A 248118-nucleotide genomic window follows, 5' to 3' on the forward strand; every position below is an offset into this window, starting at 1 on the left:
ACAGCTCAGTCTGTGCGCAGTGGCATCCTCTACTCCAGCAATTCCCAATCTGTGGTACAGGTACCACCACTGGTACGCAGACAAACTGGTACACATTAACAGATTATAATTACTTTATATGATAAAAATGTGCTGGTGGTTGTCTCTTACTTAAGGTTGTATCGCTTTAAGTTGGTGGTGCACAATCTGTCAGAGTTTGGGAACCACTGCTCTACTCAATGCGGGGTTGGGGGTCACTCAACCACGCAGTGCCCAGCACTATGGGATCGTGTTCTCAGCTGGGTCCTTTGTAGGCCCATATCGATGGCCTCAGTACCAAGGGGGAAAATCCTGTCCTTATGAATGAGCAGCACCTTCTCCTGTCTCCTCTGTGGGATGCCTGAGATAGCGGCCACTGATCCCACAAAGCCCTACCTGGCTTGGGTGGAGACTGAATCCCCAGCAAAAGGCAACCCAGAGAGAAGCCATGGGCAGCAATATGAGCTGTGCAGACCTCAACCCTTTGGCATGGGGGAGCGGGTGGCCTCCTGGCTGCCAAGGGGCCAGGGGGCTGCAAAGACAGCAAGGGTGAGGACCCACTAGGGGTGGAAAGGTGCAGAGGGGCTTTGGCCAGAAGGCCCCAGAGTCCTTGGTGGTTCCTTGAAAAGGGACACCCGAGGCTCAGCTTGTCCTCTGGTTTCTACATAGATGAAGAGCCGATGACACGATCTTGGGCTCACAAAGCTCATGCTTTACCATCTCGGATTCAGTCAGTTTATAAAGGTGCAAATCTGCCCAACCTTCTACAACACAAGACATTGGAGAGCCCAGGGGTGCCACCTTCGGGCAGCTTCAAATATTACATTCAACTGACCCAGTGAGCAGCCTTGCTCAGAGGGGCAGGGGGCTGGGAGCACTGCAGCCCTCTGCTAGGCCAGTTGCTCTGCAATACCCGAGAGGCAGGCTTGGCTGAGGAACTGGAGAGTGCAACTCTCCATCCTGCTGGAGGTCAGCTGAGATGGCCAGAGTGCTTCTTGCTGGTTCACTCGCCTGGAAAACATGCGGGTGCCTTTTGCATTGCTGGTTAATACTTGGGCAGCTTGTTTTGTGCCTTGGGATGAAACCCATTTTTGGTGCTTTTGATGAAAGATGAAGTTTATATTTTCTGGTTTTGTTTTTTCTCCTTTGAACTAGTAGGTGCGGACTGGCCCCACTTAGGAGAATAGCCTCAAGAGGTTTATGAACACTCCCCTCCAGTGAGAGAGGGAAGAGGGACTTGCCTTGAACAAGGTATGAATGCCTTTGTTCAAAAGGCAGCGGCAGTGCTGTCAATGGCAGGAGCATGGCGGTGGCAAGCAAGGAGCTCCGCAGGCAGCCGTGGTGCTGTCACCAGTGGGGCGGTGCGGTGGCGAATGCCAACCAGCGGTCAGTGACCACCCACAGACGCTGCCAGTGGCGCTGGCGCTGAGAGGAGGGGTAGCGAGTGGTGACCAGCAGTGTCAGCGGCTTCCTCTCTTATGGTCACTAATTATTTCTTTTGAAGAATTATTATAACAAACAGTAACCAAGAGACTTTTCCTCTTTGAATCCTCACCTACTGTCTTTTCAGTAGTCCTGAGGCCACATACAAGTTCTAGGGTTAACAAAAGCCCATGCCTGACAATATTCTCAGGGTGCCTTTTACCACCGTATAGAAGCCACAAAAGGGGAAAGCTCCCTTTGCAGGTTCCCTTTAACCGATTGAGAAATCATTGCCGTTGGTGACTTTATCACCCAATTGTAAATGAATCTTTCCTCTTCCCTCCTCCAAGAGGGATTGCTCCCTACCCCAAATCCACTAACCTACTGCATCATCCAGATCAGAAGGGACAGCAGCAGGGTGGTACTTTCACCAGTGTAGTATTTACGGACCCACTGGCTGCTCTTTTTGGAGAAACTTTGAGCTTTCAAGAGATCGTGGACCTTCAACTCCTTGTTACAGTGAGCAGAGTGGAGCACCCGCAGCCTGCATTCCTGGGGCTTATTGCCATGCCTCAGTGTCCTGTTCTGTCCAAGGAGGGAAGGGAATAAATCACCCAACTCCTGGAGAGTGAACCCAGTCCAGGACTGAGCCGCAGCAAGCACTGAGAACAATTCTTATTTTAAGACATCTTCACATATTTGGGCCACAGAAATCAAGGTGTTGTGAGGTCAGTCTGGATATAGCTTTGATGGCTTAGTAGTGGGTGCCCTAGTGCCAACCTCCCCCTTGCCCCTATCCCCCAATTCACACACGAGGAGTTTTACTTAAATAGCTTCTATTTATTTCTCATGCTCTTTTTTCAAACACAACATTTCAGAGCAACGACCCAGTGCTGGACAGTTGACTCAGACAACACACAGATTCCAAGGCGATGGCAGGACATGAAGCCCATCTCCAAGGTACAAAGAAATATCCAACTAACTTGTTTGTTGATACGTAGCGTGGAGAAGCAAGATTGGAACCAGCAAGGTGGGGAGTGGTGGGAGCACAGGACAACCGGGACAGCTGGAAACAACCCTCGCAACTGAATGAGTCTACCCGCCCGATCCCACAGCTGAGGTCTGTAGGGTCCCTCTGGCTTTGAAGCCTGCTCACCTGCATTGCCCTGTGACAGCACTGGCCAGAGTCCAAGAAGCACCTAGCAGCATCTCCTAAGTTTATCCGGTATGAGGACTGGACAAGTGTGGTTCTGCAACCCTTGCCGGATGTAGGAATGGAGAGCTCTTCTGTCACCCACAAGGACCCTGACCCTTGCTAAGTGCTTGGCTCCTGGGATCTGTTATTGGGTGGGCCTGCCAAGGGGGGCGCAGCAAGGTCAGTGGCTCACATGGGGTAGCTGAGACCTTCAGGCCTTCTCAGCCATGAGGAGCACCCAACCTGCTGCCTGCCCTGGCAAGATGCCCCCTGTGCCCCAGCAGCACGCTAACCCAGTGTGGGTGCGCACACTGCTCATAACTACGTGTCCAAGGGCAGTAGTGGGGGCTAGCATTCAACTGATGACTCTAGTTGGGCCAAAAGCCTGCAGAGCAAGCACTGGGTGCTGGAGCAGGGAGACTGCTCTCAAGGCATTGTGGGAAGCAGGGATCCACAAGAGGTCTGCCTCCAGCCGTGCACAGCAATAAAGGGCTCTCACGCCCTTGCTCTAACCCCTCACAGCCACCCCTGAACTGCCTTAGACGGCTTTCCAAGGCTAAAGTCCTTGCCCACAACAGGAAGGTCATTTCCTACAGCGGCAAAGCGTAGGGGGTGCATGTGCACCCCCCGAGAGCACTGGTGCACCCCCTGATCAGCCGTGCTCACCATTTAGGCGATGGGCGGGGGGGGCAGGCAGAAGCGCCCATGCCCCCCCTGCACGTGCTGGCGGACCAGTGCAGCTACTCCCAGAAGTGGCTGCAGCGATTGGCCATGGGGGTCCCCCCAGACAGCAAGATCAGCCATGGCTGGGACCCCCAGTCAGGGGCACGTGTCCCCCGCCCCCGACTAAGGCAGCACCAGTCTCCCATGATTTCCTAGACCCTCTTAATGGTGCCTTAAACCCCCATTTCCCCATATGACGCTGCCAACTCCCCCCCTCCCCTCCAACAGCTGAGGGGGAGAGAACGGTTGGCTATAATGCTACTCTGGTAATGACAAAGGGGCCAAGCACAGGGACAGCTGGCCATGGGGTGCAGTGAAAGCTCACTGATGTGCAGTGAAGCAAGGGGGCCCTGCATGCCAGAGATCACAGGAAAAGAGTCAACAAGCAGCAGTGCTGCTAGCTGAAGATGGGCATGGCCCCGCAGGGAGGGCTGCTAGGGTGGACAGGTTTCCAGCCCCTACAACACGGCACATGCAAGCACAGAACTGGCACCATGCACAGACAGAGGCTGCTTGCTCCTTGGACACCAGCAAAGTGTAGGAGCTGCCCGTGTCTCTTAAGGGAAGCAGATGAGATTGCCCAAGAAACAGAGCTAGCTGGATCTGCCCCGATCAAGAGGATCTAAGTTAAAGGGCTAATAAAAAACAAGACACACACTGTCCCGTCTGCACTGCACCCCCACCTACCGATACATGATTGCTGGAGGCAGACAGACATTCAGATGGACAGACAGATAACAAGAAATGCTCGGCCTGACTGACGCTAGATGCGTACAGACTTAAAAATGGCAAGGCCCAGCTCTCTGGCTGGGTTGAAAGGCTTTTCCTCCATACTACCCCAGGCCAAGAGTGAGGGCCAGGGAAGACACCATCCACTGTCCTGGCCTGGAGGAGTTGGGCATCACAGTTTGAGAAGTCGGGAGGATAAATCCTCCCTTATTTAAAAAATAATACTAGCAAATAGCCCCGCTGGAGCCATGGCACAAACAAGCCGGCTAGCTGGGGTGGGAGCAGCACTGCGGCAAGCTGGGTACTGGACAAGGGCAAAGCTTGGTTCTCAGCCTCTTGCCCCATGGCAGATCTGGCCACAGGGGACTGTGGTCCTAGGAGACACCCAACTGGCATCAACTCAAGGCAATGACTGTCAGACACAACACAGGCTCCTGCCACACACAGAGCAGTACCTTGCTCAGCATGAGGGGACAAACCACCAGTGCCGAGGCACATCCAGCGCTCAGGGCTCTGACACCGTCCAGCTCCCCAGCCTCCAGCCCTAGGGTACATCCCCTGCACACTTGCACCAGGACTCGTGTGGTCCCAGACGTGTGAGCCCCCCACACGCCCAGCCTTCAATGGCAAGCACTATGGGGGGCCTGGGCACTACCACCCCCATGGCCTTGCAAAAAGTAAAAACAAATCCAGAGTTTAAGAGAACAAAAACCAAACCAACAACTAAAAAAAAGGCACCAGCACGTTACCAAGGGAGACTGTTAAGGAACCAAATTAACCCCTTTCGAGGGGAAAATGCAGAGGGAAAGAATGCACTGAAACCAATGTCAAGAAAGAAACAGGGGCCATGGGGGACAGGAGCCCAGACCCTACAGAGATGGCAGGGGGGGAGAGGGGGGTTGCTCATGCTCTGGCACAGCCTCCAGCCTGCCCAGGCCCTGTGGGCAAGAGCAGGGGCCAGGGTCCTTCACTGAGGCCCCGGGCTGAAGCTCAGGGTTAAGGAGTCCTCCTCCTGGATGGTCTCCAGCTCTTCTGTCTGCACAGCCTGCGTGATGAGGGTCAGCTCCTGGCACAGCGTCTCAAAGCGGTAGCCCACCCGAATATCTGGCACATTGGTGCGTCGGATGTCGTTCCCCTCAGGCCCTTCCTTCAGGTAATTGGGGCCCAGCCAGTAGCTCTTCACCTGGGAGGGAGAAAGCTAGGGTCAGGGTGATGGGTTCTCAAGGGGCTTTTACCTTGATGATCCCATGCTGGATAACAGGCAGGGCAGATTTGCACCTCAGAGACTAACCAAAGTAGTTCTAGACAGCTACACATATAGCACAAGCTTTCCTAGGCTAAAGCTCACTGTGGCAGGGACGGCTCTACTCTCCCAGAGGCAATGCAGCCACAAGAGTGCAGTGAACGCTGGCTGTGCATCCGCAGGCAGGCTGGAGTTACTGGCCATGTAGTCTCCTGTTCCCTGCTGGAGGGGCCATGAGAAGCTGAACAGACATGAAGGGACACTGCAACATGTCCTGTGCCTTACCCAAGAGACAACAGAGCAGCCCCCAGCATGCAGAGCCCAACAGCATGGTAAAGGGCTGATTCGGACACAGCCGTACCTCTGGGACCGCACAGCTTGTTGCTGCTTGGAGACAGGGTGCCATGGGGGATGCGAGGCACAGTACCCCTGACTACCAGGCAGATGGGGTGCACGCAGAGGCTACAGAGCAGTGCCCCAGGCACCTCAGCCAGCCTGGACCCCACCATGGGGTTCAGGCTGGTACTGGACTCTGTTTGGTGGGGTGGGAGGACCAGTCTTACCTTGTGGGAAAAGCCACTCATGAGCACGCTGTTGCGCGCAAGCTCGCACATGTCACAGGAGCTGAGCTTCCAGACCTGGGTGGCGATGCTGTACTCCTCCATCAGGGGCTCCTGCAATAGCACAGCCGATCAGAGCAGGCCACTCACTGCACCAGCCCTCCTGCCCCAGTGACTTCCCAGCAATTCCTGTGCAGCTGGACGGAGGAGACAAGGTAGGGAAGGGATGTGCAGAAGCAGAGCCAGGTCTGCAGGCACTGGGGCAGCACGTCTGAAGCAGCCACCAGGGGGCAGCATCTCTGCTTACCACACCCAGGACTGCTGCTAGCCTAAAAGGGGCTCTGCCCAGACCCTGGATCAATCTCCCCGGCAAGGATCAGGGGCTTGGCAGGGTCAGCCCTCACTGCTGCACCTGTCAGAAACAGCCTCCTCCCTGCTGCAACCATTTCACCATCCAAACTTACTTAATGCAACAGGGGCAGGGACTTGCAGCTTCCCCTCCAGCGACTGCAACAGAGCCTGCGCCACCGCTCCCAGCACCTAAACCTGCCCCCAGGCCTGAACCTGTGGGGACAGTGTCACACTCTCCCCAGGGACCAGCCACAGAAACCCCCTGCTACTCCAGCACAGGCCGGGGTTGCCAAGCCAGAGGCTGTTCCAGTACATAGCCAGGGTGGGTGGGTTTCCCTGCCCTGGCCTCCTTGCAACACCCCCTCATGCCACTAGAAAGCTCTCCTGGTCTGTGGGTACTCGGGGCTGCTCTGCCTGCCTCTGCATCATCTGGTGACATGCAACCACTGCAGTCACGGCTCCCCACTAGTCCCACCCAAGGTCCTGGCATCTCTACGAGGTCCTGCTGCCAAAGCTGTGTCACACCCCCTGGGGCTGTCTGGCCTAGCCGTGAGGCATGATGTTGGCATGGCTCACCTTGGTGAAGTGGAACTGCAGCGGGTCATCAGTGGAGAGTGAGACCATGAGGCCACGGGACAGGTACTCAGGCAGTGGGTTGCGGTGGTAGCTCAGAAATAGGCTGTTGTTGCTGAGCGGAGACATGGCGATGCCTATCTGGGCCAGGTAGTAGAGGTACTGCAGCACGGGGGCCTGTCCGAGGAAAGCCGGGTTATTGGAGCACAGGGACTCACTCAGCCGGGCTGTGCAGAGTGCCCCCACGAGGGACTGCAGACAAGCCAGGGGGATGCACTCACCGCCAGGCTCCCTTAGTCCTGGGGCACCCGCATCCCATCACTTGGCAATGGGGACCAGATCCCCCTCCTGCACATGGGCTCCTGAGATGCCAGATTGCCAGGGCTGCCCCTTTATTTCAGAACTCACCTGGTTCTCCTAGCATCACCCATCACCCCAGTGTCTGAACCATGGTCTACACCAAGCACGATAAAGATACTGCCACTGCCTGTGCACCAACAGCATCCAGCCTGCCCACTGCCCTCTCCCAGGCTCCAGTGGCCAACCGGCCAGTCCAGCGCTAAGCTCCCCTTACCTTGCGGAGCAGGAGGCCATGCGAGATGTTCTCTGATAGCATGAAGCCAGACACCAGGTGGTGGATGGGCCCTGCCTCCCCACAGTGTGGGCGCAGCACAAAGGTGTGGAATCCCCTCTTCCTGGAGGACAGCACCAGAGCAAGGTTAGGGACGGACTTGGGGCTGAGCCACTGCCTGTGTGGCATGGGCAATGAGGGGCCACTGTGCCACCCCACACACTAGGGGAGTGTCACATGGGTGACTAGACAGGAGGGCACATGCGAGTCTCAGGCTCCGGGATGAGCCCAACACCCTGTGGCTGGCTCTACAGGAGGGCACTCATGAGCTGCTGAGGAGGGCAGTGCTCTCCAGTGGGGCTCACCCATGGGGGATGCGCCTCTGAGTGACAAGATTTGCCCTGCACCAAGAAGGGGGGACGGGAGAGGCAAGGGCTCCCCTACCTGCGCAGGTGGTTCAGCACAGTCATGTTGGCGTACATGTAGTACAAGTAGTATGCGTAGGGCGGGTTGTCTTCTTCCAGCCAGGCCCCGGGCAAGGGGCTGTCCAGGTTGAAGATGTGATGCTCAGGCTTGGATTCATCATCCACACTGTCAAAGCCGTCCACCTGGCCACCCGAGATGCAGAGAGGGGAGAGTGTGAGATGCCAGCCAGCATCCATTGCTCAGGTCAGCCCGCCCTGCCTGGGGACTCCTCCCAAGCAAGCCCAATGGAGCAATGTTCCTCTACCACAGACGCCTCTGCAGGCACAAAGCCCCAGTGACCCACTGTGGTGCCCAGGGCAGTGGCATTTCCCAGCAGGGTGTCTGACATCTGCCCCTCCCCTGGGGCCTCCTACAGTTCCCTTAGTGACTGTAATACACCAGGCAGCCTGCGTTTAGCATCTGCCCAGCCCAGGGGTCCCTGAGGCAGCCCTAGCACAGGTAGCTCTCACATGCTCCAGGAAGAGGTGCAGCTCTGGGTGGCTGGCAGGGTGAATGGTGGCTTCGAAGAGGGGCAGGAAGATATTCTCCAGCATCTCCTGGAAGTTGGCCAGCTGCCTCTTGGTTCGGTACACATCACTGTTGGAGAGGGAGGGAGGGCCCAAGAGGTGGTTCAGAGCAGGGCACTTGGGCACAGTGGTCAGCCCAGCCCCCCGGGGCCCTGACCAAGGCCAGACCAGCTCTCGCATAAGCTCCTTCTACTCTGGTCACTACAGCTGACGCTGATTTACATCCAGCTGGTGGCAGGTTACTCCTGATTTACACCAGGGCATGAGGGAGAAATCAGGCTACCCACATGACCAGGCAACTGGCACTTATTTTGGTCCATCTGGATCAAACCAGGCTGCTGAGGCCCAAGACCCCTGCCTGGCCCTGTTCTCCCACTCTGGCCCCTCCAGTCATCACACTGGTTCTTGCACCCAGCTTCCTCTGCCGAGCCTGCTCCTTCCTGCACTGATGTCAAGCAGCTTGCGGTCCCTAGAAGCTGGCTTCCCAATGCCCCTATGCTGTCATTCCCCTCCAGCCACCCCCACTCCCTGAGGTCAGGAAGCTGCTGTGCAGCACATCTAGGGGCAGCAAGGCTGGCCAGGGGGGGTTATGCTGTGGTCCTGCCTCACCCCCACTCCCCAGGACCTGGAGCAGGCACCCAGCACTGCCACCCGCTCCCCTCCTCTGCTTTCAGTGGCCGTGGGAACACGGGCTACCACAAGTTGTCCCCTCCACATTCCCTCCACTTTCTCTGCTGGCCCAGCCATGTTGACATTCCAGCCGGAGAATCGGCTCTCAGCAGGTTTTGCTCATCCCTACAAGGTCTGGTCCCAGCAGGGAGAGCACTGGCTCCTCCTCTGGCCTTCCCATCTCCCAACCAGTTCTCTTGTAAGGTGCCACCCTGCTCTGCCTTCTGCCTGACCTCACACTCCCACAGCTAACTGCATCGCCCCCACCGGGGCCCTCCAGCAGCCTTGGGCAGAGCAGGCCTGGCAGGAATGACCAGAGCAACAGGGAGCATAATGCCTGGCTTCCACTGCCTGGGCCTTGCCAGTCCCTGTTAGCAGAAAGGCTGTAATAAAAAGTGATTCCCCCATGAATTCCTCTCCCCCCTGGGGGACTGCGGGCTCAAGGTTAGCAAGCGCCTTGGCTGGAAGGCAGTTTGACAAACAGCAAAGCCTGACTGGATATACCTGTGCTGGAAACCCCATCAAGCCCTGCCAGCTGTACATACAGCACCATGATCCCTCCTGCCCAGTCCCACCTGGCAGCGCGATACTCACAAGAGACGGGGCACCTGCACCAGCCAGCGCACGTTGTTGGAGTGCACCTTGTGGTACACAGCCCACCTGGCCAGCTTGTCCCACTCATCCCGTGAGCGGCCATAGACGGAGAGGCGCAGCTCCGCATTCTGGTACTTGCTCTCCTCCAGGTCAGACATCACCTCCTGCAGGGAAGGAGGTCACTCAGTGGGAAATGCCATCCCAACCAACTGGCCAGGCTGACAAACACTGGGCAAAGGTCTTGCATATGCCCCAGCAGGGCAAGACCCTACTTACACACTCCAGTGCAGCAGCACAAAGACATGCGTGTAGACTTGGCTTTGGCATGCACACTGCTTCACAGATCAGACAGGCACATGCATGCCCACCCGAGCCAGGAAACACCAGCGTGCTACCTCATGGAAAATGAGGCACGCATACCATGCCCAGGTCTCAGCCAACAGCCAGCCACAGGCCCACTACTTCCTGTGCAGCCTCCCTCTCAGTACCAGCCCCCAGGCTCACGCACACAGGCTGGTTGGTGTTCATGGAGACAGTTCTCCAGGTCATTGCAGGGGTGTCACCTCCTGAAGAGGTATGCGGCCCAGGCAGCAATGCCAGCCCTCACCTTGATGATGTGGGCAAAGTACTTCCCTGAGACCCGGTTGTCTGTCTTGATGAAGATCTCACGCAGGATCGACTCCCCGATGGGGTTGTACTTGGCATTGAACTTGTCAAAGCGGTGGAAGGTGTTACGATCCTGCCGTGGGACAGAGACACCTCAGGGAAAAGGCAACAAGGAGAGGAGCTGGCACCTCTCCACTGACTAGTGCTTTCCAAGATCCCTTTCCTCAAGCTTCAACTCCTAGTACCTCCCACAAGGACAGGCTGCCAGACACTTGTAACCCCTCAGTCCCTGGTCTAAGGCATTCAAGTTCCACGGCTTTCAATCCCACTCCCTACAAGATGCTTCTTCTCACCCAGCTCTACCATCTCCTAGTCCCAACAGCAAAAGAAAATCCATTAAGCTCAGTTCAGCTCAGGCCATGGGAGACCAAGCTGCTTCTCACACCCGTGGCACATCTCTGTAGGCCAATGCTGGGGGAAGGCTGGATGCCTCTGCTCATCTCACGAGTGAGCCAACAAACGACAAGAGTAAGATAGCTGGTGCAGAGATAGAGTCTCTGCCCTCCAGCCATGCCCCAGATGTGAACCATCACCCTCCCACAGCAAGCAGGTGGGTGCTGGATGAGAAGCACAGCAGGACAGCCTACCGCATGGACGTCCAGCGTGTCTACGCTTAAGTCGTAGGCTGTGAGGTTCATGGTCTCAAAGACCTCCTTTAGGGTCTGCTCCTTGCCCTTCTCCACATGCACAATCTCGCTCAGGTGCTTCTTCATGGCCCGCTTGATGAAGCGCAACAGATGTTTCTGGTTCATGCAGGAGGAGGCGTGGATGTGGGTATCCACCTGTTCAACATGGGGGATATGTGTGACTGGACCCCAAGGCACGAGGCCTCAGCCCACCCTCCACGGACAGGGCCTTCACCACTTGGCGAGAGCCTGGAAGCTGTTACTGTCCCCACCGCCTGGGGGAGCCTCAGCCCCAAGAGACAGGAGCCCACATCACCAGCACAAGTGTCTCCCTTTTCAGCACTAAATGGCTTATGCAGGCAATGACTCTAGAAAGGGATCAAAGCCTGTGGCACCACAGCCCATATAGCTGGGGGTGGGAAGCCGGGCTCAGCTGCCAGGCCAGTGATGTGACAAGGCCATGGGGCAGCGGACAGGGAAAATACCTTGCGGATGTTGTAGAAGTCACGATGCGGGACCTTCTTCTGAGCCGCCAGCTCCTTCATCTCATTGAGCAGGACGTGCATCTGGAACTTGGAGCTCAGGTATTGTAGCCGTCGGTAGCAGAAGGATTTTCTGGCCAAGGACAGGGCAATGGATTAGGATTCAGGACTAGTTACCATCCCTAAACCAGCCCTGCAATGCCCATAGAGAAGATGTTGTCCTTACATGGGACCATGGATGATCAGAGCCATCAGGAAGTTCATGTCAGCGACAAACTCCTGCAAATCGGGATATGGCAAGTCCAGCTCCGTGCTCCTGCAGGAGGGAACAGGGCAGTAGGCTCATCACACAGAAACAGAGCACACACCATGCAGGGAAACTCAAGACAGGAGACGCCTCAAAGCCAAGGCTCCCCATGGCAGCAGAGGGCAAAGGAAGCTGGGGGCGGGGGGTGCAGATGCAGAAGGGATAAGATGCAGTACCGTGCAGGAGATCTTGTAAGCTCACTGCCCTATAACAGGCTGAATAGACTCACAGGGAGATGGCACACAATCCTGACACTCCCAGGGAGAGATCACTTTCCCAGCACGCACTTGGTTTCTCCCAGTTCCCCCTTCTCACTAGACCAGGCACAAGGGGCTCCTACTCCACCAGACCCCTTCACCTACTTGTCGGTGACATCCTGTTTGGTGTAGACATGGACCACGCCATTGACCATCTTGAGGCCAAAGCCCAGGTCACCGGGCATAGACTGGGGTTCGCAGGTCTCATAAGGATGCTGGTCCGTGAATGGTGGGTGCACCGGAGCATCTGCAGACAGAAGCACAACCCCCAACTTTGGGCAATGCCTGGCAGTCCTGGCCACCAGTGTCCCCATACTCCATTGCAAACCATGGTGCATTATACCCTCCTCCTCCCCCACACGCTCTTTCCCCTACCCACATTCCTGGCTGTGACCCCCGCTCCACCACAAAGACTCTTCTCCCTCATGCTCCCCATTCAAGCACTCCTGGGTCTGACTGCCCTCTGCCTGAAACAGGGGCAGCAGGAAGTGTTAACTCAGAAACTGGGACAGGAGCCCAATGGGAACTGAGAATATGGCTTCCAGCAATGGCGACACGCAGGGGATGCAGATGCACCCCCTGAGAGCACTGGTGCACCCCTTGATGGCAATGCTCACTGCTTAGGCGATGGGGAGTGGAGGGGCAGGCAGGAACACCGGTGCCCCCCCTGCAAGTGCTGGCCCATCGCTGCGCTCGCTGTAGCCACTTTCAGGAGTGACACTTGTGGAAACGGCTGCGGTGAGTGCAGTGATCGGCCATCATGGGATCCATCGTGGGACCCACCCCGCGCCACAGGATTGCCCACAAGGGACCCCACCTGGACCCCTGACAGGGGAGGCATGTGCCCCCCTACCCCGAATAAGGTGGCACCAGTCGCCCATGACTTCCAGCTTGGCTCAACCCCATTCCCACCCACTGGCCCACCTGGAAACATCCCTTTCACCCCTAACATCATGCCCCAGGCATGAGGGTGTCTCAGGATTTTACTGCTGCACACCCTCTCCACTGGCTTGCCTAGCAACCCCAGCCTCACCTGCAGCCACAGGGGTCTCTGGGATCTCATCATACACCCGGGTCTCAAGGGGCTTCTCAGAGAGCTCCTGCAGGTAGCGGGCAGTGGTCTTGCAGAAGCTCTGAAGGGAAAACCCCATGTACTTCTCCCGGATGAACAGCGCCTTCACCACGCTCTTGGCTGCATCAAGCAGGTCTGTGAAGGGCACCTGGAGGGAGGAGAGACAGTGGAGGATTCCAGTCCCAGTTGGCTACAGAGCAGACAGGACATCAGGGACAACAAGTCAGAAATAGGTCTGGGATGGTCTATCTGACTGCAAATGCCAGGAACATGTGGACACCAGAGATACAAAAGGTAGAGAAATAGGGCTGGACTTTTAACTATGGGAAGAGAGCAGGAGCTCTGGCTGACAGGTAAAGGGTTAAATTAAAGACAACAGGACCTGGAACAGAGGCCTGGGCTTGAACCTGAAGCGCAGGGAGATGCCGTGTGAACGCAGCAGGAGCACCCCACAGAGGGAAAGGATGCTCAGCCAGGACGATGGGCCAGGCAGGCAGAGCAGAGCCGAGCGTGGAGCACAGGCCCAACTCCTCATCCCAATCCTGCCCCAGGGCAGGATACTGGCTTGTTTGGGTGTGGGGGAAGTGAAATGTAGGAAACACAGTATCTTGGGCTTTCCCCAGGCAGAAGGTGTCAGCTCCCAGCAGCAGGAACTGAGTGGCTCCTGCAACTGGGCTTCTGGGAAGAGGGGGAAGGGTAACCTCAGAAAGCCTTAGCCCCTTCCCATGAGGGCCCCCAGGCCAGGCAACCTTACCCCGCACTTCTCTTCCCCAGAGATGGTGACCCTCTGGAATTCCCTCTCCAGCAGCACTTCCCGCTCCTTTGGGACATGATCCACCAGGTCCTCGCTCTGCTCCTTGAACAGCCTGCAGAGGGAGGAGAAAGACCCAGGTCAGACAGCAGAGGCGGGAGGCCAGACCCAGCTGCTCACAGACACTCCACGGTCCAGCTGCCCCGTCCAACTGGTCCACACAAGCACGGAGACACCCACGACATGACACGCTGCACATGGGGACGTGCTCCGCAGGGGCTTGGCCTCCTTCTGCCACCACAGCCCAATGCTGGGCCAGGGAGGGCTGCAGGTGTCTGCAGGGCAGGGGCACTAACAGCTGCTGTGGTCTGACTGGCCATACTGGTATTCCCACAGCTATTTAGTCCCTGGATTAACAGCTTAGCCCTGCCCTGGGGAAGCTGACAGAGAGAAGTCTATCCCCACATGCCTGGCACTTCCTACCATCAGAAGATGACACACAACAGCAACCAGCTCCCTGAACAGACAAACCCAGCTGCACTCCCAGGCAGCTGGTCCCTGGGAACTGCCCTGTTAGAAGGACCCCCTGCCCCATGTGGCTCAGCAAAGCAACATGTAAGCAATGAAGGACAGAAAAACTCCAGAGACAAATGGCAGAGCCAGCACCGGCTGCAACAGCCAGAAGCAAAAGACAGGAGGGAGAGGAGGCTGAGAGCAAGGTGGCGATGGACAGCACCCAGTAGGGCTGGTGCCCAGGCTCTTGCACTCTTGAGGTGGCCAAGCTCAGAGTGCCCAAGACCCAACCACGTGCCCATACACACTGGCTTGTAGCAGTAGAAGCAGCTGGTTTCTACCTCCTCCCCACTCCTGAAGGGAGATCCCTACCTGCCCGGCTTCACAGGGGCTGCTGGCTTGGCCAAGGAAATGAGCTCAGGACCCTTCCCTCATGGGATGGGGGGTCATACTAAGCTGCTCAGCTCCATCCCTTTCCCCTACCCCAACTACCTCTCCTCAATATACACACTTAGGAAGGGGACAGGAGGAGGTCAAAAAGGACCCGGATTAACCCCTTGGGCACCAGCTGAAGAGGTATTGTGGAGCTCTCTGGGTTCTCTTCATAAACTTAGACACCTCCTTTCCCACCCAGGCAGATACCACCAGAAAGAGGGAGGGAAGGAAAGTCTCTCCCTGGCCAGCCAAGGCTGGGTTTTGGGGCTGGATGAGGACGCAGCTCCCGGGGTGTTGCCTACCCCGGGGCAGTGGCAAAGAGAGGTAAAGCCGGACACTCACTGTAAGTCAGCAGCACTGTCAATTTTCAGGAAGTCCTGTTTGGCTCTGAGTAAAATGTCCGGCTCTAGTCTGAGGACAAACGGGTAGCGGAGGTGGAGGCAGGGATGGACAGATGGACAGAGAGACAGACAGGGAGGGAGGGAGGGAGAAGGCGAGGGGGAAAAGAGAAAACATGAATGTTAATGCAAAAACCAAACACCAGGCACAACAGACGCAACCGCATGAAACCCACTGGGAGGCAGGACCTGAGAGAGACAGACAGAGAGAGAAGACCCAAGACAGATGGGGGCTGGCGAGACGCAATAGGGGCTGATGCTGAGGGGGACCCAAGACCCCTGCCCATGTTCCCCCATCTCCACCCAGTGTGCTTGGGCCGGGTGAAGGACCTTGAGGGCCTACTCTTCCTGGAGGGGCGAGCGCTCTCTCGCTCTCTCCTGCTGGGTCATGGTGCCCGCCAGGCAATTGCTAGTGGCCAAGGGTGCAACAAGTTTCTCACGGCTCTCAGCAGCACAGTTCACAGCTTGAAGGTGAGCCTCCAGCCAGTCTGCTTCCAGGTCCCAGGTGCACTGGCTGAGGAAGTTTACTTGTGTCCCTGGGACCTAACTGATGTTCCTCCCAACTCTCCACCTCAAGCAGGGCAGGACAGGTCCGTGCTTTGCATTGGCTGGGGACAAAACCACAAAGGACCACAGTCTTACTTCACATCCTGGCTGATCTGCCGCTCCAGGCGCTGGCGCCTCTCCTCCAGCTGCTCGATGGGGCTGTCCTCGGGGAATTCATAGGGGGCACTGCGCATCTCGCTCTCTGCCAGAGAGCGGCAGAACAGCTCCTGGGAACAAAGCAGCACAGGGCGAGCCCGTGAAGATCAGCCCCTGGCTCAGCCCTCCTGTTGTGCCCTCGGCACTACCTGGGATGAGCTGCCCTGGCCTCTGAGAAGCTCTCCAAGGCCACCTGGGTTCTGCAGGATCCTCACAAGCATGAGGAAGCTGTACCTACTACAGGGAGAAGGTGACGGAGAAGGGCATCAGGCTCTGCAGGGCTGCACCCAAGGGCAGCAGTGCAGACCTACTCAATGGCACCAGTGACCTGAGACTGCTGATGGGCAGTCCTCAACCTAGATCCTCAACCCAGTGCCCCTTGTGGCAGCCACATGGGAGGCTGTTAAAAGCAGGGAGGAGACAGAGTGCTTCTGCCCAGAGACCTGCACTCATTAAAATGCCAAAGCAGAGGCTCTGGGGCTGCCTGGGTAGCTCTCAGCACGAATGCTCCTCTGCTGGGCTGGTGCTGAGCTGAGCCGTGCTGCTCCGCCTGCCTCCCTGCTTCAAGGGCTCCCGACAAAAGCACTGATCCCTGCCTGAGCAGATGATGATAAATTTGCCTTCAGGGGGCAGAGGATTTCACCGGTCGATGGCTGTTTGCGTCCTGGCTGCCAGGCATGTGGCCACAGAGGCCAGTCAGCAGGTGCCCTGCCAAGCGCAGGCATGGGAGCGGGGGAGCAGGGTCAGCTGGCTGGAGGGAGGGTGGAGAAAGGCCAGGCCAGCTCTGCTCTGCCAGGATTCCCCTTGCTGAGCGGAAATGCTATTCAATTATTGGAGCCAGCAGCTGCTGGAGGAGACACCCAGCTATCTATACGCAGGGTGCCTGTCAGGGATGGTGGCAGGATCTCCAGCTGGTGTAAACAGCTGTCGTCCCTTGGACTTCAACAGGGCTGAGCCATTTATCCCAGCTGAGGGTCTGACCCAACACTGCCACAAGGCCGGCAGCGGCGAGCCCACTGGGACCATCCCAACAGGAGGAACCTGCCGTCCAGCAGCTAAGACCTGGTGAACTCGCAGCACAGGGGAGAATGAGGCCAAGGGAAAGTGGGAACTGAGGGCACCCACATCTGCTGCAGGGCAGGGAAGGGAGAGCACACCAGTAAGTGGATTCTGCAGCTCTGAGACTGGCAAGGTGCACATGCTCCCGCATGGAGCCCAGCAGAGACATGGGCCCAAGGCTCTCGGCACATAGGCAGCAGAGCGGAGGCCATCCATGGGCAGAATCAGAGCTGGGCTGGTCTTGGCCAGGCATCAGTGAGTGTAGCAGTGCATGGCTGGCAGGAGGAGGGAGGGAAGGCCTGGGGGAAGCACAAAGAGGAGCAGACTGGACAGCAGGATGCACCAGGAACGGATCAATACCTACCTCAGCAATCTCCTTGTATTTGCCATCCATGGAGGTGCGCAGATCAACGGGGTAGTGCTTCAGGCAGTGAGGAGTCCCTGGCAGGGAGCGTGCAGACTGCAGGGTGCGGGAGCCTGTCCCGCTACGGACCTCTGTGGAAACACAGGCAGAAAGGCTCAACCAGCAGACAGGCTGAGTAGGTGTGCCCAGGCTGCCACGGGGCAGGGAACACAGGCCCCTCCCAGAGAGCCACGGTCAGCAAAACACGGCCTAGACTCCTCGAGATCCCTCTGCCAGCCACAATGGGAAGGTGATGGCTAACAGATCTAGGCTGGGGCTCCATGCTCATCCCCACAGCCTCCAGGCATCTCCCGCACGCAGCCAATAGCAATGGCAAAGCCCCTACTGGACATACTTCGGCTTTTCTCCCTCTCTGGCAGGTGAGTTTGCTTCTACTTCTGTTGTGGCAGGAGCAGGGAGGAAGCACGTAGACAGGAGTGTCTGTAACAATGTAATAGGCTGCTCCTCTGCAAGTTTCACCCTTGGATCTCCAGAGTGCGTCACAGCTATTACACCTTGGTGGACACGTCAGTGATAAGGAAGCATCCGCCCTTATCTTACAACTGGGGAAACTGAGGCAGGACATGAGGAAGTGATTCACTCAAGGTCGCACAGCGAGTCAGTGAGAGCTACAGCTAGGGCCCCGCAGCCCTGACTCTCGGGCCCTGCTCCAGCTTCTGTTGGCAGGCAGCAGCTCAGACATCTCGAGCTCCCAAGCCAAAATCCAAGCAAGCTCCAAAACAGGCACAAAGCATCCCTCCCACCCCACGAAAGCAGACACTGGTCCCTGCTTTATCACCAGAAGATCTAGTGCCTTTCCCTGGAGTCCTTCTTTTCTCTAAGCAGTAAACAGCAGAAAGGTTTCCAGTGGCACTGGATACCTCAGAGGCTCAGCAGTACCCAGATACCACAGCAATAGATGCTACGTACAAATCTGAGACATCGGGGGTAACAGGAGAAGGTGACTCTCTCGCTGCTAGGCAGCTGCGGCGAATCCAGTCTGGATGGGCGGTAATAAGAAGATGTCACCATGTCGGACCTGCGGTCGCAGCCAGCATAGAACTAAGCAGCAGGTCTTAGCCCAGATCCTGGAGAAAACAGACCCTGGGAGCCCATAAATAAACACCAATTGGCTTCTTCTTTGACAGGTGTTATTTATAGGCCACTCTGAGCTCCACGCATCTACAGACTCATTCATTTAGCCTCCTGTAAGACAGCGAAGCATCATCTGCTGTTATTAGGTGGGGAAACTGAGGCACGACAGGCCCTATTTCCAAGGGGCCAGCTTACACTGAAGTACCTAGATAAAGCCTTGCTTTTCCAAAGGGCTCAGCACCCATTAAACGCCCAGCAGAGAGAGCTACTATGCAGCAGCAGGAAAACCCCCTTTGGAAAACCTGGCTTGAGAAAGGAAGTGATTTCCCCACAGGGACACAGGGAGCCTGTGGAAAAAGCAGGACGAGCCAATTCTCAGCCAAGCGCATTACCCCCAGCAGCACCCGACTTCTCCCAGAGGCCAAGACGTGAATGGTGCTGAAGGCCAAGTTTTACTCAGCCCTAGAGGCAGCAGCCAGAAGAAAGCAGACCCAGACTCACAGAGAAACTACGGCATCTGTTTTAATGGGTGACCTGGCTTTTAATACTGCGGCCTTGGTCCTTTGATGTGGGCAGGAGTTCCCTCCCTGCCTCCTGGCCACCCCCAGCTCCTACACAGGGCACCCAGGAGGGCTAAAACAGCTCTTACGCAGAAAGAGTCCCATTCTTCCCCCACGCTTAAACCTCCGGTGCTGCACTTATCAGCACTGCTGCCAGGCTGCAGGATGCTGTAGTCGATGGGCTAGCAGTCCGACGGGCTGGATCAGGCCCTGATCCATGGTGTCCTGGATGCTCAGTGCAGCATGGTTACAAGGGCAGGGGCAAGTGATTGCTGGCATACTTGCAAGACTGGGGCCAAGAGGAACAAGACACCCAAAAGCAGAGGGCAGAAAGGGAGCTCCATCATGACATGGCCAGTTGCATCAGAGGAAGGAGGAAGAGCCCCGGTGCTCAGGACATGGACAAACCTGCCAAGGGCTGGTCCTGCCCTGCCTTCAGCCTACTGGGAGGAAGAGTTTATTACCTCTCCCTACTGTGGCATTGCAATCTTCCTGCTGCGGCAGACATACCACCCTCGCCGCTGACCACTACAAGCTGCAGGTGCGTTTTTGAGGAGGAGAGAAGAAGCCAGTTCCTACCCACTCCTCAGCCTCTCTCCTACCTGCCCCTGCTCACAACTTTCCTGAAACGCGATGTGACAGCGGTCCCAATTCTCCTACCGCCCCTTGAGCTCTGAACAGCAGCCGTGAAACTGATGCCGTTTGGGGCGTTTCACCCTCCGGCTGCCCTGAGACTAAGCTCGAAGCCGAGGCAATGGCGCTGGCAGGGACCCTGCGCCCAAATTCCCGTCAGCCAGGTTCGTTCTACAACCCACGACTGCCACAGGCAATTTTAAATTCCTCAGATTTCTCCTGGAAAGTTAGACTCCGCCACCACGGTGTAGGCGGATTTGGTCTCGGACACCCCGGGGAGCATCTGCAAGGGCATCGAAGGTGCCAAACAGAGGGGCTGGCTGGCGAGGGATTAAAAAAGCCATCACGACTCAGCCCGCAGGGACGTGCAAGGAGAGCCCTTTCCACTGGGAAGCGCTGAACATGCCGCTGAGCAGCAGCGAGGAGCTGCCCCAGAGGTGGCTGCATTGCAGTGGTGGGTAAAGCAACTTGCCTGAAACCAAAAGGACTGGGGAAGGGGAAGCTGCTGTTATTAGCACCCTGTGGAGCAGGCAGCAGCTCCTTTGCGGCTGCTTTAGCCCACCTGCTCCCCAGGGTGGGACACCTCTCAGCCTCCAAAACGGCCAAATTTGGAAGTGATGCAGCAAGCCCGGGTGGGGGGGGAAGGGGCTGGCTGAAATCTCTGCCCAGTTACATCCCGAGGTCACCAGGTGCTGGTTTGCATATGGGCCACATCCCTGGGGAAGGCTGCGGCTCCCTCAGCCCTCAAATCGGTTAACCCTTCCGTACCTGCCTCCCTCGGCCCGGCTCTCACCTGCGCGCCCAGCGACACACCCAACGGCCCCCGGCCCGCCCCCGCCACCCCGGGCCCGCCTGAAAGGAAAAGCTCCGTGCTAAGCTGCTAATGACCCTCACGTGTCTCCCTAATGGGCTCGCATGCACAGTGCACGCCATTCATTAGGCAGAGCTGCTCCTGCGCGGTCCTGGCCCCGCAGCCCCGGCTCTGCGCTGCCGCCCCCGCCAGCCCGGTGCCCCCGCGGGCGCCGCGCCGGGCGGAGCGCCCCCCCCCCGCCTACCTGCGCGCGCCGCCGCCGCCGCCGCCGCCGCCGGACCGCTCGGGCCGTACCAAGCGCCAAGCGCCGCGGGGGGGGCGCCGGTCCTGCAGCCCGGCCGGGACACGCGGCGCCAGCACGTGGTGCGTCCGCGGGAGGGGCCCGCCCGCCTGCTCCGACCACTGGGCGTCACTGCAACCCGGCTCGCCGGCCCCCCCCCGGCTCTAACCACTGGGATGCTCTGCCCTCTTGGGCTGGGGGGCAACCCAGGTGTCCTGCCTCCCCACCCCCCTTGCTGTAACCACTGGTCCCACTGCCTTCCTGGGCTGGGGCAGAGCCCAGGCATCCTGCCCGCCGCCCTTTGCTCTAACCACTAAACCTCACTGCGCTCCCTGGGCAGAGAGGCATGGAGCCCAGGTGTCCTGCCCCCCGCCCCCGACCACTGGGTCACACTGCCGTCTTCAGCTGGGGCAGAAGCCAGGGGTCCTGCCCCCCCCAACCACTGGGCAGCACTGCCCTCCTGGGGGAGGGGCGGGAGTGGGGACCCAGGTGTCCTGCCCCTGTTCTAACCACTGGGCCGAACGGCCCCCCGGGGGCAGGTTATGGAAGCCAGATGTCTGGTCCTCCATCCCCCACCCCGCCTGCTTCAACCACTGGACACCACTGCCTTCTGGCAGGGATGGGACCCAGGTCTGACTCTACTCTGACCCTGCGAGGTGCCGTGAGGCCCCCCACTCCTCAACAAGGGTGATGCTTTGGCCAGCCAGCACTGCAGGAGCTCAGACAGGGCTTTAATGTAGCAATCACTGGGCCAGAGAGGAAGGGGATGGGCTATGGGGGCTCCTGGGTGACCAGGGCATGTAGGGGGCGAGGTACACCCCAGTTGGGTAGGGGTTGATCCAGCAGCATCCTTCTCAATTTGTCCCTTCACTGCCTACTCTGCTTGTCAGACCTCTGCTCCCTGGATCCGGCTCCCACCTACATGCTGAGCACAGCACCCAGGGGTGCTCAACTGCTAACAAAGCAGGCCTGGATCAGCAGCTTAACGAGGGCTGTGACAGCCATCCCACGGTACTGCCCTTGGATAAAGGGGGCTGGCATGCAGGCTGGGCAGTAAGACACAGCAGCTTCTCCAGAGGAAGTGAATTCTGGTCCCCGCGGCACGTGCTGTAGGGAGCAGGCGGTACCAGCCATGGTACCTACAGGCCAGAGCAGTCCGTCTGGGCCTGGTAAACAAGCCTCTGGTATAAGCAGTTCACATAAGGAATGAGGCTCTTCACGGATGGGAGCTGCCCCTCCTCACTCCAGATCACAGGATCCCAGCCCCAGCTCTAGGCATCAGCTTCACAGAGTAGAGCCCACTGGATCCTGGTAGCTGAGGCCCAGCTGGAGCTGGGTGTAAGGAAGATGCTCCTCCAAGGGACTGGAGAAGCCCCCTAATCACAGCAACTGAACACCTGCTCTTCCCACCTCATCTGCAGGTGGGGATATTCAGCCTTTGTGGGAGCTGGATCTCTAAGACATCTCTGTTTGGCCCCCTGAAGCCAGGGCCTGTACCTGAGGCCCTGGCAAAGAGGGCTTTGCAGCCTTGAGTCTGCTCCTTGAGGGCTGTTTGATTTTCTCACGGACACAGTGATTGAAAATAACAGCTTCTGCCTTTTGGAGCTGACAGGGCCAGCCCTGGGTTGGGGAGGCACTGCCTGTTCCCAGCCCAGACGGGGTAGCATACCACTGCCCCCAGGGTGAGCTGCAAACCCTCTGCCAAACCAGAAGCCAGTCTCCCAGCCTCCTCCCCTTGCTCCAGTCTGTACGCACTGGACCGTGCTCCCAATCTCCTCCTGACTGTTCCCCCCAGAAACCCCATTCCCAACTCCCCCCAGGGTGAGATGCCCACCAGTCCCAAGTTCCTCTAGACAGGAAGATGCTCCCAAGTCCTCATGGTGGTCCCTCTGGGGTGCACCTGGAGCCCCCCACTCCTCCTCTAGTCCTCTGTCTGTGGATCCTTTCCCTAGGCCCAGCATTACACAACTGTGCTGTTAGCAAGACATGAAGCAAACTCGGTTCCCCAAGTGCAGCAGCAGCAGCTTCTAGCAGGACACGCTCCCACGCACACAGACTGGGGAAAGGGCCCGGTTAGTAACCACACTGTGAATGGTATTGCACAAGGCCAGGTTCCTCAAAGGCTGCTGCCCTGTCCTGACTCGACAGCCCATCTCCAACCTGGGGCAGTCAGGGCTGCGCTTTCCCACACTCAGGAGGAACCAGCATGACACAGCAGTGCCTGTTCTGCAGACCACAGCTGGCACCAACAACTGCAAAAGCCCCAACACTCTTCTATAGGGACTTTTAGCCAAAGGTCTGAGCCCTTTGCAAAAAAGAGCCAAAGCAGCCACCGTCAGGGGGACATAAACAGGAAATGGAGACATAGGGCAAGAAAGTGACTTGCTTGAGATTGCTTGAGCCTGTGGCAGAACCACAAATGCTAGAATAGCATTCCTGGCTCCCAGTCCTGTGCTCAGATCAGCCCATCTGGTATGACCATTCAAAGGGATGAAGGCTGGCTTTATGAAAATGGGCAGTTTAGTTTTAGAAGAATGCTTCAGAGAACCTGCAGATCCTAGCCTGGCAGAGACCATGCCCCAGCCGGGAGCTGCCAGATACTGAAGTTAAAGGTTTAGATGCAATGTCAATGTGAAAGGGACCTACATGGAGCTCTCTCTATGGAAAGGTGGAGGCCGTGGAAGAGCAGCTCTGCATGCAGAAGAGGAGGGAGGCAAAAGCCTATGATTTCTGACATCCCAAATGGGTTTGTTGCTACCTAACAACTGTAATGTGGAATGGAAACATCTATGTTAGTAAACTGAGCCCAGAGACAGGGTCCTCCTTTGCCTCAGCTCAGAGCTGGGGAGAAACGGGCACCAGTCATGAACCATCTCAACCATGAGAGTCAGAGGAGAGGGAACATACTGCCCCCAGTCCTACCCAGACAAAGAACTCAAATCCAGTGCTCCTTCCAGATGTGCTCAGCCCTTTCTCTTGCACCTCTGCTAGTGGCTACAACTGTGACTGCCTTTATACACACCACATCTCCTAACCACCTCACACGCACCATTTCATCCCACTTCCAAGCATAACCCAAGGGATGATCCTGAGCAGAGGAAGGGACAAATGGGGCCTGATCTGTCTTTTTTCCCTCTAGCATTGATGGAAAAGTACCAGCCAAGCAAACAACGGTGTGTATAACTGCTAATAATGACTACACTGCTGCGTCTTGTGCCTGCTATGTCCCCACCTGCAAAAGTGGGCTGATCGTGACTTCCTCTGCACCTCAGGGGAGTCTGAATTCATTAAAGTCTGTACAGTGTTCTGAAGGCTTGTCTATACTTACAAGCTTCGCTGGAACAACCAGATACAAACACACAGTAGAGAGCTGTACTAGCAAACCACCCCAGAGAGACACCTGTGACAAAAGTAAAAGAGGTCTGGGGACTGTACAGGGACATGGACAAGCGAACAAATGCAAGCAAGTTAGAAAGGGGGTATGCAGGAGGCCTGCAGGAACTTTCCATGTGTGTGCTCTTATCCTGTGGCAAGTGACTCTTATAGCTTACGCCTCAGTGACCCAGGGCTAAACTGCCCCAGCCTAGTTTTTACTTACCGAGGGGTAAGAGCAGGCACATGGCCAGTTAAAAATTTGCAAACCGCTAATTCATTATTACTCGTTTCTTTGTCCGTGCCACAGTTTAGCCTAGCTGTCCCACGGCGGTAAGCTATACCAGGAAGGTAAAGGACTCTTGCAGGGATCACTACAGCCACATTATGGGTTTTGCTAACATAGCTATATCGAGGGGGTTGAGTTTTTTCCCGCACTCCTGCATGCCCACATGACAATCCAACACATGCTCACTAGCCGCAGGGTGTCCACCCCATGTACAGCTCTGCTGGCAAAGCTTTAAATAGAGACCGCAAGATGAGATCCTTCGAGAGATGAGTCTGGAGGAGAAATACATGTTGGCTTATGAGAGATTCACAACCCACTTCAAGATAAGGACCTGACCCCAGTTCTTAAATACTGTGCGCATCTCCTGTCACAGAGGAAAGTATGTTAAATGGTGCTGCCAACTACATCCTGAGAGAGTTTTTTCTTTTGTTAATTCTTTTCTTCCCAGGTTAGGTCATCTTTTTTATATGAAAGGAAATAAAAAGACTTCATAAAATAACACCCTGCTTTTTCTCATAACCACTGTTGATTTAAAAGTAACCCTCTCTTATCCAAGAATTCACAGTGCTTTATCAATACTTCATCCCCCTTCCCCCTGGGAGGCAGGTGAGCCATTTAAATATACACAGAAACTGAGAGGCACCGATGATTTACCAATCACACCACAAACCAGTGACAGAGCCAGCACCCATGAGTCCTGGAGTCTAGCCATTAGCTCCCTCCTACTAGCCATTAGACAGTATTGTGTACTGATATATAGCCATCAACATGCCCCTCTGGAAGGGATCAACCTTGCTAACCCCCAAATAGACCAAATCAAAAGTTTTGTTACACTAGAGCAAGTTCACAACAGGCAAAATAAAGGGCATTAAAGCAGGGCACACTGAGTCTACTGGCACTATAAGACAGGATCTATCCACTGGCAGAGCCAGGGGTACTGGAAGTCCTTGTGACAGAGATTTGTGAGGCACCTGAAACCATCTCTGCAGCATCTGTGTATCACATGTTGCCCCTAGCTGATCAAGACCCATCAGCTTAATGTTTGCTACTACCCTGCCCCTTCGAGTGCATTGCTGAGCATAAGCTGCACACTTACTCTGGACTTGTGTACACCTCTGTGGAAGATGGGAGAATCCAACCCTGGGATCAGATCCTGGCCCTACCACCAACCACCTGCATGACCTTGCCCTGTGCCTCAGTTTCCCCACCTCCAATAGCAGGATAAGATGCACTTGCCCCTTTCAAAGTGCTTTGAGATCTGTCAGCAAGAAGCAGCTAAGAAAGTGCAGAGGGTTCTTACGGCTCCCGGATCCAAATCCCTGATACAATGGGACCCCGTCTCACTGGGCTTTCCCATCAGTACCTTTTAATCCAAGCTGGTGAAGGAGAAGCTGTGATATTAGTGTGCTCCTGCTCTCACAATCCCACGCTCTCTGTAGAGCTCTGGCAGAGTCTGATTAACGGTTCCTGGAATAATTACCACCCAGCGGGGTTCACTCGCTGGGAATGCAGCAAAGAATCCTGTACTAATCCAAGGCATGTTCCTAACTGATGGCTTTAACCCTTGGGAAGCCAGCTTTGCCACAGGCAGCTAAAGCCTTGGGAAGTGGCTAGTGTCTCGTATGGATCTCTGACTGGTGGGCAATGGCACAGATCCCAAGTCCCCCTGGGCGTGTGTACCTTACCTGGCTCACGCCCACCCACCAGGAAGCACCAGCAGGCAGGTGGTAGGAGCAGAGGGACAGGAGAGATTTCACAGGCTCTTCCAACAGCTTGTAGGGGATCTGGGTGGGCCCCTCCCCTGGTTGATGATTGAGCAGAGAGGCCAGGACTTGACCAAAGTCCCAGGCTGCTGGGCCAAGGGGCAATGAACAGCTGCTGCGAGGCAGGCAGGGGCAGGAAATGGAACGTGGAAGAAGACCCCAGGAGCAGGGCAGAGAAGTGGGCAGCTCCTAGGTCCTAAAGGGCCTAGAGAAGCCCATGGTTAAGAAAAACCATAAATATGATTCTAGGCCACATCACCTGCTTGGCAACAACAAACCTGGGTGTCAGAAGAGCAGCCTGAGAAAGACACGCATCCAAGGTTGGTGACAGCATCAGGCTGGAGTGCATGGGGATGAGTCACACAAGTCATCCCTGCAGCCACCTGCCCAGGTGAATCTCAAGTGCACACCCCAAGATCCTGCAAGCTAGACTTAAGTATGCTCCTTCCCACTCTTGTGGTTCCCAGTCGATGATCACCCAAAGGCAAAGAGGCTCTGCTTCACTATAGTGCAATCACCCCAAAACCCCTCAGCGCTCTCCCTGCAGGAGGCCTGCTCCCAGCCCCAGAAGTCCTTGAGGTAAGTGTGTCCCTGGCAACAGGAGCTTCCTCACAGGCCGTGTCAACTGGACCATGACATCTTGAACCAGATTCCACATGGGAAGATGCTGATTTCATCATCTCCTCTCCCCGCACTCCCAGGCAATCCTGGACACCTTTCTCTACTGGAATCTGGTCTGTCCCTTCCTCTTTCCTCCTCCTCCTCCATACCTGCTCTGCCACTAGGTGAGGAAATGTCCGTCACGTGCAGCCACATGGATTTGATAACCTGTGCCCTGACAGACCCAGGACTGGCTGGGCAGGTTATTAGGTTGCCAGGTATGTCAGGAATTATAATGGCAGGCAAGAAAAGACAGGTATCGATCCACATACAGACTTAAGCATACTCCTGTCCACATAGGGATGGGGCATGCAAAGCACCCACATGACTATGCAGCACCCAAGAATCACGCAACAGCATGATGATACACACTTGTTATCATCTGGGTGTCCATCCTGTGTAGCCACATAACTACACCATGTACATACAGCAGCATCTGTGTTCATCCTACGTCTCCACGCACTACACCACGCTCTTGTTAGCATCTGCCCTGCAGCGCTCCCATCTACACACTCACACGAGCCCCAGTGGGGCTCCCAGGGCCCTGTGGGAATAGTAATAAATGAGTTACTCCAAAAATAACAATATGGCCAGAACACCGTCATCCAGAGTGCACAACACCCCCCCTCCACCACCACCCACACATGCCAATTAGCCAAGTGCATGGTGGGAATTTCTTCCTCCTGTGCCTGGCTCTGAAGCATCAGGTACCAGCTGCTGAGGCACTCGGATACCACAGTGATGGGTCTGGAGGAACCGAGGCTGAAAGAGGGCAGCGGACGGGAGCACTGGTCTGATGCATTACACAGTGGGATACTGTCAAACCTAGAACAGCAGTTCCCCATGCTTTCTTACACAACAGCACCCACACAGATACAGGCTTGCACAAAAAACACCCACCCAGGCACCCACATGCGCTGATACGTAGGCACTGCATCTCCAGGAGGGTCACAGACCCTCCTCAACACTTACATTTCCCCAGGGCTCATGCTTTGATACCTTATATTTCGTCTCCTGCCATGAGATACAAGCAGCCCAGTGGATGTCACTGGTATGCTATGGCCTGAGAATAGGACCCTAGGGTCACCAACAGGATGTTGCCCAGGTCCCTTGGTGTCTCTTGGATGCGTGTGGGAAATGCAGAGGAGCTCAGCCAGGGGAACGCTAGCCCCAAATGCAGCACACAGGCTGCGGGTCTGCAGTACAGTGGGGAGAGGATGCCAGGCAACTTTCAGAAGTGTGGCCCGGGGGACAGCCCTAAATTTTGATGCAGTTCATGCACTCTGAGATCCATCTCTGCCCACCACCAACCAGCAATGGCTCACAGAAGTGCAGCAATAATCGCAAAACACATGACAGAGGCAGGTGAGTACGTTCCTCTCTGCTTTACAAAAGGGAAAACTGAGGCACCACATAACAAAGCAACTCACCTGAAGAAAACAGGCAGCAAAGTCAGGAATACAGCCCAGGTTCCCCATCCTCCCCACTGAATCGCGCTCTTACCCAGAGCCAGGCAGAGAATCCAGGTATCCAGCATCCGCGGTCCTGCTCGAATCAAGCACTACCTGACCCTGCCTATGTCTCTGCATGAAACGCCATGTGTGTATCACTCATACACATAGGTACACACCTGTCCCGAGTCCTCACGCCCACATCCTTCTGCAAGAAAGACAAGGCACAAATCCCCTTCCTCCCCGAGTCCATCCCAGCCTGTGCCACAGAAAAACCTAGTCCCAGCCTGCTGCTTCCTTACCCCTCCGCTCAGCGCTTCACTAGAAAGAGGCGCACACCCCAGTCACCAGCATCCCTCCCCAGTCCAGACGGGCAGATATCGTAGGGGGATGATGCCCAGGATGCCACTAGAGCCGTATAAGTCCACTACCGTCCTCAGAGAATGGGCGATGGAGGGGTCTGGCCTTTTGCGTGGAACAAAGGCTGTGATGCCCCCCCAGCCATCCAGCGGCAGGCACGCAGGGGGCGGTGGGTGCCTGGCCTGCATTTGCTCACCTGCCATGGCGGGGGCCTGCAGGCTGGCCCTCTTCTTGAAAGGGTACTTGTTTCGGGGAACCCCAGCGGTGGATGACATTTTGCTTCCGTCCGCCTCGGCTGTGACTCATAGCTGCAGAGCCGGCTGGTGCCGCGGGCCGCTGGGCTGGGGACTCTTACTGCAGAAGGGACTCGGGAGGCAGGCCGCGCTCTTCCAATAGCTCGGCTGGGACCCACTGGGCCACTCCCCTGGTTGATGATTGATGCAGGAAGCCTGGGGCTGGACCAAAGTCCCAGATGGCTGGGCAAGGAACAGGCCGACCGGGGTGTTTCCTAGGCGACCGTGCCGGGCACGGCCACGGCCACGGCCACCCCAAACCCCGAGCATCTCCGGATGACAAGCCTGTGCGCCCCAACCAGCCCCGCTGGGGCGACCCAGAGGGCAGGGACCACACAGAGGAGCCACAGGGCTGGCCAGAAACGCCCGGCTCGCTTCCGCCAGGCTGCCACGTCCCGCGGACCACGGCTATGCCCCTGTCGGATCCGGCCAGCACCCTGGCTCCAGAGAGGGGTGCCCCCCACACCACCCCCCGCTACGCGCCACGTTGCCAACTCCCTGACTTCTGGGGGTGTGTTAGTCTCTGTTTCGGGAATGTGAAAAACGAGCGTGTGTGTGTAAACTAGCTTTCTTTTATACGTGTGTGTAAAACTAGCTCTTTCTTTTACAGACGTGTGTTCGTGTATACGCATGTACACGTACCCATGAAAGAGCACGAGCACGCTCCCCGAGCACATCAGGAGAGTTGGCAACACTGGGCCTGGGACATGCGGCCCGCCAGCCCACCCCTGGGGGCAGGCACCGGGGCCCCCGCGCTGCCCCGGGGCCGGGCCCGGCTCTGCTCCCCCGTCCAGGGCGGCCTCAGTTTCCCCTCGCCGCCTCCGCACGCGGGCGGCGACGCGGCGCCTACCTGCCGCCATGGCCGTCTGGGCGCGCGGCTGCCGCGGGCCGGGCTCGAACCCGGGGCCGAGGGGCGGGGCCAGGCCCGGCTCTTCCCGCCTGCGCCGCTCCTCCCCCCGCGCCGGGCCGGCAGGGGGCGCGGCAGCGCGGGGTGGGGGGCAGCCCGCGGGGGCCCCGGTGCCAGCCGGGCCCTGCCCCTCCTGGGTGGGCCGCAGGGCCCTGGGGCCGGCCCGCTCCATCCTCCGCCCGTCCTGCTCAGCCCGCACCCCTGGTTCATTTCCCAACCCTGGGCTGGACGCTAGGGCAGCCGGCCGTCCTCTGTCCTCTCCTGGGGGAGATGCAAAGCGCCTGCTCTGCCTGACTAGGCCAAGCAAGCCCCGTAACCCTGCCCCGTTGGCCTGGGGCACGGAAACAACCTCCAGAAACCCCCGATGGCTCAGCCAGGCTGGCAGCGTCTCCAGAGAAAGCCAGTCCCGAGGCTAGGGCAGCGGCTAGCCTGGCCGCGTCCACCAGCGTCGCAGCGCCTGGGAGATGCCGGGTTGTGGCTCAAGGAGCACGGAGCGGCCCGCTGCACAAGCCACTGATTCACTAACACCGCCGGGGGAAGGCTGGGAGGCTGCTTGCTGCTGGGCCCTTTATGATGGGCTCTGAGCAGCATAGTTCATTCTGGAGTGGAAATGTGGGTCCGGTGAGGCTCCGTCCTGAGTGAGCGATGGCACTAGCTATTCAGGAGCTGCGTGCACGCACTCGGATGGGGACGGCTGACTCGTCCCTCCTGGAACGGGCCTGTTAAACGAGGGCTTGCACAAGGCTAAGGGTGGGCGGAGATCCCAGGCGCGGCAATGCTGAGAACAAAGCCCTGGCAGCGCTGGGTTCCCCCCTGCGCAAGCTGAGAGGAAGTGCAAGCATGTCAGATCTCCAAGGAGACCACAGAGCGCAAGGCACAGGGGGATGGTTAGAAATAGCGCCAGGGCTTGTTTTTCAAAGGACACTTGTGCCCAGGCATGCCAGCCCCCAAAGGATGGGGGTAATCGCTTGGAAAAGTGAGCCAGACCCCCAGCTGGGGTAAATCAGCAGAGCTCCATCACGTGCACCGTTTTACTCCAGCCAAGGCTCTGACCCTTCATCTGCAAACATCATCCAAGCATTGGTGGAAGTCAGGAGTGAGAGTCAAGAGAGGGTGGGTTTCTGGGGGCCTGTGCCGCTGGAGAGCCGTCTTCCAGAGGGAAGGCAAAGCCGGGGCTCAGCCCACACATGGATCCCATGACCATCTTCCTACAGACCGGGCCATACTCCATCCTGGTTAATTACCTTCTATTTTAGGTACTTATCCAGCGCCCCCCGACCTCCGGAGCACCTCCCATCTTCAGCACACCTATCCTGACCACCCTGTGAGCAGGGCAGGGCTGTTGTCCCCATTTCATACTTGGGAACTGAGACACAGAGAGGCTAAGTCACTCACCCACGGTCACAGAAGGAGGCTGCAGGACTTTGAACCGTGGTCTTTAGAAGTGTAGGCCAGGACCCTACACACCAGACCATGTTTCCCTCAAAGCAAGGCCCTCCTAAACCCCTCTGCCACTCCAGCTGCATTCAAGATGAACCCTGCCAAACCCTGTGAGCAACAAATCAAGCAAGTTTCATCATACAGCACATTTCATCTGCTCGCCACACAGCAACAATGAGGGATAGGTAGTCCTTATTGAGGATGGATAAGCTGAGGCACAGAAAAATGGACTGTCTTGCCTGAGTCAATGGCACAGCTGAAAACAGAAACCTGGCCCACTGCCACCCACAGGCATTCTCCAGCCCAGGAGATATTACATTTATGACAGGTCACAAATGGAAAAGCCATCTGTGACCCATTAAAAATATCAGCCAGTCTGGGCCAGAATACCCAGGCATGAAACAGGTTCCTAATTGCTCTTCCCCTGTAGCTAGCACTGCCCACCTGGCCAAATCTCAGTCTGATGGGAGCGCCTTCACTATAAATATTTTCACTTGCCTACAGGATTTCCCCTCTTCTCCTCCCAGAGAGCCGGGTACTGTTATTCTGTTACTGTTAAACAGCAGATGTACCGCCCAAGAGGTGGCTGCATGGATGAAAATTGCTAGCTAGTTAGCAACGGCTGGCTGTACCAAATCCAACACTGGTGCCTGAGTCCTTAGAACTCATAAGGATGCTCTTCATATAGCTACTAGTTAGTAAATAGCTACTCACTAACTAGTATAGTTAGTAAATAGCTACTAACTGCCATGTCTGAAACCCTCCCCCGGAAAGCGCTAGGGGAGGGCAAGCAGTAGTAGCGATCTTCATTACTATGTATTAACAAAGAAAACGCTGTACAAAATGCATTTTCTTTGTTAATGCATATGAATGAAGATCGCTAATACTGAATGTAAAACAACAGCACCCAGAAGAGGGAGAGACAGAGCTTGGAAAAGGTTCGAGGGCAATTAAAATGTAGGGCATTAACAAGAGTCTGTTATGGAGACAGAAAAAAGAGGTCCCCAGGCAGAGGCCCACAGTGAGGGAGCTGTTTGCAAAAGGGAAAGGGAGCAGAAGGGAGGGGAAAGGGTCTTACCCGGCAGTGTCAGTACACGCTGGTCTCTGCATTGTCATTCAGGCTTCCCCCTGCCCCACACACTCTTCAGCTCGGTGCGCAGTTCTTAATCATATGACTGACAGCTAATATCAGAGCTGTCTCGGGTGTCATAGCAAATGGGCCAGATCCTGATCTCAGTTCTGTCACTGGAAACCCCATGCAACTGCTTTGTATCCATGCAGCAAGGAACAATACCAGCCTCCTGCACCAGAAACAGCACCCACCACACTGAAAGACCCCACTCGGGGATGTCTACCATGGTTGCTCCATTTGGACCTGCCGCCCACTTCTCCACGGAGGACTGAGAGACAGCCCGCTGCTTGCCCACCTTGCTGCAGGGGCAACGGGACTTGTTCAAGAGCTGAGCTCCAGCCTGGAGCTGGGTAACTCAAGCCACATGCACTGATGAAGAATCAGAAGAAGATGCATCATGGCTGTTGCCCATGTCCCATGCTCTCACTCGGTCTCTCCATGTCCACTCCCAACCCCTTCTGTCCTCACAACCACATATCTTTCATGCTTCTCAGTCCCCACTTGGCCCTCCTCAGGGTTTTGTGACAGGGATAGGAAATGTCTCACTGAAGTGCAGCTTTCATTACCCCTCATTCTGGGAAAAGGGCCTGAGTGACAACACAGAGCTGAATGGTCCATACAGATGCTGGCCCCTTTCAGCAGGGATGCTCGCTAGCAAGATGAGGCATTCAGCTTGGGGCCTGGCTCTGACTGCCAGCTGGGCGCACTGGTGGCAGTGGCAGCTATGATGAGGCAGACTCTTGCCTGCTGAGAAATGACATCAATCATCGGAGTGAATGCCTTGCAGTCACAACTGCCCCAGGCTGGATTACAACTGGCGTCCGCACAGGGCATGCACATCCCACAGAGATATTCCATCCCTGGAGATGCTCGTCCTCCCTAGCAGCTCCTCCTCTCTCTCCCTTCCTGCTGCAGCCCCTCCTGGTCATTCCACCTCCAAACACGTCCCCCTCAGCTCCCTCCACCTGTCTCCTCTCCCTCTGGTACTTAACTGTGGCTTCATGATGTGCCCACGGGAGGCAAAGGGCCTGCAATGCCAGGGTAGATTTCAGTGCAGGGATTAGGACGCTTTCCCAGTGATTGCTCTGCAAAGTCACCCTAATCCAGGGCTAAAGAAGGGCATATTTTTAGAAAGCCTCTGAGCACAGGAATTTCCATGCCCACTCAGCCTGGAGCTGCCAGAGCACCTCAAGGGGCGTCCCAAGGGAGAGGTTTATTAAAGACAATCTTTTTGGGGTGCCTGTACTATCCTGGGACTATAACAAAACCATCCACAGCTGCTGGCTGTGGGCTGCGCGCACATGGCACTCACATCAGCGAGAGGCAGGGTGTTAGGATCTCCAGTTGGGAACAGATCTCCTGGTAGGGAGGAGGAGGAGAATGCTGCTCCATGCCCCCTCCCTCATGAAGGGGAAGGTCACGGTCGGATGTTGTCCTGATTGAGAGGTAGGAGCCCTGGGAGCCTGGCAGTTGCACGTCAAATCATGGGCTATGCATTCTGCCCCTCCATGGGCAGAGGGTCGGACGCTGGCAGCTTTGCAGGTCGGGAATGGCGGACAGAGGTCAAGGGGTTCCTTGATGTGGGAGTAAGTCTGGTCTCCAGCGACTGGGCCAAGGGGAAAGAGGAGTTAATGACTCTCTTCCCAGGCAGGATTTTGGTGTCCATCACTAGATGTATGATCACTGCCCCAGGCAGACTTCCACAACACAAGTTAGGAGAAGTCCGGAGTCCAACTGCCAGTCCGTGACACTGCACCTAACCCTAAACTCGAGCCCACCTCTGTCAAAGGCATCTCTGGGACTCATCCCAGGCTTCTTTCGTCCAGTTCAGAACCAGCCCCTGCGCATCCTGCCTGTAATTCTTAGAGCATGCTGCAGTCCCCATGAAGAAGTAGTTCGCTGTGTTAGTCTGAAGCTCAGGAGGAGGCCTGGCAGGGTGGCACCATACAGACTAACTCTTTCAAAGAGGTATGAGCTTTCGTAGGCTACAGCCCACTTCCTCAGATGTTGCGAATGGGAAAGCTCGGAAGAGATCTGCTAGGCCAGATGGGGCTGCAGTTTTGGAGGGAGGAGGCACTTTCTCTTGAGGACCTGTGAAAAAAGCACAGGTGTGCGAGGAGCCTACCACACCTTCACCACCAAGCTGTCTGCAGTGCGGCTCAGGAACCCAAGCCGATGGAGATGGAGGATCTCCTGTCCCAGTTTCCTGGATCAACTGCAGCTGAACATGCAGCAGAAAGGGTCTGGCTACCAAGAGGGGACAGGCTCTTGCTACACCTTTGTTCTGCTGCCCTGAAGGGTCAAAGCCCTGATGAACCAGCGGTTTCCACCAGTTTTATACTAGGGAAGAGAGAGCCAAGGTGAGGCCAGAGTGGGCACTGAGGGAGCTCTGAACCTTAGGAGGATTTGTCCTGCTGTGATTAAAGCCCAACAGATTATGTTCCCTCTGAAAAGGAATGCAAGGAACATGAAGCCACCCACCCATCAGGAAGGCAGGGGCAGAGACAGGCAGTTAGAAAACCCTATGCTGGGAGAACATCAGAGAGGAATACCGAGTCATGTGAGGCTCTTAGGGGAAAGTTACAGACAACTGGACAACATTAGCAGATGACAAAACAACAGAAAAATGCAAAAGCTTCATAAGGAGTTAACTGGAATATAAGTATAACAGGGAGGAAAGAAATACAATAGGTCATGGAGGAGGAGGAGGAGGAGGATCAAGTGAATGATGACCCCCAGGTGGCTGAAATACCAAAGTCTTTTTTTTTTTTTTAATCTTTCTTTAGCCCCTCATGCTGGCTTGGGTTACGTGCCCTGTTTACTACCCTTCTGGTACCCCAAGGACATTCTGTTACAGATAATACAAATAAGGGACATGTTATGTAACTACAAGCACCTATCCAGCAGCCTGGGAGATGGTGTACAATTGTTTTTCTTTTTTCCTTTTTCCTTCTTATCCTGGAGATCTGTTTCCTCTTTCCCGTTCTTTCGCTCACTTGTAAAGGCTCACTGCATATTGCCACGGTATCAATACCCTGGGTTGAGAACCGTTGACTTCGAGTAATGCAAATTCAGAGTGCATATGCAAGATATATGCAAAGCATATGCAAAGCAGAAAGGAAGGATGTCCCAGTGGTGGGAGTGCTTGCCTTGGCCTTGGGAGACAGAAAAATCAAGTCTCTAAGAGGCATTAGTCCCTGGAGGAAATCTTCCCAAACTGATTTGTAAAGCTCTTATCGCCTCTTGTGCCACTAAGAAAAATCAAGCACACAAACTACACAAGGGAAATGTATACACGGTCATTCAAATAAAGCCCTGACTAGACATGAAATCAGCCTGCAACCCTGCTTGGAAGTCCCATGCATATGCAGAGCCACAGGGGAAGACAAGAAAGGTTGGTCCAGTGGCTGAGGGCCTGTTCTGCCACAGGTTCTTAATGGGGCCTTTTCCAAGTCACTTAGCTTCTCAGTGCGGGAATTCATCACCTGTAAGTCCGTATTACTGGCACTTCCCTGCCTCATACTGGGGCTGGGAGGACACGTGCATTAGAGATTCTGAGCCACCTGGACAGCAGAGAGCTGAGGTCAAGCAAATCCCTATGGTACACAGAGAGTAACGTTCAGCGCTGGTAGGGCTGCCCCAGATGATGGGTCCGATTTTGGGATGGCTTCACACCAGAAGGACAACAAAATGAAAGAGCAACACAAACCGATTGGCAGCAGGAGAAGTTAATTGATGAAGAAAGCTTGAGAGAGCCAAAGGCTGAGATCTTGCCTAAGAGACAGCTGAAGGAGATAGGAAAAGAGCCTGCCACTATTTAGCTTTCAGGTGGCATTGCTGGGGGACATTAGGAGGAAAAAGACCAAATGAAGAGACAATCTAGAATCTTTACATTTTGGCAGGCCCCACACGTGCCCCCCTAGCAACTCTACAGGGTCTAGGAGCATGCTTTCCTAACTGTGATAAAATACTATGCCAGGACATGCTCCCAGCTTTGGCCAGAACTACTCTGTTTTTCAGAGGATGGCTGTGATGTGGCTCCATACCTGCACTAGCAAGAGCCCTCATGGTATTGCAAACACATAAGCCCCACAGCACTTTTTTCTGGGAGATTCTGGGGAGGGTTTAGGAGAGGTTTGACTTTCCAGGTACATAGGGTTCAAATTATACTTTGACTGTTGAGTGGGGTCTGCAAAAAAAATTGGGCTGCCCATCACGATGCCCTAATAAAATCAGAGACTCACCCCAGGTTATGATTTTCAAATCTTAAAGGGGGGGGCTCTCATTTGTTAAGGGGGGTGGGGCTCAGCTCCCCCCATAATTCGAACCCTACACGTACAAAGGGTAGCTGGGCTAGGATAGCAGCATCCCTAGCAGGACTGCTGTGGATGCCGGTGCTCTTCTACCTGCTTCAGTGACCCATATACTAGTTGCAACGGTACCGATTAGTATGGCCACACTGCAAGTGCCACACGCAAACTCACGGCACACTTTCAAGCACAAACAAAGTCTAGGTGGGCTTTGCCACTATTAGGATATTGGCCCTAGCTGGAGCCCTGAACTTGGCCTTTTTCTCTCCTGGTGCTGCCTGAAAAGCTGATGGAAACAACAAGGAACCTGGTTCTGGCTTTTCCTACAAAGAAAAATCATACTGCTTTGCCTATGCTAGTATAATCAAAATGATGTAGCCCTGAATGGGAATACAGTTATATTTGTATACTTAGACTTATGCTAGTATATTTGTATACTTGGACTTGCGGTTAATTCAGGTAATCCTATGGTTACCTGAATGACATAACCAAATATAAGGCACCTTTATACTCGTGTAGCTGCACTGATATGAGGGGCTCTTGTGGTATAATTCTTTCAACACGGTAATAGAAGTCACAACCCTCACCAAAATAAATTTAACCGGTATGAAAACTGTGCAGACCAAGCCTCACTGCCAGGGGTGTAGTCAGTTGACAGCGTGCAAAGTACTGCCAAACGCCCAAAGCGAATGCACTGAAGAAACTCTAGGAAAAGGAGAACACTAGTTATTTGCTTAAACTGTGAGTCAGGTGGACGTGCAACAATAGCTCTTTAAGATCAGGAAGCCAAAGGCTGGCTATTAAGAATCCATCCTGATATGGAAGTATATCTGACTGAGAAATGAACTCCCAAGGGGATTTCCTTCTTATGGACACTGAGAACCAGGCCAGACTAAACAGCAGATAACCATATGTTTGGGGCCAAATGTGTGCTAGCAGAGAGTACAGGATTGGAGGGAGCAGTATGGCTTTCTTGACAAGAAACTGGAGTTGGGTGAGCTGATTGCAGTGGAGCTACAAGGATTTACAACCTCAAAATATCCCACTTGTGAATGCCTGTTGCAGAGATTGGGACCAGCTGAGGACCTAGTCCATAAAGCCCAACAGTTTGATTTACACCAGGTCCCATGAGCTAAATCCTAAGGCTCTTACTCAGTGTTGACCCCTGTCCTAGTCATCCCCTTACCCCAACATTTCCATCATGGATTCACCTTCAGGCTCATCTGGTTGGAGAGAAAGGTGTGGCCTGATCTTTCAGAGAAAGCCCTGTTGCTTCCAGTCTTGTCCAGTGGCCTGCCTGCAATGCCAAGATATTGCTTAGGGCATGTCGTGGACACCTGTGGAGGCAGAGTAATAGATTGGGAATTGCCAGGGCGGGTGTCAGGGGATCTGTCACCTGAGCCTGAAGCCTCAGCTGCCCCAGCACTGCCCAGAATAAAGGCAGGTGGCTCTGGAGAGCGGTGGCAGATGAGAGAACATGGAGCAACAGTCTCAAGTTGCAGCAAGGGAAGTTTAGGTTGGATATTAGGAAAAACCTCCTTAGTAGGAGGGTAGTAAAACACTGGAACAGGTTACCCAGAGAGATGGTGGGACCTCCATCCTTGGAAGTTTTCAAAACCTGGGTAGACAAAGCCTTGGCTGAGACAAAGTAGTTGGGGCTGGTCCTGCTTTGAGGAGGAGGTTGGACTAGATGTGACCTCCTGAGGTCCCTCCCAACCCTCATTTTTTCTCTGATTCTAAATGCAACCCCGCTGCTGTTATCTGTGTTTCTGTGTGACAGCCTTTGTGTAATGCTTACGTGTCTATGTGGGCCCTATACGTGGTCCGAGAGTTGGGAACAATTTGTGCCTTGTTTTAACTGTATCAAACATTTTTGCCCTGAATGGAAGGGGCCAGGTGAGTGTCTGTGTGCACAGGCCCTCCCTTCCCAAACTGTCACATTTATATGCGTACTAATGTTGTAAGAGAAAATTGGGCAAAGGTCACTGAGGAATCAGTACTCTCCATGCCTGCTGAGCTGGAGGGACCTTCATATCAGAAGAGACAGAGGAGGCTTCTGAGAGACTCCACCCAGGAGGCTCCAGACCAAAGCTGTCCTAGGCTGACCCCTGCACTAACCTCAACTGCACAATTTTGAGGCTACACAATTTATGGTGATGGGGAGTTGCTCTCGGGATTTCCCTCTAACTTGCTCCTTTGGCCTTCTGGACAGCAGCAGGCGAGATGAGGAGGCATCTGAACTCCAAGGTCTCTGGCATGTAAGATGCCTGCTATGGATTTGGGAATATCTGAAGCCCCGGGCTGAAAAGTCTGGGAGAGAGGATACTTGCCGGTGGCAGTGCTGCACAGATTTGAACGCTTGAGCTCTGCTCGGCCAATAGAATTTGGAACCGATTCAGCTGATTTGGCTCAAGACACAAAAGTTCAACAACCAAAAGAAAAAAAGAAAAGAAAAAATGGGGATGAAAGAGTACAAACTCCTGTAGCGGTTGAGACTTGTTACTCACTTGTTTCTACAAAGCTGATATTCTTGGATTCACCTGTAGGTACAATTCCTTATGGGGGTCAGATTGAAGCCCATGCCCACTAAACCACCGGTTCGCAACCTTTTTTAACTCAGGGCGCCTCCTGGAAAGTGCCAGCTCTTACTTTTCACTCCTTTTTTTTTTTGTCTACAGAAAAATATTAGAGCAAATGCTTCTGTTGCAAAGAACTCAAAAAGCCCTCAGCAGGTCAGAAAGCTTAAAACAGTGGTTTTCAACCCTTTTTCAGACCATTTGCAGAGCCCTAAAAGAATTCAAACAGAAGTGCAGACCCTTTTGAAAATTTTAAATGGGAGCGTGAACCCCTTTGAATTCAAAGTGTGGGTATTCACATACTTTTGATTGATCATAGTCATCTTTTGTGAACCCCTCAGACATAGTCTGTGGACTGTGAAAAACACTTTTAACACTATGGATTCCTATTTGATATCTCTGGATTTATCCTGTGGGCTACTGACTGTTAAGGTTTCCCCCAACATCGTTTTCTTGTCCCATTTTCCCCCTGTAACAAACCCTGACTGCTGCTTGTGAGTAGAGCAGGCTGTTTGCACCAGAACACCGGGCAGTGTTTATCTCCCCAGGTTTCTAGGCAGAGGATCAGGCCCAGATAGAGAATTTGCGTAAAAACCCTAAATTTGAACCCGCCCTTGTTATTGCAGCCCCATGCCTGGTGCAAGAGTTACTTACGTAAGGCAGAAGTTAAAATCTTGGGTGGAGAGAAAGGGGGAGGCGAGCTGCCGATTGTACAGGGACCCACCCAAGAGACATCCTCCGTGAGTTGGAGCACAAGCTCTTAATCTGTCTTGGAGGCAGGCAAGCCTAGGAGATGGGGGAGGGACAGAGTTTGTGCACAGTGCGGGGGGGTTGATTAACAAAACTAATGCTCTAAAGAGCTTAAGTGGCTGGACAGAGACCAGCTTGATTAGGCAGCACTGGTGTAAGAGATTAAGCGCTCGTGTTACCCACTCCTCTGAAAGTGAAGCCAGTTTGCAAAGTAGGAAATGAGGGAGAACCAAGTTCCCTGCCCACACCATCCAAGGAGCCGTGGGGCAGCAGAACGCATGAGAAACCCCCTCTGTGGTCCCTTGGTGCAACAGGCCACACACCTGGGCCTGCCTCCTCCCTCTTCCTGCACTCACTGCCTTGCCGCCTGACCTGGACTGGCTCAGCTGCCTCCCTCCCTGCCCACATCCCACTGCAGGCCTGCCAGAGCTAACGGGCGCATGCCTCCGGCTTCCTTCTGCATCACAGATTCTTCTGCCACTCAGACCCCACAGTCGAGGGGTCTTAAAATGGGACTGAGTGAAAAGTATTAAAATGGGGCTAAGTGAAATGGACTGTGCACCACAGGAAGAATGAAGAGGATGACAGGAAAGAAATGGCAGCTCTCATCTGGTGGAGAGGAGCCTGGCGTAGACTTTTTCAGTAGACCCTTTGAGGAGGGCAGTGGATAGGGGTACGGGTATGGAAATGGATGTGCAGGTGCACGATTACACAGTGCGAACTGTGTAATGGGTTTTTAGCGTGCTTTGAGATGCCAAGTGAACCACAGAGGCCACATGGCAGAGTGTTGGAGGTGGAGTTATATATATATATATATATAAAATATTTATTTATAACTATAAATTAATATAGATATATTTATATAGAGATACATAGTTATAAATAAAGTTATATAAAGTTATGTAAAGTTATAGAAATAAATATTTATGTCTGTGTGTACATGTGTGCGCACACACATGCAGACACATAAACATTCGTTCATTTATTTATTTATATTTATAGAGATAAATATTTTTGGGGAAAAAAAACAGATTCTTCTGCCAGAACAAGGTAGGCTGCATCTCCTGCAAGCCCTACTCCCGGGTGGTGCTCCAGGAAAAGGTTCCCCTTCCCCTTGGGCTGAGCAATAGCTCTCCAGGTGCCCAAGGCTGTCTCTATCAGCCAAACCCCTGGCCTGCACCAAGTGCCTGCTTCCCTGTGACTGTTGCCTGTGCAAGGTCTTAATCCATCTGAGTGCAACTGCTAGGGGTTAGCTGGCAGGGGAGCTCTGGGCTGCTCCCCTTGCTCAGCGCCTCACAGGCAAGCAAGGGGAAGTGAGATCCTGTGCTCGGCATCTGTGTGGAACGTGGGGCCCTTCAAATGCAGGGTGGGATTGATCCCAGGCTTTCTGGGAGCATCTTCAGTAGCACAAGATTTGCTGAATCTCCGAACCAAAGGGGCATGTGTGGGAAGCATGGAGCTCCTCACTGCAGGTCAGCAGAGCCTACCGCTTCTGCCACACCTGGACCAGCCCAGGGAACAGAGGACTGGTTGTCAGCAGCTCCCATCCCAGCTCAGCCCTTCTGCCCTGCAGAGATCAGCAGGCAGAGACCGGCGTGGTTCACATCCCCAGCAGAGGAGAACTTTGGACCAGGCTGATGGGGCTGGAGGGCAGCCAGGGCCCTTGGCAGGGGAGAGGATGGAGGCACACAGAGTCCCTGGCATGAAAAAAGAGGCTGGAGGATTTACTGGGGGGCCTGAATTGAAGGGGAAGAGGAAGGTGCCCAGGCAGCTTGGGGGTGGGTGGGAGTAAGGTAGGGCTGCAAGGAGCCCCAGGGGACACAATGAGCTTGACATCCTGAGACACCTGAGTGTGGGACCCCAAGTTATCCAGGGGGTCTGCGTTCCTCAGGCACCAGCTGCCTGCTTTCTCTCCTCTGCTGTGGGTTACTGAGTCCCCTCTGTCAGGAGGAGCAGCAGGCTGGGTTTGCCCAGGAGGGTCAGGGCTGCCATTGTCCCCAAGCTGTCCTCTTCCCAACAGCTCAGTGTTTCCAGCCTGGGGATCCCAGCAGGAATGCCCTCCCCTGGGACCACTGTGCCCCCAGGCACCGGACAAGGGGAACAACCCACACCTGCGTCACAGGGCAGCCTGCTCTGCCCCACGCACATCTGCACCCTCTTCTAGCCATTAATCTTTGCCATCTTGGGCTCAAGTAATTGGATTTCCTGGGTCACATGATGAGATAAAAAGTCCCCAATCCACAGTAAAGATATTGGGTTATCCAGGGGGAATTAATGTAGAAAGGCGAAAGAGAGGGTAAGAGGGAGGAGAAGGTGAAGGGCTCTTGTGCTCATTTCTAAGCAGTCTGTGGCTAGTAGCCTTCCTCTGCGGACATCCAGAACCAGGCTGCCCTCTGCAGCCCCGTAGCAGTTTGGGCAGATACCCCCTTTTTCCCCCCTTCTTTCTGTTTCTCACTTCCCCTCCCACACCCCACTAAAGGGTGAGTGACCTTGTGTGGAGACCTGGAAGAGACGGAAGGACTGCGGGAGTTAGCCCAGCTAGAGGAGCCAGGGGAGGAAGACACCAGGATGGGGAGTGGAGCAAGTGCTGAAGATAAGGAGATGGCCAAGAGGTCCAAGGAGCTGGAGAAGAAGCTACAGGAAGATGCAGACAAGGAGGCGAAGACGGTCAAGCTGCTACTGCTAGGTAAGGTGGGAACTTTCCTGGCGGGACAGTGGTGTCTGTCTTGGGGTGGCCAGGAATGAGTGAGCAGGTGAGTGACTGCACCCACGGGAACTGCTCTCCCTGGACTTAATAACAAGTGACTGTGCAACCAGGGAAGAGCTGTGCAAGCAGGCTTCCAGGTCAGGAATGGGACAGGATGATGTGGCCTGCGGTTCTGGATTGGCCAAGCAGTGCATGGGAAGAGCACAACCCTTAAGAAAAGGGAGCCTTGGCCAGGGGAGATGGGATGCAAGAACAAAGCAGAGATGCTGTTGTAGGAAAAGTGGATGTTTGCTTTGTGAGAAGGGATTTATGAGTGGAGGAGAGATGGGGAAAAAGAAAAGAGGGGCTGAAAGGGAGAGCAGGGCGAGGCTGGAGTCCAACCCGGCTGCTTTGTTCCTCCTGGGCTCAGAGATGTGGCCAGCTTGACTGTGGTTTGGTGTTTTTAAGCCAAGATGAAGCTCTTGTCCCGAACGGCACCAGATGGACTCTCATTAGCTTGACGGTTTCTTAAGCGAGGTGCTTATCAGGGCTCACAGGCACGTAACAGGAGGTCATAAGCATCTTCTGGAGAGGAGGTGGGGGTGGGGACATCAGCCCGTTAGTGAGGATTAAAAGGGCTGGAGAAGAGGTGCCTGCAGGTCTGGTAACAGCAGCCCATTCCTGCCGGGACGAAGACCGCTTTGCTGGATTTGTTCACCCTTCTTCCTTGAGGGCCCGTACATGACAAGGGCATCATTCTGGTCAAAAAAACAATGTATTTACTTTTTAATTTTCTGTATTTCCAGCCCAATTGGCCAAATCCATTCCAAATCCATGAGTTAGTCCAGAGCCATAAGTGGCCCTACTACCAGCAAACATCCTCCACCCCCATCTGGGGCTTCAGATGTTCCCAAAACCTTTGGCGGGCATCCTATTTGCAGGCCCAAGCCCAGAGGCTTGGGGTTCAGATGCCCCTGAGTTTTGCTTGCCCTCAGCCATAAGGCCCCAGGAGCAAGCTAGGGTGGAGTCGCCCATTTCCATAAAGCGGGCATAAAGCCAAGATTAACTATGCATCACCAGTGCGGGTACTATCCCATGCCAGCACAGCCGTCTTCCCCGGGTGCAACTAGGAAGTCACTGTGGTGATCATGGTATTTCTCCTAGGTAAGCATAGACTATGCTTGATCTGAACCTTCAAGAGGCTGAGAAAGCAAATACATGGTGGGTGTGACATGTCATGTTAGATGGAGCCCCCCAACTCTGGACAGGGAGCAGGGAAAGCTGCGTACTAGTCCCAGCTTCTCAGGCTGACCTTGCACAGCTCTTGGATGTGCCTGAGCTAGCTCTTGGGTAACAGGAGCACAGCAGCGCTGTCTGCTCCACGCAGAGGAAAGGCTCTGCAGTGTTTTGGGTCGTCCCTGCAAGGCAACTGTTCTGGCGTGTTCCCAGGATCCATCCTGTCCTCATTAGCGGTCATGACAGAGGCTTTGAGAGCACTGGAGTGGAGGAAGGCACAGCACACTGATGAGCATGTTTGTCTCCAGCTTCTTGTGGCATCACGGGTAATCTAGCAACATGATTAAATGCTTCATTAACACGGGAAGGGCTGCGCTTTATCTCTGACCATATTGATTTTGTCTTCCTAGGTTAGCCTAATGCTCAATGGCAGAACAGGCTGTGTGCTGAGATCGGATGCCTTTGATAGGCTCTAGCTCAAACACAAGTTCAGGCTTCATTCAGAAGTGGCTGAGTGGGGCTCTCTGCCCTGAGCTGTGCCACTGGTCAGACAAGGTGGCCACAATGACTCCTCCTGGTTTTAAAATCGATGTCCCCCTCCTGGCAGGTCTTCCCCTTCTTCAAGCTGGCATGTTCTGTGCTACCTGAGCACTGTAGCTAACTCTTGTTCACTCCTGCTCTATAGCTTAGGGGGTTTCTGTATCTCCTTCACTGTTCCCTGCCTTCTCCCTTGTGCTATGAGAGGTTTCCAAGTCTCTGCCAGGCCAACGCTAGTCCCAAAGAAACAGAGATCTCCAAGAATGTGCCCCTGCTTCAACCACCAACGGGCTGGTTCAGTAGCGTAACTAGAGGGAGGTGAGCAGGGCACCAGCCTCAGGTGCAGTTTCAGAGAGGGCTTCAGAAAGGTGGCTCCAGGGGACCTGGAGCAGTGATGGCAGCCGGTGTCTTTGGTGCCCGCTCTTTGGCCACTGTTCTAGTGGCATTTGACAGAGACACATTCAAGCCCTTTTGGCCCAGGCACTGCAAGGTGTGATGGGTGCATCTCTGCTTAGGGCGCTGAAATAATTAGTTATGCCTCGGATTGGTCACGGGAGAAAGCTCACCCAAGCAGGAAATGGAGGCCATAGGTTTCTGCCGGCTGCCCACCCCTCCCAGGCCTGGGAGCAACAAGCCACCCATGCTCTTCTTATCCCACAGCCAGTACAGAAAAGGGTGCCCCTGGCTCAAGCAGACAGATCCAAGTGCACTCAAGGCTTGGCCTTCAATAGGGAGTGTGTGTCACTGCCTCACTCACCCAGCATCACTCCTAAAAGGGATAAAGGCCTTCTCTGGCAGCTACAGATCATGGCGGCGCTGCCTGCCAGCCCCACTGTAGGGGCAGGCAGCACATGCCTGGCTAAACAACACTGCAAAGTTTATCCAGCTGATGGCAGGGATGTGGGGCTCAGCACAATTAGGCCCTTAATTCTAAGCAGCTTCCTGCTTGGGAATAAGCTGCTTAAAGCAATGAGACGAGGCAATCTCCAGGGCTTGTCACAGAGAGCTGAAGGGCAGGAGGAGAGAGAACAGGAATCGGGAGAGGCTAAGAAATGCTAAGCCCTGGCACAAGCTAGTCATGTCCAAAGGGAGAGGACACACAGCCATGCAGAGAATCCCAGCTCCAGAGGGAGTTCAGCCCCTCCAGCTCTCGGGAACACGGTGCTCTGTGTCTCTGTCTCCCGCAGGCCTTCTACCATGCGGGGGTGCAGAGGGGATCCCCAAAGCACAGACAGGTCTTGCAGTGTAGCTTCCAAAGCCAGGCACTCATGTGTTAGGATGAAAGCAGTACAAACAGCAGAGTGGTCCTTAATCCCTGCAGTTCAGTGATCTCTTGATTATTCCTATTCCCCCATAAGTGACTTAGCCTCTAGGTGGCATGGATGGTTTTGGAGGCAGGCAACTCCACACTTCTTGGGGCAGTGATGTGGGCAGGCCCAATGGCAATCCTGAGGAATAAAGAGAAGGTAGGAGTGAAAGAAATAGGGCACGTCTACATGTTCGTTAATGCACCATAATTACGGTGCATTTAGTTTTATACCTGTAATAACAGGTACTAACTTAGTGCACTGTAATTAGCAGTCCTATGCAGTAGCACTGGCACATGCTCTTTTTTTTGGTGACACTAATGTGCAGTAGACTAATTCTACTGCAGATTAGCATGGTTTTTTCCTGCCGCGCTAATACACAGAATTAGTCTATTGCACATTTAGCTTCTTGTGTAGATGCACCCACCGAGGGTCAGGGCTGGCTCAGGCAGAACAGCATGCCTCCCCACAAGACACTGCTCAGGAATGCAGCATACCAGCTCCAGCACGAAGGGGGAGGAGATGAGCTCCTTCAGCAGAGCAGGCCTCCGGACCACTAGGTAAAACAGGAGAAATGGCTGGTCTTTCCATGGGTTTGAGCCTTTGATCCGTTTAGTGGCCTCCTGGGAGCCCAGTGACTAGATCTCAATTCACTCCATCCAGGAATAATATGCCACTAAACAGACCCACCGGGTTTCAGAGAAATCCAGCAGTGCTGCACTACCTGGGAGCCAATTCCAGAGGAAAGCACTTCAGGGACAAGCAGAGCAGTGTAAGTCCTGAATGCTGGCTCCTTTTGGCTGGCTCTCAGACCATACCATCATCACAGTATTATTGTGGGGAAGGGCTGCGGTCTCCCCTTTTAGGGCTGGAGTCTATCACTGTTGGCACTAAAGTATTTCCTCCCATTTTTTCTAGGTGCTGGGGAGTCAGGCAAGAGCACAATTGTCAAGCAGATGAAGTAAGTGCGATCTCTGGCCTGGATCTCAGAACAAATATCAAATATTTCCTTCCAGAGGTCTGATCTGGGGATAAGTACAGCCTATTTAACTTGCTAACAGCGGGTAGGCCAGGCTAGGTGCGGGACAGCACTGAAATGAGCAGAATAAAAGGGACTAAAGATGTAAATAGATGTAATGTCTGTAGCTCCGTGGTCTTGGATCAAAAGGAGAGCACTTCTCTTGCTTCCTGGGTCAGCAGCTGTGGGATGTCTCTTCATGCTGTAGGCTAAGAACAAACAAAGGATGTATGTGGGAGATCCCAGGCATCAGCTGTAGATGCCACTGAGGGCATGGACATTGGGTTAAATGGAGTGGTGATCTAGTGTCTCAGCAACTTCCCTTGGCTAATGCACAGCGCACCAGGCACTGGGAACAGTAGGTGTTTGCAGTGGCAGGCTGATTCTTAGCCAGGCACCAACCAGCAAGTGTCAAATCCTGAGGAGGACGAAGCCGGGAGAGCACTTCTCTGGCTTGTGGCTGATACCCGCTGGATGGAGCGGCAAGTGCTTTAGAGAAGAGGATCAGAACAAACAGTCTTGGCAAGCTGGAGAAGCAGCTGGAAACCAAGGCAAAATTCAGTACAGAGTGCACAGCACGCTGTGTTTAGAGAGGAGATATCTGATACACCAGTACCGAGCGAGGTGGAACTGGCTGGGCTGCAGTGCAGTCACGAGGGGCCTGGGGGCTGTAGTGGCTGCAGACTGAATAGGACCCAACCACAAGACTCTTGACTGAATAAGAGTCGCAGCTGGTCAGTCTAGGAGCCAGAGAGTTAGCCTGGGCCATGCTTTCCCCCAGCGGAAGCTGCCACCACTGCCTGCTTAAATGACAACCAGAGACAGAAGTTTCTTGTTGCATTTAGCCCTGGCTGGGAGGCACCAATTTGCCCATGTCACAGTGGATGCAGACATGGGCTTGGCCACGTGCCAGCACTAGGGGGTAAAGAGGCTCCTCACTCCCCTGTGTGGGTGATGCACATTGCTACACCAGCCTGCTAGGCTGAGCACTGTGCAGGTGCGTGGGTCCATAGCTCTGCCCCCACCCCATTCCCTGTCCCCGGCCAGGGTGCTTGAACCAGCCCTGCTGGGAGTCATTCATGCTAGCACTGATTACTTTTCTCCCTCAAGAATGGGCAAAGCAGAGACCAAATCAAGCCTTTGTCAGAGTTTGGTCCCTGAACAGTCACCCAGGCCGGAGCAGAAGATGCCAATCTGTGCTGCAGAAAGAGAATTGCCAGGGACACCCAGGCTGTTTTTCTCAGTAAGGGTCTCTTTGTACATCCCCTACAGGATTATCCATCAGGACGGTTACTCACCAGAGGAGTGCATGGAGTTCAAGGCAGTCATCTACGGCAACATACTGCAGTCCATCCTGGCCATCATCCGGGCTATGACCACCCTGGGGATAGATTACAGTGAAAGTGGGCGAGCGGTCAGTACCCTGCCCTCACAGTCATGAGGGCTCTTGTCTACCCCAGCAGGGCAGGAGGAGAGGGAGGGTGTAGTGGTCCTCGTGTGCACACAAATGCATTTCCACAGGCAGTAGGGTGGTCATCATAGAGGACAGTCTGGTTGTCTTCTGTCCTCTATTGATATGAAACCGGATGCCCTTATGTCTCCTATTTTTCTCTCGGAGAGAAAAATAGAGGACCGTAAAGGCATCGGGTTTCGTATCGATAGAGCACAGAGTAGCAGAAAACCAGAATGTCCTCTATGATGGCCACCCTAACAGGCAGGCAGAAGCAATGAGCAATGCTGCAGGATCGACCTGCCACATTAGACGCTGCTCCTGCTTTGAACTTCTCCCCTCCGCCCCACTGCCTGGCTCTCCATCACTCCAACTAATTTGTATTCATGCTAGGAGCCAAGTGTTCCCAGATGCTTCTTACAAAGGCAGATATATATTTTAATAGAGGTCACTGTCCCTTTATGGACAAGCGACAGGCTTCTGTTTCCCCTTCCAGGAATGGTGGCAAGATGAAGACCTGCAGGGGAAGGCAGCTCCTCTTCCAGCACACAAAGACAGGAGCTATGAGGAAGGATACCCCAGACACAAAGGCTGGGCTCCTTTCAATGTCTGCAGTGGCCCCAGGGAACAAGGCATTAGATTTCTGCTGCCTCCCACATCAAACTCCTATCAAGTGATGCCATCTACTGGTTAAGGGAAGCATTTCCAGGGGGAGCTTTTGTTCTCCACTCCCAAGACATTGCCAGGATGGATGCAGGGACATCCACCTTGGCCTTTGGGAAAGCTGATCCTTAAAAAAATAAAAATCCAACAAGGGGACGGGGGTTTAGTTCTCAAACACGAACAAAGTCCTGTGTGGATGTGAGGACACACATGTGCCCAGGCTGAGCTCAGGCAGGCCCACACCAAACCATGCCAGTCTCCAGCCCAGCCTTCTCACAGGCTTTGTGTCTTGCAGGATGATGGGCGCCTGCTGTTCAACTTGGCGGACTCCATTGAGGAGGGGACCATGCCCCAGGAGCTGGTGGACTGTATAAAGAGACTGTGGAAAGATGCGGGAGTGCAGGCCTGTGTCGACAGAGCCTCTGAATACCAGCTCAATGATTCTGCTTCATAGTAAGTCAGTCCCTATAACCCTGTAATTAAGCAATGCAACTTCCAGATGGCAAGAGCCTTTGGGCAAGGGGATCGCTACAGGTTTGGTGCTTAATTACTTGAATCAGTCCAGTCATCAGCACCAAAATGACTGATGCCTCAATGAGGTAGACTCCACCACCAGACAGAGGAGTCTCAGCATTGCTCCAGCCAAGGGGAAAGCCAGGGTAAGGAGAAACCCTGCAGAAAGGACATTTCAGAGCTGGTTCCCTTTGAAGCCAGTGCAAGTTTTAATTTTAACACTGGCATGGCCTGTCAAGGGACTTGGGGCATCCAACAGGAAAGACCAGAATGGTTTGAAGCATTAGGATGCATGCCAACACACACAGACAGCTCTCACGGGCTGCTTCTGCAGTGTCGATATTCCCCATCACTACCTTGGCTATATTAGTAGCCTCAAAGCATCACCACCTATCTGACCATTGCAAAGGCTGCTGACGCAACACCCAGTTTCATTCCTACTGATTGGGCGATGTGGAGCTCACACAGCTCAGAATAGGGACAGGAAACTGATACTACACGTGAAGGTAGTTTGGGGGCCGAGAAGCAGCTGTCTCACGTACTATGGTATAGTGTGCAAGTCCTACATGGTATTTTAGGCTCTCTTCTGAATAGCCTCCGAGTTATGTAACTCACATGGGGCCAAGCCTTGCTTCCACTCACACCACTGTAAACCTGCTGAAGACAGCTGAGTTACTTTGGATGACACTGCAAAAGGCACCCTCTGGTTTAACAAACCACATCCTGTTAGCCAGCTCTCTAGCAGGCCACAGCAGATGTAGTCCCTGCTCCAAAAAAACCACAGTGGAGGAACAACTGGGAGTGCTGGCACTCCAGGCTCTCTAGGCAATGATGCGAATTAAACTGCTCTATGCTATTCTGCTGGCAGCATCCACCAGCACATGGGGCTCTTCCCCACCTGCCCTTTTTGGAGACCGTAAGCTTTTTGGAGCAGGGACTGACCTTATGTTTTGTATCTACAGAGCCCTGGCCATATAGCAATGTGCAGCAAGCCCATATGCACGCTTTGTCCCTGCTTAAGCCAGGTGCTGATGAAGGGGACCTCCCCGCTCTCCTGCTCTGCTAGAAGGACATGTCCTTTGCCACAGGCTGGCAGAGTCACGGTGTATAGGGATAACATTTCCAGTTGCTCTCATAAGATTGCTATCGGCCTGATAACACCTTCCCCATCCTCTTCCTGCATCCTGTGGCAATATTCTGCATCCTTTACAATTGCTAAAATGCTCCTGCATTCTCCTTTAGCTACCTGACCCAGATGGAAAGGATTACAGCTCCTGGCTACCTCCCCACCGAACAGGATGTGTTACGGTCCCGAGTGAAGACCACAGGCATCATAGAGACCAAGTTCTCGGTCAAAGATCTAAACTTCAGGTGGGGATAAGTGTAAAGGCCTCTCATTTTTCTCCTGATAAGCAGCTGCAGCCCTAGGGGCTCATTCGCCCAGCTTCCTTAGCTCAGCCATTCAGCTCTGTGTGCAGGCCTTCCACTCAGTTTTCATTCTTCCGAGAGGCTTCACAGCCATAACGAACAAGTCAGCCCAAACCAGGGAAAACTAAATGAACCGAACCAACCAGAACCTGCTGTCTTCCTTCAGGCAAAGTGAGGGAAACCATTCTAGCTCCATGCTTCACCACAGCCTAAACCCCCTTCAGACTCCTACCTCATTAGCAGCTATTGCTCCCAGCTGGCTCCCAGTTGCCCAGCCAGGCAGACTATTAGTTGCTGAGTACCTGCACCTGGCCTCTCAGCCTTCGAAGGCCAAACACCCCCTTACAACCACCATGTGCATTAAGTGCGCTAGGATAGAAGATGCCATGTAAAAGCAGTGGTACTATTCCCTCCACAGGATGTTTGATGTGGGAGGACAGAGGTCAGAGCGCAAAAAGTGGATCCACTGCTTTGAAGGTGTGACCTGCATCATCTTCTGTGCAGCTCTTAGCGCCTATGACATGGTGTTGGTGGAGGATGATGAAGTGGTAGGTTCGCTCTTACTCACTATCTGCCTACAGCCTAATGCCAGCAGTTCCTCTCCACCAAAGTGCGTCTCTGAGGCTGCTTCCCTTCCTGGATGCCTCTGAAAAATAGAACAAAGTCCTGTCACAGCTGAGCTCAGTCTGAACATAACTGGCTTAATGAGAACAGCAGCATCACTCCAAAAGAGGAAGCAGTGTGGAGAGGGCTGGGTGCCAAACCTTGTCCTGGGTAGCTGGATCCCTGAGGATGCGGGGAGGCACCAGCACAATGAAAAGGAAGTATAAGAAACTTGAATGCCAGCTTGTAGTTTATGCAAAGCTCGTGGTTCATTGTTCTGTGCTGACGCAAGTCTGGAAAGCAATATAGCTCTCGTCTGACATCAGTCTGTAAATAAATGCCTGCCTTCCACCCAGCAGAGCTGGCAGCTGAAACTAATTCATGCAGCAGGGTGACATCCAGTGGCTAGTCAAGGCTAATCTTACATGTGTAGCCCTTAAAGAGATTTCAAGGCTGCCTGCCTGCCCTCAAAGGTGACAGCAAAAAGAAACAGGACAAGGGAGATAGGCTTGTGGTTAAACCTTGCAACTGAGAGTTACAAGAGCTCAATCCTTATCCTATCTGTGGCCTCCTAGGAAGGTCAGACCAGATCACTGTTAATCTATGAACCTGTGTAGGAGCTAGAAGAAGGACCACAGCAGTCAGTTTACAGTACAGCCAAGAATTACCACAATCCCTAGGGTGAAATCCTGTTCCCATGGACTCGCATAGGGCAAGGACATCACCCAAGATCATGGCTGCTAGTTAAATGTCAGTCACACAGCAGAAAGGGGCTGAAGCTTACAAATAGCAATTAAAACATGCATGTGGCTATGCACCTGCAGGTGATGAAGGGAACAGGTGAGTCATAAGGAAAGAAAGCACCTGGAATTAGCCAGGCAGGAAACAGCAGGTAAACACATGCTCTCATTAGCTGCAAGAATCACTTGCAGTTTACAATTTTAAATGAAGAACTTATCACTATTTTACAGATTGTATCTGAAGCTAATTGATGGGCAAAGTCATTGCAAATCCATCTGCTGTGTGTCCACGCTTTGCAGCAATGTGGGGGTACACAGAGTAGGGACCAGTCCAACTCCTTTCATTTACCTTGGATCCCAGCTGAAGCATGCTTATGCAATGCTTTCAATGGTAGAAGGTCCAGGGAAAGGCACATCAGCTCTGTTACACTGTGAAGATGTAATAGGAGTTTCCCCATAAAAAGGACAGAGTGGGGGTCTTTTGTGAGCCAGCATGGAGCTTATAGTGTCTGGGGCATGGGAGAGGAGTATATTCTAGGTTTTTGGTTTATAAGATCATTGAAAGCAAAGGGTGCAAATCATAAATTAGAGCCATTACTCTGTCTTTCACGAGTGCCTCAGTGGTCTAGTCATTGTGGACTGGTCGCGGGTGCCCTATAAAGTCTCATGCACTCACCTGCATCAGATACTTGACATTCCCTCTGCTCTGGCATGGAGTAGGATGGATAAAACCAATTAGATTATCTAGCCAACTACCAGAATCCCAGAGATTACTTCCCAGTATTGTCAGCTAACTCTAGCCTTTGTGAAGTCAAACTAAGACTGACCTCTGTGACCGGGACTTCCCCACCATGATGCAAGATGGACTTGAGGGGAACGCCTCCAGACCTCAGGTTGGGGAGGACTGGGTTAGAGAGCTTCTGGAGGGGGCTGGATGTGTTCAGATCAGTGGGTTCAGACGCTCCCTCCCCAGGGTGTTGAGGGAGCTAGCAGGGGTTATTGCAGGGCCCTTGGCACAGCTTTACAAGCACGCGTGGTGCTCGGGCCAGGTGCCGGATGATTGGAAGATAGCCAACATGGTCCCCATCTTTATAAAAGGGAAGAGGGAGGACCTGGGCAACATAGGCCTGTCAGTCTTACCTCAATCCTAGGGAAACTCTTTGAGAAGATCATCATGGAACACATCCGTGATGGGCCAGCCTCAGGGATGATGCTCAAGGGCAACCAGCACAGTTTCATAAGGGGCAGGTCATGTCAGACCAATCTGATTGCCTTTTATGATCAGGTCAAAAAAGCCTTGGATGCAAGTGTTGCCGTGGATGTAGTCTTTCTGGATTTCAGCAAGGCCTCTGACACGGTCTCCCACCCCATCCTCATTAAAAAATTGGGCAGCTGTGGCATTGATGCCTACGGTCAGATGGATTGCAGACTGGCTGAAGGGTCGCACTCAGGGGGTGGTGGTGGATGGGTCATATTCAACCTGGGGAGAAGTAGGCAGCGGAGGCCCCCAGGGCTCGGTCCTTGGGCCCATGTTGTTCAATCTCTTTATCAGCGATTTGGATGATGGTGTGAAAAGCAACCCATTTAAATTAGCTGATGATACCAAAATTTGGGGTGAGGTGAGCACACTAGTAGGGAGGGAAAGACTGCAGAAAGACTTGGATAGGTTACAGAGGTGGGCTAGCGAAAACAGGATGCGCTTCAATACTGACAAGAGCAGGGTGCTGCACACTTATAAGATGGGAAACTCCCTTCTTGAGAGCACGGAGGCAGAAAGGGATCTTGGAGTCATCACTGACTCCAACATGAACATGGGCCGACAATGCGAGGTCATGGTTGGCAGGGCTAACCGCACCTTGTCGTGCATCCACAGGTGAATCTCTAGCAGGGACAAGGAGGTGATCCTCCCCCTCTGTGCGGCACTGGTCAGACCACAGCTGAAGTACCGTGTCCGGTTCTGTGCATCCCACTTCAGGAGGGATGTGGACAACATGGAGAGGGTCCAGAGGAGGGCTACCCGCATGATCTAGGAAAAACAAGGCAGACCCTACAATGAGAGACTGCGGGACCTGAACCTGTTCAGCCTTCACAAGAGAAGGCTGAGGTGGGGGACCTGAGTCTATAAACTCACTAGGGGGGACCAGAAGGGTTTGGGAGAGACCTTGTTTCCCCTAGCGCCCCCTGGCGTAACAAGGAATAACGGCCACAAGTTGTAGGAGAGTAGGTTTAGATTAGACTTACGTAAGAACTACTTCACGGTCAGGGCGGCTAGGATCTGGAACCAACTTCCAAGGGAAGTGGTGCTGGCTCCTACCCTGGGGGTCTTTAAGAGGAGGTTTGATGCCTACCTAGCTGGGATCATTTGAGCCCAGTTTTTTCTCCTGCCCAGGCAGGGGGTCAGACTTGAAGCTCTACAAGCTCCCTTCTGACCCGACTTCTGTGATTCTATGATATGATTCTATAGACTCATTCTTGCAGTGTCTACCTTATTTCTTCACATACCCCGTGCCCCACAGTTAGACACATACCTTGTTTTGAAAATGTAGAAAAGCTGCTGGCAATGGCCTTGATGGAGTTAAAGCTTGAGCTGTAGAGCTTGCAAGGCGAGAGTAAGAGATGGAGAAGAGATGACTCTGTCCCACAGCTGGAGCCCAGCACAGAGCCAACCCTCAACAGCCATTCCAGTGTCCCCATGCATTCACACTGGTGCAGAAATCAGCTTCCACACTTAAAACACACCTCTCAATTTGAGATGATGAATTTGGGGGGGGGGGGGGGGGCAAAGGTCTGTGGCATGTGAGTAAATATGTCACTATTCAGTTCCAATCCGAGGGAAGGAGGGAAAGACACTTATCCCCAGCTCAGCCCCCAGGCTCGTTGAGTAAGAGTCTCACTAGAACATCCTTTTTGTGTGCAAATAACATCAAAACATCAGAGCAAAGCTACAAGAGCGCAGTCAGCAGGGAATATTTTTGATGCTGGCAATCAGGCAGGACTCGGGCTCCACAGATGCTCTCAGCCTCTCTCTGAAACCAGGAGAAAGGAGGGTGAAGAGCAGAGAAAGCTGACAGTGACCAGGCAGAAACTGGTAAAAGGTTATCTGTCTCTCCCCTCCCTGCCTCCCTCTCTGCAATCAGCACTGCTTTCCAGGACAGCTAATTAGCTGCTAATACAGCTTGTACAGGCTGTATTAAGACAGCTAATACAGCAACCCTCCTGTATTGCAGATATAACCATCCTCCAAACAGGCACTTGCTTCTCTGCCTCTCATAGAAGAATTAACTTGGGAGGTTTCCCAGCAGTACTAATCACCTCAGGGAAAAAAAAAAAAAAAAAAAAAACAGCTTGGGAGGAATGGGAAGGTCATTTTCACAGATCATGTACTCTCTTCTCTTAAATGAAAAGGGAGGGGTGCAATCCATACACTACCCACCCCAGCCTCGTGAAATACAGCTTGGGAGCCATTCTCTAGAGAGCTTCATTAGAAGCATCATAAACCAGACCCCAGAACACAGAGTCCTTGCTTAAGATACAGCCTCATTAATGTAATGTCCTGGCTCCTCTTCATGCTCCAGCATCATCTAGTATTAGAGACCAGTTGCATTTGTACCACAAAGCTTACAGAAGCTAGGCTATTAGGGATATTTTTTTCCTTCAGTGAGTGGAAGCCTGCCTAGCAGATTACTTAGACTTACTAACTGGGCTACTAACAAACAGCAGATAGATAACTGCTTTTAGGACTAGCAAAGGCTTCAGCGTTATAAACAGATGTGTTAAAGCACCATCTTCTCATCTACAACTGTAAAACACTGTGGAGACTGCAAGTATAGTTGGTAGCACAGGAAACAGCTTTTGTCTAGCATCCATCTGCTTTAGGACAAAGCCAGAGATTTGATCGTTTGAACCTACAGAGATCAACACGCTTGATGCTTTACAGAGAGGAAATACTTTCATGATGTGCTTTAACTAGATGAATAACCCCCTCTACTTTTTAAAGCCAGAATGAACAGGGGCTTTAAGAGCAGATGTGTCACTGAAGAGTAAAATGATCTTTTTGTCCGTCTTCAGAACCGCATGCACGAATCCCTACATCTGTTCAACAGTATTTGCAACCACAAGTTCTTTGCTACCACTTCTATTATTTTGTTCCTTAACAAGAAGGACCTCTTTGAGGAAAAGATCAAGAAAGTACATCTCAGCATCTGCTTTCCAGACTATGATGGTGAGTTCTTATAATTCTGTACGCCCCTTCATGGCCATGGTAATTTGCAAAGAAAAAGGTCTGTGCTTAAGTGTCATCTAAAAAACTCTAAGCTAGTGGTAGAAAGAATCATTGATAACTGGTAGGAAGACTCAAGGGTGCCATGACTCCTAATATTTTCTTGGGTTCAACTGGCCACATGGCTTAAAATTTCACTGGGCTTGCAAATGGGGAAAGCATAAAATTCATGTTAAACATGACAACTTGGAGGCCGTTTGGGAAGACTGGTGCCAAAAATGAAACACTACCGAGAGGCAGCTTCTGCTGGCTCTTATGCACCTCTGGTGTAGAGAACGCATTTCAGTAGCCACATCTTTCATTCCAGACCTCTTCAAATAGTGTTTAGTTTTCTTAAAACAGGAGCTAAGCAACAAATGGCAAAAGCTTATGTTTCCTCACCTGGGTAAGAGCACTTGCAGAACTACGCAGGGCTCTGAGTTTCTAAAACAGTGCGACTTTCCTAATCAGTGGCACATACCAGTAATTACTTCCTCTCCAAAAACAGGTTCCAACACATATGATGATGCAGGAAATTACATCAAGATTCAGTTTCTTGATTTGAACATGCGAAGAGATGTGAAAGAAGTCTACAGCCATATGACCTGTGCCACAGACACAGAGAACGTCAAATTTGTATTTGACGCAGTTACGGATGTCATTATCAAGGAAAACCTCAAAGATTGCGGACTCTTCTAAATCAGCTTTGGCAGGTACTATCGTTTCAAACAGACCTTTAAAAAAAAAATCCAGTGGCAAGTTACAAGAAAGTTAGACACATTGTCACCACAAAAGGAATTTGTGGTGGGAGGGTGACAACTCTTAAGATCTCTCCCCAGGACTTGAAAAGCTCTGCTGTTTCCTTGGGCAATAAGAGCAATACTGCCATTAAATCACTGGCTATCCCTTTTTCTTACCAAGGCAGCCCTCCCGTCTTTGCTCTACTCAACTATATGGGAAGGGTTACAAGTCCCAGATACCTTGTCCAGGAAACATGGCACAAACTGTTTAAAACTTTGTTGGCACCATTTAAACATTTCCATTCAGTCCCTTAGAGATTGGGGGGGGAGGGGGGGGAATGAAACCTTTATACTATCAGGAACCATAGGATCCATTTAGGAAGCAGAAAAGTTTGGTACCTTAAAGGCACTGTATTACAAAGCCAGTCGCTGTATTACAAAGCCTGTGCTGGCATACCCAATAACAACAGACACCCAGCTCTGTGCACTGCAAACAAGATCAAACTGTATTATAATTATAACTATACAATTATAATTATAACTGTATAATATTATAATTGTTCATGTTGCTGCATGAACAATTCACTGTAAAAGCAATTCACTGCTTTTAGGATTGGCAACAATCTTAGAACGTGCTCCATAAATATCACTGGCCAGAAAAAGTGATCCACAATCCTGGCTAGCAATAGCATATGAACAGCAGCTAACACAGATAAGTTGCCAGTGTGGATAGGGAACAAGTGATCTCTGCAGTGTTCTGCTTTAGCTGGCCTTTCTACTAGCTAATATGAGTTGGTTGATGAACCACAGTAATGAGCTAATGACAAAATAAATTGCTATGATATATGTGCGTCTGCCAGCTCCCTGTGCAAAACGCAGCACCGTTATTCTCTTTCCACCCAGACCTTCAAAAAAATCACATGCAGCCAGCATCTTCCAATAGCACAGCTCCCAAAGTGAGCAACACTGGAGCTTTCATTCTCTATGAACGGGAACACGAAAACAGAGGCAAGCAGCCAGCTTCTCTGCCAGCATGAAGCAGCTTGCAGTTAAATGCAGCTGAGGGTAGAGGGGCAAAGCCAGTTTTAACTTCTGCATTGTCTGCTACCAGCAAAAGTCTTCCCATTACAAACAGCAGCTTCTGAGCAAGGGAAAAACCTGCTCTGATCATGAAGAAAGATATTGCATTAAGGCAGCAGCTCAACATCAAGTCTAGCACCATACTAGGGTTGCAAACACGAGAAAAAGGTAATTCTATGCTAGTCTGATTAGAGCGGGGGGGCAGGGCAAAATGGCAGATCTGGCCAGTGGCCGGACTCCATTTCCCAGCAGTCCCTGTCCATGTCATTGTGGCCAGTTTCCATGGAGACCTCCAGTAGCTGTGGGACCCTGACAGCATGGGGCCAGGGTTTCCATGGAGACCAGGCCCTGGCAGGGCATGGAGTTGCTCTGGGGATCTTGCAGCAGTGCCAGCGTGGTCTGGAGCCAGGGCAGAGCTGTGATCCGCTGCCTGCATGCTTCTGCCTAGGGTACCACTGTCACCACTGCAGGATCCCAGCCCAGCAGCAGCTCCCTGCCCTGCCACGCATGCTGCCAGCACTGCTATGGCCAGTCTCTATGGAAAACCTGGCCCCGTGCTGTCACTGATGTGCCACTCCTGGGGTCTCCATGAAAACCAGCCAGTGATGGGGGCAGGAGCTGCTGGAAAATGGAGGCCACCATGGGCCCGATCCAGCCCACGGGATGGACTTTGCCCAGCCCTGGATTAAAAATGGGGAAGGCTAGTTTGAATGTTTCCCGCCGCCACTGCATCACATAGTTTGCTACTGCCTGGTGAGATTCTCCAGTACTGATCCTCTGCATTTGTACGTGACCGATCTAAAAACATTCAAGCCCTTGTAATGTTGAAGTATTTAACACCATTTTCCCTTTGCACTTCACCTTCCAGCAGCAAAGAAAATGACTTCCATATCGCATCATTGTTCTGCTGAGCAGAGCCAAAGTGAGCAAAAGCTACATAGGGCAAAATTTTTCTAAGACCTACCCAGCACGCAAAGCATGCACTTCGAAGAACAAGCCCTGCCTGGAAAGGCACAGCTAAACTTCCTGCCACCCAGCTGTCTGCCAGGGTAATTTCCTCCTTTATTATTATTTTTAAAAACTCTCTCTTCAGTTTGCACACTTTAAAGAGAGAGCCCGCAGCAATCCAGCGTGATCTGACACTTGACAGCGCAGTTTTTGGCACGCCAAATGGGGAAGAGATACCAGAACAGCACACATCTACACAGCTGCATCTAAAAAGGCACTGCAGACCTAACATGAAAAAAAAAAAAAAGTGAAACCAATCCTTTGGTGGAATCCCAGAGAAAACCCACACCTATAAAGATGGGGGAAGCCATTAAAACAAGTGTGCGAGTGATCTGACCTAAAAGTAATTCCTGAATGTGGAGATCTGAATCCATTTACGTTCAAGATAATTAACGTCTTCCCAGATGCATTAAACAGCAGCCTGTTTACTAGTTGTAAATAAGTCCCAATAGTTATTTGAAATGTTCAAACCTTCCACTGGAGAAAGTTAATGTGCAGATCCCTGAAACTGGTGGAATTTCTCCCCACAGCCTTAAGGAGCTGATCGACTGCTTCTACTATCCAACTTTCTCTATGTACAGATAGCCTGGAACCTTGACCCATTTCACTCCCAACCCTTCCAAACTCAAACAGGCTTGTCCATATAGCCTAGCAATACCTATCCTCTCACTGCTACATCTGCTCTTCGCTTCAGAGACTGTTGCTCATGATGCCTCACTGATCTCTAGCCTAGATGATCAGAAGAACTTTTAAGAAATAGTATTGGACTTATTAGGATTTAAGGAAACATTTCACAGCGAGAAATCAGAAGGAACAGGCTGGATGCCGGAGACAAAAAATAGTTACAGTACTCGAAAAGATTCTCATTCTGCTATTTAAAGTTGTCTGCTCTTTATCATAAGTAAATAAGCCTATGCTATCACTGTAGACAAAGTCTTGTATCTTCTCAATGTGCTTTGCAGAAGTCATGTATGGAGCTTCACTTAGAAACTGTAGCAAAGCCAAAATAAAAAGAAATGTGCATGAAATGAATGGCTCATTCGTTCTCCTTTAACATTTCATTTCTTAAAGCGTTTCCTTCCTGTGTCATTCTTGACTCCCAAAACCCAACTCGAGCAAGCTTCCTCAGTACTATTTTTACTTATGTTCTACATTTTCCACTTATTTCCATAGCAGCTGCACATACAGATCTTCAATGAAGTCAAGCTGGTCCATGGGCAGGGTGGCTATAGAACAAACCCAACGCATACAGCGTGTTCAAACTGCAGACCTGGATGATAGTATGCATGCCTCAGTCAGCTTGCTCTCTTGATTCTATGAAGCCGTTAACTTTTAATAGCCTGATGCTGATAGGTGCCAAACACCCTTCAGTCCCACCCAAACTAATGAGAAAAAATAAAGAAGTGTTGAGACTCTTGTAGCATCAAGTAGAACAATTTGGGCATACAGTGTCACTGAAGGGATGAGGGCACATTTATGTTTCAGAAACTGACTAAGCAACTCCAAGTATCACCGAGTCTGCAGTACAGCCTAGACGATCTGGTTAAAAGGCAAGCGTTTCACACTTCAGTAGCTGACAGTTACTTGTGAAGGAGCTGTCCGGACCTAACAAATGGTGTTACACATTACGAGGGTTATCCCTAGCAAAGAATATGGTGTTTGCCTACCAAGGATCTCTCTTAAGGAGTTTAAAGCGTTGTCTAAAAGCATAGTACCACTATCGTGACAGGCATTCTGCAAGTTGGCTTGTCTCCACTTATTTTAAATGGACTTCTAGTGTGTTCTCTCTTTTCTTAATGCTTTCAATTGATGAAGCAACACTGGCTATGAACTGGACTCACTCATTCAGTTGGTTTTTTAAAGGCGGCACCCTGCCTTGGCCTCTGCCCGATTTCAGACTATGTCTCTAGCTGTAAATGAGCAAGAGACTAAACTACAGTCAGCAAATCTGATGAATGGATACCTGTGCCCATAAAACCAAATCCTCATGGTAAAAGAAGGCTGCACTGCACAAGACAGTAGTGGCTCCAATACTTTTGTATTTAAAAAGGGTCAGCCTAGCCTACTAAGTGCATTTGCAACTGGCTGCCCCTCTTGCCTTCAGTCAGCTTGCAAAAAAAACAAGTGAAGTGAGCAGTATGGAAGAACATTTCCAGAATGTCAAGAATAAATTAGGAAAAATGAACTGTTTACTCACCATTTTAATACTGCCAACAACTAACAGGTTGAAACTGTACACGTGACAAATTGGGAAAACGAGTCTCATAATGCAATGGTTTCAGCAAAGGAATGTGCCGAATGGTTAAGAACATTACTACAATAAAAACCAAATGGCAAACAGGAATTTTGGCACAACATTTACAAAGTAAAGCATGCTATCAATACAATTTAAAAGTCTCTGAACATAAAAGGCCATGGTAAATGCAGAACAAAGGTGCATCTTTTACAGAATTCCCCACTGGTTTAGACCAAAAAAAAAAACGCACAAGAATCCGGAGTGGTTGATTTAGTAGCTTGGTAGCAGCACGCACGCTCCATCCAGTTTGGAATATAGTAATTTGTTTCTCCAGCTGAAGTTGTCCCAGGTATGTTTTTACCCAAGAAGCTGGCTTGAATCTTACTAGAGGGGCTCAAATCTCGATTTGGTAAATCAGCATATACCAAGTTAATCCCCAAACATAAGCTAAAAAGGACTTATCCTGCTACAGCAAGTTCTGCCACTTCTTTTCAGAGCCAGAACGTATTTGCAGCAGGGTGAAAACAAATTACACATCAGAAGCCAAAGCTATAGCCAGAAGAGCGCTACAGATCTTTTAAGTAGTTGCAGAAATATTAAATTCTGACCATACCAAGTGTTAAAAACAAAGAGTTCCTACTAAGAGGAATACTTTCTGCATGATCTGGTCACATCATGTGCATAGTTAAGTGTTTTTTTTCTTATGTTTTCTTAAAACAAAATTCATTTGCAAATAAAGAAATAAAATTTAGTAAAGTTTATATATATATTATACATATCTGATGGAAAAACCTTAAAAACAGACTAGTGGTGGCTTGTTAATCAAAGAAAGAGAAAGCTACATACTGAAGTTCTGGAATCCAGCACCTCAGCTTCACAACAGCTGTGCACATTTAAGATTATGCAATCCGACTGATGCCTGAATGATCAAATCACACTTAACAGTTGTTCCGTTTTGATATCTTCAACATCCCATATCGATAAAAAGGTCCCTAATACAGAAGATTGTGCTAAAGAATGCAAGGATTCTGCATGCTGTTTTCATTCCCTTGGTCCTGTTCATGCTTGCAGCTGTCCCATGAGGCAGCAGGGGAACAGTCTGGTTTTCAAAACGCCACATCATAAAAACTGAAAGAAGAACACTGAGCATTAATGAAAGCATGTGTCAAAAAAGACTGAGTTGCAAGTGTGAGTCTATTGCTCTCAGAGCAGCCAGACATTTCAGCATTTTACCTTTTCTCCCACCACGTCCTCTTAATAGAGTCCACATTCTTTCAGGTTGTTCTTAATGATAACATCAGTAACAGCATCAAACACAAACTGCACATTCTTGGTATCAGTGGCACATGTGAAGTGGGTATAAATTTCCTTGGTGTCTTTTCTTCTGTTCAGATCCTCAAACTGACACTGAATGTATGCAGCTGCCTCTTCGTACGTATTAGAGCCTGGAACATAAGAGATACCTTACTTTAGCTACATGTTTGCAGTAGAAAGCTTATATACATCTAAAAATGTCTGGCTTCATTTCTGCTCAAAGGAGAAGGCATGGCTGTAAGAAGCTGCAAATTCAACTTTAGCCCTTTTTAATAGCCAAATGATCTCCCCATCTCTGTCACTGGCTTCCTGTGTCACCCTGGGCAAGTCATTTTAAAACTTCTGTCTTAGTTTCCTCATCTATAAGATAGGGATCATGACACTTACCATCTTCACAAAGAGCTCTGAAATCTACTGATAAAACACTGTATAAAATTATTGCTAATAAAGCATCACGCTAGAAATACACAAAATGCCTACAACACTCAATTGGGAGTAGAAACAACTGACAGGAGTGACTGAATCTAAAGAGGTCTTAATCATTTAGGCTATGAATACACAATTTGATCAGATAGCAGATGATAGAACTATGCAAAAGAAGGGTTGCAAGGTTCAACCTCTTACTCAAGGCAGGATCACCCCTCTCCTGATGGTACCAGAAAGAGGCTCTCATCTAATCTGTTAAACACTTTGCGAACAACCCTCACACACAGCCACCAGGCACAATCTTGGCAACATTAAAAACACCCTTTAACTTGCTGCAGGTAAAGCAGGAGGGACAAGGCCACTGTCAGTGTTCTGCCATTACAAAGACAGGAAGTAATTTGTTAAAAATACCCTCAAGAGATCCACAGAAGAGAACTATGTTCCCTGCTAAATCTCCAGGTGCAGCCCAGTCCAGCCCCTTGTCAGGAAGAGCATGGTGCCACCCTGGTCCCAGCCTACCCTTGCTTCATGCACACATCTGGGGACACATCCCCCTTGCCCTCCCAGGGTGCATACAGTGGCAGGGTCACTACCCCTCCCTGTACCCCCCAGACAAGCTGCTCACAGCTGCCCCACACTCTGCCCCAGCTGTGCAGCACCTGCCCCTCTCCCTCCCTCACTGCAGGGGCCTCAACCTGCACCCCCCTACGCCCCTTCCTCCACAACAGACTTACCAGCCACACAATGCTCTCCAAGCTGCCCGGCTGCATAAGTCAGCAATCAGATCAGTATCAGCCAATATGGCTCAAAAAAAATCAGCCACTAGTACTGGTCCAAAAGAAATCTATTGATGCACCCCTACCAGGGGTTTAACTCCCAGCAAGAACACTGGCACATCCCAGTCAAATCTCCAACCTTAACTGGGGCTAACCCCAATGTTTCTGAGAAAGCAAAAAAGCCCAAAACACAAGTAGCAAAGAGAAGGGGGGAAAATTCCCTTTAAATGACCTTGTTTTTTTGTTTTTGTTTTTTAAATAAATAAAAATAAAGAGAAGGCCTACCAGCCACACTAGTGAAGATGTTCTACCTGTGCTTTTGGAGTACAGATGTAATATGTACTCTAATGCAAGGGGGGCTGTGTTTGCTAATGCGTACGAATTATCTAGTGTTCAACCTATCTAGACATCTTTTATAAAATACCTTCAGTACTGACATTGAAGTAAAAGACTTTCCTTATAAAGGACCCAAGATGCAGAAAGACCTCACATTTTCCAAATGTGCTTCTAGCCAAAGAAACATGTGGACAGTAACTCAACAGAACCAGGGGGAGAAGACCTAGTTCTAACTTTGCCACAGGTGGACAAGCCCATACTCCTTCTAAAAATCACAGTGATCTGAAATGTTCCTTTCAACAGATCAGCACAAGACTGAGTTCACCCCTGACCCCAGCACTACCTGTGTACTCTGGGTAGCAGATTGTTAGTGGGCTCTTCTTAATCTTTTCCTCAAACAGGTCTTTCTTGTTGAGGAAGAGGATGATGGAAGTGTCCGTAAACCACTTGTTGTTACAAATGCTATCAAACAGCTTCATGCTCTCATGCATCCGGTTCTAAAAAGTAATTGAGAGAAAAAGTGCATCATTCCAGCAGTCACTTGGGAAAGGTGGGTTGATTATATTTAGAAGAAAGCCACTGGCATTAAAAATACAAAACATGATAGCTAAACTATCCAATGATCTCTTGAGGTCCCTTCCAGCTATAAATCTATTAAAATTGTACTACGCAGGAACTAATAACAAAGTGTCATACAAGGGAAGATCAGGAAATTTATGCTGTGTCTGGTCATAACTAGTGGTCAGATCAGAGGTGGTCTAATCCCCATTCACTTTAATGTTCTTGCCAGTTTACCATCCCATAACCTTCTACTAGGGTCAGCTTTTCTTCCAGTCCAGGAGATGCACTAGTGCTTAACAAAACGGGCAGCAATAACAGCAACCACACAATCAAAATGTTTTGGGGGGTTTTTTTTTTTAGAAAGTTGAGGAGAAAAACATCAATTCCCACGAGTTTATTATTAAACTTGTGGTGCTATGGCCAGACCTCTTAGGAGACACACTGCTCTCTCAGCATCCCAAACAGAGCGCAAAGAATATTATGTTGATAGGTCCTTAAACTGAATACAGTCTACAGCAGCTTGAAACTAACTTCCACCTCAATTATCTCACTGCAGGATGCAACCGCATGTTAATAATTCTAAAGGAACGTACCATTTCTTCATCCTCAGCAAGGACAAGGTCATAATCACTGAGGGCTACACAGAATATAATAGCTGTCACACCTTCAAAGCAGTGGATCCATTTCTTTCTTTCTGATCGCTGGCCACCAACATCAAACATCCTGAAAGATGGAAGAGAAAAATGGCTCGGATATTATGCAATGCTCACCTTCTTAATTAACTGCATGATGTGGCGAAGCTTAAAAAATTTAAGTTCTTTCAGACCAGCAGAATGTAGGAGAAATTTAGAGATACAAAGCCTTATCATTAATAAGGCCAGCAGAAACTTAAATCATCTTATTCAGAGATGTGTTCCCCCCCAGATAAATTATGGTTTTCATTTAAAATATAAAGCTTTGCTTCCAGCAGAAAGAGCTAAATCTTAAAAAGAAAGCCTTTGTTGTAACACTAACTAGGGTAGGAGCTTGCTACTTCATCTTGGCACTCTGCCTTGGTTACTGTATCCCCTGTAGAAGTAACCCGGTTGCTTGGGCTGGACTCGGAGCACCCACTCTACATAGTTCAATTATTCCAATGAATGTGCTTGGTAGGAAATATTATGGGTAACATGACCAGCACCTTACTACTGAAAAACACACAGGCAAAATGTAAGAGGTTGGGTGCTGTAGCAGTTAAATATATAATTAGTGAGATACTAGATTGGAAAGATTCAGAGAAAGGAAATCTAAATATTGCAAGAAGATATCTAGCAATAAACAAAGATGCTAATTTCCTGGAAAATTACAACACTCCCTTCTCCAAAATGTTGAGAAAAAAAAAGAGGCAATATACCCTATTGTTTTCTGACTGGCTGAGATTATTAATTTAAATCACGTCAAACAAGTCAATATCCAAGAGCTACGAAACAAAAATCAATGTTTATGATTATCAGAGCAAACAGGCAGAGAAGACAGAAACTATTCAGAGTCTGCCAAAAGTAATACTATTTAATGATTCCAACAAAAGGAGCCAGAATTGTGGTTCAGCAACTCCAGACTTTCATTTAAGATAAGTTGTCCCAGTGGAACATAATAGGAAAGATGGAATTTTGTATGAAGTTACAGCCTTTTTATTTAGCCAGCAGTGGTCTCCATTACCTCTGCTGTTATTGCAAAGCAGCAGTGACCTCAGAGCCCAGCTTCTCCAAGGTGATCCTGTATTCAAATCAGATGTCAGTCAGACACCTCAGTCTGTTATTGGAGTAAAGTCCCAAATTTATAACATAGGATGATAGGTAGATAAAGTAAGCTTTGAGGAAAATGACTGCTGCTTTGTGCTTAATATTTACCTAAACATTCTCCTTAGCAGGCAAATCCCCCAAGATGGGAAGCATAACATCCCAATTCTGATGGATGCCCAATTAGTCTGTGACGGCCTTGTGAGCCATGCATAAGCCAGTTTCCAAAGGTGACGTACGTTTCCATAGTGCTACTATTCCACCACTGATATAACTTACTAAAAAAGTATTTAGCAACATGGTAAGAAACTCCATACAAGTCCATGTATTCCAAAAATGCCTCTTGGCTGAATATTGCCTATACCCTTCTATCTTAAAGTCATGTACTTTCTTAGCATTGGTGGCCATGAAACCATCTTAGATGAAGAAAACGATAATGGCTTTATGTCCTTTTGGGTACTGGAAAAGGCTGCAATACCTTAGAAAGGATCTCCGTAGCGTACATTAGATAGCATGCCAGTTAAGTTCTAAAAATCGCCATCACTGCAAAGAAATGGTTAAACTACCATGCCTGCTACCTCTAGCCCAATAGCTCATTAGGCAGAAAAAAAAAAAAAAAAGCACTGTACACTACTACCGGTAAATGTTAATCCTAATACATCATGAAAGATGATAAGTCTTCCCTGGAGCTAACCAGCAGCCATAAAAATAGCTCTGTGATGCAAAATATTCAGCCATTTTTTATTAACCAATTCACAAATTAGAAGCCAAGACAGCTTTGTTCCCCAAGAAGCATGCAGCCGAATTGTGCTGGGAGCCCAAATGCATAGATTTTTGCTACGCCTCTTTAAAGCCTGGTTTTGTAATGAAAGATTAAAATCATGGCTGGCAAACAAATGATCGTTTAAAAGCCTTATATAACAAAGGCTCAATGACAACGTTCCAGAAAAGAAAGAGAGCTCGGCCCAGAACACAAATACTGCATTTTTTTCTGACACTGTTGTACCGAACTGATATCTAAGTAAGGGCCTAGCTTTGTAAAGGACATGCTTGGGATCCAAAGCAAAGGTTCGTCTACAAGACTAGGTAAAACAGCTAGGGAAAAGTGCACCAACCCCCCATAACTCAGAGCCAGCATGAAGGATACAGGGAACTCATTACTCATACTTAAAAGGGACACTGTCAAGATTAGCTGAATATCATAACCACTTCAAACAGTTTTAGACTAGAGGACACATCCTCTCCACTACACAGTCATACAAAGGCAGCTATTCCACCCCCCACCCCCCCTTACGCATGCCTTTTGCTGCTCTGCAGCAGTAGTTAGTCAGCACAATTTCATCCACAGCTTTGCTACGGATGCCATGCAGTCCAGACAAAAGCCCCACAGGGCTGAGCCTGCAGGGAAGGGCTCTTATGCTTATATGTCAAATGAAAGGGTTAAAGCATTCAGATTATAACCAGGAGCCAACAGTGTCCTTTTAGTATTCCAGAACCTGTAAATAAGCGTCCAGTACCTGTGTCTGTGCTTCCAACATAAAAGCAGCTGGAAAGAACAAAAGAATGCAAATAAAAGTCAAACTGGCAACTCAAGTGAGCAACTCCAGTAAGAACAGAGTTTAATACAAACTACAAGGAACTGTATGCAATTACTTGGAACACGAATAAACAGAAGGTTCCACGGTACACACAAGAGGGAAACTAGATAGCCACCAGCAACTGAGCACCAGGTAACTCTCACCTAGAAAAAGAAAAGGTACAGTCTGCAGAGATGAATGCAGCCCCACCGTGCACCATACTCACTTGAAGTATAGGTCTTTGAAGGTGAAGTGAGTTTCCACAATGCCTGTAGTTTTAACTCTGGTCCGCAAAACGTCTTGCTGAGTTGGAATATAGGTCAACTGAGATATTCGATCCAAGTCATTTAGGTAACTGAATGAAACACACAACACAAAACAGGCTTTTTTTAGTCTCCTTAGGCTATGAATCTTTTATAAAATGCAGAAGAAAGCCTCAGTAAAATGCATTAATTTGTTGGGGAGGGTTTTAAGCACAGCATGAATCTTAAACATGCATGACATAGATCTGGATGTGTGCAGGCCTGGCCTCTGGATGTCTTCTTGGATAATTTGTCTAGGATTGGCTGTACCTATTCTTTATGCTCACTAAGGCAGGAGTGACCATCTTGCAGGCACAGGTACCACAACTGGCACTGACAGCAAAGCAGAAAGCAGAGCAGCAGAGCAGGCAGGGAACAGAGGGCTGGGAGCAGAAAAGCAGAGCGGCAGAATGGATGGAGGAAGGGAATCGAAATGACACTTGAGGAGGATGCAGGGCTAATTTGTGGCATGTCTGCCAAACAGGTTAGCCCCCACCAAACTAGGGCAACAGTCAAGCTTCCTGCTAGTTCAGAGAATAAAATTTCTCAGCCATTTAACAGGCATATTTCTTATTAGGTATTAGTACAACTGCATCTGACAAAAGTAGCTTCGTTAAATTTTTTGTGAAGGAACACTTCTGGGAAGCACGAAGATCCTGACAATTTCTAGCATAGCAGGAAAAGCTGAACTATGTTCCAGACAGCCACTCAAACCTAGGTGTAAGACACTGGTGGAAAAGCAACTACACAAACAGGAAAGCCAAGAAAATGAGTACAGTACATTAAACAGCACTGACAGTAAGTAGTACACTCTGAACAAGTTGCATCCCATAGGCAGAAGAATGAAAGTGCTTCTGAAAGGGCTGGCAACCAACAGCCTGACATTGATAACAAGCATGTGACTAGCCAATGAATTATTTAAGCAGATGCTCTGCAACCTCCATTTGCACTTTCATAACCTGCCTCCAACACTGTCAGGTTTCAGCCTCAGTCTTTTTGGAGGGAATTAAACCAGTATGATCAACTTTTTGCAGCAGGTGAGGAATTACATAGGATTGGACCATTTTTACTACCGAGTAAATTGCAAAATCCCACGCTAATGCTCAAAACGACACTCCTCCGGGTCTAGCGAACCTCATTCCACTAATGGCTGATATCTGGATTTTTCAACTAGACAAAAATTGTTTGACTGTTAAGTCCAGAGAGAATTTCAAGGGCAAGTAAATGTTAAGACTCAATGACAGAGTTTATCCAGGCTATTAGGCAAATGTGAAAACCTACTCATTCAAGGTACATGCCGCTGTGAACCCATGTGAACTGCAGAAATGCATTTTAGAATGACTGGAACAACAGCAATCACAAAGGTCTCTTGACACTAGGAAGTCTTTGCACTTCATTCAGTTTCCCCAAAAAGCACATGCATGTTGTGAATTGGCCAAGTGAGCTCTCTCAGCACCCTTCTTTGTCATCAGTTGCTCATGACCTTCTCAGGGAAGAAGAAACAGCACCATCCTGACAGCAGCGCTAATCAAGGTGTGAGTGTGGGGAGGGGGGTGGGGGAGCTTCCCACAATACAGCTTCAAAATCCTACTCAGGTTCTGACTTTTACTGAATTTGTGTATCACTGCTAAAAAATGGCAGATATGCCAGGACATAAAAGGAGGAAAGGGGGTAGTGTAGAGACCAAACCAATAGCCTCTATTTATCACCCACCATTTTCTCACTACTGCAAAATTTAGACTTTACTCAAATGCCTTGTTCCAAGAACCACTGGGCTAAATCCTACTTCACTGCACATGCCCGCATGATGGGCATCTGGCTATAACTGCAGGCTTTGGCACTTGTGTAGTTGGTGATTTGGCACTGCTGGCACTAGCCTACTGAGTATGGCTCAGTAAAGCTAAGCTCCAGCTGGGCTGCTATGCAGTGAAATAGGATTGCCCAGGTATGTGTGTAAGGCTGGGCAAGTCTGAAAAGCAGCCAGGCAAAAACCACAATTTAAAGGTGTTAGACTTTGTGGGGGCAAAAGGGAAAGAGGACAGACAAGATGAGATAAGTATGGACATAAAAGAACATGAGGGCAGGGGATGTGTAGCTCAGTAGATGGCTACTGCCCTGGAAGGCATTGCTCTCAAAAGACAGAGAGCTTTTCAAGGGCTGTTTATCTAACAAAGAGTAGATGTAAGGTGTTGGGAGTCTGCCTCAAGAGCAAGGCTGGAGAAGAGTCTGGGTAAGGCCTGGCCCATGGCCTGGTGATTAGAGCACTTTCCTAGGTAACAAAGTGAAGATTCAGACCCACTCTGGATGGGCCTCAAAACACAAAAAGTCTTCTGTCCTATGGGCAGGTACTCTAACCACCAGGCTACCGGGTATAATAGAAGGGGGCTCTTTCTTTTTAAAAACTACTTCCAGCAGGTACACAAAGGACATTTCTTGCCAAAAAGGAAAATACCATCAAGGTGTGGAAACACACATAGCGAGACAGGATTTAGCCCAAGATGCATGTCTTCCTATATGCCCACTCAGTTTAATGAGCTCCCTTCCTGACTCAAGCACACAGGGAACTGAATTCAACTAAGGCTATGACTAGAGAGGGAGTGAAGTCTTTCAACGGAAGCCCGAAGTTTGCCCAAAGGCTCCCAAACTTTTCTAGGCAAACCTGTGTCAATCTGGAGGCAAATCAGCCAGTCTTTGCCTGCATCAGGATTTCTTATGTCCCATCTGAAACCATGAAACTAGCCATCTTTAGAACAGTCTAAACCCCGAAGTTAGAGAACAATACAGCTATGTGGAAGGCTGGTTTCTCTCACAGCTCTGCTAAAAGGAAAAACCAGATTTTGGGAAATCAATGAGCTGGACAGGATTCAGCTGGCAGCTAGAACAGACTCCCCTTCCTTCCCAAGTTCACATGAGCACCATGATGGCATTTTCCTAACAATGCAGTCATGTTTCCTTTGAAAGTGTTCTTCCCAACATTTAAAGCCAAACAAATGGCTGAAAGCTCCAAGAGATTCATACAAAGCATTTATTATGAAAGACACTGTAGGCTACTGAGCAAGAAAGGGACTGTCACTAACATGCCTCTAGGGAAACAGAACACAAAAGGCTCACAGTAAGGAGAGGTCACAAGAGCCATAAAACCTGCAGGGAAGTATTCAGGTGAATCAAGATGTAAAACAACCAAGCTTCATGCTTTCTGGAGAGGCCTCGCCAAAAGGCCCACACCAGCATGAAAGAGAACCACGAAGGTCTTCCTGAGACTGGCTGGCTGCTCTTTTTTGCTCACTTGCGAGCAATTCACCCATTCTTACCATCCTCTGTAGCCAGTCCTTTTGGATCTGAAAAGGAATTCATGTTCAGGAAAGATGACCCAAGTTCAGAGGTGTCCAGATAGGGCAGGGACAGGCAATTATTTCAGGTGGAGGGCCGCTTACTGAGTTTTGGCAAGCCACTGAGTGCCGCATGACAGGCAGCCAGGGGCAGATAAATATTGATTTTTTCTAAATTTTAAAAAGAGGCCCCACAGGCCATATCTGGCCCACATTTTGCCCACCCCGAGACAGGGTGAAACCCACCTCATGGGCTCTCTCTGTCTCGCTATGCTTACTTGAAGCCAGTTGTCTCATCCATTTCTAGCTTGCCCTTGCAGAAAGTGACCTTCAGAATCCTCAATGAAAGGGAAGAGCAGATTTATTTAAGTGTGCCTCCAAGAAAGCAAGATGCCAAACCAAGTACAAGCATAAGTCTTCAGATTCCCTCCCTCCCCAGATAAGTATAAATTTAATGTAAGAGTCCTAATGGTCATTATGCAACAGGCAGTAAAATGTACCATGAAGGAACAAGGAAGTAACACCCACCAAACCCTTCATAGGTATATCAAGGTGTTGCTGAATTCAGGCCAAAGCTTCCAGTTGAGAATTAAATCAATACGTGCTAGAAACAGAGACTGGTTTACAAAAAGTGTGTTAATTGCTTACAGAGCAGTGCAGTTTGCTGCTGTAGATCAGAACCTAGATGAACTTCCAAAAAACCTGTTAGATCTGAACAAGCCAAGCTAGTCTAATTTCAGAGTGGTATCTTAGCTAGCTACATTTTAGGACAACTGCAGCAAGGAGATATGCATAACGCATCAAGATACAAAAGCACGCAGTTATCCTTCAGGGCCAGGCCTCCTATAATAGCATACAGTGGGGAAGAGAGGGAACAACCTTTTTGCAGGTGAGGCACAAAATTAGCTCCACACTCTTCAAATGCCACTCCAGTCCCCTTCCCTGCTGTCCTTTGCCGTGCTCCCTGCCACTGCTTTTTACCCCATCTGCCACTGTTCTTCCTGTTCTCGCCCTGGTCTGCCATGTGTCATGCACAGAGGCTGCCTGTGGCACTCATATCACAGGCTGGCCCCCCAGCCATATAAACATGCTGCTGGCTTACTCAGCTTAAAAAAGTCCCAGATTATGATTTTATTCACGTTAAAAGCTTGGTCTGTCCTTTAGAAGGAGGATGTTTATTGCTGAAAGTACCCACTAGATACAGCCCAAGTACCAATACTATTCTTGTGGTACAAAACAGAGCAAACAGTAAGTGCTTCTTACTATGATGCAGAGTCATTAAGTTGATATTCTCTAGATCTGCTGAAGCAGGCCTGAACCCCAGCATCCCTCCATAACCGTTTAATCACTCCAGCAAGTTCAGGAGTCATTACTCCCTCCTCCGCACTGCCGGCTAATACAAACAACTGGCGGGCGTCATCCTGCAAGAAAAGAGCGACCCAAGTCAGTAAGTGTGACACTTTAAACAACAATCATTTTACTCATAAATACTTGCACTAACAGTTGTGAGATGCCAGAAACGAACAATCACACACTAGTAAGGCCAGGTGCCCCTCCCACACCTCATCCACTAGTCCTTCATGTGAACACTCACTTTTCAGCAAGAAATGCCTGGACTGAGCAAACAGCAAGCTTCCCAAAGCCCATACAGCATCAGGGAATTTTGGGTGTGCCAACCAGAGGAGGGTGGCAGCCTGTAGCATGCAACACATACTGTGATTCTTATAAGTTCAGTGACAGTTACATAAAGGCAACATGAACCTTCAACATTCCTTCTTGTACAGTCCAGTTCTCCAGAGCTGCTACAACAGAATACCAATACTGTACAACAGACTAATGAACAAATTGCACTTTAAATGCAGTTTTGGACATAAAAAGTTATCAGGAAGACAGCACTGCATTATATTGGAGTAAATAAAATTCAAGTACAAAAAGAAAACCTAGGATGATTACAGGCTTAAAGTTTTGAGGGACCGTCATCTCAAACACAGACTGTCAAAAATAAATGTGATACTAATTTCTAAACTAAAGCATTTAGGCAGACAGAATGGACTCAGATCAGGACTCAAGTGTATGCTTGCACCAGATTATGTGAAACACTTACTAGAAGACTCAGCCCCTCACTTTTCTATAGGGAAATTAACAGCCAGATTTGCAACTAAAAAAGGCTGACCTACATCTTGCAGATTTGCTTCTGCCATGACGCAACTTCAAACAGCAGCTGATGAAGTGAGCTGTAGCCCACAAAAGAGTACTTTATTATATGTACTTTATTTAGTCTACAAGGTGTAAATCTACCCTGCCTTCCACATGATGCAACTTCTGCCAGCTCTGCTTAAAGAGCTCCTCAACTACTTCAGAAAGTTTGTCAAATTTCAGTGACTTCTTCCTACTGGTGTTCACACTCCTGAAATTAGGCCTTAAAAAAAACCACACACAGCTGCAAAACATACAGTTCACCATCAAGTTCCAGCCATCCTGTGATGTGGGGTCCATTTGTTTTCGTGCCTAAAGCAGGTCTTCATTGCAGTCAGTCCAAGGAATCAATGTCTGTTTGAGCTGCAGATATACCCCAGTTTTTACATCTTCACTGGTAAGGCACTCCCTTGTGTTCACTGGTAGGACTTATGGGGGCAGATCCCATGGTGTTTTGGGCTGCAGTAAGATGAGAGATCTTGATTCTCTCGTAATGAGTTATGAGAGTACTTGTTTGCCTTTCTGTGCACATGGCGAATTTGGGAAAATGCATTAAACAGGACTGGCAGCATTTGAGTGATTTAAGCCTACATTCTTATGGCAAGGTGGTGATCACCAGTCAAACTGAGAAGGATTCAGCCTCTAGCTGCCTCACCTCCTGCCCCAGTTCCATCAGTTAGCTTGGGTTGAAAGCACCATTGAACCTGTGGGTACAGGTAAGAGGAGGAGAGGAATCACCCAGGTCAGCCCTTGTAGAAACATACCCCTCATTGGACACGAGCCGTAAAATTCTGTTTGCTCAAACTTGCATGTTGGAAGTCAGCCACTTCTCACTTACTGCAGGCTAAAATTAAGACCATGCAGAGAGCTGGTGGAGCAACAAGGGTGCTGTAACCTGTTTTAACCAGTAATTTCCCTCAGTAGACAAGCCACCATCTCCTCCCCACAGCTCCTTTATTTCTGTAGATGTGTCACACATTTACTGCCTCTGACCTTTTCTAAAAGTGTGCTGGGATCTCCCCCTCCCTCCCATTTGACTGGAGAAAAATGCCAGGAAGTTTACTAGACAGTAAGGATTAGAGGCAGGAGACTGAATTTTAGTGATGTCAGAGAGGAAGGAACTGGGATTTGGGAAAGGAGAAAAAGGAAAGTCAAAGATTTTAAACTGTTTTCCTTATTTCAGAGAAAACTTGAGGGTTACAAAGATTACTGATCTAGAGCACGTCTGTTCAACTGGCAGCCCATGGGCTGCATGTGGCCTCTTAGAAGTCAATCTGCAGTTGCCAAGCTTCCCCTAGCTCCTACCTCCCCCCACCATTGCTCCAGTTGCAGCAGCAACCAGCATCTCTGGGCTCCCCTTCCCTCATCTAGCCTCCACATCATGCACCCATCCCAGGGAGCAGGGCAACACAGCGCAGCTCAGTGCCAGGGAGCTAAGTGTGAAGACAGGGAACTCACTCAGCATGGGTAAGCAGGCTGCCCCCAGCTGCTTAGACATAGGACATTGATCTTGATTAAACTGTAAAGTGTATAGTTTCTTGAAAAATTTACTGAACATTAATGCAAGGGGGCAAGTACTTTAAATTAAACCCTACATCAGATTTTTGTTAAAAATGGAATAGCTCGAGTTGAATACAAGTATATTATTAGAAAGATTACAAGGCTGCAATAACGTACTCTATATAGGATGCTACTAATGCTTTACAGATTATCAATGTATTCCACTACTTTGTCTTGTCGTTTAAACATACTTCCAATACACGTTCTGTAGACTGAACTTCTGGGGTTCATTAACACGCTCTACTGTACAAAAATCAAGCCACGGGAAATGAATGAAATACTTACTGCTCTGGCAACTTCCCCAAAGTCTATCTTTAGCCTTCCCATGGCTCTTATTATTGCAATGATGGACTGGATAGTATTGCTGTAGACAACCACTTTGTATTGTTTGCATTCTTCCTCAGAATAGCCATCCTCATGAATAATCCTGGAACAAAAACAAGCCATCACCATTAAGCCAAACCAGACAGGCATTTCAGATTTCTTTGTGCAACGCAGAATCACAATTTATGCACAAACTTCAGCCAGTGACGCCTTACTTACTTCATCTGCTTCACAATTGTGCTTTTACCAGATTCTCCAGCACCTGAAAAAGATAAAAAAAAGAAGAAAATTATTATTCAACTGAAGTTGACACATACTGAAACAGCCTCACATCTAACTGTTGATTCAGATCAAAATGAAAGAACTTCACTGTGACAGCTTGTTGGTTAAAGATCACCATAACAGCACTTCCCTGCAGTGATCCATTTTTCTGAGAGAGGCTCCCTAAGGAGACCCAGCTCTTAGACACTTCAGTCCCTTTTGTTGACAGATGCCAACAACAATTGTGCGCCAATCTCCATGATCCTCCACCAGGGTGCCATAGCATGAGCACCTTTCAAGGATGCTGTGCTAACACCGCTGCCAGGTATATCTGCCCCAGGTCCCTCTGCTTCTGGAAGATGCCGTGTAGAGCCAGACCAAAAAGGGGCACCTCACTGCTGCCTGGCTTGGTGGGAGGTTAGATAGGATGCAGGTTGGCAAGATTAGGGATAATTTCAAACTGAATGCAAACAGGTCCTCATCTCCAGGCTTTTCCCAGGACTTCCAAAATCTGCCAGCTGCAGGCTCAGGAGTATTTCAAGAATAACAACCAAAATAATACAGCAAGATCTACATGTGCAGTTGGCTTCTAGTTCCCTGTAAGGGGAAAATACAGGGCACTAAAATATAGTGCTTACTCCACAGGTAAGATTGGCAGGATTAGCATTTGCTGGATTTAAAAACTGAATTTCACCTGCCACCTCTCAGACAGATGAAAACATATTTCCATTGTTATATATCAGAATGTGCGGAAAGGGTACATAAGAAAGATGATGGCTGACAGAGTGGGTGACGACAAGGCGAGAAGTCCTACAGAACCATGCTGGCTGTAGTTTGGACTGCAGTGCCCAGAAGTCCCAGGGGACTGGGAACAAAGGAAGAGGAAAGGACAAAACGGGCCAGGGAGCTACAGGCAGGTCTGATGGTAGCTCTGCCGCTCAGCTGGCAGCAGTCCTACAGTAGTTACATGTCTCGCGGTGGGTGGTTAAACATCCCTAATTTTGCACAGTCCTGAAACTTTCAGATTGATAAAAATAAAAACAAATAGTTAAAAACATTGATATTATCCAACAAAATTTTTTAAAAACTGAGTTTTGCTAAGCCCATGCATAGGTGATAGGTGGCTGATAGTAACCAGGCAGCTAAGGCCCTGTATAGCACTGGTGTTAGTATTCTCTTGATCATCCAAGGGGATTGGGAACCAGATTTTTAAATCAGTAAAATACACTGTGACTTTTCCCATGGTTTCAGATCATTTTATTTTATGCTGATTTCCTGGAACAGAACAAGACAGACAGAGCTCTGAATGTCCAGGGGCTTTTTTTTTTTCCCTAATCATTTTACACTATCAACTTGGAACATGGGACTGTAAAACTGCAGCGTATTTAACTTTGTATACTGGACTATCCATTACTCTCCTCTTCCTGGAGCAGTATACTAAATGATTTCCCCAAGGCAGTCCTGCCATCACACACATGAACATTGATAGCAGATACACTAGCTACAGAGCAGCGTAAGTAAATGTGTGTTAACACTGAACTACTTGAATACAATTCAGCCACAGGTTTCAAACCTCTTTGCAAGGTATACTTCCTAACCACTATATAGGAATTTCATATTTTAGAAGCAAGGAGGGGTGAGGAAGAGAAATGAATACCGAAGCCCCTTGGCAAGATAGCAGAGAAGTTTTAATGTCTGCTTTCCTGCTAATAGTCTCTAGTCAGCAACTGATTCCCATGTGCAAATGCTACCATGAGGAAGGCCAAGATTTTTCACCACAGCAGATATAAATGGTGATGTTTGAACTGACTGATAAATGTGTAATCTAAATAATTTCCTACGCCATAGATCATCTTCTGAGAAACTCAGAGGACTAGGATCCACAGATTTAATTGTAAGTGAGAGTCTGCCTCAGAAGTGGAGTTTAGGAATAGGCATTTTTTTGCACAAGCATACTGAAACAAAAGCAGAGTCTTAAAAAGAGCCACAGGATCCAGTGTTTTCTCAGAGCAAACAGTGTAAAGCCCCATCTAAAAGGCATGCACTAAATTGCTGAGCTCAGTAAGCCAACTCCAAAGGCTTAAATTAAACTTGCCTCAATCTGGCCTTACACTTGTAGAACTCATATTATTTTAAAGACCAATGATTAAATGATGCAACCCCCCATTCACTCCTAGCATGGGGAGACCAGATGGCTCAAACATAAAGACACTATATGACATCAAGTTGGTATGTGACTGCCACAATGAATAAAACAATCTTTTAATGACACCTTTGGAAAGTGGGTCCTCCAGAATAAGGCAAAAATAAAAGCTCTTGTAAGAGTAAAAAACCCCACCAAAACCCAAAAAACCCCAGAATTTCTCACCACATTTCTACTGTAGTTATGCATTAAGACCCTGGAAAATGTAAATCTGAAAGACAACATTACAAACAAGGTTTGAAAGAGGAACTCCATTTCACCCTGTTTGTTCCATGTGGTGTTGCACTGGCAATGGAAACCAGGAAATCCAAGCTGCATTTCTGAGGATGAGAGGTGCTTTTGTCATTGCATTTCTTCATTGTGGGGAAGTAACTTCCTCCTCTGGGTAAAAATAACTTTGGAATTTTACAGACAAGTTTTTAACCTTTGCTGAAACCTTTTTCAGTTTCTTTCTTAATTAAACCTTTTTAAAAACAGTTAAACACAGGAATTCAGCCACTTCCATATGGCCTCAACCTATCTGCTTGAAAACATTAAAAATTAAACATTCACTATACAGATGGAGGTTATAACAACAAAAAGGAACAAACATACAAGCACCAGATTGTCTGAACACTTGCACAATAGCCAAATACAACCAGTCATTCACTAGTTATGGACATAAAGTGCCAACTTCCACTGAAAATTGTTGTTACTCTGGGAACAAGGTACCAAGACTGTAACTGTCTTCTTACAGACGATAAAATGTTTAATCTTTTCTGCTATATAGTTAGTGTCTCAGCTTCAGGACACACTGATAAGTCTACTTTCCTGTTCAGCTACTTTATTAAAAGTCTGCCCATAGGTCGGTAATGAGATTTTTTTTTTTTAACACAGAAGATTCACATTGTGATAGGAAATGTATGTTCTAGTTTGTCATTTGTAGTGTACATAGTACTTTTACTCTGTCTGAAACAGAACAGGTGAAAACGCCTGGAGGGCTGAACATCCCAGGTACAGTATATTTTACAGCAGGTTAAACACTCAAAGCGTGCCACTTTGCGACGGTGTTTAAAAGCTATCAAGATGAAGAAAAGTCTGGCAATTAAGGATATTTGGATTCAACTGGCAGCTCCTCTGGAACCACAGGCAAGCCACTTCAAGTCACCCTGCTATGAGTCTGCAAGTGAGGACAGCACATCCAACTAAGTGACTTGGCTGCAAGGTTATAAACTCTTTGGAGTCCTCTATCGTTATACAGTGCCTTGCACAATGGAGCTGCTTTGGGCTGCGACAATACAAAAATACTGACATTGAAGAGGGAAGTGTTAATCTATGTGGTAGCCATCCTCCCAAAGTTTTACTATGGAGTATGTCTGTTGATTTAGACTTACCAGTCTGAGGCCACGGTAAAAAACCCTCTTTTGTTGACTAGATAGATAGTGGTACTTTGTTACCCAGCTCAGAACCTCAGTGAACAAGAATAACAATAGCAGGACAAGACTTCTTCCCAAGCAGACTGTCTAGTACAACTGGAATCAATCACTCATTACTTGGTGGGCAATTAAAATGCTGACTCGGATGCATTTCATCATAAGCAACAATATGCTGCCAAGTCAAAGTTCCTAGGTGTGAGGAAATGAAAGCCAAATTTAAAAACACCAAAATGTTTGGTCTCACTCAGGCATGTCTCAAGCTATAAAGGATGTGTGCTAGAGTCTGCTGCTAATGCAGTTGAGGGAGCATGAAAAAGAATGAGAAAGTCTCAAAGAAAAGTCTGTTCTCTCCAAGTGTGAGCAAACACCTCCCAGGCAAGTAAATGCTGCAAACTTGAAAAAAAACTAAATTAGAAGAGCAGGGATAGGCTCCAACTTCTACAGATTTCCATAATACTCCATTAGGAATCCATATGATTTTTCCTTACAAAACTCTCCCAATTAGCAGCCTAATACTTTTGTTTTCCTCCTTGCACTTCAATTGCCAAAACAGCTGCTTCTCTCATTTCTAGTCAGTTGTGGTTTTTTTGTTTTGTTTTTTTTTAAAGAGATGACAGACATCAGGAATGCCTACTGCTCCAGAAACTCAGCTGTGTGCTAGGAACAACAAAATGTACAGATGTTACTTTATTGCATGTATAGGGAACCGTTTTTTCTTGGGCCTTTTTTATTTTATTTTTTTTTGAACAGCCTAGAAATGCAGTGAATCCAATATTCTACATAGTGGTATTTCTAACCAAAGAGTCATTTTATTTTGACAACAATCCTGTACATCCCCCTTAAAACAGGGATTCATTGTACTGTGAATGGTATATACAGTTTGTTAAAAAAAAAAAAAACCCAAAAACCAAGCAAACCAACTTAATTCAAACCACAAGGCCTGACAGAAGAATTCATGAGATACCTTCCAAGTCATTTTAGACTGAGTGCCATTGCCTTGTGTGCTGCTGTTTCATCCTTAATTTATCTTAAACCCATCTTTCTACTGAAGTCAATGCTTAACTTGCCTTATCAGTCCTTACACTGACAAAGAAAATATCAAGATTATGCCATTAATGACTTCACTTGAGAGTCAAAAGAAGTTGTAAGAATAATTAAATAAAATGGAATATACATTTTTTAAAGAAATCTCTAATTCATCCCCTGAAGCTATCCTACTTCAAAAGAAAAAAAAATATCTCCACACTAGTGAGTTGTTTAGGCCACCAGATCTTTCTTCCATGCCAACGCAGATTCGTCCCTAGATAGACATTTGTGAAACCTGGGCTAGCACTGACTTCCATAAGCAACCGAGCTTTTGCCGCACCCACTGGGATACCAATCCCTAATCTAGTTCTTCCTCGTCTTCTAACTTCTTCTCAATGTCACCCCTTACTCCTCTCATGGCCACCTGACTCAAAGCATCACATTAAGTAACTGCTGTAAAATACCCGCCTCTAGTCAACCCCACAAACTTTTGCTCTGCTCTTCCTATTCTGGCAGTCTCCTTGCCAAGAAGAAGTTCAGCACTAGATGACAGATTTCAGGCGCAGTTATATCTGAATGGTCAAGAGAGGGTCCATTACTGGTCTGCTCTGAGATTTGGAGATTGCACATACAAAACCATTTCCAGATTCCCCCCTTGTTCTAAATTCCTACATTTTGGATTATTTTTCCTCTCTCCCTTACTCTCTAAACAAGACAATTTCTCTTGAACTTTTCCAGCTTAATCTCATTCCTACCTACATTCCAAATTTCTCTAGGGACCCGTGTTATTTCCATTTCCTTTGGCCTTCACAGCTCATCCCCAGCTTATTAGGGCCTGTACATTTATATTTTTTTTCTTCAGATTAGGTAATGATGGTCCCAACACAGACCTGCTCTATAGCACTGACTTTTCCATTCAATTCAATAAACAACATTTACTCACTACCCTTTATGTATTGCCAGGAGCCATCTTCAATCATTATAATTTATGCTTACAATGAAACGTAAGCCACTTTTACTGTACAAGACAAGTCCCTCTAGATAACGAACATAAGCCTTTTCCACTACATTTCTAATGCTAAGCATAGTTTTCCAGGGTCGCTATAGTGACTGAATTACAGGACATCTGAAATTCCCAAGGACTCTGCATACAAATCATTGCTAAAATTATAAATTCCATAAAATTATAAACTTTCAAAGGCCCAGGACCTCTGTGTACTTTACTGAATTAGGGGGGAAAAAGTGGAATTCACAGCATTATTTGGACACTTTGTAATAGAAAAGATGTATAACAAATGCTTCCTTTTGTTTGATTAGAACAGCTACCTAAAGATCACATTTCAAGATTAGAAACAAAGCCTGAACTCTGGTTAACGAATTTCAGAACAGAGATAATGTAATTATGTTTTTAAAAAAAATTCAGAAGTCTCACTTCCCATCTTCAATATTAACAATGAGCTCATTAACCCTATTTGGCTGCATTTGCATATGCAAAATGTTTAAAAGAGAACAGTGTTCTCATTTTCAAAGAAATGAGAACAAAGGTACCGGAGTGAAAGACACCAACATCCCAGTTTGTTTGGGGTTTGTTTGTTCAAATTGTTTTTAAAGAATAATAATTCCTAGATAATCAGACATTAGCCATGCCTGAAATGATATGGTTTTTGCCTACAAGAGGAATAAACCAAGAGGTGAGGTTTGCTTGCTGAACTTGGATTGCATTAGAACCCACCCCACAGAAGAGCCAAAAGCATAAAATAAACTGTTCAAAGTGTTTTTCCATCCATGGGCTCGCTTACTAGAACCTGCTGTTCTTTTCAGTTATAAAAAGATACACCGTACCAAAACTACTTCTAGCTATAAGCTTCTATAACAGGCACTTAAGGCTCCTCCTTGAACAGAAGTCTCACTGGCCCCAGTGGGGAGTACCCCAATACAAAACAGCTTCCTAATCAGCTTCAAATTAATAATAGCATCGGTGAGAGCATGTATAGAAAGAGGGAAATGATCAACCAACCATTTCCTTAAAGGAAGGCAGTAAGTTCTCCTGTAATGAGAGAAGATACAAACCACTTAACAAGAAACCCATATTTATCACGTTGCAGGTTGCTGGTTTTCTCCTTCCTAGTAAAAACACAGCTTTAGACTGGATACTAGATGCCCATCTATTTAAAACTTCTATATACAGATTTGTATGCAGCCCCCGCCCCTAATAAACTGTATTAAAAATGTAAAGCCACATGATATCCACAGCCAGATCCTAGATTTGTCCTTTAAATACAAGTGCTGAACTGAACAGATATTGCCGATTTGGGAAGTTATGACTGAACTCTTATTTTAGTTAAGAGTCCTTCCTTCTCAGCTGGATCAAGACTGCATTAAACTTGACTTCACATGAGCAAGTTTTATAAATGGACTATGCAGAACTGCCATGTCTGTCTTCTGCTACACAGACAAGCTTGGTCTTTTCTGAGAAAACTTAGTAACAGGAGCTGGAAAGATACTACTAGATACTCCAGGTGTAAGTTTGGGTAGCAAAGGGAGAAGACTTGCAAACAATGCTCTGCAAACTCTACAGGCACAGCTTTTAACTACAACAGCTCACATGCTGTGCGTAATCTCTGCAGAAGTGCTGCAAACAAGCTTTGAAGCCTGCATAAGGCCATTTCAGAGAAGGAGCGATGTTCCAGCCTTGGATGCACTTGTGAAGTCTGCTGGAAATAGCGCACATGGATTCTCATTTCCAATGTTAGTAAGGTTTTCAGTATGCCTGTGCAAAGCAGCTAGGATTCACTTCAGATTTGGCCAATTCGGGGGACAGCAATTCAAATCACTGTCCCGAATCGATTCTGCCAATTCTCTAAGTCACCCAAGCCAGGCCCAACTCCCGCCCGCTCTCCCAACCCAACAATGGCTGCCCTGCCCACCCCAGCTCCCAGCACTTGGGGAAAAAAAGCCCAGACTCACCGGGTGCTGCCAGGCTGGAGGTGATCCCCACTGCCCCCCACTGCATGGGCAGGGTCTGCAAGAGCCCCATACCCCTCTCTGCTCCCCCAGTCTCCCTCCCATAGCTGTCCTGCCTGCCCAAGGTCCAGACCTTTAAGAAAAAAAACATGCACTCACCTTTCCTGCCTGGTGGGGAGTGGGGAGGGCAATCTCCACTACCCTGCACCATGTGGGGGTGCTCTTCACAAGCCCCCTGAAGCCCCAAGGCCACTGCAGGAGCAGCAAGTCCTGGGTTTTTTGGTTTTTTTTTTTCCTTAAAGGGCCGGAGCTGGGGCAGGGAAGGGTCAGGGGGCTCGTGGCAGAGCCCCCACATGCAGCTTGGACCCCCCCACCCCCCAACAGCACCTGGTGAGTGGGGCTTTTTTTAAAAAGCACTGTGAGCTGGGGCAGATGGAGCAGCCATGCGGGGGGCAGTCAGGAGATGGGGGCTAGAGGGGTCCCCCCATAGTCCCCTCCCACAGCTTTAGTAGGGCTAAAGGGATGAGAGAGCTTCTCAAAAAGTTTAAGACATCCTCCCATCCACTCAAAGATCTATGGCTGAGATAAAGCTTTTTGATTCAGCTCAAATGTAGCTAAATTGTCAGGCCAGGCCTCTCTTGGTCTGCTGTCTGGTACCATGTAAGCTAGTACAGCCTGTTCCATGGGTGGGTTGTCAGCAACTAAACTGGAGCCCCGACCTGGGCTAGCCTGGGTGAGAAGGGTGTGTGGACACCCAGCAGAACTAAAAACAAGGCCTGTTAGAGGGCAAATGAGCTCCCTGTGAGCCAAAGGCCATCCATACCTGGAAAGTGACCTAGTAGCACCCAATGATGCAAAGCATGCTACATGAGGTTAGTAGAGTTGAAGGATGGTTGTTTTAGCATCTAAGGTACCCAATGGTTCCAGCAGCCTTGGGAGCAACTTGACTCAAAATCATGCCATATGCCCTCTTTTAAATCACAAGCCACAAAATTGAAAAAGCATAATAGGTCTTCTGGTACCCTCCAAGACAACACCATGAGCCTAAAACATTGTAATAATATTTCCAATAACTATGGAGAGATGAACCTACTTCTTACAGTATGCAGAAGATCAAATTTAAGTCATCGGAACCTCAAGGGATGCTGACCTTCACCACCCACACACCTTCTCACAGGAAGCACAAATGCTCCCCTTTGGCACACCTAAGCAAATAATTTGAGTATTTCTTTACACAGGTTACAAACAAACTTATTTTGTAGTTCAGCTCTCTTAATGCCAAGTGCCCTTTTTTCTACCCACCCACACCTTCCCCTCCAAAAAGAAAAAGTCTAGCACAGCCATTACATCTTCCTCTCTACTCTCAAAAGCCCAAGCAACCCCCAAAACTGTTTGCTCCTTGTGAGGTATTTCAACAGTTTCAAGCTTCACTCTAATAAATGCAAGGCCATAATATTATATTTTACCCAATATATATTATATTATATCCAGTCCAGCCCCTGAGGCTCCTTTTCAAAATAAGACAAACCCCTACTGCACCAGAAGGACTACAAAAGATACACACTATTGACACTATTTCATGCATTAATAAAGTTAGTGTTTCAGTAATGAGGGTTTTATGAGACCCTATATGGAACAGATCACTAGTTCAGTAATGGGAGAGGGCTGAAAAAGAAATAAAACTTGTTGTCAAGAATGGAGGAAAAATGCTGTACAGAAGCAAGGAGCAGCAGCATAATATGCAAATAGACCGGGGGGGTGGGGGAGAGGAGGCCCATTAATCATGAAATCAGGGTCCCAAATACTAGGTTCACTTGGAGAATATGTATTGCAAATCAAAGTATAGCTATAACACTGGGAAACAAATCTAAGGACAAAGGCAATTTGCTATTCATGGGACTGATCAAAACATATTAAAAAAGATAACTGGAAAGATCAGAAGATACAAAATGTTTTGAAAAGACTGTCAGATCCAAAGGGTGAATGACTGAAGATACTTGCAAAGTAAGTAGCAGCATTTTTTAAAAAGATGACAGGGGACTTAGAATAAGTGTGGCTTAAAATAGACCTTCCAATGACAGACCTAAAAGTCATGTTGCTTAAAAACTGCTACTACAGAAGACAAATTTCACAGCGGAGCTGATAAAGCTAATCATCTGAGCTAGGAGGATGGAAAAACAAGCCTGTCAGCTAGACCTACTGGAACCAGTCAGATACTAGTTAGATAAGCCAGTTTGCCAAATACTGCCCACACATCCTCATTCAAAACTGCGGTTATGAAGAAAGATAAATGATAACCGAGTATCAACATGCCTTTGGTAGACTCTCACAAGTACTACATCCACGCAAGCAATGCAGCTTCCCAAGACATTACCTCTTCTTCCATAAAGCATCAAATCCTTACAGAAGTTTGTTTCATCTGGTCCTTCTCACAGCTTGCTTTTAACTCTTCAGAGCAACTTAACTGCATGCAGTTAATTCTGCACACAGGCCAAGATTATTTTTTCCAATCCTAGTAGATGAAATAACATTATCCTTGCAACTGAAAATGTACAAGTTACAGCTAGCATTAGGTACAGAAATTAAACATACCCAATCCATCAAACAATTTTGACTGCACAAGATTGGAAAATTAGAAGTTAAGGAACTGTAAGACTGAATAAAGTACATAAAGCATTGAAGTTTAACCAGAAAGCAGTCAAAATACTGCATATGGGGCAAATTACTGTTAAAAGCTGACTTGTGCAATTAAGGCTTTTCATTGTACTGTTGCATTAACCCAATTTTGCATAAGGGATCTGAATGCATAAGAGGTTGTTATGATTATATTTAACAGTGTGCTATGCAGGAGGACTTGAAGTACTTGGCACAGTTATGATGTACTGTGTTCGTGAGTGCAGAGGCTACGTTTTTCATCTACCAACAAACTTAAAGAAAACAAAAGCCAATGGGGGTCTCTACCAGGATAAATCAGTTTCTAGTCAGTTCTTAAGATCTCCTTTAATATTTGTTTCACAAGTGATGCGGCTTTCAGGTAAGACAGCCATTGCCAACAGAAGGCCAAGAAGAGGTAAATTCAGAAGGAAGGAGATACAATTCAAAGGTACAAAGGATAAAAAGCGTTTAAAAAGTTGGACCTACAGAAAATGCTCAACAGCCTTCCACAAAGAGATCTAGATAGGTCAGGACATTACACTTAGCAATTTTACTTGAGCAGTCAGGAAATACTAGTGATGTCAGAACAAACTGTTCCCTAACAAAAAGTCACATGTAACAATATTTCTTCGAATAACTGTAAACCCTAATCAGGGGTACAAAAAGACTGCTTAGAGAAGTTAAGAAGAGGGTGCTAATTAAAATGGGGTGGAGGTCAGAAAGGCTTAGTAATTAGCAAGGTAAGAGTTGTCCTTAATCCATATGTAAAAGACTCCCATGGAAGTGCTATAATCAAGTCTGGAAACCAGGTTAGGGCAGTTATCCCAAGAGTCTAACAGTTAACATTTGAAGTACAGAAGAATGCAGGACTTGCAGGGGTGTAGGATCAGTGACCCAGGAGCTCCCTTCAGCAGGTGGCAGAGGTTATAACAGAGGGACAAATCTAGGTCCCAGCTATACCACAAATTTCCAGCCATACTCAAATGGGAGTAAGGGACAACTGTGTTGCAACTAACTCAAATGTTACAGCTGCAGAACAGACAGCATGCACAAGCTAATGTTTCTCTATTGTTAACTTGCAAGAGATTAAAGGATCTTATTCTATTCTAAGATCTCCATTACAACAAAATTGCTTTAAGAATCACTTTTATTCTGCGTCACCTGATAGCGTATCTGTGAAAACAAGATACTTGGCTTACCTGGAAAGGTGGCCGCATTAGAAAATGCTTAAATATATGCAATACTATTCAATGGTGGCAGCTGTTTGTACTGGTTTAGGAACAAGTGACATCACTTTAGTCACAAGTGCTTAAAGAATTTTAACCTACAGCAAAACAATGAAAATCAATTAGAAGATAAAGCTTGATGCATCTCAGAACAATTGTGAGTTACTATAGGGCACGTGAATATTGACAAGCTGGACACAAATGCATCTATTAATGGCACACAAAAACCTCAAATACAAAGAATGGCTTTTCCAAGTATTTCAGACTGTTGAGGGCCTTATTATTTAAAATGTGTGGGATTCAAGATTCTGGCTACCCCTACTATTTGCCCTTTTTCCAGCCATCAGTGGCCACTGGACAGAAGGCCCCCCAATGCAAATATCAGAGGTATTCATCTCTACCAGGGATTCAGACCATCACAGTTACCCCCACAGCAGTCTACCCTGTCACCCATGCTCATGAGCCAAGACACTCAGCCAGACAGCTTCTATTCCACTCTGAAGAGAAACATTAGATTTTAACTACAGCAAAAGCATTACAATATCAGGGTAGAGATCGCTTCCCTGCATCACAAAATATGCATATTACAGCCAGCTCAGCACATTTGTTATGTAGCTTTTTGTGCAGCATTTTGTACAGCAGCTTTGGGAGTATTTCAAACCGATTAAAAGCAGTGTTACTCAACAACCAGCACCAGCCATTTTTGGTACATGTTACACAACACACAGAGAACAGATCTTTTGGCAAAAGATCACACTAACATCTCTCTCAGGTCAACTGCTTTAGTGTTCCTCTCTCACCTCTACACATGTATATCAAGTCCTGTGTGAAGCGGGACAATGATATTGCTTAGTCTCGACTCAAACGCCTACACTTCCTCCTATGATGGACGTCTTCTGAGGGCTATCCTTTCATAAGAGCTATTTTTCTTTTTAATTACATATAAGATCCAAGCTGGAAATTACTTTAGACATGAACATCTGAACCCCTGCATGTGTACTAAATCACAAACATGGACCTTCAGACAGCCAAGTCTAGTAAAGTAGTAGCTCATGAACTTTCCAGACTGACAGTTCATACTTGAAGATGTTAACCTCCCTGCATTGACTATAAAAGCCACAGCCACCCTACATTTTGCACATATTACAAACAGTGACAGAATCTTTTACCCCAAATGAGAGAGAAAGGAAGCAATTTTTGTAACAATATTTTCAATGCCTTTTAACCCTTGCGTAAGTCTCAAAAAGGTGAGATATTTCACTCTCTCAACTCTTGTAAGGATGCGCACATCTGGTTTCTGACAACTGGTAATTTCAGTTCTGAAACAGCAAAAGCAGTCATGCTAATTAAGGAAGCAGGACAGCACAGAAATGTCCCCACCATACTTACGAACTGCGGCATAACAAGTTGCTGCATACATGAATAAACAAGTACCCAAAACATGCATTCTCACAATCATTTACTTTTATATTCCATATGTACTTTTGATCTAAAAAAATGTCTACGTTAACAAGGGCTGGCAGGTGATTACTCAAAAAATTAGAATAAGCAATGACCAAATGAAAGGGCTTGACTTTGGTGCACACCTCTCTCACTGAAACAGAAAGCCTGTTTTGATCCTCTTCCTCAAAGAGAATTAGGATTTGGGCACAAGAGGACTCTGGAAGGGCAGGGATGGAATACAGATTCTCAGACAGATCACTATGAGAAGGAAAAAAATTGTATCTGTCCACAGCCTTCAGTCTGAGACAATAGCTCTGCTCAGGGTGGCAGACAGCTTGGTAGTATTCCTCAGGATTGTCTCAACCACTGTAGATCCAAAATCCCTCCCATTACAACAAGATTGTTTTGAGGGGGGGGGCGGGGAGGAATCCACCTTGGTTGGCTGAGTCTTTTTTCTTTTTTTGGGGTGGGGGGAAGCAAATAAAAAAAGCAGAGGAGGTTACATGAAGACTATTTGCTAGAGCTTCCCCCACATCATTCAATGAAGTTTTGGAGGCAATTCAGACCCATCATTTTCCTGGCTGGTGAAGATGTGGGCAAAAATTAGTCACATGATGAAGCCTGGTTGCATCTCATTTGAAGACCAGGCGCCCTTAAGGAACTACCTCAATTCTCTCTCAAGAAACCACCACCTCTTGACGCTGACAAGGCAATCTGTTATCAACTATTTCAAATCTGCTTTTGAGGAAGTGTTCATCAGATGTAGCTGAGACAAGATAGCCATTCTGATACTGCAAGAGTTGACTTTAATGGCCCTTGCCACAAACTGCATTGAGATTTAGATACAGTACAGAAACCACACTTCTATGAGCCTACTTTGGTACACTGTAATCTACACTGACTGCCCATTTGTCTGAAATATGGATTCTATCCCAGGAAAATCTACATGGTTTCTCTTGAGATGCTGACCCCAGATCAGTTGTCACACCAAAACATCTGCTTTGAGTGTACAAAAGAGGGGACTAGTGACAGAGTATTTTCCACACAAGGTCTCTAACTTTGGAATTTGGTCAGAAATACCAAAACCTTGTTTAAAATTTCAGAGCACTAATCAACACTCCTCAGGCTTTGCCAAGAAGCAAAAAATGGCAAGAGGAATCTTTAGAGAGAGTGGCGCCATTCCTTCCAATATGCCTGTTTGGTTGATTGCTGTGTGATGGACTTGCTGTTGTTATTTTTTTCTACAAACTACATTTTTCTATTATGTTCAAGTGCCCATCCAAGTACTACAGGATTTTAATTCAAAACCTGTAGTTTCAGACTGATAAGCATGCATTTTAAGCACAACTACTGGATGTGCCTGCATGACTCAAGTCCCAAAGATGCCATTTTTCAACAGCATGTTCCATGGGCAACTGGTGCCCTCCCACCCACCCCAGTTTGGGGGGAGTGGGGGCACCAGAGGGGCATGACAGGGGTGGGGAAGTCCTCCAGCAGCCAGCCAGCAACTAGGGGAGCCAATTTGTGGGGGGAGGGTGCACACAGGCACAGGCACTCTCCATACCCTTCTACCAACCAGAGTGCTCAATGTTGGAGTGGGCACCAGCGCTCTTGGGGGAAAACACATGCCCCCCCACATGCCTCCCCTATTCGTTGCCTATGTTCCATACAGAGGAATAACGTTGACTGGATTCAACAATGGAACTGCCTTCTACACTCAAGGATGTATTTGCCACCAATGATTCAACATGAGCTTCTTTGAAAGGCAGCAAGGTATTGCACACTAAACACTTAGAAAATTATTGTGCAATGGACAATAGGGCAGCACAAACTGCCCAGGAAGAAATGCCCCAGTTTCTATGCTCTCCCATATCATGCAGCTCATCGTAACAGGAAAAACCCAGAGTCAGCTAAATTGCATGTCTGTTCCTGCCAAGCAGAGTTTTCCTGGAGGCAATGGAAACAAACTATAACAAAAGGAGTGTTGTGCAAATCAAGAGCTCTGGAGTTCCTCTCTTGTGCATAGATTTGCCATAGCTTCCTCCCCCTCCCACCCAAGGAAGTCACATTTGTTGTTGGAAACAGGTCAACAATTTCTCTCCTGGTGATGAAGTCTGGTCTATCCGATCAGTAAAATTATCTACAAAAGTGGTTCAAGAGGACCTGTTAACAAGAGCTGACTATATTACATAATTGCCTTCCACCTTACAAGGGCTTGGATGACCTTGGGCAAGCCCCAGACTTCAGCTTATGTAGCTTGACAATGGGTGTAACCATTTCCCAACAGACAATGTTGTGAAACTTAAATATAACTGGTAAAGTGACAGCCTCACATAAAAGGAACCACAGAAATAAACATTACATTGTTTTACACCAGTGATCACAGAGTTGTCATGAAACAGCTCGGAGAACATGATAAATTGACCAAGCACCCATACTTCTCTGCTGCTTCTCAGGTGCTCTGAATAAGGCCAAAAATAAAGAAACTGAGAGAAAAGTGGAAACCCAAAGAAGCAGTAAGTGCCAGGAACTGGCTGTACAGTGGGGGGAAAAGGTTTTTTGGGGTGGTTTTTGGGGGGTTTTTTGTTTGTTTTTAAAAAGACTCCAGTATTTAAAGGAGAGGCAGGGAAGTCGAATGCAGCTTACACAACTGTATATTGTAGCAATTTAGCATTGTCATCATGCTGGAAGATTCTGTTAAGGAATTGGTTCTCAGCTTTTTTAGGCTCAAGACAACCCCTTGGAAAGTGTCAGCTCTTAGTTTTCTGTAGTCAAATAGAGGGAAAACTAGCAGAGCCATTCTGTTGCAAAGAACTCAGAAAGACCTCAACAAGTCCAAATGCTTTTAACACTACAGATTCCTATTTGAAATCTCTAGGTTTCACCTTGCAAATCATGTTTGCATGCCTAATTGCATTAACATTGTTTGGCACCCTGCAGCACCCTGGAAAGGATATTAAGAGGCACCCCTACCTGCTGTAGCACCCTGGTTGAGAATCACTGTTAATACTGTGTTTGGGAAGAACAACCAGACTTTGTGTAAAACGCAAGCATGCTTTCCCAAACCACAAAAATTCTGCAGAGAAATACTAAACTAGGCCAGTGTTTTACCAGAGTCAGAAGGTGAGATGGCTCCCTGTATTCTGTCTCAGCCATCACTTCAGAATACATGGAAACTGTGATCTGAAAACAGGCTACAGCTTCTCTCAAGCTCTTTTTTATTCACCCCCCGCACCCAGCAAAATACTCCCCCCACCCCAGACTCCACTGCAACAGCATTGCTAAAAGTGGAATACACCAGTTTATATAAATAACCTCAAAGATCTCCTACAGGTAAATTAAATAAAATACTCCCCGCTCCCTAATCTAGACATTGTATTTTTTTTTTTAAATGAAAAACACTAGGTTTCAAACTATTTAAAATTTACATTTCCCTTCAGCTTTCTGAAATGTTAACCAAATGACTGAGGCATGAGTACGTAACATTTCATTTTAGCAACTGATTGCTTTGCTTTACCCATACATAAACTAGCCCAGATTTTATATATAAAGAACATGTGTTTATAGGATTCCCTTTCATAACTGGTCATGTTCAAGGCACCACTAAACTTGTTTCTGAAACCTTAAGGGGGATATAGAAGAACTGGAAGAGGTATACAGAAGAAAAACAAAGATTATCAGGGGTACAGAAGGGCTTCCATAAGAAGAAACACTAAACAGCCTAGAACTTTTCAGCTTAGAACAGAGACATTTATTTCAAGGAAGACATGACAAGTCTACAAAATATTAAGTGGTGCAGACAAAGTAAACAGGGATTTCGCATTCAATATCCCCGACAATATTAAAATCAGGGGACAGAAAATGAAATTACTGGTTTGCAGGTTCAAAACTAAGAGGAAGCTCTTTTCCACACCATGTGCAATCAGCCTGTGGAATTCACTGCCAGGAGAAACTGCATGGGCTGGTAGCTTACCTCAGATGGAAATGAGAAACTTCATACACATTAAAGTTGCTACAGATTTAAAGCACAACTATTCCAGAGTAAATTCACATGTAAACACTTATCTCCAAATATAGTTACTCTCATTCTGAGATATTCCAGAGCAGCTATTCCAGAGACATTTCTAAACGAAAAATTAAAGTAGCTATTTAACTGCCACCCAAACCTATGGAAATTCAGTGCCATTTGTAGAACCACCCTGCTATCAACTTAATTGGTTGCACAGCCTTTTCTCTATAATTATACCGGCCTGCCATGGACTAGGATGACCAGTGAAATATACAGTGCTATCCAAGGCTGTCTGGGGGTGGTGGGGGGGAGCAGCAGCAAATCAGCATCCCAGGCAGGTCATATCTGGTGCTATCAACAGTAAACTCCTTTGAGAGAGGCATTTATGGTCGACTGTATTCTACTTCCACAGCACACAGAAAAACCTGCCACCAGGGATCCTCAAATCAGGGTGCTGTGTGATCCTCTGAAGGGTAATGCAAGGCGTGAGGAAAGCAGCAGAGAAGCAGGCCCAGGCTCACCCTGCCTGGCTGATCCCCCACCCTCCATGCCCCAGGCTCCCTGCAAGGGGGGGGACGCACTGTAAGCACACAACAGTTTTTAAAATGAGGTGGCACTCAGTTCACAGGAGTTATGAAGGAGCCCTTGAGTTCAGCGGGGCTGAGAGCTACAAGTCAATTTACACAAACTTGCTACAAAACACAGCAACCCCATCAGGCCACCCTCCCCTGCAGGATTTGCAAGTCCCGAGGGAACGAAACCCCTAAGGGACTCTAAGACTCACAACCAATTAGCAGTGTTATCTGCACACCCACAAAGGACCACAGCTCTCAGGGCACTTCTTGCTCACAGCACCAGCTGGCCAAAAACAAGATTAATAATGCAAGTCCTTCGTAGGAGGACTCTTACCGCCGTCTCTTGAGGAAACCAAGAATTCAGCAAAGCAATGGATACAAGACAAGCTCCTGCCCAACAAAAAATAGCAAACTTGGGAAGAAGAAGAAGAAAAAAAAGAAAGAAAAAAAAAAGCAGCTGATGATAGAGAAGACTCACACTAGCTCCCTGCTTTCCACACAGGTCACTGCTGCAAAACTGTCTCCCCCCACCGCTTTTAAATCATCCCCCCAAAAGCTGGGCCTCCGATACATCTCGGGAGGGGGCCCACAACATGACAGGCATCACCAGGCTTTCCCGCACAGCTAAACCATCCCCATCATCGCTATCCCCCAGCTCCGTGCAGAGAACATACCTCCGCCAGGGCAACTGCCAACCAGGCTCGCCCGCGTCCTGACCACCCCCCTGTCGGCCACTTCGGATCATGACTCAATTCCTGCCACACTCCCACCCCCTTGGCCCACGGGGGAGACCCAGCCCTGGCACCAAGTCACCCCAAATTTGGCAAGGTGGGAGAGGGGAGCTCCCCTGCTGCCAAATGTCTGGACTTGTGAGGTGCTCGGGGGAGGGGAGGGGGGGTGGCCGGCCACGGACCAGCCTGAGGACGGGACAGGCCCGCCGCCATTTCGCGGGCGCCTCACCGAGCAGCAGCAGCTTCACCTCCTTGGCCGCCTTCTCGCCGTCCTCGCGCAGGTTGCGGTCGATCATCTTGCTGCGCTCCACCGCCGCCTTGTCCTCGGCGCTCAGCGTGCAGCCCATGGCGGCGGCGGCGGCGGCTCTGCCTCTCCTCAGCCCGGCTGCCCGAGCTGCTGCGGGCGGGGCGGCCGGATATCCGCTCCGCTTCGCCGCCGCCTGACGTCAACCGGCGCTGCTGCCACTGCCCGCACACCGCATCCTGGGAAAGACACCCGCCCCCCGCGGCCTGTCGGGAAATAGAGTCCCGAGCCGTGGCCATCCACTCGCTGCATGCTGGGAAATGGAAGCGTGCGCCCTGCATGTCGGGAAATGGCGTCCCGAGCTGCATGCTGGGAAATGCAGGCGTGCGCACTGTCTGTCGGGAAATGGAGTCTTGTGCCAGGCTTTGCCCTTCAACCACGGCGCAGGTGGGGACTGGCTTCCTTCTGCCTCCCCCTGAGCACGGGGCCCACGTGCTTCCCCCACCCCGCTGCTGGCCCGTGGGCACAGTCACACCTACCCTGCGCGTGGGTGCAGGAAACAATTTCTGGGCCCTGCAGGTACCTCCGTCCTGCCTGGCAGGGTGTCCTGGGGAGGCTGAACAGGGTTAGAGCCCTGCAGCTTGAGCCAGCAGAGAACCACCCTCCGCTGCAGCCGTGCAGGACCCCCGGGGACCAGTGGGCCTGTCCCGAGTGCACCTGCAAGAGTGCAGGGCAAGAGGCAGGTCCCTGGCATGCGTGGGCACAACGGCCGTGGCACCGACGCCAGGCAGCCTGCCTGCAAATCCGGTGTGCGAGGGAAGGGCAATAGCTGCTTTGCTGAGGGCTCCCTGCCAGCTGGCGCTGAAGCCAGCATGGGCCATACCCTCATTGCAGATTTAGGCTTGGAGCCTCAAGTGATCCCACAGCACAGGGGTCAACCTGTAGCACAGGCAACCTGTGTGTGGGGCATGTGACGTTGGGAAGCTCAGTGGCAGAGCAGGGAGCAGAGCAGCAGATCAGGCAGGGAGCACAGGGGTGGAAGCAGAAGGTGGAGCAAAAAGCAGAGCAGCACACCTGGCAGGGGAAGGACATGGGATGACACTTGGGAGGGTGTGGGGCTAATTTGTGGCACACCTGCCAAAAAGGTTTGCCTCCCCTCCCATAGCACATCACACCAACACTGCTGACCCCAGCAGCCCTGCTTGCCTAGTCCTTGCTCTTCATGCTTTAGCACCAGTGCGCTAGGCCCAACCTCTCAGCAGCACAGAGCTTGATGGTGCGTTAGCTGGGGCCCAGGCCTCACGTGTGCCAGCCTGTCAAACTAATCCGGCCTGCTCAAGTGGAGTGTCCCAGGGGTCAGTCCTGGGGCTGTTTTTGTTCAGCATCTTCATCCAGGACCTGGAAGATGGCATAGAGTGCACCCTCCGCAAGTTTGCAGATGACACCAAGCTGGCGGGAGTAGTAGATTTGCTGGAGGGTAGGGATAGGATTCAGAGTGACATAGACTAATTGGAGGTTTGGGCCAAAAGAAATCTCATGAGGTTCAACAAGGACAAGTGCGAAGTCCTGCATTTAGGACAGAACAATCCCCTGCACCAGCACAGGCTGGGGGCTGACTGGCTGGGCAGCAGCTCTGCAGAAAAGGACCTGGGGCTTACAGTGGACAATAAGCTGAATATGAGCCAGCAGTGTGCCCTTGGTGCCAGGAAGGCCAACAGCATGCTGGGCTGTATTGGTAGGAGTGCTGCCACCAGGTCAAGAGAAGTGATTATTCCCCTGTATTCGGCGCAGGTGAGGCCACATCTGCAGTACTGTGTTCAGTTTTGCCTCTCCCCACCCCCAGAAAGGATGTGGACAAGTTGGAGAGAGTGCAGTGGAGGGGAACAAAAATGGTTGGGGGGCTGGGGCACATAACTTCTGAGGAGAGGCTGAGGGAACTGGCCTTATTTAGTCTAGAGAAGAAGAGACTGAGGGGATTTAATAGCAGCCTTCAACTACCTGATTCGAAGGAGGGTTCAAAAGAGGATGGTGCCAGACTGTTCTCAATGGAGGCAGATGACAGAACAAGGAGCAATGGTCTCAAGTTGCAGCAAGAGAGGTTTAAGTTAGATATTAGGAAGAATTTTATTACTAGGAGGGTAGTAAAACACTGGAACAGGTACCCAGAGAGGTGGTAGAAGCTCCATCCTTGGAGGTTTTTAAGACCTGGCTAGCCAAAACTTTGTCTGGGATGATCTAGTTGGGGCTGGTCCTGCCTTTAGCAGGGGGTTGGATGAGATGTGACCTCCTGAGGTCCCTTCCAACCCTCATTTTCTATGATTCTCACACTGGCAGACACCTGCTGGGCAGCACAGAGGGTACAATGTGCGACTGCATCAGAAGACTCATCTCTCTCCTGGAAGACTGTGGAGGGGTCCAGTAACAGACAGGAACCCTTCCATCAGCAAGAGATTTTTGCCCTGAATCTGGTGCTAGTAAAAGCCCCAGGCTGACATTGCCAGTGCTAAGAGCCTAGATCCTGTGTGAGATCAGGTGCTGCTAAGGTTGTACCATGGCAAGCCACCTACCCCCTTCTCCCCAAATCCTCTGCAACCCTAACGGGATGAACACTGGTGTCGCTCAGGTTCTGCTGGCTCACACGCACCAGTACTGAGTGAGTAATATGCAGTGGCAACATCACACTCTGCTGTGTTTGGTAACTAGAAGAAACATGGGCCTGTGGAAAGCAGACCTGTCACCCCTGAGCCCTGGGCTGGGGCCACGAAATGTTCAGTGCTGATGTTACCAGCCCTGGGGGCCACTCGGTACTTCCTGTCCTGACTGCTTATCTGGGGAAGAGTCCAAACCAAGGGGAACCAACCTGCAACACACCAAATACATTTTATGTGGGACAATGCACTAAGCTACAGCATCTAAGCCACAGCTACAGGTGGCAATGCAGTTGGGAATTCTACAAGAAAAAGGTCTTCCTTACCCATTGCAAAATGCCCAGCCATGCTTTCCTCAAGTACAAACCTTGATGCCCTGACTAACTGCTAACATTATATGCCTTTACCTAGAAATCTAGGATCTTGTAGCCTACAATGCTTTCAAGCCATCCCTCCCCACGTCCTGGTAGATAACTATGCTCAGTTCCACATTAGCGACTGGAATACAGCCCCTTTCTTTTATTCAGAAGAGGTGGCTGGTTCTGGTGGCTATTCCCAGAACAGCCCCCACACAGGAAATATTGTGGCTGTCACCAGCCTTCCCCAATCTGTTCATCAAACAAGAAATGTATTGCCATAAAGAGCCTTCTACCTCCCTCTGCTGCTAAATATTCTCCATGACACCTGGAGCCAGAAGGAAACTCCATGATGGGCTCCTTGGATTCCACAGATTCCTGCTAAACAAGACAAAAGAGAAAGAAATCTGGAGCTATCCCAGCAATGGCTGGACTGGAAAGTGCCTGAAAAGGAGACTACTGGTTAGAGACACCCAGGCTTGGCCAGGGTGAGTGAGATCCCAGCAATGGGAGAGCAATACAGAGGCTTCGAGGAACGAGGAAGATTTGCAATGAGATGGAAACTCACAGAGAAGAGACCAGGCCAGGAGGTTGTGCTAAATGGCTAAGAGCTGCAGAGGAGAAGACTTGCACACCAGCAATCCTGGTGGGGAACTGAAAAGAGCTTGAAGCCCAAAAGGGCCATGCAACATCTGTAAAGAGGGAAGGGCTGTATGCTGACACCCCCTCCACTGCTTCGGTTAGCTTATTTAGGAGACGGGAGGGATATGTGCATCCCGGTGCATCTACAGCATTTCCAGATGCTTTCCTGCAGCCCTGATTGTTTTAATCAGGGTGGAGCTCATCAGAAGCACAGTCTTTCCTAGGAATGATGCCAGGCATGAAAACCCTCATCCCTAAGCCCTTTACAAACACTTCCACACCACTTCAGCCACCAGTGTGATGCGCCACTTCTGCAGAGGAGAACTGGTGAGCTGACCAATGATTAAGGACAGGTGCATCTGTATCCAACTGAAACTGCACGGTAGGGGAACAGGGAGGGGTAAGCGAGCTGCTGGTACCTGACCAGGTGAAATGTAAGCAGGACCCCAGGGACATTGGGTCAGTTCTGAGTCAGAGAAACAGGATCACCTCCAGGTCTGACTTATCCTGGCAGTCTCCCATGCTGCTACTGAGTCCCCAGCACCTGTTAGCTGATGCCACCTGAGCTCAAGGCCTGCGCTGTGCTTGCCACAGCCTTCTAGGAAGGCAGTCCCAAACACTAGGCATGGTGGGGAGAGTGCGGGACAACAGAAAGGCCAGGACATGGGAGAGGGAAAAGGAACGGCAAATGTAGGAACACTTCAAGCCTGAAGTGAAATGAAGGGTACTTCATGCCCCCTTGTCTAACATCTCTCCCAGCTCTGTGCCTGGCCCCAAGAAAGAAATCACCAAAAAAAAACCCCTTGCTCCTGCAATGTTCCTGGCACTGCTGTGCTCATAGCGCCACCTGCTGACTATGCTTGGGAACTGCAGGTAGAAAAGATTATCAACCAGGGTGCCAGGGCACCCTGGGGTGCCTCCAGCTCCTTTGAAGGGTGCCACAGGGTGTGAGGAAATAAGCAGACATCTGTGGGCTCAGGCTTGTCCCTGCCTGGCTGCTCTCTCATCATCACTGCCCAGCCCATCTGCAAGGAGGTCAGCATGGTAATATAAAAGTTAGTTTTTGAAATGAGGTGCTATTCAACTCACCAAAGTTATGGGGAGAGCCTCGAATCCAGTGAGGGGTGCCAACATGGTTGAGAACCACTGATACTGAGTTTAAAAGCAGGAGTCTCCCCATCTTGGAAATCAGCCCCTGGTCTCTTGCTCATGGGACAAGGATATCACTAGGACACAAACAGGAAAGAGTGAACAGTGGTCTCTAACTAACTAGAGAAGAGCCTGGTGGCTAGGAGTGCATTTTCAGGTAGGTGCTAGGGGAAGATGTCAGCCTGCAGAGACGGAGCAGGGGGACAGCCCCTTGGGAAAAGAGGGCTAGAGCCAGGACAAGCTAGGACAGACTGGCACAGTGTGGATGGGAGGGGAGTTCTGGGTGGCTCAGGAGAGGACCAGTGGGCCGTGCACTGGCTCATATCCAGACTGGGCTGGCAATGACAATCTGACAACAGTAGGCTGTTTGAAATGCACTGGTAGGATACCGTGGCTGTGCCTACACGAGACACTTACTGCACAGTACCTCATTAGTACTGCGCAGGAGCGTCGCAGGGCACAACTGCCACGCGATGCTACTGTGCAGCAGTAACGAGATACTTCACCATAGCAATGAGCTACTGTGCAGTCAGGATCACCACGAAGCCATGTCGGGACGCTATTGCACAGTAACGCTGGTTACTGCACGGTCATTCAGTACTTGGGTATGCAAGTACTAAATGACTGCGCAGTAACCAGCTTGGGTAGATGCGGCCAGGTTGCTCCAATTGCCATCTGTTGGCAATCTCAGCTCAGAGAGGTCGTCACCGGCTGAACTCCCCTCTCACACAAGGAGGAGGCCCTTACCAGAGAAGCGGAGTGGAATGAAAAGGGACTTCCAGAGCCCTAGCAGTGGTTCCCCAGTCCAGCATGATGTTGACAAGACCCTCCCCCAGCCGTGGGGAAGGAGGACGAGGGACCAGAGAAACCCTGGGGTCCTGAAAGAAGTGGCTCCCTCCTGGTTCTGGGCCACTGTTCCTTCACGGCATCTCCCTTGAGATGGGTCCCTGTTACCCAGGTGAGGCTGACTCACCACTCAGATGGCACAACACAAGCTCTTTCCCCAGCTCTCATGGTTGACGGCAGCCCACACCCAGGGGATGAAGGAAGTGGTCTTCAGAGAGGGCTATTTCTGGAGTCCCCCCTCACAAAGGGATGAGTGATCATCAAGCAAGCACACACCCAGGGGGCTTAAAAGGTTCCAGTGTCTGTGAGCGTGAAAGGTCAGAGCAGATGGATCCGCCAGGGATGTGAGGGGGAAGCGGAGGGGGAGGAAAGGCCATGCAGCAGGGACTGGGAGCCAGTCTGTGATCACAAGCACAGATGCGTGCAGTCATGGGCTGGTGCACGCGCAGTCCAAGGCCAGACCTCATACTGTGTGGGGACAGGGGCAGATCCAGTGGGGCTGTGTAGACCCCCACACCCACCCGTGTGAAGGACCGCTGCAGGGGACACAGCAAGTGCAGGAAGAGGGAACCCACCCACCATTACTGTCCCTAGCACCCTGTGCATATGCTCCCTGCAGAACCATCCCTTGGGCTCCCTCCATTTCTAGATCAGCTGAGGACAGTGGCAGCGGTGGATGGGCCTCCCCCATTGTGCCTGTTCCCTGCCTGCTGAGCTGCTTGTGGGCTGTCCCCAAAGGTGTCTGAGTTGTCACAAGGCGTCCAAAACTCTTGAGGAAGAGGCACTATCTTTTATTAAACCAACTAGATAGCTGCAAAATAACATGCACTATCTGCACAGATCCAAGGCCTGTTTCTTATGGGACCTCAAAGCACTTTGTGCTTGCTAGCACCTGCATTGTTGAATTACACATCGCCGTGGTGTGTACGTTGAATTACACATTGCTCAGGCAACATACTTAAATACAACTGTCCCCATTTTATGGAGGCGAAGAGAGGACAGGCCATGCCTGGGCACAAAGTGAATTGGTAGCAGAGTTGGGGAATAGAATCAAGGAGTTCTGACCCCTTCACACACGCCCTGCTGGAACCACTGGACCAGTGTTTGTCAGCCTGTTTAGACTCAAGGCACTCCTTGTTAGGCTCAGAGCAGCCCAGGGAAAATGCCAGTTCTTAGTTTTCACTCATTTTTTGACAATGGAAAAATAAGGTGGCAATTTTTCTATTGCAAAGAACTGAGAAAGGGCACAGCAGGTCAGAATGTTTTTAACGCTGTGGATTCTTCTTTGAAATCAGTGGGTTTATCTTGTGCATCACGTTTACACACCTACTAGGGCTAACATTGAATGACACCCCAGGGCTCCCTTGAAAAGCTCTCAAGGCACCCAGGTTGAGGATCGCGGCACTAGACCACGATGCCTTCCTTCTTGGTTCACTTCTATTCTTGTCACTGGCTTCTTCCACTGGCCTTTTGACGCCAAACTTCTCTGCACTTTCTTCTGCCCTTGATCATTTCAACTTGTCTATATGGGAGAAGCCTGAGAGCCCAGAATAAAATGTGCTGTTACTGTCCCGTCCCCCGCTCCAGAGAAGATACAAATCAGAGCACAGTGCCCTATGCCTTGCAGGGGGTGCTGGTTGAGTCAGGACACCTGAGTGAGTTCTATACTCCAAAGCTTTGCCACTGACTTGTTGTATGACCGTGGCCAAGTCACTCCTCTTTCTGTGCCTTTAGTCTTCCTGCTGTTATGAAGTGGGGAGGGGGGTGTTTCTAGCATTTCCTCGCTTTTATGATGCCCTTTGAGATCTAGGGATAAAAATCAAGGATCCACCAAACCCAATCAGGGCTTTGGGCTAGCGTGGCTGAGGCATAACCCTCTCCATCGACAATGGTACACAGGGGAGCACTGCAGCCAGCAGCACCCCCAGCTGCCTTAAACCTGCCAGCCTGAATGACTGAGTGTTCATTTACCTTTGGAATGAGTCTGGCGTGCAACTCAAACACCTGCTTCTGGAGTCCAAGCAAGGTGCCCCAACTATCGGCCACCGCAATGTAGCATGCTTCTTCCCTCAAAGTTTAGGCCACTAGTTCTGAGAACCTAAGCCAAAGCGACTTGCCCACTGAGAGGCTCTGTGGCAGGGCTGGAGTGGAGCCCAGCTCTCCGGACCTGGACCCTGAAGCTCATGCTGCACCTGCTGGACAGTGCTCCTTCCAAAGCTCTGCAGAGATAAATGCTGCAAGGTAACATGGGGAGCAGATAAACTCCTAGTGCCAGATCTACCAGGGGACTCCTAGCCCCATCTTCAAACCAGCCTGACCAGCAGCCCCATCAAAGCTGGACAGGATTCTTGTCCAGCCTGTTCAGGGGTTTATGATCAGAGGCCCAACCCCTGTCCGGTCCCTCACAGACAGGGAGGCACGTTTCATAATAAATAGTTTTATTTGTTACTCCAGGATGAAACCATCCGACATAAAAATGTCCTCATGTCCTACCCCTCAGGAAGCAGTGGTGGAGGTCAGACAGGGCTGCTGGGGCATGTCCCTGCCAGCCAGCTCAGGACCCAGGGCTGGCATGCAGAGGGGGCTGTGCAGCCTGAAGCTCACAGCCAGACTCAGCCCTGACAGGCTCTGAAAGCAGGACCCCCAGGATTAAGATTAGTGCATCGTCAAATCCCAAAGGAGGGCTGGTCTCTTCTCCCTGTGATTCCCTGCCCTCCTGCCCAGCAGAGAAAGGGGCACTGGCCACAAGAGGCCACTCCCTAGCTCTGCTGCAATCGGTGGTGGTTTGTAAGGCCATTGGTTCCAGCAGGCTGAGGACTGTCGGCTGATCCCTGTTGCAGAGCTCTTTGCCTGCTGGCTGAGATGAATGCCAGAGGGGAAAGCAGAGGGGAATCCAAACCAGCATGGTCCCCCTCCCCACCACCCACTAGTTGATCTGCTGCGAGAAAGGAAGTCAAACAGGGTCTCAGTCAGAACCACCTGTTCCTTTTGTAACCCAATACCCCAACCACTCAGGTCCTGCTAGACCCCAACTACTCCTGCTGTCTCGCTAGGGTCTGTCCAGCAGGCCAGGACCAGAACCATTTATTCCAGCATGGGGCCCAGTTGGAAAGATGCAGCTGGACCCCTCGTGCCTGTAGTGGCAGCCGTGCAATGGGCAAAGGTGCAGGTTCAGCCCAGCTCTAATCCGACCTTGCTATGAGGAGGCATCGGCACTTCCAAAGTCTCCCCCAGCCAGCAAAGAGTCCACCATGGGCCAGCCAGCAGGGATGCTTTATCCCATGCTGCCTGTGCTTCTGGAGTTAGAGACCCCACTGCCATGGGAGGGGAGACAGGAGAGGCAGGTGCTGAGAAGGAAAAGATGATCCAGATCAAACCACCATCATTGTTTTCTGCCCCCCCGCCCCACCCGGAGCCTGGTGAGAGCTTCTGCCTGGGCTCAGAGAGGCATGGGCACCACCGGCCAGGCAGCTGTGACCCCGTGGTCCCTGGGGCTGTGGAACAGGCTGTCTGTGCTGGGCCATGTGCTGCTGGGGTCAAAGGGGTGAGACCCTCCAGGCCCACAGAGCAGCACTGATGGAGAAAAGTGGGGCCTGGGCTCAGCACCCAAGTCACTCTCACCTGGGGAAAAGCATCCCCTCAGGCAGGAGCTAGAGTGGGAAAAGACTTGCTCCTGGGCCTTGCCTCCCTCTTGGGGCAGGGGCCATGAACACAAGCAGCACTTTGGAGGAGACAGAGAAAGGCCAGGCCAGGGCAGGCTAAGCTGGGTGGGGGTTGCTGGAAGACCAAAGGAGAAGGAAGGAAATTGCTCTGGAGCCTATGCCCAGCTCAGGGCGTGCAAGATGGAGAGCAAGGGAGGAGACTGTGCTGGTTCAAAGGAAACCTGTGGGGAACTGGAGGCAAAAGGCCACTTGTTCTACTGCAATCCTGGCTTGCACTGGTTCCTCTCAATGCCCTCTCCCCCGATGCTCCCAGAGATGGGGGAGCGTTGGCCATGCCTTGGTCAAACACCAGCAAGGGGCATCTCTCCCTTCCTTCTCCGTGCCCCTTCTCCTCAGTGGGGTCCCAGGTTGGGAAAGCCATTGCAGCTGCAGGGTTGAGTGCTGGGAAGCCCATTGTCTTCCTTATTTTCCTACTGGGATGGGAAAAGGGCAGAAATCAGAGTAAAAAGGGTCAAGAGGAAATGGAAATGGAGACCAAACCATGTCAAAGCTCTTTTGGAAACTTGCAAGGGACACAGAGGAAATCTGGGGAGCCTGGGACTCTTTCTGCTTCCAAACCAAGTGAAAAAGGGATTAATCAGAAATGCCACAACACCAATCTAAACTAACCAGAAGGACTCAAACACCAGGCCCTGCTGCTTTCCAGGTTGGGCACTGAGGCAGAAGGATGCAGATTCAGTCACCATGGTTGGGTTTGGTATTCACCACCACCACCACTGCCGCTGCTGGCAGCTGGCTTCTGCATTGTTCCACACATTCATAGAACGAGATTGTCAAGTGCAAAGTAGTGCTACAGCTCAGGCTTCGGCGAAGGCGCTGTCCTGATGTAGCTGTCAGGGACGGTGATATCACTGTTCAGGTGCTGGTCGAGGAACTCCGAGGTCTCCTCGGCAATCTGTCCAGGGATTCGGAAGTCAATGGTGGGCTGGTCCCTCTTAGGACTGGCGTGGGCATGAATGTTCCTGGTCTCCGCGTTACAGCCTGTCCCCTGAAGGAACTGCAAGAAATTCTCCTCGATGGAGCCCTCTTGGCTGGGCAGCCTGAGGTCATCCTCTGGCGGCTGCTTGAAGAAGCAGGTGAGGTGCCTGCTGAGCTCTCCGCGGATCTGCCGGTTGAGGCACCCATAGAAGAAAGGGTTGGAAGTGAAGCAAAAATAGCCGATCCAGGTGACGACACTCTCCACCTGCTGGCCAGGCAAAGGCTGGGAGCTCAGGGCTGTGTAGAGGTGAAAAGAGAAATAGGGCAACCAGCAGAAAAGAAACTGCCCTCCCACTGCCAGGAGAATGACAGCAGCTTTCCCTCCCCCAAACGTCCTCTGTGGGGTAGTCCGAGGGGCTCCGGAGCTAGTCACCATGGTGGACCGGCTACTGAGTGATTCTGACCGCTGCCGTGGGGTATCCATCCAAGTGGGAAGTGGGCCGTGATGCATGGCAGCCACTCTGGCCACCTTGAACATGCCGCAGTAGACCACGAGGATGATCAGGACTGGCAGGAGGAAATAAAAGACAGCGTAGAAAACCACAAAGAACTTGCAGTAAGAACTATGGCTCCACTGCAGCGAACAGCCTCGACCATGGGGGGCTGGGGAGCTGGCAAAGCGATCGGGGGACAGCCACCCAACCACAGGGATGACAGACATGACCACCGCCTTGATCCACACCCCCACCAGGACACAGACCACCAGGCTGACAGTCATCTTGACCTCATAGCGCATGGGGTGCACTACATAGTAGTAGCGCTCCACGTTGATGGCTGAAATGGAGAGGATGCACATGCTGATGAAGCAGACACTCAGGAAAAGGTAGACGCGGCACATGACCTCACCAAAGATGGTGCTGTCAAAAAGGGCAGAGCTGGAAAGCATGGCCAGGGGCATGAGAGTGAGGGCGGCCAAGAGGTCAACCAAGCAGAGGTGGAAAACAAAGACGAACTTCCTCAGTGCGGGCGTCTTGATGATGACAGTCATCACAGCAGCATTGCCCATGATGGCCGTCAGGTCAATCAAGAGCATGAAGAAGAGCCCCACAGACTCTGAGGCCACATCCTTGGTCTTGGTGTCCAGGCTGGAATTGGGATGTGCGGAGTTCTGGGACATCTGGAGCAGTCGTCCCGGTCTGGAGGAGTTCCACGCCCACTGCGTGGGGAGCGACGGCTCCATGGAGCCTGGCATTGATGCCCACAGAACCTCCCCTCACAGGTCCATCACCCATCCTATTCTGGGTCCCCAGAAAGTAATCAGAGAGAATCAGCCATCAACAAGTAAGCAGCCCCAGCCCATGGAGTCACATCCTCACTGCCTCCTGTACCAGCAGCAAGGACCAAAAGGGCAAGTCCATATGGTGAGGCTGTCTATGCCTTCCAGCGCTTTTGGGTCAGACTGGCCATCATCTTCCTTGGCTGCTTCTAATTTGGCATCTTTGTGTGCACCCTGCTCAACTGTCTTGAAGTGGGTGAGGTGCAGCAGTCCAGGAAAGCCATGTGGTTGCAGATGGAGCACTGCGCAGGCTAAGGAGCCCTCTCTAGTTTGCAGCCCTTGTTATATCTTATTTGTCTGTTCACTGTTCTCCAAGCAGAACTTGGCACCTAGAAAAGAATGCAACTATGCATTAATCACCATGTCAAACAAGTCAAGTGTCACAGGATGAATCTGGGGCTCCTGCTGACAATGGGAATTCTGCTGAAGAAGGCCCTGATTCCTCCAAGAACATGCAGACCTAAGTGCATGCTTAAATTCAAGCCTACCTTCATGGGCTTTGCTGGACTGAGACCCCAGAGCTAAACACCAAGGACAGGGCTCAGGTTCCATCCCCAGCTTCCTGACTGCTACTAAATCTGGAGCCCCTTGGCTTCTGGTCATGGGGTGGATCTAGAAGTCCGAAAAATTCGAAAAGAGGTGCATCATCATATGCAAAAACAGCACATATTTTTTCTCTAATTAAAAAAAAAATCTAGAAGCTTGCAAGGAGCCTAGGGCTGTATAATACAGTTTAGACTTAAAGGCAAAAACAAATATAACTGCATTGGAATGAGTTAAAAATACTGCAGGGCTGTGAAATAGGAGCCTCATTACCGGGAGCAGTGAACAGACAGCAGAATGGCAAAACAAAGGCTAGCTTCATTGGTGGAACATGATGGCCATTACAAAGAAGAGAGGGTGCTTACCGGTGGAATGAAGAGTTTAGAAGGGATCAGATAAATTATAATGAGCTGTGTAGTCAACTGAATCCCTCAGACCTGCCTGCCTAGAAATACTGCTGCCACTGCCAGGCAGGTGGTTTTCCACTTCGGGTGGAGCAGGAATCAAAGTGGGGCAAGTGCACCAGTGCACACCCTCTCCCCCAGATGCACCCCTGCTCCAGGTAGAACTCCAGCCTCCCTGTTGCTGCCCCTGGGGCTTCCCCCAGCCTTGAGTCTTGGCTTCTCTTTCACATCCCCTAGATCCAGGATGGGAGGGGAGCAGAGACCCATCTAATTATGGTATTAGGGACTGGAATGAGATTATCTCAGGTCTGAAATACCCAGCATCTACAGGCTTCGTGCACTCTCCTCTGAAGCCTCTATCTTTGGCCAAGCCTGCTGATATCTATGCCCAGATGCTCTTTTCACCTCATCAGTGAAACCTGCCAACTCAGCAGCAATGTTATGAGAGTCTTGGCACGAACCCTGTCTGAACTCTCCTCCGTTCTTCACTGCCCTGGGAACCTTGAAGGTTGCTTGAGAATTGCAAACAGCTTCTCCATATGCCATATCCAAGAAGCAACAGAGGGGAGATAAGACCTTAGAAACAGCCATGCCCAGAGAGAGCCAGGAGCATTTCCAGATCTTCCTGGCTGATGCTCCTCCAACCTTTTACTGCCATCCCCACCATGAAACTAGAGACTCTCCCCTTAACTAGCCTGGAAAGCATCATTGCAATACTTCTCAGGCCAGGCCCTCAGCTGGTATAAATCAGCATGGCTCTTCTGAACGGGCCTACGTCCTGGTCAGTCAATGAAGCTGTGATGAGGACGTAGCTTCACCTTCCACGGTGTCACCACGGGTTGTGACCAAGCTCATCAGATCTCATAGCCCAGAAGTTTCAGAGGGCTCAGGAGATCCTGCAGCTCCTGAGTATCCCAATTATTTCCAGGGCATCTGTAAGCTTGGAGACATTCAGTGAATCTTATGAGATTTCCCATTTTTTAGGCACCCAAAGATTTGAAGGTGTTATCCAGTATTCCCTACTCCATTTCCCATTTTCAAGGTACAGTGTGTCTCAGGGAACCCTCCATTATCAAAGGCTTGGTCTGTTTTACCAGATCATGCATACTTAAGGAGAGCCCCCTTTCCAGGCACTCCAGCGTTCAGGAGGCTCCTTCCACTCAAACACTGCCTTGGTGTTGCCCATGAGTTTCAACTTCCAAACCAAGTGGAAAAGGGAAAACAATAAAGAGAAATGCCACAACACTGATCTAAACTAACAAATCTGGTTCAATTAGTCAAGAAGGGGGATAGAAAAACCACTTCCCTGGGTCATGTGCTATATAAAAGAGGAAACTTTCTACCACTGTTGATGGAAACGTATGTGCTAGAACTGGTAGAAAAAGCTTCTATGGAACAAGAGTCCATTGGAAAGTACGGTTCTGCCAGAAAGAAAAACAAAACGCTTGACAAAACTCAGTGAGTTTTCATGAAAGTTTTCTCTGAAAACAAAATTACAGGGCAAAACATCTTGGCAATAGTGAGACCTCGTGTTTTGACATTTTTAGCATGAAATGATTCAATTTTAAGCATCTCACTTTTAAGCAATTTTTGGCTTCAAAAAGCTATTTCTGAAACTTGCTTTGAAATATTATAACTGGATGCATTTTTTTTAAAAGGTCAAAATGAAGCACTTCAACACATGACCTGCAATAAATTGCTTCGGGACTTTCCTTCTGGGGGGAATTTTGACATTTTTAAGATTGGTGCTGACTCAGAATGAAAAGAAAAACATGACAAAATCTTGAAATCCTTCATGGACTGAAACTTCCATCCTCTGCTGGGCACTGATGTAAGGAGAACTGAAATACCACCTGTATCAGTACAATACCTGTACTGAATCGATTGGAATAGGAGAGCTCAACACTTCCAGACTCTCTGAGCTGGCGATCATGGGCCTAGCTCCATTGACTTCAATGGAGCTATGGGGATGTTATGCCAGCTGAATTTCGGGTCCTGAATTCTGATTGCTAAATGTACAGATTACTCAGGTGGAAAACTACCCACTGGTAACGCTGGGCTAATGGATCTGTGAAGGGCAGCGCCCATGGAAGAGACCACCTATAGGAAAAGAAAAGACAGGGCAACATTTCGACAAGTAGGGCCAACACATGCAAGAAGTGGCAGCAGTCTGAATATCCAGATATTGATTCCTAATGGCATTCAGCTCTAGAGCTATTGCCAAACTGGGCATCAGCTGAGCAGTCAGGCATCCTTATATAGGCAAACACTAATGAACTACCTGGCTCACAACAGCGGGGCTGAACTAAAGGGAGATGGGATGCTTGGATGTGGTACAATTAGCAGAAATGCTGATGTTGTTAAAATCATGGGGCCCGCGTCTCCACCGCACTGAGCCTCCTATGCAGCACTCAAGCAGTGTGGAGGGGCCTGATGATGGCAGTAACTAACTTCCACTGTAATGTATCTTGGGACAGAGCACTAAGGGGAGTCAGGGCAGGCTCCTTCAAAGCTCCTGGTCAGCTGGGGCATTAGGGTTGGCACTGCCTCTGAGGAAAGTGTGCCCCTACTAAATCAGTCACAGTGCTCCTTGCAGCACAGCACGCTGCACTGCCATCAACTCAGAGAGAAAAGGGATGCCTCCACGTCACCCGCACATGTTCTGCAGCACAGCAGCCCTCTGCATCATACCTTGGGGGTCAGCCCTGACTGGGGAGAGTGCGCACTCCTGAAATACCTGCACTCTGCCCTGCACAAAGTGGCTAACACAGCCCTTGGGTCATGAGAGCTGATGGGAGCTCAGTGCAAAGGTGCCACTGCAGGTTTTGGCTGGGGCTGTGCACTTCAGGGCCTGGCCACAACAGAAGCACTGGCCAGGTTGTGGCTGGCATAAAGTGTGCAACGAGGGGAGGTGCATTCAATCTAGACAACGAAGAGGGCTTGGAGGTGGCTCTGCCCTTACTCAGTCCACCCCAAGAATGTGTCCCTCATCCACGGGGAGTTTTGGTGCCCACACCAGGGACTGTCCAGGAACCCAGAGGGGAACCTGAGGAATGGCTGCTGGGCCTGTATCACCAGGTGCTTTCCCTACCAGGGGAACCGTACGTATTCAGCAGATCCCACTGCCTTGCCTCCCCAACGCTGCGACACTGCTTGAGGCAAAGGGCTGAGGTTCGAGAAAGGCAAAGGCATCTGTGTAAGAGCAGCAGCTCAGACCCAGCCTTCCAGCAGGCCGCTGCATCTACGTTCAACTCACTGGAGTCACACCCACTGGCACCAGGGACCAACTGGGCCCTGTCCCCACAGAGGCACTGACTGGAATCAGATGCTTATCCATTTTCATGCTTCAGAGCATCAGTTCCTCTGTGCATCCAGGGGACAGGGCAGCCTGACAGGTGCACTGAACAGGGCCATTTAACCCTTCCTGTGAAACAACTGGCCGTGGGCACTGAGGCATGCAGCCCCCACCCCAACTCCCTGCTCTCTCCACAGTTCGAACGGCTCCACAGCAGCGGCTGATGGAGCAGCTTTTGAGCTCCAGGTCCTTCCTGCTGCTCAGATCCTTGATGGCAAGGCCCCAGCTGGCCTGTGAACACGAGATGCTCTGCTTTCTCAAGCCCCTAACACTGGACTGTCTCCCATTGGAGTGGGCTCCCACAGAGCGCTATGTTGAAAGCCTGCCCTTATCAGATCTGTTCCCCCAGTACTTGCTCAAGGCGGGTCTCCACCCTGCTCCCCTCACCCTGGGACTTTGCAGTCTCCCATCAATTCTACAAATGCCCCCCTCCCCTTGCAATATCAATGTACATCTCCAGGCCCAGGCAGTGCCCACACCCTCCCTCTTACCCTGTGCTGCCCACCCATGCGGTGGGCTGCAGCATCTGCCCAGCAGGCCCTGCCCAGAGGTGGAAGGGAAGAGAGCAGGATTAGGAAAGCCAAGAGAAATCCAGGCTGGCCCTGCTCATTCCTTCGCGCTGGTGCTGCTGAGCTGACTTCCAGAAGGGCTGCCCCCACCCAGCTCTGGTCCTTGCCTCTCCGTTAAAATGGATTCTCGAGTCCCAGGCATCTAGACCCCCATTGCCCATCTCCAGGTCCACCCTGGCTCCTTGCAGTTTCCATCAGGAGAGCGGATTTGGTTCTGTGCGTTTCACCCAGCAAGCAAGGCATGCCAAATGCCTGGGGGTGCAGAGAGAAATGCTGGCAACCACCTAGCCTCGAGGTCTCCAGCCTGGCCCTCTCCCCAGTCCAGGCATCAGCTCATACCTTTCCTGTGCAGGTTTCCAGAGTACCAGGTACCACTCAGCTGATGCTCCTCCACTGTAGCTGATGCACAGAGCCACTGCAGTGAAGGATGAGAGGCAGCCAGCAGCTTGGAGACCATCAAAGCTTCTGGGTCCTAAAAGCCTCTGTTTTGCAGGTTGGCACACTGGGCTCTTTCCCCATGCACAGCCTATCACAGCAAGTGGGCTGGGTATAAAGAGAGTGGGTTAATGCGGTGCCTGGAAAGCAGTCAGCCTCCATTTAAAGTCATGACAGACCCGACAACACCCCCACAAGCCAGAGCGGCTTTCATTGATAGATCTATCCAGGGCCCGCTTGTAACCCCCGTCCCTGCAAAAGCGAGAGCACATCCCACCCCTGGGCTGGGTATCAGGGATGGAAGCATGCCCAAGCTAAGCTGTCTCTCTACCAGTCTGCTGCACAGGAGTGTGGTATGGGCATAGATGACAGGTCCAAGCTGTGGAGAACAGCGCTCCAGCAGCAGCATCCTAGCATCATGCTGGGTGCTGGAGCACAGCCAGACCAGGAAGCTCAGGCCCTGTACCACCATGCCACGGTGCCAGCATGAAGCATCAGCAGTCAGTGTCTACCTAGGTGAGCCTTCAGCCTGGTAGCACAGTCACCTCCAGCGCATGTCCTGGAAGAGGGGAGGGATGCAGTCACACAGTTTACTCTGCTACCAACCTCGGGTGTGGGGAGCGGAAGCATGGTCAGGTTCTGAAAATCAAGATCTCAGCCCATCCCAAAGCAGCCTCCCAGCTGCTTCCCTCTGTAGGCAGAGGTATGGTGGGCTGACCCCTTTAGCAAGACCTTAGTCTCCCCTGAAGGGCAAAGGCTGAATGGGCGCACCACTGGCTCAGTCCATCTGGAATCTGTCTCTGTGGCAGGAAGCAATCTGAGCATTACAGCCAGAAAAGCAACAAAACCAAATGCCCCTTCCTCTCCCATCACTCTGGGCTGAGAGTGACATGGGGGTGACCAGGTTGTACAGCAGTGTTCAAAGGATGCTTATTACCCCACAGATCTCCAGATGGGAGCCCACAGTCCAGCACACGTGGCATTGAGCTGGGAAGTCAGGACCCCTGGGTTTCATCCTCGGTTCTGCCACTGGCTCCCTGCATGGCCTGAGGCAATCACCTCCCTTTCTCTGTGCCTCAGTTTCCCCATGTATAACAAGGAAACAAAGATTCCTACTATTTAAGAGGCTTCTTGATCCAGATGCCAGGACTGCTGGAGAAAACAGGCTGTTATTACTTATCCTCCATGTAATGCAGAACAGCAGGTGATGTCCCAAAGGGATGGCAGGGTCCCAAGAGCCCAGGAAGAAGTTACAGAGCAGGGTTCGACAAGAAGTAGCTTGAACAGGAGAGGTCTTAAAGGGAGAAGGAGGCACAGGAGGCTGGAGGCTGTCTGCTCTGCAAGGAGCAGCACAAAAGCAATGGTGGGGCCCAGGGTAAGTGAACCACCCAAAGAAGCAATGAGAAGATGTTGGGTAAATCGATAGACAGCTTCCTCCTGAATGAGTAAGGGAGGCCAGGGGGTGACCACACAAGGAAGAAAGACATGGGAGAGCAAGAGAGACATGAGGACGAGGGCACGAGGACTGGAGCTTTGCTGTGGTCCAATGCTCTATTGGAGGTGGACAAAAAGTACAGAGGACCCTGAGTCTGGCTGGGCAGGGGGGTGCTAGGTCTTGGCAGGATAGAGTGTGAGGATAAGAGCACACAAGTGGCTCTATTTAAAAAGGTCCAGAGAACCGAAACTCCAGCCAGAGAGCACCTGGCTTCTTTGGGTTTTGCCTAGTGGATGCAGCTCAGGGCTGGGAGCCAGGACTCCCAAGCTGCTGATGGCAGTATGCCCCAACCAACCCATCCAGCTGGGCATAGTATGGACACTAAAAGCCAGTCCTTGCTCTGAAGACCTTCTACTGTGAATAGGTCAGGGGAAGGAAAGTAGTATTAGCCTCTCCGTTGTAGAGATAGGGGAACCGAGGCACAGAAAAATGGAGATACTTGCCCAAGTCACACAGGCAATCTGCAGCAGACCCAGACACTGAGCTGTCTCGGTCCTTAGCCACAAAACCCTTCTTCCACTTTCAGCTCAACAACTGTTTCACTGGGACAAGGTGCTGGCTGTGCCTCAGCTTCCCCATCTGCAGAATGGAGCCAGTGCACAGCTCTGCATAGCATCAACTGTAGGGACAGCAAATAGCAATTGAGACAAGGCACAGATTAAGCCCTCAGAGAATAAACTGCCAGGTTCCTCAGACCTGTCCCCTGACACCCAGGTCAGAGGTTGCTGTGCAGGGGGGCAGAGGCCCTATGGGAAGACTCTGCCAGAGGTTTGTCATGATAGGCACAGAACTGGCTCCATTTTCCCCCTAAATGGCACCAGGATGAACTTCTGAGCATCTGCATCCTTCTGGTGAGTTGTAGGCTGCTTTGCAGCATCGCCCGGTCAGCAGCTAGTGCCCCAGTTTCCTAGTGCAAACACACCTGGCATTTCACCCGGGCATTTGAGTCACTCGCATTTGGGGCAGTGCTGCTTTTCCCCCACACTGTGGCTTTTTCCCCACACCTTGCTCAGCCTGGGGAGACTCCTTCTGTCTGAACTACCTCAGAGCAGGGATTCAGCAGTGCCAGCCAGGACCTCATGGCTGCAAGCTTCCTCCCAGCAGTGCCAGCAGCCTGGCCAAGACCCCCAGGCTGCACGCGCCCTTCCAGGCCCGCCCTTTGCAACAAGCTTGGCCTTTCTCAGCCAAGGTAAGAAAAAGAAGCCAGGCCCAATTTCTCTGCTCCTTTGTAGTCGCCAGGTCTCTGCTCTGGCTCCCCAGGCTGCTTACTGAGTATCAGCTGGGAGAAGGTGATGCATATTCATGCTGCCAGCCTCTGCTGGTCACGTGCACCTATTGCTAGGTTACAAGGACCCAAAAATAAATCCTTCCAAACTAGATTAGAAACAGAGGAACCTTAGATGAACTGTGCTTGCAGAGCCATAGTAGGGGAGAGAGTGCTGATAATAGCAGGGATATTAATGAGGAGTCTTTAAGGGGGAGACACAGGGAAGATCCCTGGTGGGAAGGAGGGGTCCCCTGCACACCTTGCCATCCCTGCTGCTCACACACAGCCACTCTGTGCTTGTCGGACTGGGCTTGGCTGATGGCTGCATCTGCAACCCAGGGGCACCACTCACTCCCTTCCTTGTCTTCACAGCGCTCAAAATTGGGCATGGCCTGATCTGAAGAATGATCCCCTGCCCTGCCAGAATGGGTCAGCCCAGCAGGAACAGCAGCCCTGCTGAATCAGGAGCCTTCTGCATCACTTAGGAGTGCCACTTGCAAAGCAAGAGAAGCAATTCTTCCGCTGTGTTCAGCATTGGCGAGGCCTCACCTGGAGTACAGTGTCCAGTTTTGGGACTTGTGCTTTAAGAAGAATGTGGACAGCTTGAAGAAAGGTCAGCACAGAGCCACAGAAATGATTTGGGAGGCATGACTTATGAGGAAAGGCTGAAAGAAGTAGGGTTATTTAGTCTGGAGAAAAGCAGACTGAGGGGGCATTTGACACCAGCCTTCAGTTTGCTGGCAGGTGATTATAGACAGGGTCGAGATGGACTTCTCTCTGTGACCATACAGGACAGGACTAGGAGCAACAGCGTCAAGCTGCAGCAGAGGAAATGTAGCTTGGAGATTAGGAGGAACTTTCTGACTATGGGGGTGGTCAAGCAGTGGGACAGGCTACCTGGAGAAGTTGTGGACTCCCCATCCCTGGAAGTTTTCAAGAGCAGGTAGGACAGACTCTTGGCTGGGATGGTTTAGTTAGGGATGGCCTTGCCTTGAGCAGGGGCCTGGACTAGCTGACCCTGTGAGGTCCCTTCCCCACTACTTTCATATGATCCTATGATCCAAGCCACCTCACTCACCAGTGTCCTGCAGCCTGGGAGCCCATCCTGCGTACCGCGAGGAGTCAGCAAATGGAAGCACTTGAGGTGTCAGGGATAGGCAATGGCATGCAGCACCAGACCCCAGCTGGTGTGAATCAGCATTGCTCCACGGGGACCAGGCTGCTGGCAGGTGTAAATCGGCACAGCTCTGCTGGAGCCAGTCATCCTCTAGGAGCAATCCTCTTCTCTCCATTGCTGTCAAGGCTGCTATTCCAATGTGTCCAGCTGAGGATATGGCCTCATATCTGACTGTCAGAGGACTTAGGCCCTCAGATGCAGGCCACTGGCTGCCATCTGGTGGCATGAGAAACATGCAGGCACGGTAAGTCTTGTTCATTCCTGGATCCCTTGCCCAGCCCATCAGTGGTGAGATGGGAAAGCCTGTCTGCACCGGGCTTTCACCAAGTTAGCTGGAATGCTATTGACTCTGGCTACGACTGAAATAACATAGGGCCATTTCCTCACCAGCCTGCTATAAATCAGGAGTGACCCAGTTGGAATTGATTTTCCATCATGCACTGTGGTGTAAATCAGGAGTAACTCCACAGCCTCTCTCACCTCAGTATAAATACAGACTAACCCAATGGGGCTGATTCTTCTTTCATTCATCCTTGGGTAAATCAGAAGAAGGTTTTTGGGCCTCACCCCCTTCCCTGAGAAAAATCAGTGTAGGCGAGTGCAGAAGCAATCAATAAGGGAAGCACGTATTGCATCAACATATCTTGGAGCTTTGGGCATCAAAGAAATAAGCAGCACGTGAGCTTATTCTGGAGGGGCGAAATGCTGAGACACACCAAGCTTCCTCTGCAAGAAACAAGACCTCAGAACCAAAATGTGGTGCAGAATTTGCTGTCCCAAGTGGGAGGGACGTGGATAATGCTCCCTCCCAGGAACCAGAACCTGAATCCAGTCCAAAGCTAAGAAGACTCCTAGGCTGTGGTCCAGCCAGGCAGGCTGCTAAGGACTTTGCACCATCAACAAGTTCTCCCGGAGAGCTGTACATCGAGCTGGAACACGATGCAAAACCAGACGCTGGTCACAGAGTAAGACAGCACTGGTACCTACTCTCTGGGCACATCTACCATTCATTAATGAGCAGTAGTTACTACACATTTAATTTAGTACTTGTTTAATGAAGTACTAACTAAATGGGCAGTAACTACAGTTACTGCGCACTAGTGCTGGTGCAAGGTTATTTTCTGGCAGTTGCTGCCCAGTAGCCTAACCACACTACACAGTAGCTTATTTGCATGGTTTTTGACCGGCACGTTACTGCGCAGTGTTCTTAGGCTACCACACAATAAGCATAACCTGTAGATGTGCCCTCTGTGATGCTGGGAAGCCATCTCCTGCAGGCTCAGACACCAGAAGCAGAGATCAAAAAAGATTTCTTCCCAAGGCCCCTGTGCTCTGGAGAAGCAACAAAGCAATCAGTGATCCTGAGCCTTATCACTGCATCTAGGGGCAGCACCTTGCTTCAGCCTGGGCATGAAAACCATTAGCAAACTATGTGGACGAATGAGATACTTTCACACTTCTGACTGGCCACAGGCCTCCAGTGTCCCCTGAAAACAGTACGTCCTGGGACAGGGTCGCAGTGCAGTATTAAAGACCATCGGTGCAAGACAAGTTACGATGGCCAGGCAGATTGTAGGCCTGGCAGGGCCTGGAGGGTGGCTTATACCCTACCTAGGCACCTGCCAAATGCGATGGATGCAGGAATGCTGCAGATGGTTGAGCAAATCCCAGGCTTTCAAAAGAGCTCTGCCAAACATCAGAGCAGCTCCTCCCAGGAGACATCCTGGCAGGCTGGAGTAGAGCAGGCTAGCAGAAACGCAGAGGAAGACTCTTCAGTGATTCCACATGAGCCAGTACTGGTAGGAGCAGAGATGGCCATCTGAAGGCCCAGGACTGGAAAGCACATCAGCAGCCAGATCTTTTGCTGATGGATCTGATCAACAAACATCACCGCCAACCCTAGGGATACCAAGCCTAATGGAAAGTCAGAGAGGACCACACAAGTCCAGTGTGGCCCCTGAAACAAGGCCACCCTTTTGTGGCGTTGCCATCATGAAGCTCCTTCACCACAGCTGAAGACAAGCAGACATCTAAGGACACAGATTCCTGCTCTCAAGGACAAGCTGTGTCTTTAAATGGTCATCTCTGAAATAAGTGCCACAAGCTGGCACAGAAATAGCCCTTTGACCAAAGGCAAGAGCCAAGGGCATCACTCAGGAGCTTCATGAGAAAGCAGCTCAGAGGTGACAAAGGCAGTAAGAACCAGCCATGCAAGTGAGCCTCTCAGACTTTCATAGAGAGATGCAGTCGCTCGGGACTAACTGGCGCTGAGCTTCTAGCAGCCAGGTCCTCTGCTGTAAATCAGCACTGATCTGCTTACATCGGTGGAAGCCTCCTCACTCTTACTGCTGTGAAGCTGGACCTAGGATGACACGTGCATTCAGACCACCACCTACAGACGGCTCTAGCAGGGAGCCAACTAGTTAGGTCACACTCTCAATTTGTCTCTTGGTGCTGGGTTGATGCTAATTAATTTACTGTCCCAAGCCCAGAGACATGAACAGGTTCCCTCCAAGGAAGCAGAAATGGAGCTATGATGCAGACAGTTTAAGGAACATATCAAGATCCTCAAGGACTTCAGGAGGTGGCCAGAGCATGACCGAGGGCAGAATTCGATCTCCTGGCCCCATCGCCCTCAGCAAGTGAGGGAAGGGGACTGGGCTCTCTGACCCCTTCTGCATTCTCCAGAAGAGAAGGATGCTACCAGAGGAAAGGCTGATCAGGAAGAGTCAACTTTGTTACTATTTAGTAAACAGAGTAGATTTTGCTTTGTTCAGAGACCTGGTCTGAGTCTAGGGAAGAGGCCTTCTGTGCGACTGCTATTTAGCCGATGTAATTTGGGGTAGCACCAGTGACTATGCTGATTTACACCAGCTGAGGATTTGGCCCATGCTTCTTCTCCGTTGCTGTAATTTATACCAATGTGAGGTGCTCAATGTAGTGCACTTGGCCAGGTCCAAGAATGGTACCAATTTTGCAAATCAAGCATTGGCTCAAAAATAAACCATGACCTTGCAGTCTGCAAAGTCAGTGTAAAACCCAGCAGCAGGAGTGCGGGGAGAATTTGGACCTCGGAGCATCGTACGTGGTGGGAAATGACTCTGCCAGGCACAAAGCCAAGAGCCACCAGTGCTGGGGGGCTCGCATGAAGTGGCCTGTGCCTCCTGCTGCTTTGTTTCTGTGTTACCTCTTGTATTAAGTAGCACCCACAGTCCACAGCAGAGATCAGGATCCCATCCCATCCTACCCTTGGGTCTGTGCTGCCACCACTTGCCCCTGCTTCCTCTGTTCCACTAGTAACCTGAAAATGAAATCTTCTCCTACAAGCAGATGCTTTGCACTGTCTTGCCAAAGGAAATACAAGTGAGGCATCAATACCACTCACCTGCCTGCCCTTCACCCTGTTACCTACTTTGAAATGACTATACTGGTTTTGGGTAAACTTTGTTCCTATGCTCTAAAGCCAAATTAACCTGCTTCAAAGGGTCTGTACTGTGACCCCCAAGTTCAGGATAGGATCGCGCCAGGGATGGGGCTTTCAGAGGAACACGAGACTAGTCATGACTGGTGTTTCTTAACTTTAGGCAGAGACCAGGATAGATCTGCACCTCATAGACTAACTCAGAAATGTATTGCATAAGCTTTCACGAGCAGAGGGCTTACTTCATCAGATGCTGTCTGACACAGGAGGCCTTCTGCTTGCAAAGGTTTATGCTGTATCTCTGTGAGTAGGTCTGTAAGGTGCAAATCCACAGTGCCTTCTGGCTGACTTCAGGCTAACACAGGTAACTACCTCTCTATAAACCAGTGATTCTCAGCCAGGGTGCCGTGGCACTCCAGGGTGCCTTGAGATCCTTTTAGCAGTGCTGCAAGGTGCCAGACAATGTGGGCACTGTCAGGTGGGCAAACATGATTCACCAGATAAACCCAGAGATGACAAATAGGAATCCACAGTGCTAGACACGTTCTGCCCTGCTGTGGCCTAAGTTCTTTGCAGCTCTAGTATTTTTTCTGTGGTCAAAAATCAAGTGAAAACTAAGAGCTGGCATTGTCCAAAGGATGGTGTCTGGAGTCTAGAAAAGGTTGAGAACCACTGCCCTAAAATATAGAGGCCAGACTTCAGCTGACGGCACACGCAGCTCTGAGACACGAGAGGGCAGCATTACTGCAGCTTCAGTGCCCCGAGTGCACCCTGCGTTGCAACTGGACCCTTGCCATAAGCAGAGCCTGGGGAGGAGGCTCTGGGAGCAGGGCTGGATTTCTGAACCAGAGGGGTCTGTTGAAGCCCCAGGGATCCAGCTCCCTGCCTCCCCTTCCCATGTGCAGTGTCCGTTTGTAACACAAAGGGCTGGATGGAGATAGCTTCAGACCCAGGTGGGAGGGGGACACACTGCAGACCAGCCTAAGCCCCTTCTTGCAGGGAGCTTGCCGGGGGGATGACCCAGGGAGGGAGGCAATGGGGAGCTTCATTCCCACTTGCCCTAGGCCTCTGTATATAGGGGCAGGGCCTCTGCGGCTACATACAGCAACATCTGGATGGTCACTGGGCCCTGGGCAGGCTCCCCTTCTTCTGGCCCCTCCAGCACTAGGCAAGGGAAGGAGTGGCCATGGTGGACACCTTGAGCTATGTGCAAGCATCTCTGGCAGCAAAGCCAGGGACAGGATCCTGGCCTGGTTCCTCTGGTGACGTGTAAAGAGGCATAGGCTCAGCCCACGGACCCTGCATCTCCCATGTGGCAGAATCTGCAGAGAAGGGTCCCTGGGAAGACTCTCACTGCCCCCGGACAGGCTGTGGGTCAGCGCTCTGTACCCCCGACGTGCCACGGAAACCCCAGACCCACCAATACAGAGTCGCTCCACTCCTTGCCGCCCCTGTGAGTGTCCTTATCAGTCCCGACCGCAGGGGTGACCTGCTGGCCTGCACGGCTCTCAAGCAGTCGTGATGAAATCCAATCAGGAAGAAATCCGACCAGGCTAAGAAATCCGATCAGGAAGAACAACTACGAGCTGTGTGTGCTCAGGGTGAGAAAGAGACTGATTCGCAGCTCCGAGGGGGTTGGCACCAATACAGGCACCCCCATGTCCCACCCTCTGCCTCAGCCCTGCAAGGGGAGCTCCCTTTTGGAGCGAGAAGAGCGCATAGTGTTCAGGACCCGTATACCCCAAGGTAGACCAAGCTCCTTGTGGGGCTAGCATTAGCGCTGTAGGGTCCTGGCTTTCAGGAGCTAGACCACGCTTCCCATGTAGCCATTGGATGGTGGGACCAGCCCCCTAAGGCAGCCAGACCCCCAGGTGCCACCTTGCTCTTCTCAGTGGCCTGGGTCACCAATACAGGCTGCTGTATGAGTAGAGATGGGTCTGTACCAGGGATGTCCACCAGCAGCCCGGAGAGCAGCACATGTGGGCATCCTGCCTCTCATGCACCTGGGGATTTATTTGTTATCTGTTCATTGACTGAAATTTTATGCCGCCCTCTCCAGAAAAGGCTCAGGGTGGCTGATAAGGAAAAGGGAGAAACAGAGAAAATAGTAAAACAATAAGTTACATAATTCCCCCCCAAACTCCTCAAGCTGAACCTTACTGCTAAACTCCTGCCTGGACCAAAAGGTCTTATATCACTGCCCAAAGATGTCTGGGCTCAGGCTCTGGCAGGCCTCAAAGGGGAGGGAGCTTCAGAGCTGAGGACAACAGCCAAGAATGACCTCTCGTGTGTTATGACCAAGTCACTTGGCTCATGGGTGATATCTGCAGGAGATTCTTCTTGGCTGACCCAAGGGTTTGTGATAGAGCGTAAGGGAGGAGGTGGTCCTTCAGGTACTAGAGCTTTATCAATCAAAATCAGCACCTGAATTGGACCTATAAATCTCCTGGGAGCCAGCATTGGGACTTTCTGCTCCTGGAGACCCAACCCCAGTGAAAGGTGGGCTGCCACGTTCTGCCCCAGCTGCAGCTTGCAGAGTCCTCAAGGGCACCCCACAGACAGCGCCTTGCAGGAATCTGCCCCCGGGTTGCAACAGCATGGATGAGGATGGCCAGATCTCAGCCTGAAATAAAGGGGGAGAAATAGGCCTGGGGAGAAGACAAGCAGAGGCTGCACCTGGGGAGGACACTAGTCAGGAAACTGGAATGGCCGTCCCAGCTGTTGCCAGCAGACCACCAGCGGGTTAATACCCGGTCAAACAAGCCCCAGGAGGAGCTCTGTGTGTTGAAGGGCTTCAAGCCAACCTGGCTTCTGCTGAGGCAGTGACTCAGGGAATAGGGGAGTAGGGCGGGGGCAGCAGGGGGACCTCGGTTACAGGAATCGGGGAAGAGTCCCACAGGCCCTGCCCCTGCTCCCGGAGCTCATCATCACCATCTGGCTCTTCTCTCTCTACCACACGCTTTCCCCCCCATCTTTCCCCTCTCCTCCTTCATTCCTTTATCTTGCCCTCCTCTTTCAGTGCCTCTCAGTCTCCCTTTGCTCTGTCCCTGCCGCTTACCCCGATACCTTTCTCTCCCTCTCCTGCAGCACCTGTTCTGTCCTTGACCCCTCCTTCACTTGTCAGTCCTTCTCTCACTCATCCTCTCCCTATCACTCTTTTCCATCCATCTTCTCTTCTCCCTGAATTGTGCCTTTATTTGTCTCCCTTTCCTGCTCTTTCTCCATAATTCCCTTCGGTCTCTCCTGCCATCAGCCACCCACTGCCTCTCTCCTGGTCAGTCCCATTAGCAAGAAAACTGGGAAGTTTAACAAATCATGAGAATGTGATGCAAGAGCTGAAGAACCCACAGACTTTACAGAGGAGGGCAGCAGCCGTACCCATGCTTTACCCACTGGGGAAGCTGGTGCAGGGAGATGAAGCAACATGCTCGTGGCCACCTACTGAGCCTGTGATAGCGCTGGAAAAGCAGTGCAGACCTCCAGTTTGCTCACTAGGCCGCACCACCCCTCTTCTCAGGGGCTGTAGCTGAAGCACAGGCTGCTAAGGTCAGTATTTACACATATGCAGCAGCACCTGCAGAGCACAGCCTTATGGCATGGCAGGTCTCCCACACAGATGAGCCAGCCCCAGCCCCAGTGTTGCAGCTGGACTGCAGGTCCTGCTGGGGAACGATATGGTAGGTTTTCCCAAAAAGAACAGGAGCAGGTTGTCAAAGGCCCCACGCTGCAACTTGGGGCAGGATTTGTACCAGAGCTCAGGTCCCTTCCAGCTAACTAAGCCACCGCCTGGCATTGCTCAGTGCACAGGCTGCATACTGATGGCACAGCAATCTGCAAACAGGCTTAGCTCCAGCACCTCTGACCCCCTGGGCCACGCACACCACAAAGTGGCTGAATGTCAGCCAAGAAGCCTCATTACCCCAGTCCTAGACCCCGGGACCATCTCTCCCTCCTTCTCCCTGTGCTTCCCTGCCTCCTTCTCTTGTGCCTGTGTGCGTTCTGGAGTGCCAGCAGCGTGCAGGCTCCCGTGGTTGGCTAACACTGGATGGGCTATGCCAGGGGACAGCTTAGCCCATAGGTGGGTACTGAGAACTGGGACCCACTCTGAGCAGCTAGGCGGGAGAAAGAGCCTGAGCCCTCCAGCACTAGGAGAGCAGACACCCGAAAGTCCCATCCCAGCCCTTCTGTAGATAGGGTGGCCATAACAAGTGACCCTCCCAGGAGCTGCCAGAGCCAGGCAGGGATATAGGGACGCCCCATAAGCAGATAGTAGCTAACCCCAGGGATGGCCCTTCGGCAGGGCAGGCCCTTGCTGCTCAGCCTTTCCCTGAAGCAGGAAGAGAGCTGCAAGTCCTGCCTCACAGACTCCACGATTTCCCAGAAGAGCTGGGCTCCCCCAGCCAGCGATAGCTAAAGGGCCTGTTCTTTGCCGCTGCCCACCGATGTCCACTTGAGCTTTGTCATGGAGCTGGGCCATGATTTCCCAGGCCCATCCCTTGAATCCCTGCAGAGATGCTGTGCTCATTACTATTCCTGTTACCGAGCCCAGCTGCCTCTCTTCTCCCACCAGAGCCTTGGGAGAGGTGCATTAGTGAACATGGACTTAGGCAGTTCTGACAGGCAGCAGGGAACCACGGCGCCCGCATCTTAACTCATTCATACGGGCTGCTCGGGGCAAAGGGAAGGACCTGCACTTATGGAGGCGCCAATCTAATGGGTTAGAGCAAGGCTGGGAGACAGATCCAGCTGATGGGGGACATGGGACCTAGTGGTTAGAGTGGGGGCATGCTGTAACTCAGCATGTCAGGATCCCAGCCCCAGCACACGACCCTTAGCAGGTGACAGCTACACTTTGGGGCTCATCCCCTGCCCAGCTATTGAAGGTGATGCCACAATCACCAAAGTGTGACCTGGAAGCGCCTGGTGCTACCGGATGGAAGCTGCCAGTGTTTGCTGATAGAGAGGTCCCACCTCACTGACCCCCAGCACCCCCCATCCATGAGTAGCCCCACCTGAGCCACCTTCTGTAGCTTGTCCCCATAACCAGCTCTGCCCCTCTGCCTGCCCACCTGGAGAGCCCCTAAATGGGTATGGGCTTGGGCCTGAAGAACAGGGGCCAGTGCCCTGATGGCTGTCCAGAAACCCCAGCTCTCTGGGCACTGTGCTGCACAGCTGCCCACAGCAGCATAGGCAGAACCGGGCCTTCTCGCATCCCATCCCCTGGGCTGGGCTTACCCTCAATTCTCTGTGCCCCAGTCCACTCCCTCCATGTCCCCAGTTCCCAGACCCATGCCATTTCCTCACGCCTGTTTGGTCCTAGCATCCACTCTGCCTCTGCCGCCTCACCCTGCCCTGCTCCCAGCCCTCCTCAGCCTGGTTACACATGTAGCCCCCTTCTCTTCTCCTCTGTGCCCATCCCTCTCCTGTTTCCATAGCTCCCATCCTCTTCCCCGCAGAGCCTGCTGGCACCAGGCATGCAGTCATTAATTAAAACAAGCTGCACTGACATTCACTGCCATAGCTTTGCACCAAGCTTTGTAGCAGCTACAGCAGCCAGGAAGGACCATGCCCCCCCCCAGTGCTCCCACTGCAGTCCTTGAAGCCATGACGCCCCTGAGCAGCATGGGTACCCTCTCCCCATTCAGGAAAGGCAGGATGGGGCTTTTTGCATGGGGGGAAGGACAGCAGCAAAGGAGTGAACAAAGGGCTTGCCCAACAGCTCCCAACCCTCTCCTAGGCCCAACCCCACCTCACCAAGTCATGACATGCAGCCCTGGGGGCTCAGTGACCTTCGTTCTTGTGCCTCCCATTAGAGGGAGTGTGGACATACCCCACGTCAGCACCTCTGTGGTAACTTTGCCTGTCCTTCCCCCACAATGAGGGTTGGAATGGGGCGGTTTGCCCCCAAATAGGAGCAACCTAAATTGCCCTAGGTTTATATCTCGCTTACTATGGGTCGTGGTGGCATGGGGGCAATTGCTGTGAAGCAGCAGGGGTGTGGTAAAGCCCTGTTCCCTCCTGGCACTCACAGCAGATGAGGGGCAGGAGGGGCAGATCTGGCTCCATGGGGCTCAGCCCATCGTTTGGGGATTGCTGGGCTAGCCCATCCTCTCCTGTACATGGGAGTTGCTTCACTCCCTACCTGATCTGCTGCTCTGCTTTCTGCTCCCTGCCCTATCTTCCTGTGTGTTGCGAGTTCCCCCCTCGGTCTGCCGTGTGCCACACAGAGGCTGCCTGTGCCACAAGTTGGTGTCCCCCCCGCTCTAGCTAAAGTCATTTCCTGCTGGGCAACCTGGAGCAGGTCACTTTCCCAGAGGTACACCAGGGATGGTAATACAGATCCACAGGTTTTGTCCTTGGCTCTAAAGGGTGGAGCGTTGTTATCGATAGCCACTTGTGGTAAGCAAAAGAAGTCCAGCAAGGCAAGACCGCCACACAGGATCCTACCCTGAAGCAAGACAAGCATCTCGTCAGCTTCAGCAAGCACCACAGCCTTACGTATGCAAACAGTCTGACTCAGAAGCTGCAAGAGAGATGACGGATGGAGAAAACTTCACACATGCTTGTTAACTCTGAAGCCTACAGATGACAATTTAACTGATCCACTGCTGGTCAAAGCAGTCCAGAAAGGAGCACATTGTCCATGAGCACATTGTCAAAATCAGACCCTGTGGGCAATCAGTTGTATGGAGAGATGCATTTTATGTTGCCATTTCCCAGCCTCCCTCCTTAGAATATGACCCCCATGGTCCTGTCTGGTCTGACGGTGACAAGCAGCACAGGGGGCAGCAAACACAAGCCCTGCAACTCGATTTCAGTTTGTCAAGCCCTTGTTAAACTGTGGGGTGGCAACGTCATGCCAAAGATCAAGAACGGCTATTCTCTGTACCGGGCACATGTTATACATGGGAGGTGCAGCTAACAGGCTGACTGGGCCAGATCCTTCTCTCACTTGCACCTCATCTGGAGCAACCCCTAGACTTACCCCAGTGGGAAAAAATCCTTCCCATGATGGTTTGTCCTCAGTCCAGGCTTACCCCACCATGCACCAGAGAAGAATTTAGCTGGGTTTGAAAAACAACAGGCCAATTTCTGCCTAGTAATCCCCCGGAGGCTGTGTGGGTGCCTCCGAAAAGATGTGGATCAGTGTTCAGTGACACTTCCCCATGGGTCTTATTCAGTCATGTCATGTCAAGTCTCCCTAGCTGAGCATGCACCATTCACGAAGCCCAGCTCATACATGCCATTGCCCACTCCCCAGACTGTGGGTCAGTGCCAAACTCCACTAATATCCATCACAACACAGGCCAGGCAGGGTCTTTCAGCACTTGCCCTAATCAATGCATCCATTGGTGCTGTGGCTGAACAGCTGAGCAGACACATTTTGGATTTCTTCTCCAGCAGATGAATGAGCTGGGCACTGGCAGGCTCTGATTTATACAAAGCTGGGTCTAGTGTGTGCACACTGCTTCGGCTGCCAGGAAGGCTCTCCTGGAACACAGCTAAGGAGTGGGAGTACAGAGCCTCCCACTAAGGACATTGGCATGGGACTGAGGCATCTTGGGTTCACTTTCCAGCTCTGTTGCAAACCCACTGCAAGATTTCAAGCAAGTCACTTTGCTTCTTTTCCTATCCTTCATCTGGTGGGAAGAGTCGGAGCATATGCTCTGTGGGGAAGAGCCTGCCTTGCGCTGTGGGGAATACCCAGCAGAAGAGGGCTATGATGATCGTCGGTGTATAGTCACGGTTAGGCGACGAGCTGACTGTGGAACTTGGTCAATGAGGCAGGTGGTGTCTAGGGCCTTCACGCATGCGAACGGGAGCTGACCTGATAGTTTTGCTGCGTGGCTGAGAAACTGGATTGCAGCTCATAGAATCAATGAGTCGGAGGGAACCTGGACAGATCATCGAGTCCGACCCCCCGCCATGGGCAGGAAGGAGCACTGGGGGTGGGAGGGGTCATAAGGCCCCAGCCAGGTGCCTGTCCAGTCTCCTCTTGAAGATCTCCAGGGAAGGTGAGAGCACCACCTCTCTGGGAGCCAATTCCAGGCTCTGGCCACCCTTACCGTGAAGTAGTTCTTCCTAATATCTAACCTAAACCTGTCCTCCCTCCGCTTGTGGCCGTTGTTCCTGGTGACCCCAAGGGGGGCCCTGGTGAACAGACTTTCCCCGAGTCCCTGCTGCTGGCCCCTGCTAAGGTTGTAGGCAGCCACAAGATCCCCCCTCTGTCTCCTCTTGCGGAGACTGAAGAGATTCAGGTCCCTCAGCCTCTCCTCACAGGGCTGGCCACGGAGGCCCCCAACCACACGAGTGGCCTCCTCCGGACCCTCTCCAGGTACTCCACATCCCTCCCGAAGTGCGGCGCCCAGGACTGGAAACAGGACTCCAGCTGCACCCTGACCAGCGCCGCATAGAGGGGGAGCAAGACCTCTCTGGACCTGTTAGTGATGCCCCTGTTGATGCAGGACAGGGTGCGGGTGGCTCTGCCTATTGCTTCGTCGCAATGGCAACTCATGTTCATCCTGGAGTCAGTCCTGACTCCAAGATCCCTCTCTGCCTCTGTGCTGCCGAGAGGCTCAGCCCCTCACCTATAACCATAATGCTGGCTCCCTCGCCCCAGGTGCAGCACCCTGCACTTGTCCTTGTTGAACCGCATCCTGTTCAGATCTGCCCACTTCTCCAACCTCTCCAGGTCTGCCTGGATGCGGTCCCTGCCTGCCGGTGTATTCACTTTACCCCACAGCTTGGTGTCAGCAGCGAACTTGAACAGGGTGCTCTCCACACCCTCGTCCAGGTCGCTAATGAAGATGTTGAACAGCACCGGCCCAAGGACCGAGCCCCGGGGGACTCCACTGCCCACACCCTCCCAGGTCGACATCGACCCGTCCACCACCACCCTCTGGGGGCACCCCTGGAGCCAGTTTGCCACCCACATGACCATGCATTCGTCAGTGCTGCAGTCCCGCAGCTTGCCCACCAGAATTGGGTGGGACACCGTGTCGAAGGCCTTCTGGAAGTCCAAGAAGATGACATTGACTTCCTCCTTCCCATCTAAGCTCTTTGTTACCTGGTCATAGAAAGAAACCAGGTTAGTTAGTCAGGATTGGCCTGGCACGAACCTATGCTGGTTACCCCTCAACATCACTTCCCCTGCATGGCTCTCACAAATGTGGCCCCTGATAATTTTTTCAAAGACCTTCCCCAGGATAGAAGTGAGGCTGACTGGCCTGTAGTTGCCAGGCTCTTCCTTCCTCCCCTTCTTGAAAATAGGGGACCACATTGGCCCTTTTCCAGCCCTCAGGGGTTTGGCCCGAGCACCAGGAGTCCTCGAACAGCCGTGCCAATGGCTCCGCAATGACGCCAGCCAATTCCCTCGGCACCTGCGGATGAAGGTCATCCCGGCCCGCCGACTTGGATACATCTAAGCCCTCCAGTCAGTCCTTAACTAGGTCTGAACTAACAGTCGGGGGACTCGCATCCTTCCTGGGCCTCTCTACGGTGTCACCCGAGAGCTCCCCATTGTCAGCGGACAGGAACACGGAGGCAAAGACCTTGTTAAAGAGTTCTGCCTTCTCTCGCGCGTCCGTCTCCAGCTGCCCTGCCCTGCCCCGTAGGGGTCCAATGTTACCCCGAGGCTTCTTCCTGCTACCTATATACTTGAAGAAGGACTTTTTGTTATCCTTAATCCCAGAAGCTAATCTAAGCTCTAGTGGTGCTTTGCCTTCCTCACCAAATCCCTACAAGCTCGGGTCAGGGAGGTGTACCCCTCCTTGGTCCCTGCCCCCTGCTTCCACCGCCAGTACGCTTTTTTCTTTGCCTCCAGGCCAGCCTGGATATCTGCGCTCAGCCGTGAAGGTTTCTTGGACCCTTTTCCCGCCTTCCTGCGCAGAGGAATTGCGTCCTGCTGCACCCCAAGGATAGCCTCCTTGAGGAGGGACCAGCTTTCCTGGACCCCAGACTAGCTACCCCCTGGGCTCCGAGTGCCTCCCTGACTACTGCCCTGAGCACATCGAAGTTGGCTCTCCTAGAGTCAAGCATTTGCGCTGTGCTAGTTACCCTCCCCACCTTCCTCTGAATAGCAAACTGGATGATTTCATGATCACTGTCCCCTAGCCTCCCTTGTACTAGCACCTTCCCCACCAGGTCGTCCCCAGAGGCTAACACCAGAGGCAAGTCACCTTCCTGTTTCACAGGTGGGGGAACTGAGGCAGAGGAGGGATGGAGAAACCTCCCTGTTAAGCACTTTGGAGTGCTGCTAAGCACAAGCACAAGCACCACGAAAGAACCAAGTGCTCTTACAGTCAATGTAGCACCACTACCATCAGTCATGGGTAATCGTGGGATAAGCTAGGAGTAGCTCTGTAAAGAGCAACAATTGGAAGCCCAGGAGCCCCCACGCACCTGGACTGGCAGTGAGCCTACAGCTGGTGGATACTGGAGAGGCCTATGCTCAGCAACAGGAGAAGAAAGCAGAGCTCCACAACCGGCTTAGTTATGAGGGCTAAAGGAGCTGGGATAAGTTTGTGGACTAGACAGAGAAAGGGGAGTCCTGCCTCTCCACCTAGATGGTGTGAAGCAGAGATTTGTGGTGGCTGTCCCTAGGTTGCAGAGCCGAATGGAAGGTGTTTAACCTTCCCCATGCTTCTGGGCTTTGCCAATTGCCACGTGGGGCTGGCAAGTCATTTATTTTCCCCTCCTGTTGCTACAAATGACAGAGGGGGTTTTTTTGTTGTATTTTGTTGCCTTCCTCAGAAGCACTAGTAGTTGGCTGCAGCCAAGGCTGGAGATTGAGAAGGGGATGTGCCATTGCCCCTGCTGGGACTCAGACCCAGAGGTTCCTGGCTAAAGGGTCTTGCCCCTCTGCTCAGGGTCAGCCTCGCACCAACCTCCCAGCATACAGTTCCTCGATGCATAGCCAGCAGGGCTGCTAAGGAGGTGCCAAGTTCTGGCAATTATTAACAAAGTAATCAGTCATGTCATGAGAGCTCCCATTTAGTGATTGCCTTCAAATGAGACTTTATTCCTAGGGTACAGACCAATGTACTTTGAAACTGCTTTAAAAGGGGAGAGAAGCTGCCTCTTAGGAGCATACCCTTCAATTGTTACGCAGTAACTTTTCCATCTGCACGCTCCTGTAGCCATACAGCCGAGCTAAACTGCTGTAACCTGAACCCCAGATGAAACAGGGTTAAAGTTGCAATGATTTTGCTGCAGTCGTACCACTGCACAGACCGAATACTGACATCATACCAGCTTGCATCAGATAGTGATGACACTGGTATCGAATGTCCATCCCCACCATTAGAGCAGCTTGTATCCAAGGCATGGACCACACCACCCCAGATGCTTTCTGCTGGCAAAGCAGTGCCTCTGCATCCCACCAGGTCTTTCACTCGTCCTCTAACACCTTCCAGATTGAGGCAACGTGACGTACCAGCTAGCTCACCATACAGTTCTATGCCTTCCTGGGTCCCAAAGCATCAAAATGAAGGCAATCAGACCCTTCTGCTCCCTGAAGACCTGAACAGGCATTTCAGCCCTCCCGGAGTACCAAACAAAGCAAACATTGCCACCCCACCCAGGATCCCACACCTCCACTTGAGTCAGGGCAGCCACCCAAAGCATTTCTGCCAAGGCGACCTCTCCCCATAGGCACAGCCGTCCTTGGCTCCTGGACCCTCACCCATCAGTCAATCAGACCCTCACCACCTGAGCTAGGCTCTCCCTTTTTGCTTCCTCCACCCAAGCCTGATGTAGGTGTCACATCTACTGCATAGCGAATTCTGGATGCAAGCCATGCTTCAGGATCAGCCGCTGTGATGCAATCCTGCCTTACTGGGCTTCATTTGCATACCGTAGCTAGTTACTGACCCATGGGCTGGCTTTTAGACCCACTCCTAGCTAACAGCCCTCCCTATAGCTGTCTCAGCCCCTCAAATAAGGAGCTGGAGCCAAGCAGGTGGCTGAGCAAGGGCTGTCTTTGGAACCCAGCTGGGTCACGTATTGTAGCACTAGACATAGGAGGGGTAGTCTAGCTTTAGGCCGATACTGAAGGCTTTCCCCAGCAGGCATCACACGGTAGGAGTGATTGTGTCCGTCTTAACTGATTCCTGACTCTTGTGGTATTCATACATCTCATCGCAGTGTTTATTAAGAAACATTACATAGGTGGAGAGCTAGCCTTGCAACCCTGCTGCAAGGTAGGTTGCATTCTCCCTGTCTTACAAATGGGGAAATGGGGGGCACATAAAGTGAAGCGACTTTTCCCCAGGCTATGGACACAGCCAGTAGCAGATCTGAGAATAGACTCTGAATTCTCACCCCTGAGCTTTCATCTTTGCAAATCACTCGCTCTTCCGCCCCCATCCCAGAGGAGATTTTATGAGCCAGACTGAATTCTTCTGAGCGATCAGGATCTGAAACAAGTTAGAATCCGGCTTTTTCCTGTGCTGCCGCAGTTATAGATGTCAAGGCTTTGAAAAGCAGATTTATGGGCTTTACAGTTTCCTGTAACGGTAGCATCAATAATTCAATACACTCTCAGATCAAACACAAAAGCACAGCCGTGCAGTCTGCTGCTAACTCTTAGCATCCTTGCATGACACGCTGCAGTCAGTGCTACCCTTCTGGGTGCTTTGAGGAGGTACTGGAGGAACTCGCTCTGGGGTCCTGACTATAAGGATTCGTCAAAACGGCACCACCCACAGTGCAGCACCCCCTGGGCGAGGTGGGGCAGAGCTGAGACAGAGCAAAGAATACCTCCTGTATGCATAGCCCCCATTTCCACTGACACAGCCTCCCCCTCTCTCTGTTGGGGCAGGAATTCCCTATTCGCAAAGAGAACTGCATATGCTTTATCAAAGGAAGTATGCTCGTGTTCAGGATCTTGAAGCTCAGAGCAGCGCTAATGCCTGCTGAGCAATTGGAGACCAAGTCCTTTCCATCCTAAGCCTCCACCTCCACAAACTTTGAGAAGTTTCAAAACTTCCAGGCTTCCATGCTTGTTGAGAAGAGGATGAATGTAGTGATTACATCCCTTACAGCAGGCCCTGAACGTCTCAGCGTGGGGATCCTGGTCCCATTGTCCTAGATGCAGTGTGCATGGATGAAAGCACATCAAAAGTTAAACGAGAACAGATTGGAGAAAGCGTTTGCTATGGAAGTGGGAAAGGATGAGGCAATAAGCCAGACAGGATGCTGGCTCACTGCTAACAGTGCTAGCCTGGACTTATAGCACCCAGGTTTAAGTCTCTGCTTCATCATAGGCTCCCTGTGTTATCTTGGGCAAGTCATCTGGTCTTTGGGCCTCGGTTCCCCATTTGCAGAATGGGGATAATAGCACTGGGCTACCTCACAGTGTGTGAAGAACCCAGACACTTATCTCAAACACCCTGTGATCGCTAAAATACCATCAGAAGGGGACTGCTGTGCTGTTACAACTGTGGGAGAAGCTGCCAGCTAGCTCTGGGCACTGGCATCATTTCAGTGAGAATCAGAGGTAGATCAGGACTTCACTGTCCTGTTGCTGCCCATGTCTGCTTCTCTTGCCATCTCTCACTCTGAGGCCCCATCTACACTGCATCAGCCTCACATCCCCAGCTCCAGCACACAAAGCTGGCTGGGCCCTTGGACTATCAGATCCCCCCCTTGCTATGGGTCTGACCATGGGCTGATTGCTTTTCTGTAGGACAGTGCTTCAGGTTGTGGGTTATAAGCTCCTTATTCCTTGCTGGGGGGTGGGGGCATAGAAGAGGAAGAGAAGGGCATGGTAATGGGGCAGCCTGTCAGGTAGGATGATACAGGAGACATCTTAGGCCACAGAGAGCCTACGAAAAACCTGCACCATCTCTATATGATCAGGTCCATTAGGACTGAGCCAGTCGTTCTTCTACCTTGGTGGGACCTAGAGGCCAAGGTCCGCAGGTGTCACTCCTACAGGTGTAGGAAAACTGCAGACCCTAACTGCTGTCACCCCCATGTTCAGCACTGAGACTTCCAGGGAGGACTAAGAAACCTCAGCACAAATCCGCCTTGCCGCAATGGCAGCATCAGAGCCGTAGCTGATAGAGGAGGCACACATCAGCCCCAGGCCCACCCCAATGGCAGGCAGCAGAGCATAGCCTAAGGCTCTGAGCAAGAAGGCTACTAAATCAGCCAGACACACTGCAATGCCCGGGGCTGGGCAGCGGCACTAGAAGGAAGCAGTGGACACAGAAGCTGATTCTGCTCAGTGCCAACGTCCAGGTCTTCTAAGCTCCTAGGCCCTCCATGGACTCAGTCCCATTCACCTACTCATACCCACAAAGTCAGTTCTGGACTGCCATCTCCGACTCATCCCCCGATAGCAGATCCTGCCATCACTCTCACCCTTTTCCAGCATGAAACCTCTGTTTAGATGGTGCGTGTTCCTCAGTCTGGGCCCTGAGACATACCATTGCAGGCCTGACCCCATCTTCTCCCACTAGTCCCCTCCCCAGCCCAGTGGGGATCTCAAAGGAGTAGCAATCTGTTGGACTGAATCTCCCCCCTCCCAGAGCAGTATACAAGCCCCAGAATAAGAACACAAGAGCCTAATTGCAGCTTAAGCAATCACAGCCTTGCTAGGGCCATCTTCTGTATTGCAGCCACCTCCCTGCTGGGAGGATCAGCTCCACCCCACACCACCACCACCCCACTTCTCTTGTCAACACACAGCAATCTCCAGCATATAGAAGAACCTACCAGCTGTCTCTTTCCACCCACCTGCACCAAGCTGTAGTCTCAGCCATTCATCCTCTCCAGAGAAATCACAGGCTGCCATCTGCTACAGACAGCAGGGATTTTTTTTAAAATACCCTCCCACCCCCAGGAATAGAAGCAGGATCCCAGGCATGTACAAGGGTCTGGAGCTTAACCTTTTGATGGGGATGGTGCATGCTAGCTCTTACAGCAGTCAAACACAGTCCTGCAGGCACCCATCCCCAGCAGAGCCAGCAACATGGCTGCAGAGAGCACCCTGAGCATGGAGGCCCAGAGACTGCAAGGAGGAGGGTGCTGAGCTATCCCAGATTATTTATTCTAAGGAATGAACCACCGCCCTCCAAACTGCCTCCCCTCAGCCTGCCGTGTGCCAGAGCCAGGGGTCATCCTCCTGAGCACAGCCAGCTGACAAGCCCACCTGCTAGGGGCACTTCCAGCTCTCAGCCAGAATGCATCGTGCCCCGAGATTTATCCTCTGGTGACACAAGTGTTGTTCCCAGAATCAAACCTCCATCCTGCCTATGCAGCCAACTCCACAAATGAACTCTGCAGGCAGAAGCCACAGTCTCTGCAAGGCAGAGCTCTCCCCTAACCAGTCACTTAGGACATAGACATACCACCGAGGCTTGGACGTTGAACCAGCCTCTTGAAAATGGTTTGCTTCCAGTTTGCCAGCCTGGATCTGGGCACCTTCATTGTCCTGATGCATCTATTAGCAGGCGTCCTCCTGGGGCAAAGAGGATTCAGGCAAAAGCACCCAGGCAACACTTTGTAACACCAAACCGGGCTTGCAGAGCTCAGCCTTTCTGTTAAGAACAGCGATTCTCAGCCAGGGTGCTCGGGGTGCCTTACAGTGCTTTCAGAAGTGCCACAAGATGCTATGCCATGTTAGCACTGTTGGGTGTGCAAATATGATTCACGAGATAAACCCGGTGATTTAAAATAGGAATCAACAGCATCAAACACATTCTGATCTGCTGTGCTCGCTCCGAGGTCTTGAATTGCTCCATTGTTTCTGTAGTCAAAAATGAAAACTAAGAACCATTTGGGTTTTTTTCCAAGGGGTGCCTTGAGTCTAAAAAAAGGTTGAGACTAGTTCAGAAGCCCTCACCTGTATCTCCTCACTTCTCCACAGAGAGGCACTACTAGTGCATGCTGTACACTAGCTGCAACCATCCTAGAAGCAAGACCGCAGGCTGCCCTCCTCCCAAAAGGAAGAGCTAGAAGGGCCAGGTGGCTAAGGTCGGACCCTCAGCTGCTGCGTATGGGTAGAGTGCCAAGGAAGCCAGCCTACACCAGCTGAAGATCTGGTGACTAATCCTAGTAATTAATTAAAAGCTGCTGCAGCCTGGAACTGTTTAGTGAGAAGGGGGGTGGGTTTCAGTTCAGATCCTAGTGGAAGGGAGATAGCAACTCACTGCTGGCACCAAGTGGCTGTTAGAGGGGGCCCATGGGGCATGGAGAACAGGCTCCTCCCCGTGCCTAGGGGCATCCTACCAAGTCAAGCCTGAGACACAACTGCCGTGACATGGGGGAAGCTTCTTCTGCTGATGGCGCTGTGCTGTGCATGTGCAGAGGAGGTAGGGCCTGCTGTGCCTCTAAGGGATCAGGATGTCATCCTTGGTCTCTGGGGGTTTCTAGCATTTATTGGCCAAATCTCAGTCCAGTGAGACAAAAAGAGAGGACAATGTGACCCCAGTTGGCCCTGGCCTGGGTGTTTGCCCTGCCTGACCCCCTTCTTCCCCATCAGCAGAGAGTGTGTCGGGGCTGGTTCTCCTGGTGCTTGCACTACAGATACTCCATTGCCTACAACAGCTCCTCCAGACTTAGCCACAGTGAGGGAGAAGAGACAGGGACCCAAGGACCTGCTCCTGGCTGACACCAGGGGGAGGGAGTTGGGTTCACTGGAGTTACTCCTGGGTTTGACTGAAATCAGAAACTCCACGACTTCAGCAACAGCACGATTTACTCTGTGTTGCCTGTGACTTGGACTCCGCGCTGCTCATCTCAAGGCTGTTCTTAGGACTCCTTCTCCTTGCACATCAGAAAGGCAATACAGGTTGGCCTTCCTGGGCTTTGTGTGTGTAAATAGGCACAGCCGTGGTGATGGCTGGGCTAGAGCGCTTTGACATAACCTCCCCCAGGGCTCTGTGGAGAACACATTGCATGACACTTGGGACAGCATTGCTGGGGGAGACATGAGATTTCAACCCCAGGAGCTGCTGACTAATGGGGAACGTATAAGATTGAAATGCTGGGAAGCGAGGTCTGCAGTGGAGGGACAGCTATCTCGCACTCAGACCAAGGGAGACAGGACTCCTGGTTTAGCTTCACAACATGAAACTGCCTTTTACTCCTTTGCAAACAAGGATACACAAAAAGCCAAGGTCTGTGACCTGAGCAGCAGGGTCAGGGGCTGGGCTGGCTGCTGTTGTTCATGTGTCCCATCTAAGTGAGCAGCTCGGGCTGATGCCCCATTAACCCACTGCTTATTAGCCTAGTGCTGAGTTGGGGCCAGTTCCTGGTTGGTATAAAATGGTGTAAATCCAGGTAAGGCCTGCTTGATCTGCAAAATGGGGACAATAATGCCTGCTCTGTGGCATCACATGAAGCTTCAGCAGTGTGTGGTCCCAAGCACTTGAGGCACTTGTACACATAACGGGGGGGTCAGTCTTCTGTGCGCCCTAAATTGAAATGGTGGATTTTTAATTGGGGTTTTATTTTTCCATCGTGTTACAGCAAGAGGCCCTCTCCTTTTTTTCTTTTTCAGTGGAGCCTGCCCACAGCTGGGAGATGAGAGGTCTGGACTTTGCTGGCGGGCCGAGGGGTCTCTGAGCTGCGGGGGGCCTTGGTCCTTCCCTCCACGGTGGCAGTGCCCCCCAGGGAACAGTGGGATTGGGCCTCAGGGGCACAACCACTGCAAAGGGAAGGACCAGGGCTCCCCACAGCTCAGGGACTGCTCAGCCCAGCAGCAGCTCAGGCGCCTGCTGAAGGCTTGCCTGTACACTAATGCCTGTACACTAATGCCAGGAGCCTGGGCAACAAGCAGGACGAGCTCATCCTCCTGCTCAGTGCAAAGAATTATGACGTCATTGGGATAACGGAGACCTGGTGGGACTCCAACCATGACTGGACCACGGGTATAGAGGGCTATACCCTGCACAGGAGGGATCGTGTTGACAAAAGGGGCGGGGGTGTGGCTCTCTATGTGAAGGAAAGCTACGTGTCCCTGCAAGCTGATGTTGGCGACCGGCATGGACAGCTAGAGACCCTCTGGGTAAAAATTTGTGGGAAAAACGGCACAGGGGACACAATGGTGGGAGTCTACTACAGACCTCCCACTCAAAGTCCTGAGCTTGACCAGGAGTTCGCCCGGGAACTGACTGAGGCCGCTTGCTCCAGGACCTTGGTTGTCATGGGTGACTTCAATTACCCGGACATCTCCTGGGAAGATCACACAGCAAAATCTGAGCGGTCGCAAAGCTTTCTCTCGTGCGTGGATGACCTCTACCTGACTCAAGAAGTCTATGAGCCAACGAGAGGCAAAGCGCTGCTCGACCTGGTACTGGCTACGGGGGACAACCTAATCGGCGACCTAGTGATCGATGGGAAGTTGGGTGACAGCGACCACGAGCTGATCACCTTCACCATCCGCCGTAAAGCTGGCAAGTCAGTCAGCAACACAGAAGTCCTTGACTTCAGAAAAGCCAACTTTGACAAGCTCAAGAGGGTAGTCGGTCAGGCCCTCAGGGACCGTGACCCCAGGGAGATGGGAGTTCAAGAAGAGTGGTTGCTTCTCAAGGAAGTGATCCTCAATGCACAAGCTAAATCTGTTCCAACACGGACGAAAGGCAGCAAGAAGGCACAGCAGCCCCCCTGGCTCTCCAGGGACCTAGCGGACCTCCTGCGGCTAAAAAGGAAAGCCTACAAAGGACGGAGGACGGGATTCACCTCCAAGGAGGATTATTCTGCGCTGGTCCAGTCCTGCAGGGAGCAAACCAGGAAAGCCAAGGCTGCAGCTGAACTCCAACTAGCTTCAGGCATCAAGGACAACAAAAAGTCCTTTTTCAGATATGTGGGGAGCCGGAGGAAAAGCAAGGGCAATGTTGGACCCCTGCTAAACCAGATGGGGCAACTGACAACTGATGCCCAGGAAAAAGCCAACCTATTAAATAGGTACTTTGCATCAGTCTTTCATCAGTCCTGTGGGACGCCCATGCCTGCTATGGGACAGGGAGATCCGGGTGATGGGGATCCCCTGCCCTCCATAAATGCTGACCTCGTGAAGGAACACCTTGAGAAGCTGGACACCTTCAAGTCAGCCGGCCCTGACAATCTGCACCCCAGGGTACTCAAGGAGCTGGCGAGCGTCATAGCCCAGCCCCTAGCACGGGTCTTTGAAAACTCCTGGTGCTCTGGTGTAGTGCCCTAAGACTGGAAGAAGGCCAATGTGGTGCCGATCTTCAAGAAAGGGAGGAGAGTGGATCCGGCTAACTACAGGCCCATTAGCCTGACTTCTATCCTGGGGAAGATTTTAGAAAAGTTTATTAAGGAGGCCATCCTTGAGGGACTGGCCCAGGCTAACATCCTAAGGGATACCCAGCATGGGTTTGTTGCGGGTAGGTCTTGTTTGACCAATCTCATTTCCTTCTATGACCAGGTGACCTATCACCTGGACAAGGGAGAAGAGATTGATGTCATATATCTTGACTTCAAAAAAGCCTTTGATCTGGTATCCCACAATCACCTCTTGGCCAAACTGGCCAGTTGTGGCCTTGGCTCCACCACGATCCACTGGCTGGGAAATTGGCTCCGTGGTCAGACCCAGAGGGTTGTAATCGATGGCAGTCACTCATCGTGGTGCCCTGTGACCAGTGGGGTCCCTCAAGGCTCTGTCCTGGGACCCATACTGTTCAACATCTTCATTAATGATGTGGACATTGGAGTCAGGAGTGGACTGGCCACGTTCGCCAATGACACCAAACTTTGGGGCAAAGCATCCATGCCAGAAGATAGGCGGGTGATCCAGGCTGACCTGGACAAGCTCAGCAAATGGGCGGAGGAGAACCTGATGGTGTTTAACACCGAAAAATGCAAGGTTCTCCACCTTGGGAGGAAAAACCTGCAGGATCCTTATAGGCTCGGCAGTGCTACGCTGGCAGCACTACAGAAGAAAGAGACTTGGGGGTCATCACTGACCACAAGATGAACATGAGCCTCCAATGCGATGCTGCGGCTAGTAAAGCGACCAAAACGCTGGTGTGCATCCATAGATGCGTCTCGAGCAAATCCCGGGACGTCATTCTCCCCTTGTACTCGGCCTTGGTGAGGCTGCAGCTGGAGTACTGCGTCCAGTTTTGGGCTCCACAATTCAAAAAGGATGTGGAGAAGCTTGAGAGAGTGCAGAGGAGAGCCACGCGCATGATCAGAGGTCAGGATAACAGATCTTATGATGACAGGCTGAGAGCCATGGGACTCTTTAGCCTGGAAAAGCGTAGGCTCAGGGGTGATCTGATGGCCACCTACAAGTTTATCAGGGGTGACCACCAGGATCTGGGGGAACGTTTGTTCACCAGAGCGCCCCAAGGGATGACGAGGTTGAACAGTCACAAACTCCTGCGAGACCGTTTCAGGCTGGACATAAGGAAGAATTTCTTTACTGTCCGAGCCCCCGAGGTCTGGAACAGTCTGCCAGCGGAGGTGGTTCAAGCACCTACATTGAACACCTTCAAGAGTAAATTGGATGCTTATCTTGCTGGGATCCTATGACCCCAGCTGACTTCCTGCCCTTTGGGCGGGGGGCTGGACTCGATGATCTCCCAAGGTCCCTTCCAGCCCTAATGTCTATGAAATCTATGAAGTAGCAAGGGGGCCAGATCCCTTTTTTTTCTGCAGAGCCTGCCCACTTCTCCCACAGCCGGGGGTGGGGGGTGAGCTGACTAATAGCTGCAATGCATTGTTGCAAACTGCAAAGCGTCATTGCAAACTCATCTAAAAAACCCCGAACTGGTGCGCGTGTAATGTGTGATGCCATTTTTTGTCATGTGTACATCATGACATCATCAAGTGTACATGCCCTTGGACAGCCTTGCATGGAAGAGGTGCCAAAGAGCTGGGAGGGAGGCAAGGGAGCAGGCTCTAGATGAGGGTGCGAGGAACGCTAGGCTCTGTCCCTCATCCTGGCCTGTGACCTGCTTACGGTCACTGCATTTGTCTGCCCCACAGTTTTCCCCACCTGTGAAACAGAGATGAAAAGTGACTTGCTTTTGGAAAGTGCCTGGGAATCTTCAAATATTATTGGTATTAAAATAGCATGGCACTCTGCACATAGAGAGCCAGGTGGGGGCTGCAGAGCAGTCTGAAAATAAAAGGAGAGAATTGCTAAAATAAACCATTCCTTTAAATTTTTCTAGCAGTAGCATAACTATGGTGGGGCAAGGTGGTTAGTGAGTGATTTCAAGGCAGCGCTCTCAACCCCATCCTCATCTTTGCCACCATTCAGGTTAATTCAGTCCCCTTGAACCTATACGTGATGATGCAGCTGTTCAGTGAATTCAGAGCAGATTTGAAATCCTGTGCAGTTCATAAGACCGAGGGCCAGGCACTGAATAACAAAAATAAAACAAACTGTTGCAAAGCAGCCTTCAGCACATGCTGCCCAGCCTGAGTGAGGCAGGAGGTGCTATTGGGAAAAAAAAAATTAGTCTGGGATTGCATAATTAGAGAGTGAACTGTATTGCATTTCAGCCTAAATGGCCACTGCCTGTCAAATTACAAGCAATTGAAAGCTGTCTTATGGCCACTGTAGCTATAGGAGTCACTACCCGCCCTGTCTATAAAACTCCAAAGGGCAGAGTCTCAGTTAGTGCAGACTCTGGTGAAGTCAATGACATTAAGCTGATTTACAACAGCTGAGGTTCTAGCTACACATATAATTGGATGCAGGATACTTATTTGCTGATACTGAGACTGCAAGCTCTCTGCGGGGGGGAGGGGCTGACATCTCCTATGTCAGCCCAGTGCCTGGCATATGGTAGGTGCTATATAAATAACACCGAAGCTTCCCTTCCACTCCCTGGCTCCCTTTGCTGTCTGTCTGCAGGTCAGCCCTACTGTTTAATGGATACTCCTGAACACTGAATTTCCACTTACAAACAGCTTTTCTTTGAAGATAAGCTTTACCAGCTGTAACTCATCCCACAGCATCCACTGTCCCCCTTTGCCCTCTGTGCTCCCCCTGCCCAGGAATGAATGAGGAGCACCCTGATGGCAGCAACAGGAAGCCTCTGGCTTTTTATCCCAGCTGTTTTTGCAAGAACCAGCTCCTCAGAGTCCTTTTCAGGTCACCTGGGATGACTAGGTCATGTACAGCCAAGGAAATGCCTTAAGATCCCCTTCCTGAATGCACTGATATCCAGTGAGACAAGGGTTGTTTACTCAGGATTTAATTTTTTTTATATATTTTTGTTTCAAGGGCCAAATCCATTCTGAATTCACTGGGGCAAATCCCAAGAGTCAATTTTCAAATTTCCACTCAGCAGAGCTCAGTTGTTCAAGTCCGTGAGACTCTCCGGCTGGGCAAGCACCCTTCTTCCCAGACCCATCAGTCTGGCGCTTTGGATACTCCCCAAATCTGTGGCAGGCATCTTATGTGCAAACCCAGGGCCCAAAGACCCCGGGGTTTGGATGCCCCCTAGCCTGGCTTGCTCCTAGGAGCAAGGCAGGAAGAAATCAGGAAAACAGCCCCCCAATGCCACAACATTGTGCAGTCAAGTTTCCTGCATTTGGGGAACGTCACAGGGGTCAGCCTGGCTGGAGTGCATGGGACAGGCCTCACCCTGGGAAAGCCACCTTTGTGATCATGGGATCTGCCCTACAGGTAAGTCTCCAAAGACAAGGGTTTTGCATAATGCCTTTGTATTCTGTGCTTAAAGCCAGAGAGCCAACAACACCAGGATCCTCCCCTGGCTGAACCCAACTAGTGTTAATGGTGAGGATATTGTCAAGTCACAGATTTTATTTTTTTTAATCCCACGTGTGTATGCGTGTGTGTGCGCATGCCTGGAGGAGACGGGGAGCAGGCAGAATGAAGCTTGCCCTGCAGCTACCTGCAATGAGAAAATGACAGTCCCATCTCCAGGACTGTGCAGCCCTTCTTGCTGCCACAATGTCCACCCCATCCACATCAAGGTCAAAGTCACTCGCACAAGATAATGCCACTTAAGACAGGCTACTGCATATGCACCCCATCAGTGGTGGGGGCACAACGGCACTAAAAGCTGCCTTGCTCCCCCTGCACACACCCCTTCCCAGACTACAACAGCCCTGCATTGCTGCTGCCTTCTGGGTACCAGGCATTGCTTATACAAGAGGCTCTTTGCAGATGAAAGCAAAAGACTGCAGCTTTAAGAGGTTCCCCTTCCCCCACCTATATTCCTTTATTAGCTTTCCCTTCCAAAACAAGCCTGCACAAGCGATCAGCACCCCCCAGCCACCCTCCTCTCCCTGCGTCTCAGCACGCTGTGAATAGCTGGTCTTCCCCAAAGCGCTGCTCTCATTATTTCGGGGAGTGCAGTCTGCACCATCTGACAGGTGTAATTACTAGTTGGAAAAGCAGCAGCCTCAGGCCCTTGCGGCTCGCCCCAGCCAAGCAGGATGCTGCGTTTCTTGGCTCTGCCCCCTGCCTCCCCCTGTACCCCCCCCCCCCGTTCCTTTTCTACTCTCTTGACAGCTTTCCTCACAGCTCTGCCAGTGCTTCCCCACCATGGCAAGGATTGCACACCTCCCCCCGCACACGCACGCGTGCGTGCACACATACACACAGAGCCTGGGTTTCCCAGCAGCTGTGATTGGCACAGCATGCAAGGGCTGGGGCACAGGCAGCGGGGCCTTCAGACCTGCCCCCAACTTCCCATCTCAGCTGGGGATGTAGGGGTGGGAGGAAGGAACAGCACAGCTCAGTGGGGGACAGAGACAGCAGCCAGACTGCGACACAGCACAGCTTCTGCAGGTGTGAAATGCCTTTGAGGAGACAGATTGAAAGGCCCGCATGGCATAGGTAGCTATGTGGGAATCATGGAGAAAGGCAGACAGATGGATGGGGAGGTGCCTACCCATCTCGCACATGCATCTCGCTACCTGTCCTGCAATCATCCTCGCTTTGTGACAGTGCCTGGGCCCCATTGGGCTGTGTGGGGGGATCAGTGGTGGGGCTTCAGGACCTTGCTCCATTTCTCATCCAGGGCTGTGTCCCCCAAGGGCCCACTGCATGGAAGGGCACAGCAAAAGTCGCTCCTGACCTTCACTGCTGAGAACCAAATGGCTGTGTATGGCAGATGGTAGTAGCTTGGGGACACAAGGGGAGCAGAGCTGCAATCCTTTTTTATCTAACAGGAGCTACGCTTGCCCAGGCTAGATACTTTATTCAATTAGAACCTTGTAACCAGCACTAATCATCCCCTGAGCTCATTATGGCACAGCTGGGTGACATCTGGCAGGCTCACACTCCTGATCGCGTTGTGAGCGTGGGTCCGCCAAGCTCCTTTGTCAGCCTCCAAAGCAGTATGTGTATGCGTACATAGATATGTGGATGGATTTGGGTGTCTGTGTTCAGGCATGTCCATGTCTGTGTGCATGTGAATGTATGGATGTGTGCGTGTGAATCTTTACATATGTGTGTGCACACTTGGGCGTCACCATGCATGAATACATGTGCGTGTGGATATGCCTTTGTCTATGTAAACATATTTATCTGTGCATACTGCAGTGTCTGTGGGTGTTCGTTGTTTGTGTGTGCATTTGGGTATGTAGTCTGGCCAAGTACGTGTGCAAATGTGGATGCAGATTGAACCAATGCTGAGTCTAACAGGGAGAAAGGAAAGCAATGGCAAATCTTGCACAGTTCAGCATTAGCAGTGCATGCAGTTTTTCAGTGGTCAGACCTCTGGCACTATGCTCATCTCCTGGCATTACTGCGGCTTCTATTTTAGACTCTGGGATCATAGAGGGGAGATGCAGGCTGGTGGCTAGAGCCAGAGAGGTGGGACTTCTGGTTGCCAGATCCAGTCTCACTGTGTGACCTTGGCCAGGTCCGTTTAATTTCCCTAGGCCGTAAATAGATGGGGACCAGGACACCTGACAGGCATTTTGCATGTGCAGTGACTGTAAAGCACCCCGAGATCTTTAGATAAAAGATGCTACAGAGACAGGCAGGGAGCTGTCATTCAAACTGATTAGTCAAAGCTGAATCAAACACTGGACCTGAGCTTGGATGCTGAGCTAGTCTGGTTTCTGATGCAAACCTGCCATTTGGGTCCATCCCTAGCTATCCCATCTGAGTCTAATTATTGTTAATGCACCTCCAGAGGTTCTCCACACTGCCCTTTGCTGGAGAGCAGACACCATGCTCCAGTCTTTGCTTGAAGAAGGTGAAGCTCACTCTGAGGTCATCTGATCCTGGCTTTACTCTGAACAGTCACCTTGTAGAGCAGTTTCAGATTAAAACAAATTAGCCTGAGTTGTGACCCTGCTTTGGAGGCTCATTCATATTGTCCTGGGGTCAGGCTCTGGATACCAGTGGAGAAAGGGGCCTGATCCTGTCTCTGTGTATATCACTCCTGGCTCCATCTGCACTGATCAGCTGATGGACCTTTTTCCTATGCACTCCTGGTCCCTCCTACACCCTTTCTGGGAAAGGGGAATGGCTTTAAGAATGGAAGAGTGGGGCAGGCATCTTGCCTGTGAGCTGGGCCGGTGACTTCAGCTTGGAAGGGAGGCAAAGAACAAACAGGAATGCCTGGTGTTTGATGGTATCAATTACCTCCGGGTGATGAAAGTGGGAAGGGGCCACTTATGCAGGCCCAGCATTTAGGGCTGGGCGTCAGCACGCAGCCCCGGGACTGCATTTGCAGAGGCAGCCTGTTCCAGGTAGTATGTGCACCTCCCAAGACAGGAGAAGGAAGAGCATTTGCAAGATCATCTGGGGGTACTTAGACCTGGTGTCAAGGGAGGCAGTGGTTAGAGCACTTACTAGGAAATCAGACCGCTTGGGTTGTAGTCTCAGGTCTGAGAGGGACGTGCCCCCTAAAGAGTCGAGCAGGAAGTCAGGATTCCCGGGTGTTCTTCTGGGGTCTGGCACTGCTGGACCTTGAAAAAAGCACTTTGTCTCTCCAGTAGGGTTGGAGTGACGCTGTTCAGGAAGCTCTTTGAGGCCTTCGCACAGCTGGGTATGCAGGGCTCAGACATGCCAATGTGCCCTGTGCCTTAAAGGGGTATTATTCTCCAAGAGAAGAAGAGCAGCAAGGGACATATCCATCTGTCCATGATCCATTTACCAGCCTCTCTCTCCCTCTCTGTACATCTTTAATGACTCGGTTCCTGCAGCCAGGTGGAGTTGTGGCAAAAGGGCATCACATAGCCATGCTGAGAGGGAAGCAATTACTTAGCTGTACAGATCAGGGAGTAGCAGCCGGGTATGCCAGCACCAGCTGAACCCTGCTGACACACAAGCCCATATTACCACACCCCCTTGTGCTCAGCAGTCTTGATCAGGGTCTGCTAGAGATCCAGCATCAATAACCGGCCCATGTGCGGCCTTGCAAGGGCCGGCACTCTGCAGGGAAAGCTGTGGGCACACAGACTGGTAACAATCTCTATTCTTATATGGAAGCTTTAGACCTCAAAGCGCTTTAGAAAAGAGGTCAGAATCCACATTGCCTCCTAATGAATTAAAGATACAATCACCACCACCATTATTAATATGCCATGAAATTAACCCCCGTTGCCAGCAACTTTCAGGAAGCGAGCAGAGGTGACAATTTAGCTTGGCCAGCACACAGTCAGAATAGAAAAGTCTCATGCCCCACCACCCGGCCCACAAATGCTAAAATAAGGCAGCGTTCTGCACTGGAAAAGGCACCGGGTCGGGACTCGGGAGACTTGGGTTTTGTGCTTGCTGCTAGGTAAGTCACTTCCAATCTCTCTGTCTTTGTTTCCCTATCCGTACAAAAGGAACAACAATCCTGGCCAGGGAGCAGAGCTTGTTGGCAGCCCACCAGACCTGCCAAGTACCATAAGCCAGAGCCTTTCTGTTGCTCAGCAAACAAGAGCTCAGAGTCAACAGGCGAGGCGACAAAGCTAAGCTCTCATCTGGATGGACTGCGGAGAGACGTGTACAGCTCCCTGCTGCCGTGATCTGCCTGCCAGGAAGGAACGAAGAGCCAGGGCTGCAAAACATTGTTATCTCCGGAGGAGACGTGACACATCCAACAGCAACATCTGTTGCTGGAACAGAGATCTTTTTCTTTTAGGCACGCAATTTCCAGCTGCCTCTGTCTGGTCTCCACCAGCCTGCCCAGCAATAAGGTATAGGGGCCTCGCAGAGAACAAGACCCGCTGGTTTGGTTCTGTCCTTCAGTTCTGTAATGAAGGCTGAAGCAGTGCTGGAAACGAGCATCTCCAGCACACACATGCTTACCACTGAATATCAGACACTCAGGGCAGGGGTAAATCAGCATCACCACATCCATCTCAACAGAGCTGAGGGTGCAGCTCAAGGGACTGAAGTCAGATGTGAGTTGATAGAGTCATTTCCTCTTCCAAACAGCCTCCTGACTGCATGTGGCCCCTACAGTGCTGCCCCCCAACTCTTCACCCATCACTTCCCAGTGCATAACTTACACTTCACTTCCCATCTGAATTTGATCCACTGAATCTCAGGGGAGCTAAACTTGCCTACCATAGGCAAGAGATTTCACTAGGAAAGCCACTAGCCAGTGCATGTCTTTGGTCTCACCTCTTTCCAGGTCTCTGCTTCTGTGTGCTAAGGCAGGTCACTCCCCACTGTGACAGGGACAGGCTCTCCCAGGCCAAGGTGGCTGGGTAGCAGGGAGCTCCTGGGGAAAGGTCACCACTATTTTGACCTCTGTTGTCCCCAGTTTTCTTCAGAGCCATAATGGAGGGAAAGATGATATTTTTAGTTCCCAAGGCACTCAGGAACTTTATCCTATTGCTAACCAGTATGTGCTAGGGAGGGCCTGGTTCCTGGGCAGGAGCAGTTGTGCCTGCAGCCACACCGAGGCAGAGATGTGGACTTACTGCTGTGGGGGCGGCTGGCAGCCGCAGTGGAATCAGAATGGGGACAAGGGGATTTCCCAGGTCCCAGGCCCCATTAACCGCCACCTGAGATTTTTATGCCTGACTAATGGTGACAAACTCCCTCCCACATGCATGCACAAAGATGGGAAGGCACATGAGACCAACGCACGTGCCTATGTGCACAGATGCACTCTCCCACCAAACACGTGGGCACAAATAGACCTGTACTTGCATGTATACACGTCTGCTTCTCCACACCCACACCATGCCCATCCATGCAAACAGGCAGACACAAGCACTCAAACCCCACCACGTATGCAGACCTCTTTCACGCACCCAGAAGCTGACATGGCAGGATCCCACCTGGCTGGGGGTGCAATTCTATGGGGAAATCCAGCTCCTTTTCCCTCTCCTCTGCAGCTGAGCTGCCTCCCCCCAAAAGTCCAGGGCTTACACTGGCTTTCTTCCAGGGCTCCCCTTGCAACACAGCTAAGTTGTGGGAAACCCTGCGCCATCTGGACCCTGTCCAGAGGCAGCAAATCCTCTATGCACAGAAACCAAAAGAAGAGCGGGGAGGAAAGGAGAAATGAAATAGTTCCCCCCTTGTAATCTATTAGTTTGATCTCCTTTAACTACTTTCACTTAATCCACTCACCTATCCCTGCCTGCTGAGCTGGGATCTCTTCCCTGCCCACCCTCTTCAGTGCTAGGTATGTGTTCCCTTACCAGGGAGCAGGAGAGTGACATGGGTCACACGTCGAGATGCATCAGCACAACTAGAGAAAGAACATGCAAGACAGGCCTGGGCTGAAGAATCTGAGTTTTAAATGTCTGGAGGTTCAGGAGAGGCCCAGGGTTCACTTCCCCCTGCACGTGCTCACCTAGGTGAGGCCAAACCTGCACGGCACTTAGCTCTGACATGCTGCAGTGGGAACGAGGGGCTGGGACTGTCCCTGTTCTGCCAGGTCCGAGGTGAGGGCGAGGGGTTGGGACGTCTCAGCTCTATGAGGCCCTGGGGTGGAGGCAACAGGGGTGGCATTCTCCGTGTTCAGAGGCCTGGATAATTTGCGTGCGCAGGTGGTGATCCATCCTTCCCTCAGGCACCGGCTGCGACACTGCATCACCGCAACTCCCCAGCAGATCGTCTCACTCCTGCCAGGCAGTGATCAGGGAGATAATTATCTTGCCGTTATTTATTCCAGGCGCTAATCAGTAGCCCACTGGTAACACAATGCACTGAACAACAGCCTGCGCTCGAGTCCCAGGGGGCGTTCGTCGCTTGGAAGCTTTGTGATCCAAACGGCTTGTAAAACACCAGCCAAGGCAGACGCAGAACGGGGCGGAGATCAGAAGGGCTGGGCCCGGGACCCCAATGGGACCAGCAGGCCCAGCTCTGAGATAACATTACATTATTACACCCGCCTTTTCAAGATGACACTCCCTGCACTGCCCCTCCAACAGGGAGGGATTTAGTCAGCACAGATGAATGGTTTTCTCATCTCGTTCTGTTCCGCTTCGCTGGAGGCAAATGCCATGTACAGGACCTGCTTTAGAAGAAAATGACATTTATCAGGCTGCGGAGGGTGGTGACCTTGGGATAGAAGTGGGGGGAGAGATGGATGAGGGCGGGGGAGAGATGGATGAGTGGTGGGGAGAGGAGAGAAAAAGGTTAGGGAGGAAGGCAATTGTACAAGGATCAATGGGGGGGAGAGGAGGGAAGAGAAAGGGGGCATGAGAAGGAAGTGGTGGATGCAGAGTCAGTCAGGGAGAAAGAGACAAGTAGAAAGAGATGGAGAAAAGGACAGGAAGGAAAAGTGACAGAGGAAGAGGAGGGAAACAGAGCTACTGAAGAACAGGGGAGAGGAGAGAGAAGTCCAGGAAGGAAAAGATAAACAGGGAGGCAGGGCAGGGAGGGAGAGAAGTGGCAGGGGAGCCTGTGCAAGGAGAGGGAGGGATGAGAAAAGCAGGGAGGCTGGAGGTGGGGAGACGCACGCAGCACGCTCGGCCAGGTCAGCCTGGCTCTGGGCTTTCAGCTTGCAGAGAAATACCCCAAAATTAACATAAATGCTACCGTCTAATAATGCTGGTCTCACCTCTCCATGGAGCTCCCAGTGGGCCAGAGCACCAGGGGGCTGGCTAGCCCTATCCAGGCACTAGCAGAAGGCACTTGCCCAAGGTCACAGAGCCAGCCCGTGATGGAGCTAGGAGCAGACCCCTGCTCTCCTGCAGTCTAGCCCCATGCCCCATCTGCTGTACCACATGGCTGCCCTTCAAGGGGCACCTTGGCTCGAGGAACAAGCACTAGTGTAGGAACCAGCTGGGATTGAACAGCTAATACGCCCATAGCACCTCAAGAGGCAATGCCAGCCAAGAAGCTGACAGCACCAGTGCTGGCTGGAGACCGAACCCCCATGGTGTGACACTGAAACCCAGCAGCTTGAGGGACAGGGGTTAGCAGAGGATCTTTGCCTTAAAAATGTCTCTTCTACTTCACTGATGCTGATAATAGTGAGATCCTTAAGGCCCAATGCTCCTTGTAATACCAGGTCTTCTCCATCTGCTGAGAGCCAGCTTGAACCTCTCCGGATCCTCCAAGGTGCATGCATGAGAATGAGTGGAATTAATATATTTGGACTTTTTGGACATTTCCCTCCATCTGTTATTTCACTCTCTCTAGCCAAAGGGAGTGGTAGAAGCTTGGTGTCCCAGTAAAGTCACCAAACTGAGCCCTAGTAGATGTGAGTTCAATTCCCAACTCTGCCATAGAGTCCCTGTGTGACCTTGGGCAAGTTGCTTGATTTCTCTGGGCCTCAGTTTCCCCATCTGCAACATAGATTTAATAATTGTGCCTGTTCAGACTTAAAGCTCAAATTGTACCTTCCTATGCATTTGTGCAGCACCTAGCACACTGGAGTTGCGGTGGGACTTTACAACACAAGCAGTAACCAATCAGCCTTGCTTTTCAGTAACATCCCCTCAATCTCAAATGGTAAGAGTTCCCTTGAATGGCATATGAAGGATAGCTGGGAGTAAGGGATTTTTGGAGCTGGGAAAATGGTAGCGGGGTTGTATATCCTTTGCATTTCAGGCCTGCATCCTTCCCTCCCTTCTCCTGTCAGACGTTTTTACCCAGATTTTTATCACTGCTTATTTGTCTTCAATTCCCTTCCCTCTAATTTTGGACCCAAAAAAATGCACAAATGTTTGCATCTAAAAATATGTCTTGGAGCCAAGGATACAAGTGACTTACGTAAGAGAGGCAGAGAGAGGACTGGGTGGTAAGGATAGGTCAGGATGGGAATAAGCAGCATGTTGGCAGGTGGGGGAGGGGGAAGGACACGGCTTGCCGAGTGAAGGTTAAAGCCCTCTGGTTGCGCTCTTCATTCTCATGAGATCGCTGCTTGTTCTCAGACTCCTGGCATCTGGATCCAAACAGCTCTGTATTCACTGTACACACACATGCTGTACTGTCATTCCAGGCTACAGCAGTTTGGTTTGCTGAATAGCTCGGTCACTTTGCAGAGCTGGGTCAGCCCATCCTTGGGATGGATACAGGAAGGATTCGGCTGCTCTATAGCCCATGTTTCCAGTTTGCTAGACTTGGAATAGCCAAGGATTGGTCAAAGCTGGAGGGAAGTCCTTGACATTCACCAAAGCACAAGGGTGCAAGGCCAAGAGAAAGACAAACAACCAGCCCCTTGGGCAGGTGGGTTCAGAAAGGGGTAGGCTGATGAATGCCCATGGTTCAGTTCTTCCCCAGCAGCTGAGGGCTGGGGAAAGGAGTCTCAGCCCCATGAGATGCAGTGACATCTTCTTTACTAGCTGGGGCTTCTTTACTAGCTGCCAAGTTGAAGGCAGTCCACCCTAATGGTTAGGCCACTGAGGGAAGGCAGGAGCCAGAAGCTGAGTCAGGGTTTGGGAGCCAACAAGAGGAAAATCCAGAGTCAAAGACCAAACACAGGCCAAGATCAAAGTGCAGGAACCAGATGCCAAGTTACCGGGTCCAAGGAACAATCTGCAAACTAGAGTCTAAGAGCAGGCCCAAGCAGGATGAGCAACCAGGAGACTGAGCAAAGCAAACCAGGGTGCAAACTGTTTGCTGGCCTAGACTAGAGTCTGCTGCCACAGCTGGAACTAAATGAGGAGGGGGCGCTCCCAGCAGCCGATCAGCAAGCCAGCCGGTTAATTAGCTGGGTCAGAGCTTGTCAGCTAGAGCAGCATTTCTCAACCTGTGGGTCACAGCCCAAAAGTGGGTGGCAAGAACATGTGAAAGGGTCGCAAACAAATTTAAAAAATGGATCAACAAACTTTAAAAATGGATTCTCCTTTAAAGGAGAAAAACATGGAAAACTGTGGCTTTTGCCTTGCAGGAGGGGATGCTTCCCTCCCCCTGGCCCACACACCCACCCCCTGCCCTGCACACTGGGGACCTGGGGCCTGGGGGCGGGGGGCAGCAGGTCGGGAGCGATGGGCACTGGGTCAGGACTGGCCATTGATGTTTACAAGTAGGTCCTGATACAAAAAAGGTGGAGAACCACTGAGCTAGAGACTCCAGGCAGGTGTGGCTGCCTGGACAATTAGCCCATGCTGGGCTGCCTACTGGGGTCTGTCACTGATGTGGTAGCTAAGGGAAGGCAGCGCAAGGACAGAAGCAATGGACTGAGCTGTTTATCAGATCTGCTTTTCACCCAGGACAGGGCAAGCTGCTGGAGCGACAGGCTGCCCCTGCCACCTGGCCACTGCCATGGGCTGCTGCTCCCTCCCACAGTCCAGGGCCACTACCTCTGCAGCCTCACTTCGCAGCATGCCCATGCCCATGCCCATGCCCCCTGCCTCTGCCTGTGCTACACACTGCCCGCTCCTGCCCGCAGTGGCTGTGGGGAGGGCTAAGTTTGGTGAGGGCAAGCAGCATCTGCTGTGAAGGGAACCTGGGGGCAGGGAGGTAGTGTTGCGGAGGGGACCAGCAGCATGGTTCAGGGTGGGGGAGGGGACATCCCATGCCACCGATCCCCTGTGCCACTGCAGACTGGGTCCTATCACTGCGTGGGCCAGATCTGGCCTGTGAGCCATGGGTCGCTGACCCCTGGAGTAGGGGACATGCATATAGACAGACTTGGAAAGGAAAAGACAGACGATGGACAGAAGGCCAAGCTGATTATTGGAAAAACAAGGGCTGTATTCCTCCAATAATGATTGCCAGCGGGACAGTTTGTTGGGGAGGGAGCATAAGGGACAGGTGAGAGATGGGTACTGTGTGCGTCTTTGTAAACAGTTTAGGAGCCAGAGCTCCAGCTGCTGCAGTGATGTTCTGGTGACTGAACCAGCCCAGGACCTGCCCGTGGATCCCTCTATGCTTACGCAGCAATAAACGGGCAGCACCACTAATGTCACCGTGTCCTTCCACCTCCCCCTCTGCCAGGCTCGTTTCCTCTCCCTGTTCCCTCACACACGGCGCCCAGTTGTGAGCTCAGTGTTGCAGGGATGCTGTACCATGAAGGGCTCGATATGTGTGGGTGGATGGGATGGAGAGATACCAAAGGAAACCACACTTGGGTGAATAGGCTGCCTTCCAGCCCCACATAAGCCAGGAGGAGCCATATTAGGCAGATTTTTCTCTCATTCACTTTGATGTGAATCAGAAGTAATTCCTAGCTAGACTAGGTATTTACAGGGTTACTTGTCACAGTATCTGAGCTCCCCACACATGATCCCCCCCACCACACGCACACACACAACAGGGTTGTTATTCAGGTCATAGATGAGGATCTAAAGCCCAAAGAGATTAGGTGGCTTTCCTGGGGGAGGCTGTGTCAGGGCTGGGACAAACCAGAACTCCTCAGCCCCTGTCAAACTTCCTAACCACCAGACCAGCCTGGTGTAACTTCACAGATCCCATTCATGCTACCCCATCATGATACAGGATCCCTGCACTTCCACTGGGGTTTCTTCTCCTCCTATTTCCCCGATGTATATCTGGACTAACTCCATGGGGCCAATGGAGTGACCACCTGGGCTTAGTTGGAGCCGTGCGTCCAGTCTTGGGGCCCCCACTACAGAAAGGAGAGTACAGCAAAGGGCAACAAAAATGGTTTGGGGCTGCGGCACATGACTTCTGAGGAGAGGCTGAGGGAACTGGGCTTATTTAGTCTGGAGAAGAGAAGACTGAGGGGGGGGGGTTAATAGCAGCCTTCAACTACCTGCGGGGGGGGCGTTGAAAGAGGACTGAGCTGGACTGTTCTCAGTGGTGGCAGATGAGAGAACAAGGTGCAATGGGCTCATGTTGCAGCAAGGGAAGTTTAGGTTAGTTATTAAGAACTTCCTCACTAGGAGGGTAGTAAAGCACTGGAGCAGGTTACTCAGAGAGGTTGTAGAGTCTCCATTGTTGGAAGTTATTAAGACCCAGCTGGACAAAGCCCTGGCTGGGGTGATCTAGTTGGGGCTGGTCCTGATTTGAGCAAGGGGTTGGACTAGATGCGACCCCCCCAAGGCCCCTTCCAGCCCTCATGTTCTGTGATTCTACGATCCTACGAAAGAGCTGGGACCGCGGTGCTTCAGTTCCCTCTTGGCCAGGCTGTGGCTTACTCTGGGGGAAATGGCTTGGGTTAGGAGGTGGGACAAGGGTGGAGCCTGGCTCAGAATTAGCACAACGGTGTTAGTTCCCGCTAACTATGCTGCGTGATACATGCCTGCAGCATTCCTGATTTCCTTGTTAGCAACCTGCCTCTTGTCACAAGCGCTGGCATGATATCCAAGGCCTTTCCAGTCATTATTGCCAGGAGGATTGCAAGACTGAGCTGGGAACGCACAAAGGCCAGGCTTTTGCAATTATTTTTAATTCAGTTCAGCTCTCCGCATTCCCTAGCAGGGCATCCACTTCAATTATCTTTCAGCTGGTGCTCGTTTAAGAGTATTATTTCTCCGCAGGCACAGAGGAAGCAGAGCACAGCACACACTCACATTTATCCATTTAGCAGGTTTAGCCAGTGCTAGGTCCGTCGTTCACAACCTCCTATCATCCACCACACACAAGTCTGCCTCCTGTAATTCCTTAATCAGATGTTCTGTTTCTGAAGCCTCCCTGGGACATCAAAGATTTACGTGGACTGACAGTGAGGGAATCCTTTTGCAAGAGATGTGTGCTGATGCCTTCCTGCTGGAAAGTCAAAGGTGGTTAGGGGAAGGATAAGTACCCTCCAAGTGATATTAAGGGTGGGGATTTAAATGCATATAAGTTAGGGTATTGGAATGGTTGGATCCCTCACATGGGCCAGCACCAAACCCGTCCCAGATGGCTCAGCCAAGACCATCCAAAATGACTGCTGATTCGTGGTACCTCCGTTTCCGAATGCCCACCTTGAGGTTGTGGCGCGGCACCTTTGGTGCTCCCCACTTTAAGGGGCTTGAGCAGGCAGTGGAGTAGCTTGGCAGCTGCGGTTTGGCCTAATTAAATGGTTGCATGACCAAAAAGGGGGCCACCAGACTGGAGGAGGGCTGGGCAGCCTCAGTATAAGCCGAGGCTCATTTATACACATATCTTTTCGCCCCACGATGCACCAGGGAGCTGGTGAGTCAGATGTGAGCTGACGTGCACTTTGCTGTGTAGCATGCAGTTGTATAAGTGGCTAAATGCACATCAGCATGCAGAAAACTGTGGTGGTACGCTTTCGAATTGAAACACCTTCGAGGTGTTTCCGTTCAAAAGCACGCTGCTGCCATTTTCTCAGCGCTAATGCTCATTTTGCTGCTTATACAACTGCATGCGGTGCAGCGCCTGGCACTTCTAAAAGTTGCGCAAGCATGCGTACAAATGTTCTCGGAGCTGAGCCAGCAATTACATCTAGGGAGCCCGAGGAACAACATCACTCAGCCTGCAGCTCCCAGAACACCTGGAGGTCAAGGTAGGAACTATGGGGATGGAGGAAGTGCCTGATCCTGGGACATGACCTGAAATTACACCCTGCTGGGGAGGATGGTGTGGTGGCGCAGTCTCCAGGAAATGCTACACCTGTGCCTGCCTCCCTAGTGAACGGTGAGTATGGGGCACCGTAAAGTCTCAGCCCCCACTGCCTTGTGGGCAGCCTGTGGAGGGGAAAGTCTAGGGGAGCATACCCCAACAGAAAAGCAAAGGACCCAGGTCCACTGAGTGGGGCCTGAGGCAGGGTCCAGGCCCATAGAGTGGGTCATAGGCTATGTTAGGGGTCCAGGTATGTCAACAGACACCTGAGTGGGCCATAGGCTGAGTGTGAGATGCCCAAGGCCAGAGAAGGCCAGAGGCTGGAGTCAGCCCAGCATGTGGAGCAGTAGGCTGAATGCCCATTGTAGACTAGGGCCTGAACTGGGTGGCCTGAAGGTCTGTGAGGGATCAAGACCATGTGTGAGAGAGAGGAGGCCTGAAGTGCTGTATGGAATAGGGCTAAGGAGGCCTGAAGTGCCATACAGAGTAGGGCAGAGTGCACGTGGCCCCATTGAGAGAGGCAGAGAGGCCAAGGCATGTCTGAGGACATCTGAGGGCAAGCTTGGGTCAGAGGCTGAATGTAGCTCAGCCAAGGGGTCAGGAGAGTTGGAAGTGATCTTGGATGCCATCTGCAAGGCATGGGACACAGTGTAGGGATGGTTGGGAGCCATGTAGTATGCCCTTGGCCTGCTGAAGAGTAGTAATTACTCATCAAACAAACTTTAGTTCAAGCCCCCCACCACTATTTTTAAGTGCGGGGACACTGTTATACGAGACGTGGTGGCATTTTAAGTAGAGCAGTTCTCAGTGTTGCTCTAATTAAAGCACCACCTCCCCAACTCCCCTCAGAGCAGCACATGCAAAAGTGCCCAGAGGCACTAGATTTAATGCACATTAACTAAAGTGCGTTAATGCATATGTTGATGCACTCTTTGGTTTTGAGGTTGAGCTGGTTTTCATCTGAGCTGGACAGATTTGTCTGTTTCCTAGTAGGAAGTCAAGACACCTTGCTGTCTCCTATGAGTCCTACAGAGAAAGGTGGGCATGCAATAGTCACCCATTTTATTACCAGCTCTGAATGAATTTCCCAGGGCAGAAACTTTCTTGGTGAACATCTAAAAGCTTGGTCTGCAAAGGAATTATTCAGTTCCCTTTTAATACATAGACAACATTTGTCTGTGTACCTGCAGACATATTTTCAGGTACTAATTAAAACAGGCCCTTGTTTATACTCGGATCCTATTAGAAAGAAAGTGTGATCTTGTGATGATATCTGGGACTCTGGACTTGGTTCCTGGCTTTGTCCTGTGTGACCTTGTCTTATTTCATTTTCCTCTGCCTCAGTTTCCTATTGGTAAAATGGAGATAAATATTCCTTTGTCGGTTTTCTCAACCAAGACTATTAGCTCTTCAGGGGAAGAACTATCTCTTACTATGGGTTTTACAGAACCTGAGAAAATGAGGCCCTCATCTCAACTGGGGCATCTAAGTAGCACTGGAATACAAATAATTAATGCTAATTAGAACAAGAACACTAATTAGTATTGGAACAAGAACACTTACTTTATTAAGGTAATAAATATCTGGCTCAAAAGACTCCTGGCCCAAGAACAGAAATTTGAGCCACTCTCTACAATTCGCTTCTCCTTCAAGTGTGCACAAGCGCAAGTCACTATATAATCTTATAGCACCTCTGAAACATTTGTAGTACACCTCAGTGCTGTATGTCAATGAAGAAGAACCGGGTGTTTCCAAAGGGTTATCCTCATACTGGGTGGTATCTCAGCCCTTCTGCTCCTGGCCACGTCCAGGAAGTGCAGAGAGGTGTGAATGTATCATTATCTAATCCCCCGCTAAAGCAGGATCATCCCGGTCTAATTTATCCCAAATAAATGTCTGTCTAACCTACACTGAAAAACTTCCAGTGACAGATGTTCCACAGCTTACCCACCTGCATAGTTTGAAAGTCTGTCCTCCAACCTAAGTTTCCTTTTTTTATCTTTTTCGCTATTTAAACCCACTATTTTTTGATCTGTTCTCAGTGGATTATATTCAGTCCAGTAGACCAAACACTGACTCAACTCAGTCCTGCAGGAGACTAGATACTGGACCACGGGTTGGCAATGTTTTTGGGCAGAGTGCCATAAACATCCACAACCTCAACTTGTAAGGTGTTGGCATGCCAGGGGTGGGTGGCAGGGTAGCTACGAGGGACCCGATTCTTGTTTTGGCAGTGCAGCCCCAGCCCTTTACCTGCCATCTGCCCCAAGGTGCACCATGCCAAGCAAAATACCTTCATGTGCCATGTTCTGACACCCATGCTGGGGGGCTGCTTACCCCCGTACTGGACTATGAGCAGCCCAGTTTCATGTGCAAATCCTCAAGCACCCAAGAATACTAGAACAAAGCCAGCAATATTTTTCAGCACTTCAAAGATAGGTTTGGCTCAGGCTGCATTTGGATCAGCTCTTGCTTCTCCAAACTGTTTTGATCATCCTGGCACCTTGTGCAGCTCTTCATATTGTTCTGCTTTTGATTCATTTACATCAAGTGGGCCAAATACTGCTCTCTCCTGCTCACTGAAATCAATAGGGTTATTTAGGATTTACACCACAGCCACTGCAATATTTTTGGCCTGGCATATTTTCATCAACTCATTCCAGCCCATTATTTGTCATGCCCCTTCCTGAGCAATTTCTGCTGAGCAGAGAGGGTGAATGCTCTGTTTGAGAAATTGCAGTGGAGGGAAGAACCAGTCCCATAAGTGACACGCAAATTGAAAGGCACTAATAATTTATGATTGTTAGCAATTTCCTTGCTGTCTCAGTTAAAAGTAACTTCGAAAACTACAGCTAAGATGAAACAAAAAACAGCAGTTTCCAGGGCTGACTTTTGAGTGGTGGGGAGGAAAAATTAATTTTTCATAGCTGTCTGTCCTCCAGTTTGTTTGAAAAATAGCAAAGTGCATACAATGCAAAAGCAAAAAGGTTAGAGGTATCTCCCAAGAGCAGGAGACCGCCACAGAGATACCTGAGAGAACCCAAGGGCAAGCCCAAGTACATTTTAGAAGCTGCGACCAGCAATTTATCAAACATTTAGATGCTTTTTTTAATGCCACTCTCCTGCTATAAAGGGACAGACCAGTGATCCACCTGCTTTTCTTCCATTCACAGAGCAGCTGCCCTCACCTGATGCTTCAAAGAATTGGTGAAAACATTTTTAGAGGACTATATCTTTTGTGGGTGTGCAGGCACTTCAGGGGCCACTTGATTTGGAAAGATCTCTGTAACCCCTGGGAAGGAGGCCTTGCTGTCCAAGTGTGCTAGAGTGGGAATGAATCCTCTAATGCCCACATTTCACCCTAGCTTAGGGTAATAAGATGGTTAGAGCCCAGGTATTAGTGACCCAGCCCCACCCTTTAGCTTTAGCCCCAAGGCTACTTGGGAAAGGAGGATTTTTCTCATGGGGGGGAAAAAAAATGTTTGAGCAAAACTCAACAGTTTGAGAACAACACAAATGTTTTTTTCTTTGAAATGTCTCATTTTTATCCCCAAAAAACCAGCAGCATTCGGGTTTAAAACAGAAGAATGCTGATTTTAAATGGAACAGTTGGGGTTTAACACACGGGGAATGATTCAGCTTCACCTGAAACCTGCATCCTTTGATGGAAAGAGACATGCTGTGCTCACACCATCTCCACCAAGGAGGAATAGGGTTTCCTTTTTCCTGTGCAGATTCTCCACTAGCTGATTTTCCGCCCCTTGGGGATGGGGCCCCCAACCACCCCGTCCCTGCTCATACCTCCCTTTCCCCTGCCTGCTCTGCCCCGTGCCTTCACGCCAGGCACTCTGATCTCCAGGGTGTTATGGTGCTGGCTCCTGGCCGTGCTGCCAACCTGCTGGTGCACATGAGAAGCAGCAGAGGGTCTGGCTCGGGCAGCAGAGCCTGGATCTGCAAACACGTCCCCTTGGCGCAACACTGCCTGTTCCCAGTGGGCATCACCGCAGCCAGGTGGGCAGGCCTGAGCTTCTCCTTCCCCTCCAGATGCTTTTCCTGATGACAGCTGTGCCCGGGCCCGAACCTGATCAGCTCTCACAGGGGCTCGGGGCTGGCAGGATCTCACCCCCACCTGCTCTCCCCAGTGGCTCTGCAGCACCTGAGCTGACTCCCCCCCCCCCCCCTTCTTCTAAAGATGCTGAGGATGTTTTTTTGGACACCAGCACAGGACAGGTTAAAGCCAGGCCCTGTTCATTGGGCTGATGGGGCTGGGATGCAGCCAATAGCAGGCCGTGCTAGGCTGGGGGATGCTAGGGCTTGGTGCTTTCCCCGCCTCCCCAGTGAGCATCACAATCATAATCATAACAGAGCCGGAGCCGATTCCCATTCAGAAGAGCCGGAGCTGGCGCTGCAGCGCTGCCTGCCCCCTCCCCCCGAGCCCCCACAGCAGGCAGGGAGAGCATCGCACCACCCCTGGGCTTCCCCCGCCTGCTGCCTGCGACCGCAACCTCCCCTCGCTGCCATCTCGCCGGAGAATCGGGGAGCCCCTCACGCTGCGGTAGATGCTGCAGGGGTGCTGGGCTCTGCCGTGCCAGACTCGCTTCTCGCCGCCCCTACAGCTGGGGGGCAGGATTCCCCCTGCCAGGCCCTGCCCGCAGCTCCCTGGCCTGCCCCCCAGCCGAGACGGACAAGGCAAGATCACGGAGCCCCGTGAGCGGTGCAGAGGAAGGACCCCGGCACCCCACAGCTTCCTGGGGGCTCAGCCCAGGCGGTGAAGACGCGTGAAGGTACTAGGGGAGCGAGGCTGGGCGCCGCGGGTCCCCAGCAAACACAGGACCCTGGGGAAGGGGGCAAGAACCGGGTGCCCAGTCTTTGCTACCCCCTCCTCTTCCTGCTCTCCCGCCTGGCGGCTGCCCTTGCAAAGAGGCATGGTAAGCCTCCCTCGCGTGGCTCTGTCAGCCAAGGGAAGGGCAGGCCGGAGTGCCTGCAGGATGCGCTGAGAGGCAAGGATGGGCTGAGAGTACGGCGCCAGCTCCGTCAGCAGGTGGAACTTGCTCGCTGTCCCCATCTGCCTGGCCCGGTGAGCGAGAGCTGCCTGCTCTGTGCGGTTCTTGGTGCAATGCAACACCGAGTAACAAGCTGCAGGTCCCGGCAGCCAAGAAGCTGAGCCGTGGCGGGGGCGGGGGCCAAGGGACCTGGACTCTGCAAAGCGGCACTTGAAAAGCCCTGCCGGGCATGGCCTGCCTGGGACGTTTCATCCCCCCGGAGCTTTGATTCCCATTGCAAGCCGTGTGATCCGTAGCAGGGAAACGGATGGCAAATAGCAGGTGGATGCAAGCATGACTCTAGTGATTAATACATCAGGCAGCATGCCAAGCCTTGCCTGCTCACTGCACCATCTCCTAGCAGCCACGGATTCACAGCACCGCGGACACCAGCCGTCTGCCAGCCGGAGCTCCTTCCACGGCACAAATGTTTCCCAGCAGCACGGTTCTCTATGACTGGGACGTGACCTTCCCCTTCTGAGCTCTACAATGTGGTTTCGCTATGTCCTAGCGCTTCGTCAACACCTGGAGCTGCACTGCGGGAGCTCTTGGCTCCTGGTCCTGCTGCTGCTGGGTTTTGGCGTCGCCCGGGATGGTGGGTCCGTACTGAACTGCCCGTCAAAATGCGTGTGCGCCAGCAACATCATCAGCTGCTCCAAGATCTCCATGACAATCATCCCCACTAACCTCCCCCAGTTCACGGCCCTCCTAGACCTCAGCCACAACAACCTGAGCCGCTTGCATGCGGACTGGACCCTCCACCGCCTCTCCCACCTCCACTCCTTGCTGCTCAGCCACAACAGTCTCAATTTCATCTCCATTGAGGCCTTCTCCCATGTCCTTCACCTGAAGTACCTTGACCTCTCTTCCAACAACATCAAGCACCTGGAGGAAAACCTCTTCAGTGAGCTGCGGGAGCTGGAGGTCCTGCTGCTTTACAACAACCAGATCTCCCAAATGGACCGCAGCGCTTTTGATGAAATGGATAAGCTCCAAAAACTCTATCTAAGCCAGAACCAGATCTCCCGCTTCCCCCTGGAGCTGGTAAAAGACAGGGCCAAGCTGCCTGAGCTGAGCCTGCTGGACATTTCCTCCAACAAAATTAAGAGCCTGCCAATTGGGGACCTAAAAGCCCTCCCTGCCTGGATCAAGAATGGCCTCTACCTTCACAGCAACCCCTTCAGCTGCGACTGCCAGCTCTATGAGCTCTTCACACATTGGCACGTGCGCCAGCTGAGCTCAGTGGTGGACTTCCAGGCAGACCTCACCTGTGTCTTACTCCCGTCCAAGAAAAGTGTCAGCATCTTCAGCCTCAACAACCAGGACTTCCTCAACTGCAGTAAGTTTAAGGAGTATGTGCTGGAGGCCTTCCTGGGGGACACTGTGACCCTCAACTGTGACACCAAGCTACGGGGGGTGACCACCAGGGAATGGCTCACCCCAAACAATGAGCCTGTTGCAGAAGAGGATGACAACAGCACCATGACAGTGCTGAATAATGGCAGCCTGCAGATCCGCCCCATCGGGGTGGAGGATATGGGCACGTACACCTGCTATGCGGTGAGTCAGGTCTTCAACGAGACCCTCTATGTGGATGTGAAAGTCCACAACTTCACCCAGCACGGGTCCCACGACACGCTGAACACGGCCTACACCACGCTGGTGGGCTGTATTCTCAGCGTCATCCTGGTGCTCATCTACTTGTACCTGACCCCGTGCCGCTGCTGGTGCCGCAACAGCGAGAAGCAGGCGGCCCAGCACGAGGACAGCATCAACTCCTCCATGCTCAGCACCACGCCCAACCACAACGCCGAGGCTGCTGTCCCCAAGGACGGCTTCAGTCACCACGCAGCTTCTGGAAACGCACCAGGCCAGAATGGCAAGTTCAAACCCAGCAGCACGCCAGACCCAGAGGCCAAAGGAGCCCCGAAGGCCCAGCGGAAAATGTCAGACCCAGACTCTGTCAGCTCCGTCTTCTCTGACACTCCCATTGTTGTGTAGCTGACATGAGGAAGAAAGAGGTGGGGAGCTTGATCTTCACAGAGCAAGGAGAGGAGGAAGAGTAGCAGCCTTCTCCTGGCAGGCAGGTGGTGGGGAGGCAGAGGCTGGGTTCAGGGTGCGGTACCGGGGTAATGAGTCTGTGCAAAAGGCACGGCTACCAGGTGCAACCAGGCCACAAGGATCCCAACGCAACAAAAATTCGCCACAGATTTTGTTCCTGTCCTGCAAGGCCCAAAGGCAGCAGAGCTCTGTGGTCCAAGCCCTGACGGTCTCAACACGGAATTACAATCTTACATTTTCTTTCTGGAATTTGACTGTGTTCGCTCAGAAACCAAAGGTGCAGCGGAGAGGTGACACCAGTGCATCGCAGACCCAGGAAGGAGGGAGCTGGGGGTTCCTGTCTGCTGTGTACTCTTGGAAAGCTACTGCCATGCAGGGGGAACCCTCCCCTGTGCCCCAGGAGACATTACAGGCATGGGTCCACCTCTCTTGGCGCTAAACCATCCTTGTCCCTGAGGTGTGAGCCAGAGCAGCCACGTGAAGGCTGCCTTCTGCTTCTGTAACTTGCCACTGAGCTTTGACACCTGGCGGATGAGGCTGGAGTATGTCAGCAAGTCACCCTCACCCTCCAGTCCAGCCACTTGCAGGGCTCCCCACACACAAACAGGCTCTTCCTGAGGATTTTCAGCTTCTGCAGAACAAAAGCAGGAACCGACGGCACCTGTAGTGATGATGCACCAGGGACAAGACACAGCAGGGGATGAACAACACCAGCCAGCTCCCCACTCAGCTCCCTGCTTGGCAGCTTAATGACCAGATTCCTGTTGGTAATTACAATAATACATCAAGGCACAAGCCGGGTTTCCGGGACAGCTTTCAGCATTACAGATCAGCAGCAGCCCCCTGACAGACTGTGCCAAGGCTGCTGCAAAGCCTGCATGCTTGGGAAGCCATGGAACTGGTAGGAACATCTCCAGGCCCATCTCCAGGGCCCCTCTCTAAGGGCTGATCCAGAGGGCCGAGTGGCCTGGGTGCTCTGGGAGGACGTGGGTAATTAGGAACTCGTAATGGACTCTGGAGAAGGTGGCAGTCAGGGAAGGCAGGGACAGCTCCTTCTAGGCAGTTGCCTGTAGCAGTGCTTCTGCCTAGACCCAGCAGGCACAGGGTGGGGGACCCTGAGCCCTCTAGGTTCTCCATCCCCAAGCCCCCAGCCATGATCCTGGCATATTTTCTCTCCACCCAGCTGCAGAAAGATAACTTCCATCATTTACTACCCATTCCCTCCTGTGGCCTTGGTGCCTGGGCCCTTCCCAGAGAGGGAGAGGGAGGGGAAATAGGCCCAGAGAAGCCATGGGAGTGGAGTAGCATGCCATTCCCTCCGGGTGGGAGAGATCTTCCCAGTCCCCTTATCTGCTGCTAGGAGAAAGGGACAGAGGCAGTCCCTAACACCGACAGGCCAGCTCCAAGACTGCTGCAGGGAGGGCATCAAACAGCAGCTTGGGACTAACGGGCTTTCCAAGCTTGTATCCAATAGGATCAGGTCTATGCACCAGGTGCAGCTGGAGGGTTCGTGAACTGGACCAGTGCCATGCACAGAGGAGACTGCCTCCTGTGCTCCCTGCCCTGCTCAGAGAGGTGGCAGGGGAGAGCACAGGGGTCTCCCTGGTAGGGGTCAAGGACACCAAGGTACAGGAAGGTAGGGAGAAGATGGTCCCAGATAGTGTCCCACCCAGCTGAGATGCTCTTCATTGATGTGTTCCTGCTCTTCAAGAGAGTGGGGGCGGGGGGTTAATGAGTGGGAAGACTCAGCATCCCCAGGGAGGCTGGGATAAAGGGAAGTCCCCGTTGAGCTGTAGGGTGGCAGTGATATGGGCCCAAAGAACGAACAGCCCCAAAGAGCAGACACTATCAGGCTACTTCACTATGGACCCTCTCAAGAGCTCCCCATCATTGGCCCAGCGGGGTGATAACCTGAAGACTGAGCCTGCAAGGAGCCCAAGTGACTGGCTGGGACAGACAGAAGTGAGAGGCAGCATCTCTTAAAACCCACTGGCGAGCCTGAGAACAGGGCCCCTACTCTGCGACTCATCTACATCTATTTCCTGGCATGTTATTCTGAAGCATGAGTCCTCCAAGAGAAGCATGCGATCCAGGTGAGACCTGCCTGCAAGCCACATGCTGGGGGCTGGGAGGGGAGCAGAGGAAGAGGAGGGGGTGGATGCATGAAAGGGATTCAGCTGAGGAAAAGTGGGGGTGATCTGCTTAGGGAGAGGGCAGCAGCAGAGGGGCAGGGGCCAGTAGGCAGAGGCACAGCTCCATGCTTAGTCCTCTACAAACAGGTAGTAGCTAGAAAGCAAGTCACGGGGGGTCAGTTCCCTGCACATACACACCCTGCTTCCCCCCGCCTGCCTGTATGTTCCTCCAGCCCGCCAGTGACTTGCACATCCAACAGCTCCGCAAATTCACTCTTCCATACACATGCACATAGTGCCAGGCAGACACACGCGCCAGCACCCTCTTGCACGCATGTCATACATTTGCGTGGCTCTGCGTGGTCGTGTGTGGATTGGCAGCTCTGTGTTTGAGTCAGCCTGGCAAAGTCCGCCTGTGCATCAGGGCAATGTCAGCTTGTCTCTAACAAGATGGGGAAGGAGATGGTGTCTTCGCTGGGGGGTGGCGTCTGCCTGGAAACATGCAGGGATGGAAGCGTGTCTGTGAGCACTGCCAACTCGTTACAGGTGTGGGCATATAGACATGCACACATATGGGAGCATAGCTGAGAGCACACAAATGTGAGTGTGTGAATGTGCACTTCTGCCTATATTCATGTGTGTATTTGAGCGTGCACGTATGTGCATGCATGTGACTACATACATGGGTATATGTGAGCATGTATATATGTGGGGTATGCATGCTTGCAAGTGTACATCTATAATGATCTCTGTCCGAGTATGAGTGCATGTCTGTAAGTGTGTGTTCATGCCTGCCTGCGTGCCCATGTGCCACTGTCTGTCGGAGTGTGTATATGATGACCCTACCGCTCTCAGAGACCCAGCCCCCAATGGCCTCTTCCCTACCACAATGCTTGCTTGTGGCTGTACTTGGCCCCCACTCTTGCAAGAAAAGCTGAGAGGCATTGCATGTGATGGGAAGCAGAGGGGGTGAGGATCAAAGCAGAGAGCCCCTAACCCAGAGCAGGCCCAAAAACCAAATACAAGCTAAGCCCAGCCTCCATGCCCAGCTCCCTGAAGCCCATCAAAGGAGGGGATTCCCAGCCTCTGTGCAGCCTGGCTGCCAAGGGAAAGAAGCAGACCAGAAGCTCTCATCTGGTTAAGACTGATTGCTGGAGCCTGACAGTCACGGTAGTGGAGAACAGTACCAGGCCACATGGAGAGCAGGGGGGCATGTCTCCCAGAGGATGTGTGCAGGCTTTCCGGCTTATGCTGTCTGCCTGGCTCAGCAAGAGCATCTCACACTGGCTGGGAAACAAATTCAGCCCCCTAACGACACAGCCTGCCATGCAGAGGTGATGCCATCTGCAAGCACACGGCTATGGCTGGAGAAATGAAAGGTCCCATATGGAAATGCTCCAGGGATCACAAAAGGGTCAGAAAGGATTTGGATGGGGAGGGGGTGAGAGAGAGAAATGGAGTGGCTGGGAGCCCTGGGGTTCATGCACCAGCTTGTGCACTGGGCTATGTACCACTAGCCCTAGGCTGCCTGTCCTTGGAACAGGCCTGCGTCCTAGACTGCATCAGAACCGACTCCCCTTGGAAAGGAAAGGCCTCATAGTCTACTTTCCTGGCCCTGTTTCTGCCAGTCAGTCCCCCTAAACTGGGAAAGGACTGGAACCAGTGTCTGCAGGAGGCTAAAAGCTCCATGTCTCCTTCTCCAGCGCCCTGAGCCATCCAGTGCCTCACCCTTGCATCTGACCAGAACGGCACTTCCCTTCAGCCTGAGCCTGAGTTCAGCAGCTCCCAAGTGAATGGCTGGAGGTTTTCCTGAGTGGCTCCCATGCTAGGTGTGATGCCCATGGTCCCAGAGGTGACCCTTCGTTCCTCCCAACCTGATGTAGCTGGAAGAAGCAGCTTCCCACACACTTTCCCATGTAAGCCACAAGCCAGTGACCTCTCTGGGAGCACTGCCCATGCTCCATGCAGACACCTGCACAGCGGTAGAGCATGGGCCCAACCCTATGCTGTTTGGCCCTGCCCCCACATCCAAGGTGACTTTTGGGTGCTGCTTGTAACTATTAAATGGGCAGCTGGAAAAGCAGACAACTGGGAGCTGAGGCCCTATGATGAGACATGGCTCCTAAAGCCCAGGTGAGAACACAGCATGCAGGATTGCTTGTCCTGATCCACAGGCAGGTCTGGGAGGGGCCAACTGCCCTCAACTCCCACCAACCCCTTTTTCTCAGCATCCTGCAGGATCACACTCCATCTCTGGGCTCCTGTCCTGCCATAGTCTAGTACCTGATGTGAGCCAGGAAGGCAACTTCCTTTCCCCAAATCCAAGGGGCCACAGTCTGGTCCCGCAGGCACCCTCACAGTTTTGCTTTGTTCTGGCACCAAACAGCAAGGAGCAGCCAGGAGTCAAGGCATTAACCACCATTGCCAGTCTAAGGAAGGCACGGGGGGCAAGGAGGTGACCAAAGAGGAGACCCAGAGAGGTTCAGGGATGAGGACCCAGCCTGCTGGAAAGGGACCACGGACAGCCAAGAGCAAGTGCAGGTGGAAGAGAGGGTTTAAGCAGGCAATAGCACCCTGGGAGAAAGCCAGAAAGGCAAAGAGCTGGGGGAGAGCAGAGGGGAGATCTATGGGGCAGGATCTCTGGCTGCCCAGGAGACCGTGTGAGTTCATGTGCACTGGAGGGGAGGGGTCCTGTCATGTCCCTGCCTGTGGGAGCCCCCCCACATCGCCTGGCCAGGGCACAGACAGCCCCTCTGCTTTAGGGCAGGTGGTCAGATAGCTCTAAACAGCATGTCCACTCCTCACCTCCATCCTGTGGTCTTGCAGGCCAAGCAAATGTTATTCTAACCCTGCACGGGACGCGCATACTTTTATCTATTTCAGCCAGAGCCACCCCTACCCACGGAGCAGACAGGCTGCATCTCCCTCTCTTTCTGGCAGCCTGTACTCTCTTGCATAGACATAGATGACAATAAACATGTTTTAAGACTCCATGTATGCACGTCCTGCTTGCTTCCTCACCAGATGGATGATAGCAGCACAGGGGGCTTCCAGGGGGTGGGGGAGACCTGAAGCAAATGGCCATGATTCCACAGGCCTGGCCACGCTGCAAGGTTTTAACTACGGGTACAGCTCCATCAATGCACGCCTCCAGGGTATGTGATGCTGCCCTGGGGTAAAAGGTGACATGGGGCAACTTTGCCGAGGCCAGTCGTGGCTCACACAGTGCAGTGCAGGGGGTGTGCCGGGGCAGTGCCAAAACCCCAGTGCAGACGAGGTCGAGGTAGGAGGTGGAACCATATGGAATCTGGCTGGCACCAACGGGCTTTCTGGTAGGTGGATCTCTGCTGGTCCTGGGGGTCAGGAGAGCTTTTGCAGCACCCATGTGGCCCCAGTGGGGGTCAGTGTCATGTCCATATGGGCAGAGCCCAGAGGAGCTGGCAGGCAGAGACAGGACTCTGGCACTGAGGCTGTCGTGGACAGGGTGTGCAGGTGTATCCTAAGCGCATGCATACGCCATGCAGGGAGGCACAGAAGGATGCCCCTGTGGAGTGGAACATGGCACAGCCCCAAAAGAAAGCTGTCACAACGGCCAGTTGGGCTGGCCCTCACATCACTACATGTTGGTCTGGCACTGTAACAGCATAGCGTGATGTGGCATAGAAAGGGGCTGCAAGGGCAAAGTGCATCACAACATAACCCAGGTCCCAGCAACACTGGGCTAATACTAATGCCTAACCTGCTGTCCCTGACTCCATTCCCCAAGTCCCACTGGCTCTAGAGTATTCATTGTAAAGGGATTAGGAACTTTCTGCAATAAGGTTGATTTACTTGTCCCTGCCCTGACAGGCCTCAGCTCCAACCTGAGTTTCCCTGTAGTAAGCATACATGTTCACGCACCCCCATGCCTATAAGCAAATGCCAGCAATGTCATATATACAAGTCATGCACATAGTCAGAAATTACACACTCCCCATACACATTGCCCATAGAGATCTCACACACCTCTCATCACTAAGTGCAGTCTGCCAACAGGGCCAGCTGCCAGCAAATACCCAACTTAATAATTTAGCTGTCCCACCTGTCTGTCCTACCCTGCTTAAAGCTGCTGGTGCCTGTAAAAGATGCAGCCTACATGGACCAGGAGGTTTAATCTATTTGGCTGGACTGGACAGAAATCAAAGTAAGAGGTGGCCTGGATTTCCAGAATGTAACTTGGAAGAAGCCACACAGCAAAGCTATCCCCTGCATCACATGAACCAAGAGCCGGGCCTGCCCCAGGGGCTAGTCTGCCTCTGTGCGTGTGTATGCACGTGGGAGGCCCCTGCATGGAAGGAGCCCCCTGCTCCTGGCTGAACACCACTGACAAGAGAGGCATATTCATCAGAAAGCATGGGGAGTTGCTAAAAGGCTTGGGGGAACTGCTCCCCTTCTCCCCCGCGTTACGCATGGAGCTGAGTTGACAGTAGAGCAGCTCATTCAAAAGGTGTCCTGGCTCCTAGGCTCCCTACTCCTACCAGCACCGCAAAACCCACTCCCCTTCCAGAGACCCCAGGTGTCCTAGTTCCCAGCCCCACTCCTCCAACCCACGAGACCCTCCACTCCTCTCTCAAAGCTGAGAGGTGAAGTTGACAATTGTGCAAAGAGGTATCTGTTAGCAACTCCACAGAGGTCCCCCTGCCCACCCCAATACACACACCTTCAGCCTCACCCTCCTGCAGGCCAAGGGGTGGGATCTGAGCCCACAGGCCCAGGAAGGCAGGATGAGACTGGAGCTAGGGAGGGAATGACCAGGCCATTCTCACCAGGTGGGGCAGGGACACTGGACCTTGGATTTCTGGCAGGTGCAGTAGCTGGCGTGGGGGGAAACAAGTGTACCAGGGTCCAGGACATGCCAGAGCCTCTCCAGCCTCCTGGATCTCCTCCATCCATCTCCAGATCTAGCACCCAGCTGGCTGACACCCTCCATCCCCTCATCACCCCCCCCCCATATTCAGAAACCAGGCTTTCTTCACCTCCATCCCCCTGCCCTCACCCCCACCAGCTTGCTTGTCACCCCCTGCCACCAAGCACCACCCCACTGCTGAAACACCCCCAACCTTTCACTCCAACCCTAACCCATAGTCCTAAACCTATCACTCCCTGCACCTCCAACAGTCACCCCAGCATCCAATTTCCCCTGAACCTCCCCCAGACACCCTAAAACCCAGCCCCTACACTCACTATGAACAGACCACAGAACCCAACTCCCCCACTATTTCCCTCTTGCCTGCTACTGCCCCCCTACTGCCTGCCCCATACATCTCACACATCCCCATGCTCTGTGCCCCAAACCCCAACAGCTCCTGCACCCACAGCTCTGAGACCCCCAGCTCCTAATCCCCCAAACTCTGAATCTCACCCCCAACATCCCAGCTTGACCATCCAAGACACATGGCTGTGACTGTCCTGGAGCAAGAAGCCATGGATGTGATCTAGGATGCCTGGGTTTCCTCCCAGTGCTGAAAGCAAATGGGAGTGGTTTCTGGTGGGTTAAAGCAAACCAGGCAGGGAGATTGGACGCCTGCATGACAAAGGCCTTGTCTCAGTCTTGCAGGTGTCCAAGCAGTGCCTGGGGGAGAAACCTGATCCTCTCCCGAGTGGCCATCACAGCTGAAAGTACTGGAGGGAGGAGGGGTACGACATCTAATCTACCTCCCACCACCAGATACACTGAAACAGAGCTTGTGCTCTGGAAGGTGCAGCACATGTACAGCTTCCTTCCATCCCCCAAGTCTGATCCTTGCCAGGCTTCTGGATCAACCCTTGGCTGGAGAACCCTCCAGCCAAGACAGAAGTTGTCAAGAGGAGCAGACTATAGGTGTTGCTGTATCATCCAGCAACATGCCAGGCACTGCACCGAAGAGTGATTTCCCCAAGAGCAGAGTCCCCTTCTTTTGGCTATTGGGACCCTGCTTCTGTCATGTACACCAGTGCAATCAGCATACTGGGATGTCATGGGTCTCCTGGCATCCCTTCCAGGGCCTCTGGCCTGGTGCAGTGCAGCAGATGATGCTGTGAGGGCAATGCAGGCTGATGACATCTGCAAAGTAGTTTGTGCTGGGAGGCAGTGTGGGCACAGCAGGATCTGGGGCCATGGAGCCAACATAGGTTAGGGGCACGTGGGCAGTATGGTGAGATATCTGCTTGGAAGAACTTCCCTTTCCTCGTTTCTGTCCCCAGGGAGGGTCTGAGCCCTTCTCACCAGGGCCCTCACTGAATCCTAGGCCACAGCAGCTGCCCCTCAGAGCACACTCTGGAAGGGTGAGGGCATCGCATGTTATGTGCTGTGGGTTGCATTAATAGCTAGATGGGCTTGTATCCCTGCCGCAGAAATCCCTGGAGCTTTCTGGCATGCATTAGAAGGCTTTGGAGCCATCTCCATATGAAGGGGATAATACCTTTTAGCAGTGATATTAATGCTTAATCTACCCTCTCTGATTGAGAGTTTTATGATGCTGCTGCTCTTTTAAGGCTTGTTTAAAAAAAAAAAAAAATCACCAAAGGTTCCCATTTCCTTTCCTTTTACGAGCTAAAAAGCTTCTTCCCGCTCTTGTGGCCTGCAGGTCAGAGACAGGCCAGAGCAGCTGCTCTTCGGCACAGGACTTGAGCAGCAGGTTTCATTCTCTGTGTAGCAAGCACAAGTCCCTCTACAGCAGCAGCTGGAAAGTGGGGAGGGAACCAGCCTTAATTCCTGCAGGGCCAGAGCTAATACTCCAGACTGTGGGAGATACCACACACACTAGGTCATTTAAGTTGCTGCGGCAGTGATGTTGCCTACAACTTTTCATGGTCTCCGTGTTTTAGTTCACAGCCAGGCCCTAAAACTCAGCCTCTGCTTGCCTTCAGCGCACACTCATGCACAGAGCGCGCCCAGGAAGACAGGTACAGCTGGGGGAAGCTGGTTGTTTTGCCCCCTTCTACAGAACTTCGAGGGCTTTCTCTATGGTGACTACACCCTGGCTTTTAAAGTGCCCTAAAGAATGCAGAATTCAGCCCAAACCACTGCATAGTATCTACAACAAGCCATAACTGCTCTAGAGCTGGGGACCCAAATTTAGGCAACTCCTCCCATGCTAGACACACAGAAAATGGGCCTGTGCAAATAGGGAACCATTTGATTCAGGTTCAGATTTGACCAATTCAGATGTCAGCGATTTGATTCGGAGCTCTGAATCGGTTTCCTGCTTTGATTTGGCCAAATCGGCTCTTGAGCTTTGGAGCCGATTCGGAGATTCGACCATAGGGTATAGTGGGGAATCAATGAAATATCTATAACTTGGGTGTTTGTTGTCCAATTTGGATGCAACTTGCAGGGATGGTATTCTCTTCTGAGAGTATGAAGTCTGCCAAGTTTCAAGGAGATAGGTGCAGGGGTTTGGGGGAAACTTCACCCCAAATTCTTGAAAGTAAAACTCATGTCACGCGTATGTTTTGACCCCACTAGGGCATAACACTGCAGGGGTGGAAGCCCCTGGAAGGTCACAAAGTCTGCCAATTTTCAAGGAGCTAGGTGCAGGGGTTTGGGGGAAAATGCACCTCAAGCTGCTGACAGGCAAAACTTGTGACATAGATAACCCTGTGTGTGTTAAGGCGCATCAGGGTGAAAGCTGCAGGCCTGCTAGCCCTGCTGCAGCCATAAAGCCTGCCAGCTGTCAGGGAGATAGGAGCAGGGCTTCTAGGTTCTGGGGCCCTGCACCTCTGGCTGCTGACGGGCAAAACTTGTGCCATAAGCATGCGTAATTGTGTCCATCTTGGGGCAGTTGATTGTATGGATTCTTTGCTCTCCTTAGTCTATGGTTTTGTAGGTGTTAATCCTTGCTCATTAACTTGTTATCTAGTAGCTAGCTACTGTGTATTGAGCTGGTCCCCAGTGAATCAAGATTGATTGATTGGTAACTGGTAACACAGTAGCTTAGCAGCCAGGCCTGCAGTAGTTCCTCCCCCACAACCTGGTGCCCCAAGACAGGCAGTTGCAAAGGCACCCATGACATGAGTTTTGTCTGTCAGCAGCTAGAGGCCAAAGCTTGGCAGGCTTTGTGGCCTCAGTAAGAGCCACCATCCCTGTAGTTTTTGCCCCACTGTGGCTTAACACACACGACATGAGTTGCTTTCAAAACTTTGAGGTGCAGTTTCCCAGAAACCCTTCCACCTAGCACCTTGAAACTTGGTATGCAACATGCACTCAGGAGAGCCCACCATCCCTGCAAGTGTGGTCTGAATCAGCCAAAAGTCAACAAAGTCACAGATATTTCATTGATTCCCCATTATACCCTACAGCCAAATCTCCAAATCTTTCCTGCAATTTGATTTGGATTTGTAGATTCTGCCTCCAAATCATCCGACTCATCTCCGAATCCGAATCATGATCCAAAACTTTGCACAGCCCAAGCGCAAAAGTTACTTGACTGGCAGAGGTGCTGAGCACCATCGACTCTTCTCAACCTCCAGTAGAATTAACCATGTTCAGTACCTCAGGAGTTGTGGCACTGGCAGTGAGCCTGGTGAGGTCAGGCTCCCTTAGGTATACTCAGGTTTGGGGGTGTGATACAATAGGAGGTGGGAGCCATTCGCAGCAGCATGTTGGGGACAGGAGAGGAGACAACTCACTTAGGATCCCACTCGCACCATAATGATGTGCAACTGCAAAGTTACTCCTGCTTTATACAGACTGAGACCTAAGTGAGGCCTCAAACTCTCAGTCACTGCCTTATTTCCCCCCCAGCGCCTGGATATCAATAAAACAAGCATGCAAACGACTTGAGACTAGGGTGGCCATCATAGAGGACAGTCCAGTTGTCCTCAGTCCTCTGTTGATACGAAACTGGATGCCTTTATGTCCTATTTTTCTCTTGAGACAGGACATAAAGGTGTCGGGATTCGTATCAGAGGACAGAGTAGCAGAAAACCGAATGTCCTGTATGATGGCCATCCCTACTTGAGACCCCCAAGAACCCTGCCTTGACCATGCCTTAAGGCTATGCACAGCCTCTGCCTGCCACCTAAAGCCAGCCACACACACCCCACCCTCACCCCTACCCCAAGCCACCCCTCTGCCTTTACTTGCAGCATCGCTGCAAACCCATGGGAGCTTCTAGCATTAAGGGCTGAATAATTTTCCCTAATCACAATACAAGAGGCTAGCCAGCTCTCAGCCCCCACTGCTACCACAGGATTTTCACCCATTGCTTCCGCTGCAGAAAATCCTCACTTTTCTCCTCCCCAGAAATCTTCTGTACAAGCCCCAAATCATCTGGCTGTATTGGTAGGCTGTCTGGCTCCCTCTGCCATCAAGGTATCTAGAAGTCACTCTCTCTAGGAAGCACAAACCAGTTGCTGCAGCCTAAAACCAACAGAGATGAGGAGAAGGGAAGGAATCATATAGGAGGAGGACTGGAAGGGACCTCCATAGGTTATCTAGTCCAACCCCATGCTTGAGGCAGGATCGTCCCTATCCAAACCATCCCATACAAAAACAAATAACGATCGTCTAACCTCTTAGCAAAACTACACCCTAACCTGCTACAGGTAAAGCAAGGAGACTCTGGTGGTCAGTGTCCTGGATCTGTAAAGTTTGTTAACGTATGATGAAGAGATCCCAGGAAAAGACCCATGCTGCCAGCTATAGCAGAAGGCAAACCCCGCCACAGTTCATACCAATCTGACCCTGGGGTAGAACTCATTCCTTACCCCAAGTATGGCGACTGGTCCGACCCTGAGCAGATGGGCAGGAAAGACCTTCTAGCCAGGAACCTCTGGGTTTAAAGTCCCAGCAGGAGCACTGGCAGATCCCAGACAAAAATCTCTTGCCTTAGCTGCAGCCAACACCTCTGATGAAAGCTTTTTCTTTCTTTTCTTTTTAAATTTTTTTTAAAAAGAGAGAAAATGCCAAACACATATAGGAGGAAGAAGGGAGGGGGAATTCCCTCCCAGCCCCATGCCACAAAACCCAGAAGCATGGGACATATCAAAGGAGGAAGAACCCTGTGGGCTTCCCCTGCTAGGACTTGGCTTCAGCAGCACCCCACCCTTCCCTTCCATTCATCAACCAAATCTCTGGTCCTTTGTCTCGTTTCCTAGGAAACTTGTCTAGAATTTATCATCTGCACCCCCTCCACTTCCTCCTTAGCCTGCATAAATGCCTCATCATCAGTGAGCCCCTGTTCCCAACCAGAAGCGCACAGCACTTCAGAGCTGTCACACGCATAGTGTCATCCGACAGTGATGCTGCCTTCATCATCTTTGGGGTTTCAAGCACTTCACATAGATTGGAGGCTTGAAAGGGATGTTGTCAGTGAGGTGCAGGCACAGATGCTTCCATGTGGGGGATAAATAGAAAAGAGGGTGGTTTGCAAACCCAGCACAAAGAGAGAGATCTGAGCCAGGTTGCTCCTGGATAGAAGCCAATGCAAACATCTCCCCCATGAACACAGTGCCTCCTGCAAGACCTGGCAAGTTAAACTGATGCAAATCCAGGAGTGAGAGGGGCCAGGTTGGCTGGATACGGGGTGAGGAATGAACTAGATCAAAAAGTCCTTTTGTAGTCCACAAGCAAAAGTGGCAGGAACTAGCTGGCTTAGAGAAACATGGGGCTTCTGGCATATGGTTCAGATCCATTGCTGAAAGCAAAAACATAACCCATGATGTCATTAGTAACAAATAAAAACTTCCTAGGAAGGGGGAGATTTAGTGCTGGCTTCAAAGAAGATGACTGATGAAGTCAGCCATTGCACCTTATCACCACTTCCAAGGCCAAAGCAACTGCACACCAGACTGCTGTATCATTGCACGGGCTTATTTGGGTATAATCCCCTGTGCAGTCATCCTACTCTAGATAGGCTATGTTCAGAGGATGCTTGGGAATGAGAGACATGTTGGTTGTAGTCCCAGCCTTTGCATTTTGCAGCCATGGGGCAGGGAAAGCAGAGGCACCTTCACACTTCCAGCATGTTCTGGGGACTACATTGTTTCACAGCACAAATCAGAGCAGCCTGGGATCCAAGTTATGACACTCATAATAGACCACCCCAAGTCTCCACAGATCCACTAATGCACTCTCTCTCTACATAATGGACACACCATTCACTTGTAGAGGCACCATGTGTACCTACTCCCCTGCATATATAAACCCACATAACACACATGTGCACAATCACCTCTGCTTGGATTCTTATATAGACACAGTGAGCCATGTTTCCACTACCAGGTTCATAATGAAGAAGGGAACCCAGTGGCCAAGACCTGGCATAAGACGGCCACTCACTAGAATGAGCTTCTCCTGATTTGAATCTCTTTGGCTGCAGATGCACACTCTCCTCCCATTTAGAGAATGATGTGGGGTTGTTAGCAGGGCTTGGGCAGGCAGGCAGCAGTGCCCAGGGAAAGCAGGGCCTCGTCGTCCAGGCTGCTGCCAGCTGCTCTGTGATCTGATGCTGGCTGAAAGATGCATGGCTCCAGGGCAAGATGAAGGCCTCATCCAGCAGCTGGACTCAAGCAGCGCACTCAGGGGCATTCCCTGCCAAACAGAGAAATGGTGACAGGAGTACAGGATGATATGCCACCAGCAAGGACAGGCTGATCCTGGCCTGAGCCTGGGCTACAGTATCTCAGAACACGGCTCCCATGCAAAGGATAATACTAAAACACTGCAGCAGTCTGGAGTGAGGGAGAGGACACATAGCACAGCAGGGAGCTGCAGAGGCTGAGCCAGCTGGCTTGTACCAGAAAAGATGTGGAAAGGGCCAGGCCACAGTAAAGATCAGCCAGCATCTGAAAGGAAAGATGAGCCAGCGGTTTGAGCCCTAAGAACAAGGAGATATGAGCTCAGCTCCTAGCTCCACTGCAGACTCCCTGTCTGACCTTGGGCGAGTCACTGAAGGTCTGCGACAGCACCCACCCTCCCACTTCTGTGTCTCATTCTTTCTCCCACCATCTGTCCAGCATATTTACGTAGTAGACATCTCAGTTCAAGAACTGCTTCTTATCATCGATTCGTAGAGCACCTGGTCCATGGAGCCTTGTTCTCAGCTGTGACTTCTCAGTCCAATCTAATACCGAGTAGAACAAGAATGACCCAAACAGTGGAGAAAGCTTCCTAGGGATTTCCCCACGGGAAAGAACTGCTTCCCCAACTGCCTCCCAGCCTGCAGAAGTCCTTTCTATGGAAGCTGCATGGACTAGGAAGGAGTTAGCCAAACCCATCAGCCTCCTCTTCCATTAATAGGCAGGGAACCCCAGGACAGTCTCTGCATATGGCACAGTAGTCAGAGCACCTCGCTTAGTGGCACAGTACTAGCGAGGAAACCACTCAACCCATGTCTCCTACACCGTACATTTTCCCCCCAAGCACTCTCACCACACAGGAATCAACATAAACCAGTCCTCAAAGCATAAACACAATCCAGACAGGGCAATACAGAGTCCTAAAGTCTGTCCCCAAACCCCAAGAAGATGCTACTGGCTTTATACTGTTCTCTCAGCACCACAGCACAGTCTTCCTTCTCTCTCCTGCACGAGTTCCCTCTTCCGGTCTCATGGTAGTACTGCCTCCAGCCTTGCAGCCCTGGGCCTCTTGCCAGACTCTGGGAGACTCTTTGGCTTAGTTCTGCCACTGCCACTGCCACTGCCACCACTAGCCAAGCTCCTTCACTCTTTCTCAGTCTCCAGCCCCTGACACCTTTAACTTCCTGCGACCAGCTAATCATCCTCTGCAGCTGGTCCAGTTCTCCTAGGCAGCCTGCAATCAATCCCTCCTGACTGCCAGCAGCTGGCTGTAGTCCTCAGCAAGCCTGCAGACTCTCCCAGCCTGGAGCGTGGAATATACTGCAAGCCTTTGCCAGCCAGCCAGCTACAGCTAGAAATATGTGGGTTACCTTGCTGGTCTCCACGGAGGGCCCAATGAGAAGGGTTCGGTGGGCAAATGGCTCATTGCAATGGAAGAACAGAGAGGGGATTTCATGAACCCTGGCCTGAACTCCAACTCAGAGGAGGGTGGGTTTAGCAGCATCTCACTGAATAGTAGTAATGGCCTGTGCTGGGATGAAAATGACTTGGAGCCTTCCAGTGAGAGAAGCAAATCCCAGCCCCCCACTCCCCCCCTGGGAGCGAGCTGTACCAACTCCAGCACTACTGAGCAAGGAGGGAGCCAAGATTAAACTTTGCCATCTCAAAGGACAGCATGTTCACTCCAAGCTGAAAAAAAACAGACTGAGCAGCCCCTGCTCACGTGCTGGACAGGCCTCACCAAGCTCCATTGTTCATTTGTCTGTCAAAGGATGAGGTCTGCTCTGGACCATTCCTCAGCTAACTTGTGGCCATCAGGCTACAGAGAACTATAGCACGTGCAACTGAATCCCTGCAGGGTTTACCTTTGCCCAGCAAGCAACTCTGAGAAGAGGGGGAGAAACAGCAGGTCCAAGGAATAATAGACTTTCCCCACCCCACAGAGGAGGACTGCAAGGATGACTAAGGCAAAGAGCACAGTTGCCTTAGTCAAGGCAATTGCTAAGCCAAGATGCTAAGGTACCAGGGGTCAGGAAGTACCTGATCTTGATGTGCTAGAGACAAGGAGAGGCTGCTGCTTCCCCACTGACAGAGGTACTTTTCCTAATTATGGAGGGATTATGCCTGTAGTGACAGACCTGGGACCAGCAGCATGTTCTAGACCTGAAGCACATCCGCTGAATCTCTAAAACAGACTTGCAACCAGGGACCCACATCCCCCTAAGCTACTGCAAAACTCCTAAGGGTGCCACGCAATATTAGCACTGTTGTCGTGTAAAATATTTTCATGCGTTTCCCAAAATAAACCCAGAGATTTCCGATAAGAATCCACAGTGTTAAGACCATTCTGCCCTGCTGTGTCTTCCTGAGCTCTTTGTACTAGGAGATTTGCTCTTTTATTTTTCCATAATCAAATGAAGGATGGAAAGCTCAGACTTGGCACATCCTTGAGTCTAATGGGATTGAGAATTACTGCTCTAGAACAGCAGTCAGCAATGTTTCCCAGTAGCAAGCTGCAATGGCCCAGCTGCAGTCTAAGGCAAGTGAAGGCTAGTACCCAGCTGCTGCAGCCACCATGGCTTCTCCCCCTGGTCTGGCTGAGGAGCACCATGAGAAAGCTCCCTGCTGTCCAACCCTCCAAGCATTCCTACAGGGCTCTAACTTTGCATCACCTTACCTCCTCCTGCGTTGGTATCTCATCTTGCTGCCACATGGAGGTTGGTAATCTTCTGCTTTCCATACAGTAAAAAATGTTGGCCTGGCACTTCACAAGAGATTAGCCTTGATAGCCATCAATGGTCCCTGGGTCTAGCAGGGGGACGTGGGTTAAGATTAGCCTAATGCTTGAACAGAGCTAGCACCCCACTGGCAAAATATTGATTCCCTCACAAGATGGTCCATAAAAACAAGGCCACAGGAGATCAGCTCTGATAACACCCAAAGGTCAGGGTGACCCAGGGACATCTGGGGAGAGGAGAAATGCATCTGCTCCATCCTTTCAGGGGGACTGCCCATCAGATAATCCTTTTTTCCCCACTTGAGTAGCTGGATTCTGCTGTGTTAGGGCAACCTCTGGATGACTGTTTCACACATTATTGAGCCATCTAGACAGACAACCTCCAAGCTCGAACAGCAATGGCGAATGACTCCATGTCAGCAACAAGGGCAGCTCTGTGATCCAGGACTCTCGCACACTTTCAAGGAGCCTGGCCTCTGGCCCTGCCTGGAAGGACACTGGTGTTAGGCCATTAATGGTGCTGCTGCAGCATGGAGAGGGGTGGAGGGAGAGGCGACTGCATGCTCCAAGAGCAAGCTCGGCAGACCCCCCCCAGCTTTCCTCCCCAGGCTGCCCCTGGAAGAGAGCACAGCACAGCTGTACCAGCCTCCCCTCACGTTCCCGAGCAAGTGTGGCGGGAACTGCTTTCTGCAGCTGAGTCAGGGGGGTTTACATGCAGGATTGATGAGCCTTCGTATTGCTGAGCTGTGGAACATTTCGTGTCACCCTGAAGAGGGGGCATCCTTCCAGGCTCTCTGAAAGCTCAAGCAACACCAAGCCTTTGCCAAGAGCTCCCCCACATGGGGCATCGCCGCACTAGCACCCCCACTCCTTTCAGCCTGCGCCCAAGCCAGGAATGCAGCCGGGGAACTGCTAACTCCTCCAAGGCAGTAGGCATCCTCTGTCTCAGCCACGAACCATGCATGCTCTCTGGTGCCGAGGGGATGCAGCGGCAGGGTCCCGCTGTTGGCACCAGTGGTGTTGACAGGCCAACGTATCATGGGCATGATGGGAGGAAGGACGGCCTGTTGCCGGCTTGCAATGCAAGCCTGGCACGTGAACGATGAAGGTTCAGTTCAGCACGGTGCCACAGCCCCTTAGTTGCTTAGTGTCTCTGACTCAGTTCCCATCTGTACCTTCAGGATCACAGCACTATCCTGCTTCTCGGTGTGGGAGCGGGCTTCAGAGTAAACACATTAAAGGTCACAAGCTGCTCAGAGACTGAAAATAAAGGCCGTGTCAGTACCACAGACAAATGCATCCCAATATGTTCCAACCATGTCTGCCCTGGGACATGGTCTTCCCCCGCTTTTTGGAGCTGTTTCCCTCCTTCTCTCCCTTGGAGGAAATCCGGTTGCCCATCAGAGGAGCTCTCTAACACTGATCCCAGCCCTCAGTGCTGTCAGCTCTCCCACATGGGCACTGCTCTTGTTTTCCTGATTTCAGACTGAGCTCAGAAGGTCGAACAGGGGGAATCGGGACATCTGGGCTCTGTTCCCGTTAATTTGCAGGGAACTCTTGGCGAGCCTCAGTCTTACCCTGCATGCTGGCATGGTGATTTTGAAGCCCTCTGGCAGTGGGTCACGGCAGGGAGCTGTACATCCAGCCGCAGCCAAAACGTTCCATTTTTTAAACATTTCAAACTTTGTTATACTTTGAAAGGTTCCAAACCTTCCATCTGCGTGCACCCCCTGTGGACATGGTCATAGAGGTGGCCAGCAAGGGGAAGCGGGGTCAAGAGAATTAGTTGATTAATGGCTGTAAAGTGTTTGAGAGCCTCCAAGGACAGGTGCAAAAGTCAGAGCAGAGTGTCACCGATTCCTCTTGCAGCTTCACCAGCTCTGTGACAGGTGTGGGCTGCTACAGTATTACTGCATTCAAGAACTAAATGCAACAAGGCCATTTTAGAGGATTCTGCCCTTGGAGCCTGGCCCCTCCACCATGCTCTGATCATAAAGGGTCCTTTAAGTTTTGCACCAGCTGTGCAAGGCGGGTGAGGGGAACCGCACTTACGGCAGGGGAAAGTTAGGCAAAAAGGCAGCATGGGATCCCCACAGTCACAGCAGCCTGACAAGGCACAGAGAGATCCTAGGGCTGGAGACAAGAAGCTGGAGGAGGCAGGGGGAGCCAGGAGATCCCAGCAGCAGCAGCAGGAGAGTAATGACAGGAGCACAGGGACTGCAGGTTAACCGCTTGGGGACCGCATGCAGCCCACGTGTCATCAGTTGGATGGCCCTGTTTTAAATAAAGACAAAAGGCTTCCAGCATCCCGCACCATAAGGTGTCCAGCTGGGGCACAAAGAAGCACCCCACATACCCCCTCCGCCCCCCATGCACACAGACAGAACACACAGCAGGCAGGTTTGGGGCAATGGTTTTCTTCATTATACACAAAACATATGTCCCACTATGAAGCCCAGTTGTTCGAGGCCCACAGGTTAAGTGCACAGAGTACAGGCTGAGACACAACACACAGGATACAGAGGCCAAACACATTTCTGAACAGCTACAGTGTTATCTGAAATTCAGCAGCCCCCAGAGGAACAGAGGCTATGTCCAGACTCAGGACCGAGGGGTGGGGAGAAGTCCTCTGGAGAAGTACTGTGGGTTCAAGCTGCTGTACAGCGTGATCAGAAGTAGCCAGGAGGCTGAGATCATGGAAAATGAAAACACTCCCTTGTCCCACTTTACTTGTGAGCCTTTATTACTGGAGTTATCATGTTTCACAGAGTCTGAATCCTACTCCCTGCGTCTCCCTTTCCCCCATCCCCCCCGCACGTCATTCTACAGGCCTTTTAGACACCTCTAACCAGCCAGGATATTTTCTCTTACCCGCTCCCAGAGCCCCACTTTTAAAGCTGGCAGTTACAAGGACAGGATACCGGCTCACTCAGCAAGCTGGCATCCAAGTCATCCAAGTCTGAACAGCAAAAGCCAGTGGCTGTGGGATTTGATCGCCGAGGGACTCTTCGGTCCATCTGTGCCCCCATCAGTCCATCCAACCAAGTCACTTGCCTACCTGCTTCCCTCTGCCCCTGGATATTGTGCACTTCCATTCCTGCCATGGACAGGGACAAGGCCTTCACAGTAAGGTCTATGGAGGCAGACACTGCGATAGTCGCTGCGCCTGATGACATGCTGCGTGCTGCTGTACAAACCCCAGCCCCAATTAACATCTCCATGGATGGCATCCCCTCGATGGCAACCATCAGGGCCTGAAAGGTGGGGAGCAAGGTGCAGTGCTCCTAAGATTTCCCCTGCAGCATCAGGGAAAGCTGCTGCTTTCTATGGGCTTCCAAAGGATGGCCAGCTTTTTTATCCTACACTTGCATATCGCAAGAGGTCCTAACAGAGATGGGACTCCCCTTGTGCTAGGTGCTGCAAAACACAAACACAAAGGATGAGAGAAGCTCGTTCCTAAAACTGGAAGCCCTTGTGGCTAAGGCTGCAGAGGAGAACGCCCAGCGAGCACTCTGTGGCAAGCCAGGAAGAACCTCGTGGGAACAGGAGCCCGAGGTAGAAAGTCTTACACTAGGACAGGTGCATATTAATGTAGGGTCCTGAAAGGCCCAACCCTGGGTTTGCGGAGGGCAGGTCTCCCCAATCTCCGAGGGAAGCACCCCCCATATGAAGGCTACGAACCACCTGAAAGGAAAATTGCTGCAATGGCCTGTTACCATCCTTCAGTGACCCCCGAGACAGGAAAAGTTCTCACTCCCAAGCAGCAGGCAAGGCTTAGCTTGCAAGAGTATCAGGCAGGATCCCTGGACACAAATATGAGGAGGGGTTTGTTAGGGTTAACAGAGCAGAAGGGGTTGAAAAGGAAGCCTGTACTTGACTGCTCCTGTCTGCTGCTCACTCCTGGGTCCGAGGGGTTAATTCAGAGGGTCCCACTGCAAACACAGGGCTCTGGGGCTAAGAGAAGTGGGGGCAGACAGACACCGCTGGGCAACCCAGCTGAGTCCAGACATCTCTGTTCTGTTTCATCTCCTCTGGGGTCGGACAGAACAGAAAACAGCACAAGGGTTTACGCAAAACAGTGATGACGTCCAGAGAGAGCAAAGGGCACCAAAACTACCACATGGGTCTCCTCCCCTCTCCTATTAGGCACCCTGCCACGCACACAGCTACCAGCTCCTTCCTCCTGCAAGTGTCACCCGCACTAGCAGAGTGGCTGTGCTCTGCAGAGAATAGCAACCTACTACAGCTGTCAGCTAGCAGAGCTACTCCTTCAGCTCAGTGCTGCACCACTGGGGATGCCAGGTTCAAATCTCAAAATCACCCAATGGGGGTGGTGCTTGGGTGTTTGTTGCACACTACCAGGAGGCTAGCACCCCAGGCTCCTCTCCTGCCCCTCCACAACTACCCCTGACTCATCCTTTCATCCCACTTTTGGATAGTATTAAAAAAAGAAGCAGTTAAATGGACAACTGGTTCATCAGCCCCCTCCTCTCTCAGGGCCATGCACAGACTCATGCACCAGCACTGGTGATACTGATGGCAGATGAAACAGGAAGCAGACTGCCAAGAAAGAGAGTACCCCTGTTCAGGAGGTGCAACGCATGACCTCGTCTGAGCTATTGGAGGCAGAAGGCTCTTACAATCCTGAGATGATGCACAGCAGGATATTTCACCAGGATCTGTGCAAACCCAGTGGCTCACCCAAACAAAGCCCCAGGAGTTCTGCTGCTAACTGTAGACCATGCTGCTGCAAGTCAGAAAGCCCCAACAGTTAATAAATCTATCTTTGGGCTCCATCAGCAAAGCCCTGCCGCAGCCCCCTAACAAACCACAGAAATAGTAAGCTTGATGTCTTCCCATTACAGCAGCTCTGGCCTGAGCTAGCCTAGGTACACACAACTCCCCCTGGCCTCTGCTCCAAGGCAAGGTGCAGACACAGTCTGGCACCACCCAAGGCAGCAAGGTGCAGAAAGCAGGTATTGCAACTAGCTGTGGAAACAGCCCCTTCCCCAGCAGGGCTGCACTGGAACCGGAGGCTCCTGAGTGACTCCCTGGTGCCCAAGGTAAAATCCCAGTTCCCAGTGCCCACCTCACTACTCCTTTACCAGTCTGTGTGTGATCTGGAAATGTGCAGCACGCCAACGGGCACATGCAGCAGAGCCCTTCGCTTACCTGCTGCGTATTTACTGCCTGTACATCAGGACTGCAGCTTCCTGCATCAGTGCCACCAGGCCGTGTGACTCCCATCAGCACAGGATGGAGGCGCCTGCCAGCAACCATTCACCCAAGCATCCTCCTGCCTCTCCTTTTCACTTGTCACAGTTCTAAGCATCAAACTGAAGCAGACTCCCAGGGGCCATTCACCCTCCACCAACGGGTAGGGTCTTTACCCCAGGAAAGCAAGCCAGAGTCATCCCAGCTTCTGGGGGCAGCAGAGACCCGACCTGAGCCAGGAGCTGGACACCAAATCCCAGGCTCTCCTACATTTTTTAAAATGTGGAAGTGCTTTCATGAGAAATGAAGGGACAGCTCAAAGTCTGGAAACTAGAAAACTCTACTACATATGCAAAGGGAAACACATCATCAGTATAAGGCACAGGGATATCCCTCAAATACATACTGCACACAGGTGCACACCCTGTAACAAAGGGAGAGGGGCAGGTTGGTGTCTGGCCCTGGGATGGGCAGAAACACAGGCCAGTGGCTCAGATATTCCCCCTCTTTGCTGGGATGTAAACGCTAATGATCTGGTTCATGACCACGAGGGCTGGGTAGAAGGGTAGTGCCAGGCAGACATACCAGGCCACCCCTTTGATCTGTGCTTGGAACCAGTCCGAGTAGATCCCAAGGGCCACGGTAAAAGTAGCGAGCAGGTAGACCACCAGGCCACAGGTAATGTGGTACAGCCTTAGACGTGCCACAGAGGAGACCCTCAGCAGCTGGGGGAAATGCAAGCAAAGCCCGCAAAGAGCCTGCCCGCAGGTGGCAATGAGAGTCACGACGCCCAGGATACTGTGCCATGAAACAAAGTGCGGATACTCGCTCCGGCTCTTGCTGGAGATGATGAAGCCCAGGCCCAGTGTGGCTGCCACAATCACCAATGTCTGTGCAGTCCAGTGGAGCCGCACCTTCACCTTGCGGGAGCAGAAGCAGAACGGAGAGTTCTCTGGTGAGAAGAGCAGGATGGCTTCGGTCATGCACAGGCAGAACTGAGGATACAGGATACTGTTAGCAGCAGAACAGGTGGGCACCTAGCAGAAACACTTATCAGGGGACTTGCTTGGGGCAGCATGTCATCCCCAAGGCAGAAGGTCACAAAGAGCACTGTAGACAGGTGACAGAGTCAGTACTTCCAGACCTGAGTAGCTTTCACAGGCCAAGTCATTAAAAGACCACAACTAAGAGCATCCTTCCAGCAAGGGACAAGACAGGTCAGCATAAACATGGTGGGAAGCTATTTTCTGTTTCTGAATTACAATGATTTTAGCAAATCACACAGACTCCTGTGTTGTCTTATGCAGAGATCATCAGTGTCGGGGCTTTGCAACTCCAAGTCAAGCTCCATAAGAAACAGCAGCAGTGCTCGTGTGTTGCACCTGGCCCATTTCTTTCCAGGTGGTATTTTTAATTTTAGAAATCCATTCTGAGGTGAATCCTGGGTATAGACTGAGCCCCATTGGCTGGGATGTTCCCTGGTACTACCCATGGTGCTAGTCTTAGGGCAAGAAGTAGGAAGAAGAGACAGGAAGTGGGGAAGATGCAAGGTGATCATTTCTGGCCAGATTTTATTTCTTTTTCTTTTCTTTTTTTAAGAATATCTTCAGGGCACGGCTGTTCCTGAAGACAGGGATGTCAAACTCATAGGGACCCTAGGGACTTCTCACGGGCTGGATAGAGACTGCAGGGCCCCCCATGAGCTGAGCAACCCCATAGTGGTGATTCAAGTGGCATCTGTACTTACGGCTACCAGAGCCATTGTTTCAACCCAGCTCTGCGAACCAGGGAGTTAACACTGCTGATGCTCACTTCTTTCCCCACCACTGATGCTGGCTTCCAAGGGGGGCTACGTTTTCCAGTTTCAGCAGTGGATCAGGGTGGGGAGGGAGGCAAGCGAAGTGAACTCGCTGGGTTTTGGAGCTGTGGCAAAACAACAGGGACTAACACCAGCATAGCACTAGCAGTGAGCCCTGTGAGCCAAATCCGGCCCACAGAGGTGGGTGGTTCAGGCCACGCTAAGCTCTCGGGGCTCTGACATCCCTGCCCTAAGGCCTGTCAAGGCAAAAAGTTTTTCCTGGAGGTTTGGAGATTGAGCTAAATGTTGTCTGTTTGCTTGCTTTCCTTCAGAGCTGTTTTTAAACTAAGTGTTGAAAACTGGGGACTGGAGTCTAGTCAACCCATCCGAGTAATTCGCATCAGGGAAACAGACCCCAGCTCCTGGCAACATCAGGGGATTCACATCCTACTGGATGTCCAGCATCCCCCAGCAGCACAGCGCATCTTCCCGATGCTTGCTAGCAGCCATTCGGCTCCCAAGAAAATCCCTTTGCCCCATGCCTCCTTCCCTTTCAGCCAGCTTGCACCCTGATCAGGAGCTCTGAAACCAGCCTGAAACCCGAAGAGAGCTTGCTTACAGCTAAGAGCAGAGGGATTGGTATATACTTAGGCTTCAAGAGGGTGCTGTCCTGACTAGCAAGAGGCAATACAATCATTACAGACACCAGATTGTTTGCTTTACTAGAGAAATACTACGTGCATGTCTCTCCAAGCACCACACTCACACTAAAATTCGGGGTATCAAACTTCAGGGTGAAAAGGAGCCGGCTCAGACATGCAAGTCCTCAGGAAGGCGGCATTTCCTGCGGGTGCCTGCGGCGGATCACAGCCCGAGCCCATTCTGCTCCTGTGCATCGCTCCCAGATTTATGCTTCTCCCGTGTCAAGTGAATACATATTGCTGAGGGAGGCGCCGTCTGGTTCCCAAGCCAGCAGGAGCCTGGCAAGGGAAGCTAGATGTGCACGCTAGCATCTCCAAAACGAGGCAAGGCAGATATAAAGCTTGGGATGTTTATGGGAGAGAAAGGTGGGGGGAGACGGATTGCAACTTACAGCTATCGACATGAACACGGGATGCCAAGAAAAGAGACCTGGAAAAGAAAAGAAACAGCGCTTAGTCAGGCCTCAACGCCGGGCGCAAATTCTGCAAAATGGGCCCAGCACGATTCGCACTGCTGGGACGCCCCCCACCCCCTGCCTGCGGACGACCTGGGGGGCTGATTTATATTCTGCAGGGGAATGTAAGAAGTTGCGGGGAAGGGGGGAAACAGGGCCGGCACCTCCATCCTCCCAGCTCGTCCCCACCCCTTCAACTGCTTGCAGCAGGCGGCGCTCAGGCTGCCTCAGGCGGGGAACGGGACAAGCGCCCGCGGCCCGGACCCCCGCCCGCGCGGGGCAGCCGGGGCACTCACTGGTGCCGGGCCGCGAGAGCAGCAGCAGCAGCAGCGCGAGGCCGAGCGCCGCCAGGTGCGCCAGGAGCCCGGGGCCGCGCCGCAGGCAGCGGGGGAGCCCGGCCCCGGCCCCGGCCCCGGCTGGCATGGCGGGCGGGCGCGCAGGGGAAGCCGCACCTGCGGGCGGGGCCAGGTGTGTGGCGGGCGGGCCCTGCCCTCCTGCTGCAGCAAACGGGGGCCTGGCCGGCACCTTCCCGCCTCCTGCCGCGTCACATCCCCGCTCCGACAGCTCCCCGCGGGCAGCGCCCAGGCCTCTCGGCCCCCGCGGCGGCAGGCCCGTCCCCAGCGCCCGCCCTGGGCCTCCCCCCGGGCAGGGGTCGCACTCGGTGGCCGCACAGGCCCCTTTCGGCCTACTGCCCACACGAGCAGGGTGCCGAGAAAGGAGGCCTGGAGAAGAAAAGGAACGGCGCTGAGGGTCAGGGCCCCGGCTTTGCGGTCTCTTTGTGAGGCCTCAGTCGGGGTCCTTTTTAATCTGTTTGATATTGTCTGGTTCCTAATCAAACGTTAAAAAAAAAAAGTTCTTGCTCAACGCCTTTATTCAGATACAACTTCATTAGCAGGGCTTTGGATGATGATGGAGCAGCGGCGGGCAAGATGTGGCCCATGGGGCCCTAAAAAATTAGAAAAGCCGTATAGATCTGCCTGTAGCTGCCTGGCGCGTGGCCCTCGATGCTTGCTAAAACTCAGGAAGCGGCTCTCTGCCCAAAATAATTGCCTGCCCCTGTGATGGAGAGACCATTGCGCACCTCCTGCGGCGCTGTCCTTATGCCAAGGGGGGTCGGCCGGCTCCTGGAAGAGGTGGCAGGGATGAGGCGGCGCTGTACTAAAGAGGGGGGTCCCACCGGTTTGTGCCCTGTGTCAGGAGCGCCCCGTGGCAATGCAGGAACCTGCAGGCAACAGACACACGGCGCTTGAGGAAACAGATGGCCTCCAAATGTTTCTGGAGTGAACTCCAGTCCTACCACTGAAAAGCGGTGGGAAGAGGACGGAGAAGTGGCCAGCTCCACTTGGCAAAGGGACTTTTGGCGCAGGCGGTTCAACAACCCTCCGAGAGGCGGAGTGGTCAGTGACGGCGAAGACAACGGTGACACAAGCGGACCCCGAAGCAGTGACAGTGACAACAGCAGTGTCAGTAGCGGAAATAACAGTGAGAGCAACAGTGACAGCGACCAAGACAGGGAATAAGCGGACAGTGTAAAACCCAACAGCGGGGTGAAAACTAAGAGACTGGGTTATGGAAAGGACTGCTGGGAGCACGGGGGCATTGCTTGTAGTCTAGGGCTTTGGCTGGTGCTTTCTCATAGTGGTCTTAGTCTGCATTGGATGACCCTCAATCCATCCCAGAGTTTGCAATGCGACCATTGTAATATGTGCACAGGTTTTAAATGCATTTTAAGGTTTGTGTAGCGATGCTTATCTGGGATATGTATAAAACGATACATAGTTTAAAAAAAAAAAAGTCTTGGGATTCAGATGCCCCCACTGAGACATTTGATCTGAGCCAAGCAAGACTGCCCTGAACTATCTCATCTTAGCCTTTTTGTCTACCCGGGTCTTAAAAGCCTCTATGAACAGGGCCTGTTCCAGTACTTTACTGCCCTCACCATGAGAGTTTTTCCTAATATCCAACCTGAATTTCCCTTGCTGCAACCTGAGATCATTGCTCCTCAGATCCTCGGCTCACAGCACAGGGCACTGCCCCTCCCCCAGCTTGGACTCAGTCCCAGCACCCTGATTCAAGAGAACCAGGTCTGAAATGACTCCAAGAGGTTTGAGCATCTAGAAGAAGAGGGGGGGCAAGGCACTTCCCCTCCCCACCTCAGTGCTGGCCCCACTCTGGAGCGCCTGGCCTGCTCTCAGAGTCCTCTGCCTTCAAGAGAAGTATTGTGATGCTCCTCTGTAAATCCATAGCACATTTGCACCTTGGAGATGTTGCCCAGCTCTGGTCCCTGCACCCCAGAAAGGAGCTAGAAGAACTAGAGGAAGGGACCAAGAAGAGCTACAAGGATCATTAGCAGTATGAGGAGAGACTAGAGGCCAGGCCTGTTCTGTTTAGAAAGGAGATGCTTGAGGGGGAACAGGAGAAGAGCTTGCAAAACACTAAATGGCAAAGAAAGTCAATAGGGATTTATTACTGACTCTCTCTCTCTCTCTCACCAGGCAAGAACTAGGGGTCCCAACATGAAATTAGCAGGTAGCGGGTTTAAAGTGAATACAAGGCAGCTGTTCTTCATCCAGCGTCATCAAAGGCCAGAACTCGTGGTCACCGGACATGGTGGAAGCTGGCAGTTTAGCCATTCACAAAGGGACTAGGACACATGCTTGGAGGAAAGGGGCATCAGTAGCTTTTGAGCGTGAGAGCAGGGGGCACGGCCTCTGAACCGGAACTTCCTAGATGTTAAATGCTGGAGGCTGCAAGTGAGAGAGGAACAGGGGGGAAAAACCTTGGCCATACCCTCTTCATTTTCCCTTTCAGTATTTGCTCTCTGCCTCTGTATGGCACAGGAGACTGGGCAAGATGGACCTAGGGTCTGGCCCTGCAAATAGTAGTTCTTATGTCTTTCAAAAAAGACAAGATTCCCTCTTGCAATTTCAGGCCCGCTGGAATTAAGACTCCGTTGAACTGTGGATCAGACCGAGGCATGCCTTCTTTGATGTTAAACTGAATAATGCAGCCTTAGCCCCTAAGCATATTAGTAAAGCTTCTAGTTTCTTTTTACCTGGAGAAAAGTAGGTACTGTGTTATATGGGGTGATACACCACACCATCTGCATCCTCCTTTTCAAAATCCAGTATCTGCCCATGGCTCTCCCAGCAAGTGCCTTACCAGTGATGCATGCAGCATGAGGACACATGCAGCTCTGGGGTGAAACTGCCTGACACAGCATCGGGGGGAAAATTCTGTAGAAAGCAGGGTAGATCTGCACCTTATAGACTAACCAGAATAGAGAGAGATCACAAGCTTTCATGATCTGAAGCTGGCTTCATCAGATGCTGCAAAACAATGTGGTCAAAGATGCTTGAAGCTCTCCCTGCTGTACAGAAAACGCCTCAAGCCGAGAGCCTCTCTCTCCATGGACCACAGACTAAAGTCTCAAGGTCAACATTAGCATCTGAAAGTACTCTGCACAGGCACTACAGCTGTTAGAGAGAAGGAAAGATGCTCTGGCCATGGACTTTGTGCAAAAGGTTGTGCAGCCATTATCTTGGATAACCTTAGCCACCCCCTTGCACGCTGGCTTAGTGGGTTTATTGGAAAGTTCAAATGTCACCCCAATAACCGACTTTGCAGGCCCTGCTCTTCATGTCTTCCTTGCAACCTGGATGGAACAAGCCAACCTTCCTGTCTTCACTGCTATCTTACTTCCGAGATGCATAACTTGCTGTACCTTATTGGATGCTAAATAGGTTCCTTAAGTGGGTTGCCTGAGGTCTGTGTGGTTCAAATTGAGGTGGCAAGTCTTGCTGAGGCAGGAGGGAGCAGGGATAGCAGCTCTACCAAGTGCATAAGCCAAACGGGAAGGTTTGACTGTGGGCTGTATTCTGCCTAACTCACAGTCCCATCGACTCACCTTGGCAGGTAGTTGGGTTTAGTGGAAAATGAGAGAATCAGTGTGTGTTCACACCTTTGCTGTAATGGTGCCGTTACTCTGCAGATTTTAATGCCTAAGAGATTTGGGGCTGCCGATGTGAAACTGTCCCATGGAGGTGAGGAATATTTCTCTGCACCACAGAACCATTTCATAACACCCCAGCCACTGCTTGGGATTGGATCAGGAACTCCTGAGCCTGAGATGAGACTGTGGTGGATAAGCAGCATGGACAGCAGAGACTCAGGGATGGAGCTGTCATGAAGTTGCCCAGACAGCGCAGGGGTATCAAATCTATGACCTATGGGCCAGATCCAGACTGCAGAGTTCCATAATTTAGCCCCTAGTGCTGCCCCATATACAAACCCAGCCCCCGGTCCCTGCCAGTGCTTGGACCAGAAGAAACAGTCAGGGGATAAGGGAATACTTTCTGTGTGAGGGTGCTGCAGCAGACCGTGTCGCCAGACCTACCAATTTCTGAGTGTTTGTTGCCCTCCTGCCTGACTTCAGGCTAACGTGGTTAACTACCTCTCTACTCCATGTCCTAGGTGCAATACTTGATACGTTACCTGGTGACATTTTGATCACTTCAAGTCTGCAACTTTCTAAAGCCTGTCTGACAAATTTCTGCTTTCAAGAGCTGGTGACACTCGGAGCTGCTCAGCTACATCCACCTCCAGGCACTGCCAGCAAGTGGTGCCACCCCAACACAGAGCTGACAGGAGCGAATGTTCAAAGCCCTGCCACCAGGGGCCAATTCCCTTCCCCTATCCCCCCTTCACAAAAGCACAGGCCAAGCCGCCCTTTTGATACGGGGTTTTTCTTTTTTAAAAAAAGAAACAAAAACAGCAATAGTAATTTTTATAAATATCCCAGCCTGGCCGTGCGGCTGCCGCCTCAGTCCAGTCCATCTGCTTCCAACCTCCTCCCAGGTGTGGATTGGGTTTGTCTCTCATTTTTCCTTGGGTTTTTTTGTTTGTTTTTAGCAGCAACAGAACAGGAAAAGAGTCTTGAGGTATTTTATAGAGTCTTTTCTTTCTTTTTTAAAAAAAATAATATAAAGTTATAAAAAGCAGCGGGCTCTGACTCCGATCCAGGGGCTCCCAGTCCCTGGGGCTGATGGCTCCTTCTGCACGACCCAGGCACTTCCTTGTTAATGCGCTTTTGACTGCAAGGGAGACAAGAGGATAGGCAGTCAGTACAGGGGAACAAAAGGGATGTCATGGGGGGTAGTGACAAGCCCACAATCTGCTTTCAGGAGCTGGGACTCAGGACTGGGGTACAGCCCTGGGGCTGCATCTAATCAGCATCTATTTATAATAAAGGCTCATGACTGGGTTTGCTTCTGAATAGATGGAGGAACTCTTAGGGCCAGACACCCAGTAGGGCCTGGCATGCCCTTGGCTCTGTTCATAGCAGATCGAATGTGCCCAGTTTGTGTGTGTGTATCCCGAACACCGCAAACTGCCCTGGGATCTGGAAGTCCACCCGAGCTCTTTCATTTGGGCTCATAATTAGTTGTCCAACAGACAAAATCAGGTGGCCCCTGTGCTGTAGCACTGCTACCACCAGGTTTGTACTGGGTGACCAGCTCTGCTAGTGCACAAGGAACTGACTTCAGCACCTTCTCTGCACTACTAACAGAGTCACAAGTAATATATGCTGGTGCCAGCAAGACAGTAGGCTTGACTGAGTCAGCCAGGATTGGGCTGCCTAGGTACAGAGGGGACATTTTATAGCCTTTTTTTTTTTTTTTTTTTACAGTAGAGCAGCATTTCAAGCCTCCCAGCCCCCTAAAGGGAAGTCACAATCATTATTCCAATTTTAGAGACAGAGAAATGGAGGCCCAGAGATACCAAGTGATTCCTCCCAGGTCACCCAGCCAGGCAGAGCTGAGACTAGGAAAAGTCCCCCAGCCAAATTCAACAGCTGCTCAGCCCTGTTCTCATCTTCTGGTTAAATAAACAGGATGGCTACAGGACATAGTTTGAGACCGCAAAGGCTGCACAGGCCCCAGAAGTCAGTCCTGTCACACAAACACCCAGATGGGAGAAACTGTGATCTTCCCAACAGCTATAATTCTCCCAGTGCCACTGCCTCCAGTGCCCGAGACTCAGATGGCTGTGAGCTCCCCCAAGATAATGCCACCACTCCGGTCCCAAGAGTATCTCCTTCTCAGGAAAGAACAGCTTGTCAGCTCTTTCGCCTGGACCCCATGTGGAATCCTGCTGGGAGCCAAGCAAGCCGGGAGCTCCCCCGTAACCAGCCACCCTCGGTCCAGTGCAGTTCTCATCAGTGCCCCCTTCAGAGCCTACAGGGAGCCAGTGGATCAGGGGTGGCCAACCTGCATGCCACAAACAGCCTCTTTGTGTAGCATACGGCAGACCAGGGATGGGCCAGGCAGCACAGCAGCAAAGCAGGCAGGGAGCAGAAAGCACAGCAGGCAGGGAGCATGGGGCAAGAGGCAGAAAGCAAAGCGGACAAGGAAAAGAGTGGCACTCAGGAATGGTGTGGGACTAGTTTGTCACCCCCGCCAAAATGTTGGCCCCTACTGCCGTGGATTATACTCGTGTTAAAAAGGAAAAAAAAATCCTATTAACTTTTTTCATACTGGACATCTGCATTCTCAGGTGTTGAAGGAATGAAGTGACAGTTTACTGGGCTCAATTAAAGGACAATGATTGCCAGGACCTAATGGCTCCATAGGGCAGGGGCACTCATACCCTATCACATGGGCCCATCTGGTCTGGTGCCCTAGGACCTGGGAAGCTTATTCCTGGGAAAGCTCCATACCTCCCTAAACCCCCTTCCAGCTGGTTGCAAGGAACCTTGCCTGCTTTTCTGGCTCGATGGCACATTTACAAATCCCCCAGATGCAGGCGAGGACGATCTGGGGATGGCAAAGATGAACTGGAGGCTGTTGGGGGGATGGAGTAGGGACCTGATACAGAGACTCCTGTAGCACATGTTTGGAGGCAGCCCATAGCTTAACCCACTGTGGGGGCAGAGAAGGAAGATGAGCCCTGGCTTGGGGGCTCCTGGCATCAGCGGGAAGCTGTATACCTTCAGTGCGTTCCGCTTCTCCTCAAAGGCCAAGGAGGCAACTGGCTTCTTCCTCCTGATAGAACAGCCCGAGTCAGAGGAAGAGGACGAGGACGAGGAGGAAGAGGCAGAGTGCTTGGGTTTCATTGGCCTGCAGTAAGTGGCCGTGTTCTTGCGCTTCTTGGCCTCCTCGTCCGAGATGCAGTTGGCCTGAAGCGCTTTAGGGCCGTTGAGGGGGGAGCCCCGGTTTTCCAGCTGGGAGGCTTTGACTGGTGGGTGGCTCGTGGCCCTGCAGTCCAGGTGGCCAGCCCGTTTGACTCTGGAGCCTGGCGATAGGGCTCCATTGAAGGAGGCAGTGGAGGAGGAGCCCAGGGAAGGTTTAGTCTTGGCAGGGGGGTGGGAGACCTGGCAGCCGGCTGCCTTGCCCTTGCTTGAGTCCAGGAGGCAGGTCCGTTTATATGGCGGGCTCGCAGCAGCTCCAAGAGGCTGCTTGCGTTTTCGGGCTGAGGCCTCAGGCTCCACACTGCCCGCCAGCTCCTTGGCTTTGGAGGACTTGCTGGCCTTGGTGGAAGGCAACTTGCTGAAGGAGGGGGAGGGGGTGTTGGCAGGCAGTGGAGACGTGATGGACTGGCTCCCGCCCGTGCAGTCCGACTGGCTGCAGGCAGCGGCAGCGTGGGGTGAGCCCACCGTGTAGTTCAGGCTGGGGTGGCTGCGGCTCTCCCGAGCAGCTGTCACCGAGGCAGAAGCTGTGCAGGATGAAGACGTCCTCCCAGGGGCGCTGTGAGGAAGGCTGCAGGCTGGGGAGGAGCTGTATGTCTGGGCCGTGCCACCAGCAGAGGCGCCTGGGACGGTAGGTGACGAAGCTGTGTGGAGCTGGGGGTCAGCGGCGGGAGGGATCTTTCTGGTTGAGCAGATGAAGCGGTCAGGAAGGTGCAGAGAAGGGCAGTTTCTTTAACTCCTTCCCCTCCACCTTGAATCTCATTCCCTCCCCAGTCATGCCCCCGTTGGCCCTTGCTGCTTCCATTTGATCCGTGATCCTCTTCTCCCCCAGCCCCTACTGACCCACCCCTCCACCATCCTACCCCAGTCTGTGTCTTCCAGATTTCCCCCCATCCAATCCCACATCTCTCCTCTCCACAGTCACACCCTCCTCCATCAATCCTGAGCTATCTTCTTCCCCCTCCCACCCTCTCCAGATCCAGGGTCATCTCCTCCCTTCACCCCGTGCTCCCATTTCCGAGGCAGCGTCTTTCCCCATCGCTCCGGTCCATCAGGACTCTGCATGGAGCCCAGTGCTCCAGCTCCATCTGCTGGGGGAAAACAGCGCTGAGCGTGCGTAAAGATGGGAAATCGGGGCTTCGAATAAGAAACGGCTCTTGCAAACACCAGCCAGCTCCCAAAGGGTTAATACGAATCACTAGTATTAGTGGCAGCAGCAGATACTGCACTTGACACCCTGAGCACTTTCCAAAGGCCAGCCCAGCCTCAGATCCCTCCCACAGACAGGGGATACTGAGAAACTGAGGCAGGCTATCACAGCGTGACTGGCTTCAGATCACGCTGCACATCAGCGATTTGAGCTGGGAGGAGTATCCAGGAGTCCTGGCAGCCAAGGCCCTGCCCTCCTCTCTAACACTGCCCCCTCCATCACCCCCTTGCTCCCTGGGCCGGCGGGAAGAACGCGGCACCTTCCCAGCCCACCTGCAGCATCCCGCCGTGGTGGCTTGCCCGGCAGAGAGCAGAAGGGATGGGGGAGGGGAAGCATTATCACGGAGCCTGAAATAGAAGCCACCCTCTAAATTTAGCAATGCTGAAAAGAATAAAAATGACTGACGTGTCAGCTGACCTCCCTTCCCCAGAACTGTCTCCTCGGCACTTCCTCGGTCTCGAGGGCTTTCTCGCCAACCTTCTGCGGCCTCCCTGCCCTGGCCTACCACACGCCCGCATATCTAAGCTGACCTTCCCCGCTTAAGAGCAGGAGACTGGAATGTCAATGTTCCCTGCCAGCGTGCGTCTGCATGGCATTCCCAGCAGACTAAATCCTGTTTTGGATCCCGGGGCAGCCACCAACACTTGGAGGTTTGTGGGGGTGGAGGCAAGAGCGAGAAGACGGTCTGAAAAGGGGGATGTTCCCAACCCCCCTCCTCCTGCACTGCCTGCTTCTCCCTATGTGCACTCAGCTCTGCCCAAGAGGACACACAACACCACACTCAGGACCTGTGTAGGGATAGATGTTGCTGAGCTGGTCTCCATCTCAACGTACCTTTGAGAGACCACATTCAATCCCTGACCCACTTGGTCACTATGTTCCGTGCTACCCGATTCAGGGTGCAACCAGGGCTTTCCCACCCTACCTCGGGCTCAGACTGCAGCAGCATGGCACTTACTTCCACATGTGCGAGTTGAGATGTCTCTCCAGCATGGAGCTGAGTGCTGAGCAGAAGCGGTCAAGCCGTCGGTTGAAGACGTAACACCCTGGGCTGACCAGGCGACTTCCAAAGGTGCAGAACTGTTTGCAGTCAGGGTTGGAGGAAGGGCAGACCCATCAGGCAGACAGACAGAGGGACTCTTGTACACCACACAGCAGTCCCCTGCTCAGGGGAAGGGTGTGGGGAGCCCACCACATAGCCTGGCAGATACGAGCGAGGAGGGACCGAGTCCTGCCAGCCTGGCTTCCCCCCACCCACTCTATCACCCTCCCAGCCCCAGTGTGGAGACACAGATTGCAGCTGGATCCCAAGATCCAAGCCCAAGGCAGGATCTTTTCACCCTAAATGCTAAGTGAGACCAAGGCCAAGAGGGGCCTCTGGTCTCCTTCCAGGTGGGGCATAGGGCATCTGCCTTAGGCCTGAAGGAAGCCTGGCACTTACCGCCTGTGGCCGCGGTGGCCGTGTTGCATAATGGCAGTCCAGCCCGTGAACATCCTCAGCTGTGTCATCCTCACTCTCGTCACTCGATAGCCGGCTACTCCCCTTGGGCAGGGGGAAGGGGTACAGGCCTGGGTCTCCCTCACTGGAGACAGTGGGCAGGTCCTCCAGGTCACTCTCTGAGGAAACCCTGGACCTAACAGAGGTGGAGAAGTGAGAGAAGGCCATTGGGTTCAAGCTGCAGAGGGGCAGGGTTAGATTTGGAGAAGCTGTGGCTGAATGCTGGGTGCTGCGTGTCAGACAGTGGCTCCTCTTTCAGAAAGCACCTATATCCCCATTGAGGCCTAATGTGTGGCTGCTGGGGTCTCTTGCACAGAAGCTGGAGGAGCCCAGTCTCAGAGCAGTGCTTACCTACTCGAGGGCAAGGGAATGTCCCTGGTCTGTGGGGAGAGGGTTTTGTAGGTGGAGATGAGCACCAGGCTCTGCCATTCATGGGGGCAAGAGGGAATCGCTGCTGCTTTACCTGAGAGGTGCGCAGTGGGAGTGGGGCTGCTTGGCTCGGCAAGGGGAAGTGCTGGGTAAAACCAACGTGGTCTGCGCCAAGGAGGAGGAATCCTGGGAGAGACGTTCGGGGGCTGCTTCCTTCCTCACCGGGCTCTTGTCCTTGGGAGACTCCCCCTTCCTGGAGTTGGCCTTCAGCTCGGCCACCAAGACGTCAAAGTCCTTCGCCCGGCCCTGCACCTCGCGGCGCTGATGGACAGAGTGAATCTGTGACAGGCAGGAGACGAGACAGTCAAAGGACACCCAGCGACTGAACCTGCTCATCGCCACCCTTCACATGATGCCACTAGATATGCTCACATGCGTATGTTCAGGACGGTCTGCTAACTGGCAGCCTATGGTATCTATACACCCAATTACTGATTCAGCCAGTGCAGACTCCTCACCTCCACCAGGAGAAGTCTGTGGGTTCAAAGCAGAGGCCCTCAGTTCTAATCCCCAGTGGGGCTTAGCTGTAAAATACTGTGGTACTACGTGGGGACTTTGAACCACTTCCAAGAGCCAGTTAGACTGAGACTGGACAGCAGAAACCTATAGGACTCCTGCCTCCCTTCTCCAACCAGCTTGGTCTTTAGAGCACTTTGTCTGTAGCTGCAAATCCTTCCCTGCCACAGTAAACTAAGCTGTAATGGGGGCACCCCTAGAAGATGCATTCAATTTCTAACCAGGCCCATGGGGCAAGGGATTTCTCCCCCACACCCACTCCTTTTGTCAGGAAGTGACTTCCTCCTAGAACAATACCTTGCAGGTCAGTAACCGGGTGCAGATCTTTTTGGTTTCAGGGTTCACGACTCCACACTGCCTGTTCAAGTCACACTCCTTCCCTGCAGGGCAGATCGCAGAGAGTTACGAGGCGTTTGAGGGGAGAAGTACGTGCAGTGCAAAAATCCTAGTTCCTGCATGTGAGGAACCCCGTGTTCCTTAGCATCTCCTCCAAACTCCCTGAGAAGATGAGTGCATTGGGACTGGAGCTCTGCCTGCATCTCAGATCACACGTCTTTGCTGCAAGTTTGTCTCCGTCAGAAAAGGGAAAACACTGCTTCTTCTTGTTGCAATCCCAGGGCTTTTGTGCTCTTTTGACGCTGGGCAGAACTCAGGTACGACTGCAAGGGTTTCTACATAATCCTTCCATGAAGAGAGTGGGCAAAGAATTTAGAATGTGTTATTACCAAGCATGGGGGGGAAGGGAAGGTTCCTAAACCCAGTACCAAGGGGGGGGGTCTTTGCGGGGCTGCTAGAGTAGGGGCTTGAAACACCCTGATCTGAAGCAGCCCTGGGTCAGGCAGGAGATGCAAAACCATACAACTGACTAGAAAGCAAAGTGACACTGAGGAGGCTTCCAAAGGGATTGAAATGCAGACAATGCACTTCGTGGGAAGCTCCACGTGTGGCTTGGTGTGCATGACCTAGTATGATGGTGGTTCTCAGCAACTTCCACCTGGGGATCTCCCACCCACACAAGCCACTTCTCCACTTCAGGAAGGGTGCGATGGCTAGAACTCCCTGACCCTACCTATGACACCCCTTCTAGCCCCAAGGGGGTTATGAGCCCCACATCAAGGCACCATCACCTAAGAGCTGGCAGGTTCTAGGCATGTTTTTTTACATATTGACTGTATCCCTTTAGCCTGGAAACTTCACTGCACAAGGAATCACAAACAACAGTCCAAACTGCTCTGTCTAGACTCTTGTAGGGCTGTGATCACTGAGGCAGTGAAGTGTCTGAACAGACAGGAGGACAATGTCTCCTATGTCTTTGGCCAACACAGCTACAACCTACACCCCTGAACAGACAGGACATACTTCATCCCCTCTAACAGACCTACTATAGGTAGGATCTGCTGGCCCATGCCAGGTGGGAGCTCTGACTGCCTGATCACAATGTCTTGTTTTGCCTTAAAAGCCCTGAATCATGCAAGTCCTGTTACATATGTGCAGGATCCTGCCCCAGCACAGTCTTTTCCCAGTTTCCCTGTCAAGAGTGGAGTGTTTTAAGGAGGGTTTCTGGGCCCAGGACAGCAAGCTGGACAGGCCATGTGTTCCGAGTGGGGCAGAGACACAGACTATGTACCCACAATGCTTTCTCTTCCCTAGTCTCCCTGTCCAGGAACATAAATGTAGAAGTGATAAAAAACTTCTGCCCTCCCTCTACACCTTCCCCATCCAGGCAAGGTTCCCTAAGCATTGTGCAGGCAGCTCGTTCTGCTTCTCAGTCCCCAGGGAAGTAGATATTCTTCTCGTTGTCAGTGGAGAAGTAAAGGCATGGAGAGGTTACTGATGTGCCCAGCTGGCATAGGGGATCAGTGTCTAAGCTAGCCACAGAACTAAGATTGTCTGAATCCCTTTTCTGGGCTTCTCCTGTTTCTAGGTCTCCTGCAGCGGCACCACATGGGTGGATGCACGCAGACCTGGTGAGATTTACATGGAGTTTGTACTTGGATATAAATTGCACCTAAAACACAAACTGCAATATGCAGCTCTCCTGGGGTAGCAAAAGAAGAAGACAGCTATTACTGTTCTTCACCACCAAACAGCAGGGGACCAGAGGCCTGTCTGCCCCTAGGAAATGGCTACCCATGGATGGATGTGGACAATGCCTACGCCAGTAAAACTGACAGCAGTAATGTTCTACCTCGAGGTTTCAGAGGTAATTTTTCACTGGGCTTGGCAAAGTTATCCCAGCCTAGGGGCTTAAACTGTCTACGCCGTACTTGATTGCATCAACGTACTACCAATCACACCAGTGTAACTATACAGTATGGCCATGCCTACAGTTTAGCAGCCACAAAAATACATTGCCTTGCTGGGCTGATTCAATATCACCCGCACTGGGCAACAAAGTAGCCTGCAGCCCACAAGGCCAGGAAGCACCAGAGAGGAGAAGCAGGACTCACGTGCCATCTTCTTGTGGGATTTGGGAGGAGGCTTGGAGGAACTCAGCTCCTTCTCCCCCAAGGCAGATGTGCTCTCCGGTTTCCTGCTTGGGGCATCGGTGGGCACAATGGAGTCCCCTCCCACCTTGCTTGGCACAAGCGGATCTTTTGGAGATGCTGCCAGGGATGGTTTCCCCAAAGGCTCTTTGGAGCTTGTGGAAGGCTGTCCAGGCATGGAAGAGGCAGAGGGCTTTGGGGGCACCTTGATCCCATGTCCATCAGGCTTGGGAAGGCTGGAAATCTTTTCCAGGTTCACCACCGGCATGAACAGGCTGGAAGGAGAAGGGACGGGCTCAGAGAGGTCGGCAGCTTCTTCCCTAAATGCCAGGTAACATGACAGCTACAAATCACCCATCGGAGCGGAGGTCACCTGAGTCCCATCTAGGCCAGCAGTTCCCAGACCCCGATCCACATCCTTCTACAGGTGGCTTGGGCTTGTGAACTTCGGGGTCCCCCTTCACTGTACCTTAACCATGACGCCCTTAGGCTGGGCCCTACAATCCACCTCTCTTGCAGTCCCATGCACTCGAGCCTGCCATGGAGCACAGCTTGGCTTTGGGCTGCCTGGTGTGAGACCAGAGCATCTTTCACAGGGCATGGCTTAAATGGCCAGTGGTGGACACCGGCAGGAGCACGGACAGGTGGGCCAGTCCACAGCCCTCGTTCCCCACATGTCAGAAGAGGCTCTGGCTCCTCTGCTATTCCCTTTCTCCCACAACCAGAGAGGCATCAAGGCCCCCATGACTCCATGAGCCTCTGGGTCAGGACCACCTGCTGTTCTTCCCCCTGCACCTCTTCCCCCATCCCAATCCTAAGTGCCTAAGAGCCTGGGTAAGGCCCTACCCACTCCCAGCACCAAGGCAAGATCAGGAATCCCCCTTCCCATCCGTGTCAGAGGGTGGCCAGCGCCCCCCCCAGCACTCCCAGCACCACTCACCAGAGGTTGTCTTTCTGGGCCTTCTCTGGCCTCTCTGATGGGTGCTGGGCCCGGCTGCGGGAACCCTGGGCCTTCTCCCGTGTGACCTTGGTGGTGCCGTGGCCCCCACAGGCAGGTGGCTGCCCATTGACCGCGTGGCATTTCTGCGTGTTGGAGGACGCCTGCGCCCGTGAATACAGTTTGCTGAGAGGTCCATGCCGTCTTTCTGTGGGGCAGCGTATTAAAGGCTCCATCAGCGCCACATGCAAACAAGGCCCTGTGTGCCACAGGGACATCTGTGCCCTCGTGCTCTGGCTGCACACCACTCCTCTTGAGAAAGGCTAGGGCAGCTTCCCACACACACCCCTGATGCACTCAGGTCTACCCAAGTCTGCAGACAGATGGGAGCCACAGCCCTAAGCATGGGACAAGGCCCTGGTCGCCTTCATGCGCCTGCACGCTGGAGCGGAAGGAGCAGCATTCACTCTGCTGCTGCTCACTGGAGCAGAAACATCCAGCCAGCTGCCACATTGTGCTGGGGTGGTTTCCAGAAGCACCGCTCCAAAGCCAGCAGGCAATCTCCCCCCCCGGGAAATTCACCCACACAGACAGGCTCAATCTAGATCTTCAGCAAGGGGATGTCCAGGACCCCACTGGCATCCCGCAGGCACCCACACATCAGTGTCTGAGGGCCCAGTGGAGAGCAGTGTCAGGCACCTGCCACTGGACAGGCCCTGCTGTTCAGTCCCCTTGACTGTCAACTGGCCTTTCCTCCCCAGCTTACCGCAGTGCTTCTGAAAGGCCTGAGGTTTGACCACTTGGCTACAGTGGTTACACACCACCAGGTAGAACTCATCATGGGCCGGGCAGTGACCGAAGATAGACATGTCTGAAAGGAGGAGAGGCAGCGCCTGGTAAGAGACTGGCCTGGTGAGAAGCTGGGCCTGAGCTCCGCCGGCCAAGAGCCTGGCCCGAGAACCCCCGCATGGATTTTACCCACTGCAAACTGAAAGCCAAGCCCCGGTCAAGCAGAGCGCCTCTCCCACCACCAAATGGGGACTCATCCCTCAGACACCAGGGGTTGGATGATGGGGGCTTTGGCTCCCCACGCCCTCCTACAAACAACCCCAATGTCCCAAGCTGCCAGCAGAGGCTGGTGAAGAATTGGAGAAGGACAGTCTGGTTTGAGTCCTGTCCCCACTTTGCTCTGTGCTGAAGCCCCGAGACCGGCTCCCTGGGAAGAGGAAATGTGGTTTGCCTCCCAAAAGGCGCCATAACCTGGGCCTCGGATCAACTCTTGCTGCATCGCCGTTTTGGCAGCTCTCTCCGCTAGCAGAGCAGCCCAGGCTCACCCCAGTCTCACTCTACAATCGGAGCCACAACATCCCCTGGGGCAGAGACCCATTTATCCCGAATCCCCGACTGAGTCTGTGCAAAGCCCATATCAGCTGCAGTCGGAGGCAGGACTGCAGCGCAGACAGGCAGCCCCAGCTCCCTTTCCTTTCAGCAGCTTGGCTAGCGATAGCTGGGGAAACACAGTGAGGTGGGATGGGCTCCCGCTGCCCGAGGACGTCCCCAGCGCTGCTGCCAGGCTTGCACAGCCCCAGCTGCTGTGTCTTCACTGTAACGTTACCCGAGCGAGCCAGATCGAAGGCAGCTCTGCTACAGCCACCGGTGCTGCAATCGCACCTCTGGTTGCAGCGCAGACATAACCACAGACACAGGCGCTGTGGGGAAAGGCTAGAGCAGGGGGGGCTTTCCCTCAAGGCAAAGGGCCAGGGCACTCCCTCGGCCACACCAGACATCCTGAGAATAAGGGAGCCAGACGAGCTCTTACCTTCCTTGATGAGGGTCATTGCGTCCAGTTTCTTGCTCCCATTCTTGCTGCTCTCCTCCAGCTCAGCCCCTGCTGGAGACAACCAGCCCCATCAGGATCCTTCGCACATTCAGCACCCCAGATTCCCCGACCGACATGGACACCAGGCAGAGCCTCCGGTGCCACGGACACGCCCCGTCTGGCTGGGAGCCTGCCCCCTACAGGACAACGAGGAGCATTTTAATTGCTTTCAAAGCAGGAGGAGGGCAGCTTGCCAAGTTGCAGCAGACGGAGTATCCCTATGAATCAGTCAGTTAATCAGGTGCGCGGCCTTGGGCTCCGGCAATCTCTGTCCCCAGAGCCCCCCGCATAAAGCGGGGATAGACGGAAGAAACCGATATGCAAACTGTGCCAGGGATGGCTGCCACGGCGCAGCTGGGGCTGGAGCAAGGATGCAATCCCCAGGGCAGGGGAGGGAACTTATTCAGGGTTTGGGATGTGCTGATCCCGTTTAGACAATTAGCACAGGGATCTCCATCAGCAACTTTTACTGTCAATCCCTGGAGCCCGGGAGAGCTGCTGCTCAGCGGAGCTCCGAGCTCCTCTGCCTCCCTGACAGCTTCAGCAGGACCCGAGCTTTCTGGCGAAGGGGAAAACAAGCCCTGTGCACGTACCCCAGTGTCCCCAGTTACGCAGCAGCTGTGGCTGCACTGGGATTCCAGCTCTGGGCTGTCTGTGCGGGTGGACTTCCCTGGTGCAGACACACTCATGCGATTGCTCTGGGTAAATCATGTCTCTGCTAGACTAGCCAAGGCGCAGCTGTACCAGCCCAACCAGGGGCTGTGCTGGCTGGGCACTGAGGGCCACATTTGGGAGGCTGCCTGAGCCTGCAGAGAAAAAGCCTAAAGCGACAGCTCTGAGGTGTGGGCTTCCATCCCCCTGTCCCCGCCGCAGGCTACCACTAACCTAGCTATGGCCACCTGCAGTCTCAGCATGGCTAATAGTTTCACTGACCATCGTCTTAGGCTCCATCTCCCTTTAGCTGGCTGGTGGCTGATGGCATTTGCTGCCCCCGGGCTGCCAAAGCACATGCACATCCATGCACTTTGGGTAGCTCCACCCAAAGTGATGCTGCCAGGGCACGAAGCGTGTGCTGGGAAGGCACCAGCTACTGAAGGGACTGTGGCAGCCAAGAGAAAGCACAGGAACTTCTATAGGCACCTTCTGCTGGCTGCCAGATGGCCGGAGAAGCCCTACTCCGCTTGCTGGGTGGATGTGAGGTGCCTGGCAGAAAAAGGGAGGGTCTGCCGTCTCCCAAAAGTATCGAGCACAGACACACAAGCAGAGCACTGTAGTGTGAACAAGGTCTCAGCAGAAAGCTCCTGCTAAGGTGTTCAGCCAGGGCTCACTGATCCAGCACGAGGACCTTTCCTGAGTGTAGGGACATCAAATGCATTTGGCCCTGATAGGCAAATCTGGACAGCAAGGAATCCTGCAGGTCGGAAACCCGTGAGCGGCAGCATTCACCCCCACAGCTGTGGGAGCGACTGTTTCGGCACTGCTCCAAAACCCAGGGAGTCAATGCCACTGCTGCTCACCCCCTTCTTTTCCCCTGCCAACAATTTTAGTCACCAGGGATGACTAAACCCCTTGATTTCAACAGCAGGTAAGGGGTGGGGGAGAAGGGAGGCAAGTGGCATTACATCCCTCGGTTCCAGACCTGCACTGAAACAGCAGCTCCCGCAGCCGCTGAGATTAACGCCGCCACCGCAGGGGCTCCAACGAGCCCGCAGAGGTCGGGGGTCCAGCCTCCAAGGCGGCCCATGTCTGGCACCCTTGCCCGAGTTCATCTCATCACTTTGTTCTACCCCAGCGCACCCAGGGAACAGAGCAGCAGCCGTGAGGCGGAGAGCAGTAGGGAAGCAAACAGTCAGGGAGGGCAGAAGCATTAGAGAGATAACAGCCAAGGAAAGGGCAGATACAGGGGATGCATCTTGTAGGATGAGAGTTGGGGGCAACATCAAATTTCAGTTTAGTTCTCCGAGAAGAATCCAGTCTCTCAGATGCTCCCCGAGCAGACGGAGCTGGCTGCACAGCACCAAAATAAACATCCTGGATCCAGCATCCAGGCTGCAGCTCAGGAGATTTGGGTTCGATTCCCAACTCCACCACGGATTTCTTGTATGATTTTGGGCAAATCGCTTAATCGCTACACACCTCAGCTTCCCCATCTGTAAAATGGGGGCAAATTATTCCCCTACCTTTGATCTATGAAGTCACATGTTCTTCAGGGTGGGACTCTCTCTTACTGTATGTATGTACAGCTCCATGCCTGGTCTAAAGGGATCCTGATCTCATTTAGGGCTTCTTGTTCCTATTACAATATACCTAAAACAACATAAAAAAAATCCCCTCCTGCTTGTACTGAAAAACAATTTGAGCCTGTGCCCTTCTCTAGCAAGTTCCCTTCGCATCTCAAGGTAACGAACCCTCAACCAGCCCCTATGAGGCAGGTCCATATTAGGCTCATCCTGCAGAAAGAACTGGTCACAGAGGCCAGAGCCCCCCGCATAAAGCAGGGATAGACGGAAGAAACTGATATGTGATCACACAAGGAGGCAGTGACTGAACCAGGCCCACTACCTTTAACCAAGAGTCATAATTCCTCAACATCTGGAAGCCTGCCACTGTGCCGTGAGCTCACAGATGCAGGATACGCCAGTTCTGACATGGCTCATTACGTAGACAGCGATCAAAACACAGACTGACTCAACATGAGCCAGTGGCTCGCGGGCCAGGTCTGCGTTTTGCTTCAGGCGCCAAATACACACGGTGAAGATCCTTACGCCTGTTTGACGCTCATGAGGCTCCATCCTTTCCTCTTGCCAGTAAACCCATCAGATGCTTTTCATTTTTATATTAAAATTATCCTAGAAATAAGCGCAGCGTCAGGCCAATCCATGGCTCGGCCTCAGAGAAAAGAAACAAATTTCCACCAACAGGAGCCTGCAAGAGGGAATACCGTGGGTTTTGTTGTGGTTTTTTTTAATAAAGCAATAATTTGCAAATAGTCACATGCACATTTAATCCCATGGCTTGGGTTAGTTAAGGCCGGACAGAACAAAATCTTGACAAATAAGCTGTACAGAGAATCCTACAATGCACACTAGTGGGGGGGTAGATCTGGAGGAACAAACAGAGCGTTGTCTAACTATAATTTATATTGCATTATTAAGCTATAAAAGGGGAAAACCTGGTCTGCAAAGTGCCCAGAAAACAGGTCCTTTCACAATCTCTGCTAGGGCTGTCAGGGGATCAGACAGCACAGAGCCTGGCCACCACCAAGTGCAGGAGAAAGGGGCTGTGGGGGAGAAAGGAGGCTCCATAAGACAGCGAGTGTCACCAAGGACAGCTCCTCACCCCTCCCCTACACCCAAGGCCTTTCCAGGGCCTGGCGTCAGGTGGTGTTAGAGAAATCAAATGCCCCTCATGCCTCCCCAGAAGGCGATGCTTCCACACGACGCCGGGGACACCAAGGACAAAAGTCGGGGGAGACAGGGAGAACCTCTGCCCCTCGCTCAGCCAACAGGGAGCAGACAGCGGGGACGATGGGGCAGGAAACGCCATGAGAGGAAGAGAATCGACCGGCGGATGACGGAGGGAATGGAGCAGGAGCTGAACGCAAAGGCTGGGGCGGCAGTCGCAGGGGGCAGCCCAGGGAGACCATGGGTGGGGACCTCAGCACCGGGCGGTGGCAGGGGGTGGGTGGGGGAGCAAAGCACCTGGGCACACATCCCATGCAGCGGCAGGGGCAGGAGTGGGGAAGGGGTCCTGGACATTGGGGCAGGCAGCAGGCGCAGGTGGAGGAGGGCAGGGGCTTTGCGCAGCCCCGCCTCGCCGCCAGGGGGCGCTGCCACCCACCCGGAGCTGCGGGCGGCGCTAGGACCCACGGCGCTGGGAGACAATGAGCGCTAGGACCCGGCGGCGCGGCGCGCGAGGGGCGGCGCTAGGACCCAGGCGGGCAGGCGGCGCTAGGACCGCGCGGCTCCTTTGTTCGGGCCGGGCCGGGCGGGGGCGCGGACGGGACGGCGGCGGCGGCGGTTGCCCCTGGTCCCCGCCCCCCCGGCGGCCCCCGCCCGGCGCCGCCCCGCCCGGCGCTCACCTGTGTCGGCGGCCGGCCCGGCGCGCGCCACCCAGGCGCTCCAGCTCTGCCCCGCGAAGTCCTCGAGGCTGGGTGGGCGCCGCTCCACCGCGGCCATCGCTGCTGCCGCCGCCGCGCGTCCACGCACCGCCATCACCGCCGCGGGAGCGCGCGCCGCCCCCCCATCCCCCCGCCGCCCGGCCCGGGGCCGCCGCACTGCGCACGCGCGGGCCTGCCCCGCGGCATTCTGGGACGTGTAGTCCGCGCCGCCTCGGGGCACTCGCGGCGGGGGGCGGGGCTTCAGGCGCCCCGGCTCCCAGAGCCCGAGGGTCTCCAGCGCACGTGCCGCTCGGGACCCCCCTCGGGGGCTTCCCCCTCGCAGCCACCTCTGCCCGCACGGCAGCTGCTTGGGGAGCCCCTGCGAAGGGTGTGGGGACACATGGCATGACAGGGGCACACAAGGGCATTGTCCCACCGTGAACACATCCCTCCCTACGTGGGATCCGGAGATGGGGAGCCGCTGGGGTCCAGGGACGAGTGCGGCAAGGGGAGGCTGGCGTCCTAGTCCCTGGCCGGGACTGCAAATTGACCCCGGCGAGATCCTAGCGCTGCCCCTTTCCTGTCCTGTCCACCTCTCGTGTTGGATGTCACTGGCCACGTCCGGCCAGCGTTGGGCTGCAGCCAGCTTGGGCTCGAGCCGTGTCCGTGCAGCGTTGGGCTGGAGTGGAGTCAGTTGCTAGGGATGCTGCTTCTGGGAAGTGAAACCTCAAGGCTGAGGGGGAAGAGAGGACCACTTTGGCGGCAGCGGGGCATTCAAGGGAGCCCTGGGGTTAAACAAAAGCTGCATGAGCAGTGCGGAGAGGCTGGGATCCTGTCCTAGCAGTAATGAGACCCTGCATCATTAAAGCTTCGTGATCCATGTCGCTGATTTTGTGTGTCTGGGTGGGTGGCTGCCAAAGCTTGTTTCGTCTATGCACCAGGGTGAGGGTTGCAATGGGACATGGTGCCTGTGAAACGCCAGCCTCCGCGAGGGAAGTGTGGTGTGTCACGCTGGAATATGTGCCGCTCAGTCAGCCTGCAGCCCAGAGATGGGTCCATTAAAAGCACCTTTAAAGTGGGTCTGGGGTGGCTGCCGAGACCTCACGAGACCTGCATGCACACACACGAAGCCAAAGCTTGAGCAGGCCTAGCTCCTACAGACAGCACCGGGGCTGACAATGAGATGTGTGTGTCATCCTAGTTTGGGATGATCGTCCTTGAGACAGCCAGGGTGCATGTCGCTCTTAAACTCCCAGGGGAACTGCAAGTCCTTTTTTTTCCACGGTGCTCCCCACATCCTAGAGATGGTGGGCCAGACCCAAAACAAGGATGCGGGTGCCTGAAACAGGACTAGGCAGACTACAGGTGCTGACTAAAAAATATGATCTAAACCCTCTCCCCCCACATACTCAACAACCCTAATTCCCTTATTATCTCCATTTTTGATGCTCCCTAGGCAATAGTGTTCTGCCTTTTGTGCAGGTCCAGAACTGCCTGTCTGAGCATTCAGATGCCTAATACTTGCCAAAGACCCATTTGGATCCCAAATCTAGGGCAACCGAGACCTAAGCCCCAAGGGTCCTAATTTGACTGGCATTTCTAGAGCACACAAAGTGCACACCAACAGCACTGGGTTCAGCACAGCAGCAATAGCCATGTTTCATTGGAAAGCCCAGAGGGTGGTGACACCCACCTTTCATACACCACCACCACCACCAGCAAACTGTTCTTTCAGAGAATGCCCAGAGGTGCCTGCCTTTAGGAGTGGGTTCTGGGCTCTGCTCAGCTCCTGGCCGCAGGGGCCAGCACTCTAGTTAAAGTGCTCCCTTTCCCCATCCCCTCCCAGAGCACGTGTATAAATGCCCCCATGCCAGTGTCTGCATCTCCCAAGCTGCTGGGTGTACTCAGGTCTGAATCTGCTCTCAAACAGAAATGGAGAGAACGTTTTACTAGCCTCAGGCAACAGCTTGCTTGTGCTATCGCTTCCCCCCTCGCCGTGTGAATTAGAACTCAGGACCGTAGCTCCGGCAGCACAGTGAAGGAGTGCTTCTGTTAGATGGTAGTAGCATCAGCGTGCTATCCTCTGCATAAAGAACCCCCTGGGGACTGGGGTAGGGATGTGATCCTTTCTTTGCAAATGTGCTCAACTCATATAAGACCCTGAGAAGTGGACTTTTTATTACAGCAAAGTGAGAGAGGCTGTGCTGGAAATGAGTGAGAAGTGTAAAGAAACCAGAGCCAGTGTTCCTTCATAGCAAACCCTCATGATGCCTTTTTTTATTTGAAGCCATAATAACAAGCACCAGAAAAACATGCAACATAATCTCGCATAGAGGGGCCAGGCCTGGGAGGGAGGTGGGGCTTGCCAGCGAAGATAGTCAGTGCAAGGGCCCGGAGCATTCACTCCCCGGAGGAGAGCTAATTCCTGAGGTGCTGCCCCCCCTAGCCACTCCTAGTGCAATTGCTGGCTTTAGCAGTAGCCAAGAGGGTTAAAGAGTGATTCCTTTGGTGAACATGTTCCACCCCCTTCCCCAGATTCACACACATTCAAGGCTACTCACTCCTGCCAAGCCTGACACCCTCACTATCCCCAAAGAAGAAATTCAGCAGAGGCTTTTAACAGTCTACAGCAGGGGTGTCAAAAATATGGCTGCATCTGACCCGGCCTGCGGGGCTCCTAAGGCTGGAAATTTGGGCCAGGGTCCACTGCCACCGACACACCTGGGCACCTCCATACTCTGTGTGGTGGGGGTACATGGGGAAGTATCAGTGGCTGCTGTTTTTGTGCCCTCCCCACAACTTGGTGCCCAGGGTTTATAACCTGGTCCTCCCACCTTAGGCCATTGCTGAATTTGTGTGTACCTAGTCCTGTTGGTGACATGTGTCAGTGACAGAAGTTACAAGAGGGAGAAGAATAATGGCTATGTTAACAACCCCTGTGCCCCCACCACTCACCCTACTACCAGGCCCAGATCCAGCCCATGAGGAGCCCCGGGGTCCAGGTCCAGCCCATGGGGCTGGTCAGGTTTGACACCCCTGGAGAACGCAAAGCCGGCCCTAGCTAAGGTTGGTTCTTCCCCCTCTTCCAAGTGACCTGTCCCAGTGGTCCCCACATCTGCTGGAGGTTAGCCTGACACAGATCTCTGTCCCAGGACAGGGCTGTATCATGAGCAGCATTGAACAGCAGGCCCAGATTCTGCAAGGCAAGCTCAGTGGGAATCATTAATGCAGGACTGTGGGCTGGGTTGAGTCTGGCACCCCTAATGCTACGGCTGCCTACGGGCTCCATTAATTTTCAGAGGGTAAAACAAATACTACTCAACAGTTCCAATCCCCGCATCCAGCACTGGGCAGAGAGGGCGGTGCCAATCTTAGCGCCACTAAGCAGAAAAATATATAATACTTTATATTTCCCATTTCAAATAAATAAATACAGACACGGAACAAAACAAAACTCACAGTATGCGTCATTCACAGACCCTGCTTCTGCATGAGGGCCGGGGTTAAAAATACAGAGAAATACTTTTTCTTTTTCTCCTGTACCTGGAGCCGTTATTACTAATCAGTGATAAGAAAAATAAAGACACAGAGATCCATCCCTCCCTCCTCGGCATGGACAGGAGCCAGCTCACACAAACCCTGGGCTCCTGCAAGATACAGAGCAGCATAGTTCCCTGCTGTGACTCATGCTCAAAGAGGCCAGCTCTTCAGCTGGTGTCAGTCACCATTACTTGCTGACCTCCATGCAGCCACGGTGACTTATACCAGCTGAGGACTGCCCTCAGCTATCATCCAAAATTAGCAAAAAGGGACAAAGGCAAAGCAGGAATCATTTGTGTTGGTGGAGCTTCGGTTGTTCATTTGTTGTGGTATGGAAGCCTGGAGGGTTTCAACTACAGCAGCTAGCAACTGCCCTTCCAGATTAGACTGATGGTCTGTCTGGTCTGGACCCTTGTCTCCAGTATCAGCTGTTTCAAAGGAAGATACAAGGAACCCTACACGGGACAATTATGGGACAGCTTGACCAGAGTGGCAGTGTCTTCCTGCCTCCTGGCAGCTAACATCTGACTTATGCCCAGAAACTGCAAACACCATGAAGAACTAAGAGGTTTCCCACCTAGCCGTTGGGCTGGAGAAACACCACGGACCGTAGACCATTGGGTTCCCTTGTTTCCTGGGGCTTTTCAAGGCAACAGGCTGAGAAGCACACAACAGGGTCACTGCACTGTGCTGCAGAGAAGGGGCTCCTGTTAAACAGTGGTATCCGATCCTCTGCAGCTCTGTTGCCGCCAGATGACTCTGTAAGACAGTTGCCATCCTGCAGTGGAGGGAGGGTGGGGGCCCCTGGAAATCATTCCGGGAGGAAGAGGAAGGGGAACTTACAAAATATGTAGAAATGGGGTCTTTGCTGAACAGAAGGTCCCACAGCTAACAAAGCACCATTAACATCAGTGTCTCCTTCAGCAAAGGGGAGCCCCCTCCCCAGCATGTCGGGAGGGGAAGAAAAGGGAGTAAGACTAAAAAGACCTAAGGCAGAAGATTTGGAGTGGGATCTGAATTACTGGGCCCCTGCCTGAAGGGAAAGTATATACCCCTCATCATGCATTGCAGTGCCCTGAAGGGGAGGTATACAGCTCCCACTACACACAGCAGTGCCTCAAGGTTCTCAAGGAGTAAAGGTTTTAAGGCACTAAAAAAGCTGCTTTACATGGATTTCAGACAGTCTAGGACAATGAACAAGAGGCAGGAAGAAAAGCCATCAGAACCCCTGATCGGATGTCCAGCAGAGGGCTGCTTTGTTTGGGAAGATTGGGTAAGGAGTATGGACATGTAAGGAAGAAACATAAGCCCGAGGAGCCCTGTTGTTAGTCCCATCCTCCTCTACCCCATCCTATTCCCACCCGTGGAAGAGGCGTACAAGCCAATGAAGACTACAGCAGTTGTTAAGGAAACAGCACAACAGAAAAGAAAGATTAATGTAGTGCTAAATATGCCTTGTCTTTGGGATCTGTGCTGCCAGTGCCTACCTTCCCTTCTGCCCAAAAGCTCTGGGCAGAGCCCTGTCAGAAGAGATCAGGCCTCACAATGCCAATGGGCTCCAGCGCCAGCTGCCTATGCTGCAGTGGCTGAAAAGGCTAGTGATAGTCTTGTTCCTGGGTTTGGTGACCCATCAAGCTGCCACAGAGCTCCAGATCACAGGATGCAGGTGGGAAAATGCCACTGATTTAAGCAGTCTGTCATCATGCAGCTAGACAAGGAAAATGCTAATGGCCTTGGGCGTGGGCAGATGAATACTCCAGTGTAATTCACATTGATTTTATATATTGATGTAAACTACACCAGGCCCTGGAATGGACAGATGTGGAGCTATCCTGGGGTAGCTCACATAGTAGGAAGCTATTCTGGCACCATCACACTAGGTGCCAAATTAGCAATAACAGCCTATTTGCCTTCAGGAAATGATTGACTACCCCAGGATGGACATGGCTAAAGGACACCTAAACTGGTGTAACTTACATGGGTGAAGTTTTACCCCTGACTCTTTCAGGGCTAATTCTGCAGCAGATCAGACAGTTACCCCAGCCTAGGCATCATTCATCCACAACTTTTTCACACAAGTGTCATGTCAGTGACCTCTGTGGAAATGTTACATCTGTCCAGGGCTCTAAACTTTCTCCTCGAACACACTCCCATCTTGCTGGTGCCCATGTGAAACCTAAAGAGACTGTTACTGCCTTGCCAAGATTTTTTCTCCTTGGAGCAAAGTGTCATCAGTTTAGATCAACAAACTACAGAAATGTATCCCAGAAGTCATGCAAGGCTCTGTGGCCTAGGGCATCAGAGAGTGTCCATGTCCTGCTGCAAGCCCCACTGGGATCTGAAATTTCCAACTCCTTGGAAGGCTGATAAAGAGGGGTAGGAGGCCCAGGGCTATTCCTCAGACATGGGGAAGAGGCAGCCTTTAATGGACATGTGGCTCCAGGTGGGAAGCAATATCAGTTCCTTCTGCAGAGGCCACTTTGGAAGAGGAACGAGCTGGGCACCTGTCTAAGAAAAAGACTCCCCCGTGCTTGAGAATGGAAAATACTATGTAGGTCCCTGCCCTGCATAGGCAAGATGATGTCCCACTGGCAAAGGATGTCACAGGCATTAAGCTGCTGGCACACTGATTTAACTGGCCTAAATAATGAGCTGCCTCTGAGCCACACAGGAGCAAAAAGCAGCTGAAAACCCTCCATCAGCTTCCCTGAGGAGATAAGAAGGCTTCAGGCAAAAGGGAGGAAGAGATACATACCCGCCCCTCCTTAACAGCATATTCTCCCCCTTCCCCACCTGCACCTTTACTCCCTCTGCCTTGTTCCTAGGGGAGCAGGGAGGCAGAGACAAGACTGCCTCTGCACCGGGGGTGCTTTTGCACAAGGAGGTGCCAAGATGACTGGGCTCCTGCAGTCTCCCTGACTTAGGTCTCTTCAGCCCCTTTGCTTTCACTAGCAAGTGACCTGCCACGGCTTCTAAAAGCTGAATTGGCTTGTCATACCAGCTGCGGGCAGAAATTCCACATGACCTCATGCTCTGGGGAGGGAAGCCAGGAACACAGGAAAAAGGAAATGATGTTTATAGAGCAAGAAAGAAAAACCCTGCTAAAGAAAACACAAGTTTTGTGGTAGCCACTAGGAGTCTGCTACAAGTTAAGTATACCTGGGACTATGACAGGGCTTCTGCCTGCCAGCCACTTAAAGGCAGGCATCTCATAATGCCCAAGAAGGATGCTGGCATGACCATGGGCCTCAACAAGGATCGCAGAGGATGCGACTCCCGTTGAGGCTCAGCAGTGGGATGGGCATGTGTTTGTGTGTGTGAGACAAGGTGCTGTCCATTCGGGGTGGGGACGCCTTGGGACCAGGGTGGGTGGGAGAGGAGGTACTTTATTGCTTGTCGATGGCTCCTTGTTCTGCAGAGCTCTCCTTGCTGGTGGCTTGCGCATGCCATGTGGTCTCTTTAAACACAAACCAGCAATTTCCAGCCCACAGGATAAAGTTGATGAAGCCAAAGAGCTGGAAGAGAGAGAGAAAGAGAGAGAGGGTAAGAAGCATGGGCAGGAAACACACACATCCACATGCCTGTGTGTGCTCAGTGGGTAGATTTAGAAGTGTTCAAAACTGCAGGTATGTTGTCCTCTGGTGCCAGTCACTGAAAGAATAAGGTCAGGGACAATTACAGCCAGCTGAGAACTTCCCTTAGCTTAGCCAAGCTGGAGGCCTTACAGATTTGAAAGTCTCCACCTAAGTTTCCTTCAGTCCCTGTGCTGCAGAAGTAGCATCACTAAGGCACACCGACTTCCAGCTGCTGTGACTGCATCTCCTAGCAATGCACTTGGGACCAGGAACGGCACTCCATATGCCATCTCAGCAAGGTGTCCCACCAGCTCCTGGTGCCTCATCTGCCCTGGTCCATTTAGCATCAGATGCACAAATGTAACACAAATGTAACCCACCCTATACGGCTCTGTCACCCTCTACTGGCAGTGCACCTAGAGAATTTGAGATGCCTGATGTAGCTTTGTTTAGGTCTTCTAAGCCAGGATCTTTCCACTCAGGTAGGAAAAGGCTCCTGCTTTAAGATCCAGAGGTCCTGCATCATCTCCATGCTCTGATATCCCTCCTAGGGTGGTGGCTTGACACAAGTTGATATTACTGAGATACTTATGGGAGTCTCCACTAACGTTTTGCATGAGACCTAACACTGCAGATTTTGCACCTCATGGGCCAGACCCCCAGCTGGTAAAAATGGGCTATTAATTTCAGTGGAATTACTCCAATTTGCACCTGCTGAACATGCAGCCCACTGCCTTCCATGTCACCACGTCACCCAGGTCCCCTCCCACCCCCTGGCTTGCTGTTCTGCCAGTTCTTACCACAGAGATGTTGGCCAGCCCCATGGAGGGAGTGGCCCCAGCATTACAGACACTCTCCTGGATATGACACACCGTCATGGCAGCGATGAGGCTAGAGGGCCGCGTGGCTCCCTTCACATCCGATAGGCCTTTGCCCCAGGCTGCAGCTGCCACCAGCCAGAAGAAGGTAAATGAGACAGTGACACAGAAATCCTGGAGGGGACGGGACAAATAAGAAGTGTCATGCTGCTCCCAGCTCTGCACACAAGGGTCCCTCTCATTCTCACCAAACATGGGCACTATGATCTGTCTCCAGGATCCTGATTTCTTCCCCCCAACCCAGATGCTGCAAGGAAGGACCCTCTAGCTCCATTCCAAAGCCCTCCAAAGTACTTGGTTAAAGCAGCCCAGGGCATTTGTTGGGAGGGTCCCATAAGGCTTCTTCCTCCCAGATGATACAACTCCACACTTCACTAAAAAGCCAAAGTGTTTAGGGCTGCATAACTTCAGTTATATGGCTTAGTTCTGCTCTTGATGCTTGTATCCAGTGCCTCTGGATTCTGTCCTGAAGCCCCAGGTACCAACAGACCTTGCAGGGTCTGCTGCCTTTGTCTGCAAGTGCTGGCTCTGAACCTACCTTCAGTCTTTGCTCCTAAGATACTGAGCTGCAGGCTATAGTGACTGGTCTGCTGACTTCAGCCATAATTAGGGGATGCATGAAGATAGGGAAGAGACTACCTCATTGGCCATATCCCTCTTCCCTATTACTACAGATGTGATGGTGCCACAGGGAAAGAGATCTCAGTGCCCGGAGTGGGCTGCAAGATTGGAACATTGGTTGAGGGAGAAAAAAGTGCGTTCAATGATTAAGACAATACACAGATGCTTATCTCCCTCTCCTGTTTCCTATCAAGAGACTAACAGGACTAGCTCCCTCCCTCTACTCGAGAGAAATAGGAAGTGATTTACCCAGGGTCTCACAGTGAGTCATTGTCAAAGCCAGGAGTCCTGGCTTTCAGCCTTGTGCTCCAGTCATTAGACCAGTCTCTCCTGCTGCGTAAACAGATTAAACCCCATACTCCTTTGGATTAAGCCTCAAGCATAAAGAAATGCTAAACCAAGGTTGTGCCCTGGGAGACTCAGATCTTACTGCAAAGGGAAGCCTCTTATTCTCGATGTAGAGAGAATGAAATCGCAGATAGACCACCAGGGCTGCCATGCTGTAGAGGAAGGAGAAGACCCCCAGAGTCACAAAGAACTCGGCTGGAGCTGAGAAGTCCCCCATGAGATGTAGTGTCCTTTTCTCAGCGTCTTCCTCGCAGACAGGCATTTCAAATGGAATCTGGTATAACCTGCTCCAGAGAGAGGGGTGGAGAGAGGAGATGCGTTTCATTCAGCAAGTGCAGAGAGCAGGGGAAAGAATAGCTGTCACCCCCTCCCAACTCCCCCAGTGAAAGCAGCTGGCCTATTTGATGGCTGGGATTGGTGGGCAGAGTAATATAAGGCTTGCTCCCTCAGATGAAGGTGGGACCATAGAAACCCATATATCAACTGAGTTCAGGGGCCAAACCATGAATGAACAGGGTTGAGAAGTGCAGGCTTCAAAATGAGGGGCTCGCAGGGGATGCCAAGCAGAGAACCTGGAACAACACCACTGTTCAGCTCCCACTGGCACCTAAAGGACCTCTCCCCTGATAGGGCCTGCAGGCCAGTGGCAGGGCATGCTCCTTCATGCTGCCTTGCCAACATGGCTTGTCTATTCTAGGATCAGTAGCCACTGCCCATGGTGGCATAACCCCAGTGCCTGGCCTACAGTAGCTCTTACACCAGAGGGGTGCTCCCCATCGATGCCCTGCTAGTGTAGTCATGGTCTAGAAGCATTCAGATAGCGTAGTGGTTGGTCCTCTGCTTCTCTGCCTGCTTAGGTTTTATTAGGTGTGCCCACTGCTTCAGCATCTGACTGCATCTCAGCTGAGCTTGCCAGCAAAGAGGACCTACTCGTGGCAGTGAGGGTAGGAGTTTAAGTGACACTTCATCTCTCCTAATGGGAATGATATGCACAGACATTGCTCACAGAGGCTGCCAAAAAGGCACCAGCTGGTATTAGTGTTCTGATTCAATATGGTCTGATTTAGACTGCGGGTTCTCCAGGGCCATGACCTTACCTTTGTCCAAAGCTAGAAAGCACCCTACAGATTATGTAAATAAGTAAAAGGCTACTCTCTGTCACCACCTTCCTAGGTTGATTATGAAAAATTCTCCAGCCTGGTATCCCACTCCCAATCCTAGGACATTTTTGTTTCACCCTAAATGAAAAGGAGGTTCTTTACACTCTGACCCTTTACGTGCACTGTCAGAAAACTGAACATAACAGTACTGAGCTAATACCCAGCTGTTTAGAAATACAGGACCAGATCCTGAATGGATATAAAAATCATCATTTCTTCTGCTCTCAACAGACCTGTGCCCACTTGCACCAGGATCGGAGATAAGGACTTGACCTGGGCAGTGACACAGAATGTCCTTGCTTCCATTTAGCAAAAGGTACAAAACAGAGACAATAAATGGAAAACACGTTAAACAGGTGCTTAAAATCCTAATCACTGCAGTTAGGAGTGAGTTGACTGCAGCCCTTAGAAGAAGGGAAGAGAGCTCTTCTCTTCCATCGTGTGTTCTGAACCAGGCTGGAGCCTGCATATGTTAGAGGCCAGATAATTAAAAGAAATTTGATGGCAAGAACACTCATTAAGGAGGACTGACTTATACCCATATATCCCAGACCCTGCAAACAGCTGTCCCTGCCAAGATGGGACAATGACCATTGTTTTAGCTGCACACTTCCCCATTTCTCCCCCTGCTAACATTTCTCCTAGTCAAATGCATTTCAATGGAGTTCAAAGTTGTATCTCTATTTATAGCTACCAAATGTTGGCAGGCAGGCCAAGATGTGTGGATAGATATAGCCATGTTCACACTTTTCATATGTTTAGCTTCACAGGATGGATTTCAATCTAATTCTGGCCCCTTTTCTACTCACTCAAGATGCTTTTTTTTGCTGAGCCCCAACAAATGAAGCAGTTATTTCTATTATTGCTCTGACTTCCTTGTTCCTTGGCAAACCTCTCTTGCTTTGGACTGGCAGAAACACTAATGAAGGCCGGGCACAATGGAACAGATCACTGGCCCATCAGCTCCAGTAACCTACTTCCAGCAATGGGATATGTCTGAAACACTGTTAGATCTCTTTCTGGGCAGGTGATGGAGGGATACTTTCTCAAGTGAACTACTTGTTTTGAAAGTTTGCGTCCAAGGAAAAATGGCAAATGTTGCTGTAAAAGACAGAGGACTGATCTCCAATTATTTATGACTGCTGTGTTTGACCTGTTCCTGGGCAGCATTACTGTATGCTTATATTGGGTTATCATTTACTAAGTGCATATGCCGGTTTAGTTTAATAGCAGGGTTACTGGGAAGCAAGCAGGAGGGGAGCACAGTGGCTCCAGATAAGCAACCTCTCAGGGGTCATTAAGAGACAATACCTGAGCTATTAGCTGTGAAGATGCTATCTCCAGGCTGCAGACTGAGGCAAAGATCAAAAAGACTGTAAACAGTTAAAAAGTCTCTTTCTGTCCAGCTATGAGGCAGTTGTCAGGGAGGCATTTGTGGAGAGCAGACAGGCAGGGATACAGATCCCACTGGGGGGGTCTGAAGAGATCTGGCTCCAGAGAAAGAGGTAACTCTTAGGTAAGGCAGATGTGTGAGGAGGTTACTTCTTGTTTTCACATCCTTGTTCTTACACACTAAACTTTGTTCCAGTTGCTAAAATGAAACAATCTTTTGCTCTGAGGAACCTCTCTGGTCACTTTTATTAACTTCTGGTTATGAGCCAAGTCAGGTCTGATGCGGGGGGGACATGTTCGATATACAGGGTGCTGTAGAACCAGTCTTAGACCCAGAGAGTCATCTGATTCCTCCCCAGGCAAGCAGAAGTACAAAACGCAATTGGGCCTGTACGGAGAGATCAGAGAGGGTCTCGGAGGTACAAATAGTCCAGAAACCACAACAGCTGCATAGGACTCAGCTCTTGCCCACATTACAGACTTCTGCCAGAAGAGCTGCATCAGCAAGGGGTATGAAAAGATACTAATGCAGCTATGCCAGCAAAACCTCGGAAGCAAAGCTTCAGTCATTCAGGGGAGTGGGTGTAACTCTGGTGACAGGAAAAATGTACCAGCAGAGCCATGTTCAAACCAGGGAGCCTGGCTCCCTCAGCACTGCCATTATAGTTAAAGCAGCAACAGTCCCAGAGCATAGACAAAGCTGCAAAACTCACAGAGGTGGCATTGTCCCCTGGGGGCTATGAAGGGTTAAAATAGTGTTTTCCAGATTATTTTGGTCTTAATCCACACAAGGTACTTCTACAGGTGCACTAATGCACCAGAGGTATGTGCCATACCTGTAATAACAGGTACTAACTGAATGCACAGTATCCAACACTACTGCACAACAGCATCAGCGCATGCCTTTTTAGTGACATTAATGTGCAGTAGACTAATCCTAGTGCACACTAGCAAAACAGCAAGGCTTTTGCTGTGATGCACTAATATGCAATACAATTAGTCTATGGCACATTTCGCATCTCGTGTAGACACATCCACATTTACCTTGTCTGGTTAAACTGGATGGTTAACTGGTTTCTCTGCACCCTTGAATAGAAGCAGACCTGAACACAGAAACTGCCTAACTGCAACAGATCAGTGGTCCACTTAGTCCAGTATCCTATCTCTTAACAGTTGCCAATATGAAATGCTTTAAGCAAATCACCTCATTTTGGAGCACAGTACCAGGGAAGGAGAATTTCTTCCTGACCCAGCTGGAGATCAGCAAATGCCCTGAAGGATGAGGACTCAGAGTCTTTGCTGTTACTATCAGAGCTTTGCTAACTGCAGGCACTCCTCTCATTTATACAGATACCTAATCCTCCTTTGATGCTGCACTAAGCTATTAACCTCAGGTAATCTTGGCACAAATGCCTCTCTCCTAAATCTCATACCAGACCTGCTCATGCATTCTCCCACACAATACAGCCTGAAGATGTCCAAAAGGTTCCTCCTCAATGCTACAGCCTGCCTAGCTTGCTTTGGAATGAATAAGGGTTTTTCTTATGCTCTGGGGACTGTGTCTAAATGCTCTTCTTTTCCCGACCACTAATGGGGTCAGAACAGCTCTTCCCATAATGGCCTGGTTCTCCCTTGAGCATTCTGTCTCCAAGAGATGTTCTAAAAGATACACCTTTAGATACAATGCAGCCCAAGAATTATTAGAGCATTTATTAAAAGTATTTGCGTGCCCGGCTAATCATAATGCAGAGGAAAGATATGAAGAACATAAGCAGAATATTGTACTCCTAAGAAAAGCAATATCTCGGAGGTGTGCCCATGTTATTGGACAAATTTTGTTACATGCAAAAGAGAGACAAAAATGTGATAACCCCCCTGCATACAATTAGCAAGTGCTCACAGCTCAGCTCCTTCTGGGAGCAGAGACCTGCCCCCTCAGTGTGAAATGAGACCTGAGGTTGGGTGGGGAGCTTATTTCCTATTTGATCACACCCTTATTGACACCACTTGGCCTGACAAGTTCTCTTTTCTACCCCCGAGGGAATGTTTCAAATATAACTAAACCCAGCTCACCCACACCTGGTGTGAGCAATGCTGGTAACTCTAGAGGAGGCAAGGCACCTCCAGCTGGCATTACATTATGCACCATGCCACCTAACCCTGCTCAGAACTAGTCTAAGACATGGAGAAAGGTCCTCCACTGATGCCAAGCAATGCAACTCTGTTGGCTTCAGTAGAGCTGTGCTGATTCACAGTAGCTGAGCATCTGACCCATGTGCTTCAAGAGGTTGCAAGAGTCTTGCCTCCCCAGGGCCTGGCTAAGGAAGAGAAAGTTTGGTTGCTCTGCTCCTCTTTGGTCATGCCAACATGTTCATTTAGAATTGCCTTGTTCTCTTTGCAACTACACACTTACGTGGGAATCACTTTTGCTTCTATACCATGTGGTCAGGCAGTCTGGGCCAACTTACCTCAGCTATATCCAAAGGCCCTTTCTTTGCACTGGTTCATTGGCAGCTTCCTAATATCAGTCAGTCTTGGACAATTAAAACCTACACCAGTCTGCTTCCTCCCTGCTGCTTGTGCATGCCCATTGCAAAAAATTTTCCAAAACTTAGTAACGCAGAAAGAAACCAAAATGGAAGCTGTTTGGCACTGGGACAGGTAAATAAGTATTCTTCCACTCCCAACCTCAGATCAATCTGTTTAGATGCATGATAATTTAAGAAAAACCTGCCATGAGAGTCCCATTCTACCAGAAGTAACCTGTAGCTGAGTGCCACAGGTTAAGGATACCCTGTATCAAAATGTATCCCTTCAAAGCAGCGGTGTCAAACTCATTGCCATTTTAAGGGTAGGTAAAATGGGGTGGGGAGGTGAGGGGACATTAGCTGCCTGGGTTTTGGAGATGCACTAAAGCAGCGGGGAGTAATACCACCACCACAGGGGCTCCAGCAGCTGCAGTGACAACAGCCATGGGCTGAATGACCCACCTCCACAGGCCGGATTTGGCCCATGGGCTATATGTTTAACATCCCTCGTTCAAAGAATGGGTAAGAGGCAGGGTAGATATGCACCCTCAGAGCTAGTTAAGTGTGTCTGCGTTGCGAGAGTGCTCCTCTTGGGCGGGAGGGGCTGGCGCTGGGTTTTCATCGCAGTCTTTTTGTCCTCCTGTCTGAAAAGGTTAATCATTATTTTGGCTGAACTATCATTAGGGAGATCCCCATTTACCTGAAGGGATATCCAAACTGCACGGAGATGGCAGTCATTTCTTGGTTTTTGCCATTGCATTTCACAGTAGCCCCCGTCTCCCCACTGAAAGAGCCACAGGATCCAAAGGCAAATATGGCAAAGAGCTGGAAGAGAAGAAGCAAAATGCTTTGGAGCCAGAGGGACCCCAGCTGGTGAGAAGGAAACTGGCAAAAGGCCCGTGATGACAGCTCTGCTGGGCCCCCCACCCCTCCTGAGACTTACAGTGCAGCCTGGAGTGATCACAGGTAAATCATCCTGGGTTCATGTGGACCTCACAGGGCTGCAGTGGACCTGTTACAGGGTAACAGGGGCGAATGGATAGCTTCTGTAGCTTCCAGTCAGGTGCCCCAGTCACCCGCTGTGCTGGTGAAACCAGGCAGCAGACAGCAGAGCAGCAGCAGATCCATTTCTTGGAACAATAATGTTTATAGCAAAAGAAATAAGAACAGGCCAACACAGACAACATGTGAAGAAACAGAAAACTCTCCAGGCCAGGCCTCCTGGGGGATGATCTCGGTCTTCACGGAGGCATTCTCCTGTGTCCGGCACACGGCCACTCTTACACTCTCATCCCAAGCGAGAGCGCAACAGCAACAGGAAGTAAGAGATGAGCTGGAGTCACATACCACGCAGTGTGATAACTGGCCAGACATCCCACCAGGAGAGAGATTAGTTTTCCCCAGAGCCCGTTCAATATATGTCCTTTCTGTTAAATCAAATAAGGAGGCCAGTAAAAGCCAATAATGACATGGACACCTGCCCAATGGGAACTGGACTGAGACCATGAACTATCCTCCAGTGGAAAACCATCACCCGCACTATTGGTCCCTGTCCTAAGGACTTGAAGACTATTTGACAACCTAGAAGTGAAAGGCTCCATGTGCCATTACCAATCCTCTGAGCCAGCCATTCTCCCTAATTAGGTTTGTTGGACTTCAGCATTAAAAACGACAGTTGTACATTTTTGGTGGGAACCAGAAACACCTGCACTAAGTAAACTGGAACAGGTATGCAGCAGCTGGTAGGACAATAAGAGGCGAGATCTCACCCTATCGCCTGGCCTCTCTTACAAGATACAAGTGCCCCTCTCTCCACAATACACATATAGCGCTCTGACTTCATAAGATTTACCCCAGGTTGTAGTAACACAGGGGATGGCCTGCTGATTCTCACAGAGGATAGAAACAAACCACAGAGTCATGCAGGAAATCATTCTCAGTGCTGGGAATAGACCACAGGTGTGTGAGCTCACAAGCTTCCAGTCCAGCTAATAAATGACACTCTCATACAAGAATCTGCGAGAAGGAAAAGAAAAGACAATCCCACCAGGCTGGCTCCCATAACTCCCCTCGCTAACACTGATTCTTCCAGGTTCTGGGATAGCAGTGGGTTAGCACAGGAAGACATCCTAGGGCATAACATGCCAGACCAGCAAAGGGTGTAAACATCACCTGCAGTCTGATTTGCACTGCTCCTACCTCCATAACATGCTGCTTAGAAGAACCACAGCACGGGTGCCACAGTGGCACAGGCAGCCTCTGTGTGTGGCACGTGGCAAATCAGGGCGAGGACAGGCAGCACAATGGGAGATTGGGCCGGAAGCAGAAAGCAAGGCAGCAAATCAGGCAAGGAGCACTGGACAAGGAGCAGAAAGCAAAGCAGCAGACCGGGCATGGGAAGGGGATCAGAGTGGCATTTGGGGAGGGTGTGGGGCTAACCTGTATGCCTGCTAAAAAGGTTGGCCCCACTGACTTAGAAAACAGGCAGAAAACAGCTTCAGGGGTTGGGACATGGAGGAGGAAGGTATCACAGTTTCACAGACTAAGAAGAAGATAAAAACAGGCCCACTGCTAAAGGAGAGGGGGCAGTGCCTTACCCCGACACATGGCATCCCCAGCCGTGAACCCAGCAAATATTCTGAGCTATAAGGGGAAGCAAAAATCACCACCAGCAGCCCAGCATAATACCTGAGATCACAAAGCCACCAGCAGTTTGCTGCTTTGTTCTAGCCTATAACCCAAGTGCTTCCTAATGGGCCCAAAAAGGTCTGGCTGTCCCTCATATAGAGAGCCTCTGTACTAGTCTGAAGAGCTGAGTGACAGCCCAGTCCCTCACCAGTTCCACCTCCCTGCTGGGTTTCTGTTCCCTGCCCAGCAATGCCAGCAATGCAGGCTGCCTGGACGCCATGCCAGAGAGCTTTTCTTACTGGCTCCCTTTCGCGTCTTGCTCACTGGCTCCCGTGGTGAGCTGGCCAGCTTGGGGACAGCCCATGAAGCTTCTCGCTTGCTCGTAGGTGTGCAGTCATGGAAGGAGAATGGCCCCAGGTCAGGCAGGAACCTGGACGGTGCCACAAGACCTAGATGTGGGCACAGATCTTGCTCCAGCTCCAGTGCATAGGCAATCCCCTTAGCATTGCTGGGAGTTACAGAGGAGGCTCTTCGGTGGCTTCTGAACAATTTCTTACATGGCTGTCAGGCCACCTGTCCCCTAAGGAGCTGAATCAGCAGCTTGGAAACCACTCAGAGAAGCCTGGTGTTTCAAGAGCTGCTGATGCAGTGGCATGCAGGCAGGTGGCTTGGCCAGAAGTGAAAAGCCCCTTTAAAAAAATATCTCTGTTTTTACAGGAACCTCAAGCTGTCCTCCTGCTTTGTGCCTCACTGTGAAACACAGCCTGACAACCTGATGATCTGTGTCAGGGGTGGGAAGCCTGCGACCCCATTAAAGTTCTTCATCCCTTTAAAGAACCGTTTGATTTTCTTTCTGGTACTGATAATACTGGAGGGCCTTGATGCTGCTAGGCCAAAATCAGTTTTCAGTTACACATTCAATAAACTGCTGTCTTGTTTTCTTTGCCTTCTTGTAATAAGTGTGTAATTCATCCATACAGGAAATGGTTACAAGTCTCAAATGACATTTCCTGTGCTTCTTTCTGTGTTGAATTTCTCTTTTTCTTCTATTGGCACAGGGTGAAGATGAATGTGGTTCCTGAATAGTTTTCTGGTAACTCATCCAGCAACTGAGCACTGGTTAAGTTCACGCTCTCTGAACTCTGGCTTCCCTGAGCAACAGAAAGAAACATCAGCTCTGTGTGTCGCATGTTGTGTTTGAGGGAGAGAAAAGAGAGCACGGAAATGGAGGGTAAAGAGCCTCAGACTGAATATTTCACACGTCATCTAGAACAGATTGATTCCCCCTTGAACATAACTGAATCATTAACCCAACAGGGGGAAAATGTATAGCATTTGGGGCAGAGGAGATTCACTGTGGGTTCATCTACATATTCATTAACACGCCTTAATTACTGAGCATTGAGTTTAGTACTTGTTTAACGAAGTAATAACTAAATGGATAGTAACTAGAGTTACTGCGCAGCAGGACTGGCGCATGGTTATTTCACGACGCTTACTGTCCATTAACCTAATAATGCTGTGCAGTAGGCGATAAGCATGGTTTTTAACCACCACACTACTGCGCAGTGTTATTAGGCAAATGCGCAGCAAGCGTCTTGTGTAGACGCACCCCGCATCATCTCAATCACTTCCCAACCAAAGCAGAATTATTCCTCACTGAATAGTCCCTACTGCTTTGTCCAGCCTAGTTTTAAATGACTGAAGCATGTCTTTGCTTGTGGCACTGTGCGCTAGTCTCATGCATCTCTTTCTTACCATTTATTTTCTGCATTAAAGTTTCCTGTTGTTTAGCATTAGCCAATCGCTCCTAGTTATTACATCCCTTCAAATACCCGCGGTATTGCATCTTTGGGGTACTTTTGAATGGAGGGCCTGACCCGGCAAGCTCCTTGAACCGAGCTCCTTCAATTTGTACTGGCTTCCATCAGAACTTAGGCTATTTGTTGGTACATGAACATAGGTAACTGCCATTTACTGAGTGCAACCACAGGTCCATCTTGCCGAGTCTCCTGTGTCACACAGGGGAAGGGAGTGGAGGCTAAACGGCAGAACGCACAGGGCACAACCAGGAACCACTGTTCCTCTCTCACTTGCAACCTCCTGCCTTTAGGATCTAACTGGCCTCTCATTAAGGGTAACTGGCCTCTTACTAGTCAAGTCAAAAGTGAAATTAATATTAATTAGACCTGTCTCAGGTTTGGGGTAGTTGGTTTGAAGCACCCTGGGTTTTCAAGGGTACTCACAACTCCCTTTGGCTTCAACCAGAACTGCAGGTGCCCGAGCCCTTGGTGTCCCAGGTTGGGGTTTGGACTCCCCAGTATTCAGTTACTCAAAACTCAGAACCAACATTTGAATGTATTGGCCTGGGGCTATACACATTTGGGGCTCCATCTTCTGGGTGGCCAAATCAAGAGAGCTGGCTTTGATTTGGGGCTGTAGACCTTGTGTAAGTTACTTCCCCTCTTTGTCCCTAAGCTTCCCCATCTGAAAACCAGCAATAATGACACTGACCTCATCTGTAACGAGCTTAGTGATCTATGGATGAAAATTGCTACATAAGTGCTATTATTAGAATAACCGTGGTGCAATATATACTAGCATGGGCTTCCACAGAGGCCGGCAGATCAGGAGCGAGACCCCAAATGCCACAAGCAAAAGTGGGACAGTCCGGTCACCAAATGGAGGCATGCAAGAAATACAGCAGTGTTGACGTGCCTCCAGATCTGACAGTGCAAATCATTCCTATTCCAGACCGAGGGCCCTGCCAACTGCACTCTTTGCAAACATTTTAATTCACTGTTACTGTTACCAAAGCCTTTCCACAACCTGCTTCATTCAAGGGTCTCAGACCCCTGGGTAAAGGGTAATGAATGCAGATGCCTGAGAGCGGTATCTTCTCCTTACAGATGGCTCCACTGGGGCTCAGAGGACATGAAGTGATTCGCCCAAGGTCACGCGAGGGTTGTCCCTACAGAACCCAGGAGACCCCGTCCTCCGAATCCTGCTCTAGACAACACTTCTTCCTGGTTAAGGATGCAAGAAGTGCGACGATGTCTGATGCCCAAACTGGAGAGAGAGTCAACCCCTCTAAAACCGCGAGATAACTTTCCCCGGTGGAACACATGTTGCTGTGAAAATCACTGTGGCAGAGAAAGCCCAAGACATTAGGGCTTGATTTAATGAGCAGACGGTAGCTGAAGGCTGCTTCATTAATAAGGCGAGCCTGGCTGTCCCACACGCTCCCTCCTGGAGCCCTGCGCTCCCCATTAGCACGGGGCCCATTCCCTCGCCCCCCACCCCGGGGGGCGGGAGGGGGGGGCTGAAGAGGAGGGAGTTGAGGAGCGAGACAAGCCAGGCCCGGTATGTGCAGGATCAGAGCTCTGGAAAGGTGAAACCGCTGCAGCCACGGTGTTTTTTTCCCCCTCCCCCTGAAATGTGAGCAGCGCTCCCCGGCCCCTCCCGGCAAATCCAGGCTTCCTTGCTCATAGAAGGGCTGCCTTGGAGGGCACGGCGTGCTCGGCTCCTTCCCTGCTCATGCCTGGCTCGTCCAGCCCCCCCGCCCCTCGGGCCAGCTTGGCATAACTTTGCAGGAGCGTCACTTGCCCCCCCAACCCCCGGGCACCGAAATAGAAAGAGCCTGGAAGTTGGAGGAGATGGAAACCTTACCCACTCCAGCACCTTGATGAAGCCCAGGGGCTCCTCCAGCCGGCTCCAGCGCAGCCCGGACAGCAGCCGGCCCTGCGGGGAGAGGACGGCGGGCGTGAGGCGGGCGCGACGCCGCCCGCGGGCGAGGGGGCGCGGGGGCGCGGGCTGCCCGGGCGCGCGGAGCGGGCCGGTACCTGCTGCCGGGGCTCCTTGTCGGCCGCCGAGGCCGTCGGGGCGCTGGGCTCGGACATGCGGGCGGCGGCGCGGTGCGGCGCGGAGCCTGCTGCCTCCTGCGCGGCGCGGAGCGGAGCGGCGGGAAGGAGCCCGCGCCGCCCGACGGGGCTGTCACCTCGGGCCGCGTCACGTGGAGCCGCCCTCGGGGCGGGGGGCGGGGGCGCCTCTGCCCGGCCCGGGCCGCGGGGGGCGGGGCGGGGTGTGCCCGTGCACGTGCACGTGCGCGCCTGGCCAGACCCGCTGTGCTGAAGTGTGCGCGCGCGCGGGTCTGGGATGCACGCACGTGTGTGGAGCGAGGACACTGAAGTGTGTGAGTGAGTGTGTAGCTCTAATATTCTGAAGCGTGCGTGGGTCTGGGATTCTGGGGGGGTGCATCTAGGATACTTAAGAGTGCGTGTGTGTGTGTGTGTGTGTGTAGCTCTAATACTCTGAAGTGTGCGTGTGTGAGTGGGTCTAGGATTCTGGGGTGTGTGCACGTGTGTGTATCTAGGATACTGAAGTGTGCGTGTGGATCTAGGATTCTGACGTGAGTATGTAGGATCTTGAAGTCTGTGCGTGTGTGTGGAGATCTAGGATTCTGCAGTGCGTGCATGTTTGTGACGTAGGATTCTGGTGTCTGTGTGTGTGATCTAGGATTCTGACGTGTGTGAGTGCACGCGTGTGTGTGTATCTAGGATTCTGAAGTATGTGAGTGAGTGTGTATGTGTGCGTGTGTATCCAGGATTCTGTCATATGGGTGAGTGTGTAGGATTTTGAAGTATGTATGTGTGTGTGTATCTAGGATTCTGAAGTGTGTGTATGTGCGCGCGCGCATGCACACGTGCATGCGTCTAGGATTTTGAAAAGTATGTGTCTGGATCTCAGATTTTGCAAAGGGAGGTGCTGGGGTGTGGTGCATCATCACTTACAACACAACACACATTTTCCTCCAGTTAAAGAAAAACTAGAAGCTTTATACTAATATGCCAGGAGGCTAGCGCTGGGTTATTCCGTTTAAGATCAAAGCCAAAACAAATATAACTATTGGAAAGCACGCTACTTGGCTTGATTTTATATATATATATATGTGTGTGTGTGTGTGTGTGTGTATATATATATATAATATGAAGTTTGAGAAAAAACAACAAATTAGGCAAAAAAAGTAGCCAAACAGTCAAAAGATGTTGTGTCATGAGTCTTGTAGTTATTATAGTTTAATGTATGCCTTTTATTCAGATTGGCTTGATCGTGCCTCCCAATACTGTACTGTCAGTCATTTCTACACCTGAGTTAATATTACCACACCTCAGGGAAGGGTTTTAGCTAGAGTTAAAAGAGTCTACAGTGCTGTGAAATAGAAGAGACACAATACCAGGTATGGTGAACAGCAAAATTGCACAAGAAAGGATAACTTGATCAATGGAAAATAAAGACCCTTGAAAAGGAGAGCATTAACACATCTGGAGTGCAGAGATTAGCAGGAATCAGGGAGATGATAATGAGCCAAGAAGTCAATTGACTCCATCACTGCTGCCCCTCCCAGGCAGATGATGTTAAAGTTTGGGTGAAGCTGCCCCCCTCCCCCGCTGCCCCCCCCCTCGTGTGCGTGTGCGCGCGTACACACGCACATGGCAAACCCAACAGTGGGGGCACTGCATCTCTGACACTCCCTGTGGGGAGCTCAGTCTAGGCTGCAGGAGGAGGACTCAACCTTAACTAGCTTCCCTGCCATATGAATGAATATCCAACTAATTAGCTATGCTAGGCAAGGATCTGATGTAGTCTCATTAATTAGCACCTATCCTGGAGTGTACAGCATCAATTCAATATGGGCAATCCTTACTGATTCATCCAGATCAGCATCCCAGAGCCTAGCTCTCTCCATCACACCTGGGTGCCAATTTTAGCCATTTTTGAAATTATAGACTTCATTGCTAAACAAGAAAGAAAGATTTCTACACCTCCCTCCCCGCCTTTCTGCCATCTGACACCACCAGGGAAGAGAGACTGCCTCATCTGCACATCAAAGAGCAACTCACACGAAGGGATTCTCATGGACCCCAAGGAACATACATCCACCTTCAGCTTCCTCTGTGCAAAATGACATTTATTTTCTATCTAAGGGGACTTTTACCATCTTTAATTTCCCCTCAGGCTGAAGAAGGGTGCGTGTGCCCAAAAGCTTGCAAAGAAAGATTTTTTAAATTTTTTTTGTTGTTGCTATTCTCTAGTTGGTCTAATAAAAGGTATCACCTCTGAACCAAGAGTTTTAGAGTTTTGTATTCCTCCTTGCTGTCAAACTAACACACCCTAAAAGAGCTGTGTCTTCCCATCATTGCCCAGCTAGAGGACAGGCCTCCTTGTCCGACTCCAGACTCCCTCATACACACTCATGCTCAGGCCAAAAGCTGGGGCATACAATTAGGATTAATCCACATGCTTTGATAATACCTAGCCTCTTTCTTACATGTCTGATCGGGGGCTGAGCTTCTTCAGGGCAAGGATCTCAAATGCCTTTGTGTAGGTCAAGGAATGAAACCTCCTGGATTTACATTGTGCCCTCCCTAGATGTGACAGGCATCGTTATCCCTATTTTCACATGGCAAAAACAAGGCTGAAGGAGCGAGGCTCCTTGACCAAGGTCACACAGCCAGCTCCTTGAGTGGAGGACAAAGTGAGGTGCTGTAATACTATGGGATGGTTGTAGTAGCCAGATTAGAGCAGACGAGGTGTTTCCCAGCCTGTCCCATACCATAACACCATGTTACAGTAGAAAATATTTTCAGGGCTCCCTCTCCTGTTGATTTAGGGATCTTTCCCTTTTGTTCATAAAGGATGTGGAGACGGTTGAGATTCCCTATAATCTCCGTGAGGCATCCAGATTAATAACCCATCAAGCTCTCCTAGATCTGCTGCTTCCTAGGACTCTTTAGCTACTTGCTAATTTCCCAGTTATCTGATTTGTGCAGTGAATAACCCTAGAGAGTACTGGAACCCCAAGGAGTTCCCTCAACGGTCTCCCACCTCTCCTTCCCCTCATCCGAGGGGCTTGCTCCATGAAATGGCAGCTCGCTAGGCCCCAGTGCACATAAAACTGGAGGAAGGGGGTTGTGCCAGCGAAGAACCCTGTCCAGTGCAGTTCCTAGTAAACCCATGTTGGCATTGCTAGGCTGGTGGACAGCACCTGTTGCCCATTCGTTCCAGCTGAGAACAGCCTCTGCTCCCTTCCAGATCAGAGAGCCTACATATGTCCCTTCAGCACTGACGCAGATCTTTAATAGGTGCAGTAAAAGCACGGGTTGTTTGAGAGAGAGAGAAACCGATTTAAAACCTGAAAATGTCGTTCCATTGATGCCTCTGCAGACACAGCAACAGGAAGTTAAACTGCCAGGCAGATATGATAAATGAAGTTACAAGGCGTGGAGGATGGTAATAGCTTCCTTGTTTTAGTCACTGTGTCCTGTTTACTGTTTCTCCATTGTGGAACTTATACCCTCTGGTGGCTGCTCAGAAATCTACGGTATTTTTTCACATACAACACACACTGCCGTAGAAACACATAGGTTTTCAGGAGCATATGAAGTGCCCTGCTCCCCAACCTGTATCCACCCAAGGCTCTTCTCTGACCCCTTTGGTTTCTTTTGATCCACAAGCACCAACAGAGCAGTGATGTCGGGGATACCCCTATCAAAGGACACTTCGCGGGTTCTCCTAATGCAGGGGCGGGCTATTATTTCGGCTTACTGAGTTTTGGCAAGCCATTGAGGCCCGCATGACAGGTAGCCAGGGGCAGATAAATATTAATTTTCTACATTTTTTAGGGGGCCCGCAGGCCAGATAGAACGGCCTGGCAGGCTGCATCCAACCTGCGGGCCGCATTGTTCCCATCCCTGTTCTAATGGGTCTCTACGGCATGGAAAAGTTCACTGCCCGCATTAATGCTGCCTCAGGTTGCATGAATTTTGATAGGATTATGGTGGTGCTGGTGGCATAATAGATGTTTTTTATATTGTGTGTGGAGAGAACAAAGCAGGAAGGGGATGTTCTGTCTCCCCTATCTCCTTGCCACTATAAATCTAATCTCACAGTGGGACTTCAACAAACCCCAAGAAAAAGTGGCACAAAGGCACAATAACAGGAATAACAGAGTGGCACAAAGGCAAAATAAACTCCATCCATAAAGGGCTTTGTGCCCTTTCCCTGTTGATATGGAAGGGTTAGCCTAACTCATGAGGATGGACATATGACTAGAGCTGAAAACACGGCTGCAAATGACTAAAGTCCTAGAAGACACACAAAGCAAAAATGAGAATCAACTTGAACTGAGACACTCCCTCCCACAGAGTGAGACTTGGCAGGTCTACACTTAGTCTGCCTCTGAAATTCCATTTCTTATAGCTGATGGAGAGTGATTTCTCCTAGCTGATGAATGGAGAATGCTGGGCCTGAGACTTAAATCCATATCTATGATGTGATTTTTTTTTTTTTTAAGTCTCAGGATGCAGGAGGTAAAAATCAGGAGAGGCCTTCAGAGATTTTGGAGGACGATTACACAAGATCAAGGAACTGAAATCTACAGGGCAGCGAGGGCCACTGCCTCAATTTTCATTGTTCAGTGGTAGACACCTTGGACGGGGTAAAATCCTGTCCCTATTTGAACCGATAAAAAAAAATTCCTTGTCTTCCAGAAGGCTTGAATTTTATCCCTTGAGCATGATTTGCAGATTTGCCAGCTCCCATAGAAGCCAGCGTCTGTGAACATCTGAACATCATTCAGCCATCTCCAACATAGGCTGGGTTCTATACAGTAATGTGCACTTTGTAAATGCTATCAGTATTTGCTCTTGTTTGGCACTTTCACTTCTATTTTTCCCCTGTGAGAGACTTAGACTAATGGGTGCTGGCTAAAGGGGATATGAAAAAGCATCTGGGATAGAAATTGCAATTGCGGGGTGTGGGTCACAGGCAGCTGGTGTCAGCCAACAGAGCAGCTGTCCTTAAATAAAAGCGCTTTCCAAAGGGCAGTGTAAATGGAGAGTCCGGGCAAAGGGGAAAGAAGGTGATCAGAAAGAGGAAACCTATGGGAGACAGACAAACTGTGGGAGCACCAAGTGCGGTGATGTATTTTCACATTCTCGTTGTAGAACGGATGCTATTTTCTCAGTCATTAAATCTTCAGATTAGTTCACTGTGTAATTCTGGGAAATGCAAAATGACTGTTTACAGGGCTGGGTGGAGCTCTCCTTAAAAGCATGAGAACAGTTCTAACAGTGAATGATGCAGACCTTTAAACAGGTTTCCAATTAGCTTCCTTATTCACATTTATGTGACAGTTTGAAGATCTGATCTTTTATTTCCTGGCAGAGGGGATCATCTGGAAGAGGGGATCTCTTGCCGGTGTAAAACCAGTACCGTGAGAGATCAGGGAGAAGTCCTGAATCCAAGGAAAAAGTGTTTCTCCAGAGAAGACTATCCAAACCAGCCAAGCCAGTCAAGTGCAAACTAGGCAGAAAGAGCTCTGTGTGGATATAATTGAGCTGCATTAAAATTGCATGAATGCTAATAGTATTGCACAAGTATTTCGCAAGCATGCTTCTATCTATCCAACTCTGTGTCTTTGCTTCTCCTTTTAAATCTATTATTTAGAAAATGGGGCTAATAAGTTTGGTATACTAATGCATTAATTACCATAGCAGCCAATACCTCCCCCTCCTAAAAGGCATGTGTGGGAGGCATAAAGCTAGATCTGAATCTTGGGTGGCTTCCACATTGGTAACCAAGTGCAATGGCTAAATGTTGCATCTATAACCACATGGACAATTCAAATGAATTTGTTTGTATGTGACCTTGATTTTTGTCTAGTCTAATGTGTCTAACACTTTTCTACCACACTCACCAGCTGAATATTTGAGCGCTGAGATATAATTACAGTTTCTCAGCCCTGAAATTTCCATATCTGAAAAGGTAACAGGCACTTGCCATGAACAGTATTTTGCAATGTACTATTCATGCATACAAAAGTGGCATGTGTATCTGTTATGCACAGTGTTTTGCAATGCACTATTTCACTAGAAGCTTTAGGAGTGAGCCTGAAGCAGGGCTCTTTCTGTCCAAAAGCGTGTCCACTTTTTCACCCAGTTATACAGTTGGTCTAATCAAAGATATCACAAAAATCCACTTGCCTCTGGGACATTTCCTGAACTATCACAGCTACAACACTCCAACCCTACTACAGATGAAACCAAGATCTTCAATAGGGGAAGATGTCTAGTGGCTAGGAGCTGGCATGTGACAACTGGGGTAGCAGGCTGAGTTGTCTGTACAAGTGAAAACAGGATGAGAGAGAGATTGTTTATGAAGTTCTCTCTCTCTATACAGCACAGTCGGGGGTGAGACAGAACTTAAAACTCTCAAAAATGCTGCCAGGCAGAAGGAATGCAATGTTTCACCAAATCAGATGAGTGGCTCCCCATAGCTTAATCATTGTCATCTGAAACTATGGCTGTCCAACTGGCAGCCTGCAGGCTGGATGCAGCCAGCCCTTGAGCAGTTAATATATGGTTCATGGGCTGCCACCCATCCATCACTCCCCACATTGTTCCTGCTGCTGCAGTCCCTATGGGGGAGAAGGAGGTGGGGGGGAGGGCAGAGGGATGGGATGAGGAGCGGGGTGAGGACCTCATGCTGCTTATGTGGCAGTGACAGGGTAATGTAGCTCACATGGTGGCAGGCTGTGCTGGCTGTTCAGCAGAGGTCCCAGGCAGCCACCGTGGCACGTAGCCCCTGGCCACTCAGAAGTTGGGCAGCCCTGTCTTAAAGCATCATAGTTTTTACTATCTGGAAGTGCAGTCTACTGGGCGGAGCAGAGCACTGGGCTTCAGCGGTCCTGGATCATATCCTTGGGTAGCATGTTTCCCATTGGTTAGACACAAGGAATAGGAAATTAAGATTGCTTGATTCTTCTCTTAGAATTTGCTCTCATACTTGTCACATTTCCTCTCTGAGCCTCAGTTTCTGCATCTGCGAAATGGGACTGATGATGTAAGACCATCTAAAATGAATGACTCTATACCAGTAGATGCTAAGCTCATCTTTGATGTGCTCTAGAAAAAAGAGATATTTTTTAAATAATGGCCCAAAGACAACTACAAGGAAAACATAAATGGCCATAACAAAAACAATCATGCCTCCATTGTGGATGTTCACAATGTCCCTTTAAAACAAATGGGAATATGAAGGTGAATCAAGAATGCATCTTAATTTTGTCTCTGGTTCAGTTTGTGGTTCCATTGGATTTGGGTTTGTGAGGCTCTAAATGTATATAGAGGAGCTTGAGCAAAAAGGCTGGAATCAGCACATCTGCACTTAATAAACTTTGCCATGTTTAAATGTTCTGGACATGCAGTTACCCAATATTGATCACCAAAATTCACCATATTTTCTTACATACAGCATACCCCACAATATAATACAAACCTTTTGTTTTTTTAAAGGAAGAATGAAGAAAAAAAGATCTTTTCTGGCAGTAAGTAACTGAGTAACAGCAGCACTCATTGTCCTGCTTCCTGTGACTCACATTCAGATTTTACTCCTCCTTTTGCCCATAACATGCAGAAACTGTTTTCATCATATTTCTTGCATATAATATGCACTGCGGTTTCCAGCAGCTGGGTCTTTTTAGGGGAAAAGTGTGTGTTTTATGTGCGAAATTATGGCACTACTGGATGTCTTAGGGCCTGATTCGGAGTCTGGTGAAGTTAGTGGAAGTCTTTCCACTGATTTCAGTAGAACTTTGGATCAAGCACCAGGACAGAAATGCTGTTTTACAGGCCAGGATAAATGCAGACGTGACATGTAGCTACAAGCTATAAATCCACCTTCCACCTGTATGGGTGGAAACAGAAGAAAAGAGATCAGAAGGTAGCAAGACAAGCACATGTAAATAATAGATACTCTGTTTCAGAGTGTATTAGATCAAGTAAAGTATTGTGAAAGCTAAAGTTACACGCACAAAGGCATGGTCAAGAGTTTCATCATGTCAGTCTAGTCCATCTGTCTATTCCACGTGACTCCCACCACGTGGCAGCAAAATTCACCCATGAGAAGACGGCCAAAACAAGCTTATGCATCATTTCAGTGTCAGACTAGCTTGATCATAATGGCCTCCTTCTGGTCTTAAATCTTTTTATAACCATTTTAAAAAGATTGCCTACATGTGCTTCAAAGGGTGCATATGCCTTTTGCTATAGTGAGCTTCATGCTGTGTGAAGCAACGCCTCTATTCCTATAGCACCATCTGTCCAAAGATCTTCAGGTTTGACATGCTCTGTAGTTCCCTGAGAAAGTAAATGTCATCATCCCTGCCCTACAGAGGGGCAAACTATGACATGATAATAAGGGGCTTCCCAAAGTCACACAGGAAAGTGGCAGCAGAGCTAGGATTGAACCCTGGGGAACCGATACTCCAACTGGGGTTTTAAATGCTTCCTCCCAGAACTTCCTATGTAGGAGGCAGCATAATGAAGGAGAATTTTCTTAGCCAAGTTAGAGCGTAAGGAGGCTGTTCAGTGACTGATGCACAGCTGCTTGCTGATTTCTCAGACCCAGGTGACTGATTGGCTAAGATTCGCTGCTTTGGTGGCACACTTCTTTCAGTAGCCACGCAGTGGGGAAATCTTTGTATGCTGATTTACTAGCAATAGTCCCCAGGCAATCAGACTATGGGTCTTTGGAAAAGCACCATGTAGGTATTTTTCAACATCTGATCATCTGGACGGTACTGTTCAGTTCAAAACAAACATATAAGCAAGTGAGCCACATAAACAGGCCAGCAGTATGTACTAGTGTCCACTCTCAGCAAATATGAGTACAGACTGCAGTAACTTTCTTTGCCCTATGACTTAGCCACTTCCTTTCTCATAGTTGGAAACAAAGGAGCATAGAAAATGAGGGTTGGAAGGGACCTCAGGTAGTCACGTAATCCAACCCCCTGTTCAGAGCAGGACCACCCCCAACTAGATCATCCCAGCCAAGGCTTTGCCTACCTAGGTCTTAAAAACCTCCGAGGATGGAAATACCACAACTGATCTGGGTAACTTTACTACCCTCCTCGTGAGAAAGTTTTTTTTTCCTAATATCCAACTTAAACGTCCCTTACTGCAACTTGAGACCATTGCTCCTTGTTCTGTCATCTGCCACCACTGAGAAGAGCCAGTCTAGCTCCATCCTTTTTGTAACCACCCTTCAGGCAATTGAAGGCTATGATTAAACCCCCTCTCATTCTTCTCTCTTCCAGACTAAACAAACCGAGCTTTTTTAGCCTCTCCTCAGGAGTCATGTTCCTCAGCTCCCTAATCATTTTTATTGCCTACCGCTGGACTCTCTCCAGTTTGTCCACATCCTTTCTGTAGTGGGGACCCTAAAACTGGACACAGCTCTACAATGTGGCCTCACCTGTGCCAAATAGAGGGGAAGAATCAGTTCCCTAGATCTAGTGGCAATACTCCTACTAATGCAGCCCTGTATACTGTTAGCCTTCTTCACAACAAGGGTACACTGTTGGCTCATATTCATCTTAATTGTCTACTGTAACCGCCAGGTCCCTAGTTAGATTATAAGCTCTTAGGGGCAAGAACCACAGTTTATTGTCTTTGTGAAGCAGCCATCTTTTTATGAGCCATAAAATAGGGTAATAAGTGCAAAGAGATTATGCAAATGTTGTATATTTTAATTGTAAACTGCCATTAGAACGACGCAATCAGAGCCCAGAGGTGACAAGATGATAGTCCGACAGAAGGCAAGGTAGATTTCTACCTTATGAACGATTTAAATTAGAAGTGTATGGATGAGTTTTCATGAGCCTGAGCTCAGTTTATTATATACATCTGATGAAGCCCACTTATGCTCATGAAAGGTCATACTATACATGTCTGATTTATTTGGTCTATAAGGTGAAGATTTGCACTGCCTTCTTCCTAACTTCAGACTAACACAGATAATTACCACTCTGCTCAAAGATGAAAAGCATACATCAGTACTTGTAAATAGTACAATAGAAACCGTCAGGCAGTATCCCAGTAGGTGCATCTCCATGTGCAATTAATGCAACTAAATAAATTCTGGCGCAGTTTGCACCGGAGTCAAGTGCTCCTGGGCACAGCATCTACACGTGTGCCTGGCACAGCAGTACTTTGAGCCAGGGTGGAGCAGCCCCAGGCTGGCAAGGGGTCAGGGAGTCAGCCCCAGGCTCCAGGCGGCAGCATCAGGAAGCAGAGGGGCTGGCTGGGGCACAAGGGTGCTACACTGCATGGCTAGGCAGTAAGCAGCCCCCTCACTTTAGCACTCTTGTGCTCCAACCAGCCCCTGTCACCATCTACACATGTTACAGTGCACATAATTACTCTGCCGTAAGACAGTACTGTCCCTGATGGACAAGTAGATGATGACACTTTACTGCAGAGCTAGTTTATTCTGCAGTAAAGCACACGCATAGATGCACCCACTGATTCATTAATGGCTGTATTCTAGATAAAAATGTTATGAGATCAACAGTGTCTAAGTTTATTTGGACCTGAATTCCATTTCCTTGTTACAAAGGGAAGCCGTCAAGCCATGCATTCATACATTTTTAGGCCAAGAGAGACCATTATGATTGAGTCCTGACTTATTGCTTAACACAGCTTATAGAATTTCACGGAGTGGTCCCTGTATCGAGATCATCGCTTCTCCCTGAGCTAAAATAGATCTATTAAATTAGAAAGGTACCCAGTCTTGATCTAAAGATTTCAAATGGTGGGGAATCTACCACATACCTAGGTGAGCTGTTCTAGGTACTAATGACCTTCACTGTTAAAAATGGTGTCTCATTTCCAGCCTAAATTTGTTGAGCTTCAGCTTCTAGCTCTTAAATCTTGTTATGTCTTTGCCTGCTAAATTAACAAGCCATCTACTTTCAGTGATGTAGCTATTTAGAAACAGTGATCAAGTCATCTGTCAACCTTCTCATTAAGGAATGCTGTATGGCATCAATTAAACTCCCAGGGTGAAGACTAAGGAAGCATGTGAAAGCATATTGTGAGGAAACAATTCGGGGGTTTAATCCCAGTTTGGCCATTTGCTCTGCGTGATCTTGGACAAGTCACACTGGCCAATATTTTTGGTAGGATTATGGATTTGGGGGGCCAGATTTGAGACACCTTTGACCTGGTTTTCAGAGCTGCTAAGCGACCCCCCAACTGAGAGCTAGTGAGGCAGCCTGTTTCTTGTGGGCATTCATACATATGATTGATTCATGGCTCAAGCAGCAACCAGAGTTCCTGGACTTGTATTCAGTATGCTTAGCAGACGCTGCTACCCAGCACTGAGAAACTGCAGCGCTCTGTCTGGCTCAGTCCGTTCCATTTCAGTGTAGCAGTCACACAACTGAACAGCAATACCTAATCATTCATCTTCCCTAAGGAATGTTAAGCAGCGCAGGAATGGGTGTTTCAGTGCCTGTGCCTTTCTGGATACATTTCACATTGACTCATTAATAGATATAGTCTCCAGACACCGACTAAACACAGGCAGAGCGCACCACGTGGATTGCTAATCATGCTGCAAAGCAAAGGTGAACATTGCTGGAGGGATCTTTAGCTACAGGCAACCTGGTGGTTCCTCTCTCAGTGTCCTAACTACTGGACTCCCCATCTCCCAGGCGCCCAGCTTTTTCACAGATGGCATGCTTTATAAGAGAAAAGGAAATGGCTTAGTGGGTTAAAGACCGCATTGGGAATAATCCACGTTTCTAGGAAATTCAGATTCAAATCCTAGCAACAGAACCTCATTCCTCCAAACACAGCCACACTGAATTTATCACATGGCTCTTTCAAATGAGGACTTATCTGATGTGCAGGGATGACTGTAACCCATCACACTTGACTGAAAGAATAGATTTGCCCATCTTTGGCTAAAATTTCCTCTGTCCCCACAGAAATGCTGTGTCAGTTATCTGCTCTCCTCTGCACCAGAAGTGGCTGCATTTTGGTGGTGTGTGTACATTATAAAATGCTTTCACGTGAAGAGCCAAGAACTCCCCATCACTTCATGGCATGATCAGGTTTAAGCCATGAAAAAGAAACAAGTCCCAATCTTTATAAGTAGCATTCTCACCCCCTTCTACTGCTTGCAATACCCGTTCCCACTAGGGTATGAATCTGTTCCTAATAATGATGTAGTTGAACTGCTGCTGAATATGCAGTTTAACTGCCCAGTGTAAACAGGGCTGCTAGTTCAGCTGCCCCCTTTGAGGAAGTCTGTGGTCAATCAGAGGTTAATTTCCTAGCGCAGACAAAGTTGCTGCATCTAAGATCTGAAAGTACATCTATAGCAGTGGTATCACTATCCGGACTTTGGTTACTTTTTCTGTAGAATCTGGTAGCTCTGATTATCTATCAAGAAACTTCATAGTCTGGAAGTCTGGGTGGTTCAGCCAACTAGTAATGGGGTATAGAGACTTTCACTTTTAAGTTCCTGGCTTGAATCCAGCTTATCTTGTTATTTCAGAGTCTTGATACAAGGACTGGGTACATCTGCACATTCATTAATGCACCACAATTACTGTGCATTAAGTTTAGTACTTGATTTACCAAGTACTACATCAATTTGCAGTAACCTGTGCTACTGCACCATAGCACCAGCACACAGGTTTTTTGTGACACTTACTGTGCAGTAGCCCAATACTACCGTGTATTAGCATGGTTTTTGCCCAGCATGCTACTGTACAGTGCTATTAGGCTACTGCACAATTAGCATCTCATGTAGATGTGCCCACTGGGGGCTGGGAACTTCTGGATTGTGTTACAGGCCTTTTTCTTGGCTCTCCATCTTCAAGGTCCTGCTCCGTTATTTATGATAAAATCAATTTATGCTATTTGTGAAAGGTCCCTAAGAACAACACAGCAAGGGATTCTTGGGGTGTGCCTTTCTATGGCCCTATAAAGCCCTTGAATGGAGATGAGGACCATTGCTCAAGGCTAGATGGATGAAGAGATGGAATCAAACCCTTCACCAAATTGCTGGGTAAGCATAAGCAGGTAATGTGAGAAGAAAAGAAGTCCTCTCTAGGGTGTAGCCTGAACATGATATATCACATATGCTAGTGAATCCACTGTCCCTGTTGTGCCTTGGAAAATGATTGTCCCATATTGCAAGCTACAAACTTGATCCAACCCCTAACCAAGGCAAACAGATAGGTTTTATGTTTTTAACCACTGCCAGCCTTTCACCTTCACCTAATTATGTCCCAGACAGCATAACTTTGGAAGCTGTATTAGTCTCTCCAGTGTTTTCTCTCCTGAACTTCTAGTCTTTGGTTTTGAGGGCTCTGCCAGAGACATAGCAGCTGAAGTTTGTAGCAAGCTACTCTGCATCAGAGTTTATACAATAAAATAGCTTTCCCACACTGAGAACACAGAGTGTTATTATAGGTTTTATGGTCTGGAGGGCACGAAACCTGAAACTTGCTTGTGATGCTCCTTCTCTTCAATATTCATATAAGCCCCAAGACTTTAGACCTATAGCATGGTGCCTTATGTGTTATAACAGCAGTCCCCCACACTGTCCCAGTCCTTGCTCAGCATTTCCCCCTATTTATAGGGGCCTTGCACCATAACAATCAGCTCTGTAAGTTAAAATAACCTATTTAAATATTTTATAAAATTAAAGTGCTTCCAAGTGATACGATAGCAACAGCCTCTACTCAGAACCAAAACCTCAGCTCTAGGTTGCAAAGCAGTAACAAGGAAAGCAGTTTCCTAGCTAGGAAATTCTGTGGCGGATTTCCTGGACAATGTAAATGTGATGCTGATGCTCAGGGTGTGCCTGGGTGCATCAGAAGTGGGGATGTTGGTTATAGCCATGTTGATCTAAGGACATAGGTAGACAAGGTTCTTTGGATAAATGTGATATCTTTTATTAGACCAACTAAACAGTTGGGGGGAAAATATTCCAACTATTTGGTTGGAAGCATGTGACTTCACTTTCCCCTGAGTGTCTTCTGTAGGATTTCACTGTAAATTAGAGCAGCATATGCCGTGTCCCAAGAAGGCCCCTGTTGGAAGGCAAATGACTCAGTCAGTAACTCAACAAAAAAACCTTTATTAAATACTAAGACAGATAGCAGCTTCCCAGTTACTTTAAACAAACACTCTAAAATACTGTAACAAAATGCCAACTATATGGAGGAAAGCGATATTACAGTACTTATTAATGACCATACCCACACAATAATTATAATTTCAAGCATTTAATCAGAACACTTACAGTTGGGCTAGCAAAGGAGATTCTAGCTGTCTTATGCTGCCTGAATCTTGCAGATCAGCTTATCCTAGCAAAGAACTTCTTTCTCTTGCTCCATTTTATACCCCTAGATTTCTCACTGTATCCTAGCTAGAAATTTCACACATATTGGCCTTGCCTTTTCCACACACCAGTGAAAATTCCTTTGCCCATTTGTTCTAGATTTCTCAAAGTTAATGTCCCGTATGCCAGGCTGGCACCATTTTCCCATCCTTCCTTCTAGATGAACATACTTACGACTCGTCATACTTCATTCTGATGACATTAGCCTTTACACAGTTTCAGGTGATTCAGGTGATTGTCTCACTTTCCATTTCTCTCTCAGCTCATGAATTCCTACATTGTTATGCTTGTATCTGAAAAGACATCCCATCACCTACGACGTTACATTTCTCAATTCCTACAGTCCTCATTTTACCCCAACATTTTGGAGGTGCATCAATAGTAAAGACACCGTTGCCCCACCTTAGGCTGCACCCCATGATGTGCAGTTCGCAATCTAGCTCAGAACTGATACCGGTATTTTCTCCTCCAGAAGGTTTCTATGGATTGTACTGGAGATGCTCTACTTTTGAAAACAGATTCAGTTCAAGCAGACATCTAGAGGGAGGCGGAAAGTCCCAGAGGGGAAGTAGCCTCATGGCAAAGAAGTAACTTATATTTAGCATGAAAAATTCCTTTAAATAATCAACTTCTCTTTTTTGCTTTCTCTGGCAAAAAGTTATAGCCTAACACAAAAAGGGGAGGCATGTTTTGCTGGAGCTTTGATTTTCACTTGTGTCATCTGGTTTTCTTTACTGATGTCTTGCCTAGTCAACATCCTGGTGATTATGGTTATCTGTTGCCTTCTTCTGGACAGGATCAGAACTGCTCAACTATGGTGCTTATGATACTGAATATTGGCACAGCTAATGACATTTCTCCTTTATCTCATGGAACTTGCACTTTTGGAGCAGATGGATTTGAGTTCTAACACTACTGAAGCCGTGAAGTGGCAATTGCACACAATAGTGTAACAAATGTTAAGTTCTGGATGGCCACCGTTTTATTAAAAGCTGTGAAGTCTTTCTCTGTTTTCAGCTTAGGTAGTATTATGTATTAGCCTTTGCATTAAAAATACAGTTATTGTCTAAGTTGCACCTACCTTTATTTCCAGAATCCAGCACATATATATACACCATAGGGAAAATAATTCCACTGCTGGGGATGGGAAATTGGTGCTAGATTACCTCAGGCACTTTTTCCATCTCTAATGTGTTTGACAGTGACTACTGCAGGCTATGGCACTTTGCATTTGCAAACAGACCGCTCTTGCACACATCAGGGGGCATACAGGACGTATTACACTGGGTTTGGAAGTGCTAAGTCTCTGCTGAAATGAATCCTTCTCGTTGGATTTATCCATGCCCCTTTGTCACAATTCTGAGATTCAACAAAATAACTCCCTTGTGAAGGCTCCGATGCGTTAGATAAACATCAAGGAGTGGATCTTCCTTTGAAAGTGTCTTCCTGCCTCCACATACAGCTGTCCTCTCACGTGATCCACGCTCACTTGGTAAGTAAAACAGCACAGACCAAAGGCGGTGTTAATTCCTGGTGCAGACATATAGAACTGTTTAGCAGGACGTGGGAGCAAATTGCTCTCTCATCATCATATCTAGCCCTAATTATCACATTTAAGCAAATATTATTGTATTAAAATCAGCATAATTACAATATTCAAAGTATATGTGTGCATGTACGTAGATATCTAAATCTATATGCATATGTATAGCTCTGCGCATATGTATAGATATGCACATATGTATGTACACTTGCATATTTATATACAAACACATAACACGCACATGATACACAAATATATATAAATGTCTGGTGCATTCACAGCTACTGGTTGTGTTGGCATAGTTATGACATTATCATCTCAAGCATTAAAAAACCATGAATGTGCCTATGGTTACACACACACACACAAACATACACACACAAACACCAAGTAGACAAGGTTCTTTGGGTAAATCTGATATATTTTATTAGACCAACTCAAATAGTTGGAAAAATTCTTCTTAGCAAGCTTTCAGGTTTAAATACCCTTTGTCAGGCTGAGGAAGCATCTGCAGTTGGTGTGTGCTCTTCCTGGATGGAATGAATAGGACAGGAAAAGTGCATTTAAAACCAAAAGCTTGCTAAGAATTTTTCCAACTATTTGAGCTGGTCTAATAAAAGATATGAGATTTACCCAAAGAACCTTGTCTGCTCATGTCCTTAGACTAACACAGCTACAACCTACACCCCTATAAACACCAAGGACACTTTCACTGCAGCTGGCAAGAGGAAGCACAAATCACAGCTCTGCACCAGCCTGTTTTTCCTGAACCCCTGGGAGAGATTTAGCCAGCCAGCTAATACCCACCACTGCTGCTTTCCTGATGAATAGGGAGCAAAGGCAGCAGTTTAAATTCCAGGCAGAGGCTTCAGTGAAGCTTGGCTTGTATAAACTATTTCTCTCTATCCCTCAAGTCCCAATTCTCAACCATCTCCACCCATGTCTTTGGGTTGCAATGGAAGAAATGAAGTTGAGACAACTTTCTGCTATGGCAATACCTTTCTTTGATGGACTTTCTATCTCAAGGACATGGCCTCCAAATTTATGTTACCTAAATACAGCAGACCCCTGAATCTGGCTCCCAAAATAGAACCACCAGTGCTAGCTACAAAAATAATTGGGAGCTAAAGGGGAAGTCAAGACCTCTGTCCAGATTTTTTGAGGAAGAATTCTTTAAAATAAGAAAAGGATTAAGTATATTACTTTTATGTTTAGAATTACAACAATGTTTATTGTCTTAGACCTAGAAGAGGCAGAAATACTAACACAGTTGACAACTAGACTGGTGCAGGAGGGTGCTGGCATAATAGTTTCATAGTTTCTAGGGTCGGAAGGGACCTGAGCAGATCATCTAGTCTGACCCCCTGCCATGGCAGGAAAGAGTACTGGGGTCAAATGACCCCAGCAAGATGTTCATCTAACCTCCTCTTAAACACCGCCAGGGTAGGAGCCTGCACCACTTCTCTTGGAAGCTGGTTCCAGACCCTAGCCGCCCTGACTGTGAAGTAGCACCTCCTGATATCTAACCTAAACCTACCCTCTGCCAGCTTGTGACTGTTATTCCTGGTCACTCCTGGCGGTGCTTGGGGGAACAGGGACTCCCCCAATGCCCGCTGGTCCCCCCGACTAGTTTATAACAGGCCACAAGATCCCCCCTCAGCCTTCTCTTTTGGAGGCTGAACAGGTTCAGGTCCCGCAGCCTGTCCTCATAGGGCCTGCCCTGCTGTCCCCTGATCATACGAGTGGCCTCCTCTGGCCCCTCTCCATGCTGTCGACATCCCTCTTGAAGTGCGGCGCCCAGAACTGGACGCAGTACTCCAGCTGCGGCCTGACCAGTGCCGCATAGAGGGGGAGGATCACCTCTTTGGACCTGCTCGAGATGCATCTGTGGATGCATGACAAGGTGTGGTTGGCCTTCCTGACCGCGTCCCCACACTGCCGGCCCATGTTCATCTTGGAGTCAATGATGACCCCCAGATCCCTTTCTGCCTCCATGCTGATAAGTGGGGAGTTCCCCAACCTGTAGGTATGGTGCCGGTTGTTCCTCCCGAATACAGAAAGCAACATTTTGATGGCATGAAGTCCAGGGGCTTGAACATGGATTCAGGAAATTCTCAAGTGGGTTTATGTTTTCTTTCAGTCTTATTAGGGATGACTAAGATCTGACCCATGGGCTGGATCTGGCCTGTAAAGCCATGTCAGCCAAACCACAGGGCTCCCCACAGATCTGGAAATTTGTCCGTGCGGTGATAGGTGACACAGCATTAACTGCTGTGGCTCCTGGAGCTGCTGTAATTAACACTGCCACCACTTGTTCTGCCACCAAATTTCTGGCCTCATGGGGAGCCTCACAGGCCCTGTCTGAAGTGTAGAGCTGTCTCATCGGGCCCATGGGACCAGAAATTTGGCAGTGCTAGGAACAGAGGCTGCCTTGGCTCTGGAAGCTGCAGTAATTAACACTGCTGCCAAATTCTGGTGCTGCAGGCCAAAAGACCTGGCTCTGTGTTCCACATCCAGCTTGTGGACTGGTCCCGCACCCATGGGGCCAAATGAGTTGGATACCACTGGTGTAAATCATTAAGCTTTAATGAAAATACGTTGTTTGCCCTCTGTTTGCAAATCAGGCATGTGGAGATTTACAACGGGCTGAAGGTCTCATCTACAAGTATCTGGAACAGTGTAGGCCATTCAGAGCTTGTGATATGTACTTTGTGATTTACGCAGCATCACAGAGGTCCTCCCTCCTGTTTCAGTGATAGGTGTAAACCTCATGCCCACACATCAACCTTGGCTTTGATTCTTAAAACTGCCCAAGAACTGATGGAGCATGAATACAACTTGAGCTCTGTGGAGGGGAAACGGTGTGGAAAAGCAGCAGCAGGAGGGGAGTGAAGTTGGAGCCGTATGGATTTTATTAGATTTGGATGCCATCTGTCACCCCGCAAAAAAGCTTGGGGTGGCTTACAACAAAACGGAGCCGCCCACATACTTGGATGTTTTCATGTAGCCACTGGAAGAGATAGCTACATGCCCTTATGGCCATGTTGGCGGGGTGCTGCAAATGCAGCAATGGTGCAATCACAGCCGCAGTCACCCCATCGACCTTCTCAAGCTGTCAGAGCGTGATCATCAGCCCAGCCAGACTCACTGGATCAGTTTGAAAATGTGGCGATTCTTTAAGTTATCCGTTTTCATAGATTCATAGAGGTAGGGTTGGAAGGGACCTTGTAGATCTTCAAGTCCAACCCCCTGCCCTGGGCAGGACAGAAAACCGGGCTCAAATGACCCCAGCCAGGTAGACGTCTAGCCTCCTCCTAAAGACCCCCAGGGTAGGAGCCATCACCACTTCCCTTGGAAGTTGGTTCCACATCCTAGCCACCCTGACTGTGAAGTAGTGCCTCCTGATGTCTAGTCTAAACTTACTCTCTAACAATTTGTGGCCATTATTCCTTGTTACCCCCGGGCAGGGGGAGGGCGCTAGGGGGAACAAGGTCTCTCCCAAACCCTGCTGGTCCCCCCTAGTGAGTTTATAGACAGCCACCAGATCCCCCCTCAGCCTTCTCTTTTGAAGGCTGAACAGGTTCAGGTCCCGTAGCCTCTCTTCATAGGGCCTGCCCTGCTGCCCCCGGATCATGCGGGTGGCCCTCCTCTGGACCCTCTCAATGCTGTCCACGTCCCTTCGGAAGTGTGGCACTCAGAACTGGACGCACTACTCCAGCCGCGGCCTGACCAGTGTCGCATAGAGGGGGAGGATCACCTCCCTGGCTCTACCTGAGATGCATCTGTGGATGCACGACAAGGTCTGGTTAGCCCTACCGACCGTGACCTCGCATTGTCGGCCCATGTTCATCTTGGAGTCAATAATGACTCCAAGATCTCTTTCTGCCTCCGTGCTCTTGAGAAAAGAGTTTCTCAGCTTATAGGTATGCTCCTGGTTCCTACTGCCCAAGTGCAGCACCCTGCACTTGTCAGTATTGAAACCCATCCTATTTTCGTTAGCCCATCCCTGTAACCTGTCCAGGTCCTACTGTAATCTGTCCTTCCCTACTAGCATGCCCACCTCACCCCAAATCTTGGTATCATCAGCAAATTTAAACAGGCTGCTTTTCGCCCTGTCATCCAAGTCACTAATAAAGAAATTGAACAATGTGGGCCCAAGGACCGAACCCTGGGGGACTCCACTGCCCACTTCCCTCCAAGTCGAAAAAGACCTGTCCACCACTACCCTCTGAGCACGACCCTAGAGCCAATTTGTAATCCATCTGACTTGCAGGCATCAATGCCACAGTCACCTAGTTTTTTAATGAGGATGGGGTGGGAGACAGTGTCAAAGGCCTTGCTGAAGTCCAGAAAGACTATGTCCACCGCGACACCTGCATCCAAGGCTTTTGTGACCTGATCATAGAAGGCAATCAGGTTGGTCTGACAGGACCTGCCCCTAATGAAACCGTGCTGTTTACCCTTAAGCATCATCTTTGATGCTGGCTCATCACAGATGTGCTCCTTGATAATCATCTCAAAGAGTTTCCCCAGGATTGAAGTGAGACTAGCAGGCCCATAGTGGCCCGGGTCCTCCCTCTTTCCTTTTTTAAAGTTGGAGACCACGTTGGCTTTCTTCCAGTCATCTGGCACCTGGCCAGGGCACCATGAGTTCTCGTAAAGCTGGGCCAGGGGCCCTGCAATAACCCCTGGCAATTCCCTCAACACCCTGGGGTGGAGAGCATCCGGACCTGCTGATTTGAACACGTCCAGCCCCTGCGGAAGCTCTCTACCCTGGTCCTCCCCGACCTTAGGCCTGGCGGCGCTTCTCCCGAGTCCATCTGGAATCTTGGTCGAGGAGTCCCGGTCCCTGCATAAGAAAATCATTGGCTCATTTGAAAATCATTAGCTCCATTCTTGGCTCGCTTGGTTCAAAAATCATTGGC

The 248118-nt window shown here is 50.9% G+C and overlaps 8 protein-coding genes and 1 non-coding gene across 25 annotated transcripts; 2 read left to right on the plus strand and 7 right to left on the minus strand.

The window, feature by feature from the left end:
• Nucleotides 1-2259: 2259 nt before the first annotated feature.
• AMPD2 (adenosine monophosphate deaminase 2) lies at nt 2260-29876 on the minus strand. 8 transcript variants are annotated; one of them, XM_090025144.1, is made up of 19 exons: nt 29729-29800; nt 28782-29061; nt 17273-17403; nt 15790-15920; nt 15092-15160; nt 13805-13916; nt 13012-13198; nt 12084-12225; nt 11641-11730; nt 11418-11547; nt 10894-11088; nt 10248-10379; nt 9641-9804; nt 8321-8447; nt 7830-7993; nt 7389-7509; nt 6818-6991; nt 5894-6004; nt 2260-5270 (listed from the first exon to the last, which is right to left on the minus strand). In XM_090025144.1, exons 2-19 carry the CDS (start codon nt 28858-28860, stop codon nt 5055-5057), a joined length of 2475 nt encoding a protein of 824 aa, XP_089881270.1. In that variant the 5' UTR covers nt 28861-29061; nt 29729-29800; the 3' UTR covers nt 2260-5054. The 8 variants fall into 8 exon arrangements, with proteins under 8 accessions (XP_089881270.1, XP_089881271.1, XP_089881268.1 ...); XM_090025145.1 differs by having other exon boundaries at nt 28782-29009; nt 29729-29770; XM_090025142.1 differs by lacking the exon at nt 28782-29061 and having other exon boundaries at nt 29729-29876.
• A 16412-nt stretch (nt 29877-46288) lies between these two features.
• GNAT2 (G protein subunit alpha transducin 2) lies at nt 46289-60279 on the plus strand. 2 transcript variants are annotated; one of them, XM_090025772.1, is made up of 10 exons: nt 46306-46319; nt 46423-46531; nt 46678-46720; nt 48050-48191; nt 49186-49343; nt 50646-50774; nt 51250-51379; nt 56243-56396; nt 56941-57145; nt 59121-60279. In XM_090025772.1, exons 3-9 carry the CDS (start codon nt 46716-46718, stop codon nt 57129-57131), a joined length of 909 nt encoding a protein of 302 aa, XP_089881898.1. In that variant the 5' UTR covers nt 46306-46319; nt 46423-46531; nt 46678-46715; the 3' UTR covers nt 57132-57145; nt 59121-60279. The 2 variants fall into 2 exon arrangements, with proteins under 2 accessions (XP_089881899.1, XP_089881898.1); XM_090025773.1 differs by having other exon boundaries at nt 46289-46531; nt 59124-60279.
• Nucleotides 60280-61443: 1164 nt separating this feature from the next.
• GNAI3 (G protein subunit alpha i3) lies at nt 61444-206634 on the minus strand. Of its 2 annotated transcripts, XM_090026366.1 has the most exons (10): nt 206626-206634; nt 94713-94847; nt 76195-76237; nt 75937-76078; nt 73159-73316; nt 68491-68619; nt 65503-65632; nt 64692-64845; nt 62730-62941; nt 61444-62624 (listed from the first exon to the last, which is right to left on the minus strand). In XM_090026366.1, the coding sequence occupies exons 2-9, from the start codon at nt 94828-94830 to the stop codon at nt 62751-62753; spliced, it is 1065 nt and encodes a 354-aa protein (XP_089882492.1). In that variant the 5' UTR covers nt 94831-94847; nt 206626-206634; the 3' UTR covers nt 61444-62624; nt 62730-62750. The 2 variants fall into 2 exon arrangements, with proteins under 2 accessions (XP_089882492.1, XP_089882493.1); XM_090026367.1 differs by lacking the exon at nt 206626-206634 and having other exon boundaries at nt 94732-94849.
• GPR61 (G protein-coupled receptor 61) lies at nt 103857-106363 on the minus strand. The gene has a single exon (XM_090025591.1). The coding sequence runs from the start codon at nt 106258-106260 to the stop codon at nt 104881-104883; it is 1380 nt and encodes a 459-aa protein (XP_089881717.1). The 5' UTR covers nt 106261-106363; the 3' UTR covers nt 103857-104880.
• On the minus strand, nt 141471-141636 carry LOC149853913 (U1 spliceosomal RNA). Its single transcript, XR_016439073.1, has one exon. It is a non-coding gene; the product is annotated as a U1 spliceosomal RNA (small nuclear RNA).
• AMIGO1 (adhesion molecule with Ig like domain 1) lies at nt 159171-167020 on the plus strand. Its single transcript, XM_090026003.1, has one exon. It carries the CDS (start codon nt 160330-160332, stop codon nt 161839-161841), a length of 1512 nt encoding a protein of 503 aa, XP_089882129.1. The 5' UTR covers nt 159171-160329; the 3' UTR covers nt 161842-167020.
• Nucleotides 180721-188812, minus strand: CYB561D1 (cytochrome b561 family member D1). Of its 5 annotated transcripts, none has more exons than XM_090026368.1 (3): nt 186776-188812; nt 186417-186454; nt 180721-184562 (listed from the first exon to the last, which is right to left on the minus strand). In XM_090026368.1, the coding sequence occupies exons 1-3, from the start codon at nt 186900-186902 to the stop codon at nt 184017-184019; spliced, it is 711 nt and encodes a 236-aa protein (XP_089882494.1). In that variant the 5' UTR covers nt 186903-188812; the 3' UTR covers nt 180721-184016. The 5 variants fall into 5 exon arrangements, with proteins under 5 accessions (XP_089882494.1, XP_089882496.1, XP_089882495.1 ...); XM_090026370.1 differs by having other exon boundaries at nt 186932-188360; XM_090026369.1 differs by having other exon boundaries at nt 180721-184520; nt 186776-188349.
• ATXN7L2 (ataxin 7 like 2) lies at nt 191223-207526 on the minus strand. 4 transcript variants are annotated; one of them, XM_090026363.1, is made up of 11 exons: nt 206702-207526; nt 202561-202629; nt 201508-201612; nt 200745-200949; nt 199769-200124; nt 197616-197698; nt 196837-197081; nt 196317-196509; nt 195834-195955; nt 193468-194347; nt 191223-191572 (listed from the first exon to the last, which is right to left on the minus strand). In XM_090026363.1, the coding sequence occupies exons 1-11, from the start codon at nt 206832-206834 to the stop codon at nt 191558-191560; spliced, it is 2406 nt and encodes an 801-aa protein (XP_089882489.1). In that variant the 5' UTR covers nt 206835-207526; the 3' UTR covers nt 191223-191557. The 4 variants fall into 4 exon arrangements, with proteins under 4 accessions (XP_089882489.1, XP_089882487.1, XP_089882491.1 ...); XM_090026361.1 differs by having other exon boundaries at nt 202561-202632; nt 206702-207525; XM_090026365.1 differs by having other exon boundaries at nt 199769-200079; nt 206702-207522.
• A 1437-nt stretch (nt 207527-208963) lies between these two features.
• On the minus strand, nt 208964-227406 carry SYPL2 (synaptophysin like 2). The gene is made up of 6 exons (XM_090025334.1): nt 227232-227406; nt 227059-227130; nt 221462-221586; nt 215764-215965; nt 214635-214826; nt 208964-213774 (listed from the first exon to the last, which is right to left on the minus strand). Exons 1-6 carry the CDS (start codon nt 227286-227288, stop codon nt 213646-213648), a joined length of 777 nt encoding a protein of 258 aa, XP_089881460.1. The 5' UTR covers nt 227289-227406; the 3' UTR covers nt 208964-213645.
• Nucleotides 227407-248118: the final 20712 nt, after the last annotated feature.

The sequence above is a fragment of the Crocodylus siamensis genome, chromosome 13 (genome assembly GCF_052110815.1).
Source record: "Crocodylus siamensis isolate JL-2025a chromosome 13, ASM5211081v1, whole genome shotgun sequence".
In the NCBI taxonomy this organism is placed as follows: Eukaryota; Metazoa; Chordata; order Crocodylia; family Crocodylidae; genus Crocodylus; species Crocodylus siamensis.

Bases quoted from the DNA above. Each gene is read 5' to 3' on its own strand.
- AMPD2 (XM_090025140.1), bottom strand. From the start codon at position 20,976: ATGCCTGGGCTCTGCCCCAGCCCAGGAAGGCAGTGGGACCAGTGGTTA. The intron at 11,731-12,083 runs GTAGGTGAAGGG...TCCCTCCTGCAG, and splicing joins AAACAGGATGTCACCGACAA to GAGCACGGAGCTGGACTTGC. The intron at 8,448-9,640 runs GTGAGTATCGCG...CCTCTCCAACAG, and splicing joins GTGCAGGTGCCCCGTCTCTT to TGATGTGTACCGAACCAAGA.
- GNAT2 (XM_090025773.1), top strand. The intron at 48,192-49,185 runs GTCAGTACCCTG...TGTGTCTTGCAG, and splicing joins ACAGTGAAAGTGGGCGAGCG to GATGATGGGCGCCTGCTGTT. The intron at 51,380-56,242 runs GTAGGTTCGCTC...GTCCGTCTTCAG, and splicing joins TGGTGGAGGATGATGAAGTG to AACCGCATGCACGAATCCCT.
- GNAI3 (XM_090026366.1), bottom strand. From the start codon at position 94,830: ATGGGCTGCACGCTGAGCGCCGAGGACAAGGCGGCGGTGGAGCGCAGC. The intron at 68,620-73,158 runs GTAAGAAGCACT...TGTTTCATTCAG, and splicing joins CTTAATGACTCTGCATCATA to TTACCTAAATGACTTGGATC. The intron at 65,633-68,490 runs GTGAGTATGGTG...TCCATCTTTCAG, and splicing joins TTCAAAGACCTATACTTCAA to GATGTTTGATGTTGGTGGCC.
- GPR61 (XM_090025591.1), bottom strand. From the start codon at position 106,260: ATGCCAGGCTCCATGGAGCCGTCGCTCCCCACGCAGTGGGCGTGGAAC.
- AMIGO1 (XM_090026003.1), top strand. From the start codon at position 160,330: ATGTGGTTTCGCTATGTCCTAGCGCTTCGTCAACACCTGGAGCTGCAC.
- CYB561D1 (XM_090026368.1), bottom strand. From the start codon at position 186,902: ATGCCAGCCGGGGCCGGGGCCGGGGCCGGGCTCCCCCGCTGCCTGCGG. The intron at 186,455-186,775 runs GTGAGTGCCCCG...TTTCTTTTCCAG, and splicing joins GCTCTCGCGGCCCGGCACCA to GTCTCTTTTCTTGGCATCCC. The intron at 184,563-186,416 runs GTAAGTTGCAAT...TGTTTCTGCTAG, and splicing joins CCGTGTTCATGTCGATAGCT to GTGCCCACCTGTTCTGCTGC.
- ATXN7L2 (XM_090026361.1), bottom strand. From the start codon at position 206,834: ATGGCGGTGCGTGGACGCGCGGCGGCGGCAGCAGCGATGGCCGCGGTG. The intron at 201,613-202,560 runs GTAAGAGCTCGT...TCCTCCTTTCAG, and splicing joins AATGACCCTCATCAAGGAAG to ACATGTCTATCTTCGGTCAC. The intron at 200,950-201,507 runs GTAAGCTGGGGA...GCTGCCCCACAG, and splicing joins GGCCTTTCAGAAGCACTGCG to AAAGACGGCATGGACCTCTC.
- SYPL2 (XM_090025334.1), bottom strand. From the start codon at position 227,288: ATGTCCGAGCCCAGCGCCCCGACGGCCTCGGCGGCCGACAAGGAGCCC. The intron at 215,966-221,461 runs GTAAATGGGGAT...TCTCTGGAGCAG, and splicing joins CAGTTTGGATATCCCTTCAG to GTTATACCAGATTCCATTTG. The intron at 213,775-214,634 runs GTAAGAACTGGC...TCTCTCTTCCAG, and splicing joins GGCTGGCCAACATCTCTGTG to CTCTTTGGCTTCATCAACTT.